Genomic DNA, 245,722 nt, shown 5'->3' with positions numbered 1-245,722 from the left:
TCCAGATCGGTTTATATCTCGTTATCACTTCAATTATCCCCTAAAACTGTAAAGGATTTAGATAAGATTCTTTATAATTTTATTTGGAGGAAAAAGCCTCACAATCTACGGAAAGATAATCTCACTTATACCCAAGAACAAGGAGGTCTTGAGGTTTTAGATTACAATACTCTAAATAATACTTTTAAAATAAATTGGATTCTTAAGTATATTAAGAACCAGTACAGTATTTGGAATGTTTTCCCTAAGTATTTATTTGACTCTGTTCGTGGTTTAGAATTTTTGCTTCGATGTAATTTTGATGTTGATAAAATCCCAGTAAAATTGGCCAAATTCCACAAGCAGGCAATTTTAGCTTGGGCGTTAGCGTATAAACACTATTTTCCCCTCACAGATACTTTATATGGAACAACAAAGATATACGATTTAAAAATAAGTCTCTTTTTTCATAACTGGTTTGAGAATAAAATAATTTTGGTTGGTCAGTTAGTGAATGAGGATGGATATCTACTCTCATATGGGGAATTTCTCGATAATGTTTAAATTCCAATAACCCCGAAAGAATATGTAATTGTTTTTGATGCGATTCCAAGGGGGGTTGTATCTCTTTTAAATTCCTCTGTGGTTGATGTAAGTAACATAGATTTACATGAAAATATATTCATTGGCAATATTAACATCAAAGATAAATGTAGTAATAAACAGATTACGAATATTGTTTGTGATACTACAATTCCCTCAGCAAGATTATTTTGGTTAAATATCTATGGTGATATACAATGATGGAAAGCATGGAAAATTGCTAATAAATATTGTATCAGTAACAAGGTAAAGGAAGTTTCATTTAAAATGTTACATAGAATTTATCCTGTGAAACATGTTTTGGAAAGATTCAAGCTGAATGTTGACTATAAATGTGATTTCTGTGGAATGGAGAAGGAGACCATTATGCATTTGTTTTTTGCCTGTATTTATAGTAGAATTTTTTGGATTGACATACAGAATTTTTTTACCAAAAAATAGGATGGTTGTACTATTTAATGGTTTTGATATAATGATTTATTTCATAAATTCTGACATAGCTAAAGATGTAGTATATTTAATTCAACTGCTAATAACATTAGGTAAATTTCATATTCGCAAATTCAAATGGTCTAATTCAAAACCTAACTTTTTTCACTTTATAAATTAATTTAAACAATATGGCACTACTTTGACTAAAATGAAAATCAAAGAGGCAATTAAAAGTTGTTGTATTATAAATTAATATGATTTGTTTGTTTAGGATTCCTGGCAATGTAAATAGTTTGAATGTATGCTTGTTTGCATGTGACTATACCTCTTTTGTCTGTTGATATTTGTTTAAAAAAAATATATATATATTTAAAAAATTTACAATTTTAAATATAATAAAAAATATATATATACAAAAAATGAGAAAAATACTAAAACTATATTAAAAAAAGTACCCCTGACTGCAGTGCGCAATTCGGGGCCGGGCTCAATGTGGGCAGAGTCAAACGTTTGACTCCGTCCACATTTGACCTCACCCACCTTTTTTTGTCCATCTGAGGTGACAGTCACACACTCAATACAAACACACGTTTGCGCAAGGCACATGTTGAATACAAACATATTTCATTTTTGAAGATCGTAAGAAATATATAAAGTACCAGCAGATGTGTTGTAACACTTTTTGCTTCATGCTATAGTTGAGACAAGCTACTGATATTGTTGCAGTGAACAACAGACTTGTTATGTATGTCATGTACTGTTAAAATTGTACTGATAAATGTTATAACGTTGTAATTATTTCATTGAGCACATATATATCTATACAGTTGTGGCCAAAAGTTTAGAGAATTACACAAATATACATTTTCACAAAGTCTGCTACCTCAGTTTGTATGATGGCAATTTGCATATACTCCAGAATGTTATGAAGAGTGATCAGATGAATTGCAATTAATTGCAAAGTCCCTCTTTGCCATGCAAATGAACTGAATCCCCCAAAAACATTTACACTGCATTTCAGCCCTGCCACAAAAGGACCAGCTGACATCATGTCAGTGATTCTCTCGTTAACACAGGTGTGAGTGTTGATGAGGACAAGGCTGGAGATCACTCTGTCATGCTGATTGAGTTCGAATAACAGACTGGAAGCTTTAAAAGGAGGGTGGTGCTTGGAATCATTGTTCTTCCTCTGTCAACCATGGTTACCTGGAAGGAAACACGTGCCGTCATCATTGCTTTGCACAAAAGGGCTTCACAGGCAAGGATATTGCTGCCGTAAGATTGCACCTAAATCAACCATTTATTGGATCATCAAGAACTTCGATGAGAGCGGTTCAATTGTGCGGAAGAAGGCTTCAGGGCGCCCAAGAAAGTCCAGCAAGCGCCAGGACCGTCTCCGAAAGTTGATTCAGCTGTGGGATCGGAGCACCACCAGTACAGAGCTTGCTCAGGAATGGCAGCAGGCAGGTGTGAGTGCATCTGCACGCACAGTGAGACAAAGACTTTTGGAGGATGGCCTGGTGTCAAGAAGGGCAGCAAAGAAGCCACTTCTCTCCAGGAAAAACATCAGGGACAGACTGATATTCTGAAAAAGGTACAGGGATTGGACTGCTGAGGACTGGGGTAAAGTCATTTTCTCTGATGAATCCCCTTTCCGATTGTTTGGGGGATCCGGAAAAAAGCTTGTCCGGAGAAGACAAGGTGAGCGCTACCATCAGTCCTGTGTCATGCCAACAGTAAAGCATCCTGAGACCATTCATGTGTGTGGTTGCTTCTAAGCCAAGGGAGTGGGCTCACTCACAATTTTGCCTAAGAACACAGCCATGAATAAAGAATGGTACCAACACAACCTCCGAGAGCAACTTCTCACAACCATCCAGGAACAGTTTGGTGACGAACAATGCCTTTTCCAGCCCGATGGAGCACCTTGCCATAAGGCAAAAGTGATAACTAAGTGGCTCGGGGAACAAAACATTGATATTTTGGGTCCATGGCCAGGAAACTCCCCAGACCTTAATCCCATTGAGAACTTGTGGTCAATCCTCAAGAGGTGGGTGGACAAACAAAAACCCACAAATTCTGACAAACTCCAAGCATTGATTATGCAAGAATAGGCTGCCATCAGTCAGGATGTGGCCCAGAAGTTATATGACAGCATGCCAGGCCGGATTTCAGAGGTCTTGAAAAAGAAGGGTCAACACTGCAAATATTGACTCTTTGCATCAACTTCATGTAATTGTCAATAAAAGCCTTTGACACTTATGAAATGCTTGTAATTATACTTCAGTATTCCATAGTAACATCTGACAAAAATAGCTAAAGACACTGAAGCAGCAAACCTTGTGAAAATTAATATTTGTGTCATTCTGAAAACATTTGGCCACGACTGTACACACACACACACATAGTTACTATCTATCCTGATTTATAATGCTATTTACTTTCCTCATGAGAATGGAGACAGACTATACCATATAGACATACTGACAAGCTGAATGTGCTTTGTACATTAAATTATACCAGCTCCGGTAAGGAGATCAGAGACTCGGGTGACTTCTACGTCATCTTTACTAAACAACATAACACAATTAACAATTGAAACAATTAACACAGCAGACAAAAACAAGGTTTGACCCATCCTCAAAAATGGCTTCACTCCTGCTCCTCAGAAGAGGCAAAGACATTAATTTTCTTGTTGTCAACTGCCTCCACATAGAACATCTCATAATCTCTCTGTAACTGGAACATGAATGGTTCCTTGAGGAGAATATTATCCTCTTCATCCAGGCTATCATACAACCGTAGTTCTTTAAGGGTTGTAATGCGGTCTTCCCCGTCCATCCCAATTACACTAGGGAGGGAAACAGTGCCTTTAAATGTTTGGAGTTCACACCACCTTCCTCCCTCTAGGGTGTCCATGAGAAGAACACCTGCTTCCTTGAAGAAAAAGGAAGAATACATATTAAGAGTAGTGCCTCATTGGGTGATCAAGTCAAATTACACCCCACTTTCACAATACCACCATGCAAACAAAAGCCACTATTACTAAAGGGGTTTTCAGTGATATCTATAACTACTCAACAAGTCATCACAACTGTTATAAACTCAGCAAAAGGAAGGACCCTGTCTTTCAAAGATAATTCGTAAAAATCGAAATAACTTCACAGATCTTCATTGTAAAGGGTTTAAACACTGTTTCCCATGCTTGTTCAATGAACTATAAACAATTAATGAACATGCACCTGTGGAATGGTCGTTAAGACACTAACAGCTTACAGACGGTAGGCAATTAAGGGCACAGTTATGAAAACGTAGGACACTAAAGAGGCCTTTCTACTGACTCTGAAAAACATCAAAAGAAAGATGCCCAGGGTCCCTGCTCATTTGTGTGAACGTTCCTTAGGCATGCTGCATGGAGGCATGAGGACTGCAGATGTGGCCAGGGCAATAAATGGCAATGTCCATACTGTGAGACGCTTAAGACAGCGCTACAGAGAGACAGGACGGACAGCTGATTGTCCTCGCAGTGGCAGACCACGTGTAACAACACCTGCACAGGATCGGCATGACAACAACATGGTAGCAACACAACATGGCAGCAGCACAACATGGTAGCAGCACAAAATATGGTACAAACATTATTGGGCACAGACAACAGCACAATGGGCAAGAAGGTAGAGACAACAATACATCACGCAAAGCAGCCACAATTGTCAGCAAGAGTGTCCATAATCGAGTCGTTAAATGAAGAGATAGAGATAAAACTGTCCAGTTTGAGTGTTTGTTGCAGCTCGTTCCAGTCGCTAGCTGCAGCGAACTGAAAAGACGAGCAACCCAGGGATGTGTGTGCTTTGGGGACCTTTAACAGAATGTGACGGGCAGAAAGGTTGTTGTATGTGGAGGATGAGGGCTGCAGTAGATATCTCAACCTGTGTCTCTTCCGACAGGTATACAGAGATGACCAGTTTACAGAGGAGTATAGAGTGCAGTGATGTGTCATATAAGGAGAATTGGTAGCAATTCTGATGGCCGAATGGTAAAGAACATCTAGCCGCTCGAGAGCACCCTTACCTGCCGATCTATAAATTACGTCTCCGTAATCTAGCATGGGTAGGATGGTCATCTGAATTAGGGTTAGTTTGGCAGCTGGGGTGAAAGAGGAGCGATTACAATAGAGGAAACCAAGTCTAGATTTAACTTTAGCCTGCAGCTTTGATATGTGCTGAGAGAAGGACAGTGTACCATCTAGCCATACTCCTAAGTACTTGTATGAGGTGACTACCTCAAGCGCTAAACCCTCAGAGGTAGTAATCACAGTTGTGGGGAGAGGGGCATTCTTCTTACCAAACCACATGACCTTTGTTTTGGAGGTGTTCAGAACAAGGTTAAGGGCAGAGAAAGCTTGTTGGACACTAAGAAAGCTTGTTGTAGAGCGTTTAACACAAAGTCCGGGGAGGGGGCAGCTGAGTATAAGACTGTATCATCTACATATAAATGGATGAGAAAGCTTCCTACTGCCTGAGGTATGTTGTTGACGTAAATTGAGAAGAGTGTGGGGCCTAGGATTGAGCCTCGGGGTACACCCTTGGTGACAGGCAGTGGCTGAGAGGGCAGATGTTATGACTTTATACACTGCACTCTTTGAGAGAGGTAGTTAGCAAACCAGGCCAAAGACTCCTCAGAGACACCAATATTCCTTAGCCAGCCCACAAGAATGGAATGGTCTACCGTATCAAAAATGTAGGCCAAGTCTATAAATATAGCAGCACAACATTGCTTAGAATCAAGGGCAATGGTGACATCATTGAGGACCTTTAAGGTTGCAGTGACACATCCATAACCTGAGCGGAAACCAGATTGCATACCAGAGAGAATACTATAGACATCAAGAAAGCCAGTCAGTTGATTATTGACAAGTTTTTCCAACACTTTTGATAAACAGAGCAAAACAGAAATAGGCCTATAACAGTTAGGATCAGCTTGATCTCCCCCTTTAAATAAAGGACTAACCTTGGCCACCTTCCAAGCAATGGGAACCTCCCCAGAGAGGAAAGACAGGTCAAAAAGGTGTCACGACTCCCACCGAAGTCGGCCCCTCTCCTTGTTCGGGCGGCGTTCGGCGGTCGACGTCACCGGCTTACTAGTTGCCACCGATCGATGTTTCACTGTTCGTTTGGTTTTGTCTTTATTGTGTACACCTGTTTTTGACTTTCCCTAATTATGTTCATTATTTAAACCTCTGCATTTCCTGTTTGTCTTGTCGGTGATTGTTTCTTGTTTTGTGTGGTCGGAGGTGTTTCTCCGCAATATGTATTTTGCTAGGAGAAGATTTATTGATTTTTCAAGTAAACACGTTTGTTTACATTGATCCCTGTGTCCTGCGCCTGACTCCTCTACTTCTCCTAAAGATAATCATTACAGAATCACCGACCAGCGATGGAGTCAGCAGGAGCAGCCAGCCCTCCTATTCATATAGAGGAGCGTGTTCAGCAGCAAGCGAGCATGATCCAGATTCTCATTACTGCCATGGATTGCGTGCTGCAGACCATGGAGAGAGTGGAGAGAAAAGGATGTCTCGTCAACCCAGGCACACCACCACCAGTCGCACCACCACCAGTTGCACCTCCTGATAAACACATTTCTACCCATCCTCCGTCGGTATCCAGTGGGATTCGGCTCTCGCTCCCAGGAGCGTATGATGGAACAGCTGCCGGGTGCCAGGGGTTCCTACTCCAGCTGGAGCTCTACCTGGCGGCTGTCCAGCCGGCACCCTCGGGAGGCGAGAGAGTGAGCGCTCTCATCTCCTGTCTGACTGGTAAAGCCCTGGAGTGGGCCACCGCCATCTGGGAAGAGGAAGGCCCGACTCTGGAGGACTACGAGGACTTCTCCCGCCGCTTTCAGGCAGTATTTGATCATCCACCAGAAGGGAGAGCGGCGGGAGAGCGGCGGGAGAGCGCTTGTTACATTTAAGACAGGAGATGAGGAGCGCTCAGGAGTTTGCACTGGAATTTAGGACTCTGGCAGCTGGTGCGGGATGGAATGAACGGGCCCTGATCGATCACTACAGGTGTAGTTTGTGAGAGGACGTTCGTAGGGAGCTAGCCTGCAGGGACACCACCATCCACCTGGACCAGCTGGTGGATTTATCAATCCAGTTGGATAATCTGCTGGCCTCCCGCGGATGTCCAGATCGGGGTCCGTTGGTTCCATCCCCCAATCCCTTAGATCCAACTCCTATGGAGTTGGGAGGGGCTGGTACTAGGGAGACCGGAGGGGAGACCATTCCAGGCACTAGAGGTGACCGCAGAGGGCACACTGCTGATCGGTGCTGGGGAGGTTTTCCAGGGAGTCGAGGTGGTAGGCGGAACACTGGTGGTGCATCTCAGGTGAGTAGGCACACGACTCACCCAGACCCCCCTGTTGCTCACATGTGGATATCTATAGGATTTCCGGGGTTTTCCCCGCATTCCCAGCATAAGGCGCTAGTGGATTCAGGCGCAGCTGGGAACTTTATTGATCGGTCCTTAGCCCATAGATTAGGGATTCCTATTGTTCCTGTTGATGTTCCCTTCCCTATACATGCCCTAGATAGTCGTCCGTTGGGGTCGGGGCTTATTAGGGAGGTCACAGCTCCCATTGCTATGGTGGTGCAGGGGAGTCATGAGGAGAGAATTAGTCTCTTTCTGATTGACGCTCCTGCGTTTCCCGTTGTGTTGGGTCTTCCCTGGTTGGCTTCTCATGATCCCATTATTTCGTGGCAACAGAGGGTTCTCAAGGGATGGTCCAGTCAGTGTTTGGGGAGGTGTTTAGGTGTTTCCTTAGGTGCCACTACGGTGGAAAGTCCAAACCAGGTTTCCACCATGCACATTCCTCCCGAATATGCCGATTTGGCAATCGCCTTCTGTAAAAGGAAGGCGACTCAATTACCACCCCATCGACCGGGGGATTGTGCGATAAATCTCCTGGAGGGCGCTGCACTTCCCAGGAATCACGTGTATCCTCTGTCACAGGAGGAGACAGCGGCTATGGAAACATATGTCGCTGAATCTCTGGGACAGGGATACATTCGGCCCTCCATTTCACCTGTCTCCTCGAGTTTCTTTTTTGTGAAGAAAAAGGATGGTGGTTTACGCCTGTGCATTGACTATCGAGGTTTGAACCAGATCACTGTTAAATACAGTTACCCGCTGCCTCTGATCGCCAGTATGACAGAGTCATTGCTCGGGGCGCGCTTCTTCACAAAATTGCACCTCAGGAGCGCGTACAACCTGGTGCGTATCAAGGGAGGGGATGAGTGGAAGACGGTATTTAGCACTACTTCTGGGCACTATGAGTACCTTGTCATGCCGTATGGGTTAATGAATGCTCCATCAGTCTTCCAATCATTTGTGGATGAGATCTTCAGAGACCTGCACGGGCGTGGTGTAGTGGTGTATATAGATGATATTCTAATATACTCCGCTACCCGCGCTGAGCATGTGTCTCTTGAACGAATGGTGCTTGGTCGACTGTTGGAGCATGACCTTTACGTCAAGGCGGAGAAATGTCTGTTCTTCCAACAGTCCGTCTCCTTCCTTGGGTACCGTTTGTCCGCGTCAGGGGTGGAGATGGAGACTGACCGCATTTCAGCCGTGCGTAATTGGCCAACTCCAACCACGGTAAATGAGGTGCAGCGGTTTTTAGGGTTTGCCAACTACTACCGGAGGTTTATCCGGGGTTTTGGCCAGGTGGCGGCTCCCATTACCTCCTTACTGAAGGGGGGACCGGTGCGATTGCGGTGGTCGGCTGAGGCGGACAGAGCTTTTGGTAACCTGAAGGCTCTGTTTACCACGGCTCCAGTGCTAGCGCATCCTGATCCCTCCTTAGCGTTCATAGTTGAGGTGGATGCATCCGAAGCTGGAATAGGGGCTGTGCTATCTCAGCGCTCGGGTAAACCACCAAAACTCCGCCCCTGTGCTTTCTTTTCGAAGAAGCTCAGCCCGGCGGAGCGAAACTATGATGTGGGGGATAGGGAGTTGTTAGCTGTTGTCGGGGCTCTGAAAGCGTGGAGATATTGGCTCAAGGGGGCTGAACACCCTTTCCTCATTTGGACTGACCACCGAAATCTGGAGTACATTCGGGCAGCGAGGAGACTGAACCCTCGCCAGGCTAGGTGGGCCATGTTTTTCACACGCTTTATTTTCACTCTTTCTTACAAGCCAGGTTCCCAGAACGTCAAGGCAGACGCACTGTCCCGGCTGTATGATACAGAGGAGCGGTCCACAGAGCCCACTCCCATAATCCCAGCTTCATGCCTGGTAGCACCGGTGGTATGGGAGGTGGACGCGGACATCGAACGGGCATCACGTGCTGAACCCACTCCCTCCCAGTGTCCCGTTGGGCGCGTGTACGTGCCGTTTGATGTTCGCGATCGTTTGATCTGTTGGGCCCACACATCACCCTCCTCTGGTCATCCTGGTATCGGTCAGACGGTGCGCTGCCTTACGGGGAAGTACTGGTGGCCCACGTTAGCCAAAGATGTGAGGGTTTATGTGTCCTCCTGTTCGGTATGCGCACAGTGCAAGGCACCTAGACATCTGCCCAGAGGGAAATTACAACCCCTTCCCGTTCCGCAACGACCGTGGTCACACCTATCGGTGGATTTCGTGACGGATCTTCCCCCGTCACGGGGTAACACTACGATCCTGGTCGTTGTGGATCGGTTTTCTAAGTCCTGCCGTCTCCTTCCTTTGCCCGGTCTCCCTACGGCTCTACAGACTGCGGAGGCCCTGTTTACCCATGTATTCCGGCACTACAGGGTGCCCGAGGATATAGTGTCTGATCGGGGTCCCCAATTTACGTCTAGAGTCTGGAGGGCGTTTATGGAATGCCTGGGGGGTCTTGGTCAGTCTTACCTCAGGGTTCCACCCCGAAAGTAACGGGCAGGTGGAAAGAGTCAACCAAGAGGTGGGTAGGTTTCTGCTGTCCTTATTGCCAGGACCGGCCGGGAGAGTGGGCATCATTTATCCCCTGGGCAGAGATGGCCCAAAATTCCCTGCGCCACTCTTCCACTAACCTTACCCCTTTTCAGTGTGTGCTAGGGTATCAGCCGGTCCTGGGACCATGGCATCAGAGCCAGATCGAGGCTCCTGCGGTGGATGAATGGTTTCGGCACTCGGAGGAGACGTGGAACGCTGCCCATGTACGTCTGCAACGAGCCATCAGGCGGCAAAAGGCGAGTGCCGACAGCCACCGCAGTGAGGCCCCGGTTTATGCACCGGGGGATCGGGTCTGGCTCTCGACCCGAAACCTGCCCCTTCACCTGCCCTGCCGGAAGCTGGGTCCGCGGTTTTTGGGGCCATTTAAAGTCCTGAGGAGATTGAATGAGGTTTGTTATACGTTACAACTTCCCCTGATTATCATATTAACCCCTCGTTCCATGTGTCTCTCCTCAGGCCAGTGGTGGCTGGTCCGCTCCAGCAGTCGGAGGTGCGGGATGTTCCTCCGCCCCCTCTGGACATCGAGGGGGCCCCGGCGTATACAGTACGAGCCCTTATGGACTCTAGACGTCGGGCGAGGGGCCTTCAGTACCTCGTGGAGTGGGAGGGGTACGGCCCGGAGGAACGAAGCTGGGTACCGGCGGAGGACATCCTGGACCCATCATTAATCAAGGATTTTCACCGCTTCCGTCCGGATCGCCCTGCTCCCCGTCCTCCGGGTCGTCCCCGAGGCCGGTGTCGGCGCGCTGCTGGAGCCGCGCATCGGGGGGGGGTACTGTCACGACTCTCACCGAAGTCGGCCCCTCTCCTTGTTCGGGCGGCGATCGACGTCACCGGCTTACTAGTTGCCACCGATCGATGTTTCACTGTTCATTTGGTTTTGTCTTTATTGTGTACACCTGTTTTTGATTTTCCCTAATTATGTTCATTATTTAAACCTCTGCATTTCCTGTTTGTCTTGTCGGTGATTGTTTCCTGTTTTGTGTGGTCGGAGGTGTTTCTCCGCAATATGTATTTTGCTAGGAGAAGATTTATTGATTTTTCAAGTAAACACGTTTGTTTACATTGATCCCTGTGTCCTGCGCCTGACTCCTCTACTTCTCCTAAAGATAATCATTACAAAAGGTCAGAGATAGGCTTGGCGATAATATGGGCAGCAACCTTAAAGAAGAAAAGGTTTAAACCATCTGACCCAGATGTTTTTTGGGGTCAAGTTTAACGAGCTCCTTTAGCACCTCGGACTCAGTGACCACCTGCAGGGAGAAACTTTGTAGCAGGTCAGGGGGGGAAAAGGGAGGAGCGTCGGGGCTAGTAGCATTAGAAGGGGTGGGAGATGAGGAAATGTTGGACGGGCAAGGAGGCATGGCTGAGTCAAATAGGAATCCCGACTTAATGAAATGGTGATTAAAGAGCTCAGCCATGTGCTTCTTGTCAGTAAGAGCCACATCATCAACATTAAGGGACATGGGCAGCTGTGAGGAGGAGGGTTTTTTCTCCAGGTCTTTAACCGTTTTCCAGAACTTCTTTGGGTTAGACCCACAGAGAGAGAACTGCTTCTTAAAGTAACTAACTTTGGCCTTCCGGATAGCCTGAGTGCACTTATTCCGCATTTGCCTGAACGAGAGCCAGTCAGCCCGAGTATGCGTGTGGCGAGCCTTTCGCCAAATGCAATTCTTGAGGTGGAGTAACTCTGCAAGATCACTGCCGAACCAAGCGCTGAACCTGTTTTTAATTCTCATTTCTTTATGGGGGCGTGTTTGTTAACAATACCACGGAAAATATATATTTTTAAAAGGTCCAAGCATCTTCGACAAAGGGGATCAAGCTGACTCTATACCATTTTAGAGGCCAGTTCATGAAGGAAGGTTTGCTCATTAAAGTTTTTTAGCAAGCGTCTATGACAAATCAGGACAGGTTGTTTCACTGAGGCTGTAAAACAGCGATCTCTAAGGTTATTATAGGCCCTAAAAAAATTGCTTATCTTCGTCCTGTGACCTCTGTCCTGTATATGCTAATCATTTTAATGATAAACTCATAGTACAGTGGTATAACACATGTGGCCCAGGGTTGGGGTGTGCCGCCAATAGCTGCACATACAGTGAGCTCCAAAAGTATTGTGGCAGTGACAATTTTTTTGTTGTTTCACTTATATGTGTATTAAAGTAGTAAAAAGTGAAGTCTTTGGTCCCATATTCATAACACGCAATGACTACATCAAGGTTGTGACTCTATACATTTGTTGGATGTATTTGCTGTTTGTTTTGGTTGTGTTTCAATCCTTTCCAAATGTAGCTGGAATTTAGCCATAAAGGATTTGAGAAATGTGATTGGTTGAGTCTTGTCTTGCGCTGTGCAGAATATCAGATCCAATTAACGATTGGAGAAGTGTTTAAAATCACCAGTACCACATCCTTATGATATATATATATATATATATATATATATATATATCTTTATATAAGCACAACGTGACTGCATGAGACAGTTTGGTATGTCTGACTGAAATACGGGACAAATCAACCTTTTCCTCTAAATTACTGGTGTTGATAAAGTGCGGGACATGCTGTAATTGTTTGGTTGCAGGATGTCAATAGGACAAAGTGCCAAAATGAGGTACTGTCCCGCACAATATGGGATACTTGGTCACCCTAGTTACAAATGCTATAGAAATTCTTCCCACTGGGCACGCACTGGTTGAATTAACATTGTTTCCAGTCATTTCAATGAAATTATGTTGAACCAACGTGAAATAGACGTTGAATTGACGTCTGTGCCCACTCAGTGGGTTTGTGTTGTTCTGTACCCTACTTTTTTTTGCCCATAATCTTTCGGCATGTGGCATTTCACCTACTTAAAAGTAAAGTGCATAGGCAGGGCCGGCACCAGAACGAATCAGTTGGATGGGTATTTGATATGCGCATTTTCGTAGAAAAGTTTCATTTCAATTATAACAGTTTCTTTTCTGAAAATTATTGTAATGTGGTTAATCATAAAAATCGGAATTAAATGATGCCATATGGACACCTACAGTGCCAGTCAAAGTTTGAACACACCTACTCATTCAAGGGTTTTTCTTTATTTGACTATTTTCTAAATTGTAGAATAATAGTGAAGACATCAAATTATGAAATAAACATGGAATCATGTAGTAACCAAAACATTGTATATTCTTCAAAGTAGCCACCCTTTGCCTTGATGACAGCTTTGCACACTCTTGGAATTCTCTTAACCAGCGTCACCTGGAAACCACACACATGCTCACTGCTCACATGGAGCACATTTTTTGGGGACAAAACTCCTAAATGAGGCTTATGAAATAAACCAAAACTTGTTTCTCACTAGTGTAGCAGGTTGTGAACCATACGTGAACTCTGCCAACAACGTTTCCACTTCCAGAATGATAATGGTAAACGACTCTAATACATGCATTAACATAAATTAATGTAACCAAATTATGTGGATTAAGGGTACATTTACTAGGCCTACTAGTTACATATGTAATGGTGAATTGATCAAAATAAACAATCAAAGGGCAAACAACTCACACAATGAAACAATGAATGTCCAATAATTGTCGGGAGACAGCAGAGCACATTCTGGAGAGCTGAGTGCATGCATTCTGGAGAGAGATGCCCATATCGTCACCCACACACCCTTCCCCTTCTACTTGTCTCAACATTTTAAATTATACTCAAAACACATTATCTTCACACATTTTAAGTGATTTTCACTGACTGACACAACTCAATAATCAGCTAGGCCTATTGCCACACACACTGCCCAAATTGCTGGCTTCCCAAATAGGCATAGGCCTATGCATTTGTGATTTGAAACAATCCACAACTATTTTTTTTTAAAGAAGCTAATGGTCATCTGTGGCTAAGTCAAGCTCTCTGGTAAAGTATTTTGAATTATTAATTTGCTGTAGGGGAAGCCAGCATCCTAACAGTGCACTGTGCACCCGCCAACTTTCCTTTCTAATTCGCAAATGGCTGAAACCAGAAATCTCTATATAATGATGAGATGCTCATTTCCCGACCATACAATACAAGTCATTGTCCCAAGTCCGGGATTGTCATAAATTGTAAAGGCAGAAATGCAGGCGACAAACTAGGTCTACATATTATGCCTATAGAAAAGCATTGGGATTATTCAGCACAGATTTTTTATTTGTGAGAGTGAGCCCTTTCGCTTCGCCTCTTCCTCTCTGCTGAAACTAGCGAGCGAAACAGCGCCCGTTGTACGATATGTAGCCAATGTACAATATCATCTGAAGCTGTCAATACAGGAAAAGTATGACATGCCATACTCCTTTTGTCCAGACAGCTTCAGATACATGGTCTACACTTACGGAGACAGAGGGGCGCTGTTTCGCTCACTCCGATGCTTTAGATGAGATTGATGGGTTTTTCTGTCGGCGCGCGTCTCGGTCAATATTTGATCAATATTTTAGTATTTTATTTGGAAAGGCAAGGAGGTACGGTAGGGTGGGGCCAGGCCCTATAGCGCCCGCCCATAACGTCGGTCCTGCGCATCGGTGTGCTTCATCATAAACCCTGGCCTCTGCCTTTCATCTCGTCCCTGGCATTCTGGGAAAACAACAATTAGTGCCACCTCGTGGTATTTAGGTGAAAAGACAACCGGCTACTTTCACATGACATGAACAGTTCATTTGTATTTTTTTTAACTAGGGTAGTCAAATTCTTATTTACAATGACCGCTTACCCCGGCCAAACCCGGACGACTGTAGTGACACCTCTTGCAATGAGATGCAGTACCTTACACCGCTGCGCCACTCGGGAGCCCAACAGTTAAAGAGAGCCCAGTTTCTCCAAAACATTTAATCCAGATCAAATTTGTGTCTGAGCGTTAAATGCTGCTCATTCTTCAGGTTTGGTCCCTCATTTTTGGATGTAGTTAAGAGAGAACTGAACCAAATCTCTAACATACATCATAAGCTACAAAGATCATTTTATATGATCCAATAACATTTGGGCAAAATATAATCTAAAGTGAAGGGGGAACTCAATTTAATGAGGGTTCAGGGTTTAATGTTCTGAAAAACTGGGCCCCGGTGACCCCTTTTCAGGAAAGAAATTTCACATTTTGTATTATATTGTAGTCCTACCTACATAATGTTTAGCAAATAGAGAATAGGAGATTGCATGGGCCTTGACCTCACTAGAATTAAAATAATTCCACGTCACTGTTTTAGGTTTCATGCTCACAATCTATATTAGTCATCTAGCAGATGCTCTTAGTATGGGATTTTCCTAACCAGATTTGAATCAGCTACATATTTGCCTTTTAGGAACCAAAATCCTTGAGATCCAATATTTAACTTTAAAAAATGTATTGCAAATACCAATATTCTCTAAAACAAACATGAATACCGTTCAAAGGCTTGTGTACGACTACAATTAACAAAAATATGAATGCAACATGTTAAGTGTTGGTCTCATGTTTCATGAACTGAAATAAAACATCCTGGAAATTTTACATACACACAAAAAGTTTATTTCTCTCAAATTTTGTGCACATATTTGTTTAAATCCCTGCAACTGAGTATTTATTTGCCAAGATAATCCATCCACCTGACAGGTGTGGCATATCAAGAAGCTGATTAAACAACATTATCATTACACAGGTGCACCTTGTGCTGGGACAAAAGGGACACAAAAATGTGCCGTTTTGTCACATAACACAATGCCACAGATGTCTCAAGTTGAAAGGGGATAGTTAATTGTACAACTGAATGCATTCAACTGAAATGTGTCTTCCGCATTTAACCCAACCCCTCTGAATCAGAAGTGTGAGGGGCTGCCATAATCAACATCCACATCTTCAGCACCCGGGGAACAGTGGGTTAACTGCCTTGCTCAGGGACAGAACGACAGATTTTTACCTTGTCAGCTCGGGGATTTGATCCAGCAACCTTTCGGGGTACTGGCCCAACCACTAGGCTACCTGCTGCCCCGGGGAGTGTACATGTGGCATGCTGACTGCAGCAATGTCCAGTGCTGTTGCCTCCAATGTCTTTTTAGAGAATTTGGCAGTACGTCCAACCAGCCTCACAACTGCAGACCACGTGTATGGCGTTGTGTGGGAGTGCGGTAGTTAACACAGTGCCCCATGATATGGGAAGGCAAAAGCTATGGACAACACAATTGCATTTTATCGATGGCAATTTGAATGCAGATACATATTGTGCCATTCATCCACCACCGTATGTTTCAGCACGATAATGCACAGCTCCATGTCACAAAGATCTGTACACAATTCCTGGATGCTACAAATGTCCCAGTTCTTCCATGGCCTGCATACTTAGACACGTCACCCATTGAGCACGTTCAGGATGCTCTGGATAGACATGTACAACCCCATGTTCAAGTTCCCACCAATATCCAACAACTGCAAAGCCATTGAAGTGGTACAACATTCCTGATCAACAACAGTTGATCAGGCAACAGCCTGATCAACTGAGTTGTCTCACATTGCATGCAGCAAATGGTGGTCACAGATACTGGCCAACACCCCCTTTTTTGGTATCTGTGACCGACAGATGCAGATCTGTATTTCCAGCAAAGTGAACTCCATAGATTAGGGCCTAATTAATTTATTTCTAGTGACTGACTTCCTTAAATGAACTGTAACTCAATAGTTGCATTTATATTTGTTCAGTATAGCTGAACTGCATAGGAAACAAATTTCACCATTAACTCCCACATTTGTAATGTTAAAGTATACATTCCAAAGAAATTACTACTAGCTTCACTTAGTGTACTTACTATACATTAACCATGATCTTATTAAATGACAAACAAGTTTAACCATTTTCTTTTATTGCTAGTAAACAATTAAACAAAACAAATTAATAAAAAAAGGTACAGCTGAAGGTTGTCAGATACAGGAAATATGAAGTGAAAACAAACACCAGTCAGACGTTTCACAAGGAAAGAAAACTGACAATTTAAGCCAACTCCTCTTCACCCTCCTCTTCAAACTCGCCCTCCTCCTCTGCAGTGGCGTCTTGGTACTGCTGGTACTCAGACACCAGGTCGTTCATGTTGCTCTCTGCCTCAGTGAACTCCATCTCATCCATGCCTTCTCCTGTGTACCAATGGAGGAAAGCCTTACGGCGGAACATAGCTGTGAACTGCTCAGAGATGCGCTTGAACAGCTCCTGGATGGCAGTACTGTTTCCAATGAAGGTGGCAGCCATCTTGAGGCCACGGGGAGGAATGTCACAGACTGCAGTCTTGACGTTGTTGGGGATCCATTCAACAAAGTAGCTGCTGTTCTTGTTCTGTACGTTCAGCATTTGCTCGTCCACCTCTTTCATGGACATGCGCCCGCGGAAGACTGCAGCCACGGTGAGGTAACGGCCGTGACGAGGGTCGCAGGCGGCCATCATGTTCTTCGAGTCAAACATCTGCTGAGTGAGCTCTGGAACCGTCAGGGCTCTGTACTGCTGGCTGCCCCTGCTGGTGAGGGGGGCAAAGCCAGGCATGAAGAAGTGGAGACGGGGGAAGGGCACCATGTTGACTGCCAGTTTGCGCAGGTCAGCGTTGAGCTGGCCGGGGAAGCGGAGACAGGTGGTGACCCCGCTCATGGTGGCAGACACCAGGTGGTTGAGGTCTCCGTAGGTGGGCGTGGTGAGTTTGAGGGTACGGAAGCAGATGTCGTAGAGCGCCTCGTTGTCGATACAGTAGGTCTCGTCTGTGTTCTCTACCAGCTGGTGGACTGAGAGGGTGGCGTTGTAGGGCTCGACCACTGTGTCTGACACTTTAGGGGAGGGCACCACGCTGAAAGTGTTCATGATGCGGTCGGGGTACTCTTCACGGATCTTGCTGATGAGCAGGGTGCCCATGCCAGAGCCGGTTCCACCTCCCAGGGAGTGGGTGAGCTGGAAGCCCTGCAGGCAGTCACAGCTCTCAGCCTCTTTCCTCACCACATCCAAGACAGAGTCAACCAGCTCTGCACCCTCGGTGTAGTGGCCCTTGGCCCAGTTGTTACCTGCGCCACTCTGACCTGTAACGGACAGAAGTATAATGTCAATGTAAAGATAACATGAGATGAAACTGGGCCCTAGTGATGGATTACACAAACACTAAAGCAGGAGATGACAAAGCTAATTAAGTGACATGGCAACCCTTTCTTTTGAGTAACCAATGCCAACAGTTTGCCTGTAGTCAAGTAATGAAGGTTTATTGTAACAAAACTAATCCTGGCCCATAGACCACTTCCAAGTTTCTTACCGAAGACAAAGTTGTCAGGCCTGAAGATTTGACCGAATGGTCCAGACCTCACAGAGTCCATGGTCCCAGGCTCCAAGTCCACAAGTACTGCGCGTGGCACATACTTTCCACCTGAAAAGTCAAAAATAGCACTTAGATTCAAAACAATCGTACCTGGCTAATAATGTTAACTAGGAGATCCATTTTTGGTTTTGTTGCATTTAGCCCGAATTGGACAATTGCCAGATTTACCAGACCATTGTGGCTCAAGACATCACACCACTTAACGCACCTGAAGCTTCATTGTAGTACACATTAATTCTTTCCAGCTGAAGATCACTGTCCCCGTTGTAACTTCCAGTGGGGTCAATGCCATGCTCATCACTAATCACCTCCCAGAACTAGCATAGGGAGACGTCAATTAATGACAATCCAGAGTCAATTCACTTAACCTTTTTGCAGTTGAACTAAATACAAAATGGAAGAAAACAAGCCATTTTGAACTTGTTAAAAAAAAAAGTAGGAGCTCTGCTTTCTGGCTTCCATGCGTCAAGTGTCAAAAACAAAATGGAGTTTCAAAAGTTGGCACCCATTTTATATATTTTTTTCTGCGTTGTCCTTCGATAAATGTACCAACAAAACATGAACATTTTGCTCAATGTATTAGTACATCGATAAGTAAATATAAACCAAACTAAAAACAGCAAGGCTATAATGTAATCGCAAAGAGCGCGCGCTGGCCGGCTCGGCGCACTCAATGACCTGAACCAGACATAACTGCGAACTCGTCCAACGCGGGGCAGTCAACACCCTTGAATTACATTACCGCGACCATTTGAATGGTTCCCCGTATAAAACAAGTACAAACAATTTAAAAATCATTGCACTTGTTGGAACAGGAAGGCAAACAATGTATAATCGAGAGGATGATACTTTCCGACAAACAATTATTGATCAACCGAGAACAAAGGGGTTACATGTTTTCGCGCACACTTTGAAAGATCATTATCTCGAGGGCTCTCGGCCGTAGATTTTTTTTTTTACCAATAATAATTCTAGACATAATTAAAACATAAATATATATATATATATATATATGGCTTTAAAAGCCTAGACGTGTACAAACCTTTGCGCCAATTTGATTGCCGCACTGCCCTGCTTGTAAATGAACAATCTCTCTCATTTTGTTAGTGGAGTAAAAATGTATCTAACTTCCTTCTTCGAATGGCTACAAACTTTTGCGCTCATATGTGTATTTATATATACCTCAGTGGCGGGTACAGGGTTTTTTTGTTAGGTCATTCTCTAAAAACCGCTTCAATTTACAGGAATTATATTGGTCCGTTTGGTCGCAGTGCCCGCGTTGTAAGCGACGTGATTGGTGGATTTCTGATTGGAAGTGCGACATCACGTGTTGTAATAGGCTGAATATTATAGGACCATAGGAAATTAAGTGAGAATAAAGTACTGGCTACATTAGCCTAGGGAGGCCTATTATGCACGTTGCACATTTTGTTGTTTTTTCGAATCCTAAAATAAAAATGACATCAAAAATCTGATTTCTGTATTGTATTTCTATAATTTCATCAATGCAACGAAACATAATACATTAATATTATAATGGAAGTTAAACTTAAAGCACCATCGTACAGCAGAGTAGTCACGTGGTGCGTCATTCTCTCCAGGATGCGCTGCAGGTAAAATAAACGTTTAATCATGAATGCTCATTATGTATTTGTAGCCTACTTATCATTTTGATAGTAGGCTAATATAGCAAATATAGACACTTACAGCATGTGTTGCCTTCATTATAAGACTTTTATAAGGCTTTTAATTTTTTGCGACTCCAGACAGATTTGTTTTTTGGGTCCAATATGGCTCTTTCAACATTTTGGGTTGCCGACCCCTGGCCTAGGCCTACATTCAGATTGTGCATCGTACTAACATTATCATATTATCAAAAGTCTAGCATGTATGCCTTGACAGAATTAATTTGTTCAAGTTTGCAGCATTCAATGCCTTCAATCATAATGTTTGCATCATGAAACAGCACTCCAATTACATTAATTAGGGATAAATTATGAATAATAATATTTATATTATTTTATCTTTGATTTGGTCTATTTTCTTGGAGGCAACAAACCAGTGACAGACAAGATATTTGAAATTTTAAGGCTCTTGCTGAAGTGATTAAATGCCATCTTTAAGACAGTCATGCACTATCTGAATTATAAGAGTTACAGGCAAAATATATAATTGTTTACCTTTAAGGTTCCACATATAAAAAATAAAAAAAATCTGCAACATTCAACTGACCATTGTCAGGATGAAATGTCAGATTCAGGTAGGCCAACTTGAATAACATTTTTTTGTATCACCCATTCTTCCCTTCGCTCTCCCGACTATGAGATACATACACATTGGTGGTGAAAAGAAATCTAGTTACATATAGAGATATTATTTTTGAAGAAATATATTTTGACAATATCGCAAGATTATTTTTGCGCTAGTTGGCTATACCTGCACCAAAACAGTATTTTTCCTTCATAGCTAGTTCCCCATCTTTTTAAATAGGAGCCAATTTGTTTTCAGCACTTTTATTTCATGACTGATCAAAACTCGTTTTCTCATGGCTCTCTTGTCTCTCTGTAGCAGACATATGGTGAGCAATAAGTTTGGAACATCAAATTGCAATCAAATCACAGTATTGAATCGCAAACACATATCTTATCGGCACCCAAGTATTGTGATAATATATTGAGTTCACTGGTAATTTCCACCCCGTGTACACGATACAGCCACAGTGCCCATAGTGTGGCAGATAACTATAGGTGATGTAATGGGTTAGTGGCCTACTTCTCAAACAAGTGTAGGAAAGAGGGAGAACAGCTGAAGGGGGCCCTATGATCCTGCGGTGCAGAGGGGAGTGATATACCCCTTGCGCCACAAGAGCCCGGGCCTCAGGCAGAGACAGAAGAACACTCATATGCCACGCCTACACAAGCATAACACCTCATTCACAATGGTGTGCTATTCGTGGTCGTCTGACTATTAAACATTTGTTTAATGTTAAGTTTCTTTAATCACAGGGATGATCAGCCTGTCTTATCTACTGCCAACAATAGGAATCACTTTGAATGACCTCCCTCAAAAGCTATATGCTCTAGTTTACGGTTTTACCGTTGGGTTTTTGACTTGATAACTACAAACGTTTATACACAAATGTATTTACTCTGAGGTAGAGTTCAAAAGCATGACATACACTGATTTTATGACCCAACGGTGCTTCGCACTCTTATTAATTCCAGCCAGGGTAAATCAAAAATAAATACTGGAATTGTGATGCTACTCAAGACAATCTCTTGCATTTATAAATGACTGATTTTATTCACTTTAAAAATGTATACTGCAGAAACACGCACTGTCAAATCATAATGAACCTAAGACCTGATGGCTATTCTCTGAAAGCAGAGCAAGATAGATTTACCACCACCTCTGCCATTATAAAAATAATCAGATGTTTCACGTCACTGGGTCTTAAAAATTGTTATCAAAATAATATTTTTTACCAGGACAAACAATTAAAAAGACATGCATGATTGCCATGCAAAAAATAATAATAAAAAAATACAAATAAATCCATTGAAATCTTCAGGTCTTCTTCCTGTACGTGTGGGGTCAACAAAAACTCCACTCTGCTCTGCATACACTCCAGTACACTTATTGTCTGTACAATTTTTTGATTTTAACAACTGTCATTCCTAACACGTTTCCCAGCAATCAGATCTTGTTCAGAGGTTTCGTCCTGCTCCAGTTCATGCTTTTCGATGTAGCGTCTAGAAGAGAAAGGAGGGCGGAAACAACTAACAGAGTTGAAAGGTGGACAACAATGACAGTGTAAAATGTGGGTGGAATTATAAATCAATCCGAGATTGAATTGCAGCTTTGATCTCACCTTCTTGCAAACTCATACAAGGCCTCTTTCCTCTCTTGTAGGGACATGTGTCTGTCTACCGGTGATTTCCCAAAAGATTTGGCAGCAGGCTATGGGTCAAAATGATAAAAATCAGACTATATATCAAACTTCTGATAAATAGAATAGCGTAGCAAGATGGCACCTCAATTACTTTGCGAGCAAGGTAATATAGACTACCAGTGGACGTAAGACATAATTTAGATGATTGGCAAACCTTAATGGTGGGAGCAGGTGCAGCTGAAGAAGAGGGGGACCTCCAGGCTGGGCCTGGTGCAGACGTGGCACCGCCTGTGGCCTCCACTGGGAACACCTCAGTGCTCTCCAGCAGGTTAGTGATAGTGGTGTCCACACAGTTGGTTTGCACTGTAAAAAGGGTAAAGGGAAAGATTTGGGGAAAGCTGCAAGCTACTGTGCCTTTTTCTCCCATTGATCCAAATACAAACTCCATTTGAATAAAATGCACATGTAAATACAGGACTCGAGTGCACTGCTCATCACCATTCCAAATTCCCAGTCACTGCACTGGAAATGCAAAGTGGAAATAAAAAGGTGGCATACCCAGGTCTCTGGTGATGATGCCAAGGGGGACGTCAGGCAGAACCTCCTTCACCTGCTGAGCCATCCTGCTGATCCTGAGCTCCTCCACCCCAGAGCTGCGGATCATGAAGCCCAGGGGAACTGGACGTGGTCTGGCACCCAGATCTGGACAGACAGCAGCAAATACACACCATCACCAATGGTGCCAACCACCCTCCAAGTGAGCATAACTTGTACCAAGGCCATGCTGTAGGAAGGGCCTTGTCAGGGAAGGTTTCTCCAGGGCTCTCCCTTACTCACTTAAGGTTGTGGTGCGCGGTGCAATGTGCCTTTTCCTCTTGATGTGCTCTGCTTTGTCTGCTTTGGTAATCTGTGTAGAGACCACGCTGAGCTCAGTGGCTAGAAGCTGAAAATGGACGACACAAAGACCAATCAGAGGACAATATAATAATTATTTTCTTTAGTGTTCCGTATCATTGTGAATTTTCGGCTCCCAATGTGATAACTTGCAATATACAACAAACCCTTTGATAAGATACATACTTGCTTTATTTGTCTGGGCGGTAGTGAATAGAAGGCAGTGCAGAATAAGGGTGTAAAAATGAGAATGACAAAAGGTTTTATACCTCTTGGACTTTGTTGGCAAACTCTTGAAGGGACTCTTCATCTTGTCTAGATACAGGGGGGAGCCATCTGTAAAAGTAAACAAAACAGGGTCTCTACAAGCCTTGTGAGCATTAATAGTGAACTTAATCTGCTTTCACTACGGTTTTACTGTATGTAAAAAATAAAACAAAAGGCCAATGTTTACATAACCCCCTTAAACAGGCCCATTTTTACCACATCCTTTCCTGCATACGCTTTTATACCTCCCGTGCGCATGCCAGTGACGAGTGGTTGTATGAATATACACCATCACATTTTTTTTGTTTAGGCAGGTCATAAGATAGATAAGACAAATAAAATGTATTTTCAAAATAATGGCATACTGAGTATAATTACACTACATGAACGTCGAACATCTCGTTCCAAAATCATGGGCAATAATATGAAGTTGGTCACCCCTTTGCTGCTATAAGAACCTCCAATCTTCTGGGAAAGCTTTCCACTAGATGTTGGAACATTGCTGCGGGGACTTGCTTCAATTCAGCCACAAGAGCATTAGTGAGGTTTGGGCACTGATGTAGGGCGATTAGACCTGGCTCGCATTCGGCATTCCAATTCATCCAAAAGGTGTTTCATAGGGTTGAAGTCAGGGCTCTGTGCAGGCCAGTCAAGTTCTTCCACACAAATCCCGACAAGCCATTTCTGTATGGACCTCACTTTGTGAACACGGTCATTGTCATGCTGGACCTCGCTTTGTGAATGGGGGCATTGTCATGCTGAAACAGGAAAGGGTCTTCCCCAAACTTCTGCCACAAAGTTGGATGCGCAGAATCGTCTAGAATGTCATTGTATGCTGTAGCGCTAAGATTTTCCTTCACTGGAACTAAGGGGCCTAGCCCGAACCATGGAAACCCATTTCATGAAGCTCCCGACGAACAGTTCTTGTGCTGACGTTGCGTCCAGAGGCATTTTGGAACGCGGTAGTGAATGTTATTTTTGTACGTGCTTCAACACTCAGCAGTCCCGTTCTGTGAACTTGTGTGGCCTACCACTTCGCGGCTGAGCCGATTTTGCTCCTAGACGTTTAGTAAGGCCATTCTACTGCCAATGTATGTCTATGGAAATTGCATGGCTGTGTGCTTGATTTTATAATTCGCCGAATCCACTAATTTGAAGGGGTGTCCACATACACTATATATACAAAAGTATGTTACGTGCAAATGAATGAAATCAATAGTTCATTATTTTGTTCAATAAACAGTAAGGTCTTACATTGAGAGTACCTTCATCATGATACCCATAGAAAATAATAGCAATCCTATTTTGAAAAGCATGCGAGTCTCGTGTTCTATACACGATCTAGCAAAATAATAGGCCTACACTTCATTTGGGCTATATTATTGCATACAAAATGTTTCTGATCAGTGATAGAAGCGCAAACAAAATAGACGAGCTATACCACCTCAGAAAACCAGCCAGAAACCAATGAACCTATACAGACAGAGATTCAGTGAAACAAAATCACATTGATTGAGACAAGTCAGTGAAGTCACTGGCTTTTGGGCGGGAGTAGGCCTAGGCTACTAAGCGACTGAACAGCCAAAGAATCTACTTGTTAAAATTACATAACATAAAATTTGATACATGCCGTCAATTGCATTAGTCTACTTTATTCTAATATTTTCGTCAATCAGTGATATTTATTCCCAAAGTAATTCTTTAGGGATCCATCCAGCTGTGGTTAAGAAAACAGTGCATGCTGAGTGGTGGGCTATGCAAAGTTTAGAACTAGCAGGAGGATGGTTGACAGGCGCTGCCTAACATTCATGAAGAGTTTAAGAACATAGCGCATGCCAATGCCCCCACAGGTTTACGGCTACGTTTCATACTAAGCCGTAGACAGAAGTTTACCGATAAAAAAAAGTTTTGGCTTTGATACCAGCAATACCTTTCAGATATAAGGAAAAGGCGAAAAAAAAGTTGGCAGTGTGGTAAATTTGGCAGAAAAACATTCAGTATAAAAGGGATATTAAACTTTCCCCGTGATGAAAGCTTGCTTTTGGCCTCTAATCAAGCTGAATGAAAAGTTATATTACAACACACAATATACTGCTGATCCTGACAAAATGTTAACTCTGAAACGGCAAGACCATCACAAAAAACATTGTTAATTCTAGCAGAATTTTCCAGTGAGTAAAGGACTGGACTTTAAGGACATGCATAAAATGTGTCAATTATCAAAGTGATACCTTTACAAGGTCCAACCAGAGCCCCGACAAAGACAAGTAGTGAGAGACAGTAATTATTTAGTACCTTACATGGTACACTGTACATGGGACGAAAAAGGTCCACAACAGTTCTGTCAGCCAAAAGGAGTCTGGCGTGCTCTTGAGAAAGAGAAAGAAACTGCATTAGTACTTTCATTTCAGGAAATCCTCTGCTTGTGTCTGACAGAAATATGTAAAGGCTGAGTGAAAAATCAACACAAAATCTTTAGGTCTATCACTGGTGTGAAAACCAATTTTACAAGAAAGTACTGGTCTTCTATGGACTGTTGGAGGAAACCTTCAACTTTTGAAAAGCCCAACTTTTTACACAAACACTCACCAAATGTAGATGGTTAAATATGCCAAGAGTACTGCTTTTAAACTAATATGACAGAGGCAGTTTAGTTTTGATGCTATTACCAGAGCTACAAATGGCCTCTTCACTTGCAAGGCCACAGGCTGAATGGAATCAGTCATGGAGAAAGGCCAGGAGCTGAGGGAGATAAAAAACACAGGTTAGCTCAGTAGCTCTTAGAATCAGTAATACAGGGGCAGTACAGAGGCAGCTTACAGCAGTGTTGGCATTCTGCTTAGGACAGATTCTCCTCTAAAGACACGTTAATAAATCACTTGATCCATTTCAATTAATAACAGCAATAGTTCTGTGTTCTACTGGTGATTAGGGAAAAATAGAAAAACGTATTTGTATATACAAAGACGGCAGATATAATCGACTACTAAAACAATTGTTGTCTTATACACAAGATAAATCCCATGGATAGTACTGATCAGCACATTATGCTTAAACCAGTGCTGTGGGGCAGGGACACTTTTGGTTTGAAGAAAAAACACTTCAAAACCAAAGCAAGAGACAGTGAGAACTCAATCAGCTTGATGACAGGGATAATGCAGTGTGTTGTGGCTCACCTGAACTTGAGCAGGCCAGCGCGCCCGTTGGTGGTGTCCTCCTCGGGAAAGAGGAGCAGGGGCAGAGTTTCTGGAGAGGAGCAGTATCTCCTGAGGGACTCCTCCATCTCATCCTGGCCCGATATGGCCCCCAGCTCCATGAAGCCTCTGGCCCAACACACGAAGCCTGCAGAGTCCTCCAGCATAGGCTGAGCAGAGGAACAGGTCACAAGTCATGGTAAAAATGAATAACAAACACTGGCTGATGGCGTAAGGTTGAGTCAACGCAGCTGCATTTGAAAAAAAGATCTCTTTGTTCAGCTGGGCAAGAACAACCAATGATGTTTACAAACCCTGGATTGCTGATGCTACGTATTGGCCATTGAGCAGCTTTGACGCCACCGGTCTGCCATATTGGCACTCCCCAGTAGGAGCAGTCCTCTTTAGGAATGAATGGAATTCTACAGTATTTCAATTAAATGGAGCAAATTACCTTAGTCATACCTAAACAATGTCTTTATATATTTCTTTATGTTTAGTTCATATCATATAATGTAAAAGTATGCATGAAGGTGTCTGTAATATAATAAATGTGGCAAAAACTAATGTAGACATTAAATGCATTTCTATAGCTTCCAGAATATTTTTTACAATTGTGGGGGAGTGCCAAGATGGAGGCACGGTGGCTTCAACACAGTGCCCCCTATCAGTCATCTATTGTATATATAAAATCATTGAGAACAACTCAAGGAGCTCAAAGTGCAACACGATGAATAGCTTCACTTCAACAAAACACTCACCGTATTGCAGGAAGTCAGAAGATTGACAATGTTGTGGTCAAACTGGGTCACGTGATTGCAGATGTACAGTTTTGTGCTTTTGTCTCTTAAACGTGGGCTGTTCTGTCTGACGTGCATACCAAGGACTGAGAACATTATTCTCACAATGAATCTGGAACAGGAAGAATTCTTTGAGTTTGATCCAGTGAACACAAAACAGGATATGTTTTAAAATGGAGAAATACTAGACAAACTGCAAATTTGCCAAGACTTCCCACAATTGGTTCCTTCAAATGTGCACCCTTCTTTGGTTGAGGCATACCCATATTGGGAGAAGCCAATAGCAGAGGTGCGTAAAGATGGTGGCCCACCATGTACTTAAACTATCAAAATAAATTAAGTCGCACACTCCATGTATAATCCCCCAGCAATTTAATGGGTATTTATGTATAATCTTTGGTAAATACCCATTAAATTGCTGGGAGACAATACATGGAGTGTGCGACTTTATTTTGATAGTTTATTCGCCGTTAGTAAGCACCTCCACACAAACTATTGTTCTGGGTGTGTGCCAGCTCGTTTTTAAAGCCCCATGTACTTACCACAAATGCCTTGTTTTCTAAGTTTGTTGTATTGTACATTTCTTTCCTTTACTCTTTTTTGTGTTGTCATTAGCAAAGTATACATGAACCCAATTCTAGCTCCAGGACGCCGGCAATTTGAAAAACTGAAAAAGTATATTGTGCTGATTTATTGGTGCATTGAACCATGTTTAAAAACCATTTAAAAAGCCATCGTTTAAATCCTCAGTGGACAGTGTACCCCATTCATAGACACTAACTGCTTTAGCGCCTATTGATGTTAGTATCTCCTGACTGTTTTTTTTTTTTAAAAGAGCCTTGACGCTTGCTTTAAACATTAACACGCGTCGCTGACGGTAGTGTTTTTGAAAGATAAGGAACATATCTTTCATATCAGCGAGTAATACTTTTCTAAAAACAAAAAGGTTAAATTACTACACACCTTCTATTTGGTTAATGTTCCCACACGGCCATATCTCCATGCTACAGTGCTTGTTTACAAAAAAACAGACAGAAGACAAGAGGCCTGTGCTAATTAGCTATCTAGTGTGCTCCAAACACCTGTGTGTAAGGGTAACTCTGGAAGTGTAGTGGAAGTGTAGTTTAGTCAGATGGAGGCACCCATAGCTGAATGGATCTGTGTAAAACTGCTACAGTAAGTGTATATTTTTTATTTGAAGGGTTCTTTCTCTTCTGATGAAAGATAAGGGCCATATGTTTTGATAGCCTTGATTATTGACGTGTCTAAACACAGCATCGGGATTGTAGTTCACAGGAGCCAGTCATGGGCGAAGCTAATTGCTCAGAACTGTAGGGAGAAGACAGAATGCCTAAAGTTTAAGCACTATGGATAGCGGTTTAACAATGACATAACTGAAATCTGACATCTTTATGCCCCTTCACCATTGTGGCAGTATTGACAGATTTGTTTTTATTTTAAGCAGGAAGTCACCCCACTGTGTATGATTTTGTCATTATGCTGAGTCAACCTAACATTTAATAAGATAACCAATTGCAAAACTACCCTTACCTTCTAGCAAGACTGTCTGGGAGTGCACAGCTCACCAAAAACACATGTGCACCTACGAAGAGTCGTAGTAACATCAAACACAGGCCAACTGGAGAGTAAAGCAACACCAGCAAAAGGACCAGTCCATCGTTTGGCAACCTGTTTGGGACAAACACAGAGACAGCTCAGTGTTATCCTTGACAGGAAGAATATTCTGAGTCCAAGGGGACAGATTATATGCTTCTAGCTAGGAAACTAATGTAACGGCTACCGACCAAGCTACTTGTTAGCTAGCCGTTAATGGATAATAGTATTGATATCTTGTAGGCTAATTTACTTACAGTAACTAACAAGCTAAATGAACGCCAAGAAGACGACGACTTAGCTAGCTAATAGCCAGAGCCGATTATGAGTAAGACTATTGGAAATCTCTGCCATGGGTATCGGTGGACTGATAAACTCATTTAGCTGCTGGCTAGCTTGTCTTGAAAACAACACTTCTTGTTCTTACCGCTGGAAGTCAAACATCTGTTCTATTCCTCGAGTTTCCATTATTTCACCTAATCTGTAGGTTGAGAAAGTTAATTACACCCGTCACTTTCCTGCATACTACCTAATCAACCATTTAATTCGAAACGATAAAAGGTCAAACTGGTAACAATTTATTTGCTCATGTTGATGCTGGCTAACGTTTCCAGCTAGTCTACCTCGGGCGCCATGTTCAACGCTAGAAAGAGATCAGCGTCTCGTCAGCAACACAAAAAGTACTTCCGGGTTACGGAATTTCGGAACATTTCCAAATAAAAGTCCATGTAATAGTAGAAAGGTGTCAATAACCTGTATTTATTCATGATATAAAAATACCTGTCTAAACATGAACAATTATTCATATTTAAATGACATTTGCATTACATTTGTGTTTTAAAACATGTTCCAAGGTTAAATAAATGTGAATCACTGTAGATGGTATACACATTGATTTATAGAGCAAAAACTATTCTTGGTTCCGCAGTAAAAATTGGGTAGGGAATGGTCAGACATTGTTGCATGTGCAGCATTGACCGTGCAGAGATTGAACGCAAGCCTCTCGTGCTCCAGGAACAACAAATGCGCTCATTGACTGACAGGGGGCGGGGCTAGGTCTGTGTGGAACGCAGCATGGAGAGAGAGAGAGCGGAGAGAAATTAGTCAAGTAGCGAAGTAAGCAAAAAAATGCACGTTACACACGGCGTATTATATTTAACAAACCGAACATTCAAATACTGTTATAGAAGGTAATGTAAAAAAAAAAAAAATGTCCATGCATCAATACGGGTATATCGTAAAATACGGTATGTTGGTATATCGTAAAATAAGGTATACCGCCCAGCCCTAATTGTGGCCAATGTAATGGGCGGATTATTCAGAGCCCCATGAAATGACACCATATTGATTGACAGGGGGCGGGGCTAGGATGACCAAGAGGATATTTTCGCTTTGCTTCTTAATATAAATCCACTAATTCGGTGTCTACTCTGTCACAATAACTCCTCCCTGGCATGTTCATTTGTTTTCATGTCAAACACTGTATTCGAATAATTATTCTATTTTTATGATTCCAACAGTTCAACCAAGTGTTTTGCTCTAAATCGAATCGCAACATTTGGTTTAAAATAAGGCCTATATTGTTTGCCCATATCGTGCAGATCTTATGTGGCAGTGTGGAAATGATTTCAAATGAGTTCAGGAAAACCCAAAATTATTTTGGGTTGAATTGAACAGTATAAAACAATCAGAATGGAGAACGACCCATTGAAATCACTTAGAATATATGTGTTGCCACCCTAGGGTCAGGCACTACTCATAAAGCAAATTTAGAACTTTTATTATTCAAAAATATAAAATACAGTCATACCGTCAAAAAAAACAAAAAACAATAACGTTCACTATTATACATTAAATATCGCTTTATAGAGAAAAAAAAAACATTATTTGTGCTGATGTAAAAGTGGGGTTGGGATTACTCACTAGTGTCTGTAGAATCTATACAGTGCATTCGGGAAAGTATTCAGACCCCTTGACTTTTTCCACATTTTGTTACGTTACAGCCTTATTCTAAAATGGATTAAATCGTTTTTTCCCCCTCATCAATCTACACACAATGCCCCATAATGACAAAGCAAAAACAGTTTTTTTTTTAATTTTAGCAAATGTATTACTTTTTTTGTTGTTGTTGAAATACCTTAGTATTCAGACCCTTTGCTATGAGACTCGAAATTGACCTCAGTTACATCCTGTTTCCATTGATCATGCTTGAGATGTTTCTACAACTTGATTGGAGTCCACCTGTGGTAAATTCAATTGATTGGACATGATTTGGAAAGGCACACATCTGTCTATATAAGGTCCCACAGTTGACAGTGAATGTCAGGTTGGGAGAAGGAGGAAATGGCGCCTGTGCTTGAATCCGAAGGGGCGGCTAGTGAAGTGTGTGATAATGAATGGAAAATAGTGAAATCAAAGAATGCAACAAAATGAGCAAAAGTTGTAGTAGAAGACAAGGACCAGCCCGATAAAGCCTTATTGGGCTGCGTTTTTTTTGGAGGAGATTCTTTTGGGAAATCCATTTGTAATATCGAGGACTGTGAAGAAAGCAGTGGGAAAGGTGAATTCAATCAAGGGACTAGAAGCAGCCTTGTTTTGGTTAATTGTGTTGATGAAGAATCTAGCAGAATTGTCCACGTCAGAAGTAACACGTATTGATCTTTGGAGCAGGGCACCTGCCAAAGGAGTTATAGCTGGAGTCTCATTGGATATAAATGATGAGTACCTATGTCAGAAAATCCCAGGAGTGGTCAGTGCATGTTGCCTGACCCGTATGGTAAATGGAATGAAGGAGAAAAGCTTGTGGATATCATTGTTGTTTGATGAGACTCTACCTGAATATGTGAAGCTTGGATATGTAAGTTATGCGGTTAGAGCATTTTTGTCCAAACCATTACAGTGTGGAAATTGTAAAGGATATGGTCGTGTCAAATGTTTGCAGACAAGATAATTATGATATTGAAGAATCTGTGAATGGAAAATGTTGCAACTGTGGTGGGGATCATACTCCGGACTTCCTTGAGTGGCCAGTTAAGGGGAATGAGGTCGAGGCGTCAAGGATGTAATGAGGTCGAGGCGCTGAAGAGAGTCAAAGGGGCAAGAGGCAACAGTGTTGACGATATGGCGGCGGATGCATTGCAACTAGTTGCTAGTGTTTTAAGTCAATCAGGTGATCTGGATACACTCGTTGTGAAGGTGGATTTTTGTGGCATTTATAGCCCTTTTGTGCTGCCTAATGTGAGGGAAGTTCTGTTAAACCCTCCTAATGCTTGTGTACTAAAATATCCTTATTTAAGCCTAGGCATTGTGCTTGAGAGTTTCTTTATCTAACTCATATAAGCTAAGTAACAAAGATAATTAAGATGTTTTATCTGCGGAATATGCTTATATGATTGAACTGTTGAAACTCTTGTTATTAAAATGTCTCCTTTCAGACTCTGGTGTTGGCAGCTGCACTTCCTCCCTCAAATGGGCCTCAGTAACCTTGGGTCCAGAGAGGGGAGAAGTCAGTCTTATCTATCACATGTCCCTGTTGCTATGCAGAATATCTGCAAGGAGTATGGCAAAGGAGGTCAGAAGGAAACATTGTTTCCATGTGAACTGTGTCTTTAATGCAAACCACGTGAAGGGATGGCGTGAGTAATGGGGAACCAATCACTTGTCTCCACAGTGTCTGTGTGTCAGTCACCTCCTCCGAGGGGAGATTGTTCTCTCCCCTAGTTCAAGGTGGAAACTAAGTAACAACAAATGTTCTTAGTACTGATCAAAACAAGTTATTTGTATTTGGGGCCCAAGGTCTGGCACGGGATGTGTGGGGTTAGTGTTTGGAACCATTGTACGTCATATTGCACCGATCCTGGGATAGTATATAACCCAGAAGTTAACTCCACTCAGGGGGCTCTCACTTCATTACACTTGCATGTGTGGAGAGACAAGCCTCCTTGTAATAACAAGTTTTTTAATAAAAGTAATGCCTTGATTGATTATTAATTTTGCCTCTCCTCATTATTGATTAAGGGTAGAATTTCCATCACACTAACCAATGGCTGTGCTGTGTACTTCAGGAGGCAAGTCAAAGGCTTCTTCCAGAAATACGTTTGGATTTGTCCCAAAAAAATGCAATATCTGTGGAAGGTCTGGTAAAGGGTGGACCTATCGTTATAGTAGGAGTTGACTGTAATGATAGTGACACTGTTGCCTGTGGTGATAGAGTTAACTGTGGAGTTGACTGTACTGATTAAAGCATAGGTCAGAAATTTTACACAACAGATAATACATTAAAATAATGCTGTGGAACAAACAAATCTGAAACACAAATTCTATGGGTGTGGCAGGGATGTTGGGAGGATCAGAAAGTTAAAATAAATATTTGGATTACCATGCTATTTCAATGGCAATACATTCCGTTATGCAGCATAATGAGCAATTTGACTTCCAATTTTGGGAGGAAGTTGCCAAAACTTTGCAATGACCAATTGGAAAACCCATTGTCATTAAATGTGGTGTCAAAAAATCTTAGGAATATGTGGGACAAGAATAGCGGTAACATTCAAAATTGTGTTATTCAGAGTGAGGACCAACCCTTTGAGCCCATCACCCATATGTAATGAGATGAGGGTGACAGCACAAACTTAAGTCATTGTAACACAGAGTGGGGAAGAGAACTTGATTTAGTTTTAAAGGGGACTGTGACACATTTATACATCCTGTTGCTAGTGACAAGAAGGTGAAATTAAACAAAATGTTACAAACAGAATGTAAATGAGGTTCAGGTAGAAAACCTATTGCCTGTGGAGAGTTTAAATCAGGGAATGTCAACTGCTCAAAGAAGACCCTCGGACTTCCAACTTAATATGCAAAATGTACACACTTTTGATGGTAAACAACCTGCTTCTAAACTTCATATTGATGTAGCCAAGAGTTCATATTATAGAGCGTCAGTGGTGCAGCCCAATCAAATCTCAGACACCCAAGATATTGGGAATGAATACCACAGAGACAGAAAGTTGGGGTAGAGGTTTATCAGATGAGGAAATCGTAAGCTCTATGACAACTGAATCAGATGAGCAGTATGTAACTGGAGAGGTTGACTTCAAAATAAGAGAGGATACAGTGAAATGTGTTGTCAGATGAGGCGCATTTTTGGAAGGTTCAGGCATACCACTCTGAATAATAATGTGTTTACGTTGACTCGTGACGAATGGGAGAGGGACCATTCAGAAAGTTCTCATGGTTAGGCTATTTGCACCGCAGAGAAGCGGGGGTCCGGAAAAATCAGATCAGCAGCCTCTGCCTTTTAATAAAAACAGTAGCAGTTGTGGTGTTTGTGTGTGCTTGTTCTCTAAAGCAGTGTTCTGCGAGGGCAATGTGAATGCACTTTTTCACAACGGCATGCAAGACTGTTTTACATGAGTTATCGTAGAGGAAATTAATTGAAATAAGTTATGCTTGAATGATACAGCAGACTGATGAAATTAAGCTATATGCTTAATAATGAAATTATATTTAAATATGAATGTATTTATTTCATATAGTGGTAGGCACCAATATCAATAATTTGATATATCGAGACCATTAGATATTGATATGAGCAAGGCATATCGTGATATTGGTTTATTCTTCCTGTTAAACTACACTATTCTGTGAAAAAAACATACATGAATGTTCCTGCATGTACAAACCCTTTCACAGACATTCTCACAGGCTGCTTAGCATACTTTAAAAAAACTAGCACTAAAACAAAAATAGTCTACTTAGCATATATAACTGCCTGCTTCTCATTGAATAAAAACGGTAAATTTATGTCAGCAGAACACAGCTGTCCCAATGGGCAATCCACAAGGAGTTGTCTGGACTTTACAGAAAAGTGAACTTTCACACAGTTGCAATGTATTTTCTACGAACCGATATATCAATATCGAATAGAAAAATGTACTGCATCGGGACCAATGGAATGGGTGGAGTAGAAAGTGTTGCTGGGTATTTATACCAGAGTCCCCTATGTATTAACACCATAATAGATTCTACAGACCCTAGTGAATAATCCCACTGCCACTTTTACACCTAGAATAGTTCTCGCTGTATCAGACAATATGTAATATATATGCCTATAATGGATTGCATCGGGACCATTGGGGTTGGTGGAGTAGAAAGTGTTGCTGGGCACAGACCTCAATCCCCCATGAAATAACACCATATAGATTCTACAGACCCTACTGAGTACTCTCGACTCCTCTTTTATATCACCACAAATAATAGTTGTTCCTCTATAGTGCTATACTTGTACCGTATAGTTTCCAGGCATCGGTTGACTACAGTAAAATGCCAGCAAGACTCCATATTATTCAGAGCCCCATAAAATGACACTATATATAATTTCTACAGACCCTATGGAGTACTACCGTGGTCCCGTGTGGCTCACTTGGTAGAGCATGGTGTTAGCAACGCCAGGGTTGTGGGTTCGATTCCCACGGGGGACCAGTACGGAGAAAAAAAATGTATGAAATGTATGCATTCACTACTGTAAGTCGCTCTGGATAAGAGCATCTGCTAAATGACTAAAATGTAAATGTACTCCCCAACCCACTTTTACATTGGCACATAGAATAGTTTTTTTGCTATATAAACCAATATGTAATTTACAGGCCTACAGTGTATTGCATTGGGACCAATGGAATGGGTGGAGTAGAAGGGGCTGTTGGGTATTTAGACCAGTCACCCAAGAAATCGAACTATATACAGTCGTGGCCAAAAGTTTAGAGAATGACACAAATATTAATTTTCAGTCTGCTGCCTCAGTTTGTATGATGGCAATTTGCATATACTCCAGAATGTTATGAAGAGTGATTAGATGAATTGCAATTAATTGCAAAGTCCCTTTTTGCCATGCAAATGAACTGAATCCCCCAAAAACATTTCCACTGCATTTCAGCCCTGCCACAAATGGACCAGCTGACATGTCAGTGATTCTCTCGTTAACACAGGTGTGAGTGTTGACGGGGACAAGGCTGGAGATCACTCTGTCATGCTGATTGAGTTCGAATAACAGACTGGAAGCTTCAAAAGGAGGGTGGTGCTTGAAATCATTGTTCTTCCTCTGTCAAACATGGTTACCTGCAAAGAAACACGTACTGTCATCATTGCACAAAAAAGGGCTTCACAGGCAAGGATATAGCTGCCAGTAAGATTGCAGCTAAATCAACCATTTATCAGATCATCAAGAACTTCAAGGAGAGCGGTTCAATTGTTGTGAAGAAGGCTTTAGGGCGCCCAAGAAAGTCCAGCAAGCACCAGGACCATCTCCTAAGGTTGATTCAGCTACGGGATCGGGGCACCACCAGTACAGAGCTTGCTCAGGAATGGCAGCAGGCAGGTGTGAGTGCATCTGCAGGCACAGTGAGGCGAAGACTTTTGGAGGATGGCCTGGTGTCAAGAAGGGCAGCAAAGAAGCCACTTCTCTCCAGGAAAAACATCAGGGACAGACTGATATTCTGAAAAAGGTACAGGGATTGGACTGCTGAGGACTGGGGTAAAGTCATTTTCTCTGATGAATCCCCTTTCCGATTGTTTGGGGGATCCGGAAAAAAGCTTGTCCGGAGAAGACAAGGTGAGCGCTACCATCAGTCCTGTGTCATGCCAACAGTAAAGCATCCTGAGACCATTCATGTGTGTGGTTGCTTCTCAGCCAAGGGAGTGGGCTCACTCACAATATTGCCTAAGAACACAGCCATGAATAAAGAATGGTACCAACACATCCTCCGAGAGCAACTTCTCCCAACCATCCAGGAACAGTTTGGTGACAAACAATGCCTTTTCCAGCATGATGGAGCACCTTACCATAAGGCAAAAGTGATAACTAAGTGGCTCGGGGAACAAAACATCGATATTTTGGGTCCATGGCCAGGAAACTCCCCAGACCTTAATCCCATTGAGAACTTGTGGTCAATCCTCAAGTGGCAGGTGGACAAACAAAAACCCACAAATTCTGACCAGCTCCAAGCATTGATTATGCAAGAATGGGCTGCCATCAGTCAGGATGTGGCCCAGAAATTATTTGACAGCATGCCAGGCCGGATTTCAGAGGTCTTGATAAAGAAGGGTCAACACTGCAAATATTGACTCTTTGCATCAACTTCATGTAATTGTCAATAAAAGCCTTTGACACTTATGAAATGCTTGTAATTATACTTCAGTATTTCCATAGTAACATCTGACAAAAATATCTAAAGACACTGAAGCAGCAAACTTTGTGGAAATTAATATTTATGTCATTCTCAACTTTTGGCCGTGACTGTACAGTGGCTTGCGAAAGTATTCACCCCCTTGGCATTTTTCCTATTTTGTTGCCTTACAACCTGGAATTAAAATGGATTTTGGGGAGGGGTTGTATAATTTGATTGACACAACATGCCTACCACTTTGAAGATGCAAAATATTTTTTTGTGAAACAAACAATATATAAGACAAAAACATACCTTGAGCGTGCATAACTATTCACCCCCCCCAAAGTCATTACTTTGTAGAGCCACCTTTTACAGCAATTACAGCTGCAAATCTCTTGGGGTATGTCTCTATAAGCTTGGCACATCTAGCCACTGGGATATTGCCCATTCTTAAAGCCAAAACTGCTCCAGCTCCTTCAAGTTGGATGGGTTCCGCTGGTGTACAGCAATCTTTAAGTCATACCACAGATTCTCAGTTGGATTGAGGTCTGGGCTTTGACTAGGCCATTCCAAGACATGTACATGTTTCCCCTTAAAACTTCTTAAGGATCAAATCCCTTTAACGGGATCGATTCGACAACATCCGGTGACATGGCAGAGCGCCAAATTAAAATTAAAATACTATAAATATTTAACTTTCATGAAATCACAAGTGTAATACATAAAAATAAAGCTTAACTTCTTGTTAATCCAGCCACCATGTCAGATTTCAAAAAGGCTTTACGGCGAAAGCAATCCATGCGATTATCTGAGGACAGCACCCCGCATACAAATGCATGACAAACATTTTTCAACCAGGGAGGTGCGACATGAAAGTCAGAAATAACGATATAATTCATGCCTTACCTTTAAAGATCTTCTTCTGTTGGCACTCCAATATGTCCCAGAAACATCACAAATGGTCCTTTTGTTTGATAAACTCCTTTATATCCCCAAAATGTCCATTTATTTGGAGCGTTTGATTCAGAAAAACACCGGTTCCAACTCGCCCAAAATGACTACAAATGATCTAATAAGTTACCTGTAAACTTGGTCCAAACAACTTTCCTAATCCAACTTTAGGTATCCTAAAATGTAAATAATCGATCAAATTTAAGACGGAATATACTGTGTTCAATAGCGGATAAAATCAAAGTGGAGCGAGTTACAGGTCGCGCGCACCAAACAAGAGTCCACTTGGCTTGACACTCATACTGAATAGCCGTACTTAATTTCTCAAAGGAAAAACATCAACCAATTTCTAAAGACTTGACATCTAGTGGAAGCCATAGGAACTGCAACCAGGTGCCTCATAAATCTAGTTTCCCATAGAAATCCAATAGAAAACACAGTGAACTCTTTTTTCCCAGGATGGTTTGTCCTCGGGGTTTCGCCTGCCAAATAAGTTCTGTTATATTCACAGACATTATTTTAACAGTTTTAGAAACTTGAGTGTTTTCTATCCAAATATACCAATTATATGCATATCCTAGCTTCTGGGCCTGAGTAGCAGGCAGTTTACTTTGGGCACGCTTTTCATCCGGACGTGAAAATACTGCCCCCTATCCCAAAGAGGTTTTAAACCATTCGAGTGTTGCTTTAGCAGTATGCTTAGGGTCATTGTCCTGCTGGAAGGTGAACCGCCGTCCCAGTCCCAAATCTCTGGAAGATTGAAACAGGTTTCCCTCAAGAATTTCCCTGTATTTAGCGCCAGGAGAACTCCTTGGTCTTCATGGTGCCGCTTGGTGGTGCCGCTTGCTTGGTGGTGTTGCAGACTCTGGGGCCTTTCAGAACAGGTGTGTGTATATATACCGAGATCATGTGACACTTAGATTGCACACAGGTGGACTTTATTTAACTAATTATGTGACTGCTGAAGTAATTGGTTGCACTAGATCTTATTTAGGGGCTTCATAGCAAAGGGGTTGAACACATAAGCATGCACCACTTTTCAGTTTTTAATGTTTAGAATTTTTTTTAACAAGTACTTTTTTTCACTTCAGTAATTTAGAATATTTTGTGTATGTCCATTACATTAAATCCAAATAAATATCAATTTAAATTACAGGTTATAATGCAACAAAATAGGAAAACACCAGGGGGATGAATACTTTTGCAAGGCACTGTATAGACTCTAGTGCTAGATCAATAGGTTTAGTAGAATATTATGTTCTTTACATTAATTTACTTACACTCCAACCCTTTTTCCATGCGCTCCATCTTGCTTGTAATATTATTATTTTATATAAATTAGTAATTTTCTTAAATTTAGACCCCCGATGTAATTTTGTAACTTTATTTTAACATTATGCGTTATACAAAGCTGCAAAAATGATTGATTTCGTATCATACACATAGCGTTTTACTGAATACTTTTATTTTGAAGGCAAAATCTGAAAACCGGAAGTTTTAATGCTGCTGCAGTGAGCAGAAAGAGCAAAAGAGTGACATTTTCCACCATTTCCAGTTCCTTATTTTTTGTTGACAGAACTATGCTTTATTATGGTATGCAAAAGTTATTAAGACATCAAATTACATAGTGCTGTTACAGTCATGTTTTTAGATTCATTTGAGTAGACATCCTGTTATCCCAGTGCATCCACACCTTGTTTTCCTACTGTGTTCAGCGTTGAACCACATGTGCATTCCTACTTTTATCTGGTTCACTGTGATGAGTGAGAATGAAGTGAGCGCGGAAAGAGGAACACATAAAAAGGGAGAAAGAGGAGAGAGCAAGTGATAGTACCCTGCAGCTTCACTCTTATGTAGTTATTTTCCACTCTGTGACCCCTGGCTCACCCGGAACCCGGACCCAAATGGAAGTGGATCAAATAGTGATTTTAATAAATGTTATATGGAAATATTTTATAAAATGTACTTTTTGCCCTCAACTATGTTAATGGTCGATTTTGTTTTACATTTGGTTTTGTATACGTTTTAATGATTCCAAATAGTTTTCCAAGGAGTTTTTTCTTTATACATTTTGATTTGTGTATGAAATATTTTCCTAATAAAATAAAGAGATTTATGACATACAGACGTTCAATTGTGGAATCAGTGTAGTAAAATAATATGTCAAACTTAGATATTTCAATGGTTGTGTGCATTCTGTTGCCAAGATATAGTTTTACATCAGTCCAGAACACCTCACTATGTAAATAATTACAGAATAAGTGTTCAATAGATTCCGTTTGTACTTCACAAAAACTGCATTCACTGGTAACAGGTAACAGGTATATATTTATATCAGGTATATTTTTATATCAGGTATATATTTCGAAATCAAGCTATTTCACGGGTAGAATCTATGGATAATCTTAAAGGTGATTTCCTTTACTTTATTGGTCACCTTAAATTTGTGTGGAGTGAGCCAAGCATGGCGCCAGTTTACATCAAACGATGAAGCCCAACAAAATACAGCAGAGGGAATAGACTTCCTGTAGAAAATATCCCTTAATAAACAATCATTTAATTTCTTATCTAGTAAACCTATGCCATTCACCTGGATATTGCTTACAATAGGATATGTTCCAAAATATGCATTATTCTGAAGTAAAGATTTTATCCAAGTAGGTATAGCTTTTATAACAGGATCTTATTCCTTGCTTGAAACCTCAAAGTTGTATCTTTCCATAAATTATCTCTGAGTAAATGGTTCCTTTTTTTTTTCTACATTACATGCTGACCAGACCACATGCGCTATTGAGCTCAAGTTGATTTTGTCCACCCACATAGGAGAGGCAGGATTTGCAGCGCGTTGGGCATCACAAATAGAACTAAGTTCTATTTTAGAGCCTGGCTATGCAGACGCTCGCCGACGCACACAAGCAGTGTGTGCGCAATGATTGAATAACATATATGTGCACATTTATTTTGCAATGCTCACACATGCGACTCGTCCGGTCTGGTCAGCATGTAACGTTCTCCTGCATCATTGTTTTCCAGTATTTTCAGGTTTTGTGGAATTCTTTTCTCCCTTTCCCCCTTCCTATTTCTTTGGATCACAAAATGTAACTTGATTGACCACAGTAGGTGGCGGTATGCACAAACAAAATGTGCAAAGACATGATACCGATGAAGTCAATTTGGATGGGATTCAGAGATAGATGAGAGGGGTTGATGGTAGCTGAAGGATGGGATTAAAAACAAACAAAAGATAACTATTATAAAATACATTGTGTCCATAAAATGTATATAGTATGCATAAACTGGAAGTAGAAGCCTAAGTGTTGTTGTTCATTAGTTTACTCCAATTACGGGAGTGGTGGTAGGGTTAAGGGAAAATAAAGCAAAATACATTTAAAAGAGATGTGTGCATGAATGTATATATGCAGGGTTGGGGAGTAATGGATTACATGTAAGGGATTACAAAAAAAACGGTAATCCGTTATGTTACCAGCAAAAATATTGTAATCAGATTACAGATACTTTTGAACAACTAGATGATTACTTTGAGGATTACTTATGAATTCAGAAAGGATGTTTGCGAAAAAAAAATCATAGACACTTCTCTGTTTTCTCAATGACATTCAAATCAGCATTGAAAAAAGGAGCAAGTATAAGTTTGTTCCACCTGAGCGAGTCTGACCACAAGTCAGAGATCACTATGATGACACACCAAATGTATTTGATGGATCGCGGGAAAAGAGCAGGAATAGGCTTTTGTAGGCTACAGTCCAAGCTGTCTTCCAATGGTGCGACTGCTGTCGGCATCCAAAGATTATCCAACTTGAATAAACGCTTGGAGGTAAGGATGGTGGTGTAGTCTACAACGGTACGGATATCTCTCATTGTTGATATCTACATAGCGCATTGATGTGAATCACACTGCTGCTCTCTCATTTAGCTATTTGCGCCTTACGGATTGTGGTTGTTGTAGATGGCTGTTCACAAATCTAAATGTGTATTTGAACTCAATAATGGTTGAGTTGTCACACTCAATGAGAACCCAACATATAAGCTTGTTTTTCTCCAATGTTTGTAAACATTGTAAATGTAAACAAACACTGTATAGCCTCATATGGTTAAAACAATAATTTTGATATCATGGATGGTTAGTCCTTGCATCCATAGCTCTGCCTATTAATCTGAGAGTGGTCACATTTCTCCAGGCCCATCCCTCAGCTTTTTACCAAAACAGAGGTGTTTCGGCCATTTTGTTATTGTTTCATCTGTGGATTTGCCCTTTAAACAGCTGCATATTATCAAGATATCAAAGTGTCACTAACAAAACGGTAAAGAATAGGCCTATAGCAAATGTAGCATATGGCATTCATTTTTCACATGTAAATAGCACTTTTCAGTAGTGCTCAAAGCATGCCATTCCATGAGCATAGCATTTATTTTTCAACTCGAATCAATGAACCCAATCAGTCCTCCATGACAACATAATCATAAACAGAGTATGGCAGGCTAATAAGTCCTTTGTATTGGGGTCATGCTCAGGTAAAACAATTTGGCTAATCTATACTTCCATATTTCCAAGTCCTATTCTTGAAGATCAAGGGATATAACATTTATTGGAATGACTGGAATTCTGATAGACTTTGTTTTTTAATGTAAAGATATCATTTAATTGTATTATTATATGGAGTAGAAAGAGATTGGTTAGAAGAAGCCTACATAACCAACCTAAAAAGTAAAATGTAACATCCATATATGGCCAGCTACATAAACTTTAACAATGATTTATCCTGCAATAGATGTCATTCAATTGGTAACATACATTTTTGTCTTCAAATGACTCTTAAGGGGAAAGTAATCTAAAAGTAACTGAATGTAATCAGATTACGTTACTGAGTTTGGGTAATCCAAAAGTTACGTTACTGATTACAATTTCACAGGTAACTAGTAATTGTAACGGATTACATTTAGAACGTAATCTACCCAACCCTGTATGCAGTACCAGTCAAAAGTTGACACACCTACTCATTTAAGGGTTTTTCTTTATTTTTACAATTCTCTACAATGTAGAATAATAGTAAAGACATCAAAACTATGAAATAACACATATGGAATCATTTAGTAACCAAAAAACTGTTAGACAAATCAAAATATATTTTTCAAAGTAGCCACCTTTAACCTTGATGACAGCTTTGCACACTCTTGGCATTCTCTCAACCAGCTACACCTGGAATGCTTTTCCAATTGTCTTGGAGTTCTCACATATGCTGATCACTCGTTGGCTACTTTTCCTTCACTCTGCGATCCAACTCATCCCAAACCATCTCAATTGGGTTGAGGTCAGGTGATTGTGGCAGCCAGGTAATTTGATGTAGCACTCCATCACTCTCCTTCTTGGTCAAATAGCCCTTACACAGCCTGGAGGTGTGTTGGGTCATTGTCCTGTTGAAAAACAAATGATAGTCCTACTAAGCGCAAACCAGATGGGATGGTGTATCGCTGCGGAATGCTGTGGTAGCCATGCTGGTTATTATGATTTCTATATAAATCATTGACAGTATCAACAGCAAAGCACCCACACAACATCACACCTTCTACCCCATGCTTCACAGTGGGAACCACACATGCGGAGATCATCCATTCACCTACTCTGCGTCTCAAAGACACGGTGGTTGGAACCAAAAATCTCAAATTTGGACTCATCAGACCAAAGGACAAATTTCCACCGGTCTAATGTCCATATGGCTCGTGTTTCTTGGCCCAAGCAAGTCTCTTCTTCTTATTAGTGTGTTGTAGTAGTGGTTTCTTTGCAGCAATTTGACCATGAAGGCCTGATTCACACAGTCTCCTCTAAACAGTTGATGTTGAGATGTGTCTGTTACTTGAACTCTGTGAAGCATTTATTTGGGCTGCAATCTGAGGTGCAGTTAATGCTAATGCACTTATCCTCTGCAGCAGAGGTAACTCTGGGTTTTCCTTTCCTGTGGCGGTCCTCATGAGAGCCAGTTTCATCATAGTGCTTGTTGGTTTTTGCGACTGCACAAAGTTCTTGAAAGTTTCCGAATTGACTGACCTTAATGTCTTAAAGTAATGATGGACTGTCGTTTACCTTTGCTTATTTGAGTTGTTCTTGCCATAATATGAACTTGGTCTTTTACCAGATATGGCTATCTTCTGTATACCACCCCTACCTTGTCACAACACAAATTATTGGCTCAAATGCATTAACCTGTCTGGGATAGGGGGCAGTATTTTCACGGCAGGATAAGAAACTTACCCTATTTAAACTGGTTACTACTCTTGCCCAGAAACGAGAATATGCATATTATTAGTAGATTTGGATAGAACACACTCTAAAGTTTCTAAAACTGTTTGAATGGTGTCTGTGAGTATAACAGAACTCATATGGCAGGCAAAAACCTGAGAAGATTCCAAGCAGGAAGTGGCATGTCTGCGAATTTGTAGTCCTTCTGTTAATTCTCTATCGAAACTACAGTATCTGAGCTGTTACGTGACACTTTCTAAGGCTTCCATTGGCTCTCTAAAGCCTTCAGAAACCGAATTGAGGCGTCTCCTGTCTCTGGGCAGATAATAGCAGCTCAGTTTGTCAGTGGACTGCCTGGTGACAGAGATTGGAGATGCGCATTCACGAGATCACGCCATTTTTTCCTTTTCCTCTTTGAATGAATACAGCATTGTCCGGTTGGAATATTATCGCTATTTTACGAGAAAAATAGCATAGAAATTGATTTTAAACAGCATTTGACATGCTTCTAAGTACGGTAATGAAACATTTTTAATTTTTTTGTCTGGAAATGCATTCGCGCTTTACCCTTTGGATAGTGACCTCAACGCACGAACAAAACGGGGGTATTTGGACATAACTATGGATTATTTGGAACAAAAACAACATTTGTTGTGGAAGTAGCAATCCTGGGAGTGCATTCTGACGAAGAACAGCAAAGGTAATACAATTTTTCTAATAGTAATTCTGAGTTTAGTGAGCCCCGAAGTTGGCGGGTGTCTGAATAGCTAGCCTGTGATGGCTGAGCTATGTACTCAGAATATTGCAAAACGTGCTTTCGCCGAAAAGCTATTTTAAAATCTGACATAGCGATTGCATAAAGGAGTTCTGTATCTATAATTCTTAAAATAATTGTTATGTATTTTGTCAACGTTTATGATGAGTAATTTAGTAAATTCACCGGAAGTTTTGGGTGGGAATGCTAGTTCTGAACATCACATGCTAATGTAAAAAGCTGTTTTTTTATATAAATATGAACTTGATTGAACAAAACATGCATGTATTGTATAACATAATGTCCTAGGAGTGTCATCTGATGAAGATCATCAAAGGTTAGTGCTGCATTTAGCTGTGTTTTGGGTTTTTGTGACATATATGCTTGCTTTGAAAATGGCTGTGTGATTATTTTTGGCTGTGTACTCTCCTAACATAATCTAATGTTTTGCTTTCGCTGTAAAGCTTTTTTGAAATCGGACAATGTGGTTGGATTAACGAGAGTCTTATCTTTCAAATAGTGTAAAATAGTCATATGGTTGAAGAATTGAAATTATTGCATTTTTGAGGTATTTGTATTTCGCGCCACGTTCTTCCATAGACGTTCCATCTAGCGGAATGTCTAGATGCAAGATTAAGAAGGAAAGAAATTAACTTTTAAGAAGGCACACCTGTTAATTTAACTGCATTCCTGGTGACTACCTCATGAAGCTGGTTGAGAGAATGCCAAGATTGTGCAAAGTTGTCATCAAGGCAAAGGGTGGTTACTTTGAAGAATCTCAAATATAAAATGGATTTTGATTTGCTTAACACTTTTTTGGTTACTACATGATTCCATATGTGTTATTTCATAGTTTTGATGTCTTCACTATTACTAGAAAATAGTAAAAATAAAGAAAACCCCTTGAATGAGTAGGTGTGTCAAAACTTTTGACTGGTTTTGTGTGTGTGTGTGTATGTATATATATATACACATATATACACAGATTTTACCCAAAAATATATGGGCGATTGGAAATTATGCAGCTGATCTACACCCCCCCCCCACACACACTTTTGATTTGACTGCTAACTACAGTATAATAATGATGTTTAAAAAACAGAGATTTTCACAGGTGGGGAGCTGAACTTGGTTAACACTACAAGCATGCGCTAGCTGTTCTTCTTCTATGGCGGTCCTAAAACAAACGTTAAAGGTGCAGACCACCAACTACTGTGCTGGAGTGTGTGGTCAGTCTCGGTTTACAACATTAGCGCCACATTTCTAAATCTTCCTACCTAACTCAGTACTTCTGAGAAAACAAAAAAGAGCCCTACTAACTTCTAATAGACCCTCCCCCATTCCCCAAATCCCTTCTAATCTCGTCCAACCCCTGTCCAACCTCAATGACCCTACACTTCATTCTGTCCCTCTCTTCAACATACTTACAATAATATAACAACACATGCTTCACTGTTTCCTTGACCATACACTCAGAATCTCACAACTATGCCCAGTCTCTCATAATAACATTAATACCAACAATAGTAGGTCACTCCTATTAGATTTGCCAGATGATAAACTATTCAATACAGACATGGAATCTGAGCATACTATAAATCTGACCAATCCACACCAATACCTCATAATGGCAAAGCAAAAATGGAAATATTACATTTACATAAGTATTCAGACCCTTTACTCAGTACTTTGTTGAAGCACCTTTGACAGAGATTATAGCCTCGAGTCTTATTTGGTATGACACTACAAGCTTGGCACACCTGTATTTGGGGAGTTTCTCCCATTCTTCTCTGCAGATCCTCTCAAGCTCATCCAACCTGACAGAGGTGTGTCGCGGCACAGTTATTTTCAGGTCTCTCCAGAGATGTTCGATCTGGTTCAAGTCCAGGCTCTGGCTAGGCCACTCAAGGACATTCAGAGATTTGTCCCGAAGCCACTCCTGCATTGTCTTGGCTGTGTGCTTAGGGTTGTTGTCCTGTTGGAAGGTGAACCTTCACCCCAGTCTGAGGTCCTGAGCGCTCTTGAGCAGGTTTTCATCTAGGATCTCGCTGTACTTTAATCCATTCATCTTTCCCTCGATCCTGACTAGTCTCCCACTCCCTGCCACTGAAAAACATCCCCACAGCATGATGCTTCCACCACCATGCTTCACTGTAGGGATGGTGCCAGCTCCAGACGTGACACTTGACATTCAGGCCAAAAAGTTTCTCCTTGTCTGAGAGTCCTTTACGCACCTTTTGGCAAACTCCAAGCGTACAGTTGTGTGCCTTTTACTGAGGAGTGGCTTCCGTCTGGCTACTCTACCATAAAGGTCTGATTGGTGGAGTGCTGCATAGATGGTTGTCCTTCTGTAAGGGTCTCCCATCTCCACAGAGGAACTCTGGAGCTCTGTCAGTGACCATTGGGTTCTTGGTCACCTCCCTGACCAAGGCCCTTCTCCCCCGATTCCTCATTTTGGCTGGGTGATCAGTTCTAGGAAGAGTCTTGGTGGTTCCAAACCTCCTCCATTTAAAAATGAAGGAGGCCACTGTGTTCATGGGGACCTTCAATGCTGCAGAAACGTTTTGGTACCCTTCCCCAGATCTGTGCCTTGACACAATCCTGTCTTGGAGCTCTACGGACAATTCCTTCGACCTCATGGCTTGGTTTTTGCTCTGACATGCACTGTCAACTGTGGGATCTTGTATAGACAGGTGTGTGCCTTTCCAAATCATGTCCAATCAATTGAGTTTACCACAGGTGGACTCAAATCAAGTTGTAGAAACATCTCAAGGATGATCAATGGAAACAGGAGCTCAATTTCGAGTCTCATAGCAAAGGATCTGAATACTTATGTATATAAAGTATTTAAGTTTTTTATTTTAATTAATTTTCAAACATTTCTAAAAAACGGTTTTCGGTTTGTCATTAGGGTATTGTGTAGATTGATGAGGAACATTTTTAATTTAATCCATTTTGGAATAAGTCTGTAACGTAACAAAATATGGAAAAAGTGAAGAGATCTGAATACTTTCTGAATGCACTGAAAAAATAATGTAGCTATTTTAGGAAAAACATGGTTTATTCAATGTGAAAATGAAGCAGATTTTTACCAGTTGTTTTACAACTGATTTGACAAAATGTCATCACATGCAATGACTGACTTGCCACATGGTGCCTGTCTGGGAACACATTTGTTACACATTTCTTTATAAATCTTGTAACCATAGGATGAAATATCTGCTCAAATAAGGGCTATACTATACAATTACACACAAAAATTAAAACAACTTTTTTTATTTAATAGCTAAGTATTTGTGTATTTTGCCTCTTGCTTTATTTCCATAATACAATAATGCTCCACATTATTATTTCATTTTTTACTAAGTTATTTGTACGGGGTTTGGTTATTTACTTGTGGAAACTATTGGTATTGAATTAATTAGCAGTGCTTCTGCATTTTTCTCAGAAAAGTAGGGAAATAGAGCAGAGAGAGGGAATGCACCTGCTGCGGAAAATGTCTGTAGCTATTTGTCGCCCCACCGCTGTCACAAAGTTTCCATATCTTCCGGGATGTAATGATTACAACCAACGCTGAAAGTCAACAGTTTCAGAGTGCAGGAAAAAGACTGGAAGGTAGACTGTTGGAGTCACGCTGACACATTGCAGCGAAGGGTAGAGAGGTAAGTTGAGTTTGTTGTGATCTATAACATTCATTCAAACTGTTTTATTGAATTACAGTTGCAATCAAAAAAATGTTTACACGACAGTAAATTGTTGAATACCTTTTCCTGATGTGGGAAACCTCCCTTAAGAATTATTTACTATCCTCGATTCGTTGACGTTGCGAACAAACGATATCCCCATGCACTTGTTTTGCCCGCTACCAGTCTGCTCTAAAATTGGTATTATTCCATTTGATTATTTTTCATATCCTCCCTTCCAAGATTTGGGAACGAAGGAAGTGGTATGGTGAATTGATTTGATTCACAATCGAAGTGAAGTTTTCGATTTTCTCAATGGAATTAAAACACCCTCTACACAGGTGTTAAAATACGTTTTTTGAGACTGACAAATCTTCTATGAACTATATTTGCGCGCGCTCATTCAGATGCATTACTTATGTAGGGTTGTCTTATTCAGCAAATCATGTGTGTTGATAAACAACTGCGCTTTTTCAATAATGTCCAATTAATTGGATGTGTTGCCAACACAATCTTAAATCCAGCCACATCATGCATTGTCTCTAGGCCTACAATAGATTTGTTTTATTACATTTTGGCTGTTAGAAAAACACAGTAGACTACAACAAAACAATCAAATGTAGCCTACTGCATTTTTTGTTAAGTCCTTTTGGCAATGAGGTAAATTACATACTTTGAAATAGTCCTACATTTGCTGTTAGACTTACATTCCTTATTTAGTTACTTTCAAGAAAATTTTACATTAAACTATGCTATTCTCATGCATTGTTCAATTGGAATTAACTTTCCTTTATTATAGCCTATACCCACAATGAGGCTGCGTTTACACAGGCAGCCCAATTCTGATATTTTGGCAAAGAATCTGATCGGTCAAAATACCAATTAGTGGCGAAAACATCGGAATTGTGCTGCTTGTGTAAACACAGCCTAAGATGCCCACAATTTGTCCTCACTCTTTCTGTTCATATCCTTCTTAGTGTCTATTGACTCTAGGAATATCCCAGGGCACTGTCATTGTCTCTGTGACACACTCATTCCGTTGAAGTAGGCAGCTGCCTGCTGAGCTGCTCTACAAGGCATTGTACACTTCTCAAGTGTGAGTCAAGTGGCCTCAAGCGTTAAAACAATGAGGAACAAGTTTTCCTCCAAAGTTCTGCGTGAGTGACACAGCATACAAACACTGTGCTAATGAGGGCTAAGGAATTGAAAAAAAAAATTCTGCTTAAACTCACTCAACATTATTAGAATTAGAAAAACTTTATTGTCCACCCAATGTGGAAATGTGTCTTTGGCTTCACAACATAAAAACAGACATTAAAAGCGGTCAGGACTTCATCATCCTCAAAATAAATTAACTATACAAACTACAAAAGTGCAGTTTCCTGTTAGACGGCTATACATTACATCATCATTGGTCTAAAAGCCACAATCAACATCAAGAATTCTGAGTGAAAAATACATCATCATTAAGACTGAAGGGCACCTGATCATCTCCATGATTCAATAGTTCATATGTACGTACATCAGGACCGGAGACCATTATCAACAACATAACCGCCTCGTCATCGGAGTACAAAAGTCAGTTCCGATTAAGCATTCAATATGCTAAGACTTATTCCACATTTTGCTGTGTTACAGCATGAATTCAAAATTGATTAAATCATTTTTTCCACTCACCCAGCTACACAAAATACCCCATAATGACAAAGTGAAAACATGTTTTTAGAAATGTTTGCACATTTATTGAAAATGAAAATTTCACTCGAATCAATACTTTGGAGAAGCACCTTTGGAGCTAATTGCAGCTTTGAGTCGTCTTAGGTATGTCTGTATCAGCTTTGCACATTTGGAATTGTTTTTTTTCTCCCATTCTTCCTTGCAGATTTTCTCATTGTAAATAATAATTTGTTCTTAACTGACTTGCCTAGTTAAATAAAAATAAATAAAGGCTAGATGGGGAGCGGCGGTGAACAGCAATCTTCAAGTCTTTCCACAGATTTTCAATGGGATTCAAGTCTGGGATTTGGATGGGCCACTCAAGGACTTACATGTTCTGAAGTCATTCCAGCTTTGCTTTGGCTGTTTCCATTGATCATCTTTGAGATGTTTCTTCAAGTTAATACGAGTCCCCTTGTCCAATCAATTGAATTTATCACATGATTTGGAAAGGCACACACCTGTCTATATAAGGTCCCACAGTTGACAGTGCATGTCAGAGCAAAAACTAAGCCATGAGGTCAAAGGAATTGTCCATAGAGCTCAGAGAAAGGATTATGTCGAGGCACAGATCTGGGGAAGGGTAGCAAAAAATGTTTGCAGCATTGAAGGTCCCCAAGAACAAAATAGCCTCCTTCATTCTTAAATGGAAGAAGTTTGGAACCACCAAGACTCTTTTTAAAGCCTGCCGCCCAGCCAAACTGGGTAATTGGGGGAGAAGGGCCTTGGTCAGGGAGGTGACCGAGAACCCGATGGTCCCTCAGAGAGCTCCAGAATTTCTCTGTGGAGATGGGAGAACATTCCTGAAGGACAACCATCTCTGCAGCACTCCACCAATCAGACCTTTATGGTTGAGTGGCCAGATGGAAGCCACTCCTCAGTAAAAGGCACATGACAGCCCGCTTGGAGTTTGCCAAAAGGCACCTAAAGGACTCTCAGATCATGAGAAACAAGATTCTGTGGTTTGATGAAACCAAGATTGAATGCTTTGGCCTGAATGCCAAGCGGTTTTCTATTTTCTACATTGTAGAATAATAGTGAAGACATCAAAACTATGAAATGACACATATGGAATCATGTAGTAACCAAAAAAGTGGTAAACAAATCAAAATATATTTTATATTTGAGATTCTTCAATAGCCACCCTTGGCCTTTGACAGCTTTGCACACTCTTGGCATTCTCTCAACCACCTTCATGAGGTAGTCACCTGGAATACATTTCAATGAATAGGTGTGCCTTGTTAATTTGTGGAATTTATTTCCTTAATGCGTTTGAGCCAATCAGTTGTGTTGTGACAAGGTAGGGGTTGTGTACAAAATATAGTCTTATTTGGTAAAAGACCAAGTCCATATTATGGCAAGAACAACTCCAATAAGCAAAGAGAAATGACAGTCCATCATTACTTTAAGACATGAAGGTCAGTCAATACAGAACATTTCAAGAACTTTAAAGCTTCTTCAAGTGCAGTCGCAAAAACCATTAAGCGCTATGAAGAAACTGGTTCTCATGAGGACTGCCACAGGATAGGAAGACCCAGAGTTACCTCTGCTGCAGAGGATAAGTTCATTTGAGTTAACTGCCCCTCAGATTGCAGCCCAAATAAATGCTTCAGAGTTCAAGTAACAGACACATCTCAGCATCAACTGTTCAGAGGAGACTGCGTGAATCAGGCCTTCATGGTCGAAATGCTGCAAAGAAACCACTACTAAAGAACACCAATAATAAGAAGAGACTTGCTTGGGCCAAGGAACATGAGCAATGGACATTAGACCGGTGGAAATCTGTCCTTTGGTTTGAGTAAATATTTGAGATTTTATGTTCCAACCACCGTGTCTTTGTGAGACGCAGAGTAGGTGAACGGATGATCTCCGCATGTGTGGTTTCCACCGTGAAGAATGGAGGAGGAGGTGTGATGGTGCTTTGCTGGTGACACTGTCTGTGATTTATTTAGAGTTCAAGGCACACTTTACCAGCATGGCTACCACAGTATTCTGCAGCGATATGCCATCCCATCTGGTTTGCGCTTAGTGGGACTATCATTTGTTTTTCAACAGGATAATGACCCAACACACACACGCACACCTCCAGGCTGTGTAAGGGATTTTTGACCAAGAAGGAGAGTGATGGAGTGCTGCATCAGATGACCTGGCCTCCACAATCACCCGACCTCAACCCAATTGAGATGGTTTGGGATGAGTTGGACTGCAGAGTGAAGGAAAAGCAGCCAACAAGTGCTCAGCATATGTGGGAATTCCCTCAAGACAAATGGAAAAGCATTCCAGGTGAAGCTGGTTGAGAGAATGCCAAGAGTGTGCAAAGCTGTCAAAGGCAAGGGGTGGCTACTTTGAAAAATAAAAAAAGATCTACATTTATCTAAATAAATATCCATCTTTTTTGTTTACTACATGATTCCATATGTGTTATTTCATAGTTTGTCTTCTATTATTCTACAATGTAGAAAATAGTAAAAATAAGAAAAACCTTTGAGTAGGTGTGTCCAAACTTTTGACTGTGTGTGTGTGTGTGTGTAAAATCTTGGTCGACTAACAGCCTATCGACCAGTAAATTGGGGTCAGCCGTAGTGTGAATACTAATGTAAATGTGAGATTTCTGTATTTCATTCTCAATAAATTAGCAACAATATCTAAAAACATGTTTTCACTTTGTCATTATTGGGTATTGTGTGTAGATTGGTGAGAATGAATATATTTAATCCATTTTGAATTCAGGCTCTAAAATGTGGAATAAGTCAAGGAGTATAAATACTTTCTGAATGCACTGTATATGTTTGAACTGCTTTTTGAGGTTTGCTAACTATTTTGCTGTCCATATTTACTGCCCTGGACAGTTGTTCTCTTCTTGGCACTCAGGTTTCCATACCATGTGGTCATGATGAAGCAAACAATACTTTTGTACACTATTTCTCGAATGTGCTGGCTCACACTGAAACTGTTCCTGAACAGATAAAAACGTTGCCTTGCCTTAAAAATAGTGTGTTCACAGTAAATTCAGAGTTATCAAAAAATGGAAGTGCCTTTTTTTAAAACTGTCAACTAACTGAACAGGTTGATCACCGACTGACTATTCAATGTCTTCTGAGGTTCTGGATTCACCTTGAGCTTGAAGCTCATAACTGGAACATGGCCGATGACAGGCTTGATGTCAGGATTAAACAAATGGTTTAACCAGTGCACTCCACCCGCCGCTCTATGTCCTTAGAGGGTGGGAACCCTGTGATATGCTGAGCTCGTGTTGTTTTTAGCTTTCCTGTTTCCATTCCCTCAAGCAAACTTTCACCCTGTCAGAGGGGTTTAAAACCTCAAGGATCCTGGATCCTATTTGTCATCCATCTATTCTATATGCGTGCCAGCGTCTGTCAGAGTAAGATTAGGTAGAGACTATTTTCCCATGTCTTCCTATTATAATTTACTATAGGATGACATGCTGAAATAAAACCACTATCCACATGTCAACAAATGTTAAATTAGGTTTGTGTACCTGACTCCAAAAGCTCAATATCTACTTAAGCAGGGCTGTTTTCTTTCCCTGCAAAGGATTTTCTACATGATGTAAGCATATACAGTACAGCGTTATAGGCTTAGTTTGTTAAAGGTGTTGTAGTTTGGTGTTTACTCCAGTGGAAATGACACAGTACTGTACATCCTGGTGAGATTTACACAGTGTACGAAACATTAGGAACACCTTCCTAATATTGAGTTGCACCACCATTTGCCCTCCGAACAGCCTCAATTCTTCAAGTCATGGACTATTAAAGTGTTGATGGCATTCCTCCAATGCTTCCCACAGTTGTGTCAAGTTGGATGCATGTCCTTTGGGTGGTGGACCATTCTTGAGACACAAGGGAAACTGTTGAGCATGAAATACCCAGCAGTGTTGCAGTTCTTCACCCTCATGTCTCAAGGCTTAAAAGTCCTTCTTTAACCTGTCTCCTCTATCTACTGATTTTTAAGGGGATTTAACAGGTTACATCAATTAGGGATCATAACTTTCACCTGGATTTACCTGGTCAGTCTCTCATGGAAATGTTCCACTAGTCCACCTTCACTCTGGTTTGTCTGCAGCAGGGCCATCTCAGGGTGTTGGCTCTAAGCTAGGTCACTGTGTTGTCTGGGTCTGTCCATGCTTGCCAGCTCCATCTCCCTAATTACCCAGCCTGCTCCAGCAAGGCAGAGTGAGAGGCTTCTGACAGGCTGGTACTGTGGCAGCAGCAGCCTCTCTGCATGGAGGCTCACTAGTGGAGGAGGTAAGGGTAACACCATCCACTAACAGTCCCCTTTGTCTGTCTGTATGTCTGCTAGTCCTGCACTGTCTACCGCTCTCTACCTGTCTCTGTCCTTTCCCCTCACAGCAAGCCCTCCATTGTTTAAATGCACTCTCTCTCCTGCAGTGGTCCACTGTAATGCTGTGCTCTTTCTGAGTAGCCTGTACTGTATATGAGGTCATTGCTTGTACTAAAAGTGGGTCCTCCATTAAATGGACATTAGCTGGGGGTAAAGGAGCCTTAGCCTTCGATCCGCTTTACTCCATCTTCAATGCTGCTGATGTTTGGGATTAGGACTTTCACACTGGTTTTCACTGTGATATCATGAGGGATTTCAAATCTAAGCTATGGTGCAGGAGAAAGGCATTTTCAGGCAGAAACCACAGAGGACAACTTATAGATAGATAAAACATGTTCCCATTTTGTGCCTTCTGAACTCAGTCCTGTTCTCTTCTTTGGCTAGCAGGAACCTGTCTGGCCTAAGGTGACAATCCCTAAGAGGTTAGCCTGGGACGGAGGTGCAATGCCACAGGCTGCAGACATGATTAATGTGGCCTTCCTGACTGACTCGGAGCAGGAGCTGATCCTGGAGGTGCTGCGGAGGGACGAGGAACTGAGGCAGGCTGAGGAGCACCGTGTCCGGTGAGAACTCCCCTCCCGAGCTGCATCTCAATAGTCCTAAAGTGGCTTCCTCCTGCCCTTGTCTCATTTCCTTAATCTGATCTAAAAAGATAGGACCGGTGAAAGCAATACAGTGGACGCTGGTGGGAATTTAGCATTCAACTCAGTATTTCACGAGTGCAGCTGGAGGAAGTCACTAGACTTTCAACATCCAGTTAGGCAAAGATGTCAACACAGACGCCAAAAGGCAAGGGTCTAACCAATGTCCCCCTGTTTAGGAAGCTGAAGACGGAGCTGCTGGACATTAAGAGGAAGGGCGCCAAGCGTAGTAGTGGGAAGTACAGTGAGCACAGCTGCGGCCGCTGCCAGGAACCACTTGGTCCACTGTCTGCTGGCTCCAGCCAGTGTAGGGCATGTAATCACCAAGTGTGCCACAACTGCCGCGCAGTGTGCCCCAATGGATCCTGGATGTGCAGTGTGTGTGCTAAAGAGGCGTAAGAGTCAATTTCTCTGTACTGTACATCACCCCACCCTGTCCTTTAGCATGTAAATGGCGATGATCCCTGTATCTATATGCAAAGCGTGATGTTTTTATTATTGTCAAAGACTCACTGTACAACGCCCACGAGGAGACGATAACTTTCAGCGGGTTTACATTTCGTGGATCTGTGATGCACCCTATGCATATCTGTTGCATTCTAAACTCGTGTAAAAAAATATTTTTCTGTCTTTCTGTCTGTTTTTTTTACAACAGCGCTGAGTTTTTGCACTGTCAGCATGTCACCCTTAAAGTTGTGGTCCATATATTTGATGATGTTTTAACGTGGTGGTGTTTTCTCCAGTGAATTAAAGAAGTGCACTGGAGACTGGTTCTATGACCAGCGAGTCAACCGCTTCTTCTCCGCCCCTGGACACGACATGGTGAGGACTTCCCTCAAAAAGAGGCCCCCATGTGAGTCCAGGAACCACCAAGTTGTGGGCAACGCTCTACTCAATTGGAAACCGTAAATGACTCTCACTGCTGGTGCGGAGTGGAATGTCATTGTCGGTGGCGTGGCAGCATAGCAATTTGTCCTATTTTCTCTTCTCAATTTCAATATTAATATGTAAGAAGCTCCGTTACTGCATAGCTTTTGTTTATGTACTTTTTCAATTGCACTTCCCAGTAATGAAATCCCTATCTGAATGAACGAAGCCACTGTCAGCATATTGCCAGTTGCCTGTCATGCTAAAGCTTGGTGTTCTGTTTTAGTGAGGAAGAGGGAGAACATGGGAGCGCTCCTGTTGAAGAGTACAGAGTTGAACCCCAGCCAGCCCACCACCCCTGTTCCCCGACCCAGACTGAGGGACCTAGCAGCCTCCAACAAGGAGTGAGTCCTATTTCTATCTGGGGGGACAACACAGGCTTTACAGTCAATAGTGTGATGCAGTTACTGTAATATGTGGATGGAGTTTCAATTCAATATATAACATTTTGACACTTATTTCGACCTTCCCAGTCTGCTAGACGAAGTCTCCGAAGAATCCGTGGGAGTTAAGACCAAGGAGCAGCAGGAGCAACAGCAGCACAGGGACACTGAGCCTGCAGAGAAAGCCAGCCTGAACAGTGTCATGACAGACACTGAGTCCTCTCTTGGGACTCCTCTCTTACCAAGGTAAGTCAACATCCAAACAAATAGGCCTATAGCATTAGCGCTACATGCTAACAAAACTGCTTTATAGGATGTCTGCTCATTATGAAATGGTGTTTATGATCCAGGAAGGAGGAGAGCACAGGTCAGTCTAGTCCAACAGGGTCCAGTATGAATGTTTTAGTCAAAGCAGACCTCGTCAGTAGCCACAGCTCCACCACAGACACGGTAAGGAGACCGTTTACCTATCAATCAGGTGTTGGGGTCAATTCCATTTCAGTGCAGTCAGTCAAGTCTGCAAGTGAAAAGTCCACCTGAAAAATAATGGAATTGATCCTAACCCTGTATTAGTCCTCATGTCTCCAGCCAATACATATTATACTGTCACACCTGACTGTAACCCTTGTCTCTTTCCATAGTCCTCCGTAGTAAATTGTCGTAGTGTTAGTCCCGGCACGGGGTCTGTCGCATTGGAAGATGGCGGCCTGTTCAAGAAGAGTGTCAGACGAGTTCAGAAACCCTCCGGTGAGACTCGTGTGTCTGTCGCCTCAGTAGCCCCGACTCCCAAACTCTATTCAAATATTGTTTTGTTTTAAGGGCATCCGGCCTGTTTGAGTTAACAAAGATATGCTCCATTTTAATGCGTCTCCATGGGTTTCACTCAGAATTCACATCTGTGCTGGACCTGCGTGAGGAGGGGGCTGAGGCATCAGAGGGCTTTATGGGTGACCGGAGCAAGTCGGTGCCTGGGCTCAATGTGCCAGTGAGCAGTACCTCTTCCTCATTACAGACTCTAATGCATAACACTTCACTATACTTTAAAATACTTCCTTATAGTGCTAGTATTGGTGAGAGATGCAGTTGCGTTGTCTTTTTCATGATTTTAAATGTTTGCTGTGCTTGCAGGATGACGAGGAAGATGAAGACATTGATAACTTGGTGAGCATCCATAGAAAGAAGGTGCGCTCAAGTACCTCAAATCTTCGCGGTTCCAAGGTAAATGCATGCGATTCTCACTTATCCTATTTTCAAAGCTTCTAGTTAGTGTGTGATGCTATTTTTAGAGTTCCTCAAGATATTTATTGAACCAAAACTTTGAGACAATTCAGGATATCCTGGTTTGTGTTGTGAGCTGCTGCCTAATTAAGTTACCATGGCAACACTAGCTCACGCTAAAATTTGCTTCAGGGCATGCAAATTTGACTGACTTTGAATTCCATGTTCTAGAATTGTAGTCTATGAATGCATTTAAACCAACTACTAACAGAAGTCTGTGTGTGTGTGTGTGTGTGTGTGTGTCCACACCACAGAGCACACTGGGCAGTCTGATGAGTATTTACAGTGAGGCAGGAGATTATGACAGCGTGGAGGTGAGCGGGGACATTGTGTTCTCTATCAGCTACGATGACACCACCCAGAGCCTGGCCGTCCTCGTCAAGGAGTGTCACTCGCTGGCCCACGGGGACGCCAGACGCCAGCGCTCAAACCCGTGAGTGTCCCCTCAGGACTAGGGTCTAATAGTTGTCTCAGTAGGAAATGATGGGTGCATCTCAATAATGTTTCCTCTCCTTCATATCCACACATCTGAAAACACTGGGTGGATGAAAGTCATGGTGGATGCCGCTCTGGAATTTTCTTTCAACAAAGCTGCTTTACACTATTCAGATGCATTCCATCATGTCATTGCCAACAGTGATAGTATCCCCCACTCCTTCAAGTGAGACCAACACTATTCTACATTATGTCATACAGTAATAACACCGAAGTGTATGTCTAGAGTTAACAACAGGATTACTGGAAATCATTCTCTACAACGCATCTCATCTACTGTCATACAAACATGACGAGACTTATTGCAACCTATGGTAGATCAGGGTTCCCCAACTGGCGGCCCGCAGGCCGAATTTGGCCTGTGGGTGGTTTTATTTGACCCCCCCAAGTTTTCTGAGCAACTTTTATTTACTTATTTTATTTTATTGTTGAACATAACACTTAAAAACACCAGGAAATCAGCTCCAAGTAATTTTTATTGAAGAAATCGGTTCAAGTATTCCCATGCATCAGAGAGAACCATGTGATCGTATACAAATGTAAGCAAGGTTTGAATTGATTGTTTTCGTCAAAATATCTGTTTGGGCTTTTTGCGGTCAGTTTGCCATCTACAAATTATTTGTAATTATGTTCCGGCCCACTGACCATCCACTCAAGAACAAATTGTCCCGCAGCTGAATCTAGTTGATGATCCCTGACGTAGATCATCTTAGATAAGACCCTGTCCTGTTTACAAAATGTTTGATGTGCCCAGGGGTCATTACCAGAGATCCAAAAGGAAGAATTGTAAAGATTATATTTAACGGAAGAAAAATAATTATAAATTTGTAGTTTGGAAATGAAGGCACTTTATATTTTGACTTAAATAACAGAACAAAGAATAGAAACGCAACAATTTCAAAGATTTTACTCAGTTAAAGTTCATATGAGGAAATAAATTCATTAGGCCCTAGTCTATGGATCTCACATGACTGGGAATACAGATTTGCATCTGTTGGTCAGATACCTTAAAAGAAATGGACCTCATAATGGGCCTCAGGTACTCGTCACGGTATTTCTGTGCATTAAAATTGCCATCAATAAAATGCAATTGTGTTCCTTGTCCATAGCTTATGCCTGCCCATACCATAACCTCACCATGGGGCACTCTGTTGACAACATTGACATCAGCAAACCTCTCGCGCACACAACGCCATACACACAAATACTCTAAAATGACGTTGGATGAGGCTTATGGTAGAGAAATGAACATTCAATTCTCTGGCAACAGCTCTGGTGGACATTACTGCAGTCAGCATGCCAATCGCACGCTCCCTTAACTTGAGACGTCTGTGGCATTGTGTTGTGTGACAACTGCACATTTTAGAGTGGCCTTTTATTGTCTCCAGCACAAGGTGCACCTGAGAAATGATCATACTGTTTAATCAGCTTCTTGATATGCCACACCTGTCAGGTGAATGGATTATCTTGGCAAAGGATAAATGTTCACTAACAGGCATGTAAACCAATTTGTGCACAACATTTTTGAAAAATACATTTTTGGGGCATATGGACAATTTATGGGATCTTTTATTTCAGCTCATGAAACATGGGACAAACACTTGACATGTTGCGTTTTATATTTTTGTTCAGTATAGTTTCTTGGTATTGCAGGACCAGATGGAATATGACTTCATTGGATCTCGTTAACATGTAGGAAAATATTCATGTTTTTTTTTTTTGGTCCTGCAGGTATGTCAAGTGCTACCTTCTCCCTGACAAGTCTCGCATTGGCAAGAAAAAAACCAGCATTAAACATAACACTGTGGACCCCACTTACAATGAGACCCTAAAGGTGATGGCCCCTCTGGAACTGCAGTAGAATTAGATGAACACTGATGAACTTTAACCCTGTACACATCCCGTATTACTCAATGGCTGGTTGTTAAGTTGATAATGCCTCCTCCTTCAGTAGGCAGTAAGATTGATATTGGCATTCAAGATAAGGAGAGTTAATCGCCGTTAGTGAAAGACAAACAAATATTGATTTTGTTGCTGCCCTCTTAACTCGGAGTATAGTGAACAAGTATCTCTGATGCGAAGGCCAGAGAGGGTGGATGGAAAACTAAGATATAGTTGACGGATCATTGAGAGCAATGTGTCACTCTCTCCCACTTCCTCTCTTCTCCTCATTCAGTTTCCCATCAGTCGCTCCCAGGTGCTCAATCGTTCCCTCCAGCTCTCCGTCTGGCACCATGCCCGCTTGGGCCGTAATGCCTTCCTTGGAGAGGTGGAGGTGCCTCTGGACTGCAGGAACCTCGACGCAGGCCACGAGGAGTGTGTGGCGATCATGGGAAAAGTAAGCCAGAATAGTCTCATCACTAGGGCTCGGTTGTTCCTGGTCAGGTCAGAAGACACTGCAGGCCCTACACATCAATCACTAAATGTATTTCTAATCTACAGTACAACCCTATGGTCTAGTGGTTTTACCGACTATTATCCTCTATAGGCGTCACCACTGCAGTCCTCTGCCTTCTCGCAGTACAAAGGAGAACTGCTGATTTCCCTGAAGTACGTCTCGACCAAGAAATCACCCACTGAAAAGACCAAAGGTACGAGTGTCCGTGTCGACAGAACAAACGAACAGAAAAGCTCAGTCAGCACTATCTGTCAGACCAATCCCTACCAGTGGCTGTCTGACACTACTATCTCCCCTAGGCAAGAGACTCTCTCTAGGAAAGAAGACGGAGCAGGGAGGGGAGTTGCACGTCTTGATCAAAGAGGCCAAGAATCTGACGGCAATGAAAGCAGGGGACACGTCGGATTCCTTTGTGAAAGGGTTAGCTGGCGGCATGATGTCACTAATTCTCCACGTTCACTCTAACAGAGATGAATTTTGTTTCATCATCCTCACTTGAGATTGTGCAACTCCCTCTCATTTTAAGAACATACTTTATTTATTACTAAGAAAAATTCAGACACCTAGCCTTCATCAAAATGCAGTCCTTCTCACTCATGCTTTTAAACCTAGGTACTTGTTGCCATCGAAGGCTAAGTCCACTAAGAGGAAGACTCCAGTGGTGAAGAAAACTCTGAACCCTCACTACGACCACACATTTGTGTACAAAGACCTGACCCTAGACCAGCTAAGTGAGATGTGGCTAGAGCTGACAGTGTGGGACCGGGAGGCCATGTCCAGTAATGACTTCCTGGGTGGTGTTCGACTCAGCACAGGTAATGACACAACACCTTTATCTTCCTGGGTGGGGTTTCGACTCAGCAAAGCCACAGTTAATGACACACAACACCTTGTTGATTTATGGCGGGGAAGTATCAGTTTATATACATTGGCAGTTTTGCTCTACCATTTTACCGTGTTTGATTTACTATTCCGTTGTAGGTCACCTATTTTGCCAATGTTGGTAGTAAGGTGAAGCTACCTCAGTTCAAATTACTAAGAGCAGTAGGCCTATTGTTAAAATAAATCTCATTCCCTGACATTTCTGTCCAAATGCGTGAAGTCTGGTGAACCAAAGCGTCAAACTTTAGCTTTTGTTAGCCGATACAGAAAGACCGGGAGAAACTCCCGGTGCAAATAGCATCGGCTTAATCTACCAAACAATCCCACAACACCTATGGTCACACCCACTAAGGCCAACTTTGAATCATTATCCCAGGCTTATATGCGCTTTGTGCAATAGCCTGGGGACGAGGTTAGGGCACACCTACTTTAGTTCACTGTGTTTCTGGTGCCCTTCTTTTCAGCCACACTGAAGGTTGGGAAGGAGGAAGTGGAGGTGGATTCTACAGGGGAGGAGGTGACTCTGTGGCAGAAGATGATGCAATACCCTGACTCGTGTGCAGAGGGCACTCTTCCATTACGCTCCTCTATGGGCAAGAGCAAGTGAAGACACCACACACTACCTCGTAACCTGAAAGAGCTATGGACACAGGGCAATCCCTCAACTTTATCACCATCATTGTGTAAAAAAAAAAAAAGACTGTCATATATACAGCTGTGTCTAACCGCAGGCACCATTACGACACTACTGGCCTAAAACAAGTGATTTGAAAGCATAGTGTAAATTCACCTGAGAGCTTCAGGTTTTTGATAGAAGAGGTATCATTTCATATTTTTAAATGTAAGGTTGTCTAACTATACAAATACATTTTGAGATCAACTGACACTAACCAAAGAGTTTATCAAATTGAACAACTCCTGTTTTATCATGTATTTATTGAGGCTGAATTCTATCCATGTTCAGCAAACCACTCATTAACTGTGGCGCTTCATGGGGGTTGCTGGTGTTTCAGTTTCAGGCAGAATCTCTGTTCCACTCTTAAGGCATTGAACCAGTTTTGGTCCATGTCACCTTGGGTTATGATTCATGGTAATTGAAAAACTACTGTGCCTGTGATTTTAAATATTTATGTAAATATTGCCAGTTGCACAAAGTGAGAAATAAAATTAGTCTCCTTCAACTTTTATGCTCTTATTTGAGTCCTATGGCTGTATCAAATATTTAATTCACCTAATAAATATATGAAATGACTAAACCTGTAATCATCCACGTTTGTTATACCTGTCTGAAGTAAAGGTACCTACGTTTCATCCTCTAACAATACACCAACAATCTCTATACTTTTAGACCTGGAAAAACAGGCTAAGATCTCTTCATCTATCAGCAAGTGGAAACATTTGACTACCAGAGCTGTTATGTTTTCTTGTTTCTCTCTAATCTGGGCCAGCCTTCCTCTGAGCTGATATCTTTGTAAAAGTGTCTGACCTCCAAGCCACCAGGGGGCACTCTTAAGTCTTAGTCACAGAGGTCTCTAACTCCAACCGCCTTCGTTCTACTTCGTTCAAAAGGTTGTCGATGTATGAGAAGAGCTCATCGGATGTGGTGGATGTGAGGAATCTCTCGTGGTCCAAACCATCCTTGTCCAGCAGCACCATGTTGAAGTAGGATCTGGAGATCCGGAAAGCCTGCCTGTACCACAGTACGAGATGACCATTTCATGTCAAGTCAGTGATGGTGTATTACATTGCCTGAAGATGCAGTGCAGCCAACACAATTGGGCACTCTAACAAATGGATCAATAGTCACTTTATTAATGATGTTTACATATCTTGCACTACTCATCCCAGATGTATATACTGTATTTTATACCGTCTATGCCAGTCAGGCATGGTCCATCCATATTTATATGTACATGTTTTTATTCCATCCCTTTACTTAGATGTGTGTATTAGGGTGTTGTGGAATTGTTAGATATTGCTGCACTGTCGGGAACTAGAAGCACAAGCATTTCACTACACTCGCAATAACATCTGATAACCATGTATGTGACCAATACAATTTGATTATGTGAAGTCACCTTACCGCAGACCCTCAATGACCTCAGTGTCCAGGTGACGTCCCTTGATGCAGCCCCCTTCTCGAGGAGGGGACCCTAGCAGCTCAATCACTGTCACTCATCTTAAGTCCAGACCACAATCTGCTTTCTAGGCATGAAAACATCCCAAGCATGGTTACTATTCTATTCACTAAACAGCTTTTTATTAAGTCCTGTAGTAACTACCATTGTTGAGAGCAGAAATTCCCTGACTAGCAGATGATGCCCAAACCATCCCGGTGTCTCGGACTCACCTGTACCATAAGGTTCTGGAGCTTGTAGTCTCCATGGGCTACGTTAGGTGCCGACACAATCAGAAGCCTCCTCTTCTCGTAGAACTGGTCCAGGAGGTCAGAAGCTGTATCCACATCTGTTTTAAACTCCATTGCTACAGTACACATGCACACACCATCAAAAACAGAGTATGGTTGTTGGTATAATCACTTTACATGTATGGGTTCAGTTGAAGACAACAAACCAGACGGTCATGCTCTGTCATTGGTTCTCAATACTAAAACGGACACACTCGGCAGGGGCCTCAGTCCAGCTGTGGTCGAACTGGCAGACACGGCTGGCGGTCCCCCTCCTCTCCTTGCCCCTGTCACAGTGGTACTCGCACACCGCCCCGTAGTTGTTCCCGTCAGAGTCACAGGTGAGGTAACCATGGAGAGGGCTTGAGGACTGGACACCTCCTGACTGGGGAGAGACGGAGAGCAGGATCTCTATTGTTCACAAAGCAATTGCTGATCTAGGATCAGTTTAGGATTTAAGATCATAATGAATAAGATGATATGGACATAGGGACATGATCCTTGATCAGCACTCCTACTCTGAGACGCTATAGGGGAATTCCCTTTTTATGCACTTTTCTATCTACGAGTATTATGACCGTGAACTTAAGCATGACAATAGCATGCTACTCACCCACTATTTGTTTCTGGGATGGAGATGGAATAAATGAAGGTGTGGTGGAGGTGTGTCTACAGATACACCGTATTCTGACCTTGACGTTCACTAAATGACGAAAAGTATGTGGGCACCTGCTCGTCGAATATCTCATTCCAAAATCATGGGCATTAAATATGGAGTTGGTCCCCCCTTTGCTGCTATAAGAACCTCCACTCTTCTGAGAAGGCTTTCCACTAGATGTTGGAACATTGCTGCAGGGACTTGCTTCCATTCAGCCACAAGAGCATTAGTGAGGTCGAGCACTGATGTTGGGGGAATAGGCCTGGTTTGCAGTCGCCGTTAAAATTCATCCCAAATGTGTTCATTGGGGTTGAGGTCAGGGCTCTGCAAGCCAGTCAAGTTCTTCCACACCAATCTCAACAAACCATTTCTGTATGAACCTTGCTTAGTGCACGGGGGCATTGTCATGCTGAAACTGGAAAGGGCCTTCCCCAAACTGTTGCCACAAAGTTGGAAGCACAGCGTTAAGATTTCCCTTCACTGGAACTAAGGGGCCTAGCCCAAACCATGAAAAACAGCCCCAGACCATTATTCCTCCACCAAACTTTACTGTTGGCACTCTGCAGTCGGGCAGGTAGCGTTCTCCTGGCATCCACCAAACCCAGATTCGTCCGTCGGTCTGCCAGACGGTGAATCGTGATTCATCAGTCCAGAGAACGCGTTTCCACTGCTCCAGAGTCCAATGGTGGCGAGCTTTACACCACTTTAGCCGACGCTTGGCATTAGGCTGCTCGGCCATGAAAACCCATTTCATGAAGCTCCCGACAAACAGTTCTTGTGCTGACGTTGCTTCTAGAGGCAGTTTGGTAGTGGTGTTGCAACCGAGGACAGTCGATTTTTACGTGCTACACGCTTCAGCGGCCCAGTTCTGTGAGCTTGTGTGGCCTACCACTTTGCGGCTGAGCAGTTGTTGCTCCTAGACGTTTCCACTTCACAATAACAGCACATACAGTTGACCGGGGCAGCTCTAGCAGGGCAGAAATGTGATTAACTGACTTGTTGGAAAAGAGGTATCCTATGACGGTGCCACGTTGAAAGTCACTGAGCTCTTCAGTAAGGCCATTCTACTGCCAATGTTTCCCTATGGAGATTGCATGGCTGTGTGTTCGATTTTATACACCTGTCAGCAACAGGGATGGCTGAACCTCACATTACAGGTATAGGGGAGTAATTTCGCATCAACCAAAAAGTAGTCAATTCGAGTATAAACATCGTGAACATGAGAGTAAAAGGAGTATTCCCTACCCGTAGGGTTAGAGATCCTCCATATATCAAATAAGTTATCATTTTTTATGTAGGTATTCAAGAATTCGCTTGAATAGGAGGTAGGGGTTCACCAGGTAGAGGATCTATCCAAATATTGGTCTAGTACACAGTTAAGGTCCCCTCCAATGACCAGGTTAGTATGGGAGATATCTGGAATCAGGGTAAGGACTCTTTTGAAAAAAAAAGAGGAGTTATCATTGTTTGGCCCATAGATATTTAGTAGAGTTACAGAAGTAGAGTGGATCTCTCCTATTACGATCACATAACGACCCTCTTTATCCGCAATAGTGGTTTTATGTAGAAAGGGAATTCCTTTCCGTACCAGAATCGCTGTACCTCTCGTTTTGGCAGAGAAGTTTGAGTGATACACTTGCCCCACCCACCTACATTTAAGTCTGCTCTGAGAATAGTTCTTCAGACGGGTTTCTTGCAAAAAAATAATATATCAGACGAGAGTCCTTTCAAGTGGGCTAGGATCTTGCCTCTCTTAATTGGTTCGTTTAAACCCTTGACATTCCAGGAAGTGAATGTAAGCCCCGCCCTCCTCTCGTTTGTAGTTCCTATGGTGGCCTGCATAACATGTAACTCAATTAAAAGGTAAGAAAGCGCACCAAACCATCACGATCAGCATATGTAGCACCTACACCCGAGCAGTATCCAACCAACCCCTCCCCCCAGCAAGCACCTTTACTCTCCACCCTGTCCCCCTACTTTCCCCAACATTTACCCCCCCCCCCCCCATCAACCCACATTTAACAGGCATACAGAAATAGGAGAGAAAAAAATATAAAAATAAACACATTGTCGCTCCGTGCTTTTTTGGCATCGGCCAGACATCGAACAAGAGGTAAATCAAAAATAAAATCCCAACAATACGTTCACCTCTCACTATCCTAGAACTTCTACTAACATCTGAACTGAGGAGGCTCCCGCCCTCTCACTATCCTAGAACTTCTACTAACATCTGAACTGAGGAGGCTCCCGCCCTCTCACTATCCTAGAACTTCTACTAACATCTGAACTGAGGAGGCTCCCGCGAGTAAAGTGTTCAATTAGCATCTAATAAACCTAAACAGAATAAGTTGCAACTTAAACATCTTGCGCACTTAAGCTTAATCTTGGGTCAATCCCTGAGATATGCAAGATATAGCATCACAAGATTATATTGCTAAGCAATGCCGGTCTAAACATAAACCATCAGCAATCGACAGACAGCTGAACATTTACATATTGTGGGTTAGGAGATCGGAACAAGGATTTTGCTAAATTAAACGTACCCCCAATCAAAAAAAAATGTGTATGTATGTATGTGTATATACATACATTAAAAAAAAATATATATATATATATATATATATATATATATATATATATATATTTTTTTTTTTTTTTTTTTTATCCCCTCTTTAAAAGGTGGTATCTGGCCCCTGGCCTATCAGTGTTACACTGCACACAGACAAAGAACACCACATGATTCACCTCCTGATAAAGCACTGGGGAAGAAGGAGGGAATCATTTTTTAAAAAATGTTTAAAAAAAGGACTGACATACTCTAGTGTTTTATCAGCAGTATCCGAGGCAACAGGGGGGTCCCAGGACACTCTAGCTGTTAGTTTCCCAGGCTCAGCGACCTTCACTCGGGACAGGGGACACCTTATTTGGGGAGGATCATGATCTGAAACAACACAGGTTGGTAAACCAGTGGAGGAAAAGAATAGAAAAATATCTGAGTTAAATGTTAACATCCTCTGTTGGTCTGGGTCAATTGAATCAATTCATCTTTTGAGGGAGGGGAACTTTGAAGATAAGAAATATCTATTGGTCTTGGTTTTGAGACAAAGACAGAAAAAGGAAATGAACCGTGGAAAGAGCGGTACTAGATGAGTATCTGTGTTGTGTTTATGTGGGTGGGAGACATGCCCATGGGAGCTGCCGGGGCTTCTAAAAGCCAGAAACAAAACGGCACTGGAAAAACAATTAGCTTGGATTCCAAATGTTTTTTTTGTTTGTTTTGCTGTGCTTATAGGGTGCATGCATCTCATTAATTCATGGAAATAAACTTAAAAAAATATGCTGACTTAATTACCACTGACTTTGACCATTAACTTGCCTCCAGGCATATCAAACCAAACACCACCTGGGTTTCACACCACACTGAAAACGCATTAATGAATCATGTCAGTATACTTGGACGTGCTGACTAAACATATGAGCTATACCTGCACAGATGGGCTCTGCCCCACTCCAGGAGCCCCCATCCAGACAGGTATGAGAGTGGTCCCCCTTGATCTGGTACCCCGGCTCACAGATGTAGTCACAGCTGGAGTCCACCACATAACCCTGGGTGCAGTGGTACGTGCCACGCCAGATTAGGTGCAGCACGTTGCAATGAACCTCTGTGGAGTCACCATAGTCAACAAGATAGACACGGAGTATAGCAAACATTAGGAAGACCTTCCTAATATTGAGTGGCATAACCCCCCTTTTGCCCTCAGAACAGCCTCAGTTCATCGGGGCACGGACTCTACAAGGTGTCGAAAGCATTCCACAGGGATGATGGCCCATGTTGACTCCAATGCTTTCCACAGTTGTGTCAAGTTGGCTGGATGTCCTTTGGGTGGTGGACCATTCTTGATACACACGGAAAACTGTAGAGTGTGAAAAACCCAGCAGTGTTGCAGTTCTTGATTCAAAATGGTGCGCCTGGCACCTACTACCAAACCCGTTTCAAATTTGATGTCTTGCCCATTCACCGTCTGAATGGCACAAATACAAAATCCATGTCTGAATTGTCTCAAGGCTTAAAAATCTTTCTTTAACTTGTCTCCTCTTCATCTACACTGATTGAAGTGGATTTAACAAGAGACATGAATAAGGGATTATAGCTTGCACCTGGATTCACCTGGTCAGTCTGTCATGAGAAGAGCAGGGTCCTTAATGTTTTGTATACTCAGTGTATATTACTCCTATGAAGGTTTTTTTCTAAATAAAACTCAGGGCCTTTAAAAAAAAAGAAGAACAATAGAGGACATGGACCCAAAAGACAATCAGCTGTATCTGTCTATAATCAGCCTGTACTCACGGCGGCAGTGACTGGTCCCAGACCAGCGGCGGCTGGGCATGCACTGCACCGAGGATCTGCCCAGCAGCTTGAAGCCACGGTCACAGGTCATCTCGCAGCGGGTGCCTAGGGTGCTGCGGTAGTTCTCTCCTCGGGGGGGAGTGGCAGGTCACATCCCCATTGGCCAGGTTCAGAAAGTGACACCATCTTAGATTTGCATCACAACAATATTGTTTAAACACGCACTGGAACTCAGCGCCAAGACCAATGTGCTACAGACATATCAAGAGACACTGATTTCAAAACAGTGATGTGGGGTACGTAGATTTCAAATCTGTGTTGTTGATAATGTTAGTGTTATGACTGTGTGGTTCTCCATAGTTACTCCTGTAGTTCAGTCGGGGAGTCTAGTACTCCTCTGGCACAACCTCATTGTAGCTGCTGTGCATTGTGGTTCCAGAGCCTGAAACCAATGACACGCTATTATTAGCTCTAAAATCGGTCATAGCAACAAGGCATAAACAGATGAAAACTATTTGTCAGCTACTAATGTATTTATGGATGATATGTACTTTCTTTCTCACACATTAACATACATGTATTTATCAGCTTATTCATGATAAATATGAAATGATTTGGAGGTAGAACATTAAGAGTGGAATAAAGGTAATGCAGAGAACCTCTTGGCATGCTAATGGTTTTCCCACAAAGTCTCAGGTTCGCACAACCTGAATTCTGGTCCATTCCTGAGCCATTTCCAAAAAGGGAAGTTGAAAAAAACCATGGAAACTCTTCAGGGGTTTGTGATCCAAAACTGAAGTCCAGTCAAAACAGTACATCTCTGAAAAAGGCCAGACTTTCTGGTTTGTTAAAGTTTCATTTAACTCCACGTACAAGTGTCTTAGCGTCACATGGATGGAAAATAAGATCGTAAAGAAAGTAGGAAAAAGACTTAACTGGGCACACATTGTACTGAACGTGCACTGAGATCATGACACATGAAGAAGATCAAGTTGGCAAGCAGAGGTCCTCTCCTCCATTTTGAGAGTATTACTCTAACTAGTTAGTCTTTTTGCCTCCTCGTTTTCACTGTAGCTTTAAACCAAGGAGCTGAATCTAACTTTCCATACATTAAGTCTCCCTTACCACACTCATTCTTTCCCCTCACTTGTGGTCTATCCTATTTCATAAACCCAATCCCTTGAAGGATATTTAAAAGGGACTCTTAAGAAAGAAGGCTGCCAGATTAGATTGTTTTCCACCCAAATCTGTGCGCTGAGTACTTGTAACAACAAAGTGGTCCAGATACTAGTTTACCCAGTAGACAGGGGCTAGCCAATGTGTAATGTAGACCAATGGAAATTCAACTCATGGTGAGAAATCTCAACGTTTCTAATGATGGTCATTTGGGCACTTGCAATAGGCTGCTAAAAGTACAATAATGCTTACTTACAAACACCTTTCATCAAATGCCTTATTTCTAGTCTGACTCTGAATAACACATAAACATGCCCTCAGATTCCTAGCACCCAAGTCTCCCTCATGTTGGCAAATCCAAGTGAGGATCAACAGACTCTTTGCTATTCAAGCTAGTTTTACATTTCAGCAGTGATTGAAATCCTTTGTACCATGTCTCATAGTAGACATGTAAGTGGTATTAATATTCAAATATCTCTTTTACATTATTACACTAATGCAGGCAGCTGCTATGGCCGCCTGCAGGTTGTAAAGCAGACAGACACAGCATGCGTCACAGTGAGACCAGCCAGAAACACTTCCCACTGCTCTCAGTGAGGCGGTTACTTTACCAGAAAGACATGCAATGACCACTGCAGGGAGAACATCTAACTAGGAGAAATGAGTCATTCTGGAGAAGGTGGATTTCACAAGCCAACTCACAAGCCAACAGCCATACTGCACTCGTTTCAACGGATATATTCTCATGTTGAGGTTTAGAAAGTTGATTCCAGATCAGCATCCTTTGTATTTCAGTTGGAAAAGTGTTCAATTACAGGAGAACATGTGACTAATAGCAATGGTGAGACATAGCCAGAATCAATCCATTAGCGACTAGATTTTCGCTTTGTGGTTTTGCTTTGTAATCAACTGGCAGCAGGCATGAGTTTGGGTGGATCACATTTACATTTTACATTTTAGTCATTTAGCAGACGCTCTTATCCAGAGCGACTTACAGTAGTGAATGCATACATTTCATGCATTTTTTTTGTACTGTGACAAACCATTTAACCACTGAAGCATTACAATCGTCATGTTTAGAGAGTTCAGATAGAGCTGCCATTGTTATCTCGGAGAAACAACATGGCATTTCCTGTTCAAGATGGCACCTCTGTTCTCAATGAGTCCAGATGAAAAGGGTTGGCAATATAATCAGGTACCTGCCTAATGTATTTAGTGAAGCCAAGAACCCTGCCTGCAGTACCTAGTCCTCTTTGATGTGCCAGGCAGCACAGTATTAGTTTACTTACAGCCATCTCTCTCAGCTACGGTACCTGTAGTTAAATAATTATACACACACACACACACACACACATATATATACACACATATATATATACACACATATACATATATTACTCTTTCTTCAAATGATGGATTTCCACCCACAGCAGCCAAACATTCTGATTGTATCTCCAACCCTCCAATGTCCACAGATTCAAACTATGGAATCATGTAGTAACCAAACAAGTGTTAAACAAATCAAAATATATTTTATATTTGAGATTCTTCAAAGTAGCCACCCTTTGCCTTGATGACAGCTTTGCAAACTCTTGGCATTCTCTCAACCAGCTTCATGAGGAATGCTTTTCCAACAGTCTTGAAGGAGTTCCCACATATGCTGAGCACTTGTTGGCTGCTTTTCCTTCACTCTGCGGTCCGACTCATCCCAAACCATCTCAATTGGGGTGAGGTCGACTGATTTGGCTCCATGGCGGATGCAATATACTAATTTTAAAATCAGCACCAATTAAGAAAATAACTGTAAAAACTGTTAAATACTCTTCGATGAGGAATTTAAAAATTGTATGGTTGAGAGGGATGACGCAAAATGGCAAATAAGTCTGGCTGCACAACCGATTGACAAACATACTGCAAATAGAGAAATCATGTGACTAAACTGAATAAAATAAACTATACTTTAAAACAATGATAAAAGATATAAAGAATGATAGTAAAAAGCTTTGGCGCACCTTAAATAAAACGTTGGGCAAAAAGGCAAACTCAGCTCCATCATTCATTGAATCAGATGCTCATTCATCACAAAACCCACTGATATTGCCAATTATTTGATGATTCTTTTTTTTCCATTGGCAAGATAAGCAAACTTAGGCATGACAGCAACAAAAGCCGACACTACACATCCAAATATAACTGCTTAAATGATCAAAGACAAGCATTGTCAATTTTTTATTCTGTAAAGTGAGTGTGGAAGAGGTAAAAAAAAAAAAAAGATTGTTGTCTATGGATGGAAAATTACTGAGGATAATAGCACACCATATTGCCACTCCTATTTGCCATATCTTCAATTTAAGCCTACTAGAAACGGTTTGCCCTCAGGCCTGGAGGGAAGCTAAAGTCATTCCACTACCCAAAAATAGTAAAGCCACCTTTACTGGCTCAAATAGCCGACCAATCAGCCTGTTACCAACCCTTAGTAAACTTCTGGAAAATATTGTGTTTGTCCAGATACAATGCTATTTTACAGTAAACAAATTAACAACAGAATTTCAGCACGCTTATAGGGAAGGACACTCAACAAGCACACCACTTACACAAATGACACATTTCTCTCAGCCAATCATATCTTATAAAATGATTGTGCGGGCTGTTTGGTAAGACTTCAGTGCAGCTTTGAGTAAAGCCAGTGTGTCTATGTATGCAGATGACTCAACTAGTACAGCGACTGAAATGACTGCAACACTTAACAAAGAGCTGCAGTTTGTTTCAGAATGGGTGGCAAGGAATAAGTTAGTCCTAAATATTTCCAAAACTAAAAGTATTGTATTTGGGACAAATCATTGACTAAACCCTAAACCTCAACTAAATATTGTAATGAATAATGTGGAAATTGAGCAAGTTGATGTGATAAAACTGCTTGGAGTAACCCTGGATTGTAAACTGTCATAATCCAAACATGTTTATAAAATCAAATGTTATTTGGATCTGAGGTGACTCAAATCACTGTCTTGTAGGGGCCAAATGAGGCCCTTGGCACAGCTGGTCCGTGCACACTCAACCATTTGTCTGTGATTGGAGTTGTAATTACACAAGTCTGAGAAGGGGTGACATGCTCAACATCAGAGGAGGGCTAGATAAAAAATAAAAAAACACAGGTGACTGTAGGCTCACTACAGTGATGACTTGTATTCACCTACAAAACATTTTCTTAATGAAAAAATGCATAGATGAGGTATTTGGGCTTCTTTGCCCTCTCTTTTTTAACTGAAAAATAATGTTAGAAGAGTGGTTGAGTTTCTGTTCAGGAAATACTCCTGCCATCTTTGTAATTCCTTCAGGTCCCTCTAAAGATCCCACCTCGACTACTTCTATTTACTGCGGTGAATGAGGTATTTTTTAAATATTTTTATTTCACCTTTTATTATTTAACCAGGTAGGCTAGTTGAGAACAAGTTCTCATTTGCAACTGTGACCTGGCCAAGATAAAGCATAGCGGTTTGACATATACAACAACGCAGAGTTACACATGGAATAAACAAAACATACAGTCAATAATACAGTACAAAAAAAGAAAACCAAAAGTCTATATACAGTGACTGCAAATGAGGTAAGATAAGGGAGTTAAGGCAATAAATAGGCCACGGTGGCGAAGTAATTACAATATAGCAATTAAACACTGGAATGATAGATATGCAGAAGATGAATGTGCAATTAGCGATACTGGGGTGCAAAGGAGCAAGATAAATAAATAAATACAGTATGGGGATGAGGTAGTTGGATGGGTTGTTAACAGATGGGCTATGTACAGGTGCAGTGATCTGTGAGCTGCTCTGACAGCTGGAGCTTAAAGCTAGTGAGGGAGATATGAGTCTCCAGCTTCAGTGATTTTTGCAGTTCGTTCCAGTCATTGGCAGCAGAGAACTGGAAGGAAAGGCGGCCAAAGGAAGAATTGGCTTTGGGGGTGACCAGTGAGATACATATACCTGCTGGAGCGCGTGCTACGAGTGGGTGCTGCTATGGTGACCAGTGAGCTGAGATAAGGCGGGGCTTTACCTATCAGAGACTTGTAGATGACCTGGAGCCAGTGGGTTTGGCGACGAGTATGATGCGAGGGCCAGCCAACGAGAGCGTACAGGTCGCAGTGGTGGGTAGTATATGGGGCTTTGGTGACAAAACGGATGGCACTGTGATAAACTGCATCCAATTTGTTGAGTAGAGTGTTGGAGGCTATTTTATAAATGACATCGCCAAAGTCGAGGATCGGTAGGATGGTCAGTTTTACCAGGGTATGTTTGGCAGCATGAGTGAAGGATGCTTTGTTTGCGAAATAGGAAGCCGATTCTAAATTTAATTTTGGATTGAAGATGCTTAATGTGAGTCTGGAAGGAGAGTTTACAGTCTAACCAGACACCTAGGTATTTCTAGTTATCCACATATTCTAAGTCGAAGCCGTCCAGAGTAATGATGCTGGACGGACAGGCAGGTGCGGGCAGTGATCGGTTGAAGAGCATACATTTAGTTTTACTTGCATTTAAGAGCAGTTGGAGGCCACAGAAGGAGAATTGTATGGCATTGAAGCTGGTCTGGAGGTTGGTTAACAGTGTCCAAAGAAGGGCCAGAAGTATACAGAATGGTGTCGTCTGTGTAGAGGTGGATCAGAGAATCACCAGCAGCAAGAGCGACGTCATTGATGTATACAGAGAAGAGAGTCGCCCCGAGAATTGAACCCTGTAGCACCCCCATAGAGACTGCCAGAGGTCTGGACAACAGGCCCTCTGATTTGACACACTGAACTCTATCAGAGAAGTAGTTGGTGAACCAGGCGAGGCAATCATATGAGAAACCAAGGCTGTTGAGTCTGCCAATAAGAACGTGGTGATTGACTGAGTCGAAAGCCTTGGCCAGGTCGATGAATACGGCTGCACAGTAATGTCTCTTATCGATGGCGGTTATGATATCATTTAGATCCTTGAGCGTGGCTGAGGTGCACCCATGACCAGCTCTGAAACCAGATTGCATAGCGGAGAAGGTATGGTGGGATTCGAAATGGTCGGTAATCTGTTTGTTAACTTGGCTTTCGAAGACCTTAGAAAGGCAGGGTAGGATAGATATAGGTCTGGGGGATGACCACGGCAGCTTTCCAATCTTTGGGAATCTCAGACGATATGAAAGAGAGGTTGAACAGGCTAGTGATAGGGGTTGCAACAATTTCGGCAGATAATTTTAGAAAGATAGCGTCCAGATTGTCTAGCCCGGCTGATTTGTAGGGGCCCAGATTTTACAGCTCTTTCAGAACATCAGCTATCTGGATTTGGGTGAAGGAGAAATGGGGAGGCTTGGGCGAGTTGCTGTGGGGAGTGCAGGGCTGTTGACCGGGGTAGGGGTAGCCAGGTGGAAAGCATGGCTAACTGTAAAAAATGCTTATTGAAATTCTCAATTATAGTGGATTTATCGGTGGTGACAGTGTTTCCTAGCCTCAGTGCAGTGGGCAGCTGGGAGGAGGTGCTCTTATTCTCCATGGACTTTACAGTGTCCCAGAACTTTTTGGAGTTTGTGCTACAGGATGCAAATTTCTGCTTGAAAAAGCTAGCCTTAGCTTTCCTAACTGCCTGTGTATATTGGTTCCCCACTCCCCATTGCATGGAACCTATTGTGGGCCATAGATGAGACTGACAGGGTAAGCATGTGTCTGTACTGGCAATAATGATTTTATAGTAGTTTCCAAAAGTATAGTTTCAAAGTATGTCCCGATATAATCATAACTACTTATTCAGCATGAGGAAAAGAATAACATTTGCATACATTTTGTACATCAAGGCTATTGCAAAGTTTAATCTTTGAGTAAAGAAACAGAATAGTCAAAGTGCAATGTATCTGCCCACTGGTCACAGACGTCAATTTAAGGTATAGTCTACGTTAGTTCAAATGAAATGACGTAATAACAACGCTGATTAAACCCGTATGTGCCCAGTGGGTGGTCTTACCCTCATTGTGTCCCAGCAGCTATCTGATAAAGGTCACCAGGAATAGTAAAAGGATATGGAATCGTGTCATGCCAACACGGTCTTTAAGTGCAATAATTCAGATAAATGTGGTACTAGGCATCGACTTTAGCCAATATGGAGACCATTGACCATAGTCCAGCGCAGAAAAATGTAAAGCGAGCTCCAGTCCAGACCCTAAGCACGACTAAAACAAAATTAATTAAATCGTATTTTTTAACTGACAAAATTATTCGCGTCGTTTTTCTTATCTCTGTCTCTCTCTGTGCAAAGAAGAAACCCACCAGTCAAACCAGACGTCAACTTTTACTGTAGAAGTTCCTCGGTTTCCACTAGTTACTACAGCCACAAAGTCAACAGGTTATGGTTAGGCATAAGGTTAGCAGTGTGGTTACGGTTAGGTTTAAAATCACATTTTAAGAAGATACATTTTAGAAATAGGCGGGGTTTATTACCTTTTGGCTGTGGTAACTCATGACGACCAAGTTCCTCCGCGTTTATCATATGCGGTTCGATAAATTACCACTAGGCGACGTTGTTGGACTAGTTATAAGGGCTATCATACAGCCCTAACCCTGATTCATCACTAGTTTAACAGTTATAGCCTAAATAATATTAATAGGGAAACCATTGTCCATGTCCCAAGAACGCTAACGTTGCCTGTCTAAATTATTATTGCCTAGTAGCACTCACATCTGTAGCCATGAAATGTTTTGAAAGGCTGGTCATGGGTCACATCAACACCATAATCCCGGACACCCTGGACCCACCCCAATTCGCATACCGCTTCACAGATTACGCAATCTCTATTGCACTCCACACTGCCCTTTCCCACCTGGACAAAAGTAACACCTACATGACAATGCTGTTCATGGACTACAGCTCCGTTTTTAAACCATAGTGCCATCCAAGCTCATCACTAAACTAAGGACTCTGGGATTGAACACCTCCCTCTGCAACTGGATCCTGGACTTCCTGATGGGCCACCCTCTGATGCTGATGCTTACACCTATCCATTGTTGTAGCTTCCTTTTGATTACTTTTTCATGTGTTGTATTCATTAGACATGACAGCCCAGGCATTATTTTTCTTGTTTTCTGTTGATGAATCATGCTGTTTGTTTTCGATAATTGGGTGGTTTAACACAATTCGCGTCAAGGGGGTTTTCCCTCTTGAAGTCACTGAAATTCTTTGAATGTTTTCTTTTACCTCTGTCCATTGTTTTGTTTAGGTGACTTGCTCCAATTCCACACAATGCTTATGTATTAGTGTCACATCCCTGGTTTTTGAAGTGTCCTCAGGTCAGCACCAAGTGCACATCGTTAATCTAATCAGACTTCACAAATATAACTGGTATGTCATTATTTACCTTAGTCTGGGACTCCCTAGTATAGAACTAATTAATCTGAAGTTAAGCAAAGTGGCACAGCGGGTCTAAGGCACTGGACCTCAGTGCAAGAGGCGTCACTACAGTCCCTGGTTCGGATCCAGGCTGTATCACATTCGGCCGGGATTGGGAGTTCCACATGGCGGTTCCCAATTGGCCCAGCATCGTCCAGGTTTGGCCGACATTGTAAATAAGAATTTGTTGTTAACTGACTTGCCTAGTTAAATAAAGGTAAGGGAAAAAAATGGATTTTTTTTTTTTTTATCTGGAGTAATTTAAATAGAATTTATCCTAGTCCTGATTTAAATTAAACTCTGTCCACGAAACCGCCCCTGAGTAAAACAAGGAGAGATGTTCAAATCCACCTACTGAAATTACAACATTTAATTCCCCGTACAATTTTGGAACTGTTGTATTGAAAACCAGAACGAACAATTAGGTCAATCATGAAGCTGACAACACACGCAAGAGCGGAAAATAAATAATACATGATCAAACACTGAATATATATGCACAGCAATATTCAGTACTGCAATCAGGGCGCTAACTCTGGTCTTTACCTCATGAAACCAATAGATACGCTAGTAGTGTTTTAGCCAACCGGCACCAGTAGGGATTTTTGATAAATTACACTTTTGTGACTAATAATATCTTGTATAGCATTTGTATAAGCCATGTGTTAGGCCTAGTGTCATACGTCTTATCCGAATTAACTGAAGTTGCCTTTGGGAATAATACAGTTCTTATATTATATTGTGGAACACCATAAATAAAATAAAAAAACTAGGAAATGTAATTTCTTCTCATGGAATGTGAATCTGGGTCAATGACGTCACTTCACTTCTCGGATTCTGTTTAGTCGAGAAAAGTTTTCCCAGCACCGCGCCTTGGACATTATTTTCTTCCCCTTTTTGCAACAACGATACTTTTTGACTGACCATTTCTACGGAATAGCCATCATGTCTCCCCCATCAAGAAGGCTTCAAACGAAGCCTGTGATCACATGTCTCAAGACCTTTCTTATTTCTTACAGCGTCATATTTTGGGTGAGTATTTACATGTAAATAACTGATGCAAGCTACCGTAACAACAGGCAACCTTTCCAACCATTTGGCATTTACAAAGGAATAACGTTAGGCTACGGCTGACCCGAAAGGATTCGAATTATTGAAAATAAAACACACCTCATCAAAAAATATTTCCCCGTGGTATAGCGCGGCAACACTCTGGTATCACTTTTTGGATATTTAGCGACGGCACGAGCTAATTTACATAATTAATGTGCAAACTTTCAGTAAAAGTTGTGACCCTATCACAATTCGTTATGTTGTAATAAACTTTACTCCAGGAGCGACAAACAACGCGACCTTTTTCTTTGGAGTATTGCAGTCCGCGAGCAGAGGCTACATTTCGATTGTTCACGTTGATTGCGGGGCTCATGAAGTCGTCAATTTCCACCCAACTAAGGCTCGTATAGCCCTTGTTCATGGCTCCCAGTTCCATTACATTACACGTACATTGGAAAAAGGAGTCTTCTGTACGGGGGAGTTTTGTTTAGAGCCCAGACGCTAGGTCTAAACATTAACATGTGTCGCTTGCGGTACGGTTTTGGAAGCATATAGACCTTATCTTTCATATCTGCGAGAAAAACGTTAAATTGACACATTTATAGGGTAAAGGTTAGTGTTTCCACATGGCCATATCTCCATGTTACAGCTCCTGTTTACAGAAGACAGTGACCACCTGTGGTAACTGGGAACTGTATCAAGCATGATCCGAACATCTGTGTGTAATAAAAGGCCGCCAGAAACGTGTCATCACTGAAAAAATACTATCAGCAGCAACTGTGATGAAGCTGATTAAAATGGTTTACAGTAAGTTTTTATATTTTGCTTTTGTGAAATGATTTCGAGGTGATATGAAAGTAAAGGGCTATGTTTCTAGACCCCTGTCGCAATTGAGAATCGATTCAAGTTTAGATGGAATATTTGGCTGTTTTGGCTGCTAGAGCCAGTCTACCTCTGAAAATAACATATAAGAGTAACAGTAGGCTCCATAAGAGTACATTTTGCGCTAGGGCTTGAGCTGATATTATTAGGCAACTTGGCAGATGTTGTAAACAGCTTTTCTAAATGGTTGACTGAGAAACAACCTCCTCATACGGCTGGCATACTATATTCATTATTATGAATATAAACATCTATTTAGCTGTAGTTTTAGGTGATCTTTATTTATTATTTTATTTTTGTTGCCAAATTGACATTAAAGACCGTTCGATAGCTTTCATTTTTCTAACAACTTTCTTGGTAAATCTTGTGAAAATGTGATTTCTAAACGCTGTTTATTCAATTTCCGTTATTCTGTCTACGCCATTAATTGAATGTGGCTTTTTTCTGGGATCAATGTTCATGATAACACATTTATCTCAGCTGTTTATTGATATATAGAGGGTGATGTGTATCATTTGTGGCCCGGTGGACTAATGACAGCACTCTGAGGAATGACTCATGTAGAAGGAAGGGCAATACATTTTTCTAGGGAAGATGCTGAGCTCACTGACGTGAGACCTTGGGCTATTGGTTGTGGGGGAGATGTTTAAGTATTATGTTGACTTTGCTTTCCATGTGAGAAAAATCTGTTGTAGGCCACTTATACCAAGCTCAAAGCTTTTTCAGCTTTGTAAAGACCCCCAACAACAGTCACACTGGGCTGAATAAAATTGTTAGGTGCTCAAGTTGTATAATTAGGATGGTTGTTTTTGAGCCTTAAATCTTGAGTTTGTGTACACTGTACATCCCTAAGGGGATGTTTAAGAAGTTTGGCCTAGTTCTTTGACACAAATATACAGTGTATTTAGACCCCTTTCCTTTTCCCACATTTTACTACGTTACAGCCTTAATCTAAAATGTATTAAATATTTTTTTCCCCTCAAAAATCTACACACCACCCCATAATGACAAAGCAAAAACGGGTTCATAGAAATTGTTACAAATGTATTAAAAATAAAAAACAGATACCTTATTTACATAAGTATTCAGACCCTTTGCTATGAGACTGGAAATTGCTCTCCGGTGCATCCTGTTTCCATTTATCATCCTTGAGATGTTTATAGAACTTGATTGGAGTCCACCTGTGGTAAATTCAATTGCTTGGACATGATTTGGAAAGGCACACACTGGCCAAACTGAGCTATCGGGGGAGAAGGGCCTTGGTCAGGGAGGTGACCAAGAACCTGATGGTCACTCTGATAGAGCTCCAGAATTTCTTTGTGGAGATGGGGAACCTTCCAGAAGGATAACCATCTCCTCAGCACTCTACCAATCAGGCCTTTATGGTAGAGTGGCCAGATGGAAGCCACTCCTCATTAAAAGGCACATGACATCCCGCTAGGAGTTTGCCAAAAGGCACCTAAAGGACTCTCAGACCATGAGAAACAAGATTCTGTGGTCTGGTGAAACCAAGATTGAACTCTTTGGCCTGAATGCCAAGTGTCAAGTCTGGAGGAAACCTGGCACCATCCCTATGGTGAAGCATGGTAGTGGAAGCATCATTTTCTGCGGCAGGGACTGGGAGACAAGCAGGATCAAGGGAAAGATGAACGGAGCAAAGTACAGAGGGATCCTTGATGAAAACCTACTCCCGGGCGCAGCAACTACTCCTGTGCAGCGACGTTCCCCATCCAACCTGACAGAGCTTGAGAGGATCTGCAGAGAAGCCTGGGAAAAACTCCTCAAATACAGGTGTGCCAAGCTTGTAGCGTCATACCCAAGAATACTCAAGGCTGTAATCGCTGCCAAAGGTGCCTCAACAGAGTACTGAGTAAAGGGTCTGAATACTTATATAAATGTAATATTTCAGTTTATTTTTGTATACATTTGCAAAAATGTATAAACCTTTTTTTGCTTTGTCATTATGGGGTGTTGTGGGTAGATTGTGGGGGGAAAAAATAATTCAATTAATTTTAGAATGAGGCTGAAAAGTAACAAAATGTGGAAAAAGTCAACGGGTCTGAATACTTTCCGAATGCACTCTAGATCATAAATGCCATTTAGCAGATACTTTTATCCAAAGCCACTTAGTCATGCGTGCATACATTTTACATATGGGTGGTCCCAGGAATCAATCCCACTACCCTTTCATTATAAGTGCCGTGCTCTTCCAACTGGGTTACAAAGGATCAGCTGACTGTCTGTGTTTTCTCCCAGTTTACAGGGGTTTTCCTTCTGGCTGTTGGCATATGGGGGAAGGTGAACCTGGAAGCTTATTTGAAGCTGACCTCTGAAACGAGCACCAACATGCCATATGTCCTCATCGGAACTGGAGCCATCATTGTTATTTTTGGCCTTTTTGGTTGCTTCGCTACATGCCGTGGTAGTCCATGCATGCTAAAACTGGTCAGTTGCACTGTGAAGTGTTACATTTTGTATTGCACATTCTCCTCAAATGTTTCTAGTCTTTGCTTGTATGTAAATTGATGAGTTTTTTTTTTGTTCCCCTCTCAGTATGCCACGTTCCTGATTTTGATGTTCTTAGTGGAGTTTGTGGCTGGCGTCTTTGGCTTCTTGAGACATGAGGTGAGAGATTTTTTAGAAGTAGTGTTTCCACATCCAACAATTTACCAGGTGCTGGGGTACAAAAATGTTGATGTATAAGAAATGGAATTACCCGGGTACTGAGGTATACTCCCATATAGATTATTCCAACGTTTCCGACTAGAAGGACTACGAAGACCTTCTGGTCGAAATGTTGCAATAAACTATAGGGTGGTATACAACAATGTGTGGGTACTTCTATGAGGTGACTTAAAATACACTTGCCATTACTATAGGATTCAGTTGGCCACAAATGAAACCCAATTCCCTTTGTTTATTGCAGATAAAGGCTGTATTAGGTGATGCCTATAAAGATGCTGTGACGAACTACAATACCACTGACCCCAAAAGCTCTGAAGTTGACGCCATCCAGAGGACTGTAAGTGATATTTTTGTTATTCATTGCATAGCCTAATTCTATCTGGTTCCTTTGCAAAGACCACAAAACATTCTGTTTTAGAGAAGTGGCTTATAACAACATTTTATCAGAGACCCTGCAGAAGTGTTGCTATAATCAACTTCTACAGTACAGATGGTCACGACCCGCCATCTTTTTCCAGTTGCGTAGATCTTGTTGGTATACGATTGTATTAGGTTATGGTCTGTCTTTTACATAATTAAGTAACTTATTGATGTACAATAGAACCACCCTTTAAAGCATTATTTGATTTGCCCACTTGGCAAAGCCATCCATAGAATTAGGAATTAGAAGTCACCGTTGTCATTTCCTCTTGATAATTAGTAAATGTGTTTTGTACAGTTTCACTGCTGTGGAGTGAATAGTTACAAGGACTGGAACGCGACAAAGTACTTCAAAGACAATGGTATCCCTGTCAGCTGTTGCAAAGCGAACACGGTCTGCTCTGTCGAGAACCTCGAGGACCTTGACAAGGCTCGTGACGTGGTGTATGACACGGTGAGAGCACTGCCGCATATCATTATCAATCATGTCACACAGAATTATGTCAGCGCTTCCTGTCTCTGGTTAGCTAAGTTCACACCCTGCTTTGATTCAAAGTTTGTCAGTATTTTAGATCAAGTGTTTGCCAATCAGTAGGCGTAATGAACAGCTATAACCTAAAGGAACCATAGTAAAACATTTTGTTTTCCTTCTGCTTAACATGTTTTAGGGCTGCATCTCACTGCTGACCACTTCTATGGAGTCTAAACTGGGAATCAATGCAGGGGCATGTTTTGGAGTTGCGTTTTTCCAGGTACATGAATTGACAGGGTGCTTACAGTAGGCATAATAATCTCTAGGGGAAAAATATACAACAATTTTATTACCAGTATCATGCATCTTGAAATGTTGGAAGATCATCAAGAAAATGCTAGATTTAACCTTTTTTGTCATTTGTTTTATTGTTTTGTTCACATCCTAATTGAAACTCTGTTTAACTTTCTGCCTAGCTCATTGGGGTTTTCTTGTCCTGCTGCTTGTCTCGATACATCACCATCAACCAGTATGAGATGGTCTAGCAGTGTCCTTCCACAGGTAGTATCCTACAAGGACTAGTGGTGTGGGATCCCATCCCATGCCTCATTATTTTCAAATAGAAATTAATGTCTTAGGAGTGTTCAAAATGTTCATTCCTATGTATCCCAGTTCTTAGAGCGTCGCGCTTGCAGCGCCAGGGTTGTGGGTTCGATTCCCACGGGGGACCAGTACGAAAAAAGTGTTAATGTACACACTCACTACTGTAAGTTGCTCTGGATAAGAGTGTCTGCTAAATGATAAAATATAAATTATTATATTGTCATACATGACATGACACTGGAACCCCTGTACTTGGTTTTGTCACTTAAGTTTCTGTGTATCAACTTCTTGATTCCGCCACTACTGAAGAGAGCATTTTCATGAAAGGAAATGCCCGCTTCCGGACATCAGATATGGTATTCATTACTTAGGAAGGCGATCGTGTACAATACCAGTCCACATTTTGGATACACCTACTCATTCAAGGGTTTTTCTTTTTTTCTTTTCTTTTTTTAAACTATTTTCTACATTGTAGAATAGTAGTGAAGACATCAAAACTATGAAAAAACACATGGAATCATGTAGTAAGCAAAAAAGTGTTAAACAAATCAAAATATATTTTAGATTCTTCAAAGTAGCCACCCTTTGCCTTGATGACAGCTTTGCACACTCTTGGCATTCTCTCAACCAGCTTCACCTGGAATGCTTTTCCAACAGTCTTGAAGGAGTTCCCACATATGCTGAGAACTTGTTGGCTGTGCGGTCCAAACCATCTCAATTGGGTTAAGGTCGGGTGATTGTGGAGGCCAGGTCATCTGATGCAGCACACGATCACTTTCCTTCCTGGTGAAATAGCCCTTACTCATCCTGGAGGTGTGTTAGGTCATTGTCCTGTTGAAAAAGAAATGATAGTCCCACTAAGCGCAGAAAGCTGTGGTAGCTATGCTGGTTAAGTGTGCCTTGAATTCTAAATAAATCACTGACTGTGTCACTAGCAAAGCACCATCACACCCCCTCCTCCATGCTTCATGGTGGGAACCACACATGCAGAGATGATCCGTTCACCTACTATGCGTAGGCAAAAACACTGGTATACACTGGTTTATAAGGCCATATTGGGTAAAATGCCATTTTATCTCTGTTCTTATTTAGTCAGGTCAGTAAATAAATATCTATTACGGTCCCATTCTCATTTGCTTCTAACAGTACCAAAAATTAGAACAGGTCATGGTAGAAGTAGTTTTAGTTACTTAGCTCTGTGGTCCTGGAATTCTCTCCTGAACATTTTAAAACTTGATCTAGTTTCGTTGGAGTTTAAACACTTGAACGATGTATATATCAGAGTATAATTGTCTTTAGGACAGCTGTTTTTAGTCAAGACTTTTGTGTTTTTAACATGTATAATTGTTGTACTGTGTGTGTGTGTGTGTGTGTTTTATAGTTTTGTTTAATGTTGTGTTAGTGTATGTAAGTTGTTTTGTCTGAAAAGTTGTTCCCCCTGCTGCTGTTGGACCAGGTCTCTCTTGGAAAAGAGCTGTTATCTCAATGAGGAAAAACCTGTATAAATAAAAATAATATGCGTCTCACAAAGACACGGCGGTTGGAACCAAAAATCTCAAATTTGGACTCATCAGCCCAAAGGACAGATTTCCACCGGTCTGATGTCCATTGCTTGTGTTCCTTGGCCCAAGCAGGTCTCTTCCTCTTATTGGTGTCCTTTAGTAGTGGTTTCTTTGCAGCAATTCGACCATGGATGCCTGATTTTTACGCAGTCTCCTCTGAACAGTTGATGTTGAGATGTGTCTGTTACTTGAACTCTGTGAAGCATTTATTTGGGCTGCAATCTGCGGTGTCGTTAACTCTAATGAACTTATCCTCTGCAGCAGAGGTAACTCTGGGTCTTTCTTTCCTGTGGCGGTCCTCATGAGAGCCAGTTTCATCATAGCGCTTGATGGTTTTTGTGCTGCACTTTAAGACATTTTCAAAGTTCTTGAAATTTTCTGCATTGTCTGATCTTCATGTCTTAAAGTAATGATGGACTGTTGTTTCTCTTTGCATATTTGAGCTGTTCTTGCCATAATATGGACTTGGTCTTTTACCAAATGCGTTCCAGGTGACTACCTCATGAAACCGGTTGAGAGAATGCCAAGTGTGTGCAAAGCTGTTATCAAGGGTGGCTACTTTGAAGAATCTAAAATACTTTTTGGGTTACTACATGATTCCATATGTGTTAATTCATAGTTTTGATGTCTTTACTATTCTACAATGTAGAACATTTTTAAAAATAAAGAGAAACCCAGGAATGAGTAGGGGTGTCAAATGTTTACTGGTACTGTAAATTCAAACCATCATGTGGAAATGTAGTACAGTGTATCAATATTGTGCTCAACAGTTGAGTAAGACCAGTGGCTGAAGTCCCCAACCTGACGTAACATTCATTATTGATGCACCAATAAAAGTAATGGAAAATGTTAATGACTACAACCCATCTAACATGTAATTTGTCTTTTTTCTTTGCAGGTCACTGACAGGCTGCTCATGATGCAAAGGGATCTGGCATATTTTGAATCCTTCGTATACGTGTAATGGTTATGATACTTTAGAATACACTCTTGCTGGTAAAAAAAAACGCACCTTTTTGACTTTCACTTTTCAATGGCAGCCAGATTGAAGGAAAAAAAGTTATTGGACACCATAAGGGATTTATTTCTGCCATTCTGTCATCAATGGGATAAAGCTTTGTCTTGCTAAGGCTAGTGGAATACAGTTTATTGTGCTTAAATGTTCATTTGGGATTCACTGACTTTGTTTGATGCTATTATATATGACATATTGCAGTTGGTTTGGTGCGCTTAGACCAAATATTAATGTATACGTTAAGCGTTCTCATATGCATGTAATTTTCTATCGTATAGGCTGCCGTCATATTGTTGTTATATGGCATCTTGTGTGTTAAAATGGTCTTACTGTAGCTTATGTTATTTTCATGATTGGCATTACAATATTATAAGCTGGTGACTAATTAGACCATCTGGAACACCACGGTAATTTACACTGTGGAAAACCTCCAGCAATCCAGCCATCTCTTCGGTGGAGACTGGGAGAAAAGTATTCAAAGGAGCCTTTGTGCTGTTGACACGTAGTTAATAGAAAATTATACACCACTGTGATTTCATGTGCATGTGAAGGCATTTTATAAGCCTTTTATGTGATTTACTGTGTTTTAAGTTTATGTTCAGGTCTTGTATTCACAAAAAAAATATATATATATATATATCCTCAATTGAAAATAATTGTCTGTGTTAATTGTTGTTCATTTTGTGTAAAAAGCATGAAGTTAGGTGTCTTTATTTTTTGTTCATCTTTAAAAACAACTGGGTCCCACTCAAATGACTATTTTATAGGCCTGCCTTGTTTTGTTATTGACTGAAATGGTGTGAAAATTGCATGCACCTGGGGTGTATTCATTATGGAAACCGTTTAAGAACCAAACCGTGCAACACGAGTTTCTATTGGACAAATGCAGGTAGGTCCCTCCCCGTTTCGTTACGTTTGCTTCAGTTTTGCAACATAGTTGGTGGAATGAATGCTATTCACTAGGAACCAACACGAAGTAAACTGACTGTCCAATAGACAATATTTGCGTTGCTACAAGTTTTCCAGTGCGGTGTGCAGCAGCTGGCGAGTTTATTTGGCTACGAGGGACGTGATTCTCACCCAGAAATCACATCACTGAAAACTTAGCAGGTCAATTCCACCACTTTAACCTGATTTTCATTATCTCTAGCACAATACCAGTGTTTACATATTGAAAACGGCGCATTACTACGTTTTCTAGCCTCCATCTGGCTAGAAACATTTTGCAGATTTTTAACACTTTATATTCACCCTGTGATGTCACAATCATTTTTTAGAACATTAGCGATCTTAAAAACACGCTGTTTTCACACATGTAGACACTGGTTTGGTCTTGGACATAATGAATATGAGGTTGAAAATGGACGGAATTACCCTTTAAGAACCGGCCTTCAGTCTGTGGCATGTGGTGGGAAAATGGCGGAGGCATTGGCAAGTATATCGGTGGTACAGGACCAGATCAGCTGTCCAATCAGAGGGATCCGGTAGCTCTCACACAGTTACTGCATGAGCTGTGTTACACACTGCTGGACTGTAAAATCAAAACGGTGTCTATGTAACAAGTGTTGAATTTCATGTTGTATATTTACATAAAATCTGCATAGTTCCCATGCCTGATATTACTGTACATTCCTTTTGTTGTATGTGCCCTTTTTAATGTCACACATGTCCTTCTCTTTCTGCATTCCTCCTAGGTAATTGAAAAATTGTCCCATGAAAATCATAATCCTGTATGTTAAAACAGATATTGAGTTTATATTGCTACTAACATTGTAATATTATGGTCTTCTACCAGTACATTGTGATATTTATGGATTTCATGCATTTATTAACTTTCTGTTTTGTGAATGCTGTACATGCTAGCTAGCTACTGTACATTCTACCTACATGTCGTCATTGGGCTAGCATGGCTATTCATGTCTCCGGTTAATTTATACTTTACAGGACAGCACAACATTTCATTTATGGATGTTTGTTTATCCGGTATGTCATGTGTTTGTTATTTTGACGATATTTTACTGTTTGTTTGCAAGTGCACGTCATGCACTAACTGTACGTAACGCTTGGCTGGCATTTATGAAAGTTGGCTAGCCCAGTCCCATAGGCTATACTCTACATTGCATTATATTGTATCATTATCAAACGAGACAAATGTTATTCTTATTTTCACACTGTCTATTGTATCCATGTGGAAGTGAGGAGTTGGTGCGCAAGGGCAGCTCAACATTTAATTTATGAATGCTGTTGGTTTCTTTATCAGAATAAAACATCAACCCTGATCCTTTGGTCATATGTAAGCCGATCAAAATAATCTACACCAGTCTCATCTGCAGCTGCCCTCAGTGCAGAGACAAGGCCAGTGCTGAAGAAAATGTTTATGATGGTGGGGGTTGTAGCTCTCTTCACGACAACAGACTCAGGTTGGTTCCTTGAAACGGGCGTTTATTGCCTTGCACGTCCTTTTCTCCGATGCATCCACATCACGCCTTGAGAACTCGTTGGCTGCTTGTCCTGAAAAGAGGTTCTTGAATCCTTAAAGTCCCTTTACTGTCTTTCTTAGCCTCTGCCATCAACAATTATGACTCAGACTAAGATCCGGTTAAATTAGATTGCACACAGTCAATGAACAAATTCCGTAGCAGTAACACAACAGAGAACGTTAGCTCCGGGATGGAACATAAAAACACAAACAATGGCCTAACGTTAATTTACCTGTTACGTCATATTTAAATTGTTATCTATACATCAATAAATCATTTATTTATTTACTACATCAAATAAACCATGAATTATGTATTAATCATGCATCGTGAACACAGCATCTATGTAACACCACTTACACTCCCACCAAATCACTCATTAACTTGGAATGTGGGATTTTCTTTTAAACAAAAAGTATGAAAATAATTCATAAAATGTTTTAAGTCTGAATGAAGGTATGTGATTTAGTTAGCCTCTAGTAAGGTAACTACCTTGTGAATAGGCCTTTCAAGGTGGACTGATCTAGTGTGTGGTTTTCCTTTACCAAGTGTAGTGTCACTGACTAGTAGCTTCAGCTTTCGCACCATTCCGTCTGCACTAGGATGAGCTTCTACAACCCTGGCAAGCTTCCACTCATTTCTTGGTGAGCTGTCATCTTGTAGAATCAGAATATCATCTATTTATGAGTTTCGTGATTTTCTTTGCCATTTCTGTCGTTGTTGGAGGTTTAGCAGGTATTCTCGGTTCCATCTTCGCCAGAATTCATTGGCTAGGAACTGCACTCTTCTCCACCTTTTGCACAGATAGAGATCTTCTTTGCAGAATTGTCGAGGAGGGGGCAGAATAATTGAAGATTTCATAGTTAGTATGTGGTTATGAGTGAGAGGTTCTGGACCGGTGGGATCGTGAAGATGTTCAACACTTAGTGGCCGCTGTTGATTAAAGCCATTGTTTCGTAAAGGAATGTTCTCAGAGTTGTGGTGTCGAGTCTGCTTGCGCACTTGTCGAGCATGGTAGTCAGAATGCTCCGAATAGTTCGAATTTGGCGCTCCCAGACTCCACCCATGTGACTTGCTGATGGGACGTTCATAACGAATTGACAACCGATTGCTCGTTGACGTTCTTGATCCATTCCCTTGAGCAACTCAAAAAACACTATTTTAGCACCCATGAAACTTGTTCCCCGATCGCATCTCAATTGGCGTACAGGTCCTCTGATAGCTACAAACATTCGAAGTGCATTTATGAATGCGTCTGTTTTCAAGTCGTCTAGTGTTTCAATATGCACTGCTCTGGAGCATAGGCAGGTAAACAACAATCCATATCGTTTTAATTCCTTTCTTCCTTCCTTTACCATGAAGGGGGCAAAACAATCAAGACCGCAGTAAGTAAAGGGAGGGGATGTCTCTGTTCTCTCACCCGGCAGATCCGCCATTTGTTGAACTTCTGTAGTTCTTCTGTATCTCCTACATTGTACGCACTTGTAAATGTGTGAGGAGACCACATTTCCGCATCCCAAGATCCATATTCCGTTTGCACGCAACTCATTCATAGTCATGCCTCTTCCTTGGTGGTGTACACGCACATGATGATGATTGACGAGCAGGGCTGACACATGAGATTTCTTCTGAAGTATTGCTGGATGTTTTACGTCATGGTGCAATGCTGATTGGGATAGCCGTCCTCCCACCCTGAGGACATTGTTCTTGTCCATGAAGGCATTCAACTGGTGTAACTTGTTGCGCTTGTTCATGGTGTGTTCTTTCTGGAGCTTGATTTTATGGATGTCTTCAGCGAAGGCTTCTTCTTGCACCAGCTTGATAATGAAGATTTCCGCTTTTCTTCTTTCTTCAAGGCTAGTTGCTTCATTCGTTCTTGGTTGAAGTCCTTTGAATTCCCTGACAAATTTCTGGAGCCTGGCGATGGCTCTCACTGCTCTGGACCAGTCAGAAAACTTAATGAAGCGATTCGCTATTGAATTCACTTCTTTCGTCTTGACTGCGTGGACATGGGCCTTGCGAAGCTCAGGGTCGGTTGTTTCTACTTCTCCCACCATTTCCTCTTCACGTGGAAGACTCCGCTGCCAAAGAAAGTCGGGTCCTTTCAGCCAGTTAGACTCTTTCAGCTGAACTGCACTTAGCCCTCTTGAGGCGTAGTCGGCTGGGTTATTTTCAGAGCTGACATATCGCCATTGTTCAGGGTTTGTGCTTGATCTTATGCGTTGGATCCGGTTTGCTACAAACGTGTGAAACCTTTTGGCGTCATTGTTCACGTAGCCAAGGACCACCTTTGAGTCCGTCCAGTAACACTCTTGCAGGTTTTCAATCTCGAGCTCTCTTTTGACGACATCACCATTACGGACTGAAGTCACAGCTGACGACAATTCAAGTCTTGGGATAGTCGTTAGTTTGGTAGGGGCTACTCTTGCCTTCCCCATGACAAGTGAGCAACTGATGTGTCCTGTTTCACTTATAGCTCGGAGATACGACGATGCACCATATCCATTGAGACTTGCATCTGAAAAGTTGTGAAGCTCGTATCGCTTGACTTCGCCAAAGCTTGATGAAAGGTAGCTTCTTGGGATCTTCAGGGCTGCAAGGTGAGGCAAATCTTTAAGCCATGACTCCCATTGTGGCAGAATGTGCTCAGGGAGATCTTTGTCCCAGCTTACTTTGTCTCTGCAAAGCGTCTGAAGGATCTGTTTGCCAACTAGTATGAAGGGAGCCACAAACCCCAGTGGATCATAGACAGAAGCGACGGTTGAGAGAACACCTCTCCTTGTCAGTGGAATTTCCTTAACTACGACCCTGAATTGGAATTCACCTGTTTCGACGCACCACTGAACTCCAAGTGCTCGCTCGATGTGAAGTTCTCCTAGGGCCATGTCTAGATCCTTGGTTTGGGCACGTTCTGCAAGTGGTATAGCGGCAATCACTTCTTTGTCGTTGGACATAAACTTGTGCAGCCGAAGGTTTCCTGTTTTGCACAAGGCTCTTGATTCTTCCACCAAATGTATGGCTTCAGCAGGTGACTTTACGCTTATTAAGCCATCGTCGACGTAAAAGCTTCTTTGGATGAACTTGATGGACTCTTCACTGAACCTTCCATGACCCTGCGATGCCAGATGCTTGAGTCCAAAGTTGGAGCAGCCAGGGGATGAAGCTGCCCCAAACAAGTGCACCTTCATTCTGTACACAGAGGGTTTGGAGTCTAGATCACCTTTGTCCCACCAGAGGAACTTTAGATAGTCTTGGTGTTCCTTTGCAACGTGAAACTGATGAAACATCTTTTCAACATCACACATTATGGCGACTGGACCTTTTCTAAATCGACATTGCACTCCAACTAATGTGTTAGTCAGGTCTGGCCCGGTCAAGAGATGATCGTTTAGGGAGGTTTCTTGACAGCGTGCCGAACAGTCGAAAACCACACGGATCTTCCCAGGTTTGTGGGGGTGGTAGACTTCGTGGTGCGGAATGTACCATGCTGGTTGGTTATCGAGTTCAGGCTATGGAACCTTCTCAGCATCTCGTCGGGTTATTATGTCATTCATGAAATGGACATAATCCTTTCTCCTCAGTCGTCGCTCTAATGAGGAGAGCCTATGAACTACACATCGTTTATTGTCTGAGAGATTAGGTTTGTCCGTCTTGAAAGGAAGTGGGAGTTCATAGTGGCCGTCTTCCTTCTGCCTTATACTTTCTTTCACTTTAAACAAGAAGAGGTCTTCCTGAGAAACTGGGTTGTCATCTGCAGTGTGATCTGCGAAATCAGATTCGAGGACCTTGATTATGTCTGTTGGATTGATCTCTTTGACTTGAGTTTTGCACACAAAGTGTACTTCTCTCTTCAGCTCATATGATGGCTGCACGGCAGGTGTCACTTGTCGCACGTTGATTCTGTGACTGGTTCCTATTGCATCACCGTAGTCACTTGCTTGAGTCGAGCAGCTCCAGCCGAGATCAGTTCGCTGTGCATATGGATGATTTTCTTCACCGGACAGGATCTCCCTTGGAAGAAGGGCTTGTTGACAGTTATAGCCGATCAGAAGGCCTACTTCGCAATTCAGTGGTGGTGGAATCTTGTCTGCCAATTGTTCCAGATGAGGCCATTTTAGAGCTGCTTCAGCAATTGGAATGTGCGACCTGTCTGCTGGAATGAATTCTCGTGTGAAAAGTGGTGGCAATGGGATCCTTTTCTTTAAGTTGTACCCTCTCACTTGTAGACTTGTCCGTTTCTGGCAGGGTATGACTGTTGACCTTGTAGACATTGTGGACAGCCGCAAACTGACATTCCCTTTGTTTGTGTTGAGGTCTTGGGCCACTTCATCTAGGATGAAAGTCGTATTCGCTTTGCGTGTCTAAGAGCGCGTAGACGAGAACTTCTTGATCTGGCTGTTTTGTGGACGAGACCCAGACTGGTATGATTGAGGACGTTTGTGTGCTTAGGCCTTCTTGTATGACTCTGTTGGTAATTGCTGCTGCAGCTATTTCTTTGGTGTCTGCTCTGTGCTTTGAGTAGTCGTCTACCTTTGGAGGTGTCGACCTTTGATGTTCCTTGAACTTGTCATCATGCAAACATGTCGGGTGTCTCTTCTGACATCTTTCACACGTACTCTTGTTATCACACGTTCTTGAGTGATGACCAGTCTTCAAACATCCAAAGCAAAGCTTTTCTGCTTGCACAAACTTCACACGATCTTGAACCGTCTGTTCACTGAACTTTCTGCACTTGACGAGGACATGTCCTGTTCTTTTGCAAAAAATGCATGATGGGATGTTGCTCTGTGTTGTGTTTGTGGACAGTGTTTTTGCTTGAATGGTTTGACTTCGTGGATGCTTTGGTTTCTCGCTTTCCACACTCTTGAGCGCTTGTATTGAGGATATAGGCTTGCAAGCGAGATCTGCTTCCTTTGATAGAAAGTCTACAAACACCTTGAATGGTGGGTACCCAGCGTTTGCTTATCTGACTTCCATCGTTTTGCGGTTCCAAGTGTATACCAGCCAATCTGGCAACTTCAGCAGAATCTTTTGACTCTCATTGCAGTCATTGAGAACTTCCAATGTCTTAATGTGGGGCATTGCAGCCTCGCAGCTCTTGAGGAAGTCTGCAAAGTCTCTTAGTTCACAACCATCCTTAGAGCTTATCTTTGGCCATCCATGCAGCTTGTCTCTGAAGGACTTCCCAATTATGAATGGGTCTCCGAAACGTTTTTGCAACAGCTGCCAGGCTGAGTCGTATGCTGCTTCAGTGCCTAGTAGGAAAAATCCTTCAACAGCTTTCTTTGCGGCACCACCTAAGTACTTTCTTAGGTAATACAGTTTTTCATTCTTTGGGATGTTTTTCCTGTTTATTAATGTTTCGAAAGATAGCTGCCAGTCTTTGAATTTCAAAGGATCTCCAGTGAATAATGCAGGCTCTGGTGTTGGGAGATGATTGGCACTTATAGCTTCTGCTAGCACGTTGACCAGATCAGAGCTGTTCTGCACTTGATGTATGGACACTGAAGTTGGTGGAGCTTGAAGTACCAATTGTGGATTTTGGGGACTAAGAGCTTGACTTGTAACTGGTAGAGGTTGAGGAATGAATGAGGGACTTGAGTCATAGAGGGCTTGCGTTGTGACTGGTAGAGATGGAGGGCGGTCTGGAGGAACTGTGAGGTTAAGAACTTGAAGTTCTCCTGCTGGTTCAACATCATGCAGGAAGTCGGTGGTCTCAAAATTGTCTTCGACTTGATCGCAGACCTTTACTCGAGCTCTTGCAGCGTTCAACTTCTTCACTTCCTCTAGACGTTTAAGCTTTCTACGCTTGTCTTGCATTGCCTGTTGTCTGGCTAGGTTCTCAGATTCTATCGCTTCCCTTTCTTGTTCATCCAACACTGCCAAAATGTCCTTGGATGCGGCAGCTTCAGCTGCAGCCTCATTTCTTTTGACTGAGTGGATGCTAGAGTGGATAGAACCACATTTTGATCGACGAGACGGTGGCCTTGATAGAAAACCTGTTGAGTCTAGGATCGAGCCAACATCGGGCCAAGGTTCTTCCTCCTCATCTGATGTATGCCCTTTAAGTTGCCTTTCTGCCTTTTGAATGATAAATCCTGAAAGCGAAATGCACGTGTCAACTCTGCATCGGAGGTTTGGTTCAGGAGTTTTCATTCTACGTAACTCTTCATAAATGACCTGTACATCAGAACAGGTGCCTTTCATGTTGTCAATCAGCTCATTTAATTCGTCCTCAGAGGCCGAATCAGTCAATATTTCCTTGCCTATTCTTGCATGATACTTCTCATGGATGATCCTGTACCGACGTTGTACACTCTTCAGCCTTTCTTCTTGAAGTTCTTTTCCTTTCTCTGTTAGGGATCGGGTTCTTTCACTTCTTCGTAGCCTTTCCACTTCTTCTGCAGCCTCTGTGTCTGTCGCATCGGGTTGAGCAGGTGATTTGGTAATTTCACGGCATGTCTCAATGTTTGTGTCTGACATTTAGAGATGGATGTGGTATATGTGTCTCAACTATTGAGCTTGAATTGGATTTATATTAGGATATGGGTGAATGTAGGCTACAGTAGGCCTAAATGTGATTAGCCAGGAAGGTTAATAACTGTATGAATTCCTTAACTGTGTGAAGACTAGGTGGGTAGCCTAACTTCTAACTTCTAAATATAAACTTCAGTATTGCATCAAGATAACTATCAGCATTTCAACTTAGCTAGACTTCAAGTTGACTTCAATTTCAAAATAAGATTGAAAATGACTTTGGTTCAAATAAACTTAGTATAAACCTTAATCACAGAATGAATATGCATATAATGCATTAAATCACATATCACTTCACATAATTAAATAATTTCACATCAGTGGAGGTACCCTTTAAACTTTGCTTAAATTGCCCTTTAAGCTTGGCTAACACCACTTTTCATAAAACACTAATCTTAATTTCAATGTATGATTATCTTTTATCTTTACTCAAAAGTGTTCACTCGCATATGGAGTTAAGTTTCCCTTTAAATCTCGTAACACGTAACAACCACAAACACCAGCACATTCGATTTATCCCCAAAACATGTAGGCTAAGCACAGTGTGTAAGATTCATAGAACTGAGTCCTTAGTTGCAATTTCCAAGTAGAACCACTTCTCATCCCACCTTAACTTGAATGTTGTGGTAGAGTGCTTTTGGCCTGAAAAGTTGCGCTTTCAACACAGTCCAATCACCGTTGCTTGCAGTCGCTAAGCCAACAATGTCATTGCCTTTGCTTATCTGATCTGCTGGATCTTCGTTGCGTCGTTACCCGCGGCGGTCTTGTTGTCTCTCATACCCGTGTTGAGCAGGCGAGTTCTCACTGTAGCTCTCTTCACGACAACAGACACAGGTTGGTTCCTTGAAACGGGCGTTTATTGCCTTGCACGTCCTTTTCTCCGATGCAGCCACGTCACGCCTTGAGAACTCGTTGGCTGCTTGTCCTCAAAAGAGGTTATTGAATCCTTAAAGTCCCTTGAAAGTCCCTTTACTGTCTTTCTTAGCCTCTGCCATCAACAATTATGACTCAGACTAAGATCTGCTTAAGTTAGATTGCACACAGTCAATTAACAAATTCCGTAGCAGTAACACAACAGAGAACGTTAGTTCCAGGATGGAACATAAAAACACAAACAATGGCCTAATGTTAATTTACCTGTTACATCACATTTAAATTGTTATCTATACATCAACAAATCATTTATTTATTTACTACATCAAATAAACCATGAATTATGTATTAATCATGCATCGTGAACACAGCATCTATGTAACACCACTTACAGGGGTTATGGAGAAACTAATGACAGTCCAGGTCTCGACTTGAAGTCGACTGTTATGCTAGATCTGGCAACAAGGTGTATGATTTCTGCGTCAGTAAGAAACATAAAGCTGTGAAGTCCCGCCAAACTGTTGTGACCTCGTTTTGTGGAACTTCTCAATCCTCACCATAAAGTTTCCAACTTGATAAAGGATAGGCCTACCCTAGTCGACGCCGTTCAAATAAAGATGAAAATCTGCCCTAATCACAATAGAGTACTTGAAGTGTACTGTCAATGGGATCACTACGGCATTTGTTAACAGAGATGGGCAGTATTTTTGTCTGTTACATATATTTTAACAACTGAGTATTTAGTCATTTGTGTTTTCGGATGAACCAGTGGTAGTAGTTGGAGAACCCTAGGAACCATTGTAGTTCCTTTACGGTGGTAGGTTTGGGCCAGTTAAGCATGGCCGTGACTTTGCCTTCGTCCATGTTGACCCCTCCTGGTGTCAGCACAAACCCTAGGAAGGTTACCGTAGTAACGTGAAAGGCCTCTTCTCAGCCTTTCCATAAAGATGGTGGTCCTGTTGTTGTTGGAGGACTCGTTGGGCATGCTGTACGTGTTCTGCAAGGGAGTGAGAGTAGATCAAGATTTCGTCAATGTACACAATGATGAACAAGTTGATCATGTCCAGGAAAACTTAATTCATGAAGGACTGGAAGACTGCGGGAGCATTTTTAGCCGTAGGGCATAACCAGGTATTCCTAGTAACCCCTAGCGGTGATGAACCCGGCTTCTACTCATCCCCACTTCGGATACGGACAAGGTTGTAAGCACTACGTAGGTCCAGTTTGGAGTAGATGGTAGCCTGTCCAACATGTTCTAGTGCGGCCGGAATCAGAGGAAGAGGGAAGCGATTCTTGATGGTAAGGTCATTGAGGGGTCGGTAATCTATGTAGGGACAGAGACTACCATCCCTTTTCCTCACAAAAAAGGAACTGGATGCAGCTGGAGACGTGGATGGACAGATGAATCCCATGTCGAGGGCGTGTCCATAGCCTCATTCTCTGGGATGGAAAAGGGGTAGATCCAACCCTTAGGGGGCGATGCCCCAGGAAGGAGGTCAATCGCGCAGTCCTCTAGGCGATGAGGGGGCAGAATGGACACCTTTTTCTTGCTGAAGACACTCAGAAACTGGGCATATACAGGTGGGATGTGGGTTGGAATGGCAGACTCCGATCCTTCTATAGAGATGGCTCGACAGGGTAGACTGAAGCAGTTCTTAAAACAGGCGGGAGACCATGACAGCAGTTCCCCTTGTCGCCAGGAGATGGCAGGGTCGTGAAGGCTTAGCCAGGGGTGACCGAGGATGAGGGGTTCTTTAGGTGAAGACAACATCATTCACTGAATGACTTCGGAGTGAACGAGGCCAATCTGAAGGGTGATACGTTCGGTCATGCGAGTCACAAGACCAGTTCCGAGAGGTTGTCCGTCCAGCGCATTAATCCTAAAGGGAGGATTAACAGGGATTAGTTTGACTCTTAACTGTTGTACCAATTGTTCGTCAATGACATTTCCTGCCCCCCCATTTCCTGACCCCATTAGCAGAAAGAAGAGCTGGGATACCAAACTGCCTTTTGGTAATATTGAAAAATGTAGAGGTGCTTACCCGAGCGGAAGTGGAGGGGTTGTGTTCACCCCTTCGTGGGGGCCGAATCGGACAGCTAGTGAGTCGGTAGTTACTCTCCACAATAGAGGCACAGGTTTTCACGTAACCTCTTGTCTCTCAGCAGGCGTGAGAGGGGCGTGGCCGAGTTGCATGGGTTCGGGCTATTGGACCATGGTGGACGAGAGAAGGGCATGGAAGACTCGCAGGCAATGGGCGACTGTATAGGTTTGCGGTCCACCAATGGATATGGACATCCGGATGTATTGGTTGAGGTCCGTTAAATCTCCTCTGCAGCCAATCTCCTCTACCCCTCCGGTAGACTGTAAGGAGAGCTGGTTCACTCCATCCACTGGCGAGCAGCCTGGGTGCAGAACTCAAGGGCATACTCAGTGGTGGACCGATGGCCCTGTCGCAGCTCACATAACAGGTCCCCGGTGTGACGACCTGAAACTGAATGGTCGAACACTTCCTTGAAGAGGGCGTGGAAACGTGATTCAGAGGACAGATCAAAACTTTAAGAGGTCCACAGGGCTGTGACCCAATCCAGAGCTTTGCCTGTGAGTAGGGAGATGACGAAGTCCACCCCGTCTTTGTCAGAGGTGAAGTCAGCGGGGTGATGGTCTATGTACAGGTTACACTGCATGAGAAATCCTTGAGATTTCCCTGGGGAGCCGTTGTATTTACTAGGCATGGATATAGGGGAGGATGAACGAGAGGGGGCGGTGACACCGGATATCGGTGAAGCAGGAATGGACTGGCGAAGGAGGTCGCAGAGTTCATCGATCCATTCCTCTTGTCGGGCTAGACGTAGCTGCAGCTCCGCTGAATCCATCTGTCGTTTTTGGTAAGGTATTCTGTACTGAACACGATAGGAGACAGAGAGCTGGTTTCAAGCGCAGAGCGCAGCAGGTGTTTATTGAAAGGGACCATAGGAGGCAGATAGCTGGGTCCAGGGGCAGGCAGAAGGTCATACACGGTAGGGCCAAAAATGGCAAAAACTATCATACCTGGGAGGAGAGCAGGATAGGAACAACCAGCGCTCCGAATGAAGTGTCTCAAAACAAACAATACCTCACAGTGATGGGATGCAAGGAACTGAACTAAATAGTGTGGGATGATGACATGCAGGTGTTTGAACAGGTGATTAGAATTCCGGTGATTGGGATCTGGAGAGTGAACTGGAAAGTGGGTTGCGTTCTGGTGATCTAAGTGTTTGGGAGTGTGAGTTGGACACAGACGTTACAGGACTGAACTACACTCCTATGTATTTTATAACAAGATACTTTTGAGAGCTGTAATTTACATTTTCAAAATACTTTTCTATACCATTTTTTTTTATATTGGTTCACAATTTTGTGGCCCCCTTTCAGCCTGCATTGGTAGCAGAAGTCTGATGGCACCATGGTGTGAAAAGACGGTCTGCTAAATGAACTATTGCAAAGCATGCTGAGTATTACTCTGCTCCCCGACCCAGAAACAAGGACAATAGTTATACCCAGTGTGCTTTGCAGGTAATTTTGGTATGTTTATTTTCACATTACATTTAGGTCATTTAGGAGACACTCTTATCAAGACTGACTTACAGTCAGTGCATTCAACTTAGGTGGATTAACAACAACATATCACAGTCATAGCAAGTAAAACATCTCTGTAACCGTTACTGAGAATGTTGTTGCTGTTCGAGCCAACTACTTGCAAATTTATTTCTGTATTTTAAAATACAAAATATATGTATGTTAATTAAATACATTTCAAAATACAAGTATTTTGTAGTTTATTTTGACACATTGATCTTTATGGTATTTTGTTATTGTATTTTAGAATGTTTTTTACCAACCCCTGTCTCTTACTTGTGCACCATGGATCAACACCATGGACAAATGGTTGTTGTAGCAGCAGGTCGGGCTGTGCAACAAGTGAGAATAGAACAAATTAGATCTTTATCTCATGACTTCCATGCTGGGTGTCCCTGTTATCATCTTTTTTTCTTCTCCAATTTCGTTTTTTTTGCCTGTGTATTTTGTAGGGTAGATACATCACCAGGACAGGCGACAAGTTGTGAGTGGCTTTTCATATGATTTTGTAAAGATGATATGAATTTCATTTAAAGCACCACCTCACAGGTAATGTTAAGAGTTCTGTCGCTTGTCTCTGTGTGTGACTCTACTACAAATTAAGTGAATAACATAGGTTAAAATGTAATTTGATTGATACTGTCTGGTGTGTAAATGTGACAAAAACATTGATAAGAGAGAACTCTGTATTTTTGGGTTGTGCACAAGAGAGCCCTTTTGGCACACTTTGGGTGTAGTGCATTGCAATACAATCATGGTTGTTGAGGTGAAGGATTCAATTGAAGCCTTTACGGCAGGAAGCTCCATCACGGTTGTTGACATGAAGGATTAAGTTGAAACATTAGCAGGGGTGAATGACATTAAGTGAAACTCCAAATGAACAGTTCTCTTCATTTTATGAACTGAGCAGGAGCAAAGGACCTTCGGTGAAGTTCCACATGGTAAAATTCTCTGTTCATTTCTTGAGCAGAGTGGGGGTGACAGACTCTGGTGAAGCCCTTTCTGACAGATTGTTCGGTTAATTTTTGTACGTTTTGATGGAACTCTATATGATAGATACACTTTTTGTTTATTTCATACAGTTGAAGTTGGAAGTTTACATACACCTTAGCCAAATACATTTAAACTCAGTTTTCACAATTCTTGACATTTAATCAGAGTAAAAATTCTCTGTCTTAGGTCAGTTAGGATCACCACTTTATTTTAAGAATGTGAAATGTCAGAATAATAGTATAGAGAGTGATTTATTTCAGCTTTTATTTCTTTCATCACATTCCCAGTGGGTCAGAAGTTTACATACACTCAATTAATATTTGGTAGCATTGCCTTTAAATTGTTTACCTTGGTTCAAACTTTTCAGGTAGCCTTCCACAAGCTTCCCACAATAAGTTGGGTGAATTTTGGCCCATTCCTCCTGACAGAGCTGGTGTAACTGAGTCAGGTTTGTAGGCCTCCTTGCTCGCACACGCTTTTTCAGTTCTGCCGACAAATTTTCTCTGGGATTAAGGTCAGGGCTTTGTGATGGCCACTCCAATACCTTGACTTTGTTGTCCTTAAGCCATTTTGCTACAACTTTGGAATTATGCTTGGGGTCATTGTCCATTTGGAAGACCGATTTGTGACCAAGCTTTAACTTCCTGACTGATGTCGAGATGTTGCTTCAATATATCCACATCATTTTCCATCCTCATGATGCCATCTATTTTGTGAAGTGCACCAGTCCCTCCTGCAGCAAAGCACCCCCACAACATGATGCTGCCACCCCCGACCTTCAACGTTGGTGTAGCTCTCTTCACGACAACAGACACAGGTTGGTTCTTTGAAACGGGCGTTTATTGCATTGCACGTCTTTTTCTCCGATGCATCCACGTCACGCCGTGAGAACTATATGTTTGAATGAACACAGTAACGTTGATAAATTATACAGTACTGAAACAAAGAAATACAAATGGCGCTCGGCGCAACAATACAAATGGCACTTGGCGCGACAATACAAATGGAACTTGGCGCGACTATAAACAAAGTTCTATAGGTTGAACAAAATAACTCGTTGGCTGCTTGTCCTGAAAATAGGTTCTTGAATTCTTAAAGTCCCTTGAAAGTCCCTTTACTGTCTTTCTTAGCCTCTGCCATCAACAATTATGACTCAGACTAAGATCTGCTTAAGTTAGATTGCACACAGTCAATTAACAAATTCCGTAGCAGTAACACAACAGAGAACGTTAGTTCCGGGATGGAACATAAAAACACAATTAATGGCCTAACGTTAATTTACCTGTTACATCACATTTAAATTCTTATCTATACATCAATAAATCATTTATTTATTTACTACATCAAATAAACCTTGAATTATGTATTAATCATGCATAGTGAACACAGCATCTATGTAACAACACTTACAGTTGGGATGGTGTTCTTCGGCTTGCAAGCCTCCCCCTGATGGTCATTATGGCCAAACAGTTTTATTTTTGTTTCATCAGTCCAGAGGACATTTCTCCAAAAATTACGATTTTTGTCCCCATGTGTAGTTGCAAATCGTAGTCTGACTTTTTTTCCCGGTTTTGTAGAAATGACTTCTTCCTTGCTGAACGGCCTTTCAGGTTAAGTGGATATAGGACTCGTTTTACTGTGGATATAGATATTTTTGTACCTGTTTCCTCCAGCATCTTCACAGGGTCCTTTGCTGTTGTTCTGGGATTGATTTGCACTTTTTGCACCAAAGTATGTTCATCTCTAGGAGACAGAATACTTCTCCTTCCTGAGCAGTATTACGGCTGCGTGGTCCCATGGTGTTTATACTTGTGTACTATTGTTTGTACAGGTGAACGTGGTACCTTCAGGCGTTTGGAAATTGCTCCCAAGGATGAACCAGATTTAAGAAGGTCTATAATTTTTTTCTGAGGTCTTGGCTGATTTCTTTTGATTTTCCCATGATGTCAAGCAAACAGGAACTGAGTTTGAAGGTAGGCCTTGAAATACATCCACAGGTACACTTCCAATTGACTCAAATGATGTCAATTAGCCTATCAGAAGCTTCTAAAGCCATGACATCATTTTCTGGAATTTTCCAAGCTGTTTAAAGTGTAAACTTCTGACCCACTGGAATTGTGATACAGTGAATTATAAGTGAAATAATCTGTTTGTAAACTATTGTTGGAAAAATTACTTGTGTCATGCACAAAGTAGATGTCCTAACCGACTTGCCAAAACTATAGTTTGTTAACAAGAAATTTGTGGAGTGGTTTATAAATAAGTTTTAATGACTCCAACCTAAGTGTATGTAAACTTCAGACTTCAACTGTATATGCAGGATAGCGAAAGGGTATGCATGAGCCGGCTATGTGTAATTGAGTGAGTGTGTGACTCATATGGTTTAAGAGCAGCACTGTGGCTCGCGAAAGATATGTGTCGCTGATGCTGTCTATAGTGATAGACAGTAGCCCTAATGTTAAAGTGATTCCTCCAGAGAGTTTGATGACCTGGGTTGACCGCCACGAAAGGTTTTTAGAATAGGGCTAAATTGAAATGGAGATGACGGCCATTGCCGAGTGCTTAAAAGTAACGTATATTTGTTCATCCTGAAGGAAATATTCAAAAATGATATCCAACAAAAAAAGGTTTAACCCAAGGTAGAGGTTTTAACATAGGCTATCCATGAGTTCCATGAATCTTGTCTATCAGTTGAAGTTGAGATAGTAGGGAGTGTTGACAGTATGGTTCATAGTATGAATGTCACGCCCTGACCTTAGAGAGCCTTTTTATTCTCTAGTTTGGTTAGGTCAGGGTGTGACTAAGGTGGGTACTCTAGTTTTTGTATTTCTATGTTGGCCTGGTATGGTTCCCAATCAGAGAAAGCTGTCAGTCGTTGTCTCTGATTGGGGATCATATTTAGGCAGCCTTTTCCCACCTGTTTGTTGTGGGATCTTGTCTATGACTAGTTGCCTGCGAGCACTACATTAGCATCACGTTTCGTTTTGCGCTTTATTGTTTTCTGGGCGTTTCACTCGAATAAAGATGATGAAACCATTCCACGCAGCACCTTGGTCCGTCTCTACACACAACTGTGACAATGAATGTGTTATTAGTAGCTTCTAGCAAGCACTCAGATAATGCAATAGAGTGGTCATCTGAAACTAGTGTGTTAAAGATAAACAGTCAGATGGGCTGCTTCTGGACCTGATATTTGTGGAAAATTTGCAAAGCACTATAAATTTGTCTCGTTCTCCCAACATACAAATCACATGAGAATCGAAGGTCATTTCCATTCCGTTCCCCCTCCAGCACATCTAGGTTAAACATAAGCTTCCCGTGGACTCATAGATAAGCCTCCACCAGTGAAAGTGAGTGGTAGCCTACTCGCCTACTCGCTTAACTCAAACAGGCTGTAAGAGAAAATAGACCGCACAGCTAAGAATAGCAATAAATACATAAGATCGTCAACCTGGCTGACATGATGTTCTAATTATTATTAAATAAAATGATAATTTCGTGCTAAATATAATCTACTTCAGACTGAATCAAGTAGATGTTTTTTGTAGAATGAGGACTCCGAACCAAAAGAGCTGATAAACTGGCACCCCCGGATGTGTAAATAACAGATTTCATATTTTGACTATTGATTCTCCCAGGGACAGGAAGTATAGACCGCAAGCCGTACGTCAAATGCAACAGGCCTTGACGATAAGATGAGACTAGTGGAAAGAACTCTGGGATGGTTTCAACTTTAGTAAGTGTTATCGAGGTGTCCTGCAGTGCCAGGTGCAGCAAGCTCGATTAAAAAAGGGAATCGAGGTACATAATTAAGGCCTCCCAAGATAGGAAGACAGCATATACAAACTAATTCAGAAAAAGGCGGAATTAAAATGTTTGATTAAGATTTTGAAGATTGAGCATAGTGAAAACGAACTAAAAGTTTATTTTCTCTTCCAGGACTGATGGAATGTCCACTACCAAGTATTCTGATGAGTTTAACAAGGATTTTGTATCTCACCTTTCGAAATTCTTCCAGAGGCACGCCGCCTTGGGAGAACAAGTTAGGTACCAGAAACCGGCTGTTAAAGGAGCTCCCAATGTAGTAAGGCCTGGCCATTTGTTTGTAATTGTTTTGGGATTGCCAAAATGGTTTATTTGCAGTAGCGGGTTGATTGTTGATTGTGGGGGTCTTCACACTGGGGGAAGAAATGTAGCAATCCTGATTTTAAAGAAATGCATTGAGATATGTGTATGTACCAATCCCAGTTTTCCCATTTAAATGAAATGAATGAAATAAATATTAATAAACATATGCTAACTTTACGTCTCTCCAAGAATTACAAGTATATCTGATAAATAAATATGAATACATGCAGCATAACAGATATAATTTCTTACCTGGTCCATTTGAATGACAATGTTGTAAAATTGTCACATCCCCTAAGACCATCAAATAAAGCCATGGGCTTTTTCTCCACATACTGTATTGTGTATCTAACTCAGGCAACAAAAAATCCTGTTCCCCGGTCAAAAAATTATTAGCAATTGGGGGCGGGTGCGGCTGAACAAATAGCTGACCAGCGCAGCAGTAGTGTGGGCTATCAAGATGGCCTCTGACTGGCAAGAACTCACAGGGGGTGTGGCCCAGGGAACACTGTTAGGTTCATTGATCTTCCTTGCAGTTATTGACAGTGCTGCCAGAGACAATGACAATCGCTGGAAATATATGTTACTGATTTAAATTGAATCCATAATTGTACAGTGGATAATATCTCCACACCAAAAGCAACCTTAACTGGTCTATAAGAATAGGTCCATAGAAGTGACATGGCCCTAAACCCTTTAAAATGCAAGATCCTGTTGGTAACATTTATGAGAAACTCGCCCCCTTCATGTCCCCTTATGATAGATGAGAAAAATCTGCAAGTCTGTGAAAGTGTGTCATTGTGCATTTTTTCATGTCCATGGGCGTGACCACGGACCAAACATTTTAGAGGCCCTCCTGTTGGCTGGTGACAAAATGTAGCTGTTTTAAAGGTCATTTCCTGCAATTCTATACATTTTGCCATGGCTTATGCTATCTGAGTGACTCAAACATTATAACAAAATCAATGCCATGATATAAATACTCCTGAATGCTTAATTATTTTAATTTTAGAATCTCCCTAAACTGTTAGTTCTCAAAAAATGATCTTATTAAAAAAGAATATGGTCCATTATCTTTTCTACGTACATTATATCTGGTTTAAGTCATTTAAGTTTACACTGAAAAATTACTGTTTGGACATAGTCAGCACGAAAAAACACTTAGACGGCCCAGCCAAGACTTTTCTCTGCAGATAAAACCCTGATAAAATTATCTGCATTGGAAAGACCAAATCGAATCAATGATTTATAAGATTTAACGTACCACAAATGGACCTGGTAGCCATCTACATGTGCTATGTTTGACCCTGCCTAGAGTATGTCGCACCAGCTTGGCACAGCTGCTTGACTCAAGGCCTCTCTGACCAACTCGAGCGCATACAGAAGCGTGCTTGCAGAAGCAGCCTCGGCACGGCATTTCCTGGAAAGAAGGATGCTCTGACTTCACTATCACCGCCCTTACTCTATAAGCGAAGAGAGAAACTGTGCCTGGACTTTACTATCTTCCTGTTCAAGTCCCCCTTCAGAGACTGGTTACTCGCCTGTCGAGGACAAGTGTCAGGCAGATCCACCTGAAGAACCCACCTTCTCTCTATTCCACAGGCCAAGACTGAGAGATATTAAAAGTGACCCATACCCTACCTATGCAAATTAATCAACAAAAGTCTTTCAGACTCATTAATTAATGCCATGAATTTTACTTGTGATTGCAACTTGAACGTGCTTTTGTGTATGCATTGTAATGTACAGTGCATTCGGAAAGTATTCAGACCCCTTGACTTTTTCCATATTTTGTTACGTTACAGCCTTATTCTAAAATGGTTTGAATTGTATTTTTTTCTTCATCAATCTACACACAATACCCCATAATGACAAAGCAAAAACTGTTTTTTAGAAATGTTTGCAAATGTATAAAAAAATCTTAAATATCTCATTTACAAAAGTATTCAGACCCTTTACTCAGTACTTTGTTGAGGCACGTTTGGCAGCGATTACAGCCTTGAGTCTTTTTGAGTACGACGCTACAAGCTTGGCACACCTGTATTTCGGGAGTGTCTCCCATTCTTCTCTGCCGATCCTCTCAAGCTCTGTCAGTTTGGATGGGGAGCGTCGCTGCATAGCAATTTTCAGGTCTCTCCAGAAATGTTAGATCTGGGCCACTCAAGAACATTCAGAGACTTGTCCCGAAGCCACTCCTGTGTTGTCTTGGGTGTGTGCTTAGGGTCGTTGTTCTGTTGGAAGGTGAAGCTTCGCCCCAGTCTGAGGTCCTGAGTGCTGTGGAGCAGGTTTTCATCAAGGATCTCTCTGTACTTTGCTCCGTTCATCTTTCCTTCGATCCTGACTAGTCTCCCAGTCCCTGCTGCTGAAAAACATCCACACAACATGATGCTGCCATCACCATGCTTCAACATAGGGATGGTGCCAGGTTTCCTCCAGACATGACGCTTAGCATTCAGGCCACAGTGTTCAATCTTGGCTTCATCAGACCAGAGAATCTTGTTTCTCATGGTCTGAGAGTCCTTTAGGTGCCTTTCTGCAAACTCCTAGCGGGCTGTCATGTAGTGGCTTTCGTCTGGCCCCTCTACCATAAAGGTCTGATTGGTGGAGTGCTGAGGAGATGGTTGTCCTTCTGGGAGGTTCTCCCATCTCCACAGAGAAACTCTGGAGCTCTGTCAGAGTGACCATCGGGTTCTTGGTCACCTCCCTGACTAAGTCCCTTTGCCCCCAATTGCTCAGTTTGGCTGGGCAGCCAGCTCTAGGAAGAGTCTTGGTGGTTCCAAACTTCTTCCATTTAAGAATGATGGAGGCCACTGTGTTCTTGGGATCTTCAATGCTACAGAAATGTTATAGTACCCTTCCCCAGATCTGTACCTCGACACAATCCTGCTTCGGTGCTCTACAGACAGTTCATTCAACCTCATGGCTTGGTTTCTTCTCTGACATGCACTGTCAACTGTGGGACCTTATATAGAGAGGTGTGGGCCTATCCAAATCATGTCCAATCAATTGAATTTACCACATGTGGACTCCAATCAAGGATGATCAATGGAAACAGGATGCACCTGAGCTCAATTTCGAGTCTGATAGCAAAGGGTCTGAATACTTATGAAAATAAGGTATTTCTGGGTTTTTTTTGTAATACATTTGCAAAAATGTCTAAAAAACTGTTTTTGCTTTGTCATTATGGGGTATTGTGTGTAGATTGATGAAGATCTTTATTTTATTTTATCAATTTTAGAATAAGGCTGTAACGTAACAAAATGTGGAAAAAGTCAAGTGGTCTGAATACTTTCCAAATGGACTGTATTTCAGTGTTGTTGACTGCCATGTGGATATCAGTAAAAACTTAAACTCTAACTTTTATTAAATGTAATGTCAAACACATTTTTATATGTTAAATCACTTACTAAATACAGCTATGAATACCTATAACCACACTATCCCAGCAATCACAGCAATGCAATCACAGTTCATAAACGAGCATGTTTTGTTATTATAATCATATGCTATACAACAAAAGCTGAAATGTATAAATATAATTTTTAAATCAATGAAAAGCTAGTCAAATGCAAAGCACAATCTGATTTTGAGTTATTTCTACCATGTTATGTATCTATGCTTGAATTTACCACTCGTTTCAGCATGGATGTGGCTTGTGTTGAAATGAACACCAGATGACAGTATTGTAAACCCCTAGTGATTTCTAAAAGGCTGTGACTCACACAGAGCCTTTAGAAAATAGACCCCAATTATCCTATGGATCCAATTGTCTCAGACAATTTGTGGCCAAGGTAACTTTTCAAGTCAGTCCACTTCTGTATTTTCATATGACAGCATGTCATTAATTATTTATGAAGCAAGACTGTCCTTCCTGTTCTGTGTACACTGAAAACTTTCAACTATCATAGTTTCAAGTATTCTAGTTAATCATGTCAGCCGTTTCATTGTGTGCTTGTATCTTATTTAGTAGGCCTAGCCTATGAGTGCAAAAGTAGGATAGGACTCATGATTAATAGGCACATAAGGCCTACTACACTGTAGACTATTACATAATAGGGTAATAGGCTAATAATAATAAAATATATTTAAAAAAACGAGTGCATTGAAATTACCATTCATGATTAGAACTAAAATAGTTGCCATATACGAACACCGATTCACTCATTATGATTTTTGAAACAATGTATCAAGCTTAAAAACACGGTAACATTACTGTGGGTCTTTGCAGCGGACAAGCTCACAAAATAATGTGCTCTCTGATTGGTTTTTATCACTGTCAGTAACCTAAAGTTAACGCCCCATTTCCTCAATACTATCCTATTGCGCCATTGATATCGTGAAGTGGGAGAGGTCGTTTTTTTCTAGCCGGCGTGCCCACTATAAAGCTCCACGTCTGGCTACAACAGCCGAGGACGTCTATACATACTTGTTCATGTACGGGCGGGTGGAGCAAGGAATATAATCAAGAAAGAGTTTGCACAGGTCAGTATTTGTTTTGTTCAAGACTTACCGTTTATTTTGGCGTTCTCAGTTTTCTGTAAATATGGCAAGGTCAAGTAGATACTATACAAGATTTTACAGGAAGCGCTACCGGTTAAATGTATAACGCCTTGCTGTTTGTTCCCTTCTTTGCGGGAAAATGTTTGTTTCTGATCGCCTACGTTATCTTCGTTTTTAGTGTCGACATTCTGTTCTATGTGTCATTGGCATCCCAAACCATAGCCTACTCTGGTACGCAGTAGTCAGATTAAGCCTTTAAGCCCTGTTTATGAAGTGGCTCTTCATTCTGTTCATGTCTCCATCTACTATTGTGTAGCCACGCTTATTTTACCAGCTGAAAATGTCATACGCAGACAATAGTGGTGCATGCCTTTTGCTGCGTTCTTAGTAGGCTGATGTGATGGCCTATTATTTAGTAGGCCTTTCTATTATGGGTGGCTGTATTCTGTTGACCAAAGGCCTTTGTTTATAGCTCTGATGCAATATTCTTTCCTTTTGTCTCATGGCTTCAATGTTTCTATTTCCAGTGACACTTGGATCATCAGTCAGCCTTAACATCAAACTTTACCTTACTCCACCTGTTTCCTGCAAATCCAAGTCTTGCCAAAACCTCCACAATGATGCAAATAAGCAGTGACCCGGCCAGCAACAAGAACTCCCTCCTCAATGTGATGCACCGCTTCATCGCTGCAACCAACAACATGGATGAGACCATCATGGTACCCAGCCTGTTACGGGATGTGCCCCTGGAGGTGCAGGAGAGCCAGCAGGTTGAGGTGGTGGAGAACGAGCCTCCTTACCCTAACAAGCAGATGGACATGTATGAGCACTACCTCCTCCTCAAGTCCATCAAGAACGACATGGAGTGGGGCCTGCTGAAGCGGGAGATGAGCGGTGGGGCCAGCTTCCTGGAAATGGCTGTCAAGCAAGAGGAGCAGCAGTTGATAATTGGGGAGCTCCCTGGTGAAGAGGGCTCTGATCTGGAAGGCCAGTTCCACTACCACCTCAGGGGACTGTTTGGCGTCCTGTCAAAACTCACAGTGCAAGCAGACCACCTTACCAACCGCTACAAGAGGGAGATCGGAGGTGGTAACTTCATGAGATAGGGTCACTTTTGACTGACCTTGGACTGCTTGACTCACAAACACAAAGTGGTGTTATCGGAGACTTAGCGCAACTGACCAGGGACCGGTGTACTGACCAGGGCCTGGCTTCCCAGGAGCATCTTAAGGCTTACATAATTGTTAGAACCATAGGATCCTATGACTCTAATGATGAACTTAGCCTAAAGATTATTTTGGGATACCGGGCCCTGAGCTACTTGACTTTCAATCCTGACTTGAGTAGTGACATGCCACCCCCTCTCTCGTCCCTTGCTTCCCAAAGCTCCACTAATCATACATTTAAACCAATCTGATTGACACTTGCACATGTTCCTGAATGTTTTAAGGTCATGTCTGCTTCGTTGAACTGTGCATTGTAAGTTTATCAGAGTTGACATTTCATGCTTATTGGCTGTTTACAGAGTTGTTGGTATCGTATTTTGAGTCTTGTTGAATCACGGCTCTGGTAGGTAGGTGACGTCAGTCTTCATTTCAAGTCCAAACATTCGATGTGGATTCGCGTGTATGTTAATGGAACTGGGTGTCTGTATGCCATGTCTTTTGTAAATGTCTCAAAAAAAAAAAAAAAATAGAGAAAAAAAAGGGTTGATTGCAGGAGTATTTAGAATGCTGGTTGTTCTGTCCCTCCTTAAAATGTAAAGCACACTTTAGCATCTAGGCTTGTTTTTAACGGCCTTTTATTAAAAAAAAATAATTACGTATTCATGTCTCTGTAGCACTCCTGATGAAACGTGCCGTGCCTTGAATTTTTATAACTCATTCAAGTCCTGCTCCGATTCCCATCTTGTCCACGTTGTCTGATGGGTATAAAAATGTCAACCTACCCTTTTTTTTTGGAGTGACGGTATTGTAACACTTCCTTTGTGTTGTCCTTGGTTATTTCAATTTTTATATTGCGCACAAATGCAGTACAACTAAATAAAGAATTAAACTCCTGTTTGTATTCAGCTCAAATTTGTGTGCCGCTAATGTCAAGGAGCGGTATTGACTAGAATTGTTAAGGCTCAATGGATATGCTATTTTCATTCTAGTAGTTCTGTCCCTGGTTTAGTTTCTGTCTATATAGTATAGGCTCTCGCTTGGTCTGCATTCCAAATGTTACTTGCTGATGTTTGTGGCAGATTCCTGTAAAGACTAGAAGGTGACTTTGACATGCTATAACATGAGCAATGATTTCTGTATGCATAGTACAATTGCTGTTTTCCATTACAATACAGGCTCCTTAAGTTTATCAAGTCTGGGCACTAACTTGCATCGTATGAGGTTTATGGTGTGCCCTGGCACTTGCCCTGGAATGACCTTGGGTGAACATTGATGCAGTCACGATTGTCAATCTGTTAGTAATATTTTGATGGAAGGGAAACTTCTAGCTGGGTTATCTGTGGTCATTTGACCCTTAACTATTTCCTGCGACGATCATGGCTCAATCCCCTAAGGTGACTTCTCATGCAAATGACAGCAGCATTTCTGCTGCAGTGGGCCTGGTTAAGGAAATGTAAGTTTATAACTGATTCACAGTGCTTTTGTATGCCATTGAGTCATAAACGTGACTGATTTAACCTAGAGTTCATGACTCTTTTCCTTGTTCCTCAGTCAAATCAATGGCTGCTTAACAAGTAAGTTACCTCAACAATCAGCTGGCAATTGTTCAACCTGCATTTCACACAATCTTGTTTGTCTCAGATGAGAGATGGGATTAATAAGTACCATACAGCTATAAAGAAATTCATGGCATAAATAATCTGTTTTTTGACCTAAAGAATATTGCTCTGTTAAATAATTCAGAACACTTCTCAAAGCGCTGAATCAAGACCATTGCTTTCAATAAATTTTTTCTAAATATGGGTCATTGAATTACTTTAATCAAATGTATGTACAAAGCTCTTACATCAATGTCACAAAGTACTTTACAGAAACCCAGCCTAAAACCCCAAAGAGCAAGCAATGATGTGGACGCAATTAACACAATGGAGCCATTATCCGCTATCATTTGTAAATTCAACACAAAATACGTAGGTCAGAAATTATTGATAAAGACGAGCAAGAAAGATCTAATACACACCCTGAGCTATATTGTATGCTCAAAATGTAAATTATTTTAAGGGTCAGGGTGCTGGAGTATTGAAAACAGGGGTGCCAATACTTTTGACCCCTATCTTTTAGAGAATGTTTAGTACTTCGTCTCGGAGTATTTTTTTGAGCGTACAATATAGCTCAGTATTTGTATTATTTTTGTCTTTTTTTTTGCTCATTTTTATAAAAGATGCCAATAATTTTAGACCTCATATCTATCTATGCTTGATGTGTATCAAACACAAATTATCCTTGTGGCTTCCTCAAACGGCACCCTCTCAACCCCTTCCCTTAGCAACAGCTCCACCAACAGCAGCCAATAGGGTAACAATGCTTTTTTTCTCTCTCAAAGGCACAGCAGTGATTAAAAGATTGCAGAGACTGAGAGGGACAGGAGGGGTGAGAGAGCACTGCTAAAAGGGCTAGTCTGACCCAACACAAAGCACGTTGGGGCATGAAAGGCTCATGTATTAGGCTATGACTACGAGAGCACATTTATATGAAGCTGGGTTCCTGAGTCTTCTCTGTAGATGCTCTCAATGTATGCCGGGACATATCTGGACAACAAAATCGCTGTAGCAAAGTTGGTCAATCCTTCAGTCCACTCAAGTGAACTGGGTCAACCACAAATTGTGGGACAGCTGGTCAGGCTGTTGATATGAATGGAAATTGGGTTTCTTCAAGTTACGTCCCACGACTGTTGGCTATCAGAGAGGATAAGTTGTCTGTGTTTGCGGGAGACACATTTTAGCACCATTTGTTGATATAGTCAATGGACCGATCACTCAAGTGGGGATTATTGTTGACCTTTGTCTGTGGAGCGTGACTGGATTAATACAGTGATCTAAACAAAATGGGGTTAATTTCTCAGTCAATTCAGGATCAGAACTGAAATTAAATGAATGAATTGAAAATGTACTTTCAAGAATTTAAAAGTGTTTTTAATAGCATGATATCAGAATCCCTTTCCTAAATGGCGCGAGGCCCCTATAGTCACATTGCCCAGCACTGACCGTTTGGACCAACTAAATGTCTTCAGAAACTCTATACAGCAAAGGGGTACGATCACACTCATTGCCTCTCAGATTTGAGTAAGTTTCACATGGTGTGGTTGTGATACATTTCACCATGGTCTGTCAGCAATTGGGACATGATTATGAACCAAGAGTCACGTTTGAAAACACTGCAATATTTCTTGTCTACATATGGTCTGTGAGTGTCTGACAAATGCAGCGACAGTTGAATGCAGTAACTGTCCAAATCTAACCAGGTGCTAGGTATTTTAAGTAACAAAGCCATCTATATGTAACGGCAAGACAATTGGCTGTATGTCCTTGATACTCAACCCTTGACACTGGTGTCGAGGTTATGGAGATGAGTGCTTTGCCAGCTCTCTCTCTCTTTCTGTGAAGGGGAATGGATGCAGTGCAATGTGACCAAGGGGGAATTGGATAGCGGAGCGACACTGAAGGACACATGAGAGTGCCTGTGTTGCAAGACCCTTCTGAGTCTATAAATTGGGAATCTGTTGCCCATGCTGTGGGTCAGCATGCAACGGCGTGATCACTGACACTTGGCAGGGAGCGGTCCTGTTGACTGGCCCATCTCAGCCAGCTGCCCCAGCCATACCTCCTTTTCCCTGCTGTTAGTCGCTGACAACGGATGCTCAACTGCTGCAACACTTTCATCCGGCACGGGCTAGACATTTAACCACACAGACAGGTCTCTCAGATAACAATCTTCACGAGGTAGAGTGGATGAATGTATGGCCAAATCAAATGGATGACCTGACCTGAATTGTTGCTGAAGGTCAATTCATTGAGTTGAGCCCTTACTTAGTTGCAAAGTGGTGGTGTCTATCTTTAACTGATTGGCATGGCCTGTTTCTGGTTTAATCAACTGCTTGCTCAGGTAGGTTCCTGCCTTACTATGTCAACAGTGCTGCTCCAAGAGTAAACACCTGCATACTGAATATGTTTGCTTGAAACATACTGGCATGCTTGAATGAAACATCCAAGTTCACAGGGAGTAATAGCAAAAAAACACATCAGGTCTTTGGAGTCCATTGGTCAACCAGCAAGTAAACAGGTCATTCTAATTGGAAGTCATTTGTAGGGTTCCTGTGTACTGTAATGTATACAGCCTGGCTGTCTACTGTTAGTGTTTCTAGGCATTGCTATTTAGTAAAATAACCTGGCTGGATATGCTCTCACAACAGCCCATGGGGCGTAGCCTTACAATACCCTGCCTTGTACTGCACAAGTCTTATGAGAACCAGCATGCTCTATCAAGTCATTACTAGCATTCCTGGCAATGGGAACATCTCTTAAATGGTGAGGAGGACATTGGAAGAAAATAAAGCCAAGGAAATTGCAGGGAGTTTCCCTCCCTCACAAAAGTGGATCGTTTTTCAGGAAGTATATTCTACAAGTTATCCATCTGCATAATGGCTTTAGCAATAAAAAATGCCTGTCCTTGAACTATGCTCATAAAGGCACATTAGGCATTTTAAGCCTTTACGCTAGAAATTGACTGATAATTGTCTCAGGTTTCTAAGTATATTAATCAATTTAGTTAACTATGCATAGTGGTTGATAATACTAAATAAAGTCTGCATAATAATGTGAAAGGATGCCAAGCAATGCATGTTTTGAGTCAAATCATGCATTGCTTAGCAATCTCATCTATGCTTTTCTCAGTGATAAATCTTAGCATGCCAAATTTGAAAAACAAAGCAACCCTAACGCTTTATCAGTAAAAAGGTGGAGAAGGCCGTCTTTGCTCAATTTACTCGGATTGGCTGCAAGTCTTTTGTTCTAGCAGCCTGGGAAGCAGTTGTGGAGCCGGGAACACTGTGTTCTCATTTGGGCAGATGCTTTCCCACTGAGCTCCTTCAATGCCCAGCCAGGCGCCCAACCCCCCCTACCCTCCCTCTGCCTTCATAGAGGCCGGGCTGTGCCAGGCCCTTCTTGTACCATCTCAATCCTCGTGTGTGTGTGTGTGTGTGTGTGTGTGTGTGTGTGTGTGTGTGTGTGTGTGTGTGTGTGTGTGTGTGTGTGTGTGTGTGTGTGTGTGTGTGTGTGTGTGTGTGTGTGTGTGTGTGTGTGTGTGTGTGTGTGTGTGTGTGTGTGTGTGTGTGTGTATTCGCGGTAAATTAGCTGCAGGGAACACAAGCCTATAGATATTGAGTTTCTAAATGGTCAGTAAACAAGACAAGTAAATCAAATAATGGGTTTTAAAGGTTTCCTTTGGGGGGGAAGAAACATTACTTTGTCTACAAGGGGAATCTGGTCTCTGGCGTGTGTGTATATACCAATAGGACAGGAGGAAATCCACCCAGATCTCCCTGTCATCTGAGTGGTCAGTATTCATTGTTAGCACAGCATCATCCCCCTCAGGTGAGTAGGAGCTTGGCCTCTCTCGTGCCTTGGACAGACTTAGCATGATCAGTATGCCTGCTTCGTGCAGAACGTATACGCGTGGAATGTTGGCGCTTACGTAACAGGCGAGTGGGCGTCGAGCCCAGCTGGCTCTGCTAACGGCCACTGTCTGACACAGAGTGTCTCTCGCAACCCACTGAAGGCCCACTCAGTCCTGTACACACCACTGCTCTATCAGCTTGATCTAATTCGGTCAATAAGAGATCCTTGTTTTCACTGGTATTGTGTACCTACGTTGATCCTATGTCAATTCTGTACTGAATGTGAGGTAAATATACCAGGCTACAGTAGACATGCATGGAATGTACTCTGTTGTTGAAACTCCGTTTTTCCCAAGGTTATCTTTGCCCACCACATATATCTATAGCACAAATGTCTTTGTTTTCTACTAGGAATCAGCTTACGGTAATTGTCAGGTGATAAGCATCAGTTTCGCTGGCCTTTCAACCCCCATGCAGAGGAGGCCTGTTCTCAGTGACAGAGCTTGGAGGATACAGAGACAGATTATAAGGCTGAGTTCTCCACGGGTCAGTGCTTGCATCCATCCTTGGCGGGGAAATTTCAATGAATCTAATCTGCAAGACAAGGACGAGACAATGGCAACGGATGTGTGTGCGCGCACGGTGCAAGTCAGCGATTCTACCATGAGCTCTTCCACAAGACAAGACCAGAACTCTCACTGCAGACTCACTTTTTTCCCCTTGTAAGATAACCCAAATCAAGAGAGGTGTTGAGCTCTCTCCTCCACATACAATACCTCATATTCTATAAAACACAATCAAGTCATTTTAAGGATTCAAACCAGCATGAATAGTCTAGCTGTTAGGGAATATGCTGCTATAAGACGCACATGAGATTTTAAAATAACTTTCTCCATTGACACGTGAATGAAATAAAGATATAAAGTTCAAAAGTGCATCTGTGATCCATGACCTGCAAGTGGTGTCTAGACTATAAAGAGCCTGCTGTAGACGTGCTGATTGATTGACTGAACGCAACAGTCTGGCCAAGGCTGATCAATTACAGTGTGAAATCTGATGTGGAAATATATGTGACAGGCTGTTACTCTCCCTCCTAAGTCTCCTGATATATTTATCCCTCAGGAGCTTAGAGTATGTGTCCGTTAAGTCAACGATAGCAGCAGATTAACTAGCTACAGTGGCATTGGAGGTCAGAGTACTAATAATACCTGCAATGATGAGCAACAGTGTCATCTTTGCATTGCTCAGCATGTCTGTCTGTGAACTGCTCAATATGTGGCGTATACCTGTACGGAAGTTCGAAACAACCCCTTCATACAAACCCCTTAGATGAAACGGCAAACAGATGAAGTATATTTCTAATTTGAATCATTTGTAAAGTAATACATCAAAATAACAAATAATAACAAATCATGAGTCAAGGAATATGTTCGACTACACATGTTCTCATTTGCTAGATTTTGACTTTCACATTCATATTCTCAATTACAATGCCTGGTTGAAGTAAAAATAATGGCTGAAAACCAGAGAACTATACAGTAAGTGTCCGCTGTAGCATATTTAAGATTCTGGGCATCATGGAGTGGTCCTCAGCAGAGTGATATGGTAAGTCGTTTTGAATAGGAAACGGGTGAAAATGGAGTATTCTAGGCTGAGTTCTAGAGACAAGCCAAGTGAACAGGACCTCCCTTTGTGGGTATCAAAGAAGACTGTTGCATAACCCAAGGCTTGGTGAAAAAAACTACAGACAACCTCCATGAACCTTGAGAAAGCAGGCAAAAGGGAAGGGGTAGAGGAGGTCCACAAGAAGGGAGCCTAAGGAACATTTGGGAGAACAGGTTTACTACCTCTCTGTGCAAGAACATGCTAATATTTCTGAAAGAATTGTCAACAGGGTGCAGCTGCAGGGAAAGACTCCTAACATGATTAGAATATTTTTTGCAAAGAACTGGAGAGTGAGTTTTAATGTAATGTCTTATTTTGACATGGGTGTGATATTTAAGCAATAAGGCCCGAGGAGGTGTGGTATATGGCCAATATACCACGGCTAAGGACTGTTCATATACACGATGCAACGCGGAGTGCCTGAACACAGCCCTTAGCCATGGTATATTGACAATATACCACAAAACCCAGAGGTGACTTATTGCTGTTATAAACCGGTTTCCAATGTAATTAGAGCAGTAAAAATACATGTTTTGTCATACCCGTTGTATATGGTCTCATATACCACGGCTGTCAGCCAATCAGCATTCAGGACTCGAACCACCCAGTTCATAATATCAGTTTAATTCGGAGTAAAAATGAGGCCATCTCGCTGCTGTAACAGTCCGTTGTTCCCCTCCCCCTAAAGCTTGACTGATATATAACATCATCTTCTGTATTAAAGCTATCCATTCTGTCCTTTTTTGTCAATAAGGTCTCATATAGGAACAATGAAAAACCACTGCGTGACTTCTGCGCTCTCCCTTCTTTCTCTTTTCCATGTTAGTCAGTCAGCAGGTCTTGTAGAGACTTGCCCTCGTTTAAAACCAATCAGAATTCACTGCCCTAAAACAACAGATGGCCAATGAACGCAGCAGGATCCCAGGGGCTCGGTGAATGGCTGAATGGGTGGATCTCAAATCTGGATCCATGTATGATGTCATGACGCTCAATTTACAGGGCTATCAGCAGCTGAGCCTTCCACCCTTGTCAAAGCATTAAAATGTATGCAATTTTTGGCATCCAATTGCCAGATTTTTGATAATCACTTATACAGTATGGATATTGTAGATAAATAAAGTATGATTGTGCAGAAAACACATTTTTCAAAGCAGTTGAGCATATAAAATAATTATATATCTTCATATCATTGCATGTACGTACCCCTAGACCACGGGTATTCAACTCTTACCCTACGAGGTCCGGAGCCAGCTGGTTTTCTGTTCTACCTGATAATTAATTGCTCCCACCTGTTGTCCCAGGTCTAAATCAGTCCCTGATTAGAGGGGAAACATTGAAAAAATGCAGTGGAACTGGCTTGGAGGTCCAGAGTTGAGTTTGAACGGTCTATCTATCCTATACTTTTTGATCTCCCATTCTGCTACAATAATGACAGAGTTAAACACTATCATTCTATAACAGGGCTCTCCAACCATGTTCCTGGAGAGCTACTGTCATGTAGGTTTTAGGGGGCTATATCAACTAAGGGTTCACTCTTGGAACATTAATATCTGTAAGGAACTTGCTACCTAGAAGGAATTGATTGACTCTAGCTCTGCCAGACTGTACAGAAGAAGTGTTGCAGAAGTGCTGAACTATAGTAACTTTGGGGGTTGCAAAGTGCACAAAATGTATAATGGGGGCCCACGCAATGAGGGGCTTGTTCTTTTGGTATGTCAGTGTCATGTTTTAGCCATGCTGGCTGCTGAATCTGTGTGTTGACATACAGTACCAGACAAAAGGTTGGACACACCTACTCATTCAATAGTTTTTCTTCATTTTTACTATTTTCTACATTGTAGAATAATAATGAAGACATCACAACTATGAAATAACACATATGGAAACATGCAGTAACCAAAGTGTTAAACAAATCAAAACATGTTTTGTATTTGAGCTTCTTCAATGTAGCCACCCTTTGCCTTGATGACAGCTTTGCACACGCTTGGCATTCTCTCAACCAGCTTCATGAGGTAGTCACCTGGAATGCATTTCAATTAACAGGTGTGCCTTGTTAAAAGTTAATTTGGGGAATTTATTTCCTTCTCAATGCGTTTGAGCCAATCAGTTGTGTTGTGACAAGGAAGGGGTGGTATACAGAAGATAGCCCTATTTGGTAAAAGACCAAGTCCATATTATGGCAAGAACAGCTCAAATAAGCAATAACCTTTACAATGTAGAAAATAGTAAAAATAAAGAAAACCCTGGAATGAATAGGTGTGTCCAAACTTTTGACTGGTACTGTACATGTACGCCGAGGTTTTAAAAAGCTTCTCACTCATGCCTTGTAATTTTTGCTCAGTGACCAACACCTTTTATGACTTCATGTGAAATCTCATGAGATATGCTATCATGGCTTAGTTGCATATCAATATTTCCTCTATTACATCCCTGGAAACCTAACCAGGATGACATCCAGGCTGTCAGATGCACCTATCATCTGGAAAAGCACCCTTGGAGACAGTGAGAGGAACAAATATGACAGGGAGATATTAACAGGCAGCTTTGGCTACACCCCGCTGGCACCCTGGTACGTGCAAGTTTTCAAGCATACAGTGCAAACATGACATGTCAATACTTCCTTTCTGCAAGACAGATCAGGTGAAGGCACACATTTCATTTATAGAAACACTGTCTCAATGGTCTATCCCAGGAGTATTCAACTCTTACCCAACGGATTCCGGAGCCTGCTGGCTTTCTATTCTACCTGCTAATTAATTGCACCCACCTGGTGTCCCAGGTCTAAATCAGTTTAACTCTGTCATTAGTGTAGCAGAATGGGAGATAAAAAAGTATAGGATACATAGACCCTTCAAACTCAACTCTAGACCTCTAATCTAGTTCCACTGCATTTTTTAATTGTTCCCCTCTAATCAGGATAGACCATTCTATAACTGGCTCTCCAACCCTGTTCCTGGAGAGCTACTGTCCTGTAGGTTTTAGCTCCAATCCTAATGTAACATGCCTAATTCTAATAACTAGCTGGTTGATAAGCTGAATCAGGTTAGTTACAACTGAGGTTGGAGTGAAAACCTACAGGAGCGTAGCTTTCCAGGAACAGGGTTGGAGAGCCCTGTTCTATATAGATGTCTCAAGCGTTGGCAACTTTGACACAGGTGGCATATTTGTGCAACGCACAGCTTGATCACAAGTACTCCATCATTTGTAAGTGCAACTAATTCCCCATGTTTCTCTGTCAACACGGTGCCATCTGGTGGAGAATCTATTTTTATAATAGAAATGCATATGGGCATCACAATTTAGATACTGGATAGTCAAGAGAGTTTTTCAAAGAGTGTTCTAAAATATCCTATAATGACACATTTATTATGTTACGCAGAATTATATCATCAGCATCAGCAGCGGCGGGTGGCAGGTAGCCTAGTGGTTAGAACGTTGGGCCAGTAACCAAAAGGTAGCTGGGTTGAATCCCCGAGCTGACAAGGTAAAAATCTGTAGTTCTGAACAAGGCAGTTAACCCACTGTTCCCCAGTAGGCTGTCATTGTAAATAAGAATTTGTTCTTAATTAACTTGCCTAGTTAAATAAAGGTTAACATTTTTTTTTTTTTAAGTATTTTCAATTGCAAAAAACAAACCCAGTTAAATAAAAACTAGTGGTGATACAGAAAGACGTCCGTGACTTGACGCAGGTAGGCTTCTACACTTTGCACCCCTCCAGCTTTACAGATTTATGGCACTAGACTGGGTCACTAGTTCTCTTCTGTGGAGATAATCAAATCCTTATCACAGCGTCATGCTGTGTACCTTCGAATTTCATACGAAGGTGGATATTTCCTTGACCGTGCAAGTTTTTATATTTCAGAGAAGTTAGTGTAATTTACAGCGGGCCTATTTAGGCTATTAAAAATTGTTTCATGTTATTGGCCATCATGGGCATTAGGCTGATGATAAGATTGGATAGGTTACATACACCTCTTGAAGAGGTCAATTTATCACCAGTCAGAGGATTACGACCAAGTTCCAGCTAACAGTCGTTTGCCCCGCACCACACCTATATATTTGTCTGCCTTTAGACTTACACAATACGGTCTAAAATGTAAAAGGTTGTGGTAAGCGTTATCTTAAAATGAGCTCAGAGCAACTGACTGTAAATACAATACACCCAGATAGCACATAATGTTCTGAGAACCATATGTTTCTTAGAGTTTGGTGAGAGCGTGGTTGTCCTACGGTTACTTCGCATACAACCTTCCCACAACTTTCTGGGAATGGTGCAGGATAGTTGCTTGGCTTTGGAACACTCAGCACATTTTCTTGGTATTTATTACTTTAACAGAACATTTCCTTAAAGTTCAAACTTAGTTACATTTAATTTCAATTTTGGTAATGTTCTAGGAACATTCTCCAACTGGTTTGACATTGGGAATGTTCTGAAATAGTTCAGAGAACGTTAAGAAACAACGGTTTTCGGTGGGAATTTCAGTACTTCGGCATAATGTTTCCTACAGGTTTCCTCATGGTTCTATTTAAAGTAATGTTCTCAAATTGTTCCAAGAACATTAAGAAACAATGTTCTTCTGTGTTGAATTTCAGTACTTCAGCATAACATTTCCTCATGGTTCAATTTAAAGCCATGTTCTTAAATTGTTCCAGAGAATGATAAGAACACTTTAGTAATGTTCAGAGAAAGTTCTAAGAATGTTATTTAAAAACATATACATTCCGTTCTCAGCATCAACAAAACTCCCTCTATCCTGTTAAGTCTGTTCAGGTGTTGGCAGCACCCAGTAATTGGCCACACCTGATTTTAATGAGCACTTGTTTCCTTTGAAATGGGGTCTGTTTAAATAGAATAAAATGAACACCTTTGTATGCAGAAAAAAAAACTTGGCATGCTAGCTCCATCCTGGTGGCGCTTTGAACTAATTCCATGCATGGATAGTGAACAGAAGATTACCGGTTTGAATCTCACTGATGCTGTGTTACAATAAAACATGTGTTTTCCCATGAATAATGCCTATCTGTGCTCGGAGTTCAAAAAAGTTAACCCAAAATAAGATAGCATTGTTATAAAAAGACTTGAAACATTCAGTGTAAGTTTTAAGGAAGTTATTCAAAAACCTCCAAATAACCTATCATTTATTTTCTCAAAGCATTAATAAAACCTCCCAGGAAAACATTCAGGGAACCATAGTAAAACATTCTCAGAACCTCGATGCAACCTAAAAATTAACGTTCCCAGAACAGGCATAATTTTCACTTCCATTCTCAGAATGTTTAAAAAAAACATTCAGTTTTACTGGCTTCGTTCCCAGAACCAATGGGAAACCAAAAACGTACATTCCCACAACCTCCAAGGAAGTAAATGTGCTAGATGGGTATGCTTTCAGAAGAGTAAAATGAATACCCACAAACAATACTTCACAATCATGCTTTATTCTGGTTGATTTCATAAAAAAGAATCAAATAAAAGGTTAACCTGTTTTAACAGCACTCACACAAGCAGTACATTATTGTCCTCTTCTCCAGACTAGATGTATTCCACTTTCTCCATCATAGGTAATGAAACTATACTCTCTCTTTACATTTCTGTCACTTCACCTTAATTAAATATAATTTATTGGTTTTAACTTCAAACAAAAACTTCATTGATTGTCAACACAAATTCTAGCTTAGCACCAGTACAATAAAACTGTACTTTTGCTTGTTAAAATACTGTTTGCAATAAGGGAAAAAACAAAAATCTCGGGAAGGATAAAGGGATCCTTAATTGTACATTTCAAATGAAGCACCAACCATACAAAGCAATTTTTCAAATATATTAATGACTATTAAATTAAGCACAAACAGTGTAAATAAAACACACGCGCCACAAAGCACGTTGGAGTCCATCTGTAGCGCAATGAGGAGGACGGAGGAGTGATGAGCAAGGAGCAGTAAAAGGATACCTATCCAATCCCTCCCATGAGTCAGTCTTATGCAGCAACGTGAAGGTTAACCAGAGGACCCTGGACTCCACAGATACCATGTGTCACTTCCTCTCAGTTACTGAAAGTTATCCACATGATTCTAGATCACTATGGTTCTATGGTTCTGTTAGCTGGGAAGATGTGTGTGTGTGTGTGTGTCTGTAGTCTGTTCTCTGTGGGTCTCTGGGTCTCCCAGGTTAACGGAGGGACCATCTGGCCCCAGGGCCTTCCTGCCACTGTTAGCTGGCCTGGCCTGGCTGTAAGCCTCTTAGCTGCACGCTAGAGTTCACCAAGATAAAAGCCTTGGATTATCTCCCACCCAAAAATATTTGCTTTCCCTCAGGAACAAACTGAACAAAACCACACACCAAAAAATCCTAAAACATAATCCATCCCTTGCCACACGAATACATTACAACCAAATGTGTTCACCCTGGTGGCAAGATATACATATATTAACAAACATATAGAATCATAAAAAAGGGGGTTTCTGAATTTTCTCTTTGATTCCGAAATATACCTACAGATTGGAACCTGAAAGCTGCCCTCCAGCACTGAGCACCCATCCACGAGGTGGCGCTGCCATGACCCCTATTTCACCTCAATGTGGAGGTCCCAGGTCATTAGTGAGGTGTGTTCTTCCCAGTGGCGTTGCCAGAGTTTGGCCACAACCACCGTTACGACGGCGCCTCCAGACATTGTTGACTTTGATCTGCTGCTCGTGGGGAGGTTAGGTTGAGACACTGGGGACGTGTAGATGTGTGAGGGGCTGAGAGCGAGAGGAGGGTGGGCTACCGGCTGCAGGGAGTGGCTGTATCCGTCCTGTCCCCTTCCTCCTCCCCCTCCTGTAGGATGTGAATGGAGGAACCCAGCAGTCCTTGTAGCTCCGGTACACAGCGGACCAGCTCCACCAGCCCCTCCCCCTCCTCCCTGTCCTCCTCCTCCTTTTCCTCTCCCTGAGGCTGTGCAGAGGCTGTGCTCACCTGGCTGACCGACACCTGCCTCCACAGCTCTGTCCGCGCCAGGCTCACCACCTCCAAGTGCGGGTACCGCACTCGGAATATCCGGGACGACATCTTCAGCCGCTTCAGAACATCCGTCAACAGGAACCAATTGCAAAAGCTGTCAGGGACAAACATAAGGTTTGTATTACAACTAGCTGAGCCTATCCAACAAGCTGATATCTGAAGAGTGGTTGCAAGGATTTCAAAAGGTGCTTCTGGGTTTAAAATGACAAGCAGAAACAAAAACACTAGAATATGGGTGGAAAAGCGGGGAGACTATGTATTTGAATGATTGTGTTGACAGGTGATTTTCTGCTTTGGTGTTGACTCACCCCTGGGTTAACGACACTTGGACATGGAAGCAGGCTAAGAGGGGCTCTGAGGAAAATTCAAACAGGAGACAGTCCCCATCGGAGTCTCTCTCCTTATTCCCTTCTCTCTCCTCCTCCCGCTGCGAGAGCAGGAAGTCCCAGCATGCCTCCTGGCCAGTCTCTGAAAAAAACATTTTGTGATGTGAGCTCAGGATGGCCGGGAGAACTCGCTTCACCTTCGTTCTAAGGACTAATAGCCTCTTGTTTGACCATGGGCTTAAGGCTCCCCTAGTGGACTGCTCTGTTCCTAACAACCACACTATGCATTCTAATCATGACATAACACAGATAACAGTGGATGCAGAGGTCAATGGTGAGGAAAAGAAACCAAACAAGCGAAGGTTTCTTACCAAACACAGAGCTGCTGTAGAATTCCCATGGCAGGCTGGGGTCCTGGTCACTTCTCCCCTCCAGGTCTGTGAAGTACTCTGAAACAAAGAACATCCAGGGTCAGATTAAAAAAGGCCACCAAACACTACCCTGTGACGTTCTGAACAGGACAGACTCCTGAGTGGGCTCCAGAGTGGCGCAGCGGTCTAAGGCACTGCATCTCAGTGGTAGGGGCGTCGCTACAGACCCTGGTTCGATTCCAGGCTGTATCACAACCGGCCGTGATTGGGAGTCCAATATGTCGGCGCACAATTGGCCCAGTGTTGTCCGGGTTAGGGTAGGCCGTCGTTGTAAATAAATAAGAATTTGTTCTTAACTGACTTTCCTAGTTAAATAAAGGTCAAATAAAAATCTAATGGTCTGTTTTCTGGTATAAATATGGAAACATCAAACAGCATCGGGCACTGATATGAATGACAATAAGATCCACAAAATGAGTAATCCTCCAATGTTAGTGATCTGTGGCAATGTTGTGTGATGTCTGTCACAGGGGTCAAAGGTTAAGGAGATGACAGGTTAGAGTACCTTTGAGGAAGGTCTTCATGCTGGGGCTCTGGGCCAGTTTGACCACTGTCTGCCCGGAGTAGGTGGCCAGGGTTGGGTCTGCCCCATGGTTCAGCAGCATCCACACCACAGGTAGATTATCACTGGCTACTGCATCATGGATAGGCCTGACAAAATACAATAGCACAAATGTGTTACTTTTCACTTCTTCAACTAACATACATTTCAACGGATCTCCAATAAGCCAAGCTTGAATGTCATATTTTATGCAACAGATATAGCCCAGAAAGTGATTTATTGCAGGCATAACCCTTCAGCTCAGGAGTGTATGGCAAACAATATCCTCATTAAGTCTGAGCTCTCATTAAGTGTTTAGTAGTGCTTAGAAGCTCACCGTGTTCCGTCCTGGGCGCTGCAGTTGACGTCGGCGCCGTACTTCAGCAGCACCTGGACGATATGGCTCCAGCCTCGAGAGCACGCCTCGTGGAGAGCTGTGTAACCTGCGTTGTCACGCCGATTGACCTCCCGCACATCCTTCTCCAGACAATAGTGCACCACGTCCTGAAGAAAAAAAGTACACTTGAACTTGTCTTTTCCTACTAGCCATGACTTTGCTGATAACTACTTTATTGAGGTAACATTTAGCTACTTTAAGATGAATGCATTAACTAAGTCGCTCTGGCTAAGAGGGTCTACTAAATGACTAAAATGTACATGTAACGTCAATTCATGTTTGATAAACTGAATTCTGTTTGGGGTTAGGGTCTGGTATGAGGTATAGGGCCCACCACACCTGAGTAATGGCAGGGGGAAAGCGCAGTAGAGCAGTACCTGGTAGCCCAATCGGGCGGCTCTTTGTAGCAGAGTTTCCCCGGCGTTCTTGTTGACAATGAGCCGGCGAACCTCTGGAGGAACAGGTCTGCTAGGGGGAGACTCTGGTGCCCCTCCTCTCCCTTTCTTACAGGCTGGAGGGGAGGTCGGGCCCTTAGGGGTGGCCGAGAGGCCTGCTGGTTTCTTAGCGTTGGGGCTGTCATCATCCGTTGCCAAAGAGGTAGGGCGCTTGCCCAAGCTGGAACGCTTGGTCTTGAGCTGCATAAAAAAATGTAATAAAAAAAAAAAGCAGGGTAATGAGAAAGTCATGTGTGACAGCAAGGACGAATGTCCTCACACTCTGCGCTGGAGGAAATCAGCTGCCAGAGCACGAAATACGTAGTACAGATTTGCGCCACAAGGGGGCACCATGAGCCAAGCTTTTAGGCTCATCACATCTCACAACAAGGATCTGTTTGACAGGAAACAGAACTCCAGATCTATGGCCTCTGCGATGGATGCTGCTAAACTTCCTACCTTCTTGGGCTCGTCTGTGTCACTCAAGTGCTTGCTCTTGAACTTCCTCTTCCCAGAGGGCTTGTCGCTGGGCTCTGGGGAGGCCTCTCTCTCCGGGCGCCGCACCGACCCTGAGCGGGTGAACGAGGGCCTCCTGTGACCAGGCTCTGGGCTGGCGCCACGACAGGTCAGAGTGGCACTGAGGCGTGGGTACATGCCAGTCCTCAAATCTAGCACAACACAGAAAATATTTACTCAACGGTTATAAGCAGTATGTTGGGTGTTGGTAAATGTTGGTGTGGTCTCATGCTGGTGAGGATCACCAGCTGTGTACAGACAGGCTCATATGAAGCCACAATATTTGTTTGGGCAGACTTCTTGTATAATCTTCACACTTGGTAGTCGATGGCAGCTAGAGGCACAAACAATGAGGCTTGCCCCATCACAGTAAAGATGCCTTCCATCTCTGCTGAAGTGTGCCATCCAAAATAAAGAATGTATTAATGGCACATGGATGATTTCACATAATTAACTACAAATAGAGGGAAGCTACTGTATTCAAAATCAGTTATACTGTTTACAGTTATATTCAGTCACTCAACTCTACCCAACTTTGCATTGTGTAAGGGCCACTGTGTAAGGCCCACATCCAAACAAACCTTCAACTGCACTGTCTATTTTATTTTTCATTTCCAGGTGAACCGTACCTGATCGAGTACCCTGCCTGGTGAGGACAGATCTCTCCTCCCCCTCTCCGTCTCCATCCTTGTCCTTCTCCGTGATATACTCCCCATTCTGGTACTTCCTGTTCCGGCAGCGGTTCCGTTTCTTGCGTTTCGGGGTGTCTCCCTCAGTGCTTGGGACGGGCCTGGCCTTGCACTGTTCAGCCTTCTCAGGCAGGGGGTTGGTGCGCGGTCTGCCCCTGGGCCGGGGGGGTGGGTATGTAGGGGGAGGAGGAGGAGTTGGGGGAGGTGGAGGAGAGGGAGTAGCAAAGCCCCAGTCGTCCAGCCGAGCCTCATCAGCCCTCCGCCGGCCCCTCCTCAGCCTGGGGGTGGAGCTCTCAGAGGACGCTGGCTCCTTACTGGGTCTGCCAGGGCTGCTGAGGGAGACTGGGGTCTCAGATCTCTGGGGACTGAGGAGAGGACTGCTCACACTACCTGTGGGACCCACATCAAAAACAGACTCACTCATAGCGCTCTAAAACAAAGTGGACAAGAGGAATCGTGACGAAGGATTTCTGATTAGATCTTTGGCTGAGGTAGTATGTGAAGTTCTATTCTAGACTGTCACAAGAGACAGACCTACCTGGTTTGTTGTGAGCAGCCTGCTTGTTATCAGTTGGGCTGCTCTTCTCCTTGCGAGTGTTCTCCCCCTCATCCCTGTGTAGGGATGGTTCCACCAGCGTCAGACTGTGCTCCAGTACAGGTACACATGGTTCCTTCCATGGCAACACACAGGGGACAAAGTGAGTGCACTAAATAGGCCATTCAGGTAATCGATCATAAAGCTTGGATGGTGATGGAGAGCATACAGAGAAACTACTGGACTGTATAAACATTGAATTGCCTTTTGTATTTCAAATCAGTATAGTTGAATCATAATGCAATAACACAGACAGGTATGTTTTGATGGGCGGTTGATATTTCATTTTTTTTTTAAAATTATGCTTCATTATAAATGCAGACGAGTCAAGTGTGTGAATGTAGTGGTTTTTCTTTCTTTGTTCAACCAACAAAAGAGAATAATGCCATTGTAAACAACACAATCAAAGCAACTCATCTAAATGGAATTCTAAATAGGAGAATAACAACGTACCTTTTTGGGACTTGGTTCTTTCTTAACTGGGGTGGCTTCCTGGTCTTGCTTTTTCTTCACTGGCGCCGCAGCCTTCTTTAAATGGTCCGGTGAAGCCTTCTCCTTTGCCGGCTTCCTTGGACTAGGGGACTTCTTCTGTTTGCTGATGGCAGCTTTCGCTTTGGTGGGAGACTCCTCTTTAATTCCATTTGTCTTCTCTACCTCGGCTACCCCTGCACACTGGCCAGTGAGGATGGATAGGGCAATCCCCTCCAATTTAGCACGGGGAGCGAGACCAGCAGGGGCCATACTCTCCTCCACCGTTTCTCCCTCCAACTCCTGGGCCAATTTGCTGTCCATCCTGTTTCTGTTAGCTGAACCACTGCTTCTAAAGGCATGGGTGTGGCTGGTGCTGTATGCAGAGACCTGTATCTCTTTGCCACCTGCCTGCTCCCCCAGTTTAATATGTTTCTCAGTACTCCTTTCTTTGGACTCAGAGACACTCATTTTCTCAAGTTTGTTCGTGACTTGTGTGGAATCCCCTTGAAAGGAAAGTGTCTCGTTGTTCTCCACAGATCTGATAGGTGGGCATCCAAAAGCAGCAGTCTGATGTAACAATATGTCCTTGCCCGCAGTGTGAGAGCTCACCACTTCAGGCTTTCTGGATGTCACAGGTGCTAGATGGCAGTATCCCTCGCTAGTCAATGCAGTGGTCTCTAGAGCTTTCTGCTTCACTATGGACTCAAGGTTGGACAGGGGGGACTTGGTTCTGTCCCACTTTTCGGCTTCCATTCTGGACGGGCTTTGATGGGCACCCTGAAATTTGGGACCATCTGAACCTGTGCCCCCCTTGACCTTGGGAGTCCCTTGAATAACCTTTCTCTGAACAGAAGCACTTTGGTGAGGAAGAAGTGCTGGTCGCTGCCATAACGGCTTGAGGATAGTGAGGGAGTATGGGATTGCTGCTTTGACACTTCCAGATTTCTGATGAGAGTGTGAGTTGGCAGAGCCGGGCAGAGCCGTGGCGAAAGCCCCCTTAGAGGGACAGTTTTGTGTTACAGCTGGGCTGGTACTGTTAGGGTGCTTGATACCATATACGTGCTGGTTGCCCTTAGTCATGAACGATGCCTTCTTTCCCCTTGAGGCCAAGTGTTCCCCTTGGTCAATGATAGAGATAGTCTCCTGTCTAGCGAAAGTCTGGAACTCGTCCTCAAAGGACCCCTTCCCATCTTTGCTACGCAGGGTGGAAGCAAGTATGGGGCTGGCCACACCTACATAGGTTCCTGGGAGGTTATTAATGGGGCCTTGAGAGGAACCTTTGACCCAGGATGAGTTGGGTTCCAAACCCTGATGAGTTAAGGGCCTACTAGCTTGCTTTAGAGCCCCATTTCGGTGGGTGTTGGGTAGGATGGGGTATGGCGCGGCAGAGCCATACGTGGCAGTATGGGGCCTCTTTGGATGGAGGGCAACTTTCTGACGTGCCTTGTTATGGAGATGCTCTGTGGTGGCAACCGTGTTTGGAGGGTCCTTGACCGTTTTTGGACGCTTCGACTTGGCGGACAGGTCGAGGGGTACATCTCTTGCTTCAGTCGGGCATGCAACTGCATGGTCATCAGCAGCAGATGGAACCTTCAGTTTTAGAAAGCCTACGGATGTCTTGTCTGCACTGCGGTGCGTAAGGTCTTTCTCCACATAGTTCAGCAGCCTGCCCTGAGTGGTGATGCTGGCCAGTGCAGGGCCACAGCAGATGGCAGCGGAGGGAGACAACGTGAAGTGGGTTGGTACGGCAGAGCCTAATGCTGGGTGCTGTATTGGGAGCGCGATAGTGGGGGAGGCCACCACTGAGGCGATAGTGGATTTATGCTCCCTCCCAGCTTTGGAGCTCTTGCTACTGGACGACGAGTTACATTTGAGTTTGGGTGTTGAGTTGGGTGTTTTCTTTTGAGGTGCTGGACATTGACCCACTGAGAAGTGATATGGATAAGTCTGCAGCAGTGGCGCAACACCAGCAGCTGCGCTTAGTGGTTGACTCCCCTTCTGAAACTGGCTGGCTGTGGCTTCTCTCAATGCTGCGATCTGACCCAATGCGGGTGGAAGAGTGATTTTGCAGAGTGGAGATGAGAAGTTAGTGGAGGGAAGAAAAGTAACAGGCTGGCCTGGTTTAAACAGTGTTGAGCGTTGAAACCCAGCGGGAAGACTAATCACTGACTGGGTCTGAGCATGTGGCTTCTTATTGGACGTCACACCACTGTGGCTTGGGTTAACTGGGTCCTCAGGGCTGTTCTTTGTACCACACGGCCACTGATGTGTTGGAAAACCCCTAGGACCATCAGCCTTGGGTTTGGGGACCTCTGACCTCTTGTTTGCTCTCTTGTCAGAGCTAATGAGGGGAGGGCCTGACGTTGGAGCATTGCTGTGTTCTTGAGGGGGAGGGACCACTGGGCAATGGGTGAAGTTGCTAGGGTCTGAACAGACGTTGACTGGCATTTTACAGTCTGTTGCTGTGCTGGTCTTGTTTTGCTGACTGAGGGGCACATCTCCTCTGAGCTCAGGGGGCAGCGTCTGAGGGGGATTTCCCACCATGCTAGCAGATGCTTTAATCGGAGCACTGATCTCTCTGCTCACTGTGCCTCCATCCCCTACATTCATTGGAGTGGGATCCACCTAGATAACAAGAAAGTTACATTAAGCCCATGTTCACTACTCATGTAAATATCTCCCAGGTAAAGCACCATTGCATCATCTGTGAAGCTGACAGTTCACTCAGTCAGTGTTCAGGCACAAAAATTACCTGCATATGTGTTGCATTAACACAACATTCCTTAGGTGTAGTTGACCTCAGGTCTGCAGCAATGGGGTCTTCCTCTGTATAAGACGCTATGCTGTTGAACAAACAGATAAAAGACTTAGTATGATCTGTGACGATCTGATTTTTCTTTAACATAAAACAAAGTTGTGACTGCATTGACGTTTTTTTGATCTGCATTGACATTTGATCTGCATTGATCTTGTAAAACGTTCTGAAAAAGACAGTTGTTCAATAAAAGACAATTGCACATATATTGCATTTTTTTGTACTACTTTTACCAGCCGGCTACCACCCGGTACTCCACCCTGCACCTTAGGGACTGCTGTCCTATGTACATAGTCATTGAACATTGTCACTTTAATAATGTTTACATACTGTTTTACCCACTTTATATGTATATACTGTAGTCAAGGCTCATTCTAAAGAACTAATGCTGTACTCACCTTTCCTATTCACAAACTGTCTATACACACACCATTACACTACATGTTAATGTTTTTATATGTATGTATGTAAACTGTAAAGTATTTTGTCTGTAATGTCTTTTTCTTTATATGTCGGACCCCAATAAGACTAGCTGTCACCATAGGCGACAGAGCTGGTGTAACTGAGTCAGGTTTGTAAGCCTCCTTGCTCATACACGCTTTTTCAGTTCTGCCCACAAATTTTCTATTGGATTGAGGTCAGGGCTTTGTGATGGCCACTCCAATACCTTGACTTTGTTGTCCTTAAGCCATTTGCCACAACTTTGGAAGTATACTTGGAGTCATTGTCCATTTGGAAGACCCATTTGCGACCAAGCTTTAACTTTCTGACTGATGTCTTGAGATGCTGCTTCAATATATCCACAATTTTCCCGCCTCATGATGCCATCTACAGATGAAGTCGGAAGTTTACATACATACACCTTAGCCAAATATATTTAAACTCAGTTTCACAATTCCTGACATTTAATCCTACTAAAAATGCCCTGTCTTAGGTCAGTTAGGATCACCACTTTGTTTTAAGAATTTGAAATGTCAGAATAATAGTATAGAGAATGATTTATTTCAGCTTTTATTTCTTTCATCACATTCCCAGTGGGTCAGAAGTTTACATACACTCAGTTAGTATTTGGTAGCATTGCCTTTAAATTGTTTAATTTGGGTCGAAAGTGTCGGGTAGCCTTCCACAAGCTTCCCACAATAAATTGGGTGAATTTTGGCCTATTCCTCCTGACAGAGCTGGTGTAACGTCGTCGGGTTTGTAGGCCTCCTTGCTAGCACACGCCTTTTCAGTTCTGTCCAAAGATTTTCTATGGGATTGAGGTCAGGGCTTTGTAATGGCCACTCCAATTCCTTGACTTTGTTGTCCTTAAGCCATTTTGCCACAACTTTGGAAGTATACTTGGAGTCATTGTCCATTTGGAAGACCCATTTGCGACCAAGTTTTAACTTTCTGACTGATGTCTTGAGATGTTGCTTCAATATATCCACATCATTTTCCTGCCTCATGATGCCATCTATTTTGTGAAGTGCACCAGTCCCTCCTGCAGCAAAGCACCCCCACAACATGATGCTGCCACCCCCGTGCTTCACGGTTGGGATGGTGTTCTTCGGCTTGCAAGCCTCCCCCTTTGTCCTCCAAACATAACGATGGTCATTATGGCCAAACAGTTCTATTTTTGTTTCATCAGACCAGAGGACATTTCTCCAAAAAGGACGATCTTTGTCCCCATGTGCAGTTGCAAACCGTAGTCTGGCTTTTTTATGGCGGTTTTGGAGCAGTGGCTTCTTCCTTGCTGAGCGGCCTTTCAGGTTATGTCGATATAAGACTCGTTTAACTGTGGATATAGATACTTTTGTACCGGTTTCATCCAGCTTCTTCACAAGGTCCTTTGCTGTTGTTCCGGGATTGATTTGCACTTTTCAGACCAAAATACGTTAATCTCTAGGAGACAGAACGCGTCTCCTTCCTGAGCGGTATGACGGCTGCGTGGTCCCATGGTGTTTATACTTGCGTACTATTGTTTGTACAGATGAACGTGGTACCTTCAGGCGTTTGGAAATTGCTCTGAGGTCTTGGCTGATTCCTTTTGATTTTCCCATGATGTCAAGCAAAGAGGCACTAAGTTTGAAGGTAGGCCTTGAAATACATCCACAGGTACACCTCCAATTGACTCAAATTATGTCAATTAACCTATCAGAAGCTTCTAAAGCCATGACATCGTTTTCTGGAATTTTCCAAACTGTTTAAAAAAGGCACAGTTAACGTAGTGTATGTAAACTTCTGACCCACTGGAATTGTGATCCACTGAATTATAAGTGAAATAATCTGTCTGTAAATATTTGTTGGAAAAATGACTTGTGTCATGCACAAAGTATGTCTTAACCGACTTGCCAAAACTATAGTTTGTTAACAATAAATTTGTGGAGTGGTTGAAAAACGAGTTTTAATGACTCAAACCTAAGTGTATGTAAACTTCCGACTTCAACTGTACACACATACATACTGGTACTGTATGTATGTATGTATGTATGTATGTATGTATGTATGTATGTACAGTGAGGGAAAAAGTATTTTATCCCCTGCTGATTTTGTACGTTTGCCCACTGACAAAGAAATGATCAGTCTATAATATTAATGGTAGGTTCATTTGAACAGTGAGAGACAGAATAACAACAAAAATATCCAGAAAAACGCATGTCAAAAATGTTATAAATTGATTTGCATTTTAATGAGGTAAATAAGTATTTGACCCCTCTGCTAAACATGACTTAGTACTTGGTGGCAAAACCCTTGTTGGCAATCACAGAGGTCAGATGTTTCTTGTAGTTGGCCACCAGGTTTGCGCACATCTCAGGAGGGATTTTGTCCCACTCCTCTTTGCAGATCTTCTCCAAGTCATTAAGGTTTTGAGGCTGACGTTTGGCAACTCGAACCTTCAGCTCCCTCCATAGATTTTCTATGGGATTAAGGTCTGGCCGTGACCGTGTGTTTTGGGTCATTGTCATGCTGGAATACCCATCCACGACCCATTTTCAATGCCCTGGCTGAGGGAAGGAGGTTCTCACCTAAGATTTGATGGTACATGGCCCCGTCCATTGTCCCTTTGATGCGGTGAAGTTGTCCTGTCCCCTTAGCAGAAAAACACCCCCAAAGCATAATGTTTCCACCTCCATGTTTGACAGTGGGGATGGTGTTCTTGGGGTCATAGGCAGCATTCCTCCTCCTCCAAACACAGCGAGTTGAGTTGATGCCAAAGAGCTCCATTTTGGTCTCATCTGACCACAACACTTTCACCCAGTTGTCCTCTGAATCATTCAGATGTTCATTGGCAAACTTCAGACAGGCATGTATATGTGCTTTCTTGAGCAGGGGGACCTTGCGGGCGATGCAGGATATCAGTCCTTCACGGCGTAGTGTGTTACCAATTGTTTTCTTGGTGACTATGGTCCCAGCTGCATTGAGATCATTGACAAGATCCTCCCGTGTAGTTCTGGGCTGATTCCTCACCGTTCTCATGATCATTGCAACTCCACGAGGTGAGATCTTGCATGGAGCCCCAGGCCGAGGGAGATTGACAGTTATTTTGTGTTTCTTCCATTTGCGAATAATCGCACCAACTGTTGTCACCTTCTCACCAAGCTGCTTGGCGATGGTCTTGTAGCCCATTCCAGCCTTGTGTAGGTCTACAATCTTGTCCCCAACATCCTTGGAGAGCTCTTTGGTCTTGGCCATGGTGGAGAGTTTGGAATCTGATTGATTGATTGCTTCTGTGGACAGGTGTCTTTTATACAGGTAACAAATAGAGATTAGGAGCACTCCCTTTAACCTGTTATGGCTAGGGGGCAGTATTTTCACGGCCGGATAAAAAACGTACCCAATTTAATCTGATTATTACTCCTGCCCAGAAACTAGAATATGCATATAATTATTAGCTTTGGATAGAAAACACTCCAAAGTTTCTAAAACGGTTTGAATGGTGTCTGTGAGTATAACAGAACTCATTTGGCAGGCCAAAACCTGAGAAGATTCTGTACAGGAAGTACCCTGTCTGACCATTTCTTGGCCTTCTTGATTATCTCTATCCAATACAGGGGATCTCTGCTGTTACGTGACACTTCCTACGGCTCCCATGGGCTCTCAGAAGGCGGCAAAAAGCTGAATGATATCGAGGCAGCCCCTGGCTGAAAAACATTAGCGCATTTGGATAGTGGCCAGTCACAGTACTATGAGACTCAGGCTCGTGCACGAGGGGACCCCATGCTTTTATTTTCTCTCTCTTTTGTACGTAAACACGCTTTCCCGGTCGGAATATTATCGCTTTTTTATGAGAAAAATGGCATAAAAATTGATTTTAAACAGCGGTTGACATGCTTCGAAGTACGGTAATGGAATATTTAGATTTTTTTTGTCACGAAATGCGTCGTGCGCGTGACCCTTATTTACACTTCGGATAGTGTCTTGAACGCACGAACAAAACACCGCTATTTGGATATAACTATGGATTATTTTGAACCAAACCAACATTTGTTATTGAAGTAGCAGTTCTGGGAGTGCATTCTGACGAAGAACACCAAAGGTAATCAAACTTTTCTAATAGTAAATCGGAGTTTGGTCAGGGCTAAACTTGGTGGGTGTCTAAATAGCTAGCCGTGATGGCTGGGCTATCTACTCAGAATATTGCAAAATGTGCTTTCACCGAAAAGCTATTTTAAAATCGGACACCTCGATTGCACAAAGGAGTTCTGTATCTATAATTCTTAAAATAATTGTTCTGTTTTTTGTGAACGTTTATCGTGAGTAATTTAGTAAATTCACCGGAGGTTTGCGGGGGTATGCTAGTTCTGAACGTCGCATGCTAATGTAAAAAGCTGGTTTTTGATATAAATATGAACTTGATTGAACAAAACATGCATGTATTGTATAACATAATGTCCTAGGTGTGTCATCTGATGAAGATCATCAAAGGTTAGTGCTGTGGTTTTGGTTTTTGTGACATTATATGCTAGCTTGAAAAATGGGTGTCTGATTATTTCTGGCTGGGTACTCTGCTGACATAATCTAATGTTTTGCTTTCGTTGTAAAGCCTTTTTGAAATCGGACAGCGTGGTTAGATAAAGGAGAGTCTTGTCTTTAAAATGCTGTAAAATAGTAATATGTTTGAAAAATTGAAGTTTTTGTATTTTTGAGGAATTTGTAATTCGCGCCACGCCTATCATTGGATATTGGAGCAGGTGATCCGCTAGCGGAACGTCTAGATGTAAGAGGTTAAGAGTGTGCTCCTAATCTCAGCTCGTTACCTGTATAAAAGACACCTGGGAGCCAGAAATCTTTCTGATTGAGAGGGGGTCAAATACTTATTTCCCTCATTAAAATGCAAATCAATTTATAACATTTCTGACATGCGCTTTTCTGGATTTTTTTGTTGTTATTCTGTCTCTCACTGTTCAAATAAACCTACCATTAAAATTATAGACTGATCATTTCTATGTCAGTGGGCAAACGTACAAAATCAGCAGGGGATCAAATACTTTTTCCCTCACTGTACGTACATACATACATACATACATACATACATACATACATACATACATACATACATACATACATACATACATACATACATACATACATACATACATACATACAGTACCAGTCAAAAGTTTGGACACACCTACTCATTCAAGGGTTTTTATTTCTTTTTACCATTTTCTACATTGTAGAATAATAGTGAAGACATTATCAAAACTATGAAGTAACACATATGGAATCATGTAGTAGCCAAAAATGTGTTAAACAAATCAAAATATATTTTAGATTCTTCAAAGTAGCCACCCTTTGCCTTGATGACAGCTTTGCAAACTCTTGGCATTCTCTCAACCAGCTTCATGAGGTAGTCACCTGAATGCATTTCAATTAACAGGTTTGCCTTGTTAAAAGTTAATTTGTGGAATTCCTTTCCTTCTTAATGCGTTTGAGCCAATCAGTTGTGTTGTGACAAGGCAGGGTTGGTACACAGAAGATAGCCCTATTTGGTAAAAGACCAAGTCCATATTATGGCAAGACCTGCTGAAATAAGCAAAGAGAATAGACAGGCCGACATTACTTTAAGACATGAAGGTCAGTCAATCCGGAAAATGTCAAGAACTTTGAAAGTTTTTTCAAGTGCAGTCACAAAAACCATCAAGCGTTATGATGAATGCCTGGCTCTCATGAGGACCACCACAGGAAAGGAAGACCCAGAGTTACCTCTGCTGCAGAGGATAAGTTCATTAGAGTTTCCAGCCTCAGAAATCGGCAATTAACTGCACCTCAGATTGCAGCTCAAATAAATGCTTCACTGAGTTCAAGTAACAGACATCTAAACATCAACTGTTCAGAGGGGACTTTGTGAATCAGGCCTTTATGGTTGAATTGCTGCAAAGAAACCACTACTAAAGGACACCAATAAGAAGAAGAGACTTGTTTGGGTCAAGAAACACAAATGATGGACATTAGACCGGTGGAAATCTGTCCTTTGGTCTGATGAGTCCAAATTAGAGAGTTTTGGTTCCATCCGCTGTATCTTTGTGAGACGCAGAGTAGATGAACGGATGATCTCCGCATGTGTGGTTTCCACCATGAAGCATGGAGGAGGAGGTGTGATGGTGTGATGTCAGTGATTTATTTAGAATTCAAGGCACACTTAACCAGCAAGGCTACCAGAGCATTCTGCAGCGATACGCCATCCCATCTGGTTTGCGCTTAGTGGGACTATAATTTGCTTTTCAACAGGACATTGACCCAAAAAACACCTCCAGGCTGTGTAAGGCCTATTTGAGTGCTGCATCAGATGACCTGGCCTCCACAATCACCCGATCTCAACCCAAATGAGATGGTTTGGGATGAGTTGGACAGCTGAGGGAAGGAAAAGCAGTCAACAAGTGCTCAGCATATGTGCAAACTCCTTCAAGATTGTTGGAAAAACATTACAGTTGAATACCAAGAGTGTGCAAAGCTGTCATCAAGGCAAAGGGTGGCTACTTTGAAGAATCTCAAATATAACATATATTTTGATTTGTTTAACACTTTTTTGCTTACTACATGATTCCATAATTGTTATTTCATAGTTTGATGTCTTCACTAATATTCTACAATGTAGAAAACAGTAAAAATAAAGAAAAACCCTGGAATGAGTAGGCGTGTCCAAACTTTTGACTGGTACTGTACATACACTACATGACCAAAAGTATGTGGACACCTGCTCGTCGAACATCTCATTCCAAAATCATGGGGATTAATATGGAGTTGGTCCCGCCCATGTTGGTCCCGCCCATGATGTTGGGTGATTAGGCCTGGCTCGCAGTCGGTGTTCCAATTCATTCCAAAGGTGTTTGATGGGGTTGAGGTCAGGGCTCTGACTGCACAGAATTGTCTAGAATGTCACTGTATGCTGTAGTGTTAAGATTTCCCTTCACTGGAACAAAGGGGCCTGGCTTGAACCATGAAAAACAGCCCCAGATCATTATTCCTCCTCCACCAACCTTTACAGTTGGCACTATGCATTGGGGCAGGAAGCGTTCTCCTGGCATCCGCCAAATCCAGATTCTTCCGTCGGACTGCCAGATGGTGAAGTGTGATTCATCACTCCAGAGAACGCGTTTTCACTGCATCAGAGTCCAATGGAGGTAAGCTTTACACCACTCCAGCCGACGCTTGGCATTGCGTATGGTGATCTTAGGCTTATGTGCGGCTGCTCGGCCATGGAAACCCATTTCATGAAGCTCCAGACGAACAGTTCTTGTGACTGACGTTACTTCCAGAGGCAGTTTGGAACTTAGTAGTTAGTGTTGCAACCGAGGACAGACGATTTTTACGTATTACGCTGTTCATCACTCGGCAGTCCAGTTCTGTGAGCTTGTGTGGCCCACCACTTCGTGGCTGAGCCATTGTTGCTCCTAGACGTTTCCACTTCACAATAACAGCACTTACAGTTGATCGGGGCAGATCTAGCAGGGCAGATATTTTACTAACTGACTTCTTGGAAAGGAGGCATCCTATGCCACGTTGAAAGTCACTGAGCTCTTCAGTAAGACCATTCTCCTGCCAATGTTTGTCTATGGAGATTGCATGGCTGTGTGCTCGATTTTATACACCCGTCAACAGCGGGTGTGGCTGAAATAGCCGAATCCACTAATCTGAAGGGGTGTCCACATACATTTGTATATATTGTATATATACATTTGTATATATTTGTATTCCGGCATCTGTGTGTATTGTTTTGTATTGTTAGGTATACTGCACTGTTGGAGCTAGAAACATAAGCATTTCGTTGCACCTGCGATATCTACTAAATATGTGTACGCAACCAATAACATTTGATTTGGATTCGATTTTTCATCATGGTGTCATTGGCTCAATACACCCGAAACTGGTCAAATGCCTCATTCTTAGGTCATGAGTCTTGCCATAGAAGAGGTTAGCAAAATATCAGTTACCTTGTCTTGTTAGGGAACCAATTAGCCAGCCCTTTGTTAACGCTACTATACATTCCTAACAGTAACATTAACTCATGTTAAGTTGGCACATTTAGGATAAACATCACTGTTTAGTGATTTTTTTGGTGCTTTTTATTGAGAAATTGTTCAATAGTTTTCTGTGTGTAAGAGAAGCTTGATGACGCGAGATGCCACACTGTCCTCAGTCACAAAATCCAAGAAGATAAATTGATTGTTGAAGAAAAACAATTGACATTATATTACTTTATATTTTGTATAATTTTGTATTTTATGTTATATTCATATTATTAAGAAATATCCAATATTGGTACAAGGCATATTTGCCAATAACTTTCGCTTACTCCATATGTATACTTTGTAATTGAACTATGGGTAGGCCTTTTTGCATGGACATAAAGATACTAACATAGGAGTTGATGCTTTGCCCTCTTCACCAAGGGAAATTGTCACATATTGCTTGATACTTGGAAACCATCTTTTATGACCTCTCTCACAGTTCTCCTTAAATGTTTCACGGATGGACGTGGTCAGTGCTGACCAAGCCATGCACGCTGCAGCAGAGTGGACTGGCTGAGACCATGGAGAGAAGTAGAAACATGGTAGGCAAGTGGGGGAAGGGGTAATGGTTTCCTTACCACCCTTCACGATACATCATTCTGAAATCCCTCTCTACCAAACTCATTCATGCGGCTTTAACCCTCTGCTCATTTCCAGCTCATGTTAGAGATCAATCTGAGGGGCAAGGAGAACCTGAGGGATGATGCCATATAATGTAATACACATTCTTAATCTTAACTACAGATACTCTATTACTCAAGAATGAATTCTAAAGTTGCTATATCTCAAAGCACCAGGAGTAAAGAAGCCTCAAAATACAAATCTAGCTTCTGTTTCCCTTTGCCTTGAGCCCTTGACCATGATTCCCAAATTCCAAAGTAAAGAGAACAATTAGCAGTGACATCTAAGCAGACAGGCTGAGACACTGTAAGTATCACATGCATGCACAATAATTTCAATCTTCCAGTAACGTTATTCCTAAAGAATGGCAACTTCATGAATATATCTGACCAAAAGCAACATTTTAAAAGCTTTCAGACATCCACACACCCTACGAGGAAAGGTGAGGCAGCCACCCCACCCGACAATAAATGTGATGACTACAAATGGGTCCGGTATAACTATCCACCAGCAAATATCAGAGGAATGTACCGGGTGTTGAAATCATTGTAGTTGGCGAAACATACCCGTACCGGAAAACGTGAGTGACATCCCAGGTAGGCGACATATCTCCGCTGAAATCGTTAAACATGGGCTGAATATAGTTGCGAGCATCTATAACTGAAAATGAGAGGCTTTTGCATTCATTATCGCATAACCTCATGTTGCTACTTGCTTATATTGCTAGTTTGTCTTTGTGCTGCAGATACGCCGTCTCCTCCACTGAGTAGCCAATTGGAATGCTAGGACGTATTTGAGAAACATATATTTTGGGTTTAATTTCTCATGCTGTCAGTCTGCACACCATGCTGGTAAAACAAAGTCCCAGCTGTCCCAACTATAATGAGGTGGCTATCCCATAGAGTCTTTCGGCTACGTCTAAATAAGAATAAAATAATCTCCCTCTGACTCGAGATGACTTGATCTCCCTCTGACTCGAGACGACTTGTCCGCCTGGCCAACTGACTGCGCATCCGAGTGTCAAATCTATGCATTTGAAAATGCAGAAAATACAGTCGACGAGCGGGGTCGTTTTATTATACTATTTCAACTCATTTAGAAATTGGTTTAATCTCTATAAAACCAACATATTCATGCTAAAACTCCGGGCATCCCACTCGCCCAGAGAGCTGGCGAGCTGTAGTATGATAATCGGTAAGGACGACACTATTGCCTCTCAGGTGATCAGCATGTCCAAGACAGACTACACATGATCAAAATGGAACCAAATTCACCCTTGATTTTTGAAGCGAGAATGATGCGATAGCACCCAGCACAATAGCCTACAATGCAAGCATGTCCAATATCTAGAACGAAACGACTGACACGAGAATATCCTTTGCCCTATCAAATACTTACATCGTCCATCCGCACTTGCATGATACATGCATTATGTGCCTAACGACTGTCACATAATGAAGCCAACATCAATCAACAGCCAAATATCGCGGAATAAACATTCCAAACTCCAATGACTATATTATTTAATCATTCCATAGACCACGAGGTACTGTCCATGACGTATTTTACTGGTAAATAACATGACTGAAGAAACGATGTAATGATATAACGTTGGACTGTATTGCATAGACTAATATTGATTGTACGAGGAATATATTACACTCTAACTGTTTCCTAAGCTCATTGTCTTATGAAAAGTATTTCAGAACTAACGGAGGGTAGGGCAACAATTTACACATAACTTGTAGTTGGCTACTGTAACGTGCACCATACACAATAAGGAAAACAAAATGTAACTCATGTTCAAAATACCACGAACAATTTTCAGATCCCTGCGCAGCAAAGTCTCCGCAAAGCCAGTATTGGTCTGCATTACACAGTGCTAAGCATGTTTAGACAGGCTACTGTATTTATCTCCGGCCGTGCGACACAAAATGTTGATTTGACTCTTTCATCAGCCCTTACCGAACCGCTTCTGTGTTCAAAGACATGCAAGAGTCCGACCCGAACCGAGTCTTCTCGTCCCTGATACTGAATAATTCGAAAGATAATTAGCAAGCAAGATAACGATGTCAAATGGCACAAACAATTACAAACCCGTTCGTCCAGGGTATAAATTAACAGTATATATCACGGCTCCAGCGAGAATCAAGTCTTCCGTTCTTGTCGGTTGCTGTTCACTAATCTCGACGGTTTTCGGTTCTGAAAGTCGGGGGGGGGGTTCGTCAAGACAGTCCGTACAGTATCTCGGTCTACGGTCTGGTGGGAGAGAGGGGCGAGAAGGTGGACTGATAGTCTGGGACTTGTAGTGTTTGGCTATCCACGCCCAAACTATACATATCATGCAGTGGCGAGGAGTAAGGACTGCAGGTACCAGCATGCAACGCAGTACACCAGCCGCTCAAGGGGAAAGGGGGATCGCAACGGTGCGCTAAACTGAAAAAGCTTACCGAATTAACAAAGTGAAAATTCACATTTTCATCATAAAGACACCGAGTTATATTGAATGAATGCACGAATAACAATAATATATAATCGAATAAATGGAAGTACCCCTACGGATGATGGTTGCATTATGGACTAAAGCAGGCCAACAAAAAAGAGTGAGATGTATTAGTTCGAGAGCAACGAATTAACACGAGGACCAAGATCTTGGCTGGTCTGTGAAGGGAAAATACTCAAATTTCACTGTGTAGTTATGTTATGGAGTCTAGAGCTGGGCGATATAGACAACAATCCATATCGCAATAAATTGCCTGAATAGATGCAATAACGATAAATAGAAAGATAAGTGTATAACATTCATGTGCACCTCTGTTTAAAAAACAATAATTATCCTTTAAACTACAATTACTATTTTGATGGTTTTAGCCATCGATTAATTGTTCCATTAACAATCACCCATATTAGCAAACCTATTTAATTTCTAACTTCACATTTTCCTAGTATAGGCTACATGTCATAATGAATGATATCAGCAAAATGCCTGCGATAAGTGTTCGGTATTGGTCGGTGTCTATCATTTTCGGTTTATCTTCCCAGCTTTAATTGTGTACCCATCATTATCATATGAAATTACAGTAGGCTTTATGGATTTGATGTATGGCCAATAGGCATAGCCTTGCTGGTTGTGACAGAAATGTATTTGGACAGACTTTCCTAAACAGCATGAAACATTAGATTTTCACAAAAATAATTAAGATTGATATGACCACATTATATTCTCACCCCTTGAGGTCCAGTTATACATACCCTGCTTACACTACTTGACAGAACACATTGCCCCAATGCCTCTCTTTCCCCCTGTCTCCTGAGTGGCGCAGCGGTCTAAGGCACTACATCTCAGTGCAAGAGGGGTCACTACAGTCCCTGGTTTGAATCCAGGCTGTATCACATCTGGCTGTGATTGGGAGTCCCATAGGGCGGCGCGCAATTGGCCCAGTGTCATCCAGGTTTGGCCAGGGTAGGCCGTCATTGTAAATAAGAATTTGTTCTTAACTGACTTGCCTAGTTAAATAAAGTTTACACACTCTTGACAACCAGGCCTCCAATCAACGTGTACCTCAAACATCTTAACACTGACCTCCATCACTGCTCTGAATTCATCCCCTTTTGCCCTATTCCAGGCATCTTCAATTTCAATCCCCTCCCCAATCACAATCCTAATTTACTGATATCCAGAAATGCACCATTTCCCTTGTCTGACTACTCAAACTGAATTATTCTGCTGCTCTATGTTCGCTACATACTCAAGTCTGAGACTGCCATCGTTGAAGTCGTTTGTGGTGACAATAAAATAACAATAACGAGGCTATATACAAGGTGTACCGGGACCAAGTCAGCGTACTGGGGTACGAGGTGATTGGGGTGATTGATTGAAGTAATACAGTATGTACATGTAGGTTTGGTTTGGTGATTGATTGATTGAAGTACTATGTACATGTAGGTAGGGGTAAAAAGCAGAAAGTCTGAGTAGCCATTTGTTTAATTGTTCAGCAGTCTTATGGCTTTGCGGTAGAAGCTGTTAAGGAGCTTTATGGTCCCAGACTTGGGACTCCGGTACCGCTTGCCGTGCGGTATCAGAGAGAACAGACTGACTTGGGTGGCTGGAATCTTTGACAATTCTCAGGGCCTTCCCCGGACACCGCCTGGTATAGAGGTCCTGGATGACTGGGAAAACGGACCCAGTGATGTAATAGGCTGTACGCAGGACCCTCTGTAGCGCCTTGCGATCAGATGCCGAGTATTTGCCATAGCAAGCGGTGATGCAGCCAGTCAAGATGCTTTCAATTGTGCATCTGTATAACTTTTTGAGGATCTGAGGGGCCATGCCAAATCTTTTCAGCCTCCTGAGGGGGAAGAGGCGTTGTCGTGCCCTCTGTGTTTGGACGTGTTGGTGTGTTTAGACCCTGATAGGTCCATAGTGATGTGGACACCGAGGAACTTGAAGCTCTCGACTGTCTCCACTACAGCCTCGTCGATGTGAATGGGAGCGTGCTAGGCCCTCCGTGTGTTTTTGCCTACTCTCACCACCTGGGGGCGACCTGTCAGAAAGTCCATTATCCAACTGCAGAGCGAGGTGTTTAATCCCAGGGTCCTTATCTTAGTAATGAGCTTGGAGGGCACAATGGTGTTGAACGCTGAGCTGTAGCGAATGAACAGCATTCTTACATAGATTTTACTTTTGTCCAGGTGGGAAAAGGCAGTGTGGAGTGCAATAGAGATTGAGTCATCTGTGGATCTGTTGGGGCGTTATGCGAATTGGAGTGGGTCCAGGGTGTCTGGGATGAAGGTGTTGATGTGAGCCATGACCAGCCTTTCAAAGCATTTTATGGCAACAGATTCAATTGCTACGGGGCGATAGTCATTTAGACAGGTTACCTTGGCACTCTTGGGCACATCGACTATGGTGGTCTGCTTGAAACATATGGGTATTAGGGTCAAGGAGAGGTTGAAAATGTCAGTAAAGACACTTGCCAGCTGGTCAGCGCAAGTCCTGTTAACCCGTCTGGCCCTTGGCCTTGTGAATGTTAACCTGTTTAAAGGTCTTACTCACATCGGCTACGAAGAGCGTGATCACATAGTAGTCCTGAAAAGCTGGTGCTCTCATGCATGGCTCAGTGTTGCATGCCTCAAAGCGAGCATAGAAGGCATGTAGGTCATCTGGAAGGCTTGCATCACAGGGCAGCTCGCAGGGGGGTTTGCCTTTGTAATCCGTGATAGTTTGCAAGTCTTGCCACATCCGACGAGCATCAGAGCCGGCCGGTGTAGTAGGATTCAATCTTAGTCCTGTATTGACACTTTGCCTGTTTGATGGTTCATTGGAGGACGTAGCAGAATTTCTTGTAAGTTTTCGGATTTCTGTCCCGCTCCTTGAAAGCGGCATCTCTAGCCTTTAGCTCAGTTTGGATGTTGCCTGTAATCCATGGCTTTTGGTTTGGGTATGGTCACTGTGGGGACTATGTTGTCGATGCACTTATTAATGAAGCCGTTGACTGATGTCATCGGATGAATCCCGGAACATATTCCAATCTGTGCTAGCAAAACAGTCCTGTAGCTTAGAGTCCACTCCAGAGGATCACTTCCGTATTGAGCGCATCACTGGTACTTCCTGTTTGAGCATTTGTTTGTAGGCAGTAATTAAGAGGATGTAGTTATGGTCAGATTTGCCAAATGGAGGGCAAGGGAGAGCTTTGCATGCGTCTCTGTGTGTAGAGTAGAGGTGATCTAGAGTTTTTTCGCCTCTAGTTGCACAGGAGACATGCTGGTAGAAATGAGGTAAAACGGATTTCAGTTTTCCTGCATTAAAATCCCCGGGCCATTAGAGAGCTTCTAATCTGGCTGAGCATTTTCTTGTTTGCTTATGGCCTCATACAGCTCGTTGAGTGCGGTCTTAGGGCCAGCATTGGTCTGTGGTGGTAAATAGACCACTACGAAAAATATAAATGAAAACTCTCTTGGTAAATAATGTGGTCTACTGTTTATAATGAGGTATTCTAACTTAGGCAAGCAGAACCTCAAGACTTTATATTAGAGATTGCGCACCAACTGTTGTTGACAACACACCCCCCCTCCCCTCCCCTCACCAGACGCAGCTGTTCTGACCTGCCGATGTACAGAAAAAACAGCTCGATTTATGTTTTCCATGTCCTTGGTTCAGTGAAACATCGGATATTATCGTTATTTAGATCACTTTGATACGATAGTCTTGAACAGAGCTCATCCTGTTTATTTTCCAGTGATTGCACGTTCACCAATAGAACGGAGGGTTAGGGCGACTTATCCACTCACCGTCGCATTCTTGTTAGGTACCTCGCACGCTGGCCCTATAGCGGCCCCTCCTCCTCCTCCTCAGAGTGACAGGGATTTGGGCCTGGTCAGGGATGAGCATCATGTCGTTTACCTCCGATTCGATGAAATAGCATTCCTCATCCAAAACTAGTTTAGTAATCACTGTTTTGATGTCCAGAAGCTATTTTCGATCATATGAAACGTTAAGATCAGTACAAAAAAATACACAAAATAGCACGATTGGTCAGGAGCCCGTAAAATGGTGGCCATCCCCTCCGGCGCCATTCTGTAGTTCAAAGCCAATGACACATTTTCTAAACGCCGCTTTATCCACGTGTGTTCTGGCTCTGGCCCAACCCATCGGTTTCTGGGACCAATCAGAACAGTTAGAATGTGTTTCTAGAAATTGTTGGGGAGGTACTGAGATCCAGACTCATTGTGGAGAAGAAACTAATGTTTGTGGGCGTGGAGTAGTGTTTGGCCAAAGCAAGGAGTTTGGATAGCCAGGTAACCATTTCCCCACCTCACACTAAAGAAAGACTGATACGGATTTCTTTGTGCCGATGCCAATAACGATTCTTGGGGGTCAAGGAGGTCGATGACCGTTATTTTAGGCCAATATTCAATATCATTAAATGTGATTTAAAAAAAAAAAATTCAATCAAACAATACATTTTACTTTGGTAAAAACAATCTAACTACATTACAACATAATGGTAATACTTTTATTTGAATGGTAAATCTATTGATAAACTGGGTAAATTAAGATGGCCTAGGCCTATTCACAATACAGGTGAATGCATATTCATTAGAAGTGTGTGCATGCATTGAGTTATTGAGCTTGTTTTGGCTGATCAGTGGAGTCTATTGTGCTAGATGATTAACAATCTGTTGGAGCTAGGAACACAAGAATTTTGCTACACCCGCAATAACATCTGTTAAATTATGTGTATGTGACCAATAAAATTTGATTCGATCGGTTTGCCTTCCATTTGGGACTGATGTTTTCTTACTGATCAACAATATTTGCATAGAAGGGAAAGGGGGATACCTAGTCAGATGTACAACTGAATGCATTCACCTGAAATGTGTCTTCCACATTTAACCCAACCCCTCTGAATCAGAGAGGTGCGGGGACTGCCTTAATCGACACGCCCGTGGAACAGTTGGTTAACTTCCTTGCTCAGGGGCAGAACGACAGATTTTTACCTTGTCAACTTGGGGATTCAATCCAGCAACCTTTTGATTATTGGCCCAACACTCCTACCCGCAAGGCTACCTGCCGCCCCAATGTGTCACGCCTGTATGGAAGGACATCATATACTGTAGGCACTGCTGACCCATACAAATGGGTCCAACTTAAGGTCATGATTCGTGATCACGGATGCATTTTCTGTGATCTGGAAAAAGTATTTTTTCAGCTGTCAGGACGCATCTCTAAACAACTCAGCTGCCAGGACAAAATTTGAAACAACTCAATTGGCTAGTTCAGCTATCTGTTAAGAAACAGGTTGTAACTTGATCCAACTGCTACGATTGGATAGAGCTAGGCTGTAACTCCGTTCCCTTTCATATCTCTCTCCATCTCTCATATCAGTTGGTGCTGTTTACTGCTACTATGAGAACTAGCTCAATGGCGACGACATTTGCTACCAAGCCATACATTTGCATAATATTTAACAAGGAGAGCGAGGGCAGGCAAAAAGATGAAACAACGTTGCACGTTCTGTCTAAATGACTCAAATCTGCCCATAGTTTGAGAAGTGAGAATGCATACACGTGCACTCATCTACAGCTTTCTTGGACCATAAACATGCAGGAAGATTCTTAGGTAGCTAAACCTATTGCCAATCTTTATTTAGGCATTTTAAAACAATTCCTTCTTTCTCTATTACGACAATCATCTAATCCGACAATCAATTGTCAATTGACGGGTACGATTGCGGCTGGTCAGATCAGCACACCAGTAAATAGCTAACGTTGCACCCCAAGTCAGATGGCTCGTTGACAAAAACGTTGCATGTTCAAAATGTTAACCAGCTATTAGCTCCTATCTGATATTTTAGCACCATGTTTATCTAGCCAGCTAGCTAGCATAGTAGATAATATAGCTAGCTAGCTAACACCACAGATGAAAGGATTACTTATCATAATCTTTCTAACAGGTCACATAGCTATCTGCTTAGCTAGCTTGCTTATTGCATGCATATCCAGGCACGTCGACACAAGCCTTATTATTAGTGAATTAACTAAACTAATATTTTCAACAGGAGTTCGATTTTTGTCACCGTGTTAATTTATCAATTTCTTAATACTGCACCTCTGTTAGAGAATGAGCTAGCTTGCTGCTGATTTTCCCAGATAGATATTCCTCTGCATTGTGCAGTGCTCGTGGCTCAGGCGGTGAGTGGCGGCTGGCATAGCAGCCAGACTAGAAAAGGCCAATATCGGCCCGATATATTGGCTCGGACGATTATCAGTCGTTCTCTACCTCACACCCCACATCTGTCTCCCCTACATCACTTGGTACTGTTTTCTGTATGGTTATTTTAACTGGGCTCTCTCACATTCTCTTCACATTGACCTTCGCTGTCCTCCCAACACCACCTCTCTTCCTGCTCAAACTCATTCATATAGTCACAGGACAGCCTATAGGCCCTAAACCTGTCCTTGACCCCTCTTGCATGGTAATTCATTTCTTCATCTTCTTATCACGGTGCAGACCATTTTATCTGTTAGAATATTCTGAGATTAAAATCAATTTCTGAGGATGAATGGTTCAAATGAATTTACACTGCTTCATGACTGAAACCTCAGGGCAAATTCCAAATATAAATGGTGAACTCGACCTGCACATGTCCTTACCTTTCTTTACATCCCATCTAAGTCTTATTCTAAAATTGATTTAATCGTTTTTTTCCCCTCATCGATCTACACACAATAACCCACAATGACAAAGCAAAAACAGGTTTTTAGAAATGTTTGCAAATGTATAAAACAATGTAAAAACTGAAATATCACATTTACAGAAGTATTAAGACCCTCTACTCAGTACTTTGTTGAAGCACCTTTGGCAGTGACTACAACCTCGAGTCTTCTTGGGTATGACACTACAAGCTTGGCACACCTGCATTTGGGGAGTTTCTCCCATTCCTCTCTGCAGATCCTCTCAAGCTCTGTCAGGTTGGATGGGGAGCGTCGCAGCACAGCTATTTTCAGGTCTGATGTCCGATCGGGTTCAAGTCCGGGCTCTGGCTAGGCCATTCAAGGACGCTCAAGGACAGTCCTGGAGCCACTCCTGCGTTGTCTTGGCTGTGTGCTTAGGGTCGTTGTCCTTTTTGAAGGTGAACCTTTGTCCCAGTCTGACGTGACGCTTTGCAATCAGGCCGAAGACTTCAATTTTGGTTTCATCAGACCAGAGAATATTGTTTCTCATGGTCTGAGAGTCTTTAGGTGCCTTTTGGCAAACTCCAAGCAGGCTGTCATGTGCCTTTTACTGATGAGTGGCTTCCGTCTGGTCACTCTACCATAAAGGCCTGATTGGTGGAGTGCTGCAGAGATGGTTGCCCTTTTGGAAGATTTTCCCATCTCCACAGAGGAACTCTAGAGCTCTGTCAGAGTAACCATCGGGTTCTCTGTCACCTTCCTGACCAAGGCCCTTCTCCCCCGATTGCTCAGTTTGGCCGGGCGGCCAGCTCTAGGAAGAGTCTTGGTGGTTCCAAACTTCTTCCATTTACGAATGATGGAGGCCACGGTGTTCTTGGTGACCTTCAATGCTGCATAAATGTTTTGGTACCTTTCCCCAGATCTGTGCCTCGACACAATCCTGTTTTGTAGCTCTACGGACAATTCCTTCAACCTCATGGCATGATTTTTAATCTGTCATGCACTGTCAACTGTGGGACCTTTACATAGACAGGTGTGTGCCTTTCCAAATCATGTCCAATCAATTGAATTTACCACAGGTGGACTACAATAAAGTTGTAGAAACATCTCAAGGATGATCAATGGAAATAGGTTGCACCTGAGCTCTACTTCGAGTCTCATAGCAAAGGGTCTGAATACTTATGTAAATAAGGTATCTGTTTTTTTAAATTGTATTGTGTGTAGATTGTTGATGAAAAATGTTGTTTTAATCAATTTTAGGATAAGGCTGCAATGTAACAAAATATGGAATAAGTCAAGGGGTCTGAATACTTTCCAAAGGCACTGTAGGCCTATATTTAAGTTTTTGACATCACTCAAGAGTACTGATATAAGATAAGGGTCATTTTAGAGATGCATTATATTTCATCATTTGAAACGCATGACAACCTGGCCCTTTCATAGAGGCACAATAGGCCTACACAGCAAAAAACGTATTGTTTCCACAATCCGATAGAACTGTTACGGATGTTGGATCATTTTATTGGGTTATTTTCTGCTTGTTGGGTTGTTTTAGCAGTAACTCAACAGGTTAGGTACAAGTCAATTAATCTCACGACAGGCATTTGTAATCAAACCTCAACAGTCGGATGCCGGGGGACGGCAACTCTCTGCAAAACCCATTGCCACTTATTGTGCCACTGGAGAGAGACAAATGGGTAAGTTAACCTTTATTTCTAGTTATTTAAATGAGCTAATTGTTTAGCTAGATAACATGACTACCTCAATCGTTATTTCAAATAATTCTGGTGACTTTACAGCAATTGCTAGCTAGATAGCTGCTAGCGTAAGCTATCTAACGTCTAGGTTGAAGATAAAGGTTAAGACAAGTTATGATTCCATGTGGAAGCTTTTCGAAAAATAAACTAATTCATGAGACCAGCGCCGTTGCTAACTACTAGTGCCGTTGCTAACTACTAGTGCCGTTGCTAACTACTAGTGCCGTTGCTAACTACCAGTGCCGTTGCAAACTAGCATAGCTGGTCCCATTGTTGCAAAGAGTTATGCGATATTAAAATTGTCTTGTCTTTAGCCTAAGTTGAAGATGACAAAGGTTATGTTAAAAGAAAGTACTACATCATCTCTGTACCCCATACATATAATTATCTGTAAGGTCCCTCAGTCGAGCAGTGAATTTCAAACACAGATTAAACCCCAACGACTAGGGAGGTTTTCCAATGCCTCGCAAAGAAGGGCACCCATTGGTAGATGGGTAAAAATGTAAAAAAGCAGAAATTCAATATCCCTTTGAGCATGGTGAAGTTATTAATTACACCCAGTCACTACAAAGATACAGGTGTCCTTCCTAACTCAGTTGATTGACAGAGTGAAAAGAAGGAAGCCTGGACATGATACAAATATTCCAAAACATGCCTCCTGTTTCCAACAAGGCACTAAAGTAATACTGAAAAAAAATTGTCCTGAACACAAGGCCGTCATTGTCAATAAGAATTTGTTCTTAACCTGTCTGGACTAGGGGGCAGTATTTTCACGGCCGGATGAAAAACGTACCCAATTTAAACAGGTTACTACTCTGGCCCAGAAACTAGAATATGCATATTATTAGTAGATTTGGATAGAAACACTCTGAAGTTTCTAAAACTGTTTGAATGGTGTCTGTGAGTATAACAGAACTCATATGGCAGACAAAATCCTGAGAAAAAGTCAACCAGGAAGTGGAGGATCTGAGAATTGTAGTTCTTCTTTCTAGTCCCTTTCGAAACTACAGTATCTGTGGCGTTACGTTGCACTTCCTAAGGCTTCCATGGGCTGTCAAAAGCCTTCAGAAAGTGGTTTGAGCATTCTCCTGTCACTGGGCAGAGTATAGGAGCTCAGTTACTGAGTGGTCTGCCTGGCAACAAAGGGATTGGATATGCGCGGTCACGCCGTTCCTTCTTTTTCTTCTTGAATGAATATGCTATTGTCCGGTTGGAATATTATCGCAATTTTACGTTAAAAATACCATAAAGATTGATTTTAAACAGCGTTTGACATGCTTCTAAGTACGGTAATGGAACACTTTGACTTTTTGTCTCTGGTTCCACGCTCGCGCGTTATGCCTTTGGATAAGTGATCTGTACGCACGAACAAAACGGAGGTATTTGTACATAAATATGGATTATTTCAAACAAAAACAACATTTCTTGTGGAAGTAGCAGTCCTAGGAGTGCATTCTGATGAAGATCAGCAAAGGTAAGAGCATATTTCTAATACTAATTCTCAGTTTAGGTTGCCCCGAACTTGGCAGGTGTCTGAATAGGTCACCGTGATGGCTGAGCTATGTACTCAGAATATTGAAAAATGTGCTTTCTCCGTAAAGCTATTTTAAAATCTGACAAAGCGGTTGCATCCAGGAGTAGTCTCTCTATAATTCTTTAAATAATTGTTATATATTTTGTCAACGTTTATGATGAGTATTTTTGTAAATTGATGTGCACATTCACCGGAAGTTTTGGTGGGAATACATTTTCTGAACATCACGTGCCAATGTAAAATGCTGTTTTTGGATATAAATATGAACTTTATCGAACAAAACATACATGTATTGTGTAACATAATGTCCTAGGAGTGTCATCTGATGAAGATCGTCAAAGGTTAGTGCTTTATTTAGCAATGTTTTGGGTTTTATTGACACATGTCCTTGCTTGGAAAATGGCTGTGTGATTATTTTTGTCTATGTACTCTCCTAACATAATCTAATGTTTTGCTTTCGCTGTAAAGCCTTTTTGAAATTGGACAATGTGGTTACATCAAGGAGAAGTGTATCTTTAAAATGGTGTAAAATAGTTGTATGTTTGAGAAAGTTGAATTATGACATTTTGTTGTTTTTGAATTTGCCGCCCTGATATTTCACTGGCTGTGTCCCGCAGGTGGGACGCTAGCGTCCCACATAGCCCATAGAAGTTAACTGACTTGCCTAGTTAAATAAAGGTTAAATATAGTTCAAATAAATGTTTGAGGCAAATCCAAAACAACACATTACTGAGTACCACTCCATATTTTCAAGCATAGTAGTGGCTGCATCATGTTATGGGTATGCTTGTAATTGTTAACGAATGGGGAGTTTTTCAGGATAAAAAATAAACAGAATGGAGCTAAGCACAGGCAAAATCCTAGAGTTCAGAATCCTGAATCCGGGTTCAGTCTGCTTCCCAAAAGACACTGGGAGATGAATTCACCTTTCAGCAAGACAATAACCTAAAAAAAAGGCAAAAATCTACACTGGAGTTGCTTACCAAGAATACGGTGAATGTTCAGAGTGGCCGAGTTACAAGTTTGACTTAAATCTGCTTGAAAATCTATGGCAAGATTTGAAAATGGTAGTCTAGCAATGATTATCAACCATTTAGACAGAGCTTGAAGAATTTTGAAAAGAAAAATGACTAAATATTGTACAATCCAGATGTGCAAAGCTCTTAGAGACTTACTCAGAAAGACTCAAAGCTGTAATCTCTGCCAAAGGTGATTCTAACATGTATTGACGCAGGGGTGTGAATACTTATGTAAATTAGATATTTCTGTTTTTCATTACATTTTCAAAAATGTATAATATGTTTTCACTTTGTCATTATAGGGTATTGTGTGTAGATGGGTGAGAAAAATATATATTTAATTGATCTTGAATTCAGGCTGTAACACAACAAAATGTGGAATAAGTCAAGGGGTATGAATACTTTGTGAAGGCACTATATTTCTTCAGTTTTAGACAGAGTTTCAAATAAATATATACAGTTGAAGTCGAAAGTTTACATACACTTAGGTTGGAGTCATTAAAACTCATTTTTCAACCACTCCACAACTTTTTCCAACAATTGTTTACAAACAGATTATTTAACTTATAATTCACTGGATCACAATTCCAGTGGGTCAGAAGTTTACAAACACTAAGTTGACTGTGCCTTTAAACAGCTTGGAAAATTCCAGAAAATGATGTCATGCTTTAGAAGCTTCTGATAGGCTAATTGACATAGGTGTACCTGTGGATGTATTTCATGGCCTACCTTCAAACTCAGTGCCTCTTTGCTTGACATCATGGGAAAATCAAAAGATATCAGCCAAGACCTCAGAAAAAAAATTGTACACTATCACAAGTCTGATTCATCCTTAGGAGCAATTTCCAAATGCCTAAAGGTACCATGTTCATCTCTACAAACAATAGTACGCAAGTATAAACACCATGGAACCACGCAGCCATCATACCGCTCAGGAAGGAGATGTGAAGATGCTGGAGGAAACAGCTACAAAAGTCTCTATATCCACAGTAAAACGAGTCCTATATCGACAAAACCTGAAAGGCCGATCAGCAAGGAAGAAGCCACTGCTCCAAAACCGCCATAACAAAGCCAGGCTACGGTTTGCAACTGCACATGGGGACAAAGATCGAACTTTTTGGAGAAATGTCCTCTGGTCTGACGGAAAGAAATTGAACTGTTTGGCCATAATGACCATCGTTATGTTTGGAGGAAAAAGGGGGATGCTTGCAAGCCGAAGAACACCATCCCAACCGTGAAGCACGGGGGTGGCAGCATCATGTTGTGGGGGTGCTTTGCTGCAGGAGGGACTGGTGCACTTCACAAAATAGATGGCATCATGAGGTTGGACAATTAGGTGGATATATTGAAGCAACATCTGAAGACATCAGTCAGGAAGTTAAAGCTTGGTCGCAAATGGGTCTTCCAAATGGACAATGACCCCAAGCATACTTCCAAAGTTGTGGCAAAATGGCTTAAGGAAAACAAAGTCAAGGTATTGGTGTGGCCATCACAAAGCCCTGACCTCAATCCTAGAGAAAATTTGTGGGAAGAACTGAAAAAGCGTGTGCGAGCAAGGAGGCCTACAAACCTGACTCAGTTACACCAGCTCTGTCAGGAGGAATGGGCCAAAATTCACCCAACTTATTGTTGGAAGCTTGTGGAAGGCAACTGAAAGCGTTTGACCCAAGTTAAACAGTTTAAAGGCAACTTCTGACCCACTGGGAATGTGATGAAATAAATAAAAGCTGAAATATATCATTCTCTCTACTATTATTCTGACATTTCACATTGTTAAAATAAAGTGGCGATCCTAACTGACCTAAAACAGGACATTTTTACTAGGATTAAATGTCAGGAATTGTGAAAAACTGAGTTTAAATGTATTTGGCTAAGGTGTATGTAAAACTTCCGACTTCAACTGTATATTGCGTTTCATCAAATGCAGAGGTGACCTGTGGTGGAGTTTCATCGGACTTGTTGTTGTCTTCCATAGGGGGAGAAAAGGGCAAGTGACCTGGCAAAGGATGCTGAAACCCTTCTAATGGTAAGACAATGTGAAAATATACTAGGCCAATAATAATTATGCTTTTCGACATCATACTTTTCTTGTTCTTTATGGAAATTGACATACCAATGCCCGGATCCAATATGTTTTCTTGATCACATCAATAATTTGGGATTTGTTTCAAATGTTGTTTTCAACCTATAGACCCGTTTTGTGATGTGGCCCTGAAGGTGGGACCTGCCATCCTGCCTCCATGGTCATACAGAATGGATGGGGAAATGATTCACCCCTAATAATACAACGTGTAAGTATACAAGCTGTGGTCTTCCCAGGGGGGTCCGGGGGCATGCCCCCCAGGAGATTACATTTTTGTTGAATGACTGTGAGAAGGTCACAACTGGGGACATTCTACTCCAAAATGCATGAACATTTCACTATGTTCAGTTTAATTATCTCTTGATCTCAATGACATCACCAGAGAATTCTATATTAAACCCAAATATAATTTAACTAGCGTAACGTTACTGCATCTTTGCTAACAATTATTACATACATCTATTAATAGCGTTATCTCATAGAGATATTTAGAGGACGCAACATTGCATCTGTTCCACTATGGTGTCTGTGAGAGAATGGGCAGTGCCATTGAGGCCATCTCCATTTTTAAGTAGTACATTTTTCTTCACCTACTACTTCTATGAGTTGGTAAACAAACTGAAAGGGTGCACACTGCCACCTGAAGTGTGTTGTTTGAACAGGTATAAAGACAAGGTTGACGATTTACTGCCACCTGCAGTTATGGAATGTTTGCTCACAAGTATAATTAATTGGCTGAGCACTCCCGATGAACTGGATGGAATTATGTGATCCTTCCTTAACCCATAGGAAGTCCCACCCAGTTGACAGTTTTTTTTGCAGTGACGGCAACAATTTAGCAGCAGCGATGCGCCAATGCTAAATTAATATAGGGGAAACACTGCTTGCTGGACTTTTTGAAATGTAGTGTATTTGTCTTTTTCTAACTTTTATTTTATATCCCATGTGTTAAGGAGTGGGGGTGGGGTATTGATTGGTAGGGGTTTAAAGGGTAAAGCTATTAAATACAACTATTAAATATTAATAATCACATTGACATTGTATGAAAACGGTATTACAATAGTATTGAAATAGGGAGAAAATAAATACAAATAAGAATATAGATGGGTTATTATGAAACCAGCTATTGGGTTATAGTTAACCCGAATGTGGGTTGATTAGATTACCCAATGCATTGGGTAAAAAAAATTATCAATTCAATGCATTGGTTAAAATAACCACTAATACAATTCATGAATTACCCTCGTTATGTACGTCTATACTGAACAAAAATATAAATGCAACATGTAAAGTGTTGGTCCTATGTTTCATGAGTTGAAATAAAAGATCCCAGAAATGTTTCAGATGCAATTCTACTATATCCCTGTTAGTGAGCATTTCTCCTTAGCCAAGATAATCTATCCACCTGACAGGTGTGGCATATCAAGAAGCTGATTAAAAAGCATGATCATTACACAGGTGCACCTTGTGCTGGGGACAATAAAAGGCCACTCTAAAATGTCTCTACCATAAGTTGTTTTAGAGAATTTGGCAGAACGTCCAACCGGTTTCACAACCGCAGACCACGTGTAACCATGCCAGCCCAGGACCTCCACATCCGGCTTCTTCACCTGCGGGATAGTCTGAGACCAGCCACCCAGACAGCTGATGAGTATTTTTGTCTGTAATAAAGCCCATTTGTGGGGGAAAACTAATTCTGATTGGCTGGGCCTGTCTCCCAAGTGGGTGGACCATGCTCTCCCAGGCCCACCCCTGCCCAGTAATGTGAAGTCCATAGATTAGGGCCTAATGAATTTATTTCAATTGACTGATTTCCTTATATGAACTGTAACTCAGTAAAATCGTTGAAATTGTTGCATGTTGCATTTATATTTTATTTCAGTATATATCTGTATAGCAGACTCAGTAGCCATCAGACATAAAAAAATGCATGTCGGTGTCATAGCACGCCACCAACATATCTCTATCTCTCTGGGGTTAGGCCTAAGCTTATCTTCCTTTATATATACAGTACCAGTCAAAAGTTTGGACACACCTACTCATTCAAGGGTTTTTCTTTATTTTTACTATTTGTAGAATAATAGCGAAGACATCAAAACTATTAAATAAAACATATGGAATCATGTGGTAACCAAATATATATTTAGATTCTTCAAAGTAGCCACCCTTTGCCTTGATGACAGCTTTGCACACTCTTGGCATTCTCTCAACCAGCTTCACCTGGAATGCTTTTCCAACAGCCTTGAAGGAGTTCCCACATATGCTGAGCACTTGTTGGCTGCTTTTCCTTCACTCTGCGGTCCAACTCATCCCAAACCATCTCAATTGGGTTGAGGTCAGTGATTGTGAAGGCCAGGTCATCTGATGCAGCGCTCCATCACTCTCCTTCTTGGTCAAATAGGCCTTACACAGCCTGGAGGTGTGTTTTGGGTCATTGTCCTGTTGAAACAAATGATAGTCCCACTAAGCACAAACCAGATGGGATGGCGTATCGCTGCAGAATGCTGTGGTAGCCATGCTGGTTAAGTGTGCCTTGAATTCTAAATAAATCACAACAGTGTCACTAGCAAAGCACCCCCACACCCTCCTCCATGCTTCACGGTGGGAACCATACATGCGGAGATCATCCGTTCACCTACTCTGTGTCTCACAAAGATACGGCGGTTGGAACCAAAAATCTCAAATTTGGATTCATCAGACCAAAGGACAGATTTACAGCTGGTTGAGAGAAGGTCAAGAGTGGGCAAAGCAATCATCAAAGCAAAGGGCTACTTTGAAGAATTTCAAATATAACATATATTTTCATTTGTTTAACACTTTTTGGTTACTATATGATTCCATATGTGTTATTTGATAGTTTTGATGTCTTTACTATTATTCTACAATGTAGAAAATTCTCAAAATAAAGAAAAACCCTGGAATGAGTAGGTGTGTCCAAACTTTTGACAGTTACTGTATATATTTATTAAATTGTTAATAACATACAGTGGACACCTAAGCCTATAGGCCTATGCATACAATGCCCTGATACATTTAGTGCTCAAATCTCTGACAAATGAACTGTGAGGTGGACAATTATTGTTTTAGGAAAGTAGCCTAAAAAACCAATAGCAAAAATAGGTTTAGCATATGCTACACATCGAAACACAAGTAATAGTGTTTTTGTAATTTGTTATAGGCTGTTTTTAAGGATACGTAAATGTGGCTCATTTGGCCAATATCCCTCATTTATTGATGGCGCTGGCTGCGCCAGGTTGGATCTGAATGCATATGGATGTCCAGTAAATTCCTCAAATGTCTGGTAAATTAAAATCTTCCCAGTCATGTTGTCCGGCGCAAAATTTTCCGAAAGGTAACTCTGAAATGGCATATTGCTTTTTATGAAGATTTGAGAAAATCTGTCACCAATTGGATGAAAACCTAGCTAGTGCACTAGTCCAATGTCACTTTGATTATGCTTGTACATCATGGTTCACAAGCAGCCCCAAACATCTAAAGAATAAGCTACCAGCCAAACAAGCTTTTAAGAAATGTACTTAAACTCCTCCCTCATACTCATCTGGAGGTTGAGCATTTTTTCATCTCTATCTCTGTAATGTGTCTGTATCTATGTAATTGTATATGTAAAGAATATTGACCACAATGGAAATAAGTCCGACTGTATCGTGCATCCCGGTCACTTTTTAAAATCTTTGTGTATATATGTATTTTTAAAAACGGACTAAGAAAATATATAAATCCAAACTATGCAGCAGCCAAATGATGAATGGAAAGAGACATCTGTTACAAAACACCAAAACTTTAATGACATTCAGATATTGTCAAGCCAAGCCTTCTATATTGGGTAAGCCTACAAGGTAGGGAGGGATGTCTTTTCTGTTTGTCGAAAATTAACATAGTCTATTTATTGTGGTGCTGAAAACGCAAACCATGATATTGAAGTGCCCGAAGTTAGTATGCTTTGTTATTGGTTGTGTGGTGCATTGGCGCAGAAACCTGTCGCTGGAATATTCTTTGCATATATTTTATATAATTATAAATATGGCATCATAATGTAAAAAAATCTGCTTTCCCCATAGCTGATCAATGTATGCAGCTGACTCTGATTGTAGTGTAATGAAACAGGCAGGGAGAGTGAGCTCGTCTATGGTGATCAGCGAACCCCTAACCTTCTGGCTCGTAGCCCTGCTTGGCATCGACTACGCCACAAAAGCATGCTGAAGTGGCAAAGTCGATATCCACATTTATAAACAAAGGGTCGCTACAGTTATTCTTATTTGTGGTCTTAAACATTATTTTGAGTTACTTCTGAGGAGGGAGGGTGTTCAATTTATTTTACTGTACCAGGGGAAGGTCATGTGAAAATATTTGTAACGTTGGGGAAGGGAAGTGCACCAGCCCTTCCCCCTGGTAAATTTCGATCTGTCCCCTACTGAATGTGAGATGAATACATTTTTGAAAAATATGCATTATGTGTTCAGAAATTCGCCCTTTATCTCATATATATCTCTATAAATACTATTGGCACCATGTGACGTATGAATGCCTTTTTATTAAGTGATTATCATGATGACCAATATATGTGCATACAATAAGTCCTGTATGATGTTTGACAAGTGTATCAGCCCAAGTCCTGTTGGCTGATAGTTCAGAGAGATAAGCATTTCAATATTTGAAGTGACCTACAAGTTTTCATGATGAAATATGATGCTGATAATCACTCCTCTCATATACGCCATTACAGGTGGTAATTAACAATTAACAACACATCTTTCACGTTTTGGAGCATTGATGAATTGTTTTCATTGAGTTGTAAATGCTGAGGTAAAATTGGTGTGAATTACCAAGGTTAGAGGATCAGCCTTTCCACCAATTTAACACTGATTGCAAGTGTCAACGAGTGTCAGGTGGATACATCTTACAGTTAACTTGAACAGGCTTGTCCTAAAAATACACTGGAATGTTTCGCCACTCGATATAATGAGGCTATAATATGCGAGCTGAGAACCTATAAGTTATATTACCTTGCAAGGTCAAACCGCCTAAAGACAGGTCTCGAAGCCTGTGGTGTCTGCTTAATGCAGAATAGACACAATAGCGTACGCCAAAACATTCAGCAGGCCACGCGTTCATACAGTTGACATCTAGGGGAAAAAAGCCTTTGGCACATCTGGCTTTCCCAATTTCGGATACCTTTAATCAGGCCAGCGCAGGATTCTTACCTAAATCATACGCAGGTAAAAACTAAGTAGCTTATGGAACACAATATCACAGACTTGTGAATGACAGAACTGTGATATATACAACCGGTTATAGCAAACGTCTAAATGACTGGTAGTCTAAATGATAATGGAAGTAAACAAGTTTGTTGTTTAACAATGACCTATTTCTTCCCTGTCTCCCGGCTGTTGCTGCACAGTGATGCACCACACCGGATACATCTTCGTCTTTCTACTATTTCGCAGCCTTCATCTCGAGGAAGGTAGCTAGCTATTGGAGTGTAGGATCATTTGCCCATTGCCAAACACCATTCACTCGCGAATAGCACTGAGTGTTGCATGTCGGCTGACAGACTAGTCGTTGACATATTGCCAAATATCAAAATAGAACCAATATACACACCACACTACACGAGCTACAGAATAACACGACTGATTTTTGTGCCTTCCTATCGAGCACAAGCGGAACCAGGTTGTCTCCACATTGCATTGTGTCAGAGCGGGGTTACCCAGAGACCTCAACGACAGAGCGAAAGCAATCCCGGTTGTGGCCGGCTGCTCCGGTCTTCAGCTATCGACTAGTTTTGGTCACTGCCACTACCAGTGAACGTTTGAAGCCATAGGCTCAAAAAAACGTAAATACAGTGAATATACATTTGCACACTGCAGTGCACATTTGATTGGTGATCAAAAACAATCACACTTAAAACAGCAAGTTTACAGTGAATGAAGCCACAATGTTTTGTTTGAGGCCTCGTCAAAATTATTGTCGTTCCCTTTCAAAATGGGGCTTAGGCTACCGAGAGTAAATTTGGTCGATTTATGGAATATTCGAACGCCTCGTCCAAACAACCTAGGCCTGGGATACTGCTGCTACAGAGTAGTAGCTACAGCATGGCATGTCCCGTCTGAGTTCGCGGTTGCCATTACCTGACATCATGTTTACGTTGAGAATGTAGTAAATCATGCAAAGCATGAAATATGTCACTACCAACTATGTAAAAAGACGATTACTTTTGTTCATATGTGCGTAAATGGATTGGACCTGATGTAGGCTATACCATGGAGGCAGAGAACAAGTTGGAGACGATGCTCTGAGTTGGCAGGTTGAGGATGCCACGATGTGTAAACTCATGGCAGATAGAAGATTCCTGTTATAATGAAATACAGTGAAACTAGAATTCACTACCTTTTTTGGTTGTAGTAGCCTTAGCAAAATATAATGTGGGCCACTGCCGACTGAGACAGGATTTCACCCCAAGAAACATGTGACACGTTTATCCTCACACTTGAAGACTTTACATTACCAAATGCATACCTTGAATACCGTTAGACAGGTTTGTTATGGCCTGTACGTGGATTTACAAACTTTACTGTACACAATTATTCACAGCAAAAGTTTGGGAGAGTTGACTGTTGCCCTCCATGCCGTTGTGCAATGCCCCCCTTATTGCCCCCTGCTCTCCAGTACGCCTTTGTTATTAGTAATCGCATGGTATCGCACCGCCTTACCTTGCGCTCCAAACTGCCCTTTCAAAGCTTGCAAATAGAGCTTTTCACACCACGACAAGTGATTGTTTGAGACTTGGTGACTTCTGTTACGGGTCAGGAATGTGATTTTGTGGTAGAATAATTCCAGTGTGACATGTCGGCTTCTCCTCGCGATCTTCTCTCATCGCCCGTTTTCAGACCGCAGCAGCTGGAGATGAAAATCGCGCACCCTGGGTCCTAGCGCCGACAGAGGCCTACAGGTGAATAACAGGTGGTGACCGTAGTCGAGTCCTTATATAATTGTAAATTCCTATTCAAAACATGAACATTTTTTGGAATCATCTTTGGAAATTAGAATCTTCCCTTCCAATACGGAAATAGGTCTACCACAAAAGCCAAACTCTGATGACCCAAGTGATGTTATGGCTGCAAGTGTGTGTTTATGAACCATCATTAGATAGCTGACAGAATGGTATAATTATTAAGCATAGGCACATCATACTATTTGGCTACTGGATATTTCTTCCTGACAATGATATGAATGTAAGGAAAGATACTAAACTATAAGAATAAAACAATTGTGGCACTAATTTGGGATTTTTTTCTTCTGCAACGCATAACACATGATCAATATGATGACATAAAATACGTGTTGTGTAAAAGCTTACATTGTTATCATGAGGGTTTGGACAGGAGTGTCCATCTTCATATTACTGTAAAGTTATTATTGCCATTCAATAAGAATGCACATTTCATTTACGTCGCATTCTAGTGCCCTATAATTACACCCAAGACACAAATAACTTCGGCAGTATCCGTGTCTCAACGTTGCTGTCCTGTTTCCACTAAAATTTCACAAAATTGCGTTATTACATATGCGATGTGAAAAGAGGACACTTCGTTTAGTTACTGAGGTTTAGAGACTTGAGTGAAGCTAGCCACAATAAGGATTAGCAACAATAGAGGGATTTGCATTTCGCCATCAAAATAAAAGTCCCCTGTTGAAACATCCAAACGGATCCAAATAGTGGAATAAGGCCATATTTGGACTAGATAATGCTAAACAAGATATGTTGTTATATAACGTAAAAATAAATACAATAATTTATTAATTTGACAATAAACAGCAAAAACATTGTGGATTTATTAAACTGCATAATTGCATTGGGTGTGCTGCAACCTATTCTGTACATAAATCCGAGGACACTCCAATTAGTATATGTTACGTTTGGTATAGTTACCTTATATAGATGGTTACTTAAGGCAAAAACAAAAGGAGTATGGTTAACAGGAACTTCTAGCAACTCAAAGGTTGCGAGTTCAAATCTCATTCACAGACAATTTTAGCTAATTTGCAACTTTTCAACTACTTACTACTTTTTTAGCTACTTTGCAACTACTTAGCATGTTAGCTAACCCTTTCCCTAACCCTAACCCTTTTAGCTAACTATTTAACCTAAGTCCTAGACTAGCTAACATTGGCGAGCTAGCTAATGTTTGCAATCTAGCTAGAATTCGTAACATATCATACGTTAGCAAATTGGTAACATATTGTATGTTTTTCAAATTGTTAACATGTAGTACGTTTTGCAAATTCGTAACATATAATACGAATTGTAATTCGTAACATATATTGCGAAATTGGTGATGGACAACCACAAATTAATATATGCCATACGAAACGTAACATATCATACTAAATGGAGTGCATCGGATTTATTTACAGAATAATACGAACTGCTCTGAGACCAGGTTGGGCATACATATATGCACTGTACAGCCTTGGCTATGGCGCCTTACCTACTATTGTGACTAATCCTTATTGTGGCTAGCTTCACACAGGTAGATTATAGACCTCAACCTTCCACTCCATACGGGTGACTAGAGTGGCAATCCAAGAAGCCAGTCAAGTATAATGTAGGCATTAGGCAACCAGTTTTACCTCCCCATAAACGAGAACCCTGTAGCCTGTGTGGTGGTCACGAGGGTGTGTCTCACGGTGTCCTGCTTTCCTCATTTGTACAAAACAGGCGACGGAAATGGATAACAGTTTGTCATACTGTACCAGCTTGAGTTGGTCCGACGAACGTGCTGTACAGAGAGTAGAGACTGGAGAGCCTTTCAAATGTTCTCTAATTTATAAAACCGTTATTATTGGTCAATTAAAATAAATAACCATGTTGCTCAAATTATGTATATAGACCCATTACACAATCCGTCATAACCAATGCATTCCGGACATTTCACAAGGGGAAAGAAACATGGTGTCAGTTGAGCCTGGTAAAAGTTTCGGTTTTGCACATTGTGCGCTAAAAACCTATGGATCCAACTCAACGAGAGGTATGTCGGTGCCGGTACGGATTAAATAGTTTATTATAGGCCAGCATTTTAATGTTCATGCAACGTGTACATTTGCCATTTTTAGATCAAGTTCGTATTTGGTGACTATTTATGGCGCAGGTTTTATGCCGCAGATGGTGCTGAATAAAAGCAGAAAGCTATAATACTAACATGACACAACTTAGCACTAAACCAAATAGCTTGCCATTGCAAATGCAGTTGTACACACGACTGCACACCCCGGCATTAATATAGGCCTATACAGCTAATCGATTCCAACAAGACTGCAATTCCATGCGTGTCTCAAAAATGAAGATATTATCATCTCATAATATTTCAAGCAGTTAAATACATCTAATATAGGTCAAACAATATTAATTCATGAAAAACATTCAGAACTACCGTGACGTCGTCATCTACTAGAACAGTGTATTTTACCAATGTTACCAACTGGTTCCATAGTGTAGTGGTTATCACGTCTGCTTTACACGCAGAAGGTCCTGGGTTCGAGCCCCAGTGGAACCACCACTTTTTGATGACCTAGATAAAACATTGAACGCTCCATACTGATAGCTAAATGTAGGTTAATACATACATCACAAATCAATATCTAAGATCTGTTATCTAACGAAAATTATAGACAATATAACAACATTTGTTCTCAGATAATCACAGATTTAGTGGTCACTGGTCTACAGTACATGCCAGTATGGTACCAAACTTCCTATGTATTATCTCAATAACAAACAAGCTGCCTATTGTAAACTGCATTGTGCCAGTGGTTCCCAAACTTTTTATAATCTCGTACCCCTTCAAACATTCAACCTCCAGCTGCGTACCCCCTCTAGCACCAGGGTCAGCGCACTCAAATGTTGTTTTTTGCCATCATTGTAAGCCTGCCACACACAGGATACATTTATTAAACATAAGAATGAGTGCGAGTTTTTGTCACAACCCGGCTCGTGGGAAGTGACAAAGAGCTCTTATAGGACCAGGGCACAAATAATAATATAATAATAATCAATAATTTTGCTCTTTATTTTAGCCATCTTACATATAAAACCTTATTTGTTCATTGAAAATTGTGAATAACTCACCACAGGTTAATGAAAAGGGTGTGCTTGAATGGATGCACATAACTCTGCAATGTTTGGTTGTATTGGAGAGAGTCTCAGTCATAAATAATTTTCCACACACAGTCTGTGCCTCTATTTAGTTTTCATGCTAGTGAGGGCCGAGAATGCACTATCACATAGGTACGTGGTAGCAAAGTACATCAGTGTCTTAACAGTTCGATTTGCCAAGACAGGATACTCTGAGCGCAGCCCTATCCAGAAATCTGGCAGTGGCTTTTGATAACATTTTCCCTAAAGCGCTTGTTGCAATTTCGATGAGGCGCTCTTGTTCAGATATCGGTAAGTGGACTGGAGACAGGGCATGAAAGGGATAACGAATCCAGTTGTTTGTGTAATCCATTTCGAGAAAGTACCTGCGTAATTGCGCACCCAACTCACTCAGGTGCTTCGCTATATCACATTTGACATTGTCTGTAAGCTTGAGTTCATTTGCACAAATAAAATCATACAATGATGGAAAGACCTGTGTGTTGTCCTTGTTAATGCAGACAGAGAAGAGCTCCAACTTCTTAATCATAGCCTCAATTTTGTCTCGCACATTGAATATAGTTGCGGAGAGTCCCTGTAATCCTAGATTCAGATCATTCAGGCGAGAAAAAACATCACCCAGATAGGCCAGTCGTGTGAGAAACTCGTCATCATGCAAGCGGTCAGTCAAGTGAAAATTATGGTCAGTAAAGAAAACTTTAAGCTCGTCTCTCAATTCAAAAAACTTGTCAATACTTTGCCCCTTGATAACCAGCGCACTTCTGTATGTTGTAAAAGCGGTATATGGTCGCTGCCCATATCATTGCATAGTGCAGAAAATACACAAGAGTTCAGGGGCCTTGCTTTAACAAAGTTAACCATTTTCACTGCAGTGTCCAAAACGTCTTTCAAGCTGTCATGCATTCTCTTGGCAGTAAGAGCCTCTCGGTGGATGCTGCAGTGCACCCAAATGGCGTCGGGAACAACTGCTTGCACGTGCGTTACCACTCCACTATGTCTCCCTGTCATGGCTTTTGCGCCATCAGTACAGATACCAACATGAGCAGCAGCTACGTTTGGCTACATACGGACCATTAGTGGAATTCCCGCAAGAGAGTAACGGTTAATGTGATTGGATGTTAATTATTTGACTAGGCTAGCAGTATTTGACATTGTGTTGTTATTTCGCTGAACACTAGATGGTTTCATTTTATTTTTGGCAGTGAAACGAGACTACTCAGGCGAGAAAAAAACCTCACCCAAATGTATAGCACCATTGGAAAATATAAACGGACTGTTTGAAAATGTGAAGGGGAAAAAAAGTAAAACCTTTTTTTTTTATATGTGAATCACATTTTTATTTGGCGTACCCCCGACGGCATTTACGTGCACCCCAGTTTGGGAATACCTGAAGTCTCTTGATTCATGATGACATTGGTAATCATAGTAATTTAGCTGATAATTCACACCTACGATATCCAGGCAGGTGAAATATTTCTGAATGTAACATGAGTAGGATATCAGTTTGTTTTAAAATATTACAAGGTCAAAACTTGACCTCATAATACTCATTATGCCATACTTCCATTGAAAACAGAATTTAAGCACCTTTGGCAGCGATTACAGCCTCGAGTCTTCTTGGGTATGACGCTACAAGCATGGCACAGCTGTATTTGGGGATTTTATCCCATTCTTCTCTGCAGATACTCTGAAACTTTCAAGTTGGATGGGGAGCATCGCTGCAGCTATTTTCAGATCTCTCCAGGGATGTTTGATTGGGTTCAAGTCCGGACTCTGGCTGGGCCACTCAAGGACATTCAGAAATTGTCCCAAAGCCACTCCTGCGTTGTCTTGGCTATGCGCTTGGGGTTGTTGTCCTGTTGGAAGGTGAACCTTCGCCCCAGTCTGGGGTCCTGAGCGCTTTGGAGCAGGTTTTCATCAAGGATCTCTCTGTACTTTGCTACGTTCAATTTTGAGTCTCATAGCAAAGTCTCTGAATACTTTTCAATATTTTTTATTTTTAATAAATTTGCAAAAATGTCTAAAAACCTGTTTTCGCTGTGTGATTATGGAGTATTGTGTGTAGATTGATGAGGTTTTTTAGTTATTTAATCCATTTAAGAATAAGGCTGTAATCTAACAAAATGTGGAAAAAGTCAAGGGGTCTGAATACTTTCCAAATGCACTGTATTGAATTGTATCGTGAGGTCCCTGGCAATTCCCAGCCCTAGAAAATACCCTATTAAAAAGTCTCAGCAACAATAACAATATATCCAAAGCAATTTCTTTACACTGTGGTTGTATTGTCATAGTGTTTTTATAATAGATAGCAAGTACCAGTAATTACAATAATTGAATCCCTGTGGACTAAAATAAATGAACAATGATCAAGCTGTTTGTTTTTCATGTTGTTAGTTAGCACCCCCTACTGTTAAATCTGTTCTTTACAGGGTCCCAAGACCTTACAAGGGCATTGGTGAGTTAAGGATACAGCACTCTCTCAGGCCAGCCTTGTAAAACGGACAGTGGTGACTGGATATTTGAAATACAACTTCTAGCTGATCCAGGCTGAAATCTTTGCCAATTGTGCTGCCACCATGCCCATGTCCTCTGCATTGTGGCCCAATCCCAAATTGACATATAAACGTTGGTTATACAATTATTGCATCTGAGCTACTTGAGTGAGGCTCTCCTTTTCTTTTTCAATTGATTTATATAAGCAACATGGTGAAACTTCCACCCAGCATATCAGAGGGCAAAGTGGCACTATTACCATATTGCTTACACCTGTCAAATCCTCTCAGATCTCCACAAGTGCAAAGGGCATAGGTGGGTTATGGAGTCCATTTGGGATTGGGCCTATCACTTTCTCAAAGACTTTCTCCACTCTCTCATAATGCATTTTATTCTATAATGAGTATTCTCCTAGAAGGATCATGACTTAACACTGATTTCAGATTAAATCGTTTCAATGTGATAAATCTTGCTGGGTATTGTGACTGATATTACTCTGCATAAACATATACAGCAGATAGTTATGACCAATTATCAATTGACTTACAATGGTGGCTTTTCCAAAATAAATAGACACTATGGACAATAAATAGACACTATGAGGTCATCATTTTAAAAAGCCTTCCATTCATAAACTAAACTCAACCTAAATTGACATATTTGCCCGTTTTGAAAATGAATTACAATGACTGAAACTTGACAACGTTATCGAACTGCTGAGAAAATATTTGACTGTGTCTGATAACAGCACTGACATCTATGATAACCTTAGACTGGCATACTAGCTAGTTAGTTATCTAGGTCCACATGGAGGAACTGTCTAATAACTCAATCTTGCTAGTTAGGTAAACTAATTTAGCAAGCTTGTTTCCAAAATTCGGATAGATACATGTTGCTAGCTTATTGCTAGCTATCAATTCAAGCGCGTTGTAGTCAAGGAAGTTAACTAGAATGGCAAACGTTAGATAGCCAGGGCTAGGCTAACGTTAGCAATATGCCTACACTTATCATTCATGCATCTCAGCTTTCACATTAGCTACTTACCAAATAATGAAATGTATATGTTCTGTGTTCGCACACTTGATTTGACCCATTTGTTTAGCAAGATATATAAAATTGTGTATGAAGTTGGCACCCAGAGGTTCCTGAACTAAAACGTTAGTTAGGGCGCGTGCATGTTACCTGCTGCAAGAAACGATGCCCCCTAGTGGACAAAGAGACTGGTGTGTTTTTCCCGCCAAATGTGAATGCAAAATATATTAATAGTAGTGCTGTTATTTTATTGAAATTGTAAATTTTCAGTGGACAACACCGGAAACATTTAGCTACTTTCATTAATTGAATCAATGACTCCTCACTTCAGGGAGGAAGGAATGAACGATGCGTTCTTTCAATGATCGTTTAGTATGAAACCAGAGAGGAAGAGGCGAAGCGGAGGGATACATGGGCCCAAAAACTGTCTTCTCCAGGTGGCGTTTTTAGTTTTTTCGCTCAAGCCAGGAGTTTTTGCATGGAGGCCAATGGAAGAGTATCGAATTTTGTTAGCAAAACATCGAATGGCTTATTTGCTACGTGTGGCTTACTTGATCAAATATAAGTTTCGTAACGAGTAGGTTGTTACGAGTATACTGATATAAGTAGGACACGTAACATCCAAACATTGAGAAAAAACACAATACCAGAGTTGTCTGGTCGTTACTAGTACCACAGCCACAAAGTCATACACCTCACCTATTTTTACACTTTATCTTCTTAAAATGTGATTTAAACCTAACCGTAACCTTATGCATAACCCTATTCTTAAATGAAGACCAAAAAGCAAATTGTTACGATATAGCCAATTTTGACTTTGTGGCTGTGGTAACATTGGAAACCGTTGTGTCTGTTGTTCACACGCTTATCTGCCCTCTCATTGGCGCGAATGGTCCCACCTGATCTTGCCTCCTCCACAACTTCCTTTTATGTTATGAAGATTTATTTTCATTGTTAGAACGGCCATTAGAGTATCTGGTCAATATGCAACGTAATAGATAATCTGTGATGAAACGCTGATGCATTGAAACACTGGACGAGGCCCCCTCGTAAACCGGATGGTGTTACACTTTAAAGTTGAGCATTTCCTGTTGCTACATTTGTCATTCCCTAAAATGGCGAATTTAGCAGCTGCTGTTGTTGCTGCCGCTGGCAGAGATCCCGCTGTTGACCGTTCATTGCGCTCTGTCTTTGGTAAATTTATTGATGGGGGAATACTAGTTGATTCAAAAGTGTATGTCGAAGAATACGTTTGTACTCACAGCTAGCGAGCTGGATAGCTTACAAACCGCGCTAGACATAGCACAGCAGCAGATAGCTAACTAACTAATGTGTGCAGGATTTGTATCAAACGTATTTTTATAGATCGCAAGTATGCCTCACGTTAGTTAGCCAAGGTATTCCTCTGTCAGTATCACAGACGTAAGTGACAAGTTAGCTAAGTGTATACCTGTGTTAACAAGGTTTATAGTTAACTGGCTAGTTTGCTAATAGTGTCAGAATTACCATCACATATTGCTACTAGCAACAAGTGGTTCAGCCATAGACAACAGTAACGTTAACTAAGAACTCTGCATCTCATGTCTTTTGCATGTTGTTGTTTAGGATTCTTGTGTTCTGTAAGTTTTTCCACAACTCAGTCAAGTTGCTGTCTTAAACTCTTAACTCAATTTAACAGTGGGAAACATTCCATATGAGGCCACAGAGGAGCAACTGAAAGACATTTTTTCAGAAGTTGGGCTTGTTGTCAGCTTTAGGTACGTAAGCAGTCTTAAGGCAACGTTCACCGTTTCACCTGCCTAAAACAATTGCTGCTGTGCACTAGGCTATTCAAGTGATTACATGCTAATATGGCTTTTTGGTTACCTTTTGAAAATTGTTTTGTAACCCTACACCATTTTTCAGGTTAGTGTATGATAGGGAGACAGGCAAGCCAAAAGGATATGGCTTCTGTGAGTATCAAGACCAGGAGACGGCCCTCAGTGCCATGCGGAACCTGAACGGAAGAGAGTTCAGCGGCCGAGCTCTCCGTGTCGACAATGCTGCTAGTGAGAAGAATAAAGAAGAGCTCAAGAGTAAGTATGCGCTGCAGTGCACTCACTATTAACCACAATGGAAAGTATGCACTGCAGTGCATTGTTAACCACAATGGAAAGTATCCACTGCAGTGCACTGTTAACCACAATGGAAAGTATGTACTGCAATGCACTATTAACCACATTGATTAGGTTTACATGCACAGTAATAATTCGATATTAACCTGATTATGGCAGATTATGCAATAGTTATGTAAACACCTTGGTCTGTTTATCTTAAACCCTGTTTTCTGAGCGATCTTTGGAATTATTAGGACATGTAAACACCTTAACTGGCGTTACAGCGGTGTATTCGATCTGCGCATGTGCTAGCACCAGCTGAGCGAGCCTCCCTCTTTATCTAGAGTGAAGTGAGTTCTGAACAACTGAATGTATGCTTCTTAGAAGTAGCTCTCACATACAAACTTTATATACCCGAACTCAGAATAAAATATGCTTCTGAGAAATAAAATGTATTTTGATTGGTGATGTTCTGCATTTATCAGAGTGCCATCAGGTGTCCATGTAAACAGGATTCGTAAGGAAATTGTTCTTCTTCCAAAGCAGTACACCATTTTAATTTAACAAAAATATAAACGCAACATGCCACATTTTCAAAGATTTTACACGGTTTTACAGATCATAAAAGGAAATCGGTCAATTCAAATATATTCATTAGACCATAATCCATGGATTTCACATGACTGGGAATACAGATCTGTTGGTCACAGATGCCTATAAATTTTTTTAAAAAGGGAAGGGGCGTGGATCAGAAAACCAGTGTGAACACCATTTGCCTCATGCAGTGCGACGCATCTCCTTCGCGTAGAGTTGCCTGTGCAATGTTGTCCCACTCCTTTTCAATGGCTGTGCGAGTTAATGGATATTGGCAGGAACTGGAACGCGTTGTCGATCCAGAGCATCCCAAACATGCTCAATGGGTTATATGTCTGGTGAATATGCAGGCTATGGAAGAACTAACATTTTCAGCTTCCAGGAATTGTGTACAGATCCTTGCGACATGGGGCCGTGCATTTTTATGCTGAAACATGAGGTGATGGCGGCGGATGAATGGCACGACAATGAGCCTCAACTTTTCACGGTATCTCTGTGCATTCAAATTGCCCTTCGGTAAAATGCAATTGTGTTCGTTGTCCGTAGCTTCGCCATACACGCAATGTTACCTAACAAAATTGGGGCACTGAGCAAATTTTAGGTCTTGTGAGCAGAAACATGAACATTGTGAGAATTTTGTGCAACTACACTGAGGATGTACCCTTACAGTTTTAGACAGTAGCCAATAGACTATTTGAGCATAGTGTAGGCCTACCAACAAAACCAATGGCAAAAATCCCATAACATTTTCACATGGAAATAGCTTTTGATTTCTATGATATAGCCTACAGTAGACTTTGGTGTTCAATGCAAGCCTACATTGCATGAGACTTTTTTTACAACTTTTTATATTATGAAGGGCTTGACATTAATTCATAATTTTTTTACTTGGTCTGTAACATCATGGGCCAAATAGGTGACTGTACATTGTATTGTTGGATGATGCAAGAAACCACTTTCAAAATACAATGTATTATTATTACCATATAGAGAATTAGACAATGTAGGCTACCCCTCTGCTTATTGGGGTATTTGCATTTTCAAGCGTGTCTCGAAATACAGCACTGCCCCTTTTTAAGACATAAGCTTTTTACCTGACTGGCTTTTCAAAGACAGCTTGAAAGGTAGCCTACATGTTTTGTGCTCTTGTAGGAAGCCTTAACTCCCCATTTCTGACCAATACTTATCAATAACTGGGCTAATAACTCGCTAGTTAGCAAAGAATATCAACAAATGTGAACACACGGCTCTGCACTCCGCTCTGATAAGCGCATTCACTCGCGGGTCATTGAAAGCCCGCTCGTGGGCTACCCACGCCAGTCCACGCCAATAGAATTCTACTCCATTGAGCTACTACAAAACCAGACTATCTTGCAAAGTAATTTTTTTTTTTGTTGCATTGAAAAGGGCCTGTAATAATGTTGATTTGACCACAGAAAAAAATGTTGCTCTATATTGTGCAAACTAATGGGGCGAACCAAGTTAAGTTCAACATCTTGTCTCTGCGCTGCATGGCATTTCACCTGCGCGGCAGTTCTGGAGTAAGTACGCGGCCACACGCGTGCAGCTTAGAGGGAACATTGCATACACGTGGCGGTTGTGAGGGCGGTTGGACCTACTGCCTAATTCTCTAAAACAGCTTTGGAGATGGCTTATGTTAGAGAAATTAACATTAAATTCTCTGGCAATGGCTCTGGAGGACATTCCTGCAGTCAGCATGCCAATTGCCTACTCCCTCAACTTGAGACATCTGTAGCATTGTGTTATGACATAACTGCACATTTTAGTGGCCTTTTATTGTCCCCCAGCACAAGGTGCACCTGTGCAATGATCATGCTGTTTTAATCAGCTTCTTGATATGCCACACCTGTCAGGTGGATGGATTATCTTGGCAAAGGAGAGATGCTCACTAACAGGGATTTAAACAAATTTGTGCACAATATTTGAGAAATAAGCTTTTTGTGCATATGGAAAATTTCTGGAATCTTTTATACCAGCTCATGAAACATGGAACAAACAGTCTATATTTTTTGCGTTTTATATTTTTGTTAAGTGGATTATTAATCTGACTATCCACAATTACATTAGTGTGTGCATGTAACTGTACTCAATGTAAAGTATGCACCGCAGTGCACTATTAATGGCAATGGAAAGTATGCAGAGGTGCGTGGGACTGATTTATTCATCCTGCCCGCACCCGCAGCTTTTCATACCACGCCCGCTGGCTTTATGTCCGACTCCCACCCGCTACCGCAAGAACTGGTCCCTAACCCAACCGCAGTCTCACAATGTTATTTTAAGAGTATGTGACGAACTGACTTGCCAGCCATGGTCCCAGGAATATTTCACCCTATATTCAATATCAAAATGAGCAAAAATAACTGATGGAATGGGTTAAATTTGGAGATTCTCACATGGCCTATTTTATAAGGCTATCGGTATTACTAGGCTATATCAGCCAATAGGCTAGACGTAGTTTGAAGAGAGCAGAGTTGGAGACACTTGCACTTTCTCTTGAGCCACATTTTTTGGGGGGTTTACAAATCAAAATCAAATCTAATCAAGTTTTATTTGTCACATGCGCCAAATACAACAGGTTTTAGACTTTACCGTGAAATGCTTCCTTACAAGCCCTTTCCCAAGAATGCCAATGGAAAAAAAAGTTATTCACGAAATAAAGGAAAGAGTAACACAATATAACAACAATGAGGCTATATACAAGTACCGAGTCAATGTGCGGGGGTAATATGTACATGTAGGTAGGGGTAAAAGTGACTAGGCAATCAGGATATATAATAAACAGAGTAGCAGCAGCAACAGCGTATGTGGTAGAGTCCAGTGAGTGTGCATAGAGCCAGGGCAAGAGTCAGTGCTAAAATAAAAAGGGGGTCAATGCGAATGGTCCAGGTAGCCACTTGAGTGACTGTTCAGCAATCTCATGGCTTTCGGTAGAAGCTGTATAGGATCCTTTTGGTCCCAGACTTGGCTCTCCGGTACTGCTTACCATGCGGTAGCAGAGAGAACAGTCTGACTTCAGTGGCTGTTAGAACATTTTTAGGGCCATCCTGACACCGCCTGGTATCGAGGTCCTGGATGGCAGGGAGCTCGGGACTTAGTGATGTACTGGGTTGTACACGCTATCCTCTGTAGTGCCTTGCGGTCGGATATCAAGCAGTTGCCATAGCAAGCGGTTATGCATCCAGTCAAGCTGCTTTCATTGGTGCGGCTGTAGAACATTTTGAGAATCCGAGGGCCCATGACACATCTTTTCAGCCTCCTGAGGGGTAAGCGGTACTGTCGTGCCCTCTTCACGACTGTTGGTGTGTTTGGACCATGAATAGGTCCTTAGTGATGTGGACACAGGAACTTGAAGCTCTCGCTCCACTACCATGATGTGAATTGGGGGCCTGCTCAGCTCCTTAGTCTTGCTGACGTTGAGGGAGGAGGTTGTTGTTCTGGCACCACACTGCCAGGTCTCTGACCACCTCCCTATAGGCTGTCTCGTCTTCGGTGATCATGCCTACCGCTGCGGTATCGTCTGCAAACTTAATGATGGCGTTAGATTCATGCGCGTCGACACAGTCGTGGGTGAACAGGGAATACAGGAGGTGCCTTACCACGCATCCCTGAGGGGCCCCCGTGTTGAGGGTAGCCTACCTTTTTAGGAGTGGGACGATTTTCAGATGGAGACAAATGTGGGTGATCAATATTTATTTATAGGCAATGTAGTAAACTATAGCCTAATCATATTTAGGAAGTACATTTCCTTGGAAAGAACTGCCACTTGGTTCTCCGCCCATGTATAGGCTATAGTCTATTCTATTTAATAGAGACCACACGCGCACCTGACCTCGCAGGTATGGCTACTGAACTTGAAACAGCAAGAATGATGAGAGCAGACAATTGACCTTTGTCTTGAGCTACGTTTTGCATATAGGATATAGCCTACCTTTTTAGGAGGACGATCTGGAGGCAGAGACAAATGAGTCATCGATATTTATTTAAAATGAAAAGGCGCAACACTCGCTCACCATGGTAGCCTGTGCGTGTTGCACCTTTTCACTGGTTCTAAAATTATTTGATTGCACTTCAACTCATGTTGGTTGAGCGCCCTCCACTTATTTCCATTCATCAATATTTATTTACAGACACTAACCATGTTTTCCATCCAACCATTTTCATGCGGATGAATTACCTGATGCATGTAAAAAGTTACGACCGGGCTGATGAACAATTACAATTTTATAAATGCCGACATTTTATAATTGGTTCGACATAGTGGATCTTTGTGTCTGTAAAATTTATTATTGTTATTATTATTATTATTTGTATTTTTTTTACTTGGCAAGGCGGTTAAGAACAAATTATTATTTACAGTGATTGCCTACTCTGGCCAAACCCGGACGATGCTGTGTCAATTATTCGCCGCCCTATGGGACTCCCAATCACGACCGGATATGATACAGCCTTGATACGAACCAGGGACTGTAGTGACACCTCTTGCACTGAGATGCAGTGCCTTAGACCGCTGCGCCACTCGGGAGCCCCAAATTATGTGAGAAATGGCGGTGGAATAACATATCGAAGTAAACTTGGAGTCACGCGATGATATGTTGTGTGGTTCTCTAAAGTCCCCACAAGGATAGTAAAACAAGAAAATTCTCCCTTGTGGGACATTTCCCACATCCCCATTAGGACAAAGGCTATTTTAAGCTGAGGGGTTAGATTTCTGAAAATACATTTTAGGTCCCCCACGAGGATAGAAGATAACGTGTGTGCGAGAGAGAGAATGAGCGTCTCTTTACCTGGTGGTCCCAACGGTCCCTGGCAAGGGCCCAGGTCCTCCACCTATGGGGCTCCGTTCATGTGCATGCCCCGCTGACGACCACACACACAAAACAGACATTAGGACAGGGAACAGCACACATGCATCATGTAACAATTATTAAATGTACAGTACCAGTCAAAAGTTGACCACTACTCATTCAAGGGATTTTTTTTTCTTTTTACTATTTTCTACATTGTAGAATAATTGAAGACATAAACTGTGCAACAACACATATGGAATCATGTAGTAACCAAAAAAGTGTTAAACAAATATTATATATTTGGAAGTATGCTTGGGGTCATTGTCCATTTGGAAGACTCATTTGCGACCAAGCTTTAACTTCCTGACTGATGTCTGAGATGTTGCTTCAATATATCCACCTAATTTTCCCACCTCATGATGCCATCTATTTTGTGAAGTGCACCAGTCCCTCCTGCGGCAAAGCACCCCCACAACATGATGTTGCCACCCCCGTGCTTCACGGTTGGGATGGTGTTCTTCGGATTGCAAGCCTCCCCCTTTTTCCTCCAAATATTACGACACTCATTATGGCCAAACAGTTTTATTTTTGTTTCATCAGACCAGAGGACATTTCTCCAAAAAGTTCGATCTTTGTCACCATGTGCAGTTGCCAACTGGAGTCTGGCTTTTTTATGGCGGTTTTGGAGCAGTGGCTTCTTCCTTGCTGAGCGACCTTTCAGGTTATGTCAATATAGGACTAATTTTACTGTGGATATAGATACATTTGTGCCTGTTTCCTCCAGTGTCTTCACAAGGTCCTTTGCTGTTGTTTTGGGGTTGATTTGCACTTTTCACACCAAAGTATGTTAATCTCTAGGAGATTCCTGAGCGGTATGATGGCTGCGTGATCCCATGGTGTTTATACTTGCGTACTATTGTTTGTACAAATGAATATTGTACCTTCAGGCGTTTGGAAATTGCTCCCAAATATGAACCAGACTTGTGGAGGTCTACAATTTCTTTTCTGAGGTCTTGGCTGATTGCTTGACATCGTGGGAAAATCAAAAGAAAAACAGAGGCAGTGAGTTAGAAGGTAGGCCTTGAAATACGTCCACAGGTACACCTCCAATTGACTCAAATTGTCAATTAGCCTATCAGGAGCTTCTAAAGCCATGTCATAATTTTCTGGAATTTTCCAAGCAGTTTAAAGGCACTGTCAACTTAGTGTAGGTAAACTTCTGACCCACTGGAATTGTGATAGTGAAATAATCTGTCTGTAAACAATTGTTGGAAAAATTACTTGTGTCATGCACAAAGTATGTCCTAATCGACTTGCCAAAAATATAGTTTGATAACAAAATTGTGGAGTGGTTGAAAAACACATTATAATGACTCCAAACTAAGTGTATGTAAACTTCCGACTTAAACTGTATGTAAACATTATTAAAGTGTTACATTTCTTAGTGGCATTATTAAAGTGTTATTAAAGTGTTACATTTCTTAAAGTGGCCAATGATTTCAAGTCTGTATGTAGGCAGCAGCCTCTCTGTGCTCGTGCCTCTCGGTCCCAGCTTTGATGCACCTGTACTCTTCTTCTGGATGACAGCTGGGTGAGCAGGCAGTGGCTCGGGTGGTTGTTGTCCTTGATGATCTTTTTGGCCTTCCTGTGACATCGGGTGCTGTAGGTGTCCTGGAGGGCATGTAGCTTGCCCCCGGTGATGCGTTTTGCAAACCGCACCACCCTCTGGAGAGACCTGCAGTTGTGGGCGGTGCAGTTGCTGTACCAGGCGGTGATACTGCCCGACAGGATGCTCTCAATTGTGCATCTGTATAGGTTTGAGGGTTTTAGGTGACAAGCCAAATTTCTTCAGCCTCCTGAGGTTGTAGAGGCGCTGTTGCACGGTCTGTGTGGGTGGACCATTTCAGATCGTCAGTGATGTGTACGCCGAGGAACTTGAAGCTTTCCACCTTCTCCACTGCGGTCCCGTTGATGTGGATAGGGGGTGCTCCCTCTGCTGTTTCCTGAAGTCCACAATCATCTCCTTTGTTTTGTTGACGTTGAGTGAGAGGTTATTTTCCTGACACCACACTCCCAGAGCCTCTCGCCTCTTCCCTGTAGGCTGTCTCATTGTTGTTGGTAACCAAGCCTACTACTGTTGTCGTCTGCAAACTTGATGATTTGAGTTGGAGGCGTGCATGGCTGCGCAGTCATGGGTGAACAGGGAGTACAGGAGGGGGCTTAGCATGCACCCTTGTGGGGCCCCAGTGTTGAGGATCAGCGACGTGAAGGTGTTGTTTCCTACCTTCACCACCTGGGGGTGGCCTGTCAGGAAGTCCAGGACCCAATTGCACAGGGCGGGGTTCAGACCCAGGGCCTCGAGCTTAATGATGAGCTTGGAGGGTAGTATGGTGTTGAATGCTGAGCTGTAGTCAATGAACAGCGTTCTTACATGGGTATTCCTCTTGTCCAGATGGGATTGTACAATGTGATGGCGATTGCATTGTCTGTGGACCTATTGGGGAGGTAAGCAAATTGAAGTGGGTCTAGGGTGACAGGTAAGGTGGAGGTGATATGATCCTTAACTAGCCTCTCAAAGCACTTCATGATGACAGAATTGAGTGCTACGGGGCGATAGTCATTTAGTTCAGTTACCTTTGTTCCTGTACCCAAGAAAGCAATGGTGGCCATCTTGAAGCATGTGGGGACAGCAGCCTGGGATATGGAGAGATTGAATATGTCTGTAAACATACTATCCAGCTGGTCTGTGCATGCTCTAAGGATGCGGCTAGGGATGCAGTCTGGGCCAGCAGCCTTGCGAGGGTTAACACGTTTAAATGTCTCTTACTCACGTCGGCTACGGAGATGAAGAGCCCACAGTCCTTGGTAGCTGGCCGTGTCGGTTGCACTGTTATCCTCAAAGCGGGCAAAGAATGTGTTTAGCTTGTCCGGAAGCAAGGCGTCGTTTTCCACAACGTGGCTGGTTTTCCTTTTGTAGTCCGTGATTGTCTGTAGACCCTGCCACATACATCTCGTGTCCTAAGCCGTTGAATTGCTACTCCACTTTCTCTATACTGACATTTCGCTTGATTGATTGCCTTGCGGATGGGAATGACTACTACGTTTGTTCTGCTGTATTCTCAGTCACCTTGCCGTGGTTAAATGCGGTGGTTCGCAGTTTCAGTTTTGTGCGAATGCTGCCTTCTCTCCACGGTTTCTGGTTAGGGTAGGTTTTAAGTCGGTGGGTACAACATCCCCTATACACTTCTTCATGAAATCAGTAACTGTCTGTATTCTCGGAAACTACCCGGAACATATCCCAGTCCTCGTGATCAAAACAATCTTGAAGCGTGGATTTCGATTGGTCAGACCAGTGTTGAATAGTCCTTAGCACTGGTACATCCTGTTTGAGTTTCTGCCTATAGGAAGGGAGGAGGAGAAATGGAGTCGTGGTCAGATTTGCCGAAAGGAGGGCGGGGGAAGGCCTTGTATGCATCCCAGAAGTTGGAGTAGCAATGGTCGGTGTTTTTCCAGCGTGAGTACTACAGTCGATATGCTGATAGAATTTAGGTAGCCGTTTCCTAATTTTCTTAAAATCCCCAGCTACAATAAATGCAGCCTCGGTATATATGGTTTGCATAAAGTCCAGTGAAGTTCAAGGGCCGTCATGGTATCAGCTTGAGGGGGGGGGTGTATAATACACGGCTGTGACAATAACCGAAGAGAATTTGATTGGCATTTGATTGTGAGGTATTCTTGGTCGGGTGAACAAAAGGACTTGAGTTCCTTTATGTAATTACAATTATACCATGAGTCGTTAATCATGAAACATACACCCCCGCCTTCTTCCTGGAGGCATGTTCATTCCTGTCGGCGCGTTCAACTGAGAATCCAGATGGCTAGACTGACTCCGACAGAATATCCCGAGAGAGCCATGTTTCCGTGAAACGGGGTATGTTACAATCCCTGATGTCTCTCTGGAAAGAAACCATTGCCTGATCTCATCAACTTTGTTATCCATGGACTGAACATTGGTGAGTAATATACTCTGAAGTGGTGGGTGGTGTGCGCTCCTCCTAAGTCTGACTAGAAGACTGCTCTGAATTCCTCTTCTCCACCAGCGTTGTTTTGGGTTGGCCTCTGGAATCGGTTCAATTGCCCTGGATGGCACGAACAAATGATCCGCTTCGGGAATGTCGCATTCCTGGTCGTAATGCTGGTAGTGTTGGTGAGCTACCGCCGCTCTGATATGCAATAGTTCTTCCCGGCTGTATGTAATAACACAACATTTTCTGGGCTAACAATGTAAGAAACAATACATAAAAACAACAAAATACTGCAAAGTTTGCTAAGAACGAGAAGCGAGATAGACCCCTCTATCTGCGCCGTCATGAGTTCTGAGATTGTCCTTAGAGCACCGAGACAGGATTGTGTCGAGGCTTCCAAGAGCTGGCTGCCCGGCCAAACTGAGCAATCGGGGAGAAGGGCCTTGGTCAGGGAGGTGACAAGGACCCGATGGTCACTCTGACAGAGCTTCAGAGTTCTTTTGTGGAGATTGTTCTCCTTCTTGAAGATTCTCCCATCTCTGCAGCACTTCCCTACGGTGAAGCATGGTGGTGGCAGCATCATGCTGTGGGGATGTTTTTCAGCAGCAGGGACTGGGAGAATATTCAAGGAAAAGATGAACGGAGCAAAGTACAGAGATCCTTGATAGAAACCTGCTCCAGAGCGCTCAGGACCTCATACAGGGCGACGGTTCACCTTCCAACAGGACAATGACCCTAAGCACACAGCCAAGACAACACGAGTGGCTTCGGGACAAGTCTCTGAATGTCCTTAAGTGACCCAGCCAGAGCCCGGACTTGAACCCGATCAAACATCTCTGGAGAGACCTAAAAATAGCTGTGAGGCGACGTTCCCCATCCAACCTGACAGAGCTTGAGAGGATCTGCAGAGAAGAATGGGAGACACTCCCCAAATACAGGTGTGCCAAACTTGTAGCGTCATACCCAAGAAGACTCGGATGTAATCGCTGCGAAAGGTGCTTCAACAAAGTACTGAGTAAAGGGTCTGAATACTTATGTAAATGTGACATTTCAGTTTATTTTTTTAATACATTTACAAAAATGTCTAAACCTGTTTTCGTTTGTCATGGGGTATTGTGTGTAGATTGAGGGGAGATACTATTTTAATCAATTTTAGAATAAGGCGGTAACATAAAATGTGCTAAGTCAAGGGTTCTGAATACTTTACGAATGTGCTGTATAATGCTACCGTTTTTGTTACAACCAGAGTTCCTGAGTGGCGCAAGGCACTGCATATCCGTGCAAGAGGTGTCACTACAGTCCCTGGTTCGTATCAAGACTGTATCACATCCGGCCGTGACTGAGAGTCCCATAGGGCTGCGTACAATTTGCCCAGCATCGGCCGGGGTAGGCCATCATTCTAAATAAGAATTTGTTCCTAACTGACTTGCCTAGTTACATTAAAACATTTAAAAAGAGTTGAAAATGCGATGGAAACCCATTTAACTTGTTTTTTTGTTTTTTTTTAACAGCAAAAGTGTTTTTATGTGCACTACGTCATCATGCGCAGCCTTTTTATCCGCAAAAGGTATGTTTGATGGAAACATCTCTGGTGGGAAACCGTGGATATTGTTTTATGCAGATTTTAAAATATTCTCATAATGATCTGTCGCAAATTGGAGGGCAACCCAGCTATTGTAGGAAACTATAGTCAAATCATATTTAATTTCCTTGGAAAGTTAACTGCCACGTCAATCTCCGTCCATACATAAGCTGTCTACTCTATTTCATTGAAACTAAACATTCTAGGCGCACTTGATCTAGCACGCCCAACTAGGAGATGAGAGGTATGCTACTTAATTTGAAACAGTGAATTCTGAGTGTGTGAATAATGTGACATATGTGCTTTTAATACAATAGGTAGGCTAACACATGCAAAGCAGATGATGTCAGTTTCCAAATAATCTGCGGGACGACAACAAATATTTTCATCCCAAAGTTCTGTCTGACCGCCCGCTCCCAAGCGCAGCATAAAAAATGCAGACCGCACTGTTATGATCTCTGTCGGAACCCGCAGGTCTATTGGCCCGCTACACTGCAGTGCACGATTAACCACAATGGAACGTGTGCAGTGCACTATTCACCACAACAAACATCTGAAAAGGGGTTGGGACATGTTTTGCTGCTTCTCAATAATTGGTAGAGTGAAGCTTTCAGCATAACTCTTCGGACATAACTCCTGTTGTCTCCCCCAGGTTTGGGGACGGGGGCCCCTATCATTGAGTCTCCCTACGGGGACAACATAGTGCCAGATGAGGCTCCAGAGTCTATAAGCAGAGCTGTGGCCAGTCTGCCCCCAGAGCAGATGTTTGAGCTCATGAAACAGATGAAGGTGAGTTCTCTCTTTCGACTCCAGTTTCCTTGTTTTGAGATTGTATATCATCACATCCATTTATAGACAGTCACTTGTGGATAATCCAAAGACAAATTCATTGGAATCCCATTGTGTTGTAATTATCCCCTACAGCTGTGTGTGCAAAACAGTCCCCAGGAGGCCAGGAACATGCTGTTGCAGAACCCCCAGCTGGCCTTTGCCTTGCTCCAGGCCCAGGTGGTCATGAGGATCGTAGACCCTGAGATCGCCTTGGTGAGACCTGGTTACTCGCAACTTGGGTCAGTGCAAATGCACTCCAGTGATATGGGGTTAGGTGTCTTACTGACTTTAGAGCATAATGGTTAAGATTGTTTTCTTCATAGACCTTGAGCATTAACTCATTCAGAGATATTGTTGCACATGTTGTCAAGGGAATCGTCAACATTTAACTTGGATGTTCCTCTGCTCGTTTGACCTCTGCTGTAGAAAATGCTTCACCGTCAAACCCCAGTGCAGCCATTGGTTCCCAACAGTCAAGCTGGACCAGTGCCAGTGGCCAACCAGCCTATTCCACCGCCCAATGCTCCAGTCTCCCAGTCACAGCCAATGGTGAATCCACTTTGGCAGACACATAACTAATCGTTTAATAGCTAATCGTTTAATTTATTAGGATTTAGATCAACTTAAGACCATCTGTCAGTTTCCTACATCTGAGATCAACCTACACAATCTCTAACGCTAAATCTAGGATCTACAGTACCAGTCAAAAGTTTAGACACAACTACTCATTCCAGAGGTTTTCTTTGTTTTTAGTATGTTCTACATTGTGGAATAATAGTGAGGACATCAAAACTATGAAATGACACATGGAATCATGTGTTAAACAAATCAAAATCTATTTTAGATTCTTCAAAGTAGTCACCCTTTGCCTTGATGACAGCTTTGCACACTCATGGCATTCTCAATCAGCTTCACCTGGAATGCTACTTTGAAGAATCTCAAATATAAAATATATTTTGATTTGTTTAACACTTTTTTATTGGTTACTACATGATTCCATATGTGTTATTTCATAGTTTTGATGTCTTCACTGTAGAATAACAATGTAGAAAATAGTACAAATAAAGTAACTCTGGAATGAGTAGGTGTTAACTTTTGACTGGTACTGTACATTATAATAATTGTTACATGATGTGTGCTGTTCCCCCGTCCTAATGTCTGGTTGTGTGTGGATGTCAGCCGGGCATGCACATGAACGGAGCCCCCCAGATGATGCAGCCCCCTCCCGTAGGTGGAGGACCTGGGCCCATGCCAGGGCAGGGACTGGTGGGACCACCAGGTAAAGAGACCCTTTCTGTCTCACACACACATGTTTATGTTCTATCCTCGTGGGGACCTAAAATACATTTTCCTAAACCTAAACCTAACCCCTAAGCTTAAAATAGTTTTTGTCCTAATGGGGATGTGGGAAATGTCCCCACAATGGAGAATTTTCCTTGTTTTACTATCCTTGTGGGGAATTTAGGTCTCCACAAGGATAGAATAACCAACACACACACACACACACACACATACATCCATACCCATAGACAGCCTCTTGGTATCCAAAAGTCAAAGGAGCACCCCTGTTATGCTTCACCTTGCCATCTCACCCCAGGTGGGATACTGCCACCGATAGGAATGCCTCAGGGAGGTCCCGTTCCTATCGACAGGGGACAAGGTAATCTAACATGCCTGTGTCTCCAATGAAACTAGTTTTTAAATGTCATTACAATCCATCCATTCCTAGCCAGGGCTTCAATTGAAGTATTTACCCGTTAAGTCTTCCCATTACCTGTTCATGTCTTCCTTTCCTCCTGTGCATGTCATTACTCTTTGTTGACACTTGGTGGCAGAGGAAACTAGTGGTTTATGTGCCTCAGGACTTGGGGCCAACTCAGGTGGCTGAGATCATAGCGTTTCAATTAAATTAATAGATCAGACATGATTTTATTTTGGATTTATTTATTTAACCTTTATTTAACTAGGCAAATCAGTTAGGAACAAATTCCTATTTACAAATGACGGCCTACACCGGCCAAACCCGGACGACGCTGGGCCAATTGTGCGCCGCCCAATGGGACTCCCAATCACGGCCGGTTGTGATACAGCCTGGATTCGAAGGTGTCTCCCATGACGCCTTTAGGACTGAGATGCAGTGCCTTAGACCGCTGCTCCACTCGGGAGCTTGATGATTGTCCAACTATGTAAAGATTAGCGAGACTATTTTCTGGGGGGATGCTTAAGTACATTTCTATCTGCAATATATATCTATATATATATATATGTACATTTTAACCACTAAACGCACCTCTGCCACCTCATCCACTTCAGCCATCCATGTCAGTAGTGCTGCTTTCTGTGTGTGTTCTGAGCTCCTGCTATGAAGTCTGTAGGCTTCTCTGTCAGTGTGGCATGCGATGGGTGCGCTCCTATGTGTTGCTGCTTTGCTCTCTGAGTTGTCTCCTGTTTTTTTGTTTTTTTACTTAATGCTGGCTCAGGAAACCTCCAGCACTCTCCCATAGGATCGTCTGGGCAAGCTGCTATCGAGCGGCCTCAAGGTATCACTTACACCCTAACCCCAGGCTCTGGCCTGTCTCCCCCAGACTCCATCCAAGCCAACAGGGCTGTTTATAGGCTGGCTCATGAGTGCATACATTATTTTTTTATATATTTTAATTTCAGGTGGTGGATTGGCTTTAATATTGCGGATAGATTGTTGCTTCTATTAATGTAATTGTCTGCATCATTTCCAATCCCCCATATTTTTGGGGTAAAGTATGTATGTTAGGGCTGGGCAGTATACCGTATTTTACGATATACCGGTATTGATTCGTAGACCGATTTGGGTTTTTACCTCACCTTCTATAACGGCATTTGAATGTTTGGTTTGTTAAATGTGATACGCCGTGTTTAACGTCCATTTTTATAGTTTGCTTCTTGAGTCCTCTCACTCTCTCAATGCCGCTTTCCACACAGACCTAGCCCTGCCCCGCATTTGTTGTTCCTTGACCGCAAGACACTTGTATTCAGTCTGCATGGTCAATGCAACAATGCTGTTTTCACTTTGCTTCTTCATATATTCTTCCAGTAGCATTCTATAATTACACTATTAGTTTGTGTTGCTTACATCTGCCAGTTTTTCTTTGCAAGTTGGGCCTAAATCTTGTTAGCCGCTAATCGCTAGGTAGCTAGATAATGTACTGAGTTAGAGCAAACATAATTAGTTATACAGCCTGATAATACCAGTGACAGTGTACACCTAAATCAGCATGCTGTTTGTGCAACAGTACCTTCTAAATAAAAGAGAAATACATGAATAGGTTAGCTACATGAAGTAGCTAAGAGAGAACAGACAATGTAGCCAAAGATTATAGGGTCCCCTAGGAAACAATTATCAACACTTTGGTTCCTATCACTAATTCCTCCCTGGCATTTTCATTTGTTTTCATGTCAAACAACACTATTCAATGTGCCCACTATCATATTCTAACTATAGAATTAGAATAGTCATTCTATTTCCATGATTCCAACATTTCACCCAAGTGTTTAGCTCTAAATCATAAGTCAAATCGCTATTGCAACATTTGGTTCAAAATAAGGTTTAGATTGTTTTCCCGTATCGTGCAGCCCAACATGGCAGTGTGGAAATTCTCAAATGTGTGCATGAAATGTATGAAAATGCAACAATTATTTTGGGTTAAATTGAACATTTTCTAAAACAATAAGAATGGAGAAAGACCCATTGAAATCACTTAGAATGTATGTGTTGACACCCTGAGGTCATGCACTACTTATAAAGCAAATTTAGACATTTTATCATTTAAAAAACAAAATACTGTCAAATACCGTTTTCAAATAACCGAAAGTGAGCAGTTGTAATCTGAATAAAGGGAAAAAGGCCATTCTTGAACATGGGTGAGACACTTAACCATTTTGGATTTCTCTTAAATGAAATTACTAAGTATAACTTTTGTATGACTGATGCCTTTAGTGAGAGGGCTAATGCTTTAATATTTCATTTCTGCCCTCCGAATTCATATTCGTTATATAAATAGGCCCTTTTAATTTTGTCTGGCTTGCCATTCCAAATAAAAGTGAATCTTTTTTTGTTTGTTGTTCATATCATTTAAAAAGCATGTCACTAGCTGTAGGCAAAACCATAAGCAATTAGGTAAACTGTTATATGACTAAAGAGTTAATTGGGGAATTTTCCACAAATAGACAGGTATTTTCCTTTCAATGGTAGCAAGATCTTATCTATTTTTGCCAACTTTCTATTAAACGTTATTGGAGTGAGATCATTTCTTTCTTTCAGGATATGTATACATCACTGTCAGACCATTTTATTGGTAAACTACATAGTAATGTAAAAGTAGCATTTTTTTTATTTTTTTATTCGTCAAATATGTAATATAGTGCACTTATCATAGTGTGGTTTTAATCCAGAGGTTAGAAAAACTATCTAGATCCTCTGAGGCTGTGGAGGGATTCTAATTGTGGTTTTAAAAGAAAACATGAATCATCAGCGTATGGATTTCTAATCCCTTAATATTATTGTTGGCTCTAATTTTAACAGCTAACATTTCAATGGCAATAATAAATAGATATGCGGATAATGGACAACCTTGTTTTACTCCTCTTGACAGTTTAAAACTTTCTGAGATGTAGCCATTATTTACTATTTTACACCTAGGGTTACTATACATAACTTTAACCCCTTTTATAAGAGATTCTCCAGAAATTTGAAATATTCCAGGCATTTATATATAAACTTCAGTCGTACTTTATCAAAAGCCTTTTCAAAGTCCGCTATGAATACCAGGCCAGGTTTTCTATTGTTTCCAGTACTTCTCTTATATTATCTCCAATGTATCGTCCATGTAAAAAACCTGTCTGATTAGGATGAAAAATATCTGACAAAACCTTCTTTTTTTTGTATTCTATGCTCCAAGCATTTAGCTAGAATTTTTGCATCACAACACTGAAGTGTAAGAGGCCTCCAATTTTTTTTTTATGGACTGGATCTTATATTTATATATACACACACAGACCCCACTTGGATCCTGTTTCAGTAATAATGAAATCCAACCTTCTTGTTGCGTATCCTATAATCTGTTTATATAGGAGTGCTTAAAACATGCTGATATTGGTCCTCTGTGTATGTATGTGTATATGTATATGTATATATACTGCTCAAAAAAATAAAGGGAACACTTAAACAACACATCCTAGATCTGAATGAAAGAAATCATCTTATTAAATACTTTTTTCTTTACATAGTTGAATGTGCTGACAACAAAATCACACAAAAATAATCAATGGAAATCCAATTTATCAACCCATGGAGGTCTGGATTTGGAGTCACACTCAAAATTAAAGTGGAAAACCACACTACAGGCTGATCCAACTTTGATGTAATGTCCTTAAAACAAGTCAAAATGAGGCTCAGTAGTGTGTGTGGCCTCCACGTGCCTGTATGACCTCCCTACAACGCCTGGGCATGCTCCTGATGAGGTGGCGGATGGTCTCCTGAGGGATCTCCTCCCAGACCTGGACTAAAGCATCCGCCAACTCCTGGACAGTCTGTGGTGCAACGTGGCGTTGGTGGATGGAGCGAGACATGATGTCCCAGATGTGCTCAATTGGATTCAGGTCTGGGGAACGGGCGGGCCAGTCCATAGCATCAATGCCTTCCTCTTGCAGGAACTGCTGACACACTCCAGCCACATGAGGTCTAGCATTGTCTTGCATTAGGAGGAACCCAGGGCCAACCGCACCAGCATATGGTCTCACAAGGGGTCTGAGGATCTCATCTCGGTACCTAATGGCAGTCAGGCTACCACTGGCGAGCACATGGAGGGCTGTGCAGCCCCCCAAAGAAATGCAACCCCACACCATGACTGACCCACCGCCAAACCAGTCATGCTGGAGGATGTTGCAGGCAGAAGAACGTTCTCCACGGTGTCTCCAGACTCTGTCACGTCTGTCACGTGCTCAGTGTGAACCTGCTTTCATCTGTGAAGAGCACAGGGCGCCAGTGGCGAATTTGCCAATCTTGGTGTTCTCTGGCAAATGCCAAATGTCCTGCACGGTGTTGGGCTGTAAGCACAACCCCCACCTGTGGACGTCGAGCCCTCATACCACCCTCATGGAGTCTGTTTCTGACCGTTTGAGCAGACACATGCACATTTGTGGCCTGCTGGAGGTCATTTTGCAGGGCTCTGGCAGTGCTTCTCCTGCTCCTCCTTGCACAAAGGCGGAGGTAGCGGTCCTGCTGCTGGGTTGTTGCCCTCCTACGGCCTCTTCCACGTCTCCTGATGTACTGGCCTGTCTCCTGGTAGCGCCTCCATGCTCTGGACACTACGCTGACAGACACAGCAAACCTTCTAGCCACAGCTCGCATTGATGTGCCATCCTGGATGAGCTGCACTACCTGAGCCACTTGTGTGGGTTGTAGACTCCGTCTCATGCTACCACTAGAGTGAAAGCACCGCCAGCATTCAAAAGTGACCAAAACATCAGCCTGGAAGCATAGGAACTGAGAAGTGGTCTGTGGTCTGCACTTGCAAAACCACTCCTTTATTGGGGGTGTCTTGCTTATTGCCTATAATTTCCACCTGTTGTCTATTCCATTTGCACAACAGCATGTGAAATTTATTGTCAATCACTGTTGCTTCCTAAGTGGACAGTTTGATTTCACAGAAGTGTGATTGACTTGGAGTTACATTGTTGTTTAAGTGTTCCCTTTATTTTATTTATTTTTTTGAGCAACATACATACATACATGCATGCATGCATACATACATGCATACGAATGTTTGGTATACTTCCACTGGTATGCCATCCAGCCCTGGAGTTTTCCTGGACATAAAGGCTTTAATTGCATCAAGAAGTTCCTCCTCTGCAATTTGGTCTTCACATGAGTCTTTCTGTACAGATGTTAATTTTACGTTATTAATAGGGGAAAAATCCATACAATTAGCTCCGGTTAGTGGAGATGGAGGGGACTGAAATGAAAACATATTCTTAAAGTACTTTACTTACTCTTTTCAAAATATTGTTCGGTGAATCATGCGCGACTCCATTTGTAACAAGTTTCAATAAAACATTGTTGGTAGCATTTCTATGTTGAAGATTGTAAAAAAAAAAAATGGTGCATTTTTTTTCCCACCCATATTCCATCCATTTCTCTTTATTTATATAATATATTACACATGCTCTTTCGTGATCAAGTCCCTCCATTTCTTTTTGTTTTTCCTCTAACTTATTTGTGCCTCTATGGTAGTTTTTTGAAAATTGATATCTTACTGTACTTCAGTCCTTAAGTTTCCTTTGTTAATATGGACTCTCTTGACCATGAGAGCATAAATTATGTCCTGTTACAATAAATCAATTTTGGTCATTTAGAAATGTATTATTAATCTGACTGGTCATGCAGGATTGCATACAAGGAAGTGCGGGTGTTTACTTCAGGCTAAAAATACCCATTGCCCTAAAACCCTATCATGTCATAGAGGAGTGTGGTGCAACTGCAAATATGAATAATAGTCCCAAGATACAAGTGTGATTTGAGTGATTGCCAAAGGCAGCCCGCATGAACAAATAACCTCAATTGTAATCACCTGTTAAATTCCATGGCGAGGAATGGGATTAATACTATATTTATTGTAGCACAAATCTATTTTTTGTAGACTAATGCTGTTTTTGCAATTTCATGATAACACCCATGGCCTTTTCATGTCACTAACACATGCCTCTTCTATTGACGTGACCGGTCCAACAATACCAGACGTTCAAGACGCAAGTAGGCAAACGACTTGAAAACAGAACATTTTCAAAGATATGCCGTGCTCCTTTTGTATAAAACTCCCGCTTTGGTACTTCCTTGTTGTTTTTACCTCGGTCCTCTCCCTGTCTGTGGTGTGATGGTGAGCTGTGTCATTACTGTGTTGTGGTTAGTGTGTCTGTCTGTGTGACCTATGGGAGTCATTGGGAAATTAAATCACCATGGTCTGATGAGTGACATGACCATAGAATTAGAACTGTAGTTCTTTGGATGCATTACGGTGTAGTGAGTGACGTTGTGTTCTGTGATAGGTGGTGTGTCCCCGACATGTCTATAGCTGACTGATGTATACCCCCCTTAGGACCAGGTGGTATCCCCCCCAGAGGCCTGCTTGGCGACGGCCCCAACGACCCCCGAGGAGGAACCCTGCTCTCAGTCACAGGAGAGGTCATCGAACCCAGGTGAAAGAGGCGCCGTCGTTGTTAGTGTAGTTTTACCGTCATTGAGTTAATCAATTGCATTCTTATAGCACCTTTTTGAATTTCTGTGAACAACTGGCTTATTCTGTGTTCTCTTTGTGTCCAGTCGTGGAGGAGGCTTCATTGGCGCCCCCCCACCACAACAGGGGCCCCCCATGCACATGACCCAGATGGTTGGCGGGCCTCCTCCGGACATGAGGCCGCCTCACGACATGAGAGGATCCCCCATGGGTGAACCCAGAGGCATGATGGGAGAGCCCCGGGGACCCCCCATGAGTGAACCCAGAGGCATGATGGGAGAGCCCCGGGGACCCCCCATGGGTGAACCCAGAGGCATGATGGGAGAGCCCCGGGGACCCCCCATGGGTGAACCCAGAGGCATGATGGGAGAGCCCCGGGGACCCCCCATGGGTGAACCCAGAGGCATGATGGGAGAGCCCCGGGGACCCCCCATGATGGAGCCCAGGGGACCCCCCATGGAGACAAGAGGTAACCACATCACAGTATTAACATCAAGTCCAATTAGTCTCTTTTTTTATTAGCAGACATTTTATAAGAAGCATTATTGCCATAATTTAGAACTGTGTGGAAAACAGGTGTAAAAGCTCCTGTGCTTAGACTAGTTAGATCAGATCTGTAATGAGTAATCACGTGAGGAATGGCTGTTTCTAAAGGTCGTGACCCCAGAGCGGTGGACACCCGTGGACCAGTGTCAGGCCAGAGGGTTCCCATGGCCCAAGGAATGCAGGGTCCCCCCCCTCACTCCATGAATCCTAATGCCCCTCCAACTGCCAGACCGGTACTGCCTAGCTACAGCAAATGTCTTCACTACATTAGGTCTTCTTGTCAATGAAAACAGTTCTAATAACATTTTTTTTCAGGGTCCTGGTGTACCACAGTCCGGAGGTAGCTTCAGCCCAGGGCAAAGCCAGGTGACCTCACAGGACCATGAGAAGGTGGGTTTGTCATGTCACGATTAACTTTCAGTTTCACCTTAAAATGCCTGGCTAGTACTAGAAGATATTGGCTCAGATTAGTGTTGGCTGTCTAGAGAAACTGGAGCATCTGGTGCCTTCAGAAAGTATTCACATCTATTGACTTTTTCCATATTTTGTGTTAAAGTGGGATTGGAATCTATTTAATTGTGGTCAATGATCTGCACAAAATACCCTAATGTCAAAGTGGAAGAAAAATTTAAACATTTGTAAAAAAATTAAAAAAAAATAAATAAACACTGTCTTGATTACATAAGTATTCAACCCCCTGAGTCAACGCATGTTAGAATTGGCAGCGATTACAACTGTGTCTCGAAGAGCTTTGCACACCTGGATTGTGCAACATTTGCCCATTTTATTATTTTGAAAATCCTTCAAGCTCTGTCAAATTGTTTGTTGATCATTGCTAAACAACCGTTTTCAGGTCTTGCCATAGCTTTTCATGTCGATTTAAGTAAAAACGGCCACTCAGGAACATTCACGGTCTTCTTGGTAAGCAACTCCAGTGTAGATTTGGCCCTGTGCTTTAGGTTTTTGTCCTTCTGAAAGGTAAATTTGTTGCCTAGTGTCTGTTGGAAAGCAGACTGAACCAGGAGTTCCTCTAGAATTTTGCCTGTACTTAGCTCCATTCTGTCTTTATTTTTTTATCCTAAAAAGCTCCTCAGTCCTTAACGATTACAATCATGCCCATAACATGATGCAGCCACCACTATGCTTGAAAGTATGGAGAGTGGTACTCGGTCATGTTGTATTGGATTTGCCACAAACATAACACTTTGTATTCAGGACAAAAAGGTAATTGCTTTGCTTCATTTTTTGCAGTATTACTTTAGTGCATTGTTCAAACAATGCATGTTTAGGAAAATGTTATTCTGTACAGGCTTGCTTCCTTTTCACTCAGTTCAGCAGGTTAGTATTGTGGCATACATAACCTTTGGAAAGTATTCAGACCCTTTTACTTTTTCAACATTTTGTTACGTTACAGCCTTATTCTAAAAGGGATAAAGTCCTCAGAAATCTACACACACAACCCCATAATGACAAAGTGAAAACAGGTTTTTAGAAATGTCTGCCAATTTTATACAAATTAAATCAATGCCTTATTTAAATAACCATTCAGACCCTTTGCTATGAGACTTGAAATTGAGCTCAGGTGCATCTTGGTTTCCATTGATCATTCTTGAGATGTTTCTACAACTTGATTGGACATGATTTGGAAAGGCACACACCTGTCTATATGAGGTCTCACAGTTGACGGTGCAAGTCAGAGGAAAAACCAAAACATGAGGTTGAAGGAACTGTCCCTGGAGCTCCGAGACAGGATTGTGTCAAGGCACAGATCTGGGGAAGGGTACCAAAAAATGTCTGCTGCATTGAAGGTCCCCAAGAACACAGTGGCCTCCATCATTCTTAAATGGAAGAAGTTTGGAACCACCAAGACTCTTCCTAGAGCTGGCCACCCGTCCAAACTGAGCAATCGGGGGAGAAGGGCCTTGGTCAGGGAGGTGACCAAGAACCCGATGGTCACTCTGACAGAGTTCCTCTGTGGAGATGGGAGAACCTTCCAGAAGGAGAACCATCTCTGCAGCACTTCCCTACGGTGAAGCATGGTTGTGGGGATGTTTGTCATCAGCAGGGACAGGGAGACTAGTCAGGATCGAGGCAAAGATTAAGTACAGAGATCCTTGATGACAACCTGCTTCAGAGTGCTCAGGACCTCCGGCTGGGGTGAAGGTTCACCTTCCAACAGGACAACCACCCTAAGCACACAGCCAAGACAACGCAGGACTGGCTTCGGGACAAGTCAGTTACAGTAGAAGGGGCAACCTGTCTTCGTTTTATAGGAACCTCTTTGGTTGGCCTTGTTTTTCTAAACCGACAACCTGCCAGGAAGTGGTCGCTGCTCCCACATCTGTAGCAGTGCTGGCAGTACTCCTCTGATCTGCTCTGATGACAGTGGAAGCACCTTCTCATACGGACACGGTTTGGGGTTGCATAGTATCGCTGTGGTGCATATCTCTGCTGGAACTGTGCTGTTTCTCTCACCCTTGGTTTGTATCTCGGCTGGGATACTTTACCTGTGGTTCATATCGCTGTTGATGTAACTGGACGGTTTCTCTCATCCGTCCTAGACCACGAGCTGGCCAGTGCTGCTGCGTGGGGCCTTGTGCTTTATAATGCGTTGTCGTGTTATCCTGTTCTCTGCTTGGTGGTGGGGGATATTGCTGCGGTATGAACACAGGTTGTTAAATGGGTTCTATGATTTGTGAGACTTCAGCACTCAAGTTCTTTAACACCATCATATCAGACCTCAGTTATTTTTTTGTCCTAAGGTAGCAGCAATTGACAGAACCAACACTGTGGTCGTTGACTTCAAACAAATGACATGAATGTTTTAGACTTTCATGTTATCAGTCATTCAGTGAAGAATAGCATAGTCAGTCAAGCGTTTTCACACATTCACACGTGTAACCCCACTTCCCCTGTTATTTCACGAAAAAAAAAATGTATGAAATGTATGCATTGTAAGTCGCTCTGGATAAGAGCGTCTGCTAAATGACTAAAATGTAAATGTAAGTCTCTGATTGTCCTTGAGTGGCCCAGCCAGAGCCCGGACTAGAACCCGCTCGATCATCTCTAGAGAGACCTGAAAATAGCTGTGCAGCAACGCTCCCCATCCAACCTGACAGAGCTTGAGAGGATCTGCAGAGAAGAATGGGAGAAACTTTCTAAATACAGGTGTGCCAAGCTTGTAGAGTCATACCCAAGAACACTCAATGCTGTAAATGCTGCCAAAGGTGCTTCAACAAAGTACTGATTTTTAAGGGTCTAAATACTTATGTAAATGTGACATTTCAGTTTATTTTTAATACATTCGCAAATATTTCTAAACCTGTTTTTGCTTTGTCATTATGGGGGAAAACAATTTAATATATTTTAGAATAAGGCTGTAACATAACAATGTGGAAAAAGTCAAGGGGTGTGAATACTTTCCGAAGGCACTAACTATAATGTTGATCCATCCTCAGTTTTCTGCCATCACAGCCATTCAACTCTGAAACTGTTTTAAAGTCACAATTGGCCTCGTGAAATCCCTGAGCGGTTTTCTTCCTCTCCGGCAACTAAGTTAGTAAGGACGCCTGTATCTTTGCAGTGACTGGGTGTATTGATACACCATCCAAAGTGTAATAACTTCACCATGCTCAAAGGGATATTCAATGTCTGCTTTTTTTAAATTAAATTTTTTAACCCATCTACCAATAGGTGCCCTTTGCGAGGCATTGGAATACCTCCGTTCTTTGTGGTTGAATCTGTTTGAAATGTTCTGCTCGACTGAAGGGACCTTTAAAATTATGTGTGGGGTACAGACATGAGGTAGTCATTCAAAAATAGTTTAAACACTGTTGTATTCAGAGTCCATGCAACTTATTATGTGACTTGTAAAGCACATTTATACTCTTGCACTTATTTAGGCTTGCCATAACAAAGGGTTTGAATAGTTATTGCCTCAAGACATTTCAGCTTTTCCACTTTTATTGATTTGTAAAAAAGAAACACAATTCCACTTTGACATCATGGGTTGTTGTGTGTAGGCCAGTAACAAATCACAACTTTAAATGCCGGCTGTAACACAACAAAATGTGAAAAGTCAAGGGGTGTGAATACTTTCTGAAGGCACTGTACTGTGCAGCCGTCTTCATCGACCTGGCCAAGGCTTTCGACTCTGTCAATCACCACATTCTTATTGGCAGACTCAATAGCCTTGGCTTCTCAAATTACTGCCTCGCCTGGTTCACCAACTACTTCTCAGATAGTTCAGTGTGTCAAATCGGAGGGCCTGTTGTCTGGACCTCTGGCAGTCTCTATGGGGGTGCCACAGGGTTCAATTCTCGGGCCGACTCTTCTCTGTATATATAAATGTCGTCACTCTTGCTGTTGGTGATTCTCTGATCCACTTCTACGCAGATGACACCATTCTGTGTACATCTGGCCCTTCTTTGGACACTGTGCTAACAAACCTCCAAATGAGCTTCAACGCCATACAACACTCCTTCCGTGGCCTCCCAACAGCTTTTAAATGCTAGTAAAACTAAGTGCATGCTCTTCAACCGATTGCTGCCCGCACCCTCCCGGCCAACTAGCATCACTACTCTGGACGATTCTGACCTAGAATATGTGGACAACTACAAATACCTAGGTGTCTGGTTAGACTGTTAACTCTCCTTCCAGACTCACATTAAGCATCTCCAATCCAAAATTAAATCTAGAATTGGCTTCCTATTTTGCAACAAAGCCTACTTCACTCATGCTGCCAAACATACCCTTGTAAAACTGACTATCCTACCGATCCTTGACTTTTGTGACATTTACAAAATAGCTTCCAACACTCTACTCAGCAAACTGGATGTAGTTTATCACAGTCCCATCCGTTTTGTCACCAAAGCCCCATATACTACCCACCACTGCGACCTGTATGCTCTCGTTGGCTGGCCCTCACTACATATTCGTCACCAAACCCACTGGCTCCAGGTCATCTAAGTCTTTGCTAGGTAAAGCCCCACATTATCTCAGCTCACTGGTCACCATAGCAACACCCACCCGTAGCACACGCTCCAGCAGGTATATTTCACTGGTCATCCCCAAAGCCAACACCTCCTTTGGCCGCCTTTCCTTCCAGTTCTCTACTGCCAATGACTGGAACGAATTGCAAAAATCATTGAAGCTTGAGTCTTACCTCTCCCTCTCTAACTTTAAGCGTCAGCTGTCAGAGCAGCTTACCGATCACTGTACCTGTACACAGCCAATCTGTAAATGGCACACCCAACTACCTCATCCCTATATTATTACTTACCCTCTTGCTCTTTTGCACCCCAGTATCTCTACTTGCACATCATCTGCACATTTATCACTCGTGTTAATGCTAAATTGTAATTATTTCACCTCTATGGCCTACGTCCCTACTCTTCTACATTTGCACACACTGTACATAGATTATTTTTTTTTTATTGTGTTATTGACTGAACGTTTAACTCTTTTTGTTGCACTGCTTTGCTATATCTTGGCCAGGTCGCAGTTGTAATTGAGAACTTGTTCTCAACTGGCCTACCTGGTTAAATAAAGGTGAAATAAAAAGCTTAAACCCCAACTTTTAAATGAAAGGTCTGTCTGTCCTAACCTGTCAGCGGTCTGGGAAGGAAGTTATTGAGGAATGGGATGAGAAGAGGATGACATCTCAAGCACTTGGCTTTGTGGAGACAACTTGGGGCTCAGTGCTTTCTTTGGCTACCTGAAGAGTAACGAGTCAGGGCGACAAAAGAACCAATGCATTAGCACTCAATGAAAAGCCATTTATTTCAATGCAATAACAACCAATGGAATACACTACATGACATAGTTATTCAATGGAAAAATGAGAACGCGTAAACTATTTTGAAAGATCTGACTTTCCTTCTGTATCCAAATGCTGTGCTTTTGGAGGTATTTTGGTTTTAACATTACTGCCTGTCAATATCTGATCTGAGAGCAGTGTGGTTCACCAGTTTGTCTATTGTTTTCCAGGCTGCCTTGATCATGCAGGTGCTGCAGCTGACCCCAGAACAGATTGCCATGCTGCCCCCAGAGCAGAGGCAGAGCATCCTCATCCTCAAAGAGCAGATCCAGAAGACGGCCGGGGCGCCCTAAAGAACAACCAATTTCTTGTCCCCTATGTCGACGTCACCTCATCCTAATTTCAAACATTTTGTAGATTGTTTTGTATTATATTGTCTTTTTTTAATGGAAGATTGAAGTGAGTGCTTGTGATTTGAAGAATGTCAGTTCATCTTCAAATGGCAACACTTCAACAGAAGTGTTGCTGGATGTTATGGGTTTTCATATTGTCTATCAAAAATAGATGAGAACAATTTCAGTACTGTATTTTATTCAGCGGGATGTTGGTATGTACAGGTGAGGATTTAAAGTGTCATTGTAGATTTAAAATAAACTATTTGCTCAAAAAGGACATACAAATTAAGTAGGTTGAGGTGGAAGAGTCCTCACATTTACAAAATAATTCCAAGGAAAGTACATTTGTATACGTGACTCATTTGCTATAGAACAGATTCTGTGGCTTTGACTGGCAATGCCTCGCCCTCATTTAACATTTCAGTGCACCTGTGGCTTTGACTGGCAATGCCTCGCCCTCATTTAACACTTCAGTGCACCCGTGTCGTTTACAAGGAAATGGATATACAGTAGGGCTTTTGTATAAACATTGCTATCATTTCCTTGAAAGCCTCAGTGTCATGTTCAGCTAGAAATGCTGTGAAGAGCCAAGTTTGATTTCTTATTCTACACTGAATAAAACATATTTAAAGTGTTTGCGTTGAAATATTTCATATGCACAAAAAGCTTATTCCTCATTTTGTGAAGATTTCTGATTTGTCTATGTGCAAGGCTTGTCAGTTTTCTATGAAACAGCAGAATCCAAAAAGGTATTAAGGGCTGATATTCTACAGCATGTCAGGATCTGTCATGTTCAGATTCTTGTCAAAAATATATTCTCCCCCCCTCAATTTCTTGACATCCAATTGGTTATAGTCTTGTCCCATCGCTGCAACTCCCCTACAGACTCAGGAGAGGCGAAGTTGAAAGCCATGCATCCTCCGAAACATGACCCTGCCAAGCCACACTGCTCGCTTAACCCGGAAGTCAGCCGCACCAATGTGTAGGAGGAAACACCGTCCAGCTCGCGACCGAAGTCAGCTTGCAGGCGCCCAGCCCGCCACAAGGAGTCGCTAGAGGAAGGAAATCCCAGCCGGCAGCACTGCTGCACCACTCAGGAAGCTCCCAGATGAATTGTTTTAAAAACATATTTTTGCAAACATTTTGGAAGACCAAAGAGCCAGCTTTGGTAGGGGGGCAGATTAGACATTGTTTTGCTCAGAAGTTCTCCTTGTTGAAGTAGAATTTGGTCTTTCGGGGATCGACGTCTGTGTATTTGACACATTTCTTTGACAAGACGGTAGCTAAGACCACAGGGCCACACAAGAACGTGCCCACCACTGACCTGTAGACATTGATAAGAGAGACATATATAGTAGTTTAGTCAATGAAGGGTACAGTCCAAGCTATATGTAATACCCTTGTTGTTAAAGATGCAGAAATCGCTCTGCCATTTCTTGGTCGCTAAAATTCTAAAAAGCTTATTTCTCTCATTTTGTGCACATAAGAACGGGAAGCATAGAAATAGCTCCCATTGAACAGATGTACAGCTTCTTAGACTTGTGAATTTGGTAGGGTCGCCCCAAAAAGTTACATATTGCAGCTTTAACTACTGTCCAGAACTAATTTATAAGGGAATATTGTCATCTCAAGACGTGTTGTAAACAAACGTACGTCGGATTCTCTTTGCACACTTGTTCAAACTCCTTATCCCAGTTGGGCCTGCCGTAGTTGGTTTTCTGCTTCAGACCAGTGACCACATCCGTGTCCGCATCCGCATGAACCATCACATGAGTTGCCTATGGAGAAGAAAGATAGTGAACAGACGCTACCACAACTACTGCATGTCTCACAGTGGAATATGGTAATACAGATTGTTGGTGGGTGTATGTATGCTGCCTTACGTACATGGCTCTGATCCCATCCAGTGAGGTAGAGTTTGTAGGTGAGGAAGTTTCCCATGCCTCTCTCCTCCATCTCCCTCTCCAGCACCTGCAACAGATCTGCAAACCACTCGAATGCATGCGTCTCCCTGCACAGCCAATAGAAGTAGATCTGCAACCAGGAAGTAAATATGAGGATGTGATTTCAAACAATTCAATACCGAAGCTATAACATGCTATGCTGGCAAAAGTCCATGATAAATACTAATGTTCACAGAGACATTCAGGTGCATCGTGGAATTAGAGTGGTTTGCAGGACTAAAGCCGTCTGGTTAGTAGCTTCAATGGAACGCCAGAGAGTATCAATATGTTCCCTACTTTTCTGGTGCGTAGCTCAGGGTTGGAGTCCTTGAATTTGTACCAGATGGACTTGAGGATGGAGGCGAAGGGGGTGACTCCGATTCCAGCCCCAACCAGCATGGCGACTTCGTAGTCAAACACATCCTCACTGGCCGTACCAAACGGTCCATCCACACCCATTCTGAGGGACAGGTCAAAGGTCAAGCCATCAAACAGGATAGGAGGGCAGAAAGATTTGACCAGCTAAACCTAATTCCTATGCATTCAGGAATGGTTTCCAACTTAAACTGTGCATGAAACTTGGACCTTTCACAGAAATCATGCATTGATGCCCCTTATCCTCCCCATCAACAAAGATGAGGAGCTTGCTGCTACATTATAAGCCATTGTCTGCTTTTCAATAAAGATAACTTACTTCGGTCCCTGAGCCCCCTCAGGGAGCTGCTCCACGATGCTGATGAGTTTCTGGGTCCAGTCACCTACAGAGCGAATGTGCACGCTGAAGAAGTCCTCCTCGGGGGCAGAGGTCATGGTGAAGGGGTGCCACTCCAGCTGGGAGATGGCTGGGCAGTTGAGGAAGACGTACTGGCCCACGTCCATTTTGAAACCATTCTTCACCAACTGCAGTTCCAGTACTTTGGACGGCCGAATCACTATCTAAGAGGGGAGCGTTAGAGAAACAGATATTGATTATCTGGCCATGGAAAGGAAAATACAATTATTGTCAATTACACAGAATAGTTAGTAGTTACTGCAGTGCACACGTACCTTTCTGTATTTGACAGCCTGAATGTAGCGGATGAAGCGCAGCAAGCGCTCACACACATAGAGGACCATGGGACCTATCACCCACATCCAGGTCTATAAAGGACATGGGAACACAGGATATACTGTATCTAAGACGATTCTCTTAAGTTATTTTTGATTGTAGGTGATATTATTACATGTCATTGAGGAACCTCTTACCTGTGGGAACCCCCCTGCAAACTGAGGGACGGGACACATTTTTTTCTTCCCCCAGTCTTCTATATGATCTTTACAGAAGGTGATATTATATGGTGGATTGGAGTTTGTTTGACCTCGAACTATGCGTCTGTAGGGACAAAGGACACAACCATTGACTTGTAATCCAAAACAAACATTTACTCTTAAAAGGTGCACTATGCAGAAATCGATCCACCATTTCCTGGTTGCAAAAATCCTAATACAGTAGTTAGCATAATTTTAGTTTATGTGACAAAACAAGCAAGTATAGTGTAGAGAATCATTGCACCATCTAAACCTCTGTGAAATACCTTTTCCATAACAACAAATATTGTCAGCTGTTTGAAGCTGGTGTACTAAACCGAAAGTAAAAGACGCAAAAACTAAACTTAAAAACAGGAAACATAGAAATAGTGCACATAGAACAGATCTACTTCTTAGATTTGCTTTCAATGAGATTTATAATTGACATTTCTACGTGAATTTGGTCAGATATTGTAGCTTTAAAATGACTGGGAGCTGGGACTGAGAGAGCGCGCCTTACCCGGCTCCATGGATGACCAGCCCAGCAAAAAAGACAATGAAGAGGTGGTGTGTGAACCAGAAGACCTCGAAGTAGCTGCGCCTGATGAACTCCATGGACGAGGTGATCATAAGGATGAGTGCCAGTGTGATGATTACGCCCGTGATCCCAGCGATGGTGGTGAACAACAGGAGGTTCGGAGTCTGAGGCAGAAGGAGCCAATCAGAATGCACCCAAGTCATTCACATGACCTCTAGGCCTATATAAAACTTCTACAAAGACTTGTGCCAGGAGTTTGTTTGGTATACCAGACCTGACTAGGAAAAACTTGGTGCCCTAATTACAATAACATACAAAGAATTATAATACAGTACTAAACAAATGATTAAAACTCCAATGGCTTGCAAGCCGTACAGTGGTTGTAGAGCGGATTGGGTTCAAGTAGGTGGTGTTGCCCGAGTCGTTCAGTCTGGACAGGGCCATGCTGAGGGCATCATACTCTCCATGCCAGCTGTTGTAGTACCGCTCCACGTTCAGCAAATGGGCAATGATGTGAACCGCTGCCACAAAACAAGAGGAAATAGACAGTTTAACTTTTCATTTAGCATTAGGAATAGAATGGAGATTCCTATGCGTTCAACAGGATCATTCCACTCCAGGAAGAATAGCTGCTGCTTTGGCAAAATCTAATGGGGATCTGAATAAACCACCCCCAAATTTGACATCCATTCAGGGCAGCGCAGGTAAATTAGTTGAACTTTAGATCTGAGTCACTGCCTTGATTGGATACCACTACTCCATTCTATAGAAAAACTCTTATTTAAGAATTGAAAAGTGTGGAAATTGGCACAATCTATGTTGAAATGGTTTAATCTACTTTGAACCATGTACTGTTACGGCACAGGGATAATAACATAAAAGAAGCAGTGTCTGAATGTCGTTCTCCATTCCTCAAGCATTTCAATCTACGTTGAACCATGTACTGGTATTTAAACAGAAGCTGAGGTTTTCAATGACATCTACAATATCGCCTGAATAGTCCATCAGGCAATATCAAAAGATACTGGATGAATGTTCAAATGTTCTATCGAATGTGTCAGATCTGTTTACTCTGTTCTTCTTGAGAAATACTTTGTAAGGCCTTTAGTCTCTCTGAGGTCAGGATCTCCACATCCAACAACCCTAGTAAGTCAATTTCCAGCTTCAGTCTCCTGGTCTTTTTTCACCCCTTGACCTTATTGTGCCTTCACCACAATAAGAAAGTGTCATATTTTGTGTTGACCAAATAATGCTGGTAATAATTTCAAATAAATCTTTAACGTTTCATCACCATTGTCACCTAAAATCGAACTTTGTTTACGACTAGATTACTTATCAGTGCATGAGAAAGTAAAGGCTTCAGGTTAGGGTTTTTTCGGCTGGTTATCTGACCAGGAAGCAAGCGTCGCATACCTGTCATCAGGACAATCATGTAGGCCACCAGCTTGTGGAAACTGATATTTTTGTCCAGCTGCTTCCTCATAGTTCGCCCACAGCACTGAAACAGCAACACAAGGAAGTTCAAGACAAATTAGGAAGACGATAATGAAAGTCAATTAAAAGCCACGAACCTTTAATATATTGGCAAAGCACTTCAACCAATACAAGTCCGTTCTGTTATAGTTATCATCAGACAATATAACTATACAGTAATGTACAGAGGAATGTTTGCCACAAGATGCTGTGACGACAAATTAGGCAATAATTGCAAGACCCCTTGGCTAAACCCTTAGGATTAGTTTTACCACGAAGGAGCCGCGGACAAGAGACAGCAGGTTCCGACACACAGGCAGCAGGATCAGCAGGCAGTTGAAGTTGAGGACGGCAGCAGGGGCTCTGGCCCAGGCCAATGCGGACTGAAAGCCCAAAGACACCCATGTCAACCTCTGCAGTGTGTTATCCTATACATACCCTCTGTAACATCTGTCCTATCATAAGGAATGGTGTAAACTACAGGTAAAACTCAGTTAAAACTTTGTAACTAAATAGAAACAAATTCAACAGACAATTCCAATTTGAAGTCAGATACTTCATACTTGTCCTATTTAAAAATCATAGGAATACATTATTAATTGAGCATTTACAGTATACTATGTTTATACTACCCAAGGCCTAAATATTATGGTAAGACTCACCCCTAAAAGGTGTCGCGTGTAGAAAAACCGATCCCCCAAGTCGTACAAGAAGTAGAACCAGACAAAGAGGAATATGTTGATGGCCATCCAGACCACCTGTAAATCCAGCCAGGAAAAGATGACCAAAACAGCAGGATTGGGAATATTGTAGTCTTCTATTTATTACTCTTAAAAATAACATGCATTCCTCTCAAAATAACATATCTTGCCATTGTCTAGACTTGACAGTTCATGCAGCTTTAGTATTCTGATCATAGTTCTGCCTTTACAAAAAAAGATTGCAGTCAGAGTGCAGTATAACTGCAGTACAACTGGAGTTAAAGTGCAGTCTAACTGCAGTATGTTGCAAATACTGCGTCCAAAATAACACTTTTTTTACTACAGTAATTTTGCAAAATGCAGTTATTCTGCAATGTATTTATTTTACCTTTATTTAACTAGGGAAGTCAGTTACGAACAAATTATTATTTACAATGACGGCCTACCCCGGACGACGCTGGGCTAATTGTGCGCCGCCCTATGGGACTCCCAATCACGGCCGGATGTGATGCAGCCTGGATTCGAACCAGGGACTGCAGTGACGCCTCTTGCAATGAGATGCAATGCCTTGGACCACTGCAATTACTGCGTCCAAAATACCACAGTCGACTGCAGTTTAAAAACTGTAATCTTTTTTTGTAAGGGTGATCATGGAATTCCCGAACGAGTCATGCACTGACACTACATTTTAAAAGTGTCTACCCTGTCCACAGTGTGTCCGGATTCCCTTTTCCCGCGCTATTTTCAAATGACTGCATTCTACAAACAGTGGAATAGGCTAAATATGATAACACAAAAACTGGTGGCAGTAGCTACCTATGTAGCTAGCCAGTAAGCAACGCTAAAGCGATTGCAAACGGGTTAGCCTAACTCTAGCCAAACCAAACATATTAGCTAGCGTGTATGAGGCCAGTAGACACGTGCCTTCACACGCTAGGAACGTATTTCCTTCAACTTTATTATAAAAAGCTGCCTCTCGGTCCAAAAGACACGTTTTCTGGAGACATGCGGGAGAATAGGTGATGTCGTCGCCCAATGTATGCCCTTTCGGTAGCCTGATTGCGTTCAGACTAATGAGAAACCCGCACACAATGCATCCCTGACCACCTCGTGAAGTGGTCAGCCAGATCTGTACAATATCAGATCACGAAGCGAATAGACCCGTCTTTTCAATGCAATCTTGGTATTCTGGTAGCAGAAGTAGCATGTAAGTGTCAAGTGTAGACACGACCTTTTGGGGGTTCAGTAAAGCTAACCAAGTTATCGTATTTTGCGCATTTGGAGAGATATTACGCATCTGGGGCATCACGCAAATGCGCTTTGTCTGGCAGTCCTTAAAAGCCCAAATACATGTATCGCATTCACTGAAATGATACATTGACTATAGCCTACATGATCCAATATGATTAAGGTAATACATCATGTTCTTACCAGTATGAAGTATGTCAGTCCATGGTTAATGATCCAGTTGCCCATTTTGAAGGACTTTCGCCGTCCACCACTACTGGTCTTTAAGCCGTTACCTGTCGTTTTTATACAGTGCACCTGTTCAAACCCCACCCATTTAAGGTCAGTGGTCAAAGTCATGCCAAGGAAATACAGACCATAAAATTGCATTTCCTCAGGGAGGAGGTAATCATTTATATTTGTTAAGAGCGCGTCAGAATCCCATTTCCCACGCCTTTAGAATGAGGAAGACTTTTTTTGACCGAATATGGTTGGCTCTTGACCGACTATGGTTGACAAAGCGATAACATGTTATATTGTTTTGCAAATGTATTAAAAAAACAAACAGAAATACCTTATTTACATAAGTATTCATACCCTTTTCTGTGATATTCGAAATTGAGCTCCAGTGCATCCTGTTTCCATTGATTGTCCTTGAGATGTTTTTACAATTTGATTGGATTCCACCTGTGGTAAATTCATGATTTGGAAAGGCACACACCTGTCTATATAAGGTCTCACAGTTGTCAGAGCAAAAACCAAAACATGAGGTCAAAGGAATTGCCCATAGAGCCCCGAGACAGGATTGTGTCGAGGCACACTGGGGAAGGGTACCAAAACATTCCTGCAGTGTCGAAGGTCCCCAAGAACACAGTGGCCTCCATCATTCTTAAATGGAAGGTGTTTGGAACCACCAAGACTCTTCCTAGAGCTGGCCACCCAGCCAAACTGAGCAATCGGGGGAGAAGGGTCTTGGTCAGGGAGGTGACCAAGAACCCGATGATCACACTGACAGAGCTCCAGAGTTCCTCTGTGGAGATGTGAGAACCTAACAGAAGGACAACCATCTTTGCAGCAATCCACCAATTATGGTATAGTGGCCAGACGAAAGCCACTCCTCAATAAAATGCACGATAGCCCGCTTGGAGTTTGCCAAAAGGCCCCTAAAGGACTCTGGTCTAATGAAACCAAGATTGAACTCTTCGGCCTGAATGCCAAGTGTCACATCTGGAGGAAACCTGGCACCATCCCTGGTGGAAGCATCATGTTGTGGGGATGTTTTTCCGCGGCAGGGACTGGGAGACTAGTCAGGATTGAGGCAAAGATGAACGGACCAAAGTACAGAGATCCTTGATGAAAACCTGCTGCAGAGCACTCAGGACCTCATACTGGGGTCAAGGTTAACCTTTCAACAGGACAACAACCCTAAGTACACAGCCAAGACAACGCAGGAGTGGCCCAGCCAAAGCCCAGACTTGAACCTGATCTAACATCTCTGGAGAGACCTGAAAATAGCTGTGCAGTGACACTCCCCATCCAACCTAACAGAGCTTGAGAGGATCTGCAGAGAAGAACAGGAGAAACTCCCCAAATACAGGTGTGCCAAGCTTGTAGCATCATACACAAGAAGACTCGAGACTGTAATCGCTGCCAAAGGTGCTTCAACCAAAGGGTCTGAATACTTACATAAATGTTATTTGTCTTTTTTTTTATGGATTTGCTAACATTTCTAAAACCTGTTTTGCTTTGTCATTATGGGGTATTGTGTGCAGATTGAGGGGGGGAAAAACAATTGAATCAATTATAGAATAAGGCTGTAACGTAACAATGTGGAAAAAGTCAAGTGGTCTGAATACTTTCAGAATGCACTGTACATGGTTTTTGGAAAGTCCATATAGGATACTACTGGTAAAATAAAAATGTGTTTTCTTTATATTACAGCATTTAGTATTCAATAACTTTTTTATTCAAGTAATAATGCAGTAGTTAAGGCACTTAACATGCTATTGAACAGACCATACACTTAAAAAGCAGACTAATAATGGAATTTAATATTTCAGACATAAGATACCATTAAGGTAGCCTGGGTACCAGTCTCTTTAGCTAATCCCAATTGGCAATGACAAGGAGTGGCAAGGAGTGGAACGTTAGGTAAAGAGACTGGTACTCAGACTACCGGAAAGGCATCATTGAACGTAAACAGTTGTGAATTGCATCTCAATTACAATGTGTGTGATTACATCAAATCTCCATTGTCTCTTTAACCCATTTGTTCTTTAAAATGATCAATGTCTATTGCCACATTCATGTGCTAGTTGGAACTACAAAACTCTGAAATGTCCAACTTGTAAGTCGTGCCGCATTCAACCAGTAAGCAAGTTGGACATTTTGAGTTTCCTAGTTCCCGACTAGCGCGTGAACACGGCATGACTCACTGAGCTTGACTTTTAAACACTGTGCACAAAAGGCAACGACAACAACAAAAAAGGCCAGGTACTAACAATACAAACCGTTCATTAAATACACGCTGGGTGGAGTGGGGTTTGAGGAAGATAGCTCGGATTTCATCTGACCTTTCATTTCCTTCATGTTACATATGGGCTTTGATGTGTGGATGAAAGAGACCCAATGCAACATGTTGGGTTTATTCATTAAGTAAACCCCTGAGAAGGTATGCAGGGGAAGTCCCAGTTTAAAGGGCAAGTCGGACCGAGGCCGCATGTTTCTACACAACTGGCCCCACTGTATCTGACCCCCGTGCTGCTTTTCTCAAGTCTGCCTTTGAGCATCACGGCGGCATATCTTATCACAGTACATCCTTTGGTCTCCCGTGGCCCACTGCCTCTCTACCTGTACAGTATGCCCATTCAACAACAGCGATGCAAAATTGTCTATATCACAGCTGATCTTTTTGAGCCCAGAAGCTCTGCATGCACGTGTTATTCTAAAATGAGGAGAATCGATAAAATCATGGTACCAATTTCAAATGCGCTTAGCTAACCACTTGGGACCAACTTGCCCTCTGTGCACCGCAGTGCAGAACAAGCAGCTCTGTCCGTCTCATCTGCACCACTCACAGTATAACAGTCCTGAGTGTACATAGCCATTAGTTCAGTAGCTGCACCACGCAATGACCCCATATCATCAAATCATCACATGGGGCCTTCTCAAGCCGCCTCCATTATGTCTTCAATGATGGCCGTCTCCCGCTCCACCAGCTGGCGGGTTAGGTCGGGGGGCTGCAGTTCTGGCTGCTCCAATGGCACCAGCACCATGGTGGCAGTGGTGGAATAGGAATTGGGTTGCCCCTGCCCCTCTCTCCCCCCACCCCTGCGGCAGCAGATACAGCAGCAGACGCAGGCCAGGCAGTCGTGCACGTTGTGCCTGAAGAGGCGCCGACACGGGTGGCAGAACTGGTAGAAGAGTAGCATGAAGAGCACGGCTAGGCTGTAGCAGATGAGCAGCTGAGCCACCAGCAACGGGGCACACACGTACTCGTAGAAGTCCGACTTGTGGAAGTACCAGAGGGTGATGAGCGCGCCATTCTCGAGGAAGCGTCCGCCGTAGTAGGCGGCCAGGCGGCCCCAGCGCTGCTTCTTCTCGATGAGGTCGCGGTGACCCAGGTCCAGCTGCACGGCCGACCAGCAGAAGATGTTGATGCAGGCGTACAGGAAGGTAACCAGCGACAACACCACTGTGGTGCCCAGCTTGCTGAAGTTCTTCTCCACGTTGTCGGGCAGCGAGGCGCGTCGTGCCCAGAATTCGACCCAGGGCAGCAGGAAGAAGAAAAGAAGGTTGCCTAGGCCAACGGGGATCACCCAGTAGGTGAGCGCCGTGCTGAACAGCACCAGGGAGGTGACGCGCGTGGCGATCTCCAGGACCCGCCACAGGATCATGCAGAGGTAGGCGGCCGGGCGCAGCCGCACCTTGTAGTCGTCGTAGCGGATGTTGATGGCCAGCACGCTGCACACCAGGGCCCCGTAGGTGACGGAGATGAGGCAGATAATCATCAGAGTCACTGGGATGAACACAGAGACAAAGCACTCGTTAGACCCTCCAAAACAAGACATACAGCATTCACCATTAATGCCATCAAGAGAACTCTTACTTCTGATGGGGAGTAAGTACTTCTCCTGGATGGTGGCGTACAGCTGCAGGGTGAGCTGGGGGGTAGAGCCCAGGAAGGCCTGGATGACGGCGGTGCGTTTGAAGGCGTTCCGGTGGGTGGCCAGCTTGCGCTCTGAGTGGCCAATCTCCCACTCCATGGGCGTGCCCTGGTCTTTCTTCAGCTTGATCTTCCTGGAGATGGTCACGTACGGCTCCTCCTTTTTACCTGCCTTAAAATAAACCATCAGAGCCTCGAAACACCTGAGGATAGAAGAGGGCCATTGAAAATGGAGCAATTTCACATAACCACCAAAGGGCAATACAGGCTAACAAAAAAACATTGTCTTGTTTATTTTCAGTCAAGGGTTTGTATTATCATTCAATAAATATCATATTTTTCTTCACATTTAAATTGAAGACATGATATGTGACATTTATATATATGACTCCACCAGAGGGCAGTCTATGTAACAGCCTTTGCATGACTGATATAGCACTGAAACCTAAGAAGGGTGTGTTCTCTTCCCAGAGGTAAATGCTTTCACTGTTCACTGACAAACATGTGGTGTAGCTCTCCTTTACGTCTGTTTACGTTGACTAGCACCAGTGCAGGGGTTAGCTGTACACAAGGCACTTAATAAACATCCAATGTATCCACACTCAACTAGTAAATCACACAGTTGCTGGAATGTTGTCTTTCAGACCAAAACAGCTCCTACTTTGGACATGGGCTTTAGGGGAGAGAACACACAGACAGGCTAGCTACTACTAGGATTCACTTCCTGGCAGCTCAGCTGTGTGCTGCTACGAGAGCCCTCTGGCATACAGTCCGTCAGCCATTTTCAGCCGCTGTGTTTTTTCAGCTGTTGTGGTGCTGGTTGAATCACGTTGGCTGTGACCTTGCGGTGCATAACCAAAACATGCCGCCCCTCGTCTTTGACTTCAACTCTCGCTGAACTGTGAGACATTTAAAGGAGGGGTAAGGAAGGCGCTCTGTGCCATCCACAAGCTGCCTCATCACTCGAGTGGTACTACTATACTGGTAGCCTATGCATAAGAATCGAGGCCATCTTGTCTGATTGCACAATCATGAAACTAAGGTCTACAGATGGAGAGCAGTAGCAGGCACAAGACTGATTTACTTCCAGGGAAATTTGGCATCATAATGCATCTGAGAATGAGTGCTGAGTCAGTCTAGCCAGCCAGCCAGCACTGAAAAAAAATGACTAAGAGACTAAATGCATTTCACTTACAGTAAAAAGCATGGCTGAGAAAAATATTGGCTGGCAGAATCAATATGCCCGATGTAACAGCAGCATCTAATGGTACCATTGGCTGAAGCAAAGTGCCTACTGCCAGGTAATCACTCCCAGGCCATAAAAATCACTTTGCTCTCAGCTTATAGTACAAGTTCTTGTAAAAAGAGCAAAGTAAAACACACATGCAATAAGGAACTACATTAAAAAGGGGGGGGGCTGAACTTCCTGTTTTGGTCTTGTTTTTTAGTTTGGTTATTAAGAAATGCAGTGGCCATGACTGAAGCCAAATTAGTTGTCTTGGGGGGGGGTGTAATGTGTGTGTGTGTTTCGCAAGTGGCAAATGTTTGTACATTCACTCTGTCAAAACAGTTCACAGTTAGTCACTCACCTTCTAGATGACCTGGTTACACTGTTTTCAAGTTGTGTGTCTTGAAGTCACCTAGGCTAGATGGCTAGATAGCTTCAGCTGGCTGGTGCGGTTTGACATTGGATAGCCCATTTCAATATGTTACACAATGTAAATGGGACAATATTTTCATGAAGCACATACAGTACACGTCCAAAAGTACGTGGACACATGCTCAAACATCTCATGCCAAAATCATGGCCATTAATATGGAGTTAGTATCCCCTTTGCTGCTATAACAGCCTCCACTCTTCTGAGAAGGCTTTCCACTAGAGGTTGGAACATTGCTGCGGGGACTTGCTTCCATTCAGCCACAAGAGAATTAGTGAGGTCGGGCAATGATGTTGGGCGATTAGGTCTGGCTCGCAGTCGGCGTTCCAATTCATCCCAAAGGTGTTTGATGGGGTTGAGGTCAGGGCTCTGTGCAGGCCAGTCAAGTTCTTCCACACCGATCTTGACAAACAATTTCTGTATGGACCTCACTTTGTGGACGGGGGCATTGTCATGCTGAAACAGGAAAGGGCCTTCCCCAAACTGTTCCCACAAAGTTGGAAGCACAGAATCGTCTAGAATGTAATTGTATGCTGTAGCGTTAAGATTTACCTTCACTGGAACTAAGGGGCCTAGCCATTATTTCTCCTCCACCAAACTTTACAGTTGGCACTATGCATTCAGGCAGGTAGCGTTCTCCTGGCATCCTCCAAACACAGATTCGTCCATCGGACAGCCAGATGGTGAAGCGTGATTGATTCATCACTCCAGAGAACGCGTTTCCACTGCTCCAGAGTACAATGGTGGCGAGCTTCACACCACTCCAGCCGACACTCGGCATTGCGCATGGTTCCAGAGGCAGTTTGGAACTCGGTAATGAGTGTTGCGACCGAGGACAGACTATTTTTACACGCAATGCGCTTCAGCACTCGGTGGTCCCGTTCTGTGAGCTTGTGGCCTACCACTTTGCCGCTGAGCCGTTGTTGCTCCTAGTTCGTTTCCACTTCACAATAACAGCACTTACAGTTACAAGGGCAGCTCTAGCAGGGCAGAAATTTGACAAACTGACTTGTTGAATAGGTGGCATTCTATGACAGTACCACGTTGAAAGTCACAGAGCTCTTAAGTAAGGCCATGCTACTGTCAATGTTTGTCTATGGAGATTGCATGGCTGTGTGCTCGATTTTATACACCTGTCAGCAACAGGTGTCACTGAAATAGCCAAATCCACCAATTTGAAGGGGTGTCCACATACTTTTGTAAATAGTGTATTTTAATACTTTCAATATTTGTATATGAATTTCTACAATTTATAGTTGGTTTGAGGTTTGTCATTGAAATTTGGAGCTATTGACATTTTTATATATTATCCCATGTAATTTAATGATGGTCCCCAACTAGCCCCATAGGGATATCAAATGTCAAACCAAATTGACCCATGGGCATTACGAACGGGTCAGGTGCACCAGTGCTCCGAATTTATGATCACTTGGGTGCTGCCAGTTGTGGGCAGGATTTGAGAAACCCTGCTTTAAGGCATGGGCTGCAGTTCAAGCAACTGCGTCTTTTGTTTTCATAGAAAATGTCACATTGGCGGTTTTATCATCAGGAAATACTTTCAACATGCTCCTTAAAAGGTCCAGTAGAGATTTCTCACCCTGTTACGCTTAACAGTGCTTTGACATAACACCCACAAGAGACGTTGGTGCTAAAAAGAAGATCAATTTTGACCTTTGGACAAATTCCATTTCTTTGAGTGTTTGCACTAAGTTAGCATTTCAGAATACAGGACATCAAGACACCAACCTTTCCTCACTGTGTGTAAACACTTTCAGAGTTGCATGATGGGACAGGGAGAGTAGTGACTAAGTATGTAGCTACCTCTGCCTCGGGGGATAATTATATTATCTTAGACAAGCTGTGACAAGGGTCACTCAAGCAGGGAACTAACCTGACACTATACAGAGATTCCCAGTTGGCCATGTGACATCTTGTCAACATACAGTATTATCTTAGAAAGATTCTAAGCTACATTGCTTGTGAAACTTTACTGTGTGTTCATTCATTGACATGTGAGCATGTGAGTTACAAGACGGATACAACATTGTGAGCTAGTCCTTGCCTGTTACTTGGTAAAGCAAGCCGTGCAGTCATCAACATTCAAACCCTTGGGCGGAGTTGCTAGGCAACGTGCAATATTGAATTGCACCGACACAGCAGATGATCTGATGATGATGACGACATCATCCACCATGCTCCACAGGAAGTGCACAACAGATCAGCCCAGAGCGGAGATGTGGTCTGTGGGAGTAACTGGAATTAAAGCACAGCTGTTTATCTAGTGCATCTGTTTTTGACACAGTTAACCGTTCACTTAGAAACCAAATATGGTTTAAGGCAGGAAAATGTCAGGACGGGAATGATACGTAGCTTCCTCAAAACATCCCCAAACAAGCCACCCTCCAGAGTACAATTATAGAACTGTGTAGCTGTAGCAGAAAAACCCTGAAACCGAACCTTGATCTAGTTCTTCTGAAAACAAACAAATAAAAAAGGTCTGATTCTCACTGATCAGCACTGCTACAGTGAGGGAGTGGGGGAGCATGGCTGTAAACAGTGTCATGCCTTGTGCAGGCTTGGAAAATGCCTGCTAGTCAGTCACTTGATTTGTCATAAAAGGTGGAGCTAGTAGAGTCAGAGGTCACGCCAAACCTGCCCTTTGAATTGAACATATACAGTGCCTTCGGAAAGTATTCAGACCCCTTGACGTTTTCCACATTTTGTTACTTTACAGCCTTATTATGATATTGATTAAATTGTTTTTTTCCCCCTCATAAATCTACACACAATACCCCATAATGACAAAGCAAACACAAGTAAAAATTTTTTTTGTAAATACCACATTTACATAAGTATTCAGACCCTTTACTCAGTACTTTGTTGAAGTACCTTTGGCAGCGATTACAGCCTTGAGTCCTCATGGGTATTTTATTGTATTTTTTTATTTAACTATGCAAGTCAGTTAAGAACAAATTCTTATTTACAATAACAGCCTATACCGACCAAACCCAGACAACGCTGGGCCAATTGTGCGCCGCCCTATGGGACTCCCAATCACGGCCGGTTGTGATACAGCGTGGATTCGAACCAGGGTGTCTGCAGTGAAATGGATTAAATAGTCCGTCCCCCCCCAATCTACACACAATACCCCATGACACAGCAAAAACAGGATGAGACAATTTTGCAAATGTATTAAAAAGAAAAAACGAGTATTCAGACCCTTTACTCAGTACTTTGTTGAAGCACCTTTGGCAGCGATTACATCCGAGTCTTCTTGGGTATGACACTACAAGTTTGGCACACCTGTATTTGGGGAGTGTCTCCCAATCTTCTCTGCAGATCCTCTCAAGCTCTGTCAGGTTGGATGGGGAACTTCGCCTCACAGCTATTTTCAGATCTCTCCAGAGACGTTTGATCGGGTTCAAGTCCGGACTCTAGCTGAGCCACTCAAGGACATTTACACTTGTCCCGAAACAACTCCAGCGTTGTCTTGCCTGTTTGCTTAGGGTTGTTGTCATGTTGGAAGGTGAACCGTCGCCCCAGTATGAGGTCCTGAGCGCTCTGCAGCAGGTTTTCATCAACGATCTCTCTGTACTTTGCTCTGTTCATCTTTGCCTCAATCCTGACCATTCTCCCAGTCCCTGCTGCTGAAAAACATCCCCACAGCATGATGCTGCCACCACGCTTCACCATAGGGTTGGTGCCAGGTTTCCTCCAGACGTGACGCTTGGCATTCAGGCCAAAGAGTTCAATCTTGGTTTCATCAGACCAGAGAATCTTGTTTCCTTTAGGCAAACTCCAAGCGGGCTGTCATTTACCTTTTACTGAGGAGTGGCATCCATCTGGACACTACCATAAAGGCCTGATTTGTGGAATGCTGCAGAGATGTTGTCCTTCTGGAAGGTTCTCCGATCTCCACAGAAGAACTCTGGAGCTCTGTCAGAGTAACCATCGGTTCTTGGTCACCTCCCTGACCAAGGCCCTTCTCCCCCAATTGCTCAGTTTGGCCGGCGGCCAGCTCTAGGAAGAGTCTTGGTGGTTCCAAACTTCTTCCATTTAAGAATGATGGAGGCCACTGTGTTCTTGGGGACCTTCAATGCTGCAGAAATGTTTTGGTACCCTTCTCCAGATCGGTCCCTCGAACACCATCCTGTCTCGGAGCTCTTGGTTTTTTGCTCTGACATGCACTATCAACTGTGGGACCTTATATAGACAGATGTGTGTGTGCCTTTCTAAATCATGTCCAATCAATTTAAATTTACCACAGGTGGAAGTCGTAACAACATCTCAAGGGATGATCAATGGAAACTGGATGCACCGGAGCTACATTGAGTCTCATAGCAAACAGTCTGAATTAGAGGTCAACCGATTAATCGGCATTTTCACAACAGCCGGCAATCGGCCTTTTTGGACGCCGATTATAGCCGATTACATTGCAATCCACAAGGAGACTGCGTGGCAGGCTGACCACCTGTTACGCGAGTGCAGCATCAAAAGGACCTTGTGGCTGCAAGGAGCCAAGGTAAGTTGCTAGCTAGCATTAAACTTATCTTATTAAAAAAACAATCAATCTTCACATAATCACTAGTTAACTACACATGGTTGATGATATTACTAGTTTATCTAGCTTGTCCTGCGTTGCATATAATCAATGAGGTGCCTGTTAATTTACCATCGAATCACAGCCTACTTCCTATTACAGGGGCTGAGTCACTGGCTTACTGGTGTTCTTCCATGCCGTCCCTGGGAGGGGTGCGTCACTTGAGTGGGTTGAGTCACTGACGTGGTCTTCCTGTCTGGGTTGGCGCCCCCCCTTGGGTTGTGCCGTGGCGGAGATCTTTGTGGGCTATACTCTGCCTTGTCTCGGATGGTAGGTTGGTGGTTGGAGATATCCCTCCAGTGATGTGGGGGCTGTGCTTTGGCAAAGTGGGTGGGGTTATATCCTACCTGTTTGGCCCTGTCCGGGGGGTTTCATTGGATGGGGCCACAGTGTCTCCTGACCCCTCCTGTCTCAGCCTCCAGTATTTATGCTGCAGTAGTTTATGTGTCGGGGGGCTAGGGTCAGTCTGTCACATCTGGAGTATTTCTCTTGTCTTTTCCGGTGTCCTGTGTGAATTTAAATATGCTCTCTCTAATTCTCTCTTTCTCTTTCTTTCTTTCTCTCTCTCGGAGGACCTGAGCCCTAGGACCATGCCTCAGGACTACCTGGCCTGATGACTCCTTGCTGTCCCCAGTTCACCTGGCCGTGCTGCTGCTCCAGTTCCAACTGTTCTGCCTGCGGCTATGGAACACTGAACTGTTCACCGGATGTTCTACCTGTCCCAGACCTGCTGTCCCAGACCTGCTGGAACCCTGACCTGTTCACCGGACGTGCTACCTGTCCCAGACCTGCTGTTTTCAACTCTCTAGAGACAGCAGGAGCGGTAGAGATACTCTCAAAGATCGGCTATGAAAAAGCCAACTGACACTTACTCTTGTGTTACTGACTTGTTACACCCTCGACAACTACTATGATTATTATTATTTGACCATGCTGGTCATTTATGAACATTTGAACATCTTGGCCACGTGCTGTTATAATCTCCACCCGGCACAGCCAGAAGAGGACTGGCCACCCATCATAGCCTGGTTCCTCTCTAGGTTTCTTCCTAGGTTTTGGCCTTTCTAGGGAGTTTTTCCTAGCCACCGTGCTTCTACACCTGCATTGCTTGCGGTTTGGGGTTTTAGGCTGGGTTTCTGTACAGCACTTTGAGATATCAGCTGATGTAAGAAGGGCTATATAAATGAATTAGATTTGATTTGATTCAACTTGATGATTTAACAAAAGCGCATTCGCGAAAAAAGCACAATTGTTGCAATAATGTACCTAACCATGAACATCAATGCCTTTCTTAAAATCAATACACAAGTATATTTTTTAAACTTGCATATGTAGTTAAATGAAATTCATGCTAGCAGGCAATATTAACTAGGGAAATTGTGTCACTTCTCTTGCGTTCAGTGCACGCAGAGTCAGGGTATATGCAGCAGTTTGGGCCGCCTGGCTCGTTGCAAACTGTGTGAAGACCATTTCTTCCTAACAGATTATGATATAACATTGAAGGTTGTGCAATGTAACAGTAATATTTACACTTACGGTTTCCACCCGTTCGATAAAATACGGAACGGTTCTGTATTTCACTGAAAGAATAAACGTTTTGTTTTCGAAATTATAGTTTCTGGATTTTACCATATTAATGACCAAAGGATCATATTTCTGTTGGTTTATTATATTATAATTAAGTATATTATTTGATATTTGATAGAGCACGCTGACTGAGCGGTGGTAAGCAACAGCAGGCTCGTAAGCATTCATTCAAACAGCAGCTCTTAGCAATACATGAAGCACAGCGCTGTTAAGACTTCAAGCCTATCAACTCCCGAGATTAGGCTGGCAATACTAAAGTGCCTATAAGAACATCCAATAGTCAATGGTATATGAAATACAAACGGTATAGAGAGAAATAGTCCTATAATTCCTATAATAACTACAACTTAAAACTTATTAACTGGGAATATTGAAGACTCATGTTAAAAGGAACCACCAGCTTTCATATGTTCTCATGTTCTGAGCAAGGAACTTAAACATTAGCTTTCTTACATGGCACATATTGCACTTTTACTTTCTTCTCCAATGCTGTGTTTTTGCATTATTTAAACCAAATTGAACATGTTTCATTATTTATTTGAGGATAAATTGATTTTATTGATGTATTATATTAAGTTAAAATAAGTGTTCATTGTTCATTCTCATTCTATATATATATATATATATATATATATAGTGAGAGAATTTTTTTAAATAATAAAGAAAATCTAAAAAAATTAAATAAAAATTGAAATAAAAAAAAATCGGTCGATTAATCAGTATCGGCTTTTTTGGGGGGGGTCCTCCAATAATCGGTATCGCCGTTGAAAAATCATAATCGGTTGACCTCTAGTCTGAATACTTATGTAAATAGGGCATTTCTGTTTTTTATTTTTAATACATTTGCAAAAATTTTAATAACCTGTTTTCACTTTGTCATTATGGGGTATTGTATGTAGATTGCTAAGGACATTTTTATTTTTTATTTAATCCATTTTAGAATAAGGCTGTAACTACAGCTTAGCATTCAACACCATAGTACCCTCCAAGCTCATCATCAAGCTGGAGGCCCTGGGTCTCAACCCTGCCCTGTGCAACTGGGTCATGGACTTCCTGACGGGCCGCTCCCAGGTGGTGAAGGCAGGAAACAACATCTCCACTTCGCTGACCCTCAACACTGGGGCCCCACAAGGGTGCGTGCTCAGCCCCCTCCTGTACTCCCTGTTCACCCACGACTGTGTGGCCATGCATGCCTCCAACTCAATCATCAAGTTTGCAGACGACACAACAGTAGCGGGCTTGATTACCAACAACAACGAGACGGCCTACAGGGAGGTGGTGAGGGCACTCGGAGTGTGGTGTCAGGAAAACAACCTCTCATTCAACGTCAACAAAACAAAGGAGATTATCGGTGACTTCAGGAAACAGCAGAGGGAGCACCCCCCTATCCACATCGAAGGGACAGCAGTGGAGAAGGTGGAAAGTTAAGTTCCTTGGCGTACACATCACAGTCAAACTGAAATGGTCCACCCACACAGACAGCGTGGTGAAGAAGGCACAACAGCGCCTCTTCAACCTCAGGAGGCTGAAGAAATTTGGCTTGTCACCCAAAACTCTGACAAACTTTAACAGATGCACAATCGAGAGAATCCTGTAGGGCTGTATCACAGCTTGGTACGGCAACTGCAACTGTGCGGTCTGCACAACGCATCACCGGGGGTAAACTACCTGTTCTCCATGACACCTACAGCACCCGATGTCACAGGAAGGCCAAGAAGTTAATCAAGGACATCAACCAGCCGAGCCACTGCCTGTTCACATCGCTATCATCCAGAAGGTGAGGTCAGTACAGGTGCACCAAAGCTGGGACCGAGAGACTGAAAAATAGCTTCTATCTCAAGGCCATCAGACTGCTAAACAGCAATCACTAACTCAGAGAGTCTGCTGCCTACATTGAGACCCAATCACTGGCCACTTTAATAAATGGATGATCACTAGTCACTTTATACAATGCCACTCTAAATAATGCTACTTTAATAATGCTTACATATCTTACATTACTCATGTCACATGTATATACTGTATTTTATACCATCTATTGCACCTTGCCTATGCCGCTCGGCCATCGCTCATATTACTTACATGTACATATTCTCATTCACCCCTTTAGATTTGTGTGTATTAGGTAGTTGTTGGAGGATTGTTAGATTACCTGTTAGATATTACTGCACCGTTGGAACTAGAAGCACGAGCATTTCGCTACACTCGCATTAACATCTGCTCACCATGTGTATGTGGCCAATAAAATGTGATTAGATTTGATAACAAAATGTGGGAAAAGTAATGGGGTCTGAATTCTTTCCAAAAAGGCACTGTATGTAGATATAAGGTGTTTATTAGAATACAACCATCTATTGTCTTCCAATATATAACATTTAGAGAAATCTCAAGTGATGTGACACTTGAACTGCTTCCACATTCCAGTCCTAGGCTCTTCCAGATATTTGAATATTTCACCCACATAGCTGATAATCACGCTTCACTTCTAATGGAGCACATTCACCTCGCAGATTCAAGGCAGTCCTTGTTGCGGTATTGAAAAGATTGAACACAGAAATGAAATACGAAACACCGTTATTCTGCTTTGCTGGGTATTTTTTTTTTAAATCTGTACACCGGAACGGTAAGCAATGCAGAGGTAAAGTCAACATGCTGAAGGCCTACTTCTTACAGTGTTACGGGCCACACCCACAGCTATCTACTAGGCCTACAGTGATCAAATTGTAAAATCCAAGGTTCTGTTGACACACCAAAGTTAACCAACAGTATCACTCAGATACGCTCTGTTTTGAAACGGCAACCAGACTCCACCTTAACCTTAATTCACCAGTGACAAATGACTCACGGTTTGCTCAACAGGTCTAGACACAAAGATAAACCTTAACTGTCATGGGGTAAAAGAGTGCTTTACAGAAATGTCAGTATTAGAGCCTTCAAAGCGTGTGCATTTCACACCAAAACAAAATGAGAGCTATGATTGGTGTCATTTCAGCCAATTAGACACAGTTGAAGTCGGAAGTTTACATACACTTAGGTTGGAGTCATTAAAACTCGTTTTCAACCACTCCACAAATGTATTGTTAACAAACTATAGTTTTGGCAAGTCGGTTAGGACAGATACTTTGTGGATGACAAAGAATTTTTGCAACAATTGTTTACAGACTGATTATTTCACTTATAATTCCCTGTATATATTCCAGTGGGTCAGAAGTTTACATAAATTGACTGTGCCTTTAAACAGCTTGGAAAATTCCAGAAAATGATGTTATGGCTTTAGAAGCGTCTAATATGCTAATTGACATAATTTGAGTCAATTGGAGGTGTACCTGTGGATGTATTTCAAGGCCTACCTTCAAACTCAGTGCCTCTTTGCTTGACATCATGGGAAAATCAAAAGAAATCAGCCCAAAAATTGTAGACCTACACAAGTCTGGTTCATCCTTGGGAGCAATTTCCAATTGCCTGACGGTACCACATTCATCTGTACAAACAATAGTACCCAAGTATAAACACAATGGGACCACGCAACTGTCATACCGCTCAGGAAGGAGATGCGTTCTGTCTCCTAGAGATTAATGTACTTTGGTGCGTAAAGTGCAAATCAATCCCAGAACAACAGCAAAGGACCGTGTGAAGATGCTGGAGGAAACAGGTACATACGTATCTATATCCACAGTAAAACGAGTCCTATATCGACATAACCTGAAAGGCTGCTCAGCAAGGAAGAAGCCTCTGCTCCAAAACCGCATAAAAAGGCCAGACTACGGTTTGCAACTGCACATGGGGACAAAGATTGTACTATTTGGATAAATGTCCTCTGGTCTGATGAAACAAAAATAGAACTGTTTGGCCATAATGACCATCGTTATGTTTGGAGGAAAAAGGGGGAGGCTTGCAAGCCGAAGAACACCATCCCAACCGTAAAGCACAGGGGTGACAGCATCATGTTGTGGGGTGCTATGCTGCAGGAGGGACTGGTGCACTTCACAAAATAGATGGCACCATGAGGAAAGAAAATGATGTGGATATATTGAAGCAACATCTCAAGACATCAGTCAGGAAGTTAAAGCTCGGTCGCAAATGGGTCTTCCAAATCATACTTACAAAGTTGTGGCAAAATGGCTTAAGGACAACAAAGTCAAAGTATTGGAGTGGCCGTCACAAAGCCCTGACCTCAATCCTATAGAAAATGTGTGGGCAGAACTGAAAAAGCGTGTGCGAGCAAGGAGGCCTACAAACCTGACCAGCTCTGTCAGGAGGAATGGGCCAAAATTCACCCAACTTGTTGTTGGAAGCTTGTGGAAGGCTACCCAAAGCGTTTGACCCAAGTTAAACAGTTTAAAAGGCAATGCTACCAAATACTAATTGAGTGCATGTAAACTTCTGACCCACTGGGAATGTGATGAAATAAATAAAAGCTTAAATAAATCACTCGACTATTATTCTGACATTTCACATACTTCAAATAAAGTGGTGAGCCTAACTGACCCAAAACAGGGAATCTTTACTAGGATTAAATGTCAGGAATTGTGAAAAACTGAGTTTAAGAGTTTAAATGTATTTGGCTAAGGTGTATGTAAACTTCCGACTTCAGCTGTATGTGAAACGAATGAAAAAATGTGTCTGATCTAAACTAAGATTCAATTCGGAATACCAATTACCTCAAAATTGAGGTTGATCTCATTGTGAATTGTCACATGCCTGGGGTATACTCATTACGTAAACCGTTTAGGAACCGAACAGATGAAAATGTGAGTTTCTATTGGACAAATTCAGGTAGGGCCTTTCCCGTTTTGTTCCGTTTGGCAACAGAATCTGCATAATGAATACACCTCTGGCAGTGGCAGTTAACCCATTTAGAAGTGGGTTGACAAATTAGCAGTTGTATCTACAGTAGGCTGCGTTGAGTCACATGTCTGTCAGAGGTGTAAATGAGAGGGTCTATCTTAACCTTGACCCACTTCGCATCTGGTCAAACAGGTTTGAAGAGACGGGAAAATACTGCCCTGATTCTAGGATAAGTGACTTAACCTTGTAGAGCATTTTACTCTCCACAGAGGCATTTCTTAGAAGGCCTGCAGCGCTGTTGCGGGAAAGAGAGTTCACTGGGGACTAAAGTATATGAACCTGCGGTGCAGTCAACTGCTCTAGTCCCTGATGCAGTAGAACAGTCCTATATAAGCCATTTTACATATTACCCTCTCATTCGAAAAGTCTCCTCACTCACAGTTCCACCTGTCAACTGGTACGCTTCCCCAGCATCCTACCCGAGAGAGCACCAGAATGATCCCACCAATGTAGGGAGCGAGAACAGCTGATCGGGGGCCAGAGGTGAGAGCTCTATTCCCTGTACCACGAAAGCCTGGGCCTTGGCTAAAGGCAGTACAACACGCATTACATTAGGCTACTACTCAGCACTGTGATGACTCGGCACCATACCTACCTAATGAGTGGGCCCAGGAGTAGTAGATGCAAGAAGAGGACCAGTGGGCGGTCTCTTCCCAAGTCTCTATGAATGAATGTCAGCGCCAATTGCGTCAATACAGCGGGCACCAACATGAAGGTGATGGTCAACCCCATCCAGGTGTCGTCATCGCTCTTGTGGTACATGTTGCAAAGCACAGCCGCGCAGACAAACTCAGCACAATACAACAAAGTGGCCAACACCACGCTGAAAGGGGGTTGAATGTTACTGTGGTTCACAACCAACATGACTCCGTTTTCAGAGGGGGATTCCTGGGGGAATTGCTCGACGTCCGAGATATTTACGACTGGCTCGCCCTCTTCTTCCATGGCTCAATGACTAAAACAATGTCAGACAATGGAGACCTATAGGGCTGACGGATGGCTCAAAGAAAAGTGTAGTTTCCAAGTGTTTGCCAAGTGTCAGATTGTATCCTTATCCAGCAACAAAGCAATTCAGTTTGTTATCATTCATGAATGTATCAAGTTTGTTAGACAACGTCTTCAATGTTTTCTGCGGTAGGTCCTGTCCTTTCGCCCACACAACAAGAATAACTCCTTTGTGTATCAATAGCCTATATTACGTGGCATTGCCACCCGTGGCCACAATACAAAAAATACAAAATAAGCTACCACCCATATAGTATCTCTAGGGTAGTCTTCCAAATCGAATCCAGTGGTTGTCGCATACGTGTAAATACGAGTCATACTCCCACAATCTCAAAGATCGGCAAATACATTTTCCAGCGCAATGCAAAAGTCATGCCGCTGATGTCTGCCTGCAAATGATGGGCTCAGTACCCACATTTACTTGTTGCAAAGCAAAGTCGACTGTTGTACCATAATCAAAACTGAAGCAATCCATTCGCTGTCGAGTCCAATTGAAAACTTGAGGAAATGCAAAAGTGAATGTTTTTGTTAGCTCCTCCACTGAACAAGAAAGCAGGTGTGTCTGAACTTGCTATTGCTGCTAACTTCACATCTATGCGAAGCTAGCAACAATAACGATTAGCCACACTTGTGGAATCTGCCTTCAAAATAGAGGTTCACAATTGAAAGTGATGCAAATGGATAAAAATAGTGGAATTATGACATATTTTGACTAGATAATGGTCCAACGTTGTTATATAAATTCAACACAATACAATAATTAGTTAATTTGACCAACAACAAAAAAGGTCAGTTGAAATCGCACTGTGGATGTGTTAGAATTCAGAATTGCTTTGGGGTGATACTTATATTTCACTGTACAATCTTACCTGGATGGTGGATCCATGAAATGGTGTGTCAGCAGTGATGGAAAACGTACCCAATTGTCATACTTGAGTAAAAGTAAAGATATCTTAATAGAAAATGACTCAAGTAAAAGTGAAAGTTACCCAGTAAAATACTACTTGAGTAAAAGTCTAAAAGTATTTGGTTTTAAATATACTTAAGTATCAAAAGTAAATGTAGTTGCAAAAATATACTTAAGTATCAAAAGTAAAAGTATAAATCATTTCAAATTCCATATATTAAGCAAACCAGATGGCACCATATTTTTATTTTACATTTTTTAAAGATAGCCAGAGGCACACTCCAACACTCAGACATCATTTACAAACAAAGCATTTGTGTTTAGTGAGTCCGTCAGATCAGAGGCACTAGGGATGACCAGGGATGTTCTCTTGAGAAGTGCGTAAATTGGACCCTTTTCCTGTCCTGCTAAGCATTCGAAGTGTAACGAGTACTTTTGGGTGTCAGGGAAAATGTATGGAGTAAAAAGTGCATTATTTTCTTCAGGAATGTAGTGAAGTATAAGTAAAAGTAGTCAAACATATGAATAGTAAAGTACAGACACCCCAAAAACCTACTTAAGTAGTATTTTAAATTATTTTTACTAAAGTGCTTTACACCACTGTGTATCAGCTTACTCAGTGACACCCACAGAACACACCTGTGAAGAGTTAACACAAATGTTAGCCTTTATACTCATATTAGGGGACTTTGTGGTAAATCACCTCCCAGTCAGCCTATTGTGCGTGTTTACATTCATTTTTCACTGTACAGCCTTACGTATGGATTGTGGATCCATGAAATGGGGGTATGAAATATTAATGTCAATATGCGTAAATAGGCTGAATAATGAGGGGAATTGCCACAGTTAAAGTTCCTTAATAAGCGCTACAATGTTAATATTTGTGTAAACTATTCACAGTTATGTTCTGTGGGTGTCACTGAGTAGACTGATACCCCAATTCCATGGATCCACAATCCATCGGTAAAGCTGAACATTGCAATATGAATGTTCAATGCACATTGTAGGTTGACTTGGGAACTAACGTGTCTCAGTTCACACTGGTGTCAAAGACCTGCAATAAGATCTACGATGCTAATATTTGTGTAAACTCTTCACAGTTGGGTTGAGTAGACTGATACACAATTCCATGGATCCACAATCCATTTATAAGGCTCTACAGTGAAATATGAATGCCAAAACGCACAGTAGGCTGACTGGGGAGGTGGTTTACCACAAAGTCCCTTAAAAGATTTGATTAGGATCCCCATTAGCCCGACGTCAATTGCGACAGCTAGTCTTACCTAATAAGAGCTACGACACTAATATTTGGGTAAACCCTTCACAGTTATGTTCTGTGCGTGTCACTGAGTAGGCTGATACACCATTTCATGGAGACACAATCCACAGGTAAGGCAGTACAGTGAAATATAAGTATGCGTCCAAAGAAATTCTGAAGTCAAATAAATCCACAGTGCAATTTCAGCTGTCTTTAATTTATTTTTTGGGGTCAAATTAACTAATTATTGTATTTTGTTGAATTTATATAACAACATCCCAAACTTGATCTTGTTCAAATGGCATCACTTTCAATGGGTCACGTTCAATTGGGAACTTTTAATTTGTAGGCGAACCGCAAATGCCACTATTGTGGTTAACCGTTATTGTGGCTAGCTTCACATAGGTCTTGGAGGGTGAGCGCTACCTCCCACTGCTCCTGGGTCCTGAGCCTTTTTATACGCTTACTGCGTGCAGCTGTGTGCATGTCATCGAGAGTGCATGCTTGTAACCTATTTATACTTGACTATTTTCAATAAGAGTGCCATCACTGTTTTCGATCCTAAAAAACTATAACGAAAGACCCAATGCTAATGTGGGGATATCACAAAAGCTCAGAATAGAAAAAAGTAGACATCTTGGGCAATTACTTTCAGAAGGTTATTGAAGCAGGTGGGGCTACTACAAATCATGACAGCTTAGAAACACTACTACAGCCAGCTATATACAGTACATCTCAACCTTCTCTCTCGCAGTGCCTGTGTGTTGTGCAGGGCAGGAGCACAGATAGATCAGTTGTCCTGTTTCCCTTTTTAGGCTATCACACCACCACTAGGACAGACTTGGCCCTGTTACAGCACCAGAGCTATGTGGAACGCTGCTATGTCAACATGAGCTGTGGGAAGGCCAGGCTAGCTCATTCCCCAAAATTGAGGATTTGTATTTCCCTGACTTGACACAGTGTTGCATTTGGTTTACATTTACACTTGGTACTACATTTTAGTAAACAAATTACCAACTACATCACATCCTTTAGAATGAATGGAACCTAGTGAAACGGGTTTCTGTTTGCTCGGGCTACTGTGCAAACAGGGATGATTAGAATTGGTGCTAGTCCTATGAGAGGGATCCCATCTGCTTCCTTTGACCACCTTTTGCTTTTGCTCCTCAGTGCAAATGTGGTTCCTTTAATTTAATGTTGACTTCAATCTGGCCAGTCATTTCAAACTGTCGCTAAGCTTGAAATAAGATGTTGTGCCCATCAACAGAGTACTTAAAATACAGACTGTTATGTAGATTGTTTTAAAAACATTCGTTTGGAGGATAAATCTATCTCATTTTTGAATTCGTATTATGATCCCAGGGCACTGTTTTCCATATGAAAGCCCTAACCCAGATTAAACATTCATGTTTTTCCAGAGCAGTACAATAATAGCTCAAAGGCACAATGTTACCCATAGCTCAGCCCAAAATGAAAATCCCTCCCCCAGTGTAACCAGATGGGTCCCAGACAGGCGGTGATGTGGGCGCTGCATTGTGAATGTCCGCTGGAGGCCCTCCTCCTATTATTAATGAATGTGAGTGGCGAGACAGCGCTGCGGGTCAGTGGCTGCAAACCGTAGTGGTTGTTTACTTTCTGGAAGGAAGGCGGCAGTGTAGAACCAAGGCCCTGTCATTAGTGGCCTAACAGGTCTTTAGGACCCCACCCTGTATGTACACACATACTCCCTATTCCGTCATTGAACAAAAAGCTGAAGACATTTAAGGCGCGGATTCAAACGAATTAAATCAGTTTGAAACAGTAAGTCCAACAGTCATCAGAGGCATATAGATGTTCAATTGTGTACTATTCCGCAGTAACATTCTGTAGCCCTAGTTAATAGATCATTCTAAACGAAAGCAGAGAGACTTCAGAGGGAACATAACCCTCAGACATAAATTCAGCTGTCAGGTCTCAGAGATGTTAGGTACGTGGGGCCATGGGTATATGAGGCAGGGCATAAGAATGTTGTGCTAAGCCTTTGCTGCTGCTGCTTCTGCTGCTGTGTATGTGTGTGTGTGTGTGTGTTGTGTGTGTGTGTATGTGTGTGTGTGTATGTGTGTCTATGTGTGTGTCATTGCCAGCTGACGCAGTGGTCAGAGCCTCGGATGAGTCTAGTCAGCAGATGAAGCCCATGCCTGATTGGACACTGGGGTAATGACTTAACGAGATGAAGGGTGTACACAAAGGGCAGTTCCAGGATATGTTATCCTTGTTATGGAAAACAGTTAAAGTGAGCAAATCTCTCAGATTTTACTTTGTATTTTGCATACTGACTGTACTGGGACTAACTGTTTCTAAAATTACCATTTTCATTTATACGTTAGTATTGTTGTGGGTCGTTAAGAAGGTTCGCTTGGGGATTTTTTTATTTATTTTTTTGTCATGAGTAGACAGACTGCAGGGCAAATTCTTTCCTCCCTATGTCAGCTCTTGTTTAGCGAAACCACACACCGTGACGTAATCACAGCCCTCATTATGCGAATGATTCCATAGAAATTGAGGCCATCTAGTGGCCATTGTAATAATGTATCAACTTGTAAAGATGTTACAATGTTACAAGGCAGCAATAATAGCCATACAAAAAAATGAAACATACTTACATTTGCCTCATACTGCATGTTTATCGAGTTTGATTTCAATCAGTGTAAAAATACCACCTCTCTATCCACTCACTATGGACATCACAAGTGATCATAGGTCAAATTGAAGTCAATAAAATGTGAGAGGATTCTGGTAGTACCAGTAATCTGGATTTCTCTCTTCCATTGTTAAAGGAAGGGTATGTATCACTACTAGATGTCACAAAAATTACAGAATTAGACATCTTTGCTAGAATTGGCCATGAGCAAGTGTCCTAATCTGGCCAAGGTAAATCACAATGCAGTCAAAAACGTGATTAATTGTATAAATATTTCCACCCTATGTGGTTGGAATAATATTGTGAAATTGTGAAAATGATCATAAAACCCTTTTAGCATAAGAGCTGTTTGAAAATACTGCCTGAAATGCCAGCATGTTTTGCTGGGATGGAGTTTTGGCCTGCCTGGTGACATCACCATTGGCGTAAATTTGTTAATAGACCAATAAGAAAGATACTTCCAAACCTCTCTGCCAATTACAGCTAGTTCTCAGTTTTCCCCTACTCACTCAGAATAAATCCAGAAAGTTCTAGCAAAATTCTTGCTTGAGAAATGTTTCTTTACTAAGAATCTATTTTTGTTTATTTTTAACTCTTTTAATTGAAAACAATCACAGTAAGGTGCTTAATTGTTACCCAGAAGTTCTTTGATATTCAGATAAAAACGGTTGCATTGGACCTTTACAGTAGAGCAACCTATCCGGTTGAAGGCAGATCTAACAAACACCCGAATGATTGGTGGACAGGTTACCACTGTGTTTCCCAGGTTGCATCACCTACATGAGGTGACCACAGGATTAGTGGAATTATTGAGCCCTAATTAGTTATCTGGCACATACAAGATGCCACAAGAGAAACACACTCAAACAAACGTATGGACACTGACATCCTACTGTAAGTATGCTGAGATTTTATTTTATTTATATTCTATCTATCATTTCACGTGGCTTCTATTTTCATAGATTTACCCCTGAGAACAGTCGTGAAAGTGTTCTACTTGTGGGATTAAACAAGTAATATGAACGGCTTTTTGAGTGAACAATGCTGTGTGTGAATTGGATATTTTGTCATGGACTAATACAGCTTTGCATAATTTCTATGATGGGCAATGCATTTAGGCTGTTGCACATTGTTTACATTAAAAAGTTGTACACATGGTTATCACCGTAAACTAATAAAGCACACACTTGTCTTCAGATTCAACCATATCAATATTCATCATTGCAGTCAGTAACGTGTTTTATTCCAGTCAGAGTTTTCTTTTACTTTATTCTGACAAAGTGCTTAATTTGCAATTTTATGGTCTAAATGTCTGAACTTAAATAGCCTTTTATTGCTACATTGGAATTTGTATAGGGACGAAAATATTTATTATATAAATAATTCACCTGACACCGAAACCGTATCAATATGAATATTGAAAATCTATTCTGTAGGTAAGGGATCATCAATTTTGGGCCGATTCTTTTCTTGCGCGGATCGTCGAGGGGGAAACATAAATTCACTCTGGCTATCTACTCCGATTTCAGAGGACTCTGTCTGAATGAGACAGAGTGCAGAATAACTGACGAATTTCCCAATGTGCAACACCCGTTGAATATGACCGGTGTCAGTAAACGTCGGCAAAAAAAGTATTAAATTGTTGCCAGCAGCACAGTTACAGTCACCACAACGCTCTAGATATCATGACATCAGCCTAACCAGCTATGCTAGGGCGAGTAAAATGACAGAGTGAGTTGTTTTCTCATTTGTGACTGGAAGTAGCTAGCCAACTTTAGCCAGTCAGCTTGGGTGCTTGACTGCCGTTGTGACAAAACGCTCGGATCAACCCTACTGTGGCTCTGAACGCCTCGAGAGTGAAACGCTCTGAATTTAAGAACGGACAATCTGACAGCGCTCTGAATCTACGAACGCCGGAGTGCACTGAATTTATGAACACACCCACAATTACACGTCATTTGAAGACTGCAAATTGACCACAGATGTAATACTTGACTAAAACATAATCATTTCAAACCATGCTTACATTTGTGTACAATCACATCTCTCTATTACGCGTGGTAATACTTAGTAACAGATTTCCAAAATTAGATTGTATATACAGTTGAAGTCGGAAGTTTACATACACTTAGGTTGGAATCATTAAAACTCGTTTTTCAACCACTACACAAATTTCTTGTTACAAACGAAAGTTTTGGCAAGTCGGTTAGGACATCTACTTTGTGCATGACACAAGTAATTTTTCCAACAATCGTTTACAGACAGATTATTTCACTTATAATTCAAATTATCCCAATTTCAGTGGGTCAGAAGTTTACATACACTAAGTTGACTGTGCCTTTAAACAGCTTGGAAAATTCCAGAAAATGATGTCATGGCTTTATAAGCTTCTGATAGGCTAATTGGCATCATTTGAGTCAATTGGAGGTGTACCTGTGGATGTATTTCAAGGCCTACCTTCAAACTCACTGCCTCTTTGCTTGACATCATGGGAAAATCAAAAGAAATCAGCCAAGTCTGGTTCATCCTTTGGAGCAATTTCCAAATGCCTGAAGGTACCACGTTCATCATTACAAACAATAGTACGCAAGTATAAACACCATGGGACCACACAGCCGTCATACCGCTCAGGAAGGATATGCGTTCTGTCTCCTAGAGATGAACGTACTTTGGTGTGAAAAGTGCATATCAATCCCAGAACAAGAGCAAAGGACCTTGTGAACATACTGGAGGAAACAGGTACAAAAGTATCTATATCCACAGTAAAACAAGTCCTATATCGACATAACCTGAAATGCCGCTCAGCAAAGAAGAAGCCACTGCTCCAAAACTGCCATAAAAAAAGCCAGACTACGGTTTGCAACTGCACATGGGGACAAAGATCGTACTTTTTGGAGAAATGTCCTCTGGTCTGATGAAACAAAAATAGAACTGTTTGGCCATAATGACCATCGTTATGTTTGGAGGAAAAAGGGGGAGGCTTGCAAGCCGAAGAACACCATCCCAACCCCCAAGCACAGGGGTGGCAGCATCATGTTGTGGGGGTGCTTTGCTGCAGGAGGGACTGGTGCACAAAATAGATGGCACCATGAGGATGGAAAATGATGTGGATATATTGAAGCAACATCTCAAGACATCAGTCAGGAAGTTAAAGCTCGGTCGCAAATGGGTCTTCCAAATGGACAATAACCCCAAGCATACTTCCAAAGTTGTGGCAAAATGGCTTAAGGAAAACAAAATCACGGTATTGGAGTGGCCATCACAAAGCCCTGACCTCAATCATATAGAAAATTTGTGGGCAGAACTGAAAAAGCGTGTGCGAGCAAGGAGGCCTACAAACCTGACTCAGTTACACCAGCTCTGTCAGGAGGAATGGACCAAAATTCACCCAACTTATTGATGGAAGCTTGTGGAAGGCTACCCAAAGCGTTTGACCCAAGTTAAACAGTTTAAAGGCAATGCTACCAAATACTAATTGCGTGTATGTAAACTTCTGATCCACTGGGAATGTGATGAAAAAAATAAAAGCTGAAATATGTCATTCTCTCTACTATTATCCTGACATTTCACATTGTTAAAATAAAGTGGTGATCCTAACTGACCTAAGACAGGGAATTTTTACTAGGATTAAATGTCAGGAATTGTGAAAAACTGAGTTGAAATGTATTTGGCTAAGGTGCATGTAAACTTCTGACTTCAACTGTGTATATACGTGTGTGTGTGTGTTTTTTTATTTATTTTTTTATTTTATTTTTTTATACAAGTTTGGCCCGCGTCCCGCCAGTTGGATAACCCTGCTGTAGTTTGAAGTCTTGTTGCTAGTTTATGTTCTACCTGACTAGTCTGGGTTTAGGCAGCTTATGGAGATTGAGCAGATACAGAGGGCAGAGAGCTGAGACCTGCTGGATTTATTTAGCACACCGCAGACGGACAGACACACACACCTGCTGTTTGTGTAGAACCCGACTGTGGCAGACTACACACAGGTACAAAGATTTGTCAGACAACTGGTAGGCTACCGTGTTTTAATGTGATCAGACAATCAGACTGTGCCAGCCAGGTCAGCCACATAGTTCCATAACATGTAGTTGAGTCTATATTCATTTATGCTGTGCATTGTAAAACAATAAAACAAACCCCATGGTGGAAACCGATGGACAAGTTTATGGACAGTTTATTGGGATAGAAAAAAGGATATACAGTAAGCAGGTTATGCACAGACCCAATGAATAGTGTATCCCGAAAGGGATAGGAAGGCACTGTAGGTACAAACAATGTTACCTAGTTTAGCCGGGTACTATAACCCACGCTCTTAGAAAAAAGGGTTCCAAAAGGGTTCTTTGGCTGTCCCCATAGAAGAACCCTTTTTGTTTCCAGGGAGAACCCTTTTGGGTTCCATGTAGAACCCTCTGTGGAAAGGGCCTAATGGAACCCAAAATGGTTCTACCTGGAACCAAAAAGGGTTCTTCAAAGGGTTCCCCTCTGGGGACAGCCGAAGAACCATTTGACGTTCAACAAAGCGTCTTTTTTTCTAAGAGTGCAGTTTATATAGTCACACAGATAATATTAACCATTGTCAAAAAGATTTCAAACAGTAAAGAAATTATCGACTTTTACATTTAAGATCTAAATGGCTCTGAAGTCTTCAGGGATTTATTGGCACTGATCACCTGACAGTAGCCTCTGTTACCTCAGCTGACTTAGCACCGGTCGTCCTGTAAGTCTATGGTTTGCACGTCGGCCCTGTGTCATAATGAGCTCTTCTTTCAGGTGGGGACTGAGGAGAAGATGGTTGCCGCTGTGCGCACCTTGCTCTGTTTCACCACAACTGAACATGTTCAACCTGATAACCAACTGCTGCAGCTGGGTCTCCAAAATCCAGCAACCCATCAGGTAAGAATGACTTTCTCTCAAATGGATTAACACAGTCCCTCAGTCACTTGCGATTACAAATACTCTGACTTAAATTGCTCCATATGCTAACCCCCAGCCCCATATCTCGTATTTTCACACAGGAAAGTCAATGTACTCGTGGTCGGTCTTGATAAAGCAGGAAAAACATCCACTGTCAGGGGGATGTTAAGAGGTAATGTAACAGTGACTTCAATAGAAAGCAATTAACAGTAACCATGCAGTAGACATTTCACAGAAATCTGCGTATGGCTGACTGAGGTCCTCTTGTAACTATTCTCGCTGTCTGCAGTGCCCCCGGTGGACGTGGGTCCAACACATGGGTGTGTCCGCACGGAGCTGAGAGTGGAGAACTTCCTGGTCACCCTGCTGGACATCGGTGGGGCCCCGGAGGTGCGGGGGTCCTGGAGGGATCTCTATGGGGAGGTCCATGGGTTCATCTTTGTGGTGGACTCCAGTGACCGGCAGAGGATTAAAGAGGTCAAGGAACTTCTGACGGACCTGCTGAAGCAGCCTAGAGTGGCGGGAAAACCACTACTGGTGTAAGGACTAATTCTTATGTCAAGTTTGAGTTAATGTGAATAGAATACTTGATCAACATTAAAATAAAAAGTAAAGTTATATTTGTTATATTTCTAGTTTGTAAGTATGTTATACAATATTCGATGAGATGTACAGGACAAAGTGACAGATAATCTATACTACCTACATTAAAACCTTAGTGTTGCCATGTACAGTGGGCAAGGAAGGACAGTAGCGAAACTGATTAGTGCTTTCAGTGTAGTTTTTTCATTTTTTTAAACCACTGAATAAACTGTGTTGTGTTTTAGGTTGGCCAACAAGCAAGACAAGATGAATGCCCTGGTGGGAAGTGAGATAATTGAGCTCCTGTCTCTGGAGAGACTGGTGAACCAGAGCCGCTCTCTGTGCCACATTGTGAGTCTAGTTCTCACACACACCACTCTCCACACAACTAGACAGCCAGACAGCCAGACAGAAGAGCCAGACAGACAGCCAGACAGAAGAGCCAGACAGACAGCCAGACAGAAGAGCCAGACAGACCGCCAGATAGTCAGACAGCCAGACAGACAGCCAGACAGCAGGACAGCCAGACAAACTGACAGCCAGGCAAACAGACAGCCAGGCAAACAGACAGACAGATTATGTTTATTATGTTCAAGAGACAGCTAGATACATAGACAGACAGAAATACATGTAGGCTACATAGATTTGATTATGTTGTGCCTTTTCGCTCTAGGAGCCTTGCTCAGCCTTAATGGACCTGCGGAGGTGGACAGACAGGAAGACACTGCGGGGTCTTCGCTGGCTTCTGCGTGCTGTCAGTCTGGATTACCCAGAACTCTGTTCTCGCATAATCAGGGACATCAGGGACAGGAGACCTCTAGCACCAGACGAGAGGGACAGGCGTGGGAAGATAGAGAGGAGCCGCAAGCCCAAAGAGGAAAGGTAAGAGCGACCATAACTATCCCAATTGGCACAAACTGGTTGAATCAACTTTGTAAGTCGCTCTGGATAAGAGCGTCTGCTAAATGACTTAAATGTAAATGTAAATGTTTCAACGTAATTTGTCAACGTATTGTGACGTGGATTTTTAAAAAGTAATCAATGGAAACTGTCGTTTTGAGTGTGAAATTTCAGGTTACAATACCATTTTCAAGATAGACACCCTGTATAAAATATGTTGAATTTGTACCTTTGAAACAATGTCAGATCTTCAACGTCCTATACACAATTTTTTTTAAATAGCAGCACCTCCTACTGGAGAGTTGATCTAAAGCTATACAATTGGTTCCCCATCCAGAGTTTTAACTAAGCCCAGCTTTGATATTTGTCACTGACTACTACCAATGTGCTATCGTGAGAATGATTATTGATAGATCCCTTAACAACTAAATATATTCACCGTTGCTATTGAAGTCATTCCAAAGGGTAGGTTTAACAGAGCAAATGAAATGAAACCATACTTATTAGGTACAACTTCATCAGGTATACTATTTAAGCCTATATAGCATTTGCAAAGTCATCAACAGCTATTGTTAAATATTTTATTAAACAATAGCTCAAAGATTTTATTTATGATTTTTTGTTTTACAATACAAAACATATACATACAAATGACAACATACAGACTTACACAAACATCCACAACATCGCCCCTGCCCAGACCCACCTGCTCACACCCCCATCTCCAGTGGCCGTATCACTCTTTGCCACATGGCCTCAAACTGCACCATTTTGTTTCTCTCCGTTGCCCACGCACTTTCAACGTTTAGATAATAAAGCATTTGACCTTTCCATTGTGTTAACGATGGAGGATTGGTAGATTTCCAGACAAGTAAACAAGTTATATGTTGGATTCACGTCTCCAAATAAACCAAAAATACAAGTTAAATAATAGGATTAAGCCAGTGGCTCAAATGAAATTATCCAAGCATATCCTTTAAATGTTGACATTTGGTTGCAATGTCAACCAAACACAAATCAATAATCTTTTCCTAGTACAGTAAATAGCCTAAAGTAAAGGCTATCTTACAAACGAATGCAACCGTATTTATTCAACCTTAAAATGAGTAACACTTCCATGGACAAATGTTGAGGTTACTGGAACTATATATGTCTTCTTATGTAATCATAGAAAGCGTGCAAGTTCAAGATAGCATGCAAAGCTCGCTGGTCTGTGGAGATCTTCACAATTGCTGTAATAATCTGCGCAGAATCTTGAACAACATTGATCACTTGCACTATGTACTTTTAATGTAATCTCAACTGCAATCCATTTGGTTCTGCTATTAGATAAAGCACAGTGATAACCCATTAAGTTGTTGTATAAATACAAAATGTCTGACATTGTATTTCCATTTTAACTTTGTTGTCCTTTTAGATGGTTGAAAGCATAGTGATAACACATTGTTGAATTCCCAAACTTCTGTCTGTCTTTTTGAGTCGGTAAATAAAGGTTGAAATCTCATTGATCAACTTCTCAACCAATTATTATCCACATTTCCACGTTGAAATGACATGGTGTGCCCAGTGGGATGTGCCTTCAGTTAGACTCCCAGAATATCATCTGTCTTGGCCAATGTGTTGACAGCATTCACAGAATATGTATCCATGAACTATTTCAAAGACATGGCCTATGTTAGGATCATGGCATGGACCCTTTCTCATGTGAAATGTCTCTGTGTAGAATCCGTGCCAGCAAAAATGACCTTCGCAAAGTACAAAGCCCTCAAGAAAAGGACCGAAGACCCAAGACCCCCTCACTACAACCCATTCGAAACATCTTGAAAAAGGTAACGACATTGAAATGTACAAATCAACTGATAATCTTTAGTTGTAGATCCATTTCATCTTGACAAGATTCAAATGTATTATTTGTAGTAAAGCAATCTACTAGTTTTAGTACATCTGGATATGCACATTAATTTTCATTGCTGGAATATGTCAACTGAAAATCCTTGTTTATTGTAGGAGAGCACTCTGAAAAAGAGGCTTAATAAAAAGAAGAAACAACAGGGGAAGATTAAGGACACAGAAGAGAAAAGCGAAGGAGAGAATGCGGAGGAGGAGGAGGGGGAGGAAGGTAGCACAGAGGCGGACCCGGAACACAGTGTGCAGAAAGAGAAGGCCAACAGTCCCCTAATACCTCCGAAACGAAGGAAGCTGAAACGTAAAGCCAAAGTGAAGGAAGAGACCCAAGAGCTCCCAGAATCAGTTGACAACGAAGACAAAGACAACTCAAATAAAGGTAGCTGTGCTCCTCAAACAACACAACAATCTGTCTCCAATGTCTTGGAGCATGTTTTATCATTTATTAACAGGTTACAACATGTTATTAGTACTTTTGAATATTGAAATGTGCATCTGAGTTGATAACGTTCACATTTTCTCATCTGTTGATAAAGGGGACAAGAAGAAGAAGAAGAAAAAAGTGGTGAAAGTGAAAAAGAACAGGATAAACTCTGAGAAGATGCCAGGAGCATACTCCCAGCCAGTTGACCTCTCCGCGACCTTTGGTGAGCCCCCAGTCTCTCCTTTTTAACTCACACTGAAATGCAACGCCAAAATGAGACTCTGTCTGAGATATGTGATTTCCCTGTTTCTTGATAGATCTTTACCGAAAAGCCATTTTGGCTCTGAAAGAGCGACATGATCAGGGCCAGTGAGAGGAGCGGGCTGAGAGAGAGTCCTGGGTCCAGTGTGTGATGACGCAGTCTGCTATCCTGGCAAGGGCAGCACTCCAGTGATTTATGAACAAGCTGAGACACCTTAGTGACTCACCCCCAGCCTCTTCCCTGCAAACCACCCACCCACCCACCCACCCACCCACCCAGACAGCTACCTGACTGACTGACTGATTGACAGAGGGAGACATGCCCTGCAACTCTTCCACAACCTCCTTTTCATTATATTACCTCACATTTCTAATTTATGGATTACAACTGGAGTTTTCAATGGCTTTTGAAGGACAATTTCAAAATACTTGATGGATGTTTTTTTTAGCTGCTACTGTGCAGGAACTGCAAAGCCAATGCACCCCCTGAGAAATGTGTGTTTATTTTATCTTACCAAAATATGTTATATGAAATATGTATTTATTAGTGGTTATTTAATTTTCTGCAGTATAAGTAAACAGTTTACAAACATGATCAATGTACTGGCCAAAATATTTGAATCCCTCCTTATAAATATGAATAAAGTTTATCTGTTTATATTGTAATTTTCATGGAAAAGGTGACATGCTTTTGTAATGTTCATTTGCTTTTTATGACTGTTTGAAAAATGTCTCACAGAAGTTGTTTTTTAACAACAAAAAATGGTCAGTGAAAGGAAAAATAGAATTTTAAGAGAGAACACCACCAGGTCAATTTAAAGAAAGAACAAATACAAAACTGAAATGTACAATAAACAATCACGTGCGTCCTTTACAATTTACCATATGCCTGGAAGTGTGCTTGTGTTTGTTCACCTTGAAGATGATAATGCTCTGTTGCTTGACCCAGATTCAAAAACAGTTCAAACAATAGGTTAAGCCCAAACTACAATTCAGCCATATGTAACCATGTTTCCTATTTCATTCGGTATTAGCTATTATTTACTTATGCATGCTGGAAAAGAAACTCTGATAAAAAAAAAGGTTTTCTTGTTGGACTATGTTCAAATAATATCCATTCGTAATATATTCACCTATATTTTTGTAATTATATTACATATAAGCTGATAATATTGCTTGGTATGGGCTCCATAATTGGGCATTTGGACCTTGGACCCTGTGTACAAATTAACTTTCGCCATTTTTGTCGCTCTTCGAGAAGCCCACCCCCCTCAGCATCTTCACAGGAGAGAATACATTACAGCCAGTTGTTTCAGTGAATAGGCCTGCGCTAAATAGCGGCCGCGCGGAGACACAGGTTGGTGGGGGGACCGGGACACACAACACTGAAAATGGCTTCACCGAGGACGATAACAATTGTGGCCCTCTCTTTCGCTCTTGGCCTTTTTTTCGTCTTCATGGGCACTATAAAGCTCACACCAAGATTAAGCAAAGATGCTTACAGTGAGATGGTAAGTAAACCTTTAGCATCAAACCGCATCTGCAGCTGGAAGCGAAAGCCATTGTTCTGGCTATTTACGCTCTCAGGCTCTAATGTGCTATGCGCCGCTGACCCACATTTGGATCATGAAATAAAATAGCATATTATATCTAACTGATCCATATCATTTGATTGTATGTTTTGTTTCAATCGTGGGAATGAATTTAAGCAAGCAAGCAAGAACATGATGGTACCTGCTGCATTATTATATAGCCTATAATAGACTACATTATTTATTGAAGTCTGACGATAGAAAAACATGACTTTTGTGACAGAACAGAAAATATTACCATTAGGCATTTCAGATAAGCCCACATAATTGAAATGGAATGAATTGGCTACAGGCTACAGTAAATAGGCCTGTTTGTTTGAAATAAAATAAGACTAGGATATAGGCTAACAGTAGCCTACACATTTGTTCAGTAGTGTTTTATGGCGAATTATTTCTTATTATTAGCCAAAGATGACTTAAAAAACGGTATTTGAAGGTACATTTTAGCCTTGGCAGCGTATTCGAACAAATTCTACAGTCAAAATCTGGGATTCACTAGCCGACCAGTCGATTAAACTCTTTACGATGGAGTTGAGCGGCGGCTACTGTGGGCGGTCTGGAGCTCCGACATCACGACATTGTTCTGTGTAATTGAGAGCTATTCTTTGGGTGCTGAAATGAGTCGTTTTTGTTAAAAACGTCCTTTTATGTGATGTCGGAGCTCCAGTCCGCCGACACTAGCCCCCACTCAACCCCATTGCAAATCGTGGAGTTGAGTTTAATCAGCTAGGGGTGCACCTGCCGGTGTGGGGCTGATGTTGAGTCTCTCCCTACCAATGATGTTAATGCTCATCTGTGCTCTTCTCGTCATTCATATATGTTCTAACGTAATTCTTATTATATGGCGAATAGGCCCCTTCATTAGCCTATATTTTGGTCATTGAGTATTATTATTATTTATTTATTTTTGTACTTTTTACCCCATTTTCTCCCCAGTTTAGTGATATCCAATTGGTAGTTACAGTCTTGTCCCAGTACGGACTAGGGAGAGGCGAAGGTCGAGAGCCATGCGTCCTCCAAAACCTGACGCCGCCAAGCCGCATGGCTTCTTGACACTGCTCGCTTAACCAGGAAGCCAGCCGCACCAATGTGCATGCGATCTGGCAACCGTGTCAGCGTGCATGTGCCCGGCCCGCCACAGTAGTCGCTAGAACGCGATGGGACAAGGACATCCCGGCCAGCCAAACCCTCCCCTAACCCGGACGAAGCTGGGCCAATTGTGTGCCGCCTCATGGGTCTCCCGGTCGCGGCCGGCAGCGAAATAGCCCGTGATCGAACCCAGATCTGTAGTGATACCTCTAGCAGTGCGATGCAGTGCCTTAGACCACTGCACCACTCGGGAGGCCCCAACGATTGAATATTTTAAGTAATAGGCCGATATCAAGGACAGTGGTTTTGGTGGTGCTTGCATAGGCTACTTACGAGTATAACTCTTAAACCCTATAGTTAGACTATTTTGTGAAAAACAACAGAAAAACATCTGTCAGTGTCAGTGGCGATTTTAGCATGTACATCTTGGTGGGGCAAACTCAACAACAACAAAACAATGTTTAGATGCATGCCAGCAAAGCCACTACACTACACAACACTAAACAAAACATGAATTGCACTATAACGGTGACAAACGGTGCCCACAAACTGATGGGGCCTACATTAAGCTGTCCCAACAGTAGAGCTTTCTTTTCAGGACCATGGAGTGAATCCTTACCACTGCTACACCTGGCTGTCAGCGGAGCCTTGTCTGGCAGCGAAACAGTTCATTCAGCCTCATTTACTGCCTTTTAAAAGAACATAGCTGATATGGCTCACTTCCTTAAACAAACGTCGTTTCTACTGACAATTGGGATGTACAAACTATGGCATAAGGGCACGACGAGTGGATAAGAGGCAATGCGTAATTTCTATTAAGACATTAAATGTATCCTCTCACTCCAACTTTTGATGTAGAACTGGAACTTCTTTACAGGTTCTACAAATCGGAGAAAGTATATACTGTAGCCTATAGTATACCACTAATAATGAGCAAGTTCTCTCTTTGATATCTATGAAAATTAATGCTGAAATGTTCTCTCTCACGTTTTTTTCTTTAGAAAAGGGCATACAAAAGCTACGCAAAGGCCTTGCCAGGCCTAAAGAAGATGGGTATCAGTTCGGTGCTGCTCCGTAAGATCATTGGCTCACTAGAGGTGGGCTGTGGTGTGGTTCTGACGTTGGTGCCAGGGAGACCCAAGGATGTGGCTAACTTCCTGCTCTTGCTGGTCATGCTGGCGGTCCTTTTCTTCCACCAGTTAGTAGGAGACCCCCTGAAACGATACGCTCATGCTCTGGTCTTTGGTATTCTGCTCACCTGCCGACTGCTCATTGCCCGCCAGAGTGAGGACCGGCCCGAGAGGGAGGAGAGCAGGGAAGAACACATCAATGTCCAGGAAAAGAACAAAGTCAAGCAGTCCTAATCCAGCCCAATCGTCTTGTCTGGGCAGAGCAACAGCAAAATGGAACCTTGTGCGTTTCTTTGGATTGTAGCAATTCTGATTCAAAAGAAACGCAGTCGCTATTAACAAGTGATATTTTTATGTTTCTTTTTGACACAAATACTAATTTGAGTGACTTTGTTGGCTTTGAGACTGCTAATGTTTTCCGCTATTGAAGATTGGTACTTTTCTATTTTTTACATTTTAGCTAGGAAGCTAATGATATCCCTTGAATTCAATTGTTATTTTTACAACAATTAAGCATGGTTCATATTAAATGGTTTAATTAAAACAAACTCATATCCTATCACCACTGTTCAAGATATATTGTTTGTGAACATTGACTCACATTTATTTAAATATAATACACAGTATCACATATTTCCATTGGTATTTGTAAAATAAGAATCATTTCAGTGAATTCAGATTACTTTCGTTAAAGCTTTTACCTGTTGATTCGATTTTCCTGTAAGTATTCCTATGCATGAAAATGTACCCCTTTTCCCCAAAGAAAAATTGAACGGTCAAATGACAAGTCTTTCACTCATTGCAAATTGATGAATCACTTTGTTGGACCCAACACTTTTGTTCAAGAACTCATGTGGAGTCAAGACCTATTGGACAGCATTTTGATAGCAATTATGCACATACATAATACGTCTATGGTTGCTAGCCTAGTGCTGTCTCTATGTCTCTGGAACACAGTCAATAGTCCAGCTACTTTGTCAAATGCTGTGTCAAATGACATGTCCAATAAAGGACTTGATATTTGTCTCTTAATAAAGGACTGTCTCTCTTTACATCCAGTGACAACAAAGGCTTACGTTTATCTGTGAGTCTATTTTGCGCTTGGATTTTTTTAACAGTATTCTGCTGAATTACTATATTAGATAAGTATTCGTATGAGTATTAACATTACCACTGGATTCTTCTTGTAATGTAAATGTACTTGATTAATATATAAGTGGTGCTACCTTCAGTAATGATGAGTAGATAAAGGGAAGTTTCAGTCAGATGAGCAGTTGTTCAGTTGGTCTTTAACATTCACAATACTTCTGTAAAACAAGATGAGCTAAATAAAAAAAAATGTACAAGCGGATCTCCAAGCTATGTGTTCATTGTATATCGTTTTCATTCAGTTCAAATCAGCAGTTAATTACAAAACATTCCAAACATAAAGTGTGTAAAAAGAAGAATGAACGCTTGGATTTGCATTCAGTTTATTGCAAATGTAGAGTAGCCTACCTGAACTTGGATCCTTGAAGTGAATGAGCCTACTACACACAATTATGTATATAAATCAATACCTTCACATCATCAGTTTGTGCATGTAGGAAGGAAAGCGAACTGGCAGATGGGTCGAGTTTGAAGTGGAGGAAGTATAGGGCTTAGCGTGTCTCTCGAGGAGGCTAAAAAGAGATTTTGGCTTAGAAAAGATTAATATTTTCAGGAGTCGGGTAATTGGCTAAGTGAGGTGAGTTTTAGGGAAAGAGAGAGGAGGTTGAAAAGACTAAGGGATTTGAATCTGTTGAAGCTCGCAATAACAAGGGAGAGGGTATGTCGAGGAAGATTGCTGTCAAGTTCAAACAGAGTGTTCAACGCCAGTTCAAGTTCTGGAGGTGAAATGGAAGGGGTAGAAGGTGTTGTGAGGAGCTCTGATCCCGAGCTTTGCATTGATGGACATGGTTATGATAAAGATAAGTTTGGTCCAGCAGGAGTGACATTTTTGGAGAAAGTGGATCCTTGCCTTTTATGTGGATCCATTTGTGGTTTAAGGGCGCTTGGGAAAGGAGTTGGGTGCAATTGAATCAGTGAACGTAACCTGTAGTGGACTTGTGATATTTGTTTGTGTTTCTTCTGACCAGAGGGAGCAGGTGCTCCGTGTCACGCAACTTGGGTCAAGATCTGTTTCTTGCTTTGCTCTTAGGAACAGGGCACCATTGAAAGGAGTGATTTCTTAAATAAATATGCACATGTATGCAGCATGGTTACCTGCGTACGCACACAATTCTATTGCAATGAATATGCTTGTTCTACTTTCCCCAAGTATATAATTCCCACTGGACATTGTTTCCCCAGCATCATAAAAGTAGCTTCTCACCCCAGATTTTTACACACACACACACACACACACACACACACACACACACACACACACACACACACACACACACACACACACACACACACACACACACACACACACACACACACACACACACACGCACAGGGAAGACTACTAATCGCACACGCAAATGCAAACATACAAAATCATAAAGATATGTATACAATATTATGCATTTCTTAAAAGCACATAATACAAATTACACACGTTTTGGATTAATTTACAGCAGTAATGTTTCCTAGCAAGTGCCAAAAGAGTGGAGTGAAGAAAATGGCTCTGTTCAAACAATCTAACACTGTTTCCTTACTTTCTTCAAGGTCATAGCTGATTTAAAATGATTGTATAGTTAAATAGGATGCCAGTGGAGTGAACACTAGGATGCCAGTGTTTGGACAAAGCCAGCGAGTGAATGGGGTCCAGCATGTGCAGAGAGGAAGGGCACTTGGTTCAAGTAATTTGATTGAGTTATGTGAAATGGAAGGGTATAGTGCCAATGTGAAGATGGCAGGAAAGCTGGAGCGTGGTACAGAGCAGAGATGATGGTGATTATGACTAAGGGGAGAAGTGCCAAGAGGTTGAGAGGGAGTATCCAACAGGTGTGGAGGTGAGGGGTCAGAGGAGGGCTTCAGATGGAGGGAGACTGAAGGAGAGGGTGTGTATAGAGGAGTCAGATGGGGCCGGGTGAGGTGGTGTGATGGGTGGTTTAGGACCAGGGGGCCGTTGAGACTCAGTTACTGAGCACTAGCTCTGTCGCACTCTCCACGTCCCAGGAGTTTGACGACAACACCACTATTACTGCATTCTGTGGAGACGGGACAAACAGTAGAGAAGGAAGTTTATAACACAGTCATAACTATGCTAAAGTATTCAAACACAAAACAGATCCATTGGTGAACCATAATAAAATGTAAATGAGTTATGAAGGTATCGACTGCTGAGACAGAATTAGAGCTAGTCACGTGGGGCCCACTGACTTTGTTGAAGCCTATGCCACAGAGTTTGTCTATTTTGTGGGTGTACTCTGGGCTGGAGGACGGGGCGCCGGCGTACACGTGAGACCAGAGTCTGGCCGTCTGTTTGAACATCTCTGGGTTCTGCCTATACTAAAAAGTGAGAACACACAACACTGAGAGAGCAGCAAGACTGCAGTATAAAAAACCTCACTAGGTTACAATTTAGTAAAGCAATTGTACATGAGGGCGAGTGTACAATTGT

At 42.2% G+C, this 245,722-nt stretch overlaps 11 protein-coding genes, 2 non-coding genes and 1 pseudogene across 28 annotated transcripts; 8 read left to right on the top strand and 6 right to left on the bottom strand.

Annotated features, from left to right (window-relative positions):
• Nucleotides 1-16,817: 16,817 nt before the first annotated feature.
• LOC106604765 (tubulin beta-4B chain) lies at nt 16,818-19,602 on the bottom strand. Its single transcript, XM_014199776.2, has 4 exons — nt 19,356-19,602; nt 18,522-18,630; nt 18,251-18,361; nt 16,818-18,023 (listed from the first exon to the last, which is right to left on the bottom strand). Exons 1-4 carry the CDS (start codon nt 19,410-19,412, stop codon nt 16,963-16,965), a joined length of 1,338 nt encoding a protein of 445 aa, XP_014055251.1. The 5' UTR covers nt 19,413-19,602; the 3' UTR covers nt 16,818-16,962.
• Nucleotides 19,603-21,591: 1,989 nt separating this feature from the next.
• On the bottom strand, nt 21,592-29,657 carry LOC106604766 (lipid droplet-regulating VLDL assembly factor AUP1). Its single transcript, XM_014199777.2, has 12 exons — nt 29,402-29,657; nt 28,912-29,049; nt 27,322-27,472; nt 26,543-26,730; nt 26,036-26,108; nt 25,662-25,735; nt 23,369-23,435; nt 23,043-23,148; nt 22,764-22,907; nt 22,420-22,568; nt 22,185-22,273; nt 21,592-22,065 (listed from the first exon to the last, which is right to left on the bottom strand). Exons 1-12 carry the CDS (start codon nt 29,440-29,442, stop codon nt 21,975-21,977), a joined length of 1,311 nt encoding a protein of 436 aa, XP_014055252.1. The 5' UTR covers nt 29,443-29,657; the 3' UTR covers nt 21,592-21,974.
• Nucleotides 29,658-35,378: 5,721 nt separating this feature from the next.
• On the top strand, nt 35,379-35,454 carry trnaa-agc (transfer RNA alanine (anticodon AGC)). Its single transcript has one exon. It is a non-coding gene; the product is annotated as a tRNA-Ala (tRNA).
• Nucleotides 35,455-48,616: 13,162 nt separating this feature from the next.
• On the top strand, nt 48,617-63,118 carry LOC106604763 (synaptotagmin-like protein 4). Of its 7 annotated transcripts, none has more exons than XM_014199774.2 (18): nt 48,662-48,759; nt 54,649-54,761; nt 55,246-55,421; nt 55,679-55,894; nt 56,243-56,352; nt 56,653-56,770; nt 56,900-57,055; nt 57,160-57,259; nt 57,451-57,556; nt 57,697-57,794; nt 57,938-58,027; nt 58,342-58,520; nt 60,314-60,416; nt 60,759-60,920; nt 61,071-61,173; nt 61,280-61,400; nt 61,593-61,795; nt 62,327-63,118. In XM_014199774.2, the coding sequence occupies exons 3-18, from the start codon at nt 55,303-55,305 to the stop codon at nt 62,467-62,469; spliced, it is 2,127 nt and encodes a 708-aa protein (XP_014055249.1). In that variant the 5' UTR covers nt 48,662-48,759; nt 54,649-54,761; nt 55,246-55,302; the 3' UTR covers nt 62,470-63,118. The 7 variants fall into 7 exon arrangements, with proteins under 7 accessions (XP_014055246.1, XP_014055247.1, XP_014055249.1 ...); XM_014199775.2 differs by having other exon boundaries at nt 48,671-48,759; nt 54,580-54,761; nt 55,243-55,421; XM_014199773.2 differs by having other exon boundaries at nt 48,672-48,759; nt 54,580-54,761.
• Nucleotides 63,119-63,265: 147 nt separating this feature from the next.
• On the bottom strand, nt 63,266-76,702 carry LOC106604612 (sushi repeat-containing protein SRPX2-like; annotated as a pseudogene).
• A 1,949-nt stretch (nt 76,703-78,651) lies between these two features.
• LOC106604762 (tetraspanin-7) lies at nt 78,652-88,823 on the top strand. 2 transcript variants are annotated; one of them, XR_001328726.2, is made up of 9 exons: nt 78,652-78,886; nt 82,046-82,234; nt 82,343-82,414; nt 82,716-82,811; nt 83,193-83,348; nt 83,563-83,646; nt 83,843-83,927; nt 84,039-84,132; nt 86,430-88,823. XR_001328726.2 is itself a non-coding variant. In XM_014199770.2 (8 exons), exons 1-7 carry the CDS (start codon nt 78,800-78,802, stop codon nt 83,909-83,911), a joined length of 753 nt encoding a protein of 250 aa, XP_014055245.1. In that variant the 5' UTR covers nt 78,652-78,799; the 3' UTR covers nt 83,912-83,927; nt 86,430-88,823. The 2 variants fall into 2 exon arrangements, 1 of the variants encoding a protein (XP_014055245.1); XM_014199770.2 differs by lacking the exon at nt 84,039-84,132.
• Nucleotides 88,824-109,519: 20,696 nt separating this feature from the next.
• mid1ip1l (MID1 interacting protein 1, like) lies at nt 109,520-111,733 on the top strand. The gene is made up of 2 exons (XM_014199769.2): nt 109,520-109,655; nt 110,201-111,733. The coding sequence occupies exon 2, from the start codon at nt 110,291-110,293 to the stop codon at nt 110,777-110,779; it is 489 nt and encodes a 162-aa protein (XP_014055244.1). The 5' UTR covers nt 109,520-109,655; nt 110,201-110,290; the 3' UTR covers nt 110,780-111,733.
• An 11,644-nt stretch (nt 111,734-123,377) lies between these two features.
• On the bottom strand, nt 123,378-163,793 carry bcorl1 (BCL6 corepressor-like 1). 2 transcript variants are annotated; one of them, XM_014199766.2, is made up of 12 exons: nt 163,587-163,793; nt 132,107-132,197; nt 129,337-131,979; nt 128,827-128,959; nt 128,229-128,678; nt 127,543-127,751; nt 127,027-127,284; nt 126,590-126,756; nt 126,217-126,362; nt 125,652-125,729; nt 125,263-125,422; nt 123,378-125,048 (listed from the first exon to the last, which is right to left on the bottom strand). In XM_014199766.2, exons 2-12 carry the CDS (start codon nt 132,110-132,112, stop codon nt 124,718-124,720), a joined length of 4,581 nt encoding a protein of 1,526 aa, XP_014055241.2. In that variant the 5' UTR covers nt 132,113-132,197; nt 163,587-163,793; the 3' UTR covers nt 123,378-124,717. The 2 variants fall into 2 exon arrangements, with proteins under 2 accessions (XP_014055241.2, XP_014055240.2); XM_014199765.2 differs by lacking the exon at nt 163,587-163,793 and adding an exon at nt 143,251-143,483.
• A 2,564-nt stretch (nt 163,794-166,357) lies between these two features.
• trnav-uac (transfer RNA valine (anticodon UAC)) lies at nt 166,358-166,430 on the top strand. Its single transcript has one exon. It is a non-coding gene; the product is annotated as a tRNA-Val (tRNA).
• A 5,070-nt stretch (nt 166,431-171,500) lies between these two features.
• On the top strand, nt 171,501-200,090 carry cstf2 (cleavage stimulation factor, 3' pre-RNA, subunit 2). Of its 8 annotated transcripts, none has more exons than XM_045718135.1 (16): nt 171,501-171,748; nt 172,233-172,311; nt 172,460-172,629; nt 183,324-183,463; nt 183,589-183,644; nt 184,312-184,448; nt 184,584-184,703; nt 184,917-185,039; nt 185,670-185,769; nt 186,088-186,150; nt 186,971-187,030; nt 192,620-192,719; nt 192,844-193,226; nt 193,412-193,536; nt 193,619-193,693; nt 199,292-200,090. In XM_045718135.1, exons 5-16 carry the CDS (start codon nt 183,602-183,604, stop codon nt 199,412-199,414), a joined length of 1,452 nt encoding a protein of 483 aa, XP_045574091.1. In that variant the 5' UTR covers nt 171,501-171,748; nt 172,233-172,311; nt 172,460-172,629; nt 183,324-183,463; nt 183,589-183,601; the 3' UTR covers nt 199,415-200,090. The 8 variants fall into 8 exon arrangements, with proteins under 8 accessions (XP_045574091.1, XP_045574092.1, XP_014055231.1 ...); XM_045718137.1 differs by having other exon boundaries at nt 171,625-171,976; XM_045718136.1 differs by lacking the exon at nt 183,324-183,463.
• nox1 (NADPH oxidase 1) lies at nt 199,066-207,199 on the bottom strand. Its single transcript, XM_014199854.2, has 13 exons — nt 206,830-207,199; nt 205,360-205,455; nt 204,970-205,080; nt 204,638-204,722; nt 203,600-203,745; nt 203,207-203,388; nt 202,645-202,771; nt 202,447-202,539; nt 202,094-202,335; nt 201,697-201,859; nt 201,344-201,490; nt 201,110-201,234; nt 199,066-200,780 (listed from the first exon to the last, which is right to left on the bottom strand). Exons 1-13 carry the CDS (start codon nt 207,013-207,015, stop codon nt 200,654-200,656), a joined length of 1,830 nt encoding a protein of 609 aa, XP_014055329.1. The 5' UTR covers nt 207,016-207,199; the 3' UTR covers nt 199,066-200,653.
• A 1,369-nt stretch (nt 207,200-208,568) lies between these two features.
• Nucleotides 208,569-225,075, bottom strand: xkrx (XK related X-linked). Its single transcript, XM_014199755.2, has 3 exons — nt 224,079-225,075; nt 210,734-210,993; nt 208,569-210,643 (listed from the first exon to the last, which is right to left on the bottom strand). The coding sequence occupies exons 1-3, from the start codon at nt 224,426-224,428 to the stop codon at nt 209,793-209,795; spliced, it is 1,461 nt and encodes a 486-aa protein (XP_014055230.2). The 5' UTR covers nt 224,429-225,075; the 3' UTR covers nt 208,569-209,792.
• Nucleotides 225,076-230,018: 4,943 nt separating this feature from the next.
• Nucleotides 230,019-239,200, top strand: arl13a (ADP-ribosylation factor-like 13A). Its single transcript, XM_014199754.2, has 10 exons — nt 230,019-230,227; nt 234,104-234,226; nt 234,349-234,419; nt 234,537-234,786; nt 235,075-235,180; nt 235,503-235,711; nt 237,453-237,558; nt 237,737-238,013; nt 238,171-238,281; nt 238,376-239,200. Exons 1-10 carry the CDS (start codon nt 230,208-230,210, stop codon nt 238,429-238,431), a joined length of 1,329 nt encoding a protein of 442 aa, XP_014055229.1. The 5' UTR covers nt 230,019-230,207; the 3' UTR covers nt 238,432-239,200.
• Nucleotides 239,201-239,549: 349 nt separating this feature from the next.
• On the top strand, nt 239,550-243,481 carry tmem35 (transmembrane protein 35). Its single transcript, XM_014199752.1, has 2 exons — nt 239,550-239,830; nt 242,002-243,481. Exons 1-2 carry the CDS (start codon nt 239,711-239,713, stop codon nt 242,362-242,364), a joined length of 483 nt encoding a protein of 160 aa, XP_014055227.1. The 5' UTR covers nt 239,550-239,710; the 3' UTR covers nt 242,365-243,481.
• The last annotated feature ends 2,241 nt before the right edge of the window (nt 243,482-245,722 follow it).

Source organism: Salmo salar, chromosome ssa05, assembly GCF_905237065.1.
Source record: "Salmo salar chromosome ssa05, Ssal_v3.1, whole genome shotgun sequence".
Taxonomy (NCBI): Eukaryota; Metazoa; Chordata; class Actinopteri; order Salmoniformes; family Salmonidae; genus Salmo; species Salmo salar.
Note: the sequence above shows the minus strand (reverse complement) of the source record. Positions and strands in the feature narration are given on the sequence as shown.

Coding starts and splice junctions, on each gene's coding strand:
- cstf2 (XM_014199756.2), top strand. CDS start 171,613: ATGGTGTTACACTTTAAAGTTGAGCATTTCCTGTTGCTACATTTGTCA. Junction 184,704..184,916: donor TAGACCCTGAGATCGCCTTG/GTGAGACCTGGT, acceptor CCTCTGCTGTAG/AAAATGCTTCACCGTCAAAC. Junction 192,720..192,843: donor GGAGAGGTCATCGAACCCAG/GTGAAAGAGGCG, acceptor CTTTGTGTCCAG/TCGTGGAGGAGGCTTCATTG.
- LOC106604763 (XM_014199771.2), top strand. CDS start 55,303: ATGCCACAGGCTGCAGACATGATTAATGTGGCCTTCCTGACTGACTCG. Junction 57,056..57,159: donor GGGACTCCTCTCTTACCAAG/GTAAGTCAACAT, acceptor TTTATGATCCAG/GAAGGAGGAGAGCACAGGTC. Junction 60,417..60,758: donor CTTACAATGAGACCCTAAAG/GTGATGGCCCCT, acceptor CTCCTCATTCAG/TTTCCCATCAGTCGCTCCCA.
- tmem35 (XM_014199752.1), top strand. CDS start 239,711: ATGGCTTCACCGAGGACGATAACAATTGTGGCCCTCTCTTTCGCTCTT. Junction 239,831..242,001: donor AAGATGCTTACAGTGAGATG/GTAAGTAAACCT, acceptor TTTTTTCTTTAG/AAAAGGGCATACAAAAGCTA.
- LOC106604766 (XM_014199777.2), bottom strand. CDS start 29,442: ATGGAAACTCGAGGAATAGAACAGATGTTTGACTTCCAGCG. Junction 26,731..27,321: donor TTCTGACTTCCTGCAATACG/GTGAGTGTTTTG, acceptor TCCTCTGCTCAG/CCTATGCTGGAGGACTCTGC. Junction 23,149..23,368: donor TTGCCAACAAAGTCCAAGAG/GTATAAAACCTT, acceptor GTCCATTTTCAG/CTTCTAGCCACTGAGCTCAG.
- mid1ip1l (XM_014199769.2), top strand. CDS start 110,291: ATGATGCAAATAAGCAGTGACCCGGCCAGCAACAAGAACTCCCTCCTC.
- nox1 (XM_014199854.2), bottom strand. CDS start 207,015: ATGCAATTTTATGGTCTGTATTTCCTTGGCATGACTTTGACCACTGAC. Junction 204,723..204,969: donor TTGTCCGCGGCTCCTTCGTG/GTAAAACTAATC, acceptor TTGCTGTTTCAG/TGCTGTGGGCGAACTATGAG. Junction 200,781..201,109: donor GTGTGCAAAGAGAATCCGAC/GTACGTTTGTTT, acceptor CAATGTCTACAG/GTCAGTGGTGGGCACGTTCT.
- xkrx (XM_014199755.2), bottom strand. CDS start 224,428: ATGGAAGAAGAGGGCGAGCCAGTCGTAAATATCTCGGACGTCGAGCAA. Junction 210,994..224,078: donor CTCCTGGGCCCACTCATTAG/GTAGGTATGGTG, acceptor TTCTATCCTCAG/GTGTTTCGAGGCTCTGATGG. Junction 210,644..210,733: donor GTACTTACTCCCCATCAGAA/GTAAGAGTTCTC, acceptor TGTTCATCCCAG/TGACTCTGATGATTATCTGC.
- bcorl1 (XM_014199765.2), bottom strand. CDS start 143,276: ATGTCTTTGAACACAGAAGCGGTTCG. Junction 132,198..143,250: donor TTGAACACAGAAGCGGTTCG/GTAAGGGCTGAT, acceptor TTTGTTCAACAG/CATAGCGTCTTATACAGAGG. Junction 125,730..126,216: donor CATGAAGACCTTCCTCAAAG/GTACTCTAACCT, acceptor TCTTTGTTTCAG/AGTACTTCACAGACCTGGAG.
- LOC106604765 (XM_014199776.2), bottom strand. CDS start 19,412: ATGAGAGAGATTGTTCATTTACAAGCAGGGCAGTGCGGCAATCAAATT. Junction 18,362..18,521: donor GTACTACAATGAAGCTTCAG/GTGCGTTAAGTG, acceptor TTGACTTTTCAG/GTGGAAAGTATGTGCCACGC. Junction 18,024..18,250: donor GCCTGACAACTTTGTCTTCG/GTAAGAAACTTG, acceptor TGTCCGTTACAG/GTCAGAGTGGCGCAGGTAAC.
- LOC106604762 (XM_014199770.2), top strand. CDS start 78,800: ATGTCTCCCCCATCAAGAAGGCTTCAAACGAAGCCTGTGATCACATGT. Junction 78,887..82,045: donor CTTACAGCGTCATATTTTGG/GTGAGTATTTAC, acceptor GTTTTCTCCCAG/TTTACAGGGGTTTTCCTTCT. Junction 82,812..83,192: donor TTGACGCCATCCAGAGGACT/GTAAGTGATATT, acceptor TGTTTTGTACAG/TTTCACTGCTGTGGAGTGAA.
- arl13a (XM_014199754.2), top strand. CDS start 230,208: ATGGACACTGACATCCTACT. Junction 234,420..234,536: donor TGTCAGGGGGATGTTAAGAG/GTAATGTAACAG, acceptor CGCTGTCTGCAG/TGCCCCCGGTGGACGTGGGT. Junction 234,787..235,074: donor GCGGGAAAACCACTACTGGT/GTAAGGACTAAT, acceptor GTTGTGTTTTAG/GTTGGCCAACAAGCAAGACA.